Source organism: Caretta caretta, chromosome 2 (genome assembly GCF_965140235.1).
Source record: "Caretta caretta isolate rCarCar2 chromosome 2, rCarCar1.hap1, whole genome shotgun sequence".
Lineage (NCBI taxonomy): Eukaryota > Metazoa > Chordata > Testudines > Cheloniidae > Caretta > Caretta caretta.
This window is the reverse complement of record NC_134207.1, coordinates 167,820,349-168,108,706: the sequence shown is the minus strand read 5'-3', so window position 1 is coordinate 168,108,706 and position 288,358 is coordinate 167,820,349.

Sequence of the window (288,358 nt, the reverse complement as noted above, 5' to 3'; positions counted from 1 at the left end):
TCAGGGTGTCTAGCTCATAGGGGAAACTAGCAGGGAGTTTTCTGTGTATTTATATTACAATAATCGCTATACATCCCAGTCAGCATCAGGGCCTATTGCACTACCTTTACAACACACACATATAAAGGCACAGTCTCTGCCCCCAAAGGCTTTACAGTCTGAAGGCTTGTCACTATGAACAATTAGCTGGGGTTTAAATCTAATTCACATTAGCCTGCCACTCACTAACTCCCTATGTGGCTCCTGCTGCCATGCACTAAAAGTTCCACTGTGTGCTTTGACCATGTGCCATTTCAAAGCAGTGTAGATCAAAGCATGCTAAGGAACTGTTAATTCATGGCAGTGGTATCCGTATGGATAGTTAGTGAGCGGCAGGCTAGTGTGAGGTGGGTTTATACCCCAGCTTGCCATGCACTAACTTTGTATAGACAAGCCCTAAGAAATGGGTCTTAAGACTAGATGGATTTATTTTATAGTTATGCTACATCTTTCTTGCAAGACAAGTATGCACACATATGTCTGGTATTGAATGACTGTCAAAACTCTATATTCTTTGGAGGAGTCTTGGGCATCTACAGTGGTTGACAATCAAAAAAGGACTAGATAAGTTCATGGAGGATAGGTCTACCAATGGCTATTAGCCAGGAAGGGCAGGGATGCAAAACCATGCTCTGAAGAGTCCCTAGCCTCTGTTTGCCAGAAGCTGGGAATGGGCAAGAGGGGATGGATCATTTGATGATTACCTGTTCTGTTCATTCCCTCTGGGGCACCTGGCACTGGCCACTGTTGGAAGACAGGATACTGGGCTAGATGGACCTTTGGTCTGACCCAGTATGGCCATTCTTATGTTCAAAATGACCATTTACCCCTTTGTTTGCCGTGTTGTTGTAGCTGAGTTGGTCCCAGGATATGAGAGAGACAAGGTAGGTGAGGTCATATCTTTTACTGAACCAACTTTTACTGGTGCAAGAGAAATGCTTTTAAACTCCACAGAGCTCTTCTTCAGTTCATTTACACATTTATCATACAGCAGCATCATAAATGCCTCAGTTATTCCCTAGTCTAAGTATACAGTAATGCTTTGATATCTGAGATATACCTCTGTAGTAACTGTGGGTGATGGTGCCCGCATTAGGTCCCACAATGACATCTGATTGGGAAATCTGATTGCTTAGAATGGGCTAAGTACTGCTTTAAAATGTAAAAGTGGTGGTTCAGAATTCATTAAACATTTCATCAAAATATTTATCATCTTTAAAATATCATGTTGCACAAACCATTGTCTTCACTGCCTCATTTTACTGTAAAGTGCAAAGCCGGTTTCAAGGCACTGAGGAGTGTTTTATATCTTGCAGTTTCAATAATTAGATTAATTATTCTTAACTGGAAATAGGCTGTTTACACATGGCAAAGTATGTCTTTCTCATGTATCTCAAACTGTTAACTTACAGTACAGGCACTTGACCTATTTAATTTATCTTCACAGAATGTACGTTAATGGTAATAGTAGCCTATGTAGAGATATTCTTCAATGATGCAAGCAATTGTAGAAATTTGTTTTATTTCAATCAATCAATTTATAGTTTAAGATAAAAGAGATACCAAGCTGGATTCTCTGGTATGATCAGGCTGTTTTGTTCAGAACCACCAGATTCTGGTCCTGAAATGTCCAGTGAAGACTTCTCCCTGAAGGTAGCAGAACCAGCTCCTGCATTAGCTAGTCCACCTTTGTTGCAGAATAGCAATTGTGCTGGATAAAGAAGGGGTCATTGCAGGGCTCTGCTCTGCTATGTGAGTCCTCCACTGGTGTAAAAACAATTGGGGACCATATGTCAGTGCAGACCCCTAGGACTACTCTAACTGGAGAGAGAGTTGGGCCAGCACAGAAGCAGGGAATTGTAACTGTGATCTCAGATGCAGAGCAGAATCAAGCCCTTTGTACTTGTAAAATTCTTCATGCTTCTTTTGTTCTTCTTCTTTATTTTTAATAGCATAACAAATCATTTTTGGTCTTACTTTTCACTAATTACTCCTGCTGTTTATATGTCTTTACAATTTGTAGAAAGGCACCACATGAAAACAACATTTCCAATGACCTTCCTATCTGAAAACCCCTAACCCAACTTGCTGGTGATTTATCATCTTGTTTACAAGGTAGCTAGGCTCTGCTCTTAAAAGGGAGAACATTTCCCTCCATTTATGATTTTATAAATTATGTTTGAAGGTGTTTTTTGTTTCTGTCACTTGGTGCAGCTGTGCAGGGACTTTGTTGGGAGAATTTGATATATTATTGACATTATTTTATGAAAGTGGTGTCAGGTTTTATTTGTGCACATGATCGCTGAGAGACCCAAGTGACTGTCAGTTATTACTGGGAACATCAAAGAAAATAAGCAGAAGGGAATGAACTATATTCAAGCATGGGACAAGAAAGTTATGCCAATTTGTCGTACAGTATGTCAAGATGAAATGCATTTAATGGCATTACAGTTTTCCAGAACAGGTGACTTCTCTTATACTGGCTAGTCCTGTTAAACAGGGGAAATGGGACAATATATCTCCTGAGAATCTCTACATAGTTAGTCTTGAGATATCCAGTAATTCTGCCAATGCATACCTTAAAATTAAGACCATTCCCTAGAGTAGACTGACAGGGTCTGCATAGTCTTTCATGGTCATTTAGTAAAGTTATTTTCAAAGAAGTAAAACAAGTCTGCAATGGTGTCAACCGTGGTGTAATTACACGGATAAGCTACAAGTTTGTCAAATACCTGGTTTATGTGACACTGGCCCAGCCCCATTTATCTCCCTCATATTCTAACCTGGCAGCATTTTCCCAGTAGTGCTTCAACATTTAGTTGATTGTGTCTTTAATATGCTCCTGGGTTCTTCCACATGTGGTCAGGTGGCCAGACCTTATTCAGGTATATCTTTCAGGAGTTGCAGCTACCTAAGGAAGTGCAAGAGGAGCATGCAGTATAGCCTGATGATGTTCAGAAGATATTTTTCATATTCTCAGTGCTGCTATGTTAACAACGGAACTTTGTGTGTCCAGACCTTGGTCACACACACACACACTTTATTTGTCCCCTCCCTACGTGTGCACATAAATGCTTGGAAATAGACACAACATACCTACAACATTCACTGCACATGTATGAAAGAATCCTTGAACATTTGTATCTCAGTCTTCTGCTGTTGATTCTGCATTGCACATGCCATGCAGCTGTATTCTGCCTGCATTCCATTAAAGCCAGCATAACCTTAGTGTGTAATCAGTACACTCAGCTACATTCACTGGGTGCAGTTGACCTGGAGGTACCTGAATATTCAATAACACTCACACATTTATTTTTTTGTATTTATGTACAAGAACCTCACAAGAAAGTAATGAAAATTTACCCATCCAGGCACAAAATATACTTGTCCACTGTGACCATGGCCGCTGAATAAAGTTCTTAGGTCAATTTCATAGTAGAGCTGGTGAGGATGCTGATTTGTAAAAGTCCTTCCTGAGTCAGTTCAAAAGATTAAAGTCCAATAGGCAGTCCATGAGTAGAGTTTGTTCAATTTTTTCCTTGAGAATTTACAGGGATAATCAAGGGTACACTGGAGACCTCAATCTTGTGACATGAACTTCTCCTGACAAAATTTAATCAGATCTGAGATAAAACAGGATCAAGCCCAAAGCTTCCTTTATAGCTGAAGCTCAGCTGATTAGCTTCTTGTCAGCAAATGACCACAGTAGGCATTCCTTGGATGAAGAATAGGTAATGCATATTGTTGCTTTGAAGTAAATCCCTATTTCCTAGGCATAAACCGATAAATAGTTGCATTGATTAGCATAAGGTGATTAACCATTTAAACAGTTCATAGGCAGTTTACTACAAACTTCAAAGAGAAATAAAGACAATGATATTATTACACCACAAGTTTCATCTAAATGTTAATATTCCCTTTTGATCTCTGAATGAATCAATAGAACATAGGAATGAAACATTACAGACAGGAACAGAAGTTTAGCATCTACAAGCTAATTCGATCACATTGTCAAACTTCTAGTAAGATATTGGTAAACACAGACAAACACAATTACTATCTGCTTCTAATTCTCTAACAATACAGGTTTACATTTCAACAATTCTGATCCATTTAACAAGGCTTTGCTAACTGCCTACAAGTAATGGTCCTGTTAAAGATTTCAACACTTTTCTAATATTTCCTTATATGTTGTTTTTGGGTCACCCAGCCTGCTGGTTGATTGACCTTCTCTGGCTCAGCATCACACCCACACTTACTAAAGTGGTAGTGCTAATGGAAAAAAATGATTGTGTGGTTTTTATTGAAGCTCCAAAAAAGTCCCCCACAAAAAACCCTAAACAAGATACTCTCACTGTTGGAGCAGCTGTACTGAATTTTGAAAGGTTGGTGTTCAGTATTGTTGATCCTATTTTTAAAATCTTCCACAGACATTCTTTGAACAGTCTTTGCTTTTCAAGCAATCTGAATACTTCAGACACAGTGGAAACAGAGGGATGTTTCAGTAGATCCCTTCACATGGAAAGCAAGTGGAAGGAGCATGCACCAAATGTGCTGATGTTTCATGTACTGTAGTAAATCCTCACGTGCTTCGTAATTTTCAAAGAGAGATTAAAAAGCAGACTCTTAAAAAAATGAAGTTAAGCAGATTTAATTGATATAACAGTGGGAGTGGGTGTGAAAGAAGTGCTGGAAAAACAACTGCTCTTAATTATTTAGATTATATACATGCGTCTGTGAAACAAAAAGATGGACAAAAAACAGGAAATACTATTACCTGGAAAAGGGTTTAACCAGATATCCTGAGAAGCTATGTTAAGGGAAAATTATTTCCAACAGCTCAACACTCTATCTTTCACACTTATGACATTTTAAATCCAAGCCATATATTTTAATTACATTATATTTGACCATGCCCTCTATACGAAACATGTCTGAGGTAAGAAAAAAATTACAGTATAGCCAACCATAAGTACTCAAAAATTATGGATCGGCACCCCAAAAATCATAAATTTGGCTTACAAATCACAAAGTGTTTGGATTGTTTTTATTTACCTTCTGGTTTTCAATCCTTTGAGGTTCAAATTTTCAAGCTTTTCTCTGCAACCGTAAGGGCTAGAAACTTTTTTTTAATGAAATTTGAGCTTCTTATGTAATAGCAGGACTCCAGGAGCCAAGGCTTTAAGAGAAATGCCAAATATCAGGAGACCCATATTAAAATCCAACATTAGCAATAATTTCCTAAGGTTAGATATCTAAAAATGGTGCTGAATAATGGGCTAGATCATCAGCTGGTATGACTTGAAGTTACTTTGATTTTCACCATCTGAAAATCTGGCATTATGCATTTCATGTTTATCATTATTGTAAAATATAAGGTAAGAAGATACAGAATTAAGGCCCAAACCTACTCTAGATTAAGTTGACTGGAGTTTATTGATTTCCAACAGGAGTCAGTGCAACCCCTCAGTAATTAACAAATTACTTTTTCTTGAGTTGTCTAACATACCAACAAGCTAGTTTCAGTCTAGTTTGGTTTCTGGTCTACCTCTATCTACTTTCTTCATCACTTTAACAAATCACTTATTTGGTGACTGATGTCTAATCCCATATTCAGATGCATCTACATTTAACAGATTGTAATCACATATATTTTTACTATCACAATGTCGTTGTAGATAATTGGTAAGCCAGAAAAGTTGCTTGTCATACTGTGAAGTGGTTTCAAAGGCCATTATATTTTTAAAAAAATTATTACCTGTGTCTTTCACATCAAACCAGCAAAATAAATTTGATTTTCAACACCAAATTCTTTGCAAATTTATAATGTTTCACCCCAATATGCAAAATGATATGACAAAAATTATTGCATAAATTGCATACTGTTAAGTGTCAAAACCACTACAAAAAATCTCTATATTTTTCTAATTTATACTATCTGTAGATTATCTGAGAATCATCAAAATGGCAATTTTACTAACACCCAATTGTAAATTTAGTCTTACAAGACTATATTCAGCACTTATTTTTTGGGCTCAACAATGAAGAATTCTGTGTGCTTTATCTGATTACATAAGGCCAAATTCATCTTGGATAAAAGAAGTCACAAAGTCATTAAAACAAGTGGAGTTACATACAATTAAAAGGAGTGTGAATCTTCCATACTGTTTGTTAAAATCTTGAATTTAGCATTACATCATCAAATCATAATTTTAGTTTTAACTGATGCATATATGTGTACACATAGATTCATTAGCATTAATGCATGGAACATTCACATTTGAGTACCCTTACAGTTTATATTCTCTGTAGTGGCCAGTTGCTTCAAGGTACAGGGTCCCGTACACTTGATATGATCTTAAATTTCATCTGGTAGAGATAAGTGTTACATTAACTTGTGAAAAGACAGACCCAGAAACAAAGTTTATTAATACCTATGTATAATCTTTCAGTACTTTCAACCTAAAATATTTCCATCGGTGTTAAATATTTAAGAGCTAAAATTAGCAGAAAATATGCTGAAGTGCAGATCTTGCCATACTGCCTGGCAAAGAAAATGGTGAGATCCCCAGGTCCTGCCACCCACATTCACAGGGCCCAGGGCAAGGACAGAAAGGTTGCTCTAAATCAGTGGTTCTCAAACTTTTGTACTGGTGACCCCTTTCACATAGAAAGCCTCTGAGTAAGATGCCTCCTTATAAATTAAAATCACTTTTTTGTATAGTTAACATCATTATAAATGCTGGAGGCAAAGCAGGGTTTGGGGTGGAGGCTGACAGCTTGTGACCCCCCATGTAAGAATCTTGTGACCCCCCTGAGGGGTCCTGACCCCCAGTTTGAGAACCCCTGCTCTAAATGGTCATCAAGGCCAGTGGTTCTCAACCTTTCCAGACTACTGTACCCCTTTCAGGAATCTGAAGCCTGAGCCCTAGCACCAAGGGGTGAACTATGTAACTTAGCTTTGTGCGGCCCCCCTGTGGTGTGCAGCTACAGGCAATTTCCCTGCTTGCCATCCCCTAATACTAGCCCTGCACTTGCAACCCCCCTAAACCCATCCTGCAACCTCTCTGGGTCTCACAACCCCCCAGGTTGAGAAACACTGATCTAGATGAGTTGATGTACCCCTAGAAGAACTCTGTGTACCCCAGGATTACGCATAGCCCTGGTTGAGAACCACTTGTCTAGAGACTGGTGTACTACCTAAGGATCACCAAAGTACTCCTCCCACACCTGCAGTCCTTTCAGGAATACCCCCTCCAGCTTTATGCCACCTGGAGATTCCTCTGCACCTGGAGAATCCTCAGATACCCTGTTAGGGCATCTATCTGTCTATTCTTTGCCAGTACATCAGTTTAAAGGGTCTGAAGTGGACCAGGATCTGGACTAAGGCAAAATTGGTGCAATGCAAAGTAACACTGTAACTAAGAAGGGGAAAAAAACAAAAAATGTATTAAGCACTGTGACATTATCCAGAGTACAATCTAGACTGATGGATAGCTGTCCCCACCTCAATTCTCCAACCTGTGGTGACTTCTACATGGCTTTGCTGTGAGAACAACCACTCCTGATCTGCTCTTACACTACCTGCAGCATGTAAATTACTCCCAGCTGTACTGTATGAGTGCTATGGCCAGACATTCTTGAATTACACTGCAAAGCAACACCGTCAAATTCCCAGTCCCAGAGTTGTCCCCAGAAATGTGCATTTTATAATTCCCAGCTCTCTCCTGGACAACACAGGCTCATATAAAGTTCATTATTTCATTAAAAGAAAACGATATGCACAAATCCTGTTATCCCATATGAAGTTTCCCAAACACCTCAAACACACAATGGTTTACATAAAAGAAAACAAGTTTATTAACTACAGAAAGATAGATTGTAAGTGATTATTAGTAATGAGACATAAGAGTCAGAATTGGTTACAAGAAAATAAAAGATAAAACACAATTAATATCTAACTTAAGAAGGTAAATGATTTAAAAGCAAAGGTTTCTTTTATCACATACTTCAGAAATCTTACTGGCTGGATTCCCTTTAGCCAGAACCCTCCCCCAGTTCAAGATTAATTTCCTTGTCCTTCAGATGGTGTTGATGCTATGGGCAGAGAGAAATGGAGGAGTATTTTGGGGCATCTGATCCCCTTTCTTATATTTCTCTTTTTTCTTTGAAAATCATCTGCAGCTGAGGTTCAGGAGACAGCCAGTCTGTGGAGATGGGAACCTTCAGCTGTTTCTTTGCCAAGATGCAAATTTCTTGCTCACACCCTTTTTCCTGCCAAAGAATGGCCACTTAACCAGGTGATAATACATTTGATTTTCCCGACACCTGGCTGAGGGGTCAGTTTGCCTTTTGTCTTTGAGGAACTGGTTTGTGCCTGCTTTTCTAAACTTGGAACATGTCTCAGTAATATTATACAGTAGAATCGTATAACTTTACATACAATGTTGCCACACATAGCTTACCAGGACAATAATGATCAGCAAATAATGGGTTTTCAAATGATACCTCACAAGGCATAGATTTACAGAATTCATTATAGTTTTGGAAAAAGGTTGAACATAGGGATACAGACTGTCACAAGCACTCACTCTCAGTGTTTCTGTCTCTGTTAGTCACTCAAGTATAACTAACTGCCTTCATTCTGCTTCCCAGGTGCACTGTTCCAGGCTTTTTAACAGAAACTGGAAGCCTTGGCATATCATTGATGCACAAGAAAGAAAGCAACATATTAATAAACAAACTGTGGGAGAATGCTGATTGTCTATGGAAGGTGCTGAAGGGCTCAGTGGAGAAGAACAAAGGTTTCTGAGGATGACAGGGGGATACTGAAGTGAGAGAGGGTACATAGAAGCAAAGAATTTCCATTGGGTCAAGCCATTCTGTCTTAGTACCAAATAAATCAGCGTTGTGTCATTTATCAGATTTTGGCCAGATCCTCAGTTGTTGTACCCATTAATTTCAATGAGGGTATGACAATTTACAGCTCCAGGGATGAGGCCCTTTTCCTGTATTAGTAACAACTCCTCATGAAAGTGGCTGGAAAACCCAGCCCCACAAAAAATAAAGTCATGATGAGGGTTAAATAACAAAAGAGTAAGAAAAATCTAGATGCTATAGATTCATAGACTTCAAGGCCAGAAGGGACTATCATGATCATTTAGTCTGACCTCCTACACATTGCAGGCCTTAGAACTTCACCCGCCTACTGTAAATAGACCCATAACCTCTAGCTCAGTTACTGAAGTCCTCAAATCTTGATTTATAAACTTCATGTAACAGAGAATCCACCATTTACTCTAGTTCAAACAAACAAGTAACCTGTACCCCATGCTGCAAAGGAAGGTAAAAAGCCTCCAGGGTCTCTGCCAATCTGAATGGGGGGGAAATTCCTTCCCAACCCCAAATATGGTGATCAGTTATACATTGAGTATTTTAGCAAAACCCACAAGCCAGACAACTTGGAAAGAATTCATTGTAGTGACTCAAAGCCCTCCCAGTTTAGTGTCCTGCCTCCAGCTGTTTGAAATATTTGCCAGTAGCAATCAGAGATGGGCCATATGCCATTGTAGGCAGTCTTATCATACCATCCCCACCATAAAATTATCAAGCTTAGTCTTGACGCCAGTTAGGTTTTTTGTCCCCACTGCTCCCCTTGGGAGACTGTTCCAGAACTTCACTCCTCTGATGGTTAGAAAGCTTCATCTAATTTCAAGCCTACATTTGTTGATGGCCAGTTTATATAATTTGTTCTTGTACCAACATTGGCCATTAACTTAAATAACTCCTCTCCCTCCCTAGTATTTATCCCTCTGATGTATTTATAGATAGCAATCATATCTCCCCATAGCCTTCTTTGGTTAGGCTATACAAGCCAAGCTATTTGAGTCTCCTCTAATCAGGTAGATTTTTCCATTCCTCTGATCATCCTAGTAGCTCTCCTCTACACTTGTTCCTGTTTGAGTTCATCTTTCTTAAACATTGGAGAGCAGAACTCCACACTATATTCCAGATAAGAAATCACCAGTGCCTTGTATAATGGTAATCACACTTCCCTCTCTTTACTGGAAATACCTTACCTGATGAATCCTAGGATTGAATAAATCTTTTTCACTGCCACATCATACTGATGGCTCATAGTCATTCTGTGATCAACCAGTACACCCAGGTCTTTCTCCTCCTCTCTCACTTCCAACTGTGTTAACTGGATATGTCCCCTGTTGCTTACAGCAAACATTCTTGTTCTTAGTCCCCAAGTGCATGACCTTGGACTTTGCACTATTAAATTTCATCCCATTTCTTTTACTACAGTTTTCAAGTTCATCCAAATATTGTATAATATTCTCGTCCTCCTTCATATAGAGCACATATTCATCAAAATAAAAAATGCTAATGTCAGAATGTGTTAAGGGAGCCACTTGCACTTCTAGCTCGTGAGCTGATATTTTACAGTAAGTTGAACATGAGCTGTTTTTGTTTTTCCTGAAGTTGAAGGTATTTCCAAAAATAAAACAAAACAAAAAATAATGTATTTCTCTTGCTTATGCACAAATAACCCTTGTGGAATTGCGATATTCTTGGCATTTCTTATAAGATGATCTTCAGACAGGATGAAAAATAAGCATAACTAAAAGAACAAATTTTGACAGCCTGAAGCCACGTTCATACAACTTTAAAAAAAAAACCAGAACTACAAGTTTCCAAATAAAAAACATTGTGGATAGAACTTCTATCACATACTTCTGACAACTATCATCACTAGCTCTGGTTGAATGCCATTTGTTGAATAATATATTTGAAGAAGAGCTTTTTAATTCATTGAATAAATTATTTAATAAATACTTTTTTTGTATTATTCAACTAGCTCTACAGCTGATCCAATACTATTGGACAGATAATATATTTGATGAATGATACATCAATCATAAACTATATTATTTGATGTGTGATTGGATATAGTGCTCAATCAGTTCTAATTGCCACAAGTTCACCAATATGGGACAAAGATACACCAGCTTAATTCATCTTTTTGTAGCTCATATGATACAATGCGTAGCCAGATGCTTTTGCAATCTATGAACTACCCAAAAAGCCAGACCCCTTTTGAACTAGATCATGCCTTCCAAACTGTGACCTATAGAGCATATGGAAACAAAACATGGAAAGCTATCTGGCCACATGGTGCTAGCTCTCCTCCTTGTTTCTACAGGTGTCTGGACTCCAGGATCTTCACTGAAAAGAGGAGCCCTGAATCATGTAAAAACAGCCAGAGACAGGGAAAGAGGAGCATAGATGCATCTATTAGGGATCACTGTTCTGTACATAGGAGGAAAGGAGACAAACCCTGCCCCTAGTAACTGGAGCCAACAGTAAGACTGAAGCTTCCAGCTAGTAGCTGAAGAGAAATCCTCAAGAGAGAAGGAAACAAGGCAACCTTGGATTGTATCCAAGGGAGCAGTGGGTGAAGAAGACAACGTGGCCAAGCAGCATGGTCCTAGGGAGAAGGGAACCAACCATGTTCAGAGGGAAGGGGAACCTGATAACAAGAAAGCATATGCAAATAGAGAGAAGTAGGGGAGCAGGCTGCAGAGGTGCATTTGCAAGGATGCAGGATGAAAAGAGAAAATTGGAACAGATGGGGAGGGAGATGAAATGAAGAGCAAAACTAGAAAATGTGATTAATTTACAAAAAGAAACTGAACATGAGTCTCAAAGTAAGGACACAGAGATATGGCCAAGCTGCTAATCACTTTTTTCTCTCTTTTTTGATTAACAGAAAAATGTACTCAGTATCTGGGAGTAAGAGTCCTCATAGGATTTTCGGTTTGTGGGTTTATAATAATGGAATCCCTTCATTAATCCACAGAAAGGATGTTGATTTCTCAAGGGGGTAGGCACTCCCTCTGCCTTTATTTGGAAGGATCAGTCTCTTAAAGATGATAAAATAATCTCGGGTTATGAATCAGCTACAACTGCTGCCAATTATATTGCAAAGGAAGGCTGGAAGGGACACAGAAAGATTGTTTTCTCAGTTTATTTGGAAGTGGGAGGAAATGCTACACATGCAAATGAGCAGTCTTAAAAAAATTCATGTCAGATGGGAAATTGATTTTCCATGCACCAAACCATAGTGTTCCCTGCCAGTTTTGCTTTATGAGGGATTGGCTGGACATGCAAAGTCATTTCACTCCTGCTGGCATGGAGTGGAGGATTTGCCTTCCAAAATTACTTCTGATACTTTTTATTGTCTCAGAGATGCCCAAATATATGTTTTAATATTATGCTGGGGCCCCATTTTGGGCATGGATAGGAGAGAAGAGCAGACAGGTGAGCTCCTGACACCACCTCTGTTGTGAGCCATCCACAACCATAACCTTTTGTCCAGCCACATTTTAGCTAATCCTGATTTCAGATTTTGGAAGATGAATGGATTAAAAGTTTGTCTGAGCTTTTTGGTAGACAGGGCATCACTCCTCTGAGGAGCTTCCATCCTTTAGCGTAGAAAGACCATCTTTTTTGCCTGTACCCAACTCTGGCACTTGTGAACAAAGCCCTGGACTGGGATTCAAAGGGTCTGAGCTCTAATCACAAATCTCCCACAGATTTCTTGTGTGACCTTGGACAAATCACTTAGGGCTGTGATAAACTCAGGATAGATGAGGGGGGACAGTCCCAGAAGGTTAAAAGGCCCTCCTCCCTATCAACTGAGGAGGGGTGACTACAGGTTAATCAGGTTCAGCTGAGAGGGAGTTACCTGAGGTCAATTAGGATCAGCTGATTCCAGCTAAGGGTTGCCTGAGACCTTTTTAAACCCTCACCTTTTGGGAGATGGGAGGGGGAGAGAGAGAAGGAGCCAAGCTACTAGTAGGTGAGTAGCAGCAAGCCTCTCCAGGAGGGGAGGCTGCATTCCCTCCCATAAGGGAGAAAAACAAGCCCAAAACGCTGGCTGAGAGAAGGACGGACCGCCCCTGTGCAGCCAAGAGGGACTGTTTTACCCCAAGCCTGTCTCACCAAGGCAAAAAGCAGCTGAGGCTGGTGAGACTGAGAAGGTGCCTTGCCACAAGGCTCAGTTTTGCCATGGTCTCAGGCTGTACACCCGGCACCTGCACACCCTCTACTAGACCGCTTTGAATACTGCAGTTCATTCTCTGCTGCGTAGCTGGCCAGATCTGGTGAAGGAGAAGCAGGACCATGGCCCACCTCCTACTCACCCCTTAAGGATGCACAGCTCCACCAGGGATATAATACAGGAACAATCCTAGCCCTCCCCCAAGCACAAGGGCTGTATTACTCCCTGTCCCTTATGTGGGTTTCTCCAGCCAAGGACATAAATGGCTCCTTATGTTTTCTCTCCCCAGTCTAAACCTGCATAAGGGCCTGGCAGACTCTGGCCCTTTAATTTCTCGATGCCTTATTTTCTCCATAGGTTAAGTAGAAGTGAAAATAATAATCTCTTACAGAGTGTTGTGAGAACAAATCTATTAAAGTGCTCAGATATGACAAATAAGTAATTAGATTTATGATAAATGAATTTCACAGTCACCTCTATAGAAGATAATATTTATCTCTGGCTAATGCAGGGTGGCAAATTGTATGTTACTTAAAACTTTAATCAGCATAGATAGTTCATTGGAGGAGCAAAGGTAAAAATAATGTGGGAAGGAGGTAACTACAAGAGGAAAAATGGAGATGAAGGGTCAATGACCATGTTCTGCTGTCCTTATTCATGCCAAGTAGCATCTTTTTCTCTGAGTAGTCCTATTGAAGTCAGTGGATATTTGGAGTAAGGTACTAAATGTGACTGAGGATGGAGCAACCTGGCTCAGAAGGAAAAAAAATATGTTTCTAATGCAACCTTTGGCTAAGCCTACACAGTGTGCTCGCAATGCGATTCCCCGCTCACATATGCGTACTTGAGCTCGCTCCGGGAGACAGAAGTGTAGCCACTGGTTGCACAGGCAGCGGTGGGTGTGGTTCAGCCATGCGGAATCAAAACTGGCACGAACCTCATAGCTACGTACTCAGCCCATGGTGCCAGCAGCTGTACTACTGTTTACTCTTGCACTCGCTCTCCGCAACCTAGCGTGAGTACGTGTACACAGAATAGGAACCACACCCTAACACTCAGCATAGACGTTGCCTTTATGAGACTCAGTATAAGATAATTGATGTATATTTATAAATGTATAATTCCCTCACCCTAAGAAATACATATTTTCTTGACTCCTCTCCCACATCTTAAATGCAAGGCAGCAAAATGGTATCCCTTCTGGTATCCCTCTCCCTTAACTGATCTTTTCTGGTATTAGATAATTTCACCCCTGACGGGATGTTTTAGCAGCACTACAGTGCTTCTTGATCCCTTGTATGTGTTTCTCGGGAATTTAACATCTGTTAATGACTTTCTGAAAGGTTTCAGTCTGTGCATGTTTACAACAAGGAAAATTATCCTTATTTGCTCAATTTAAGGCAAATCACCTTCCATGAGTTTAAAAAGATCTACACTGCTGGGTATTCTGCTTCTGGAAATAGGCCTGTGTGTGGACAGAAATGAGGCACTTCATCTATGTGAGATACAGAGACCACTCCTGGATTCCTTCCCCGAAAGTGTAAAAAAGAGAGGCCCTCTCTTTGGGAACTTTTTTGGTACACACTTGAGCACTTATTGCTGCCCAGTCTATGATGCTGCTCTTGGTCATATCCCATGTTGAGGGGTACATAAAGGGGTGGAATTGGTTTTTCTTTTGAGAATGTGGGAGTGTAGTTTAAGTGTCAAAGAAAAAATAATTGATTCTCAACTTCTCATCTGTCAGTTTCTGTAAAGTAATTCAGCAACAAAAAGAATGGAGCAAAGGCTAATTTTATTCTTATGTTTGTTCACATATTACACATTTATGATACACGTTCCTGAACCAATAAAAATGCTTTCACAATTTTTTTTTTTGCATCTGATATCTAGGTCTGGGGAATTCCGTGAAATAGGGTAATAGCAGATGTAAAGTAGAGCTAAAGGGTTGCATTCTGAGTATCAACATGAAAAAGACTAATTTTCAAACTATTGAAATATTATTGACGGGTCGTAGAAACGTGGGACCCAAAAGAGGGGTCTTTGAGACACCCCCGCCCCCTCCAGTATATGGAAGTCTACTGAGAATATTATAGAAATCTGTTTCACCTCTGGAAGAGGGACGGCCAGAGGGCAGTCTGTGTGAGCTGTAATTATCTCAAGTGGAGCCTGAGTATGACTGTGTTCTGTAGCTATAAAACATATCTTCTCTTCTCACCGATCAATAGGCATGGCAGAGGAATCATGTCTACTGGGGAAGGAGCAGTCAATAAGTTGCTTCAAAGCACAACCACAGTGCAAACCCTAACCAGTGTTTGGGAAAGGAGAATGAATAACCCTCCAAACAGTGCTTCCCTGGAAAGGGCTCATGATCAAAAATTCCCCTGGACTTCAATGAGCTTTGGGATCAGGCCTATTGAGCACAAGTTTAGGGCTTGCTTATACGTATTCAGATGATGATAGCTAAAATTATCTGATATGTTCCTGTGCTGATGTTCCAAATACTGCTATTTCTGGTACCAAACCCTCCCTCCTCATATATATAGTACATCCTTTGCTCCTGACGACACTATTCTTCATTAGCAAATAGGATAAGAGTTCCTTCTGTCCAGCAGAGGAGAAACAATGAAAAAAACTAATACGAGAATGGCTAATACAATTATCTTGGCAACAGGGAAAATACAAACAAGCAAAAACCCACCACAGTTGTGGCTGAAGAAACAATCTTTTTGTGTGTGTGTGTCTGATTTTCGGGAGAAATTGTTCAAGAACAGTTCATCCATGTGAAAATATAACTCCTTTAAATGCTGACATTATCAGTGAGTTACATATGTGTTAGTCACACAGGTTAAAGCTGCCTTTGGGCCATTTTAATCCACAAACCTAATTGTCCCAAGATTTTGAAACATTCTGAAGAAAAAAATACGTGCAATGTATTCTTTTTTTTCTACTTTCTCTGGCCATTTGGGGAAATGTTAACTTTTCTTTGCCTATCTGGCAAGTTTCCTAAGACAAGATGTACATCGAATTCTAAGTGGGAGAAGAGTATCAGCGAGTTATGTAAAATGAAAGTGATGCACTACATTAATGTTTAATTTCAATTATATGGAAATGTAATATAGCCAGGACATCTGTGAAACTGCACAGGGTCACGAAACAATACTTCATACAATTGAAATGCCTTATAAGTTAAAAATGAAACTACCATATAGTCATTGCGATTATCATTCTCTATGTTATTTCTTTTCTAGACACTAGACAAATTGTGATATAATTCAGTCTAAAACGAAGGCAGTCTTCAGACTTTCATCACTAAACTATATATTGCTAAATACTCTTGACATTGATTATCTGATCATCTTAACCAGTGTGCCCAAAATCAGCATAACAAATTTGTTAACTTGGAAGGAAATCCTCTTTAGGTTTTTGTTCTACCCTTCCTATATAATATGTATACATAGCTACACTTTTTCATAGGCATGCACATCCGTGCCACTGGCCAGCTACTAACTCAAGCTATCTACTTTTCTCTAAGTCCAACTTCTGATTCCCTTCTCCTCGGATCTCATTGTCCTTCAAGAATCCTTCTTTGGGACTCAATTTGATCAGTGGATAAAACCCTACCTGATTTCTCTATGGCCAACAAGGAAAGTGGGAACCAGTGGGACACAGAGTTGCATACTCTCTTGATGCCTCAGGTATACTGTGCAATACAAAGATTCTCCTGCTTAAAATGTCCAACTCTCCTTATGTTTTATTAAGTTTCCTGACTAGCAAACGAACTGTGTGATGACCAAAAAAACAGGTTGTGGTAGCAAACCAAAGGTCTTAAGAAAGTTGAAAGCAGAAATGGTACAAAAGTGACAAGACTTTTTAGCCAATAAGCATTAATTGCTCCAGGAGTGGCTAGACTTTGGGATAAGAAATTCTAATGTAAAACTATTGATTGCAAATTCACTTCAGCCCTTGATATGAGCAGATACATTCTGATCTATCCTGTATGCAACAAAAGGGATGTCCCTTAGCATGGAAGAACAAAAAATTGGAATATACAATAGGGAGAATCGTATACTGGTAGAAATGTAATTATGTGGATGAGCCTAATCTTTGTGCTCATTGTACAAGGATGCTTAATGAGGAGTTAGATGCTGATGAGGATGCTTAAATCCTCAAGAGCAAAAACCTGATGGAGGAATTTTTCCAAAGCACAAATGGCAGGTGAATTTCACTGCAAGTTAGTCATCTAATTGCTATTGAAAAGCTCAGTACAGAGAAGAGATACATACGGGGAACATCCTACAAGGACATATGCTATCTGCATAAGGCTCAGGAAGAAAGATACACTTGACAGTGAGGTGGAGTTAATAGGCTGGGAGAGGAGATATGGCAAAGCAGTCTGTATTGTCCAAGATCAGAGAGTCAGAGACTTTTTCGGAAATCTAGCCAGAAGCAGCCAAATGGAAGCTGCAGGGTGCTGAGCAATTCTGAAAATCTCAAGCCCTACTAGCCAGATACTTAAACACCAGTGTGATGATGCAAATCCAAAGATATCAAATCCAACTTGTTTGAAAGCAAAAAAAAAATAGGTGATGTGACATTTATTTTTAAAATGTAAGGAAAATTTTAGAAATCTTCCTTCATTCCTTTCAAAATATGTGTATTATGTGTTTGCAAGTTTAGCTAGCAAATGCAAAAGGAAGTTTGGAGTCTGGCATGGCTAACATTTCCACAAATGATATCTACAAACTGATTTGACAACAACAAAAGCAAACATATGAAAAGAGAAAACAATTATGCCTGCCGTGCCCATGAGGCAGAAGCCAACTTCCTGGTCTGGGAGATAAAATTTCTGCCTGTTAAAATGAATGCCTGACAGGTGGCAATCATAAATATCTCTGATGTTGTTGTTCAATAAAGTGTTTTTTACTTTAGTGTGAGTTTCATCTCAGCAAGGTCTCCAGGATTTAGCTGAATATTTGCAAACTTTGAACATTTTGGGCCTTGCTTTATAAAAGATGGCATATCCATTAACTTCATTAGAGCTACTGGGATTAAGGAAACATGGTTCTATTCCCAGCTCTACCACTGGCCTGCTGGGTGACCTTGGGCAAGTCACTTCACTTGTCTGTGCCTCAGTTTCCTCATCTGTAAAATAGGATAATAATAATGACCTCCTTTTGAAAGTGCTGTGTGATCTACGGCTGAAAAAAGCTGAATAAGATCTAGGTATTATTATATTGATTTACACCAGCTGAGAGTCTGACCCAAAGTCTTATTAATATGGAGTAGATTAAATAGATTAAAAGCTGGCTAACTAATAAGTCTTAATGTAATTTTAAACGGGAAGTCATAATTGAGAGGGCATGCTCTTAGTGCACAGATAGGTTTAGTCTATGCTTTTTAACATTTTTATCAATGACCCGGAAGAAAACAACACCATCCTAATAAAGTTTGCAGATGACACAAATTTGGGAGGAGTGGTGAATAATGAAGAGGACAGGTCACTGATGCAGATTGATCTGGATTGCTTGGTAAGCTGGGCGTAAGCAAACAAAATGTGTTTTAATACAGCTAAATGTAAATACATGTGTAATGAGGAGGCGAGGCCTCCCTCCGAGAGCGACCGCGAGGGATGGCTGCTGCCCGCCCCTATTAGGCAGAGCCATGTAAGCCCCACCCACCCCGCCAGAAGTGGAAGGGCGGGACAGGAAAAGGAAGTATAAAGGGCAGGCCCTGCATCTTAGTTGGGTGGGAGCCACCAAGGGAGACAGATGTATCCTGCCTGCTGCTGGAGCCTGCAGAGGACTCCCACGGTCCTGAGGACTGGCCAGAGCTCCCAGGGCCACTGGCTGACCAAGATGCCAACAAGCTGCTGGGGCTGCCGCTGATCACTGGGGAGACGGAGGATACCCACAGTATGGAGATACCAAACCCCGGGGATGTAGAAATTAGTCCATGTATTCTGACTGCGTGGCTGCCTGCAGATAGGTCAGCATGTTGTGGCTGGACTCCTCGGTGACCCCAGCAGCGGAACACTCCACCACTGGTAGGGCCCTGGGCTGGGACCCGGTGGAGTCAGGTGGGCCTGGGTTCCACTATCCCTGCCACCCCACCCCTGGGTGGCAGCCTCCTCTCTATAGGCCAGGAGTCCTGAACTAGTCTATCATCTGCCAGAGCCAGGATGATAGACCCTTTTGTTGCTCTGCCCTGACTACAGGTGAGAGCCCCTGATGGTTTGCTGTCCTGCCCTGACTGTGGGCATGGGCTTATAGACTCTTTTGCTGCTCTGCCCAGGCCAGACTCCCTGACTGTTTGGCGTCCCACCCTGCCTGAGGGCCTGGGCTCCTGGACTTTTTATTGTTCTGTTTGGCCTGAGGGCCTGAACACTAGAAGCAGCTAATTTCCCCCCTGTTGAGATCACCCCTACAGATGTGTGCCAGCAAGGAGGTGTGGCCTCCCATGGAGATTGATTGCGAGGGACAGCCACGCACTCCTACAGCATACATCTAGGAACAAAGAATGTAGGCCATTTTTAAGGATCGGAGATTCTATCCTGGAAAGCAGTGAGTCTGAAAAAGATTTAGGGGTTAAAGTGGATAATCAGCTGAACATGAGCTCACAGTATGATGCTATGGCCAAAAGGGATAATACAATCACTGGATGCCCGAACAGGGGAATCTTGAGTAGGAGTACAGAGGTTATATGGCATTGGTGCAACCATTGCTGGAACAATGTGTCCAGTTCTCATGTTCACAATTCCAGAAGGAGTTGATAAATTGGAGAGGGTTCAGAGAAGAGACACAAGAATGTTTAAAGGGTTAGAAACATACCTTATAGATTCAAAGAGCTCAATCTATTTAGCTTAACCAAGACAAGGTTAAGGGTGACTTGATCACAGTCTGTACGAAGCCACATGGGGAACAAATATTTGATAATGATTTCTTCAGTCTAACAGAGAATGTTGTAACAGAACCCAGTGGCTGGAAGTTGAAATTAGACAGATTCAGACTAGAAATAAGGCACACATTTTTAATAGTCATGGTAGTTAATCATTGGAATAATTGACCAAGGGTCATGGTAGATTCTCCATCACTGGAAATTTTTAAATCAAGATTGATTTAAAAAAAATAAAATAAAGATATGCTGTAGTTCAAATGGAATTGTTTTGAAGGAGTTATTTGGCCTGTGTTGTATTAGATGATCACAATGGTCCTGTCCTTGGAAACTATGAATCTATGAATTTCTGATGAGAGAATTTTTTTAAAAAATAATGTATAGAAATTTTTTTCATGAGTGACAGGGCTAATGAGTACCAGTTCTCCAAAAACTTACACTGGTGTAATTCCACTTGATTTCACTTCTGACTTACACCAGTGTAAGAGCAGAGAATCATGCCTATGGTGTACAATGGTTTTAGACTTGTTGCCTTGTTTTAATATGGTTTTATTTGAGGCTGTAGTCATACAGAGGTGGTCACAGACATCTCTGCAATTTTTCTGTGGGTATAAAGTATATACTTACATGTATTAATTCACCCATATTTTCCTGCATATCTTTTTCAGCTACTGCCTCCAGTTTGTGTCAGTCAATATTGTGGCTAACCACCGTAAAGGCTTGTTATAGTTATCAGACCTATATGTTCCCTCACACTAGTGTTAAGACAGTGAAGTTCCAGTGTACCCGATACTACAGTCAACAAAATTAACTCACTTTTTTGGTGTGTAGCTACTGATGCATTTAATGCTATCTGCCACATAACAGGTCTGGGTAGCAGAAAATCAATATCTTTGTGAATGAAGAGTGACACTTGCAAGAGCCCAGCTGCAGAGAGAAAACATCTGCATTAAAGAAATGAGTAGTGGGATGTCCGTGGGTGTCTGACGGAACGTATTTCAGGATTGTATCTGTCAGTTTCCAGTGAGATGGTAGCAAGTATACATAGAAAATATAAAAGTGAATGAAGACGTTTTAGCCTTAGGTTTGTTTGTTTATTTATTTATTGTAGACCTCACTACTAGCAGGACTGAAATCAAACTATTGCATAAATAAGGGATGCAATTTATAGTTGTACTTGCATTAGCTGTGATGAAATGCAAGTGCACTCTTGAATTGTATATTGTATTTACATTGTATTGCATTTTCTCTTTTGTGAAGAGTTGTCATTCCAGGGGGGGGAGTCAATTATGTAGCTACCATGTATGGTGAAAAGGGATGCTGTCAGATACTAAGATTCCCATCCATCAGAAAACTTCTGAACAACAAGGGGAAAGGGAACATATTGTGATTTTAAAAACTCCTACAGGATTATGAAGTCAGATGAAATAATTACTGTGAATTTTTATTTGAAGTGGGCTTCATCCACTTTTCCATTAAAATTGCTGTCATCCAAAGAAATACTCGCTTGCTCTTAGCTTTTTTTTTTAAATGCATCACATTAAAAGCTTTCCTTGTTAAATTTTTATGCATCACTAGTGATGGAATATCAAGGAGCTGGATTATAAACTGTGCACCACAAGTGTATGAGTCAAGAGTTTGTACAGCTATGTAGCTAAACCTACAAGTACAATCTTATCTACAATATATAATCCCATGGTGTATCTTAGATGGCAGGAGAGAGAGAGAGACCATTTTGTCATTCAATTTATAATCATAGAGAGGAATTTCTGATTTTTTTTCCTGAACATTGCTGGTGCACTTTATTTGATAGTTGTCAGCACAGGAGTTTTCCCTCAAACTGGGTTTCCTCCTTAGACTTAGTAGACTTGTTGTTTTTTTAAATGTTACTTAGGCCTGGTCTACACTGGGGGGGCAGAATCGATCTAAGTTACGCAACTTCAGCTACGTGAATAACACAGCTAAAGTTGACATACTTAGATCCACTTAACGTGGTGTCTTCACTGCAGTAAGTCGACTGCTGACACTCCCCCGTCGACTCTGCTGAGTACTGGAGTCGACGGGAAAGTGCTCGGAGGTCGATTTATCATGTCTTCACTAAATGCGATAAGTCGACCCCTGCTGGATCGATTGCTCAAGAGGTAAGTGTAGACATGCCCTTACTCTTGATAATTACTAGGGAAGTACTAATAGCAGAATCTTGTATATATATTCTATGGAAACCAAAATTCCAGCCCTAGACCTGAACCTGACCTCACAGGAACCCAAGCTCTAAAGGGCTGAACCTGAATCCTTGTTCTGAAGCAGCACTGAACCCCTGAGTGCATAGCCTAATCCTTTTGAGCTGACCACCTGGTCTTTATCCCATGGCAGCTCCTTAGCTAGCATACATAAGAGTAGCTCCATTGATGTCAAAGATGCTTAGCCAGCTGAACTCTGCTGAAGATCCGGCCCCTCATCTCTAATTATTAGCACACACTCACATTTCAGTCCAAACTGAAGAGCAAGGAAGGGCAAATACATCATTCCATGTTGTGTTCATTTACTTTAGGAATATGCTATGTCACCCAAAAATAGTTTACACACTATATTAAAAACATCATAACATGTAGTTCTGACTAGCTTTCAATACCTATAAAAGAAAGCTTAGTCACTCAGCTGTTCTTTAGATCCAAGATTATTTTGGATGGGATTTTATCTTCTGAAACATTACTTTAGAATGTTGTTTATCCCTCATGCATTACTCTGTGGTTTATCATTTTTGTTTTGATGACATATGCCTTCATCTATATAAATAGCTTTCCTGTCATTTGAAATGTCATGTGATAGCAGGGTGCCAAGTTCAGTGGTGGTGTAAATTGGTGCAGCGCCACAGACTTCAATGGAGCTGAGCCAATTTGCACTAAGAGAGAATTTGGCCCTGAAATAATGCAGCTATTTTTCTCTCACTTGTTTCTTTTAAAGATCAAAATAAAGAGAACAAAATGGAAATGTATTGTTCTGACATCAGAAGCTCAATCTTGAGCCCTCTTAGAACAAAGGAAGCTTTATTATTGACTTCAGTACAAGCAGGATTAGGCCCTGAATGGAACACCATAAGATGGTTATTGTGTGCAATATAATTTTCTTCAGCAAAATGTGTTCATTCTCCTCTCCCTATAATCCAATTGCTCATTGAATTATCTTTGTTTTTCCAACACAGTCCACAAAGTCTCTCTTCATTTTTGTGTCCACAAGAGAAGCCCTTTAAGAAGCCATATAAAATTGTTTAATAAAATGCTCTCCCATCTCTCCTATTTGTGCTTAAATAATCACATTCTCTGCCTCTTTGTCACCTTCCTACTCCAGCCAAATGCACAGCATACACTCCAGAAGTGGCTGCCTTTGTTCCATTTACATGCAGTAAGGCACACTGACTGACACAGAGCTCACTTCCATTGGTGGTTGTGCCAATCAGGAGGGGCTACAATTGCCAGTTCCTGGAACAAAATACAGCAACTGTCACCCCAAAGTGCAGGTTGGGATGAGTGAAAGTTTTTTGAATGGCTTTTGTTATGAAATATGCTATAGAAATTAAGACTGGATTATACTGTATGTAAAAGGAAAGAAACAACAAATTGACACACTCTCCCAAACAGAATGTGATACCAGGTCAGTTCACATTATTCATTTATTTTCTATTAAAAGAAGCTCAGAATTTGTTTGTTTTCTGAGCTGTTTCCTTTGTTCCAGTAACAACCACAGCTCAATTAGGCCCTTCTTCTACAAAACCTTACATATGTGAACAACTTTACACTGAGTTCACTGGTACTCAGGGGTGAAAGTAAGTCGATACGGGCCGGTACAGCGTAGCAGTAAAAAGTGCCCACTGGTACCGGCCCGTACCCAGCTGACTTTAAAGCACTGCCATGGCAAAGGACTCTGCTTAAAGCGTTGCTGCGGCAGTGCTTTAACGTCGTTGCCCCCCGGCCACTGATGGGGGTGCGTGTGAAAGGAGCAGCTGCCCCGGGCCCTTTAAACCGCCGCTGGAGCCCCAGGCAGCACGGTCCAGGCAGCATGGATGGGCTGGCTGTGGGACACTGACTCCCAGCCCTTCTCCTTCTGGCTGAGGCCCCGCCCCTTCTGCCCAAGGAACTAGCACCCATATCGGTAAGTCCTGTGTTTTACTTTCACCCCTGCTGGTACTACACAAAGTTACATACGTAAATGTAATCCCATTTAATAAGGTGCCTCTTTGTCCCCCTCTAGTGGTTAGACCATATAGAGAGATTTGTCTCCAAGCTAATGCACCTGGTTCTCGAGTTCAGACAGTAGAGTCTCATATTTTTAGACCAAGAAATCCCAGGCTAGGTCCCTGCCAACAATTCAGACAAGGATATCTGTGTAGAGCCATGTGTGAATATTTTCATGTGGTCTGGGGCCTTAGTTTCTTCTTTTAAACAGGATTTATTTCCCTTCTTAACTGAATTGAACTTGATCAATAATATAAGGATTGATGTTATGGCACACAGTGGTGTAGACAAAAAAAGCTTTCTTCATCTCTCATAAAGCCAGTCATAAATTTTCAAAATTTGTTATACTATGACCAGTAAGAATTACCACGTGACTTCCACCACTGGTCCTCCAGAACCATCTTTCTTCCTGCTTCATCTGACATAGGTCACCACTATGCTTTAGTTATCCGACAGGATGAAACTGGGAAAACCATTCCTATCCATAGCTGAGGACATAAGAGAATTGCAATAGACTACCTGCCCATCTTTAGAATGTTCTGTTAACTGGACAGTATTCTCCCCAATAGTCATCTGAAACCAAACGACTTGCATCAGCTTTTGAGGGTAAACTAATAAAGTAGCTTCTTTGCTCCCAAAGGATCTTATTTGCCAAAGCAGCTTACTGTATTTATACTGAAACCTTTGCCATCCACTCACTGTCAGAACAATTTATAGTAAATTGTAGCAAAATCCTCTCAAAGAACAAAAAATAAAATTCCACTGACCTCACTTTAATCCAAAATTGTCCCAATAACATCTACAACATTTACAGTAGCAGTAATTTTGCTAAACAGAGATCTTAAATTAGACTGCACATGAAGTATAATGCTATATAAAATAAACTACTTTAGTGGTCCATTCACTGAGAAGCCTACATGTTTCACGGGAACATAATAATTAAAAACTGAACAACTGATCACCCAATTTAGATAAAAGATATGCTCATATCTACATAAAAATGGCCAGACTGAGTCAGACCAATGGCCCATCTAGCCCAGTACCCTGTCTTCTGACAGTGGCCAATGTCAGGTGGAATGAATAGAACAAGGAAAGAATTGAGTGATCCTACACCTATCATTCAGTCCCAACTTCTGGTAATCAGTGGTTCAGAGACACCCAGACCATGAGGTTGCATCCCTGGTCATCTTGCTAATAACCATTGATGAGCCTATCTAATTATTTACTGAACCCAGCTATACGTTTGGCTTTCACAATATCCCGTGGTAATATGTTCCACAGGTTGTCTGTGCAAAGTGTAAAGAAATAATTCCTTTTGTTTGTTTTAAACCTGCTACGTATTAACTTCCTTGGGTGACCCCCCTGATTCTTTTGTTATGTTAAGGGGTGACTAACACTTCCCTATTCACTTGTTCCACACCATTCATGATTTTATAGACTTCTGTCATATCACCCCTTAGTCATCTCTTTTTTTAAACTGAACAGTACAGTATTTTTAATCTCTCCTCATATGGAAGATATTCCATATTCTAAACACTTTTGTTGCCCTTCTCTGAACTTTTCCCATTCTAATATATCTTTTATGAGATGGGGCGACCAGAATTGCATACAGTATTAAAGTTGTGGGCAATCAATGGATTTATATTATGGCATTATATTATTTTGTGCCTTATCTATCCCTTTCCTAATGTTTCCTACTGTTCTGGATTTTTTTAGACTGCCAAAGCACACTGAGCAGATGTTCTCAGAGAGCTATCCACAATGACTCCAAGATCTTTCTTGAGTGGTAACAGCTAATTTAGACTCCATTTTGTATGTATAGTTGGGATTATGTTTTCCAGTGTGCATTACTTTGCACTTAGCAATACTGAATTTCATCTGCCATTTTCCTGCCCAGTCACCCCAGTTTTGTGAGATCCCTTTTCAACTCTTCACAGTCACCTTTGTACTTAACTATCTTGAATAATTTAATATCATCTGCAAAGTTTGCCACCTGTCTGTTTAACCCCCTTTTCCAGATAATTTTTGACTATGTTGAACAGCCCTGTATTATTGTATTCACCAATACAGGACAAATTTCACATATTGCGGCTATCCATGGTATTATACTGTTAGATGGTCACTAATATTCGTATGACAGATGAACATGAAAATGTTCATGAAAACCAAAACATCACAGCTTTGTACCAAAAATGCATTATTTGCTATTCAATTTGCTATTAATCACTCAGAATTCTCCTCTTAAAATGCTTCAATCATCCAATTAATCATACTTCGCTCTTATACAGCACTCTTCATCTGCAGATCTCGATGATTTCTGTAAGTAACATAATAGTTACAATTCAGAAATGGGTAATCAAATCAGATGGGCTCACTTAAAATACATTTACCCAGTGAAAATCAGACCTTTAATAATAAGGACTGTGTTTCATTTTTCTCCATGTAAAGTGCCATATCTATGGTGTTATATACAAATGTTTAATATTATAGCATTCACCTATAAAAATCAAAGGATTTATTGGGACACTGGAAGTAACAATTCCAGCATACATAGGCAGGAATAAAACTTCCTACCAGACTTCCCATCCCTTAATCAGATGCAACAACGTAAGATTAAAACAATACAATAATTTAGCACTAAGATAAAGATACATTGCAACTTATTGGTGGATGTGCTGGATTATTTCAATGTTTATCATAACAAAACCTCCATGTTCTGTTCCCTTTGTGTATAGTACATAAATTACTTACTTTTTTCCCCCTTTTCTTTCAGGAGGGCATATTATGATGCAGTCAGAGTAGAATATCAGAGAGAAAAGAAAATATCTCTCTCTCTCTCTCTCTCGGTTGTGATATACTGTGTATTATGATATCAGCCACAAAATCAAGTTTCATGTCACAAAAATGGAGGGACTGCTAGATCTGCCAAAACTGCAGGACCATTAAAGCCACATTTAGTTGAGGGTAGGAGTGATTTCCCCTCTATATGCCTCAGTTGCCCCATCTGTAAAATGGGGATAATAATATTGACTTTTTTAAGTTCTTTGTGATCTACTGAGAAAAACCTGACAGCCTAAATGTGTGGTGGGTTCTTTTAGTGGGGTGTACAAACCTCATGCTGGCCATCCAAGGGTTAATGAACTGTCCTGGGGCTAAACTGCCTGGTCTTGCCACACCTGTAAGGCATATCAGGCCTGGAGGGAGGGTGTAAAAGGGAGCAGTCCAGTTTAGATGTGGGCAGAACTGGGAAGAGGATAGATTTTCAGTCTTCTGGCCCTTGAAACTGACTGACTGACTGAAGGCAAGAGCTGCTAGGGTGTCTGCTGCCTGTCAGGTTCCTTTCTGAGAGACAAGGAGGGCCTGCTACTGAACCATTACTTGGGGACTATTATTAGAGACTTGCCTTTGGGTGCTAAACTAGGCTATGGCGTGCCAGAGGCCCCTTGAAGGAAGGGAGGCCTGCTGTGGGCTTGTGTCAGTTTGTTTGTTTTCTTTTTTGCCCTCTTGTGGATCTTTAGTAGCTTTGGATGGGAAGATTCCTGAGAGACTTAGCTGGAGGGCTGGGCCTGTGCCACCTATCCCCTAGATCAGTGGTGGGCAACCTGTGGCCCATCGGAGTAATCTGATTGCGAGCTGAGAGATATTTTGCTGACTTTGACCGTCCACAGGCACGGCCCCCTGCAGCTCTCAATGGCCACGGTTCACCATTCCCGGCCAAAGGGAGCTGCGGGAAGTGGCAGGCCTCAGGGACATGCTAGCTGCCGCTTCCCACAGCTCCCATTGGCTGGGAATGGCGAACCGAGGCCACTGGGAGCTGCTGGGGGCCGTGCCTATGGACGGTCAATGTCAGCAAATGTCTCGCAGCCCGCAATCAGATCACCCTGATGGGCCGCAGGTTGCCCACCACTGCTCTAGATAGTGAGGACTTGAGGCTGGGAGAGTACAGGGCCCTGCCAAACCCCAAGGGAGTGCTGTGGGAGACCCAACTTACTACAGTTTTATATTTTGTTTTCAGGTATATTTTTTTTAAATCTTGCAGTTAGGAAGTTTGCCTGTGTTTTGTGAGGGATATAAGCAAATAACTATAATGTATTGGAGGATAAACTGTATTTTCAGGTAAAATGGAATTAGCATCCTGCATAGCAATGTGATGTCTGTCTGCTGTTCCACGGCTCCCTAGGTGCGAGAGGAGAGTGAAATGACATTACATGATCAAGCTCAACTTGTACCGAACACCTGGGGGGGGTTAGCTCAGGTTCTCCTGAACCTGTGATACTCAGAGCAATAATTATTGAACAGGTAAATCAGGTACTCTCAAAGACTGTTTCTAGTGACATGTGGAGCTGTCTTTTAGCCAGGATACCAGGTGAAATTATTTTTGGTTATGAAAATCATTGGACTTATTTCTATAAACATCTATTCAAATGTTTTGGACATTTTTATTATATGTTAACAATTGTTTCTTTCTTTCTAATAGACATTTCATTATGCTGTGGCATTAAGAATTAAATACTGAGTGAATGTGACTGGTAAGATTTCCTTTAAAAATAAATGCATTTATTATTATTTGGGATACCCAGTAGTACATCCAGTTAACCAGGGAGTCTCATCCCCCAGCACCCTCAAAGCCACATTAGGCTCCCAGCTCCGCAGCCGTAACCTCTCTTGGATGGAGACCCGCATCTCTCTCCCTCCTAACTGTTTTTTTCCAGGTTGCATAGTTCCCTGCCTACACTGTTATATTCCCAGCAAGCCAGACTGCCTAAACAGGCAAGAGTCTGCACTTTTCTTTCTCTCCAAAGGCTATGAACAGCTGAAATTGCTGGAATTGAGGAATATTGAAAGGGAAAAAAGGGCATAGAATATGCATGTCTAGAGGGCTGTATACAAAGTGCATCATGACAACACGCTTGAGAATAAAACTACATTACATCAAAACAACATTCAGAATGACAAATCCCAGTAAGTAAAAGGTAAAAAGAAATCTGAAATGGAAGTAATAGGATGATTTTAAGTTCTGAGTCAGGAATTAGGCTAAGCTACATGTTTAGGCAAATCATGAAGTAACAACAGATCACAATGGGATTTTAAAAACACTATTTGCTTCTTGACTACAAACCTGAGGCTTGGGTCACTGCCCAATGAAGTCAATGGGAAGACTCCCTTGGACTGAAATAGGAATTGGATCATTCTAGTGGGCCCCAGTCCTAGAATGAGTTCCACACTGACTGTGACTTCAATGGGGCTCATTAGAGGATCAGGGCTATCATGACAACTTGACAGTAGCTCATTTGGGCCTGATCAAAAGGTCACTGAAGGTAATAGAAGTATTTCCCATTAATTTCAGTGGGCACTGGACCAGGCCCTTTGTGACAGCAAGTAAAAATAAGACTTTGGTATTGGTCAGGGGTCTCTGCATTGGTGGTAAGTCAGTTGCACTCTAAGGAGCTGATCGTACAAAGAGAAGTCAATGTGCAAGTGCAAGGGTGTGACATAAATCTCTTGGCAGGATCGGGGCCTTATTTTCTGAGGCTCTCTAGTTGGTAGTTAGGAAACATGGTGATAAGGAAACAAGCAGAGCCTTAAAAAATAAGACACTGAACCTACAAAGAGCTGGCAGACCCTTGCACCAGCATAGAGGCTCACTAACTTCCCATGAGGTTGGGAGTATCCACCCTGCATGTGTCTCTGTAGGATCAGGGCCTTGTTTCTTAAGAAGAGATCATTGATAAGAGGAGTGAATGGGGAGACATCCCCTAAAGAGATCATCTCACCAGGAAAGTCACAGTCTCGCCACAAAATGTTGGTATATTATTCCTCCCAATGAAGGATACCTTTCCAGGTTATTTCAGCCAGGTCCAGAAAAGTCCACACAGAGAGAATCAAGGGTACCTTGCTCAATTAGCCCTTTATAAGGATTGTTGTACTAATAAGCAAATACTTTGTAGGGAGGAAGTCCAGTAGTAGACCTTGACATTAGGAAAAGTGAGATTAGCTTTTACAGTCTTTGAGATCAGCTCAATTCACTTTGGGCCTTTTCCTTTGCCAAACAGAACTATTAGTGAAGTTTTCAACTATTTGAAAATCTGGTTCAGTATGTTCATAGTCAGGAGAAAGGAAAAAGTATACAGTGTTGAAAAGAGGACTTTTTACAGCATTAATCTAACCCATCCAGCTGATAAACATTTTACAACTTTCTCGATTTTGAGCGATTTGATTAAGTAGAAGACAGAAGCAAGAGTAAGTCATATCAAATGTATGATACATTTTCAAGAATCTAGTTGCTCCTTTTATTTGTAATATCACCAAAATTAGGGATAGATTTTTTTCAAGATCACAGAGAAAAAGCACAGTATGTAATCCACATATATATCACTAATCCTGGAATTTGATCCATGCAGATCTTGCTGGTTACATGAAACTCTAATGAAAAATCACCTTGCCAACCTCTATCCCCAACTACAAGGGAAGGGGGATACAAATCTGGTCCAACATCTAGTGCCATTCCAGCCCAGTGTACTCACCCTTGATTTGTATTAGGGGGTGGTTTTTTGGTGGGTTATCTTGATTATTCATTGGAGCTCAGTTTCCTGAGGTGCTCTGGCTATTAACTGTTTGTCTGTTGGTCAGGAAGAACATTTCCCAGAGTGTAGATTGGATTTAGCAATCTGGGGGTTTCACCTCATGCAAAGCACCGAAAAAGCTTGGTTTGGGGTATTTAAAGTTAATTATCATGTTTATGACCAATGTTGTACTGTCTATATCGATGCCCAATATGGTGTCCCAGAGGAGTAGTAAACCACAAGGCTATCTTCTCACAGCTAGTTTTATACTGAGTTCAATAAAGTTTCAGCCTATAAATCAATTATATCAAATTGTGGGGGGCGACCTTATTTGCCTGTGCTGTTGAACTATGAATACAAACAGAGAAGGTAAAGAGAAGAACAGGTCAAGGAAGAGGCAGGAAGATATAATGCTGCTCGATATACCATGTGCTATGCTAATTCAGCATAGTATGAGAGCGGTGTGAAGATGCTTATTATCTTGTGTCCTAGGAGGGTGTCGCATCCCAGTGAGTTATGACCAGGCTCTTTAATACTGGAAGAGACTGAGCTTTCCAGTTTTGATTTTTATTTGTATATATACAATATAATTGTATAAAATAATAAATCAAGTGCCAGCAAGAGTTTTTCCTTTGATATATTTGGCATATCTATCTGTGGGATAATAAGTGTCAGACCTTGAATGAGAAGTGAGAAGCTTCTGAGATGCTGCATGAAGCCACTGACTGAGATGCCCAATGGGATTTTCAATATTCAGCTCTTTAAAACTACCTGTAGAGACAGATGATTGGTTATGTTTAGAGTTGTGGATTCACAATATGTTTGCGGGGGAGTGTGTCTTTCACATTGTGGCACTGTCATCTCTCTTATATTAAATAAAACACAGGCCATTGGTCTGTACATGTCATACACCCCTGTCTTTGGGCCCTTCTTTTTGTACTATCCCACCTTGTCCTTCTGTGAAACAATAATGTGAGGCAAAATGTGTGTTTAAAGGTGGTACAAAACTTATTTTTCATATAATATAACTGTAAAAGCCTCATGACCCACCTACCAACTTTAAATAACAGAATGCTGAAAGAATATATGTGACAAGAAAATAAGGCTCTTATCATTTAATCATTGTTTGGCCACCCGACTGCTCTCAACACTTGTGTTGCAGCTGGGAGAGGAAAGCCACCCTATGCCTAACAGGGTTAGCAAGATTTAATATACAAAAAGAATAAGGCTTGTAGCCAGGAGGCATGGCCTCCCTCTGAGACTGATGGAGAAGAGCCACCGCCCACCCTTGTGGGTGGTGCTGGGAGAGCTATGCCTGCCCTGCTGGAAGCAGAGGGGTGGGACAGGAAATATAAAAGGTGAGCCCTGTAGCTCTTTTGGGTTGGAGCTGGTGAAGGAGACAGACACCACCCACCCGCTACTGGAGCGGGAGCCTGGAGAGGACCTCTGCAGCGCTGAGGACTTGCCAGAGCTACCAGCCTACCAGGATGCCGAGGAACTGCTGGAACTGCCATGGACTGTATACCCCAGGGAGATGGAGGATGCCCACAGAGTAAGGGTTGTAGGAAGTAGACCAGGGACACTGGACAGTAGTCCGGTTGTGTTGTTACCTGAATCTAGGTCAGTGTGTTTCAGCCAGACCCCGCTGACCCAGTGGCAGAACCATCTGCCCCTTGTTAGGGCCCTGGGCTGAGACCTGGTGCAGTAGGGAGGGCCCAGTTCTCACTACCCCCTGCTGCTACGCCCACCTGTGGGGTGGCAGCCTCCCCAGCTCAGGCCAAAAGGCCTGCGTTTGTCTACCATCTGCCAGAGCCAGGACATCAGACTGTTTGGTGCTCCACCCTGCCTGAGGGCCTGAGCCTTTAGGCTGTTTATTGCTCTGCCCTGCCTGAGACCAGAGCCCCGGATTACTTGCTGCTTGGCCCTGCCTAGAGGGCCAGGACCTTAGAGACTGCTAATTCCACAATAATCCTGGCTTTATTAGGGACTTGATCCCTCCAAAACTGATGGAGAGGGACAGACATGCACTCCTATAGGATCTATCTCTTCTGGGTGAAACCCTTAAGGACATATTAGCAAATTACTGAAATGGTAAACAGAGCCATTCCTTGTAGATAGTTATCAAAGCCATGTTCAATAGACTAGAATCCTTAATATGTAGGCCAGTATTACAGGATCAAAAGTAGATACTAATTGTATTTGTCTGTGTTTACCTATATCTTCTTAGAAATTTAACAATGTGATCTAATTAGCTTGTAGATGCTAAAGTTCTGTTCCTGTCTTTAATGATTCATTACAGTATTCTGTTGATTCAGAGGTCAAAAGGGAATATTAACATTTAGCAGTGACTTGTGTTGCAATAATATTGTCTTCATTTCTCGTTGAAATTCGTAACTCCACATAGTAAGATTACCTGTGAACTGTTTGAATGGTTAATTGCCTTATGCTAATGAATACAACTAGTTACCAGTGTATAGCTAGGAAACAGAGATTAGATTAAAGCAACAAACCTATTCTTCATCCAAGGAAGGCCATCTGTAATCATTTGTTCTCAAGAGGTTTATCCGCTGAATTTCAACTTTAAAGAAAGTTTTGATCCTTTCTATTTCAGATCTACTTAAACTTTGACAGAAAAAGTTTAAGACCACAAGACTGAGGTCTCCAGGTCTACTCTGAATTAACACTGCAATTCTCATGGAAGAATTTGAACATGCTCTGTACATGGACTGCCTGTTAGACTATAACCTTTTAAATTGATTCCAGAAGGATTTTTACAAATCAGCAGCTTCACCATCTCTGCCATGAAACTGACCTAAGGACTTTATTCTAATCTGTATGTATATTGATCTTTTAACCATAGCAACTCTTTTTGTCTTTTTATTTATAAATCTTAGATTTAGTTAATAAGGATTGGCTTTAAGCATCTATTTGGGTAAAAACTAAAATATTCATTGACCTGGCAGGTATGTGTCTGATCTCTTGGGATTGGATAGAACTTTATATATGGTGAAAAAGGTTTTTATTAGCCCTCGCTATATTAGAAGTGGCTATCTGGGTGGGAGCCAAAGGCCGGATTGCTTAAAGGAGACTGTATTTTGGCTTCTGGGAACCAGTAAGGTATTACAGAAGCTGTTTGGGTTATAGGCTTGGTGAAATCTAATGATAGAATAAACCACCAGTTTGGGGATTTGTCTGCCCTAGTCTTTGCCATTTGCCCTGAATAAGCATTCTCAGTGTGGCCCCTCCAGGCACTATGGTCACACAGGGGTAAAACCAAAGCTGCAAGAGAGGTAAGAATTGTTCCCATTTGTCCAAATGGGGTTAACTCTGAAACCCTTCAACCTCCATTTGGAAGAAAGAGCGGTCAGGTGCCAAAAACTTTTCACTGGCAGGATTTAATAATTTCTGATGTGTAGGGTTGTATTTGTGACTCCCTAAAAGGAGTTTAGGAAAGGGTTTGCTAGTATATAACACTACCACTGGGCTGATGGCATGGCTCGTAATGACGTTCTGTCTCACAATTTACCTGACCCACTGTGTATAGGAATAAACCATACAGCTGCTCACCTTGTTTTATCTGTATCTCCGGGTGTTTCTTCTTGACATAATCTTGCACATATATATGTTAATCAGCCATTTGGGGCTTTGAACAAAGACAGACATCTTCTGCTGCCCTGGAGATCAATATCAAAATATTCCTCTAACAATGATGCCTGTGCTATTTTTTAGGTCTGACTGCACCTTTCCCAACTAGGACTTGTGCTGAAGGAAAATAAAGAACCATTGATTTTTGAAACATGAACTGACTGTTACTGAAATATGGTTAACCAACTTGTGTATACCTTAAAGCAGTGGGACAGCTTCTGTAATGAGTAGCTTACCTTGTTTTCTAGAGAACCTCAATATGTTCAAGTCAATTATTCCACCCACAGAAACAAGGTTTATTTAATCAATATCTACTCAATTCCAAGTACATCAAAAACACCCAGTACAATTAAAACTGCCTTCAGCACTACAGATTTGAAAAACTATCAGCTAAGAAGTAACAGAAATTTGAGGCTAAGGGCCCAATCCAAAGAGATTCCTCTATACATACAGAATCCACAATTTCTGGGCCTGATTCAAGGCTCCATAAGGCATATTTGTGCCTCTGGCAGCTTAATTGGGGGGCCTTAAACCAGGCAGAAATGGCTTCCAGGAACATCCCTGCATAAGGGATTCCTCATATAATTTACAACTGCTAGAATGAGTCTATGCTTGTCCCCTCTTCCTGAACACAGGGAAAGGCTATGGCTGTAATGTGCTACACTCCAGTTATTCTCAGCTGGTGGATAACCCATTGGAGTCTATTATAGCAAAAGGGTAAATTAACACAGACTTGAAGCTGCCTATTTAGACCAGGAGCCAGGCAAGGTCCTGGATATATCAAGAATAAGGAGCGCATAAAGGTGATTTAAAGCCTCAGTTGCCCCCCTACCACCACTCTGTTCCTGGGCTGTACACAGGATTTCAAAGGGACTAATCACATGTTTACCGTTAGGCACGTATTTAAGTGCCTTGTTGAATCAGAGCCTCAAGCCTAATCTACATTACAAAGACTTTGCCAGTGTAGTTATACCTGCAAAACCCCCTAGAGATGCAGCTTGTACTTGCAGAAGGAGTTCTGCTGGTACAGTTAAACCTCCCTGAATGACATAACCTATACTGTCAAAAGGACCTTTTTGCTGGTAGAACTGCATCTAAATTTTTTTTTTGTCAGCATAGCTATGTCAGCTACCAGGTGGATTCTTCTCCTCTGTCCCTCCCCAATATTACTAGCCAACATGGCTACATCAGCAAAACTTTGTAGGGTAGGCCTAGTTTAAGACAGTAAGCTCTCCAGGTTCAAGACTGTCTCTCATTTTGTATTATTATACAGGGTCTAGCACAGTGGAGCCCCAATCTCCATTAGAGGTGTCTAGGTCCCACTGATATACAATGAATAATTTGAGCTGGTTGAAAAATGGTATGAAAAAATTGTTCCTTTTCTTAATAGAAAATGGGTTCAAACAATAATTACTCATAAATATAGCGTGGAGCCAAATTTTGATATCCACTATTAATGGGACTATTCACATTAAGTAATGGTTCTCTGTGGGTCGCCCTATTAATTCCACAGCAGTATTAGAATCTGGCCCCAAAGAAATCTGCAGTCTGTTTCCATTATTCTGACAACCTCTATTGGTAGCACTTTAAATGAGGGGTTAGAGTAAATAAGCCAGCAGCTGAAAGCTTAGTACAAACTGAAAATGATAATATAAGTTTTGTCATTGAAATTTGCTTGCCAGTGTCAACCCTTTATTTCCATTAGTGATGATGCCTTCAGGAAAAGTTTGGAAAAAACTAGAGTAAACTGGCAATTTTCCACCATTTCAGTAATTACTCTGCATAACATTTTAGTAATTCATAGACAGTGGACTTTAGCTGTTATATTAATGTATAATTGTTAGATTTAGCATATTATTTCCATACTATTTTAGATTTTATGGTAATGAACATAATAAACTTTCCTTTTTTTCAGCCAAGAGATACTGCTTATTCTGGCTTGGTTTAAACCCTTCCAATTAGTATAAGTGAACAAGTAAGCGCTACAACGATTAAAAAGTAACAGGATAGGGACACTGCTTTATGAGATAATAACATTATACTTTGATAAGCAAAGAAGCATACCTTGCAGGCAGCATAAAATAAAGTCCTTCACTTCTGCTTATCAAAGATTCTGAAGCTAATTTTTTGACATTCCAAACAAGTCTCTCTCCCCTCCTCCCCCAACTATTCTCCTCCTGTGTAACTCTCCATGAAGGCTGATTGTCCGAGGGGAAAAAGTCATCGAAGGATATTTTATCTTGCACAGTATATCTCAAAATCATGTTGTTATCTGCTGACCTTGTCTTGCATTTGACAGACTTTTCAAAACGAGGTGGTTTTATGCAGCACTGCACTAAACCTGGTTCTTGCTTCCCTATCTGAAAACAATTCAGTCAGCTCCTAAGTGGATAAATGATGAGAGTAGAGGCTGAGTAGCTTATCATCGTAATGAAGTAAGTGGATTCTGGCTGAGAAAATAAACATGATGCCCATCCTGTTATCACTTTTATGCTACAAGTGAGAGTAAAAACAGAGACATCTGATAGTTAATGAATATATATTGAAATTATTGAAAATAGTTGTGCTTGGCTGGCTAGGTCTCAAAAGTAAAGCACAGCAAGAAGTTAAGTGTGAAGAAGTTGCACTCAGAAGAAAAAAATGCCAGAAGCTTATGTGAACTGTAAAGTTCACTACATGAAAATAAAGGAAGAAGTTTGAAGAAGCTGAGCTGAAAACAATGGCAGTTCATTGTAGGATGATGACATTTTAGGCAACTGTGATGTTTGTCAATGTCACCAATAAGCAATGTCATCATCACAATATCTGTCTCTATCCATTAGGAGAATCTTTTTATTGAGAGAGTGCCAGACTGATAACAAGTATCCTGCTTAGTTGTGGTGTCCATACTGGAAATGATATTACAAAGAGTGTTGAATACTTGGCCCAAAAATAGTTAGATAAGTGAATTGCTGCTTTGGCTCCCCTCTTCTTATCTTCCCATCCTGTAGATTTAGCAGCTGCCCTCTTATTTCTTTGCTTTTAATTTTGGTTCCCCTTTTCTGAACCCTACAGCCTCATTTCTCCACTCTTTACCCTTATTTACAATATTTTTTCCTCCTTTTGGCCTCTCTTCTGCTTTCACCTTCAATCTGTCCATTTTTTATACTTTTCAGAATTGTCCTGCCTTTATCAGCCACAATGTGTTAGTTTGCCTCAGATTTCTAATGCCTGTCCTTCTAAGATATTGTTTACTTTTCTATTCTGCTCCATGATCATCCCACTCCCTCATCATACACACCCGTCATGAAGCAGTTTAATAAAATGGAGAAGAGTTTTGGGGTGCATTAGTGGCCTTCATTGACTTATACTTAAGTGATTTATTGAATGAAGAATATTATCAGTCTAACATTTTTCACAGATGAAAAAAGCCACATATATAGAGTAGTGTTATCCATTTGCTGTTTTATGGGCTCACAATCCTCTAGAGAGCATCACAAATCCCCACAATGTCCTTGAATGCTTGATTTTGCATTTAGATCTCTGAGTTAGATGTAAGACGTATAAAATCACAAGTAGGCAAACATCTCCCTATTGACTACACATCTAAGAAGACTTCAGTGGATTGGTTATTGCAGAAAAATCTGATGAAATTTTCTGTTCATGAAATGCGACATAACTATAGTTTTGGCAGAAGTACAGTGGGTGCCCCTAAGAAGTTCCACAAGTTTGAAAGACTGAACCACTTCAAGTAAAATGCCCTATTTCAAAGACAAAGAATACCCTGTAGAATCTTCTCAAAGTGCGTCTTTTTAACACAATATGTGAATAACTATTGCATTAACTCAGTTATGTTGATTTATGTCAACAGTTTTGACTACTGTTATATGAGAGAAAGGATGGCCCTGGGTGCTAGTCTGGGACTCAGGAGATGTGGCTTCAGTTTTATTCACCCCAGACTTCCTGGGTGAATTTGGGCAAGCCTTGGACAATAATTAATAATATAGTAATGTATTTAGCCTTCCAGAAATATGAATGAGTGATTTTAGTTACCAAAAAGGCACAACCACAGTGGAACTCCAATCACTGTATCATAAAGTGTAACCCAACTACCCTTCTGAGTGGAAGCCAGCTAAGTAAATGCAGAAGATGGTCCAATGTTGCAGTTGAACTGAGTTAGTCTGGAATTTAAATCTTTGATCTTTCAAGGTGCAAAGATTTCAAAGATCTTTCAAATCTTTGAATAGCCTGGTGCAAAAAAAACCCCTACAGATTGATTATGCCTAGGCAAGCCCTGAACACACAATCCCTCAATCTCATGGGCAGGACTCACAATCTGTAAAACTAACATCATGCCTCAGCACAAGTGGAGACTGCCTGGCAACACATTCAGGTATTCCATCAGCTTTTACAGGAATACTAAAACAACAAAGTCCCTTGATTTCTCTCAGGGCTGAGGCAAAATTGCCAGGGTTAAAAAAGGATGCCTAAAAAGGACAGTGTACTGTACATAGTAACTTATGTACAGTAATACACCAATCACAGATTTCTGTAATAGGGCAATAGAGAGCACTGCAAAAAAGAAATGCAAAGAAAGTGCAAAGAAAATGTCTAGTCACAGTCTGTACCTTCCCAACTCACCAAACTACACTAAATATTCAAAACTCATAATGTTAGAAGAGGATGGCTTGATAGTGGAGTGTGTAGGGTGGGATGAGGGAGCAGAGTTATGGCTGTGGTGTATGGTGGTTGTAATGGGGGGAATGGGGAAGTGTGCCGATGAGGGTGGGGGACAGGGTATTTCTCTCTCCCTCCCCCTCCCCCCCTCTCCACTCACACAGACTTAGATCTACTGTACTGTATCTTGCAGGCAATATTAAAAAACCTCCCTGGGATCTAATTCTATTATTTCATAAAATAGAATTTTACTTTCTCCCTCTCCTCCAATTCTTTACAAAGATTGATTGTCCTAAGTACAAAATTTATAAAGGAATTTTATCTTCTGTATCTTATAATCATGCTGTGTTACCTGCTGACATTGTCTGCATTTCACACGCTTGTCAAAAATTGATTTTATCATAGAGACCTAGACTGGATTCTTCTCACTTCTCTCACTGAAAACAATACAGAGAGGTTAGTGCCTTGATCTTGTGTTCTGGAATGGAATGTAAAGTTTGCGGAACAAAACTGCCAGGAATCCTGTTCCTTCTGCTTAGTACTTGGACATCTCTCTCTGCTGCCTATCTTATTTTGGAAGGAGAGAAGAAATATTTTATATACTTTCCATTATTTAGCTCCAGAGATATAAACAGTTCTTCTGACACACTTCTTAGTCCCTATAAAAAAGTTGTCAGTAGAATACATGACTTTTAACATAACAATAACCTTGCATTAAAAAAGGAGTATGCACCAGAGAAGGGAACTTCAAAGATCTACAATTGATTGCAATCTCAATGCCAAATGATATACCGGGTGGATATACAGAATATGAAGATACAAATGTGTATATACATGCAGATATAGATCCATATACCCAAGTGATAAATTAGAGAGGTAAGTGATAAATGTGCCACATGCCTATGTTGTCATCCCCTACTCACTCTGAACCAGGACTTATTTTAATTTTCCAAATACCTAAGCATCTTTAAACAGACACCATTTTTTAAAAAAATCAACCCACTGAGGAGATGTTTCCTCTTTTCTTCATAAAATTTCTCTCCTCAGTTACATGTGACCAGTTCCCAAGATAGGTACGATTCAATCCTGAATCTTTTCTAAATGCAAATACATCACTGCTTTAAAGGAGGGTTCTTTTTCTAATTTAATTTTTCTCTTCTTCTGAGCTGTATACAGTTGGATTCCTGAGATGACAATCTGGCCCCATTAAAGTCCAGGGGAGTTTTGCTGTTAATTTCAACGGAGCCAGGATTTCACCCCTGGTACCTAAGGCACCTGATTTTACAGGTGGAGGGATAGAAGAAATAATTCCAATTACATTTCTTTAAAAACTGTCTAAAACATCCCTGAAATAGTTTTCATTTTTGGCACATAAAGAATACAAGATAGTATGGTGAAATATAAACATTTCAGCAGGTCTTATTTGGGATGATCTGACTAACTCTTTTATGACTTATCCACTTTTGACTCACCATCTCAAACACATACAATGAAAGCTCAGTATCCTACCATGCACACAATTATTCCATAATTAGATGTATAAGGATCAGTACTACTAGTTTTTGAAGAAGGAGATCAAGAGGAGACTTGATTAAGGTATGTAATACCTTCATGGGGGGAAATACCAGTACTAAAAGGCTCATAAATTTAGAGGAGACAGGCATAACAACAACCAATAGCTCCAGTTAAAGCCAGACAAAAATCAAATTAGAAATTAGGCACAAATTTTTAGCAGTAAAGGCAGTTAACTATTGGAACAAGCTATCACGGGAAGTGATAGATTCTCTAACTCTTGTTCTCTTCAGATCAAGACTGGATGCTTTTCTGGAAGAAATGCAGGAGTAACTGGATGGAATTATATGGTGTTATGCAGGAGGTCAGAATAGATAATCTGATAGTTCCTTCTGGATTTAAAATCTATTAAAGATGGTGATTCAGAAAGACATTTAATAAGCATATGCTGAATTTTAAAGTATTGCAGTAAAAATAATATTTTGCACTTGTATAAGTTTCTTTCACTAGAGAATATGAACGTTCTGTATAATCTTCAATAAAGCTGCACGATATCCTTTGAGATGTTTATTATCCCTACTTAACAGATGAGTACACTGAGAAACAAAAAGTTAAGTGACTTGGGCAAGGTCACAAAGTGAGTCAGGAAAACCTAGACCCATTTTGTAAATCCTAGTAAAAGATACAATGCATGGGAAATAAGATCAATCCAACCCATGCAATACCTACTGTGGGTACATGTGGTAAGCAAAGGAAAGTATTTTACTAGCCTTCTGAACGTCTGCACTTTTTTACGTTACACTGCTTGAATGTATCCTCTTTTGTAAAGATAAAATGTTCTACAGTACAGCAAAGGTTCATTCGTCAATTTGAAATGAAAAGGTAAAACATTAACTCTATTCCAGATGAAAAACTGCAAAAGTGCTATGTTGCTTAGTCAATGTTGCTTAGTCAATTTTTCTGTATTTGTCTATCTATGCTAAGCATTAGGGTTGAGATTTGCTAACTGAATGGGAAGTAACATTTCTCTAATGATTATAGTGCTAATTTTCATTGGAGTTCATTGACTGAGGTCATACGAAACGTGTGTCAAAGCAACAGAGTCTCACCATTTGATTGTGTTCCATTTCCTTTTTGTTTCCTGTATTGTTGTAGCCATGTTGGTCCCAGGATGTTAGACAAGGTGGGTGAGGAAATGTCTTTTATTGAACCCACTTTGGCTAGTGAAAGAGATAAGCTTTTGAGCTTACACATAGCTCTACTTCAGGTCTGTGTATATTTATAATCATACTTGTGTCTGTGTTACCGTGTGCACATGTCTACTGTATATGGGCTCTATAATACCAAAGGTTAAATAGTCATATGGAAATAAGGCATAAGCAAAAGGGGCAGTATAGTTTTGATATGGGCACTAGGATGATCTACTGTTGCTCAAGGGAAAATTACAATGAATGACCTCAGCTGATGAACCACAGTGAAAATTTTTACAGAAATATAACTTGCCCTACAATTAGCCTTAATGCATTAGATATATAGACTGTACCTCCATCAGAGATTGACAGGGAGGGACCACAATACGCCCCCTGGTGTGCAAAAGCAGGAAAGGCTCATCCACTGTGCCAGAAACTTAGGGGCAGGATAGGAAGCAGAAGTACAAGAGGCGGGCAGTGCATCCTGCCTGCTTCTGGAACCTGCAGAGGAACCCTGCCCAACTGACCAAGAACTACTGGGGCCGCCACCTGGCCAGATCTCCGGAGGAGACAGAGGACCCCCATGTTATACAGGTACTAAACCCTGGGGCTGCAGAAAGTAGTCCAGGGGAACTAGACAACCATCTGGTTAAGTGTTGGCCTGATTGTAGGTCAGCATGTTCCCGCACCCCCTGCCACACCACTTCTAGGGTGGCAGCTTCCAAACCTTAGGCCAGGAGGCCTGTGTTAGTCTACTGTCCACCAAGATAGGGTGCTAGACTGCGTTGGAGCTAACCCCTGGCTGAGCTCCTAGACTGTGTTGGTGCTCAATTCTGCCTGAGCCCCTAGAACAGTGGTTCTCAACCCATGGGCTGCATGCAGCTCGATTAGCACAGAGCTGCAGCCCAGCTGTGTGCGAAAGGCGGCCCAATCCTAGCTGCACTACGCAGCAGGGTCTGGGGTTAGGGCTGCTCATCTTCCCTGCCTCCTGGCCTATGCTGCTGTCATAAAAATAAAGGGAAGGGTAACCACCTTTCTGTCCACAGTGCTATAAAATCCCTCCTGGCCAGAGGCAAAACCCTTTCACCTGTAAAGGGTTAAGAAGCTAAGATAACCTCGCTGGCACCTGACCAAAATGACCAATGAGGAGACAAGATACTTTCAAAGGCAGAGGGGAGGGGGAAACAAAGGGTCTGTCTGTCTGTGTTATGCTTTTGCCAGAAACAGATCAGGAATGCAGCCTTACAACTGTTAGTTAGTAAGTCATCTAGCTAGAAATGCAAGATTTCCTTTTGTTTAATGGCTGGTAAAATAAGATGTCCTGAATGGAATGTATATTCCTGTTTTTGTGTCTTTTTGTAACTTAAGGTTTTGCCGAAAGGGATTCTCTCTGTTTTGAATCTGATTACCCTGTAAGGTATTTACCATCCTGATTTTACAGAGGTGATTCTTTTACTTTTTCTTTAATTAAAATTCTTCTTTTAAGGACCTGATTGTTTTTTCATTGTTCTTAAGATCCAAGGGTTTGGGCCTGTGTTCACCTGTACAAATTGGTGAGGATTTTTATCAAGCCTTCCCCAGGAAAGGGGGTGTAGGGCTTGGAGGGATATTTTCAGGGGAAGACATCTCCAAGTGGGCTCTTTCCCTGGTCTTTGTTTAAACATGCTTGGTGGTGGCAGCATATGGTTCAATGACAAGGCAAAGTTTGTACCTTGGAGAAGTTTTTAACCTAAGCTGGTAAAAATAAGCTTAGGGGCTCTTTCATGCAGGTCCCCACATCTGTATCCTAGAGTTCAGAGTGGGGAAGGAACCCTGACAGCTGCCCTGCCTCCTGGCCTACGCGGAGGGGTCGGGGCTGCCCAGCCCTGAGTAGCAGTGGTTGGGGTCAGGGCAGAGGCCGGAGTCAGAGCTGGGGCTGCCAGACCCCACACGGCCAGGTCCAGGGTTGGAGTCAGGGCTGCCTGGCCCCACACGGCAGGGTCTGGGGTTGGATCCGGGGCTGCCTGGCTCCAAGAAGCAAGGTCAGGACTGCCCGGATGCCCTGCCACCTGGCCCTCTGTGCTGGGGTTCGGGGTCCTGGCTGCCCAGACCTGCGCCCAGTGCTCCGCTCCTGGTCCCACTCTGTGGAGAAATCTCTGGGCAGGGGATGCTGGGCATAGGGGTCTATGGAGAAGTTTGGGAGAGGGGCTTTGGTTCTCAACCTGTGGCCCAGGTAACACATTATGGGCCGCATATGTGGCCCACAATGATAATTAGGTTGAAAACCACTGCCCTAGAGAGTCCAGGGCTCATAGACTGCTTTACTGCTCTGCCTGGCCTGAGGGCCTGAACACTAGGAGCAGTTAATTCTCCCTTTTGAGATCACCTTTACAGGTTCATGACAGTGAGGAGGTGTGGCCTCCCTCAGAGATTGACAGGGAGGGATGACCACGCAGCCCTACATAGACAGATACATACACTCATACAGAACAAGAGACTGAGCAAAATAACTGAATATGGCATTATGATTCTAGAAAGATCCTGAACAGATTTTTTAAAATAGCCAATCTGTCAAATTTCAGAGTAAAGAATCTTATGTGCTGGAATTATTAACAGAATTTTACTCTTCTATACACATACAGGCAAGACTATGAATTTCCACAGTTCAACCACTGCAGAATCAGCTGTATTTACCTTTTCAGAACAACCCCACTACAGAAATCCTCTTGCCAGCTAGAGAGAGAGAGAAACAACTGCAGTGTGTGTATGCCACAGTGACAATTGTATGGAAAAATATTCAGCAAGGGTTTTTCTTTGAATTACTTATTACATTTTTGATTGCTTTTCATGTAGGTCCTGATTCTGTCACCCTTCCACACACTGAAAAATACTTGGATTAGGGATTTGTCCCACTTGTTTAAATGGAACTGTTTGCAGAGTATGATACAACAGATGTGACTAAGGGTGGCAGAATCAGAACACCCATTTATGTCAGCTAAGGATCTATCCTAAAAACTCCACTCAGACCTCCACAATACTGCTTAATAGAGTCAACAGTGAGCAGATCATTAGCCCTGAAATGCTCATTTAAATGTTACAGGATAGTCTTGATATTGTGTTTGGTACTACACAGCCCTTTGAGAAAACAGGAGCCAGGTGGGTGATTTCTATTATATTTTGGCAGTAGGATAGGAGTGAATTGAAGTTGCCTCATAAGGGAATACAATTTTAAAGTCCAATTCTCACCTCAGAGACCTGAAACATATTGCTGCACATCTGGGGAAATCAGCTATGATGCACACACATCCTGAGCCTAGAATCAGGCCCCGAGTTGCTAAGTGACTACTTTTTTTGTAATAAAGTAGATCTTATTACAGTGGTGTTACTCTGAGAATAATTGGGGAAAAAATACCCTTCTTCCACAGAAACTTATACTTATTCAAGTGGCATGCTGTCACCTTTTGCAATCCCTGTGCTTTTAGGAACCACTCTGAGGAAGGTGCGGTACATACATTTCACCATTCCAGAAGGAGCCCCAGAAAGCTTAGTGCCTCAGAGACAACCCTTAGAATATAACATTTTAGAATATAACAAAATAAATTTCAAACCCAAGTCATCTTGAAATGAAAAATTGAAATGTTCCTTTCCAACAAGGTCAGAACAGCAGTTCTTGATCTTATCAAAATGTTTATTTTCCTTTTTTGTCAAAACAGATTTTCAGCAAAATCAACACATTCCCCAGAAAGTTTTGATTTTGATGAAACAGCTTTTGCAATGTAAAATTCAGTTGGAAATTTTTTTTGACCAGTTGCCTAGTGGACTGGCCCATGTTGGCGGCAAATTATAATACCTTTTTTGTGTGGCTCAGCTGTGCTGGCTGGTGTTTGGGGAGCTGGCAGTTGGAGCCCCTTCCAGCTCCATGAGAAGAGTGGGCCGCAACATCCTCTTACTCCTTCATACACAGACTCATGATCCAGATAGCCCACAAAGGGATGTAAATGGCATTCTCACTCCACTGTATGTCTTTGTGTGAGTGCATAATCCTAATTAAAAATCTAGCTCTATGGGGGAAACAATGCTTCAGTATTGTCTAAGTGCAGTGGTTGCCAGAGAAAATTCAGTATTTACTGCCATTCCCACAAAGAAGTGCCTGAGCCACTGCAGTCATTCCTGTTATTTTCCATCTAAAAAGTGACAATTTTTGAGTGCTTATATACAAATGCTAGAAGTCTAAATACTAAGATGGGTGAGCTTGAGTGCCTCATATTAAATGAGGATATTGATATAATAGGCATCACAGAAACTTGGTGGAATGAGGATAATCAATGGCACAAAGTAATACCAAGGTACAAAATATATCAAAAGGATGGAATAGGTCATGCTGGTGGGGGAGTTGCACTATATGTGAAAGAAAGCGCAGAGTCAAATGAAGTAAAAATCTTAAATGAACCAAACTGTACCGTAGAATCTCTATGGATAGCAATTAAATGCTTGAATAATAAGAATATAGCAATAGGGATATACTACTGACCACCTCCCCAGGATGGTGATGGCAGCGGTGAAATGTTCAGGGGGATTTCAACTATCTGAAGATTGACTGGGGATGTCACCTTACGATGAGATGTAGAGATAAAGTCTCTTGATACCTTAAATGACTTAGAGCCATTGAACCAAACTGTAAAATCTGTTGTCAGGGGTAGGGTACAGATGTGGGGACCCACATGAAAGACCCTCTAAGCTTATTTCTACCAGCTTTAGGGTAAAACTTCCCCAAGGCACAAACTCTTTGCCCTTGGAGGGTACACTGCCACCACCAAGTGATTTAACAAAGAATCAGGGAAACTTGGAGTTCCTATTCCCCCAAAATATCCCTCTAAGCCCTTACACCCCCTTTCCTGGGGAGGCTTGAGAATAATATCTTAACCAATTGGTTACAAACTGATCACAGACCCAAACCCCTGGGTCTTAGGACATTAGAGAAATCAGTCAGGCTCTTAAAAGAAAAAGAACTTTATTAGAAAGAAAAAAGGTAAAAGAAGCACCTCTGTAAAATTAGAAGGGAAGCTAATATCTCAGGGCAATCAGATTTAAAACACAGAGGATTTCCCTCTGGGCAAAAACTTTAAAGTTACAAAAAGAAAACCAGGAATACACCTTCCTCTCAGCACAGAGAAAATCACAAGCCAAAACAAAAGTAAACTAACGCATTTCCTTGCTAGTACTTACTAATTCTAATGGAGTTGGATTGCTTACTTTCTTGATCTCTCTCCCGCAAGCACACAGAACAGACAGACAAAACCTTCCCCTCCATCCCCTGATTTGAAAGTATCTTGTCCCCTTATTGGTCCTTTTGGTCAGGTGCCAGCCAGGTTACCTGAGCTTCTTAATCCTTTACAGGTAAAAGGATATTGTGCCTCTGGCCAGGAGGGATTTTATAGCACTGTATACAGGAAGGTTGTTACCCTTCCCTTTATATGTATGACACCTGTATAAAATGGAAACCACTTCAAGCTAGCGTGGCGCGGCAGCACCTTCGGCACCCATAGTTCCAGCACCTCTGCACTCATGGATCAGTAGCTGTTTAAAAGCTAGGAAACAAAGGGTAAGAATAAATGGCCAGTTTTCAGAATGGAGAGAGGTGAATAGTGATGTCCCACAGGGATCTGTACTGGGCCAGTGCTGTTCAACATAATCACAAATGATCTAGAAAAAGGGATAAACAGTGAGGTGGCAAATTTTATAGATGATACAAAACTAGTCAAGTTGGTAAAGTTCCAAGCAGACTGTGAATAATTACAAAGAGATCTCACAAAACTGGGTGAGTGAGCAACAAAATGGCAGATGAAATTAAATGTTGATAAATGCAAAGTAATGCACATTGGAAAACATAATCCCAACTATACATACAAAATTATGGTGTCTAACTTAGCTCAAGAAAGAGATCTTGGAGTCATTGTGGATAGTTCTTTGACAACATCCACCCAATGTGCAGCGGCAGTCAAAAACACTAACAGAATGTTGGGAATCATTAAGAAAGGTATAGATAATTAGACAGAAAATATCATATTGCCTTTATATAAATCCATGGTACTCCCAAATATTGAATACTGCATGCAGATCTGGTCACCCCATCACAAAAAAAGATATATTCGAATTGGAAAAGGTACAGAAAAGGGCAACAGAAATGATTAGGGGTACATACCAGCTTCTATATGAGGAGAGATTAATAAAACTGGGACTTTTAAGCTTAGAAAAGAAACAACTAAGAGGGGATATGTTAGAGGTCTATAAAATCATGGTGGGTGTGGAGAAAGTAAATATGGAGGTGTTATTTACTCCTTCTCATAACACTAAAACTAGGGGTCACCAAATGGAATTAAAAGGCAGCAGGTTTAAAAACAAACAAAAGGAAGTATTTCTTCATACAACACAGTCAACCTATGGAACTCTGTGCCAGAAGATGTTGTGAAGGCCACAATTATAACAGGATTCAAAAAAGGACTAGATAAGTTCATGGAGGATAAGTCCATCAATGGCTATTAGCCAGGATGGGCTGTTTGCAAAACCATGAAGCGTCTCTCGCCTCTGTTTGCCAGAAGATGGAAATGGCTGACAGGGATGGGTCACTTGATGATTACCTGTTCTATTCATTCCCTCTGAAACACCTGGCATTGGCCACTGTTGGAAGACAGGATACTGGGCTAGATGGACCATTGGTTGACCCAGTATGGCTGTTCTTCTGTTCTTTTCCAACCCTAGGAGAAAACTCTATTAGAAACTGTTAACAGATGTTAATTGTTAAAACAGTAAGTGCTTCAGTCACATCACTGCTGTACATTACATGCTATTTCTTAACTGGCTTCATTTTGTAAACAGTACCAGTTTCAAGTGAACTTAAATCAGGAAACCCAAAGACAGGTGAATGCAAAATCCTGCATGGTAATATTTTTCACAGAAGCTCAGCAAACCTTCCCTCTCCCTCAGCTTGTTTCTCTCTTTTAAATTCTGAAAATGTCTTCTCTTCTGCAGGTTTCCAGTGAGAGCAATATAATAGACAGCGATGTTACATTGTTTTTCTTCATCTTCCTCCTCCCCCCCTCCCCAAATTCGTTTTAGCTATCCATACTGCTTTGCAGAGCATCACAGTACCATAGTCCAGTAGGCAATCCGTAATGAGACTCAGGCCTTGAAAAATGCAAAGGCCATGAAGATATAAAAAAGGCAAAGGGAATTCAAAGTTTTCTCCATTTAGAGTATGAACTGATTAAAATTTAATGGAGTGGCATTTCCAAAGGCTAAGGACAAGTCACATCAGTTAACAGAGTAAAAACAAGTATGTTTTCTCCTTGTTTGGGTTTAAGAGATATTGGAATAAATTGCTAATTTCATCTTTCCATAAGAAGGCATTAATGCTATCTATCTGCCATTTTCCCATTATGACATTGTTACTCCCCTGGAGGTTTTCATGCACTATCCTTATTCTGTGGCTAGCAGCCACTGCATTGCTGAGAAAATAATGTCAAAATGATAATTATCATGCTGGTATTTAAATAAGATCATCTGATTTGTTATATTTCAGTTCTTTCTTCCTGGAGCACTATTATTATAATGTCATATTTAATTCCTTAACTATTCCCTTGGATCTATGATCTAATGTTAATGCTCTATTCACTGACAAAAAACTTGGCTATCACAGAATTAAGGTTGGCTGATGGTGTCTCGTGCCTCTCCAAAAAACTGAGTTCTGCAAGACTCAAACTTTTGAAAACTAGGAAATGGAGAGTTAAAGTACACACCCTTGCAACCTTAACTCTGCCCGCCCTGAAACTGGCAACAGCCACTGAGTATTATCTGTATGCACTCCAGCTGTGCTAGGTGTAGCTGTATTGAATGGCTGGGGGATTAGTTGGAGCATCTTGGAAGAGCTGTAATTGTGATATGTTGTATGCAGGACTGTGCTCCTCGGGGATGGGAGGAGATCAAAGGAAAGTGGTGTTTGCGTACCTTGAAGAAAGTAGTTACTGGGTACTAAAGATCTCCTTAATCTAGTGGAGGAAGATATAACAAGAACCAGTGGCTGAATGCTGAATCCAGGCAAATTCAAATCAGAAATGAGGCACATATTTTATCACAATGAGGGTGATAAACCATTGAAACAAACTACCCAGGGATGTGGTGATTTTGCCATTTCTTGATGTATGCAAATCAAGAGATGTAAAGAGAAAACAAGATTGGATGCTCTTGTGGAAGACACCATTTGGCCAAACACAAGTTACTGGGGTCCATCCAGGGGTAACTGGGTGAAATATAATTGCCTATGGTAGACAGAAGGTCCAAGTAAGTGATCTAACGATCCTTTCTGGCCTTAGATTCTATGAATCCTTCCACACCAGGCTATTTCCTCCATTGACCTGCCAGGATGGGAGTATTCTGTACAATATATGTTCTAATCATAATAATAATATTTAATAATAATAAATAAGCTTTTATATGCCCCTTCGTGTGTTCAAATCATTATACAGGCTTTAACTAACTCCCTTGCCCCCTAATAACACTTTGCATTCACTTAGCACTTGCCTTTTCAGGATCTCAATGTACTTTAAGAAAAAAAATTAATTTGGCCTCCTAAAACACCTGTGGGATACATTAGTATTGTTGTTTCTATTTTAGAGATGAAGAAACTGAGGCAAAGCGAAATTAAATAACTTTCCTGGGGCACACAATGAGTTTGTGATAGGGCCAGGGATAGAATCCAGCGCTTCTTACGCCTAATCTAAGACTTGACTGGATTTCTCTGGCAGACGTTGGATAGAGGGGCAGTCAGATTATTTCAATTACTTTCCAGCTCTACAAGCCTTATAGGGTATGTCTACTCTGCAATAAAAGATGCATGACATGGCTGCAGCTGGACAAGTGAAGTGGTCTTTAGAAGTTTAAACATGAAGGGCTAAACTGTAACATTAATCCACAACCCTTTGTTGCGGATGAACAGAGCTTCCTTCTGCCAATGGGAGCTCCAGGAGCCATTTCACCTCAGCAACATGCAGGGGAAGTGCAGCTATTTTACCATTCCTTAAAATGGATGCAATTTTTACTTTTTGCCACAGCTGCAGGCCAACATGGAGGGTGGGGCAAAGCCATGGCCCTCTCCCTTCACTCTGTTCCTATATCATTTTGGGTTGGCTAATGCCACTGTTTGCCATCCATATTTTGCTGATGGGGAAACAGAGGCATCAAGCAATTCCAAGTGACTTACCCAACATTGCACAAGAAATTAGGGGCAGAGTTGGGAGAAGAACCAAGCCCTTGATTCTCTATATGTTAGCTATGTGACCATCTATTCCAATGTAGCCTAAATCAGATACATATTTTTAAATTTTCCTTAAAGTAACCATCTTCCCTCTTGGGGTCAGGATACCCCCTTTAGTGCCATTGGGGAGTTGGTATGTCCATCAGCCTTTCGTCAGGTGGTCTATCTTGCAGCCACACAATCACCCACATATCAGTTCAGGTCTCCCAAAAGGAGGATGTGACATACCACGAGTCAGCTGTTAGCCACGGCCTCCTGGCTGGGGTGCACAGCAAAGTCTAGGGTTACAGCCCTCTGGGTGTGGGCAAAGCACTTTGACAATCTATGGCCCTCTGCCTCCTGGCTGGGGCAAACAGATATAGGCGAGAGCTCCAGCCCACTCGGCATGGGTGGAGCAATTAAACGATTTATAGCCTTCCGCCTCCTGGCTGCAGAAACAGCAATAATTAAATAGACTATGGCCCTCAGTCTCCTGGCTGGGGCAAATAGCAATGGGCTAGGGCTCCAGCCCTCACAATGTGGGCAGAGCAATTAAACAGTTTATAGCCCTCAGCCTCCTCTCTGGGGCAAACAACAACAATTAAACCATTCATGTCACCTGCCTTCTAGCCTAAAAGTTGGTCCCTGCCACTGCCAGTCCCACACACAGGGCTGGAGGTAGGAGGACCCAGGCCCACCCTGATGCACTGGGTCCCAGCCCAGGGCCCTACAGTGGTGGGCAATACCACCACCGGGTTGGAGGGAAATGTACAGTCGATGCCTTGCATCCCGGCAACACAACTGGAAGAAAGTCTTATTTCCCTGGGCTACTTCCTACCAGTCACAGGTGTTGGCTTTTTTCTTTGCCGGGCATGAGGGGGCCTCAACCCCCTCTCAGCCCCAGGCCACACTTCCACTCCACCCCTTCTCCCAAGTCCACACCCCGCCCCATCACTTCCCACCCCCACTCCACCCCAGGCCCTGCCCCCAACTCCATCCCTTCCCCTAAGCCCCCCACCTCTTCGTGCCACCGCTCTGTCCCCACCCCACCTCTTCCCACCCAGTTCCACCCCCTCCCCTGAGTGTGCCTCATCCCCGCTCCTTTCCCTCCTCCCCAGAGCCTCCTGCATGCTGTGGAACAGCTGATCATCGCAGGCAGGAGGTGCTAGAAGGGATGGGGAGGAGTTGATCGGCAGGGCAGACGTCAGACAGGTGGCGCTGGGGGGGGTGCTAATTTTTTTCTGTGGGTGCTGCAGGGCTGGAGCACTCACGGAGTTGGTGCTGCTCCATCACCGCTGGGACTTGGCCCTCTGTCTCACGGTCCAAAGGCCCTTCCTCCAGTCTGTCCTCGTGGTCTTCCATCTCCTGAGCAAGTTGGTTGCCTTTTCTCCCTGCTGCCAGTTGTGGGCTCTGTTGAGGACTCAGCTCCCTGGGAGAAACATCTTCCTCCTTCCTTGGTCCAGCCACAACTGAGCTGCAAGGTCTTATTCTTATACTTTGTGCCCTGCCCCCATACTTCTTGCAAGGGGGTGGGGCAGGGTTGGCGGTGCCTACTAGGGGAAGTTAACCCCCTCTGTACTGAATTACAGTACACACCGCCTTGCTAAACTCAGACTTGCTCAAAACACTACTGGAAGGGATCAAAAGGCTCTTGGGGAGAACAGCCCCACAGCTTGGATGTCTGTGTTCTAAAGTAACCAGCCTAACGTATAGGCAGCTTATGAAGCATATCACATTTCACAGACTCAATGCATCTCAAACTCCCTGACAGATCCTCCTGTGTAAAATTAGAATTTTAAGTATTCTTTTTCAATTTGCGACTGTAGATTTTCTAAAGTAGACATTTCCCCGATAAGACTTTATTCTTCCTATTGTTGAAATCAAATATTAATGTCTTTTTTTAAAAAAAAAAGAAATAATCCAATTATACAAACGCTCGGAGTAAGAAAATGTAAGTGAAGCTAGAAATTTAATTTTCCTTCTCAAGAGTTTAGAAAATTCAGTTCTGGGAACAGATGACTCAATTTAACTCATTATGCTACATTTAAGATTATGGACCAAATTTTCAAAGATGCTTCAAATCAGCCTCAGAACTTAAATCCATGCAAACACCCGAATCACGAATTCTAACTATCTGGCTTTCTAACTACTCAGCTTTCATGCACCATTGCCTTTAGTGTGCACAAAACTGACAAGTATAATTTTGCAGCTTGTCTTTGCATATTCATTTCATTATCCATCATGGTTTGATATCTGCTCTATTTTAATAAACATATGGTCTAACTTAGCTTTCCTATGGTGTTGTTATTCTAGTACGGCTAATGCATATACCCTGAAGTGTGATGTGAAAAGGCTACTGGTATACCTCAGTAGATCTGGTTAGTATAGTTAAGTTACAGCTGAGTAACATAAGCAGCTTCCTATGATGTAACTACCAGTACTTCAGTATTGAACTCACTTCATACATACTCTTCTTGAAATTTGTCTACAATATATAACTTATTATGCCTGATCAAATAACATGAAGGTTTTAGAGAGATTAAAAAAATTGGAGATAGGAAAGACCAAGCAGATCTTCTTGTTCAGGATGCTTAGCTTGACCAAATGTTAAAGGGTCAAATTCTCTTCTCCATCACACTGATGGAACCACAGTGATTTCATCAGAGTTGTGATTGTGTAAATGAGTTTGGTCCTAGATGTCCATCCAAACTATACTTTTGAACTACCCCTCTGAAATGACATGGGCTGACAAAATTGGGCTGGAAACTTCCCGATAGCAGAGTTCCTCACAGTAATAAGGCACCTTTCTTCTCACCTCAGTCAGACACTGCAAATTCACCAGAGTGCAATTTTTTTAAAAAAGTTATGCACTTTAGAACCTCAGAAACGTTCCATTCTGATTCAGCTAGGGTTTGGGTTGAAGGTTAAGATTGGGTCTTATTTGATACAGAGTGATTCACCCATCCCTAGTCTTTTTAGTTTAATTGCATTATAAGGTATCAAGTAGAAACTGTGAAAGAAATTGTATTCTTCTGTTTGTGTATTGTTAAATGTGAATGGTATCAGTGCATCCACCTTGGGAATTCATGCTTTCTTAGTTTTTTTGTATTTGCATAAATCTTCTATAATGGTTTATTTTGCATATCTACTGACTTGAAGCTATTTCTGAGAAGAGTAGTTTATGGAAGAATGATACTCAAAGGCAAAATCAATCTTCCAGCTGATGAAGAATATTGCACAACATACTCCTGGCATTTTGTATTATTTAGAACACAGAGACTAAAATTCTGCGGGAATTAATTGATTTTACAGTTGGTGTATTGACAGTTAAAATGGGTATGGAGCTTGGAATGCTTCTTTGTCACTAATTTAAGGCTTACAATATCTAAAAGAGCTAGAAAGCCACAAAACTTGGACTTGAATTCAGAACCAAACTTCCCCAAAGTTTACAGGTTTGCTGATAGTAAGATTTTTATTGTTACATTACTGAGATAGATTTCAGCAGTAGAGTTTGGGTATAGTTGTACATTTTCTCCAATGTCCACGGATGTTTGAATCCATGAGTTTGATTTGGGTCCATTTCTAAATAATATATGGAGAGTTGACTTGGACATCTTTCTATGAATACTATAACTCAGATATAGATTTGCATTATTTTTACTGATACTGTCAGTTAAATACCATCAACCATCCTTTTTAGGAATATTCTTGGCAGTTGGTGATTTTATGTTTAGAGTGAGGGGCTCAGGGTTTGAATATAATGGACCCCAATGAGAATGAGTTCTAGGAAAGTTGAAGGATGGCTTAGTAGATCCAGCATTGGACTTATATTCAGGCAACTGGGGTTCAATTCTTGGCTCAGATACATACTTCCTATGTGACTGTGGGCAAATTACTTAATCTACTCTATGTTTCACTGACCTATCTATAAAATGAATATAATACTTCCCTTCCTCACATGGGTGTTGTGAACATAAAATCCATTCTTGTGAGGGACTTTTATTTCAACAGTAGTTGGAATGATCATTCGACAGTAAGTGAGGTACATAAGTGTCTAGATAGACAGTTATCTGTGGGTACATCTACATTGCAAAAAAGACCCAAGGCAGCAAGTCTCCAGGTCTGGTCAACTGACTTGGGCTCACGGGGTTAAAAAAAAACAGTGTAGACTGAAAGCTGGTGAGCCCGAGCCCAAACGTCACCATTGCTATTTTTAGCCCAGTAGCATGATCCCAGTGTGATGCTGGCATACCAGGTGCCAGCTCATGCCAAGGCCCCAGGCCTCACTGAACACTGACAAATAGCTGGAAACCACTCTGGCTCACCTGTGTGTTAGTATTGTTGAGATAAATATTAGAGTTGTAGAACGTGTTTTGTGTCTATACCTTATGAATGATGTAGGATGTGGCATGTTTTGATCGTACTTATAACCTCGGTAACTCATGGTATAAAGTGATATTGAGTGTTTGCATTGTAAACCTCTGTAACTGTAAAAAGAAAAGTACTTGTGGCACCTTAGAGACTAACCAATTTATTTGAGCATAAGCTTTCGTGAGCTACAGCTCAGTGAGCCACAAGTACTCCTTTTCTTTTTGCGAATACAGACTAACACGGCTGCTACTCTGAAACCTCTGTAACTTTGCAACTCACCAAACAGGAAAAATAAAAACAGGGGATTGGTCCTGCTTTGAGCAGGGGCTGGACTAGATGACCTCCTGAGGTCCCTTCCAACCCTGGTATTCTATGATTCTGTGATCCATTATGGTTCTTTTCCTGTTTGGTGAGTTACACAGTCAATCTTGGCCCATGGAAGGCAAATGAATCATTGTGTAGCATCAAAGGTCAGTCGCCTTGTTGAGTGCATTCCTCACTCCTTCCAGGAAGGGGAGACCTATACATGAACTCATCCCATCTGCTTGGATTCTGGGGTGAAGGGGATAAAAATCCCCGACAAGGAGAAACTGGGATCTTTATGCTGTCTGGACTCCAGAGGACAAAGATTCCTAAAGGTAAGAAACAGATCCCCATGTTGCTAGGCATGGGTCAGCCCTACAGGATATCTTGAGCTGCTTATTATCGATGCTTATACTATCTTTTCAAACCTAAGACTGTAACTCATTTATGTGTGTTTCCTGTTTTAACCTTGTGAATAACTCTCATTTCTTTTCTTAGTTAATAAATCTTTATTTAGTTCATTACAAGACTAGCTAGGCATTGTCTTTGGTTTGAGATCTGATTACAGTTGACCTGGGGTAAGTGACTGGTCCTTTGGGACTGGGAGTAAGCTGAATATTGTTGGATTTTTGGTGAAAGTGACCATCTACCACATAGTCCAGCCTGCCTGGCTGGTGAGATAGACTAGAATGCCCAAGAGGACTGTCTGTGTCTCCATGTTACAGTGCATTAAGAGTTCACGCTTGTTACAGGGTTGGTGAAATCTAATGACAGAACATACAATCAGTTTGGGGTGTCTGCCCTGCTTTTTGACAGTCTGTCCTGAGGTTGGCACTCATGGTCATGAGCCACTCCAGACAGTGTGATATCTTGCAAGCCCAAATCAGTTGACCCAAGTTCTGAGACTTGATGCCACTGGGTTTTTATTGCAGTGTAGACGTACCCTGTGAAACTTAAGGCAATGTGTATATGTTTTGTACAATTTTTTGGAATTTAATCCAAACTGTCTGGAAATAAGATTTTTTTTTAAATGAGCACCTAAATTGTAGTCTGATGTTCAAAAGTGCTGAGCAGTAGTAATTCCCATTGATTGCCTATTGGACTGGTCTTTATATCACATTGTTCCACTGCAATCAGAAACTTTGGGTCAGGTTCCTGCTAGTGAGCATCTCCTGCAAGGCACTGAGTAAAATAGCAGTTGAAGGCACTCAGACCCATGGAAGTTAGGCACCTAAATAACTTTAAGGATCTGGTCTTAAGTTCGTCAAAGGATCAGGTCCTTAGCTGGCTCATCCATCCATCCATATTTTCATACTGTGCTTATCATTGTAGTAGCTAATCTTCTTAAAAGGGCAACAACTGAATGGGAGTGGAAATTGCCCTGCCTTTTTACTTCCAGAAATTGTCTCATGTCAGTGGGGGGATGTATGCATTGCTGTAGCTGGTTCTGTGCTAAATAGAGTCTGCATCAATGGGTATGTCTATTTGCCACTTTTCACAATTGCTGTATTAATTTAAAAGAAAATAGCAAGCACACAAAGTTTTCATAGAATCATAGAACTGTAGGACTTGAGCGGACCACCCCTGACAGGTGTTGGCTAACCTATTCTTCAAAACCTCCAATGACAGAGATTCCACAACATCCCGAGCCAATTTGCTCTTGTGCTTAATTACCCTGACAGTTCAGAAGTTTTTCCTAATGTCCAACCTAACCCTCCCTTGCTGCAATATAATCCCATTGCTTCTTGTCCTATCCTCAGAGGTTAACAAGAACAAGTTCACCCTCTTCTTTGTAACAATCTTTTATGTACTTGAAAACTGTTAGCATATCCCCCCTCGGTCTACTCTTCTCCAGACTAAAGAAACCCAATTTTTTCAATCTTTCCTTATAGGTCATATTTTCTAGATCATTAATAAATTTTATTGCTCGTCTCTGAACTTTCTCCCATTTGTCCACATCTTTCCTGAAATGGGAGCCCAAAATTGGACACAATACTCCAGCTGAGGCCTTATCAGTGTAGAGCACAATAAAATAATTATTTCTCATGTCTTGCTTACAACACTCCTACTAGTACATCCCAGAATGTTGTTCACTATTTTTGCAACAGCATTACTGTTGAGTTGACTCATATTTCGCTTGTGATCCGCTATGACTCCCAGACCCTTTTCTGTAGTACTTCTTCATAGGCAGTCATTTCCCATTTTGTATGTGTGCAGTTGATTGGTCCTTCCTAAGTGGAGTACTTTGCATTTGTCCTTATTGAATTTCATCCTATTCACTTCAGACCATTTCTCCAGTTTTTCCCCATCATTTAGAATTTTAATCCTATCCTCCACAGCACTTGCAACCTCTCCCAGCTTGGTATCTGCAAACTTTGTAAGAGTACTCTCTATGCCACTATCTAAATCATTTATGAAGATATTGAACAGAATCAGACCCAGGACCAATGCCTGCAGGACCTCACTTGCTATGCTCTTCCAGCTTTAGTGTGAACCACTGACAACTACTCTCTGGGAATCGTTTTCCAACAGTTATGTGCCTTATAGTAGCTCCATCTAGGCTGTATTTCACTAGTTTGATTATGTGAGACAGTATCAAAAAGCCTTACTAAAGTGAAGATATACCACATCCACCATTTCCCCTCAATCTGCAAGATTTACCCTATCAATGAAAGCTATTGGGCTGGTTTTCTATATGATTTTCCTTTAAAAATATAACTTGAAAAAATGTCGATTAATTTATAAGCAATACTGAGATCAGAGCAGCTTGAGAGGAATTGGAATGATCATACAGAAAATCAGGTTTCAATTCTTTAGCTAGTTCTTTCACCTCTTGGAGATTTTCTCTTTGTGTATCAGTTCCTTTACTAAAATCCTAGAAAAAACAATAATTTTAGCTTTCTTCTTTCCCCAGAATGGCTCTTTTTTGCCTCTTGATTTTTGTAAAATATGTCCCTTAGTGATAAATCTGCATTTTTTTTAATTATAAAGATTTTTGCCTTCTTTTTTCCCCTAAGAGTCAGACCCTAGGAGCTAGTAAACATTTTTATTTCCAGTATAAGGAGATAAATCCAACCAGTCTCTCAACATTTTTTGTTTTGTTTTTTAATGTTGTCCTTTTGTATCCCTCTAGAGAAACCTGCAGTATTGTTTCTCTCTGACCAGCTTTTCTGCTCTACTGTTTTTCTTTTTAATTTCTCAGTTGAGTTGAATTGTCCACTAGAGATTTGGATTTCACCACATAACTGTCTTCAAATGCGAAGTCTCATCCTCTGCTTCAATTACTCTCTTAGAGCAAATAGAATATACTGGATTTTATCCCAGTTAACATCTTCAGAAGTTTTCTGTAATGCATTTTCTACAGATTTTTTCAGTTGTTCCCTTGATCAGCTATTGATATCATTAAGTGAAAGCAAAAACAGCAAGAAGTTAAAGCAACAACGACAACAACTGAAGAGAAAGTAGGCACAGGTTGAAGAACAAATATAGCAAAATAGAAATTAAGGATAAATAGAGGTCTTGGGTGACTTGGGAATGTAAGTCCCATAAACTTTCATAAGATTTAGACACCTACGTGCCAAATTCACGTTTGAAAATGGGATATAGACTCCTAGGCCCAGATCCTCAAAGGTGCCTCAATACATTTGAGGATCTGAGCCCTAAATAATTTAGGTGCTTTTGAAAATTATACTCTTTTTCTACACACAAACTTTCCCTAATTTTACTAACTGTGTTATTTAAAATCAGTTTGGTTAATACAGTGCAGGCATTTTCAGCAGACATTCTTAAATCAGTTTTAAAAAATGGCTTGTATCAATTTAGCTTAATTTGGCAAGCCATTTAAGCTAGGTTGATAGAAGCCAGGTTTAAATTAATTTAAATGAGTCCTAGTGGCATGGGAACACTTTGAATAGTGGGGGTGCTGAAAGCCAACCCCCTTACCCCTATCGAATGCATCCCCCTTCAAGCTGGGGGCAGGCATGAGGCCAGGAGCTGAGCTCTGGGGCCAGCAGCTGGGACCCCAGGGGGGGCAGCAGCCGGACAGGACCCCGGGCGTAGGGTGAGGCCAGCAGCCGGGACCCAGGCGTGGGTCTAGCAGCAGAGCCCCAGCTAAAACCTGGGGGTGCTGCAGCACCCCCCGCACCCCTAGTTCCTGTGCCTATGATCAGTCCACTCAGGGGCTTTGCCCCAGTTTAACCACATCTATTTAAAAACCTATTTTAATTAAAACTGTTCAACTTTGTGTTCAAATATGACCGAAGGAAGAACAAAGGTGGCTTTCCCCTTTGTCTGTTTGTGGTCTGGGTTAGACTGTGAGTTTTGCAGGAAATGGATTTTTTCTTCTTGCTTGTTTGTAAGGCATCTGTCACACCTTTGGGTGTTACAATAATAAGAGTAGTAATAATAATACTGTAATAAAGTAGCTCTCCCATAGGGCACATTCTCACCCCTCCATTTTAAGTTCTTCTGTACAGGTGTGTACTATGATCTGAGATTTGCATTCTGAGACTGTCGGGTACTAACCACTCTCAACTTTATTTGAAGTCAGGGGGAATTGAAGGCACACAACACCTGGCAGGGCCAAGTGTTTAGACTAGACAGTTGGGATTTTCAAAAGTGTCTGAGTGACATAGGATTACAAGTCCCATTGGCTTTCAATGGGTTCTATTCTCCTTCATCACTTAGACACTTTTAAACATCCCACCCTAAGTTCCTTGGATCAGGAACTGTGTTTTGCTGTATAACACTGAGCATTTCTTTTCTATTTTCCTTATCTTTTCCTCTGCTTCTTGTTGCTCTCTCTTTCCTCTTCATTCCTTCTTCCTTCCCTTATTTCCTCCAGTCCTAGTTCTCACTCTTATGCCTCAATTTCATGCTCTCTCTGTGTCACAATTAGTCATCGTATATCACTTCTACTCCTAGTCTTTTATTTTGCCTCACTGCTGCCTTTGGTTACTTAAGGGTTCAATTGCAGTCCAGGGGAAATGAGCAGAAGCATAGATGTTGATCCGGTTCAATAGCCATGTGTACGTTTGCAACTTATATAGTGCCCAGAGTCTTATACTCCATATGGCTCTGACACTAAATATTGAGAAGTGCTGGTTCAACTTGTTCACTGGAAAGCTTTGTGAAGGACAGAGTGGTAGCAATATTGCATTACAGAGCCAGACCATCAGGATGGTCTCTGAGAGTTACTGGGATTTTTCGCTAGACCTTAAGCTCTTGGCTCCCAAGAACTCAGCTTGACTCTGGACTCTTCACTCAGTTAGACCTACATTCAACCCCTTTCTTTTTTCTCTTCTAACAATATTTGTTTCATTTGTATCATGTATCAATGGCAGAAGTGTTACATGAGTTTTTTGTTTCAGTTTTCACCAAAAAGGTTATTGGTGGAGTTAAGGTTAGTGATTGGATGTCTAACATAGTGAAAGCCAGTGAAAATGAGGGAGGAGCAGAGAGGCTAGAATTGGGAAAGAACAAGTTAAAATTACTTAGACAACTTAGATGTTTTCCAGTCACCATAGCCTGATGAAATACACTCTAGAATACACAAGGAGCTGACTGAGGATCTATCTGAGCCATTAGCCATTATCTTTGAAAGGTCATGGAAGACAGGAGAAATTCCAGAGGACTGCAAAAGGGCAAATATAGTGCCCATCTAAGAAAAGGGAAATAAGGACAATCAGGGAATTACATACCAGTCAGCTTAACTTCAGTACCTGGAAAGATAATGGAGCAAATAATTAAGCAATCAATTTGCAAACACCTAAAAGATAATAAGATGATAAGTAACAGTCAGCATGGATTTGTCAAGAACAAATCATGTCAAATCAATCTAACAACTTTATTTAACAGGGTAACAAGTCTCGTGGATGGGGGGAAGTGGTAGTTGTGGTATATCTTGACTTTAGTAAGGCTTATGATACTGTCTCACATGACCTTCTCATAAACAAACTAGGTAAATACAACCTAGATGGAACTACTGTAAGGTGGATGCATAATTGGTTGGAAAACCATTTCCGGAGAGTAGTGATCAGTGGTTCACAGTTAAGCTGGAAGGACATATCAAGTGGGGTCCCAAAGTGATCAGTTCTGGGTCCAGTTCTATTCAATATCTTCATCAATGATTTAGATAATGGCATAGAGAGTACACTTATAAAGTTTGTGGATAATACCAAGCTGGGAGGGGTTACAAGTGCTTTGGGGGATAGGATTAACATTCACAATGATGTGGACAAACTGTAGAAATGGTCTGAAGTAAATAGGATAAAATTCAGTAAGGATAAATGCAAAGTACTTGACTTAGGAAGGAACATTGAGTTGCACACATATGAAATGCATAATGACTGCCTAGGAAGGGATCTGGGGGGTCAGAGTGGATCACAAGCTAAATATCAGTCAACAGCATAACACAGTTGCAAAAAAATCAGACATAATTCTTGGATATATTAGCAGGAGTGTTGTAAGCAGGACATGAGAAGTAATTCTTCTGTTCTACTCCACATTGATTAGGCCTCAATTGGAGCATTGTGTCCAGTTCTGGGTGCCATATTTCAGGAAAGATGTGGATAAATTGGAGTAAGTCCAGAGAAGAGCAACAAAAATGATTAAAGGTCTAAAAAACATGACCTATGAGGGAAGATTGAAAAAAATTGGTTAGTTTAGTCTGGAGAAGAGAAGACTGAGAGGGGACATGATAACAGATTTCAAGTATATAAAAGGTTGTTATAAGGAGGAGGATAGGACAAGAAACAATGGGTTTAAATTGCAGCAAGGATGGTTTAGGTTGGACATTATGAAAAACTTCCTAACTATCAGGGTGATTAAGCACTGGAATAAATTACCTAGGGAGGTTGTGGAATTTCCATCATTGGAGATTTTTAAGAGCAGGTTAGACAAACACCTGTCAGGGATGAACTTGATAATACTTAGTCCTGCCATGAGTGCAAGGGACTGGACTAGATGACTTCTCGAGGTATTTTTCAGTCCTACGATTCTATGATATTTTCTCTTCTTGCTTGCTTTTTCAGTTGTGTTATCCAGCAACACATTGCCAAACTACAATGGCTCTGATTATTTGGATCACGAGTAGTACCAAGCTTAAATTTGCACCCCCAGTACATACTTTATCTCCTCTGATGTAGCCCACGAGCATGTTCTTACTGCACGGATAACATTATTCAGAACTGATCCTGTTTGGCTATCTGTAGGGAAATGAATGCTAGCTGCTGTATGTTTCTTTCTATTAAACTAGTTGTATTAATGGAGAAGGAGGCTATGGGTATAAAGAGATTAGTCACCAGTGATCTCTACTCTGTGTTATCTGTCACATTTTCAGTTAGGTTCCCTTTAATCTGCACATTTGACCATAGAGCATGGACCCCAATGTGAGTCAGAGAGGTGAGGGTTAGAGAATCTGTCCTGGCTCTCTGAGCTGTTCATTGTTACAGCTGAAAAGTTGTGGTATCCCAGGACACACACCATGTGCCCAAGCCATACCACCTCTCTCTCTCCTTAGTGACTAGTTGAGCCCAACCTCTCTCCTAAATAGATGAATTCACATATGCTGAGCTTTCACAGAACCATCCACACTGAACTTTTGTACAGCAAGCAGTATTTATCTCCATACCATCTTTTGTTGCCATCTTGACAGTAGGATAGTGTTATGTTCTTTGTGATACCCATACTATTCACATATACCAACTCTTTAGGTCTCCCTGTCCTTCTGGGAATGACAACTATAATCAGTAGAGTCAAATTGTCAGGCTCGTCTGGTGCCCAAGGCCCTGGACCTTCCAGCTTTGCAAACTCCAAACAGTTTCCCAATATTTTGAATTCCCTTACCCACTAGTGTAATCCAGATCTGTGTGCTGTTTAATAATCTTGACCATTTGCCACTCTTTATTTATCATATTCCCTGAATCAAATTTGTAAGTAATTTATTACCATATATACTGCAATCGCAGTGGAAGTATTACTAACAGAGTCAGCAACATTCTTGACAAACATGTTAATCCATTCTAAATGCTGTGTTACTGTGTGCATATTTTCAATAGTTAATGCTGCTTGGTGGAGCAGTAAGCTACTAATCTCTCCCCTTTTCCTTATTTCTTTTCCCAAACCATCAGTTAAAGAGTTTATTCTAAGATTCAGTGTCTGCAGAATTCCACAATGTCATACTGTGACATTCCCCAGGGTATAATCTGGACTGTTGAACAGCTATGCCCCCTTAACTCTCCAGTCTGGATGCCTCTTACTCTGCTTTGCTAGTGAACAACAACCTCTCCAGGTTCTGCTCACACACAACCACCAGCATGTAACTTGCTCTCAGTATTAAATGCTATTAGCTAGCCACTCATAAATTACTTACACCCAAAGGTTCTTAGTCCCAGTCTTGACCCAGAAATCTGTGTCTTGTATTGCTCAGTACCCTCCTGGCTGGTACAAACTCATAGTAATTCTGTCATTTCAAAGAAGGAAAGTGTTATTTGCCAACCTTATTATTCCAGGTAGAAGTTCCCAAACACTTCAATCCAGCCACACACTGTTCTAGATAAAACAGTAAAACATGTTTATTAACTAAAAAAGATAGATTTTAGTGATTACAAGTGATAAGGCATAAAAGTCAGAACTGGTTACAAATTAAATAAAAAGATAAACTCACAAGTTAATTCCTAAACCTTAATAAGCTAATAAGACTTAAATACAAAAAGGTCTGTCTCAATTTAAGATGCATTAAATTTCACAGGCTGGTCTACTTCCAGCCTGGGACAACTCCCCCATTTCAGAGTCCTTCAGGTATTCATTGATGCCATGAGCAGAGAGTTGGGAGGAGAACAGGAGAGGTAGAAGCCACTGTTTCGCATACTTATACTCCTTTCCCCTTTTTGAGGATTACTCCCTGCCGGGGTACAGACAGTCTCTTGTGTACATGAGGTTTGAACCATCTCTGATATTAAATGTAAATTTCTTGTTTACAGCTTATTCCCTGCTGGCGAATAGCCACGTAAGCAATTATTAGTTTTTTAACCCCTTGCTGGTGTGCCAGTGTATGTTTGTCTCTGAGAAACTGGTTTGTGGATGCTACCAAGAATTACAAAAAATTTCAGTAATAAACATATAGTAGTGTAGTGAGGAGGCATGGCCTTCCTCTGAGACTGACGGGGAGGAACCCCTTCCCACCCACTGGTGGGCAGAGCCAGGACACCCCCAACCACCTGCCGGAAACAGAGGGGTGGGACAGGAAGGATAAAAGACAGGCCCTGCAACACAGTTTGGCTGGAGCCACCAGAGGAGACAGACATCTCTCACCAGCTTATGTGGCTCAAGCCTGATGGAGACTTCTACAGTGTTGAGGAGCTGCCTGCAACCAGGGATGCCGATGGCCATTAGCCATGTACCCGAGAGAGATGGAGGATGACCCCAGGTACATCACAAGGGGAGTGTAGGAAGTACCTGGGGGATACAGAGGATTGCCCGGTTGTGTTTTTGCCTGAATCCAGGTCAGCTTGTTTTGACTGGACCCCGCTGACCGAGTGGCAGAACACTCCTCCAGTATTAGGGCCCTAGGCTGGAACCCAGTGGAATAAGGTGGGCCTGGGTCCCCCTACCCCCTGCTGCCAACCCCACCCCTGGGGTGGCAGCCTCCCCACCTTAGGTCAAGAGGCCTGTGTTTGTCTGCCATCTGCCAAAACCAGGATGTCAGACTGCTTAGTGCTCTGCCCTGCCTGAGGGCCTGAACCTTTAGGTTGCATAGTGCTCTTCCCTGCCTGATGACCTGTGACCCTCGACTATTTGGTGCTCTGCCCTGCCTAAGGGCCTGAGCCTATAGACTGTTTGATGCTCCACCTTGCCTGTGAGCCCATAGACTAGTGCTCTGCCCTACCTGAGGCCAGAGCCCTGGACTACATGCTGTTTGGCCCTGCCTAGAGGGCCAGGGCCTTAGAAACTGCTAATTCCCCAATAACCCTGGGCTTTCTAAGGACCTGGGAGTGAGAGGGCATGGCCTTCCTCCGCGACTGACTGGGAGGGCGGCTATGCACTCCACAAGTAGAAACTTATAACTTAACATATATTGTTGCTACACACTTTTTAACAGGATAATAATATTCAGGAGATTATAGGATTTCAAATGATACCTCACAAAGCATACTTCGTACAAGATACATCATAACCTTATAAAAGTGGTGAACGTGGGGTGCAGGGTGTTAAACATACCAACACCTGCTCCACCCAACATGGTTGTTAGTATATCCCTCTTCTGTCTAGGATTCATTTGTCTTTGATTTAAATTCCTACTGGGTCCTCCAACCATTGAATTTGCTATTTAACCTTCATCTGAAGCCACTTCTCTCAAGGAGTATAAGGAATGTTCCAAGCAATCCATACTGTGAAAAATTTAACACCAGTGGGAGATGAATTCATCCTACATCCTCCACTGAGGTCTCATGAGTGGGTGGGGTGTATAAAAATACCATTTTCAGGCCATGGTCCTGTGTGGGGATATTCCATGGAGGACAGAGAAGTTGTACGAGCCCTAAGGGTTGCTGAAGGAAACTTCTGAATTACTTTCACTCAAACAAAGTGTCCCTGAATCTTAAATCTATTATCTTGTTCAGTGTGATATTGATATCTCCCCATATAGTTTACAACAATACTAAATGCATCATACACTCCCTCCCATCCTTCAGTAACACTAGTCTTAATTACCATGTCCCAAGTGTGGTTATGTGTAACATTGTGGCAGGCCTAATTTAGCATAACACCATGGGTATTACGCAAGGACTTCTTCCAACAAACAACATGTCCCTACAGTCATGGAGGTATGGTGAGGAACAGTGATGGTACGGGTGCAGACATCATCTTGCACACTGCACTGGAAATGAATTGTTCTAGTGTAATGCAATGTCCTCCATGCTGTCTCAGCTTTGAAACTCTTCCAGTGATCCATTCTTGTGCCAATCCACAAAAGAAACCACAACACTAGAAACCACTACTATTTCATTGTGGCACATCTGTAAAACAAAATAGGGAAGAAAGGTTTCAGAGGAACAGCCGTGTTAGTCTGTATTCGCAAAAAGAAAAGGAGTACTTGTGGCACCTTAGAGACTAACCAATTTATTTGAGCATGAGCTCATGCTCAAATAAATTGGTTAGTCTCTAAGGTGCCACAAGTACTCCTTTTCTTTTTGCGAATAGGGAAGAAAGTATCTCATAGTTCCAGTTATTTACATTTGTAGGCTTTTAACTGGCTTGCATAGACCCAACTCTTTCATTTGTCTCCCTGGTACAATAGGTATACAGAGGGTTCCAGTCTGTCCATTATGAGGTAGGGACTGTGCCACTTTGCCTTTGAGGACAGATTAGATGGCGACGGTTCCTTCATCATTATATTTGATCCCATCAGATGTTCAGTCAGATCTCCCTTCACATAAAACCACACTTCAGTTTTTTTGTTGTTCTGCTTCATCTGTTGCCACCACACTCTTTTGTACCTGTAAAATCCACTTTAATACCTCCTGCACACAGGTTTCAGATAGGGCTACAGCTGACAAATGTTTGGGTAGCTGGCTAATCATATCTTCCCACATCCTCATTGGCCTCCCCATGAAGCTTCATATGGAGAGAATCCCTTGGATCTGCACTCTCTTGCCTAGATCTTCATCAGTACTTAGGGCAGTATCTTATCCCAATTACTACTAGTAATGTTTACCCCTTTTTAAAGTTCAGCCTTAATAGTTAGTTCTTTCCACTTGCCCATCTGCTTCTTTAACAAAAAAACCCACAAAGCCACTTCCATTGTCTGAATCAACTACTTTTGGTACCTTCCCAGCGACTGAACAGGACATAGATGAACTGTTTTGCCATTAATGCAGACGTACTTTTGGTAGGGAATGCTTCCACTCCAGTGTGAGGAGTCAACTTTTACCAACACTTACTTGTGTCCCCATGGTGTCAAAGGCAACTCCTCTATATAATCAATTTGAATTATCTCCCAGGGTCCCCTGGGAATCTGTCTCATCAATGCTCCTCTCTGCTTTCTATTAGCTGGATCATGCCTGTCACAGGTGAAATAAGAGTGTAAGTATTCCAGTAAATCCTGTTTCCATTCTAGCATTAGCCCATTCAACTGATCCTCTCTTCCGCTTTCTTTAACTTAGGATGTCATCCTATTCTGGGCCAGTGTACCCACTGCAGCATATCTTGTATGCATATCTCAGGGTACTCCCCACACTGAAGCCTGCTCTGATTTGGAACAAAGTAGTCCCTATTCTACTACCAAGTCTTGCCCTTTTACCTTAAGCTTTGAGCTTGTTCCACAATGGCCCCAATTCAGCATTTTGGTTCTGTATCTCCTGTAACTGTGCAGCATTTGCCTGTAAGGACTGCTGCTGCCCCCAAGTTATCACTGTTACTGGTACTGCTTCCCAAGGCTATGGGGGAGGAGGAGAGCAGTAATTGCTGCATCTTTTGCTGTAAGGTCAGCAGCCTGGTTTCCATTTTTATCAAGGGACCCTTTTTTCTGTGTGCTCTGATCTTTACCATATCCACCTGCCAGAATTGCTTTGCTGCATCTAACATTTGCCACATGGTGCTAAATGTGATTTCCCCCCATCTGTTGCTTGATATTTGTTTTGAAAACACCATGACAGCAAAAGGATGGCACCGCTGAAAACCTAATCCAAATCCAGGACACTGATAAGTCTCTCCTGCAGCCCCTTCTCTTCCAGGCATACATGATGACTGCTACCAATTCAGCATTCTGAGCTGATTTACTGCCACATTTAGACTATAAAGTCTTTATAATCCGCCCATTTCTCATTTTGACTGCTGCTTGACTCGTTTCCTTTGACCCTGGACATAATGACTGCACCCATTAGTATACCATATATCCTCTGATTCCTGCACTGTGTTAGCCTGCAGTTCCTTAAATACAGCATGTCGGGTTCTAACTGGACATGCCTCACATTCATGTGGCTCCTTCAATGCAGATTCCTGCAGTCAATTCCTTTGGCTCTTTAAGCTATATTGCCTCCACATTTTCTCCCTGCAGTATCAAAGTCCATTTCTGAATCTTCTCATTGCCTTGCAGGTCCAGAAGCACCTTAAAAGGGGACGTAGTGGCTAACAATGAACACTTTCTGTCCTCCCATCAAATCATAGAATCACAGAATATCAGGGTTGGAAGGGACCTCAGGAGGTCATCCAGTCCAACCCCCTGCTCAAAGCAGGATCAACACCAACTAAATCATCAAGCCAGGTCTTAAAAATCTCTAAGGAAGGAGATTCCACCACCTCCCTAGGTAACCCATTCCAGTGCTTCACTATCCTCCTAGTGAAAAAGTTTTTCCTAATATCCAACCTAAACCTCCCCCACTGCAACTTGAGACCATTACTCCTTGTTCAATGTGGCAAATGTTAGATGCAGCAAACAAAAAATATTTGTGTTTGATAATTGCCCAATAGGCTGTCAGCACTATTTGCTCACATTAGTTGCATTTAAATTCCACGCTCTGCAACAGTCAGGAGGCAAAAGCCAATGGACAATCCTGATTATCATACTTCCATGTGAGCATCATTCCTATTTTATTTGGAGTTACTTTCATCTGGATTTGCTAAGACTGAAACACTTCCCAAGAGCTGTTTCAGTTTAACTACTGCTTCACTGTGTTCCTCCCACCAGTCCCAATGAGGAGCTCTGTCTAACTCATACAAAGAGCTTGGTGCCTCCACCTAAGGGAGAATTCCCTACAAAACTCAGTTATTCCCAAAAATGACTGCAATGTACTAACACATCATCCACATCTTGGCTAAGTCTTTCAGGTTTAGAGAAGACTTTAAGACTGTTTTACACGGGCATGAAAAAATAGACAGAGAATCTTCATATTCCTGGGGCAATATAGTCCAAGCATACTGCACCCTCCCCACAGAAATGCAGTACTATATTGACATTCTGGGACTAATTGTAGGGACCCAAACCCCTTACTAACAAAACCTCAGGACAGAAAACAGCTTCATTTTAGGAGAAATTTTTGCAATCATCTCTGGATAAGCCGCCACTAGACTTTGTCCTGTCATTTACTTTTTTTGTAGTCAATAGTCAATATCCACCTATTTCCTGGCTTTTTAACAGGACATACCAGAGAATTACACACCAAAGCCATAGACTTTATGACTCTTTGCTCTAACAATGCATCTACAACTTCATGAATTGGGCCTATGGATTCTTTTGGGGCTTCTTATTGTCTCTGAAGAGGGGGATCCTCTTTTTTCTAATAGGATCTGAGTCTGCAATGCCCACAATCTAATTTTCATTTTACCTGTACTGAGTCACATGCTTTTACAAACTCTGGGACCCATTTTTGGTGTGTATGCAGTATACTGAATACTGACTGTCTGCTTTTCCTTTGTGGAGTTAACTGCTGATGCCTTAGGTATAACCTCCCCTTGCTCTGCACTCCAGAGAGCCATGTGTGCTAAATCCCCCACCAGTTGCATTTCTACCAACACTGAAATGGCCAAAATCTCATTTCTCAACTGCACAACCGTATGACACTAGTTTTGCCTTTTCCCTATCAGTATGGCGTATCATTCTTTTATTTGTACTACAAGTAGTCTTCCAGTAACTGCCTGAATTCTGCCCTGTTTGTCTTCTTTCTGTAAGCACCCTGTCACTGTTATTGCTGTCCCACCATGTGATACATATTCTGTTCCACCTGCGCTGTAATAGTTTTTATAGTGTGTCATCACCAGCTATCCCGACCTGGGGCACTACAAAGAACAACTGGGTGCAGAGGTTTGATAGCCCCATTGGGTGGTCACCAGATGGCTTTCTCCACCAGACTGAGTCTCCAACTGAGCCTTTTCAGTTTTCTTACTACTACTTCTAATTCATTCTTTTCTTCCTTAATCCGTCCAAATGGTATCCAGTTCAGTCTTCTGGTCTCCTGATCTTCCCCAGATCCTCTAGATCCTCCCTTACCCTGAAATCCCCTAACTCCAGTCCAGAATCCCTTGCCTCTAAGGCTAGATTCCACTTTGAAAACTTTGGCCTCTGATATGGACACTTTTTTTTATTTAGTTCCCACCAGAGTTCCTCTCTCTCCAACAGATCCTTCAAGTCATCAGGGTTAGAAATAAACTAAAAAATATACTGCTTACATTCTTGGGCAAGCGCATGCAAAAGAAACTGTGTGTGCTGGATCTCCTTTACCCAACCTGTTCATAATATTCCTCTCTCCGCATATTCTACCATTGCCAAATCCATTCCACTGCCTCACTTGGCCCTTTCCTGGCTAGAGGTTTCTGGCCAAATACCTCTGCTGTGGTTGATCTCATGTTCTAAAGCAACTTTGAAAGTTTGGCTTCTAACACTGAATTAGTTTGAGTGTGTCCAATTACCCATGGCCACATACTCCCCAGGTTTCTCTATAATACCTTCTCCCAATCATCTGTACTTAGCTGACCTAAATCTCTCATATTTATTCCTCTTAACAGCCATTGGATTAACTTGTTCCAGTTAGCTCTAGGTGGTGGTCTCCACTCCTTAACAAAGGATTCCATCACTGGTATCTATAAGGGGGCGATTCTAAATCGTCATTGTTTGTCTCCCATATCCATCGGCCTCAATTTTAACCATAAACAGCGTCTCTGGTACAGGTTCTGATGCCTGGGACACTCTCTTTAGTTCACTCCAGGTATAGCCTGTTTTAGTATCCTCATAAGCAAGAGGCACTGTACAGACTGGCTCTAATCCACACTTATATCCTGCGGAGACCTTATGGGCTAGGAAAAGCCCTCCTGGATTCTTCCTCCTGTGGTGCTGCTGACATCTCCACATCTACCAGCTGGTCTAAAAGCTGGTCCTGTTCTTCCCTGATTTCTTCACACCTCTCATTTTGTTCTGAGAATACCTCATTAGACTGGATGAAGAGTACCTTATAAATTTCCCTCTGCTCCTGCAATTGCGCCTTTCATTTTTCAGTTCATCCACTTCAACAAATAACCTCTTAGTTTGGTTACATAGGGCTCCAGTCCCAAGGATTAACCAAGTGTTCTGTTTCTCCTTTTTACATTTTTGTCCAGCACTGTTTATTGAAGTTCTTTTTCTATCCAATCCCAATCTCCCCCTATCAAGTTCATATGGGGAGTCCATAGGGACTTTTGCTTTAATCCAATCCTCCATACAGTGCACACTTCCCACACTTAAACACTTCCAATGCCATTTCCTTTAATGGTAGGTTATGACCCTCACACTAAGGGATAAATTATCTGCTCCAGAGCAGCAGATCCCAGGTTGCAACACCAAAAATGTTGGAATTTCTCTCAAGACCTTAACTTCTCCATTCCAAAGAACTCAGCCCAACTCCAGACTCGTCACTCAGGTTTCTTTATTGGAATATACTAAGACTACACAGAGCTGATCAGACTCATGTATAGGGGGTTGGTACAGGGTAAACCACACTCTAAAGAATACAAGTATTAATTACTTTATATACAAATTTAACCCTATAATGACCATGCATCTTCCATTCTATATTATATCAAACTCTTTATGATTGGTCAAGTTATTTTCAGAATCAATCCTTGTACATATCATTTGTTCTCATGTCAGGTACTCAGCGTATTTTGTTAGTTTCCTCTCTGTATTTTGTTAGTTTCCTCTCTGTTTGTTTATCCTCCTTCCACACATTCTTAGCCATTGCTGCTGATGCTCTGATTTCTTGCACCTGTTTTTACACAGCTTATCTCTTCCTTGTCCTTGATTACTGGGGCCCACTAACACAATCATTTTTACAATTTATCTTTTCCCTTGTTCTTGATTACTGGGGCCTACTCATACCAAGTTAGACTTACTCATGTACCCAGCCTGCTGGGAATTGCACTAGCTCTGCAGGCTGATGGCATCCATATTCAGGTATTCAGGATGATGGGATTTACCTAAACCAGGACAAAAGTTTATTTTCTGTAAAGCTGACAGGCATTGACAACCTGAGATTAACAGGTTTTGAATGCTACGGGATTGATTACCAGTCCAGCCTTAATTTGGATTTCATTTTGCAAGTGTAAAGAATTGGAAATAATTTAGCTCCTGCAAGTATTTATAGGCACAATTTTGATCATTTAGTGAGTGGATCTTTGGAGAGGAGCTAAGGGTGTGCTCTTGGATAGATCTGGTTATAAGATATTTGACGTCTAATGCCCTGGATTGTGGGCATAATCAGGTAGTTAAACATCCACATTACATAAATTGCACTTCCATTTATTTGCAGCTATAGACTGCAAGTGCAAAATCAGAGGCCAGCTGTAACAGGGTATACCAGACCCACTGAGGCCCCCTTCTGGAGGCCTTATGGCCCTGCCACACCCTGCTGCAGAAAAGGGCAGTGGAGCGGGTCCTCCAAGCTGCCTAGATTGGCTGTGTGGGACATAGCCAATCAGGACCCAGCAGCCTAGTATAAGAAGAGCTGTGGGGCTAGAGAGAGTTCAATTTCATGCTGGAGCTGGAGGAATGTGCCTAGCTGAAGGAGGTGCAGCACCTCAGACAGGCAGCTCTGCAAGAAGCTGAGGAGAGTGAGAAGGAGCCCTGGGGTGGTTGCTGAGACTCCATTAGGGCAGGGCCCCAAGGTAAGGGTGAAAATAGCACAGGGCCATGGGGAAGTGGCCCAGGATGTTAGAGCAGCATTGTGACACAGATAAAGGGATGCAGCAGATGGCTGCTCTCTATAGGGTTCCTGGACTGGGATCTGGAATAGTGGGTGGGCCTGGGTTCCTTCCTTTAGCCACTGGGGGAAGTGGCCTGGACACTGAGACACCCCAGAGGGGGAACTGAACTGTCATGGCCCAGCTGGAGAGCTGTGACTAGAAAGGCCCCAACAGGCCAAAGACATTGTCTCCAGGGAGGGAGCGCTGGGACACCACTATATCCTAGAGCATAGTGAGAGAGAAAGAGTGCACTTGGCCAAAGCGGTATTTGTCAGAGATGAGGGCACCCTGTTACAGCCCTATTTTTAATACAAAATGTATAGCCTGAAATTTTATACCCATAGGGTCAATCACTGAAAGTGTTATTGAAATTAGAATGGTCCTGCATATGCTATGAATAATGAGTGCCCATTTCCATTGAGATTTTTCTTTTCTTCCCATTAATGTACAGCAACATGGATGGATGTAGGTATATTACTACACTCATGGAAAAAAATAACTTATCTACAATGGAAAGTTAATGTACAGGATTTTGTTTACTGAGTTTGCAAGCAATACTCTAGTTATTGTGTCACAGACTGAAATATTTCCCCCTGAAGGCTTTTACATTAATTAGATCTGATTTTTTATGAGCAGAATGAACATCTGCACTGAAGCAGGATGAATATAAAATGAACAATGAAATATTTAAATACTAAGTACAAATAGTCTTTCCTAGTAAAATTAATAGTGGGATTATGCATTTTCATTTGAATATTTTCATGGTATTTGGATTATATTGTTCCCTTTTTTATTAGAACCCCAAATCACTTTATTAATTACAGCAGGATCTGTAAGGATACATATATTGTTTCTTTAAATCTATGCTAAAATATTAACAAGGGCAGTGCTACAGTGGATTTTTAAGAGCATAACTGAAGCAGAGAGAGAGGGTAGATTTAAGGAGGATCTCTGTGGCATACAAGTAAAGTTTCTTCTTCAGTGTTAGAAGACAATGAGCCTTATTATGATTCTTAATGTTTGTCACATAAGAGCATCCATTGTGGTTAATATTATAGATCACAATATAATTAAGTTCTACAAATTTGGTGGAGAGAGTGGGAATTACACCAAAAACTAACTCTGTCACACTAAAGTTTGGAAGGGGAAAAGGGATGTTTAATGGCATGAGGAAGCAAGTCAAAAGACCATAAAAATAAAAAGTAAACAAATTAAAACCCTTAGTCTCATCAGCATAAAGGCTCCTTTATATCTCTTCTCTAAATAAACTGCTACAATCTTTCCAGTCTCTCTTCTTGTGAAAAAGATGAATGTTTTAGGAAGCTCTGAACATCTGCAGACAGTGGGATTATAACTGACCATAGGAACATATCAACAGTTGTTGTGTATCGGACCAGTGATTGGTCTAGTTCAGTATCCTGTCCCTGACAGTAGCCACAACCAGATGCTTCAGAGGATAGTGCAAGATTTACTAAATAATGAATGGCATACAGCACTCTGTAACAGACCCCAGTAGAGTATCTTGCACCTTCCTCTAAAGCACTGTTAAGTCCAGTATAAATGTAAAACCTATAGCTTGAAGAATACAGAGCTTGCTGTTTACACCTATTGGCAAACATGGGAAGAGCAACCTGGAGAACTGCAGATAGACAGAAGCACCATAATCTAAGGAGCTCTCTGGTGTAATCTATTGGTGAGCAAATAGAAATGACTGAATTGGCCAGGCCTCATTTGCTGTTTGACAGTTTGGGGCATTTTTGTCAAAATTCAGTTAAGTTTTAAGTTTGAGGGTAATGAAACATAATTATCCCCACTGAATAATGACCGGGCAAGAGCATTGCACGAAATGTGCCTGGGATGAGGGACCGACCTAACCAATGCTTCAGTTCAGTATGGTTGGCTCGTGGAGCCTGGACAAAGCTAAAAAGAGAGGGAAAGGGGTCCTATTTTCTGGGGGAAAGTGCATCCATGGTGGTAACAATTGTATTTAAGGTTCTATATGCTGCTGATTTCTCTGTGAAGACTTTGTGAAGAGACAGTGCAGGGGAAGCTTTGTAGATGGCTTTGACCTGGCAAAGTGTGATGAAGTGGCTTGTGCTACTGCCTTGTGCAACTTCAGCAAAGCTGAAGAAATCCAGTGAGTTTCCCCTTACCCAGCAATCAATGAAAGTTGTAACCAAATATTCAAGAATGGAGGTGAGACCTTGCGGAGGTGACTGTAGGGATTCTTTCTCAATATATGGAGTACTGAAGATGTGCCACAGGGTTTCAGAGATGCTACCATTTTCACCATAAACAAGAGGACAGATGAAAAGTCCACCTGTGGCAACTATCCTTGTATCTCGTTACTCTCCATCACTGGAAGGGTTCTGACCACACTACTCTTTGATCATCTGCTTTGCAACATGGTTAATCGCATACTATCAGAGTCTCAATGCAGATTCAGGATAACATGAGGAATGTCTGACATGATTGTAGCTCAGTAGATGCAGGAGAACAGCACAGGACCTCTACACTGTCTTAACCATAAGAATGGCCATACTGGTCTAGCCCAGTATCCCGTCTTCTGACGGTAGCTGGTGCCAGGTGCTTCAGAGGGAATGAACAATACAGGGCAATCATTGAGTGACCTCCCCCGTCATCCAGCCCCAGCTTCTGGCAATCAGAGGCTTAGAGCATGGAGCTGCATCCCTGACCATCTTGGCTAATAGCCATTGATGGACCTATCCTCCATGAACGTATCTAATTTCTGTTTTAACCAGTTATACTTTTGGCCTTCACAACATCCCTTGGAAATGAGTTCCACAGGTTGACTGTGCATTGTGTGAGAAAGTACTTCCTTTTGTTTGCTTTAACCTGCTGCCTCTTAATTTAACTGGGGCACCCCTTATTCTTGTGTTATCTATAGGGTTAAATAACACTTCCTTATTCACTTTCTCCACACCTTTCATGATTTTATAGACTTCTATCATATACCCCCTTATCTCTTTTTCCAAGCTGAACAGTCCCAGTCTTTTTATCTCTCCTCATATGGAAGCTGTTCCATGCCCCTAATTTTTGTTGCTCTTACCTGTATTTTTTTTTCCAGGTCTAATATCTTTTTTTTGAGATAGGATGACCAGAACTTCACACAGTATTCAAGGTGTGGGAGTACCATGGATTTACATAGCGGTATTATATTTTGTGCCTTATCTATCCCTTTCTTAATTATTCCCAACGTTCTGTTAGCTTTTTAACTGCTGTTGCACATTGAGTGGATGTTTTCAGAGGATTATCCATAATGACTCAAAGATCTTTCTTGAATGGTAATGGCTAATTTAGACCCCATCATTTTGTATGTATAGTTGGGAATGTTTTCCAATGTGCATTACTTTGCATTTATCAACATTGAATTTCATCTGCCATTTTCTTGCCCAGTCACCCAGTTTTGTGAGATCCCTTGGTAACTCTTTGCAGTTTGCTTTGGACTTGACTATCTTCAGTAATTTTGTATCACTGTAAATTTTGCCACCTCACTGTTTACCCCTTTTTCCAGAGAATTTATGAATATGTTGAACAGCAGGAACCCCGCTATTTGCCGCTCTCCATTGGGAAAACTGACCATAGAAATCAAAGAATCATAGGACTGGAAGGAACCTTAAGAGGTCATCTAGTCCAGTCCCCTGCACTCATGGCAGGACTAAATATTATAACCACTTATTCCTACCCTTCGTTTCCTATCTTAAATGGTCCATGTGAGGACCTTCCCGCTTATTCCATGACTGCTTACTTTGTTTAAGAGCCTTTGGTGAGGGACCTTGTCCACTATAGCCACTGGATGACTCTTGTCAACATGTCTGTTGACCCCTTCATCATCCTGGCTAAAGTGCTCAACACCATCAGTAGACCTGGATTTTGGCAACTATTATGTCAGCGGGGTTGTCGAGAGAAATTCACCAACATTTTGAGACTATTTCATAATGGAATGCTTGGATGAGTCTGTGTAGATAGTGTTTTGTCTAACCTGTTTCCTGTCACTAATGATATTAGGCAGGGCTGCATAACTGGTCCAATCCTTTTCAATCTCCAATGCAGAAATGTTCAATGATGCTACAAGAGACTTGGTTTGCCCGTATCAGGATACCCTTCTGATCCTCTAGAAAATTCTTCAACCTGAAGAGCCTGTGATCTTCCACAAAGGTCTTTGAAGCTATTGTTCATGAGCTTCTGTGTGCCAATGACTGTGATCTAGAGGCACATACTCAACAAGAGATCTAATTGACTACAGACAGATTTGCAGAGTCCATAAAAGGATATCAGATGACAATCCATCTGAAAAAAACAAGTCATTTATCAACTTGCACCAGAGAAACCCTTCATGAAATCAAGTCACCATTAGCTACACACAGCTGAAGGCTATTACAGACTTCTGCTATCTTGGCAACACATTGTCAAAGGATGCTACTATAGACAAGAAACTGACAAGTCACATCAACAAAGCCAGTTCATCGTTTGGCAGGCTATCAGGCAGAGTCTGGCATCATCATGGTATTAAGCTTCAAACCAAGCTAAAATGCTATAAAACATTTGTGCTGTCCAATTGGTTGTACAAGTGTGAGATCTAGACCAGCTGTAGGCATCACCTCACGCTTCTAGATTTGACATCTGCATGCCATATTCCACATCAAATGGCAGGATGAAGTTACCAATAGCTAGGTTTTGGAGCGCAGTCACTCAACAGGGATTGAAGTCACGCTCCTCACATCATACTTATGCTGGGTTGGTCATGTACTGAGGATTGGTGACACCAAAATGCCAAAACAGTTGCTGTACAGCAAACTGAAAGTGGGTTATTCATACAAAGTGGCCAGACAAAATGTATCAAGAACACAGAGAAGCATTAATGTTGACAGCCAGGAGTTGTCAGCAATAGATAGATCACACTGACAAGCAGCAGTCAATGACGGGGTTACTCAGTTTGAGTCTAATCGCCATATGGATCTTGAGGCACAGATGCTGTGTCATAAATAGTGGCAGATTCAGCGGGAACAGACTGTAATCCCTTCCTCTATTATTGAGCTACATATGCACTCAACGTAGAAAGGAGTGCCGCTCACGGATCGGCCTACTGAGCCACAGTTGTACTCACAAGACTTAATACCATCGTCCGTGTCCTCTTCAGTCATGAAGGACAACAACAGCCATTACACTGGAGTAGGGGATATAACCCTTGGAGCAAACCAGACAGCACTTTGCAGAGGGGCTGGAGCTGGACATACCTGAACTCTGGACTCAGCAGATCCTGGACAACAAACAGTGAGTGGGATTCGGTGGAGGAGAGGAACAAGAGAAGTGGCTGTTGCAGTGTAACACATTCCTTTTGTTAGACAATTACAACTGTGCATGGAGGGGACTGAGCTGAAGACTATATCCAAGACACCCTGGGAGATGTATACAAATATATATTACAATTTTTGTCAAAGGAATTAATCCCCCAAAAACTTCAGTTTGGAAATGCTGTCAGAATGTCTCGTAGGAAATGTAGTTCAGTTTCTTCCTGTCCCTATCTTCCTATTTGGACAAGTCTGCCCAGCCAGACTATACACACCGTGCACCACATGCCCCATAATGCACCATAGCCAGAGACTCACATGCTGAACTAACTCCATTCTCTAAAATGAGACCCAGATGCATTATGGAAGTTGTAGATCTGACCAGGAAGCCTCACCTATTGAGAAACTACAACTCCCACGGGACAAAGTGGCAACATTTCTAAATTGTGGGGGGTTTTTGGTTTTATTTTTTGTTCCCCCCTTCCCTCCCCCCCCCCCCCCCCCGTGTTTGGCTGACATTTTTCAATTTTTGGTCAATTTTTCACTACTGGAATTTCCTCCAAAAAGCTAAACTTTGCGGAAAAACACCTATTTCTTGACCAGTTCTACTCTTCTATTCTCAGAGCATTTAGGTGTTGCTCTTTGAGCTGTGTTAGTACTTGCAATTGGTTAGAAAAGTTACATGGGATTGTTTTTGCTCTACCCTTCCCTACTCTTGGTTTGTTTTGGGGTTTTTTTTCCTCTTTCCTCTTTGCAATTGTTTTTTGCACTTCCATCACATTCTCATACCAATGAATTTTAAACTGTCTTGCCCATAACATTCATGCATGCAACTTTGAAATTTGCTATGGACATACATACCAGTACAGTTTAATTGTTTATGGAAAGTGAACACAAAATGAGCATGAGTATGAAAAGCAGGCTTCAGACAATAAATTACAGTAGATTTATTCTGAAATCTATTAGTTCCAAAGTACAACAATAATCCAGGATTCTCTTGCGTTTTACCAAACGTCTGCACACTTTTAGGGAAATAAACTCCTTATCTGTCTATGTGTAAAACACATTGTGTTACATACTGCAGTCTGAGCAATCATTGAATTAATTTGTATTCTGGATCAGTTGTCTTCGTTTTTTTTAAAGAGGAGAGTCTAAAGGAGATGAAGTAAATGCTGGAGTCTCTGGGGGTTTGTGAATCTCTTAAACTAGTTTTTTGAGCTCTCAAAGTTTTCAGAGTTTAATTAACTCCCCTCTTCCCCCCCCCCCCGCATTTCCTGTAATTTAAACTTGTTTCTCAAAGGGAGATTCAATTTAAGAATAAAAATATTTTTTCACGAACAGCCTAATGCAAAACCCATTGAAGTCAGTTTTAGCATTGGCTCAGACCCTAACAAAGCTTATGATCTATATTAATGACAGAAACACCCCACCCACAACTACAAAATAAAACAGCATATAGTATATTTTTGCAGTGGAATTTTCCTCTACCCTTCTCTGCTCTTGTTTTTCCCCAGTCTCTCTGAAATTGTCTTTCACTCTCACTGCTCTGTTCTATCCTTCACCCTATTTTTTTGACATATTATTCTCTGTTCACTTTTATGACAACATCTCTTAAGTGGAAAGCAAACTCTAGAATGATTAAGAATGATGTGCACTTTCAACCTCTATGCTTAAGAGGGTTCAGAATTAAGCTTGATGCTTCTATTCATGGATGCTGATGACTTGATTTAACATAATTCAGCTTATATTTATTGGCCAAGACTTTCAAACTTGGGTGTCTAATCTTAGGCTCCTAAATAAATCCTGAACATCCAGCACTTCTGAAAACTCAACTTCATATTTAGGTGCCTAAATATAAATTTAGGAGTGTAAATAATATTCTAAGTATCCGTTTCTGAATGATGGCCATGTCAAAAAAAAAAAACATTTTCTGAAGTCTCAATTCTTCTCTTAAACAATCCTATATAAAGAACTCTTTATAGACAAGCAACCTTAATTTTGTAATTTTGGATTTTTTGAGTGCTTCACTTTGCAACCTTATTGTTTTTAACAACATTTTATGTAGAACATTATATTTAAAGTGTAGGAAAATTAACAATGTAGTAGTTCTAGTGGGGTTTTTTTCAAGTAATTGTGGAACAGAATGAACATGCCTAGCACATGCAGTTGTATTGGGGAAGCTACTAACAACCAGCTAACTTCTACATTTAAAACCAATGAGAAATTTGGTACCAATGCATATTTATAGTAAAAATAATCAGATTGAATTATGCATCTATCCTTGCTATTTTGCTTTTGTATTTCAGTAAAGTGATGCAAAAATGTAGCAAACTGCTTGTTATTTACACAGAGATAATTTAGTAGCTTCAGCCTTCTAATGAAGTCCTAGATGACTGTCACAGGTTGTACTATCTCTTTAAGCCCTGCTCAAAGACTCCTTCCCTTTAAAATTTGACTTTCTGGAGTCATGTGATGACAGGAGGGGGCAAAAAAGCTGCTTGCGGCTCTGTGTAAGCAGCTATTCAGGAACACCAAGATGTGGCTGGTGTTTCCTGCACAATGACTCAGGGAAGAGGCTTAGAGATACAGCCAGGAGTTCTGGGAAGCCCTCATCCCAGGTTGGGCCATGGAGGCAGAAAAAGCATGACTGAGTTCAATGTTGGGGAAGCAAGTGAAGGATTGTCTGATCTTAACTTGCTTGCTTCCCTTTTGGTTAGTAGATGTTCTCCTGCTTCGCCCCATCCCCACCCCAACACACACACACACACACTGTTGCATTGAGTGGTTCCTTTACAAAACTTGTTACTGGGTTGTGTTATCAGACTGGAGATAGCAGATGCACCTCTGTGTGCAAGCATGGCAGAGCATTTTGTTTAAACGTGTGACTGGGGAGTTCAATCACCATCTCCATTTTGTCCTTTAGACTTCTCTACTTGGTCCATCAAATGTGCTGGTGGATTTTGTGATTTGAACCTTTGTCCATTAGGAGTCATCAATTTATACTGAAAATATGTAACAGAAGAAAGCTAAAATGGACTGGAAGCTGCAGCCTAAAACTGAAAGGTACATCCCCACTACTTATTGCCTGGTCTCTCCAGTCCCTCAGGATTTTTTTTAAAACTAAGGTAATTGATTCTTGCATTCTGAATTAATTGCATTGTCATTAGATTCTGTTAAGCACCTCTGAGCAATATTTTACTGCACATGCATCTCTCAAACACATACAGAAGGTGTACAACCTTTCTGTCCTCATCCCCAGAAACGTTACTTTTGGCCTTGAGCACTCCATACAGAAATGACCATCCATGCCCCATCAGCAGTGGGGGCTGAACATGAGATGCCTGGATCTAAAAGCAACAAACTTCAGGAAACAGAAGTTTGAGCTGGTCTCTTACATTGCAGCTGGCACCAGACACACAAATCTCTACTAGCTACTACTAGGGAACACAAAACCACACTAGAAGTGTGGGTTACATAGGAATATAAGAACGTCCATACGGGGTCAGACCAAAGGTCCATCTAGCCCGGTATCCTGTCTTCCGACAGTGGCCAATGCCAGGTACCCCAGAGGGAATGAGCATAACAGGTGATCATCAAGTGATCCATCCCCTGTCACCCATTCCCAGCTTCTGGCAAACAGAGGCGAGGGACACCATACCTGCACATCCTGGCTAACAGACCTTGATGGACCTATCCTCCATGAATTTATCTAGTGTTTTTTTGTTTTTGAATCATGTTATAGTCTTGGCCTTCACGACAGCCTCTGGCAAAGAGTTCCACAAGTTGTCTGTGTTGTGTGAAGAAATACTACTTTTGTTGTTTTTAAACCTACAATCTATTAATGCCATTTGGTGACCCCTGGCTCATGTGTTATGAGAGGGAGTAAATAAAACTTCCTTATTTACTTTTTTCACACCAGTCATGATTTTATAGGCCTCTATCATATCCCCCCTTAGTTGTCTCTTTTCTAGGCTGAAAAGTCCCAATCTTCTTAATCTCTCCACATACAGAAGCTGTTCCAAACCCCTAATCGTTTCTGTTGCCCTCTTCTGAACCTTTTCCAATCCCAATGTATCTTTTTTTGAGATGGGACAACCACATCTGCATACAGTATTCAAGATGTGGGTGTACCATGGATTTTTGTCTTATCTATCCCTTTCTTAATTATTCCCAACATTCTGTTAGCTTTTTTGACTTCCCCTGCACACTGAACAGATGTTTTCAGAGAACTATCCACAATGACTCCAAGATCTCTTTCCTGAGTGGTAACAGCTAATTTAGACCCATCATTTTATATGTATAGTTGGGATTATGTTTTCCAATATGCATTACTTTGCATTTATCAACATTGAATTTCATCTGCCATTTTGTTGCCCAATCACCCAGTTTTGTGAGATCCCTTTGTAACACTTTGCGGTCTAATTTGGACTTAACTATCTTGACTAGTTTTGTATCATCTACAAATTTTGCCACCACACTGTTTACCCCTTTTTTCCAGATCATTTATGAATATGCTGGTCCCAGTACAGACCCCATGGGACACCACTATTTACCTCCCTCCATTCTGAAAGCTGACCATTTATTCCTACCCTTTTTTCCAATCTTTTAACCAGTTACTGACCCATGAGAGGACCTTCCCTCTTACCCGATGACAGCTTACTTTGCTTATGAGTTTTTGGTGAGGGACCTTGTCAAAGGCTTTCTGAAAATCTAAGTACATTACATCCACTGGATTCTCCCTTGTCCACATGCTTGTTGACCCCCTCAAAGAATTGTAATAGATTGGTGAGGCATGGTTTCCCTTTACAAAAACCATATTGACTTTCCCCAACAAATTACATTAATCTACGTGTCTGACAATTCTGTTCTTTACTATAGTTTCAACTAATTTGCCTAGTACTGAAGTCAGGCTGACTGGCCCGTAATTTCCAGGATCACGTTTGGAGCCCTTTTTAAACATTGGCATCACATTATCTATCCTCCAGTTATTCGATAGAGAAGCTGATTCAAATGATAGGTTACAAACTACAGTTGGTTCTGCAATTTCACATTTGAGTTCCTTCACAACTCTTGGGTGAATACTATCTGGTCTTGGTGACTTATTACTGTTTAGTTCATCAATTTGTTCCAAAACTTCCTCTAATGACCTCAGTCTGGGACAGTTCCTCAGATTTGTCACCTAAAAAAAAAGCTCAGTTTAGGGAACCTCCCTCACATCCTCAGCCATGAAGACCAATTCAAAGAATTCATTTAGTTTCTCTGCAATGGCCTTCTCGTCCTGAAGTGCTCCTTTAGTATCTCAATCGTCCAGTGGCTCCACTGGTTGTTTAGCAAGCTTCCTGCTTCTAATGTACTTAAAGAATTTTTGCTATTACTTTGAGTCTTTGGCTAGCTATTCTTCAGATTCTTTTTTGGCCTTCCTAATTATATTTTTATACTTCACTTGCCAGTTTATGCTCCTTTCTATTTTCCTCAGTAGGATTTAACTTCCACATTTTTAAAGGATGCCTTTTTGCCTCTCACTGCTTCTTTTACTTTGTGTAGCCATGGTGGCACTTTTTTTGGTTCTCTTACAACTTAATCCTTCAAACTCTTCCAAGCATCTTTTAAATGGCCATCTTCCAGTCCATTTGGACATGGGCACTTTACTATCCTGATATTTGCTCAGAATGTTTTTCAATCTCTGTTCTAGTCAGTCATTGTACTGCTCTTCATTTATCCTCCATGTTTCTGCTGCTTCAGGAATGTGAGATTATTGACACGAATTAGTTGAAAACATCTTGAAGACAGCTGAGAAAGTGGTGTACAAAGAGTGAAAGCAGTCCACTGATGCATACTGTTGTACAGATGGCAAAAAAGCTAATAGTATTGACTAAAACAAATAAAAGCTTAATTTTGTTGACTACAAAGAAAAAGCTTCATTCTGTCTGCTTTAAAAAGTTGTAAATATTGACTATATAAAAATCCACAGGTAAAAGAAGCATCTGTCATCACTCTGCAGTCATTCTTCACTCAATTAATTATATTCATAGGGTTGGAATATCTACTGGTGTACTTCAATTGAAATAAATGGAGTTATGTCAGCAGAGAATTGGCCAGTAGACTTTAAGCCTAAAAGGGACCATTATCTAGACTGACCTCTGTACTTCTGTATCGGACCATAGAACTTCATGAGAGTCTGTGTAGCTCAGTCTCCTGGTTTGAGTTTGACCAGCTTCTTCACCTATCTTGGGGTGATACAGAGAGACAATACAAAAGTCTTAGCATTGATATTCCTATTTTTATGTATCACCCTTTAGTTTTGTATCCCTTCAGTAGCATGCACAAACACTAAATACTATCTTAAGGATTTTACAGCTCCCCCTAGCTTGTAGCAATTCAATAGTGATAACAGTACAGAGGGACCAATACCAACAGCAGGTGGATGCAGAGTGGTTTTACAGTGGGCAAGTTTTGTCTAATAAGCTCCCTTCTTGAAATAAGCTTTCACTACAACAAAGTCAAGAGATTGTCTTCCAATCTATTTGTATAATAGGTGCAAAATTGTACATTTGGAATGAGACCCACACTTTCACGCTAAAAACCGTGAGCATGTATATGATTTTTAGCCTGAAAGTGTGGGTCTCATCCAAAACATACACACCTTCTAGAAATATAGACATTCCTGATCACCACTATAAGAAAAAGGGAAACGAGATGCTAAACATTCTTGCCAGCTGGGTCAGAGGAAGGTGGAAATAGCAGACTTACGATATTAAAAATGAAATGGCCATCTTAAGTCAGATGGCTGTTTCTCCACAATGCAAAGACCCAGCTTCCCAAAGAGCATACTGGGAAAGACTCCTTTAAGAGAATCTGACCATGAACTAGAAATATATGGCTCAGTCAAGCAGACAGAGGAAAGATAGCTCTTAGAGAATGGATTGAATTCCCTAGCTTACTGGATGTGAGATAAAGGTGTTGAGCACGCATTGACTTCAGAGTTATGAATACTCAACATCTCTGAAAATCAGGTTTGTTGTTAAGGTTACTAAATATAGGTATAAGTGCCTAATTTTAGTTAAGTTTGAAAATGTTGGCCTTCATTTGTCTGCATCAGTTTGCATACTTGTAAAGCAGGTGTAATACATTTAATCCACTGTCCATCAGAGTATTGTGAAGCCTAATGAATGTTTGTTTGCAAAGGACTTTGAAAGATGCATACTTGCACAAACTGTCATAGGTAGAAAATAAGAAACGGAAAACTGTAGAAAACCAATCTAGACTGAATAGTATCTGACTTTGTTTTGCCCAATAGGAAAACTCCTTGCTCCACCATTGCTCACAGTGGTTACAAACATGAATTACTAGCATAGAACAAACTGGAGTCTAAGCAATATGGGATCTCTGTGATCAAAGGTAGGAGGTACTGGTGGATGACACAAAAGGAAGCACTGTGGTTGATGAACCTAGAAAGGCAGCAGGAGAAGAATGAAGCTAAGAACTTATTTTTTTGCTGAATTGCCCTTTTTATTTTGCTTTAGGTATTCAGCAGCTTCTAAAGAGTGGCCTGTTTACATTTCTATGCACTTATAAGAAAATAGCTTTTTTGTCTGTGTAAGGAAAGTGAAATTAAAATGTAATGGTTTCCAACATCCTCAACTGCCCAATTTGTCTATAGTCCTAGACACTAGGAAATGTGGAAAAATAACAATACAAAAGTTTTTCTTTTTAATCATACTGACTTTGTGAAATTGCAGAGCTGCAAGTTCTTGCCCATTCAATAAGTAAAGCAAATTCAGACAGTGTTTTGCAATCACTGATTCTATTGCTGGTGTTAGTAATACTGGCGAACAGTTTAAACAACTAGCTTACTTTTAAATCTTTATTGAATGTGCATGTAGAGCAGGGAGAAATTTTTTCTGCAAATAGTAAATTCCCAAAAATGCATTTTGGGGGTACTAAAATTCACAAATTTGGGTTAAATTCAGCTAATAGTGTCGCCACAACAAATTTCAGAATTGTTGAAATGGTTCATTTAAAAAATGTCAGTTCAAAAGTTTCACTTTTTTAAAATGTCATTTAGAATTCATTCAAACACATACTTTTCAATTTGTCGCTTCAGCAAGAGACATTGAAAAATCTAGTTTCAGTTCAGAAATACACACCCCTACATCTGTAATGTTTTTCAGCAAAGAATGCTACCCAAGGCCTACACACTCTCTGGATAGTACAGGGACCATGTTTTCTTCACACCTCCTCTTGGGTGGCTTGCTCCCCAGGGACGCAAGGAAGGGCTGCCAAGATTATGCTTGGACCATGCATGGGGGCAGGGTGCAAGCAGAAAGTCTCATTGTGCCCTTACCTCTCCACATAAACACTTGAAGACCAAGCCCAATCTAGTCTCAAGTATCCATTCTCATCAGTGAATGTTTCCCTCCCACTCTCTGCTCCACATGAGCATTGTGCTGGATCAAATAGGTGGAAAGTCAGATTCAGATTGAGAATATGGGCCACACGAAGTGGACTTTTCTATCTTTAGCTCCCTTTGCCTCTACTATACTGTGACATAAACGTTTAGGATTCTCTCAGTAAGAAGCACTTTCTGAATTTAACTTACTAATTAAAAAAAGTAAAGGTGCCTGTCAGAATACCCTTTTCATAGGGAGTGCTGTGCCTGGTGTATAGCTGCTGAAAAGGCCACCTTGAGCGAGGGGCTATACATAACATAGGCCCTTTGCCAGGCATCTGGTTTTCGACCGGAACTTCTTCCCTATCAAAAAGGGACCCTGGTGGCTCCAATCAGCAGCACTGACCAGGCCATTAAAAGTCCTGTTAGCAGCGCAGTGCGGGCCTGGGGATAAGGCAGGCTCCCTGCCTGACCTGGTTTCACAGGGCTCCTGGAAGCAGCCTCCAGGTCCCCGTGACCCCTAGGCGTATGAGTGGCCAGGGAGGCTCCATACCCTGCCCCCACTTCGAATATCAGTTCCATAGCTTCCATTGGCCGGGAACCACAACCAATGGGAACTACAGGGGCAGTGCCTGCGGGCACAAGGGCACCATACAGAGCCTCCCTGCCTGCACATGGGCCTAGGGGTCGCGGGGACCTGGAGGCTGCTTCTAGGAGCCCTGTGAAACCAGGTCAGGCAGGGAGCCTGCCTTATCCCCAGCCCCGCACTGCACTGCTAACAGGACTTTTAATGGCCTGGTCGGTGGTGCCGATTGGAGCCACCAGGGTCCCTTTTTGACAGGGAAGAAGTTCATACAGAAAACTACTTGTTTATACTGGTCTATATCCTATACACTGAAATGTAAGTACAATATTTATATTCCAACTGATTTATTTTATAATTAGATGGTAAAAATGAGAAAGTAAGCAATTTTTCAGTAACAGTGTGCTGCGGCACTTTTGTATTTTTATGTCTGATTTTGTAAACATGTAGTTTTTAAGTGAAATGAAACTTGAGGGTACACAAGACAAATCAGACTTCTGAAAGAGGTACAGTAGTCTGGAAATGTTGAGAGCCACTGATCTAGTCTGTCCACCTGCATAACACAGGCCTAAGAACTTCATTCAAGAATTTCTGCATTAGTCCTTCAAGCTCTGTCTGCTTTTTAGGGGCAGTTACACCATTACGGAATAGATTAGGGTAGAAAATGCTGGTGGTAGAAACCGGGACCGGAACAGAGCCAGGGATAATACCATATGATGGAAGTATTCTGCAGGAACTGGCTACAGGTGCTTTATGTGACAGAGAAGCATCAGAGAGATGTGGCACTATGGAGATGAAAAACCTATGTCAGTGAGATCAGAATCAGTATAATATACTGTACCGTGTTAATAACTTCACATGTGCCATAAGTTAATATATCTCTGTACAAATGTATTGCTCAAAATAATATACAAAGCAGTTTCTGATAGTGTAATATAAACCTAATTATTCTCTGAAAACCTATATACATTTATATTTTCTACATTGCCCCTTGGATTAAAAAAAAAGTCTTTCCCTGACCTAGGCTTTAAATTCACCAGACTATGCTTACAAAGCTCTGACAATCAGCCACAAAGAACAAACATCTCCCACTTCCAAATTTCCTTACAGTGTTTAGTCAAAAGACTTCACTTTTTTCAAACTCTATAAATAAGAAACTTGTAGTGCCTGGGTGATGGCTTTACATATATTAAGCAAATCCTGACTGAGCAAAAATGATTCTCTGATTTCTTCCTCCTGTTTCATTACTTTAGGTCTTATTTTGCACCTGTTCAGTACTCATCCTTACAGACAAATTTAGCTATCGTTTAGGCACTCACAGGAGCAAAATGAGAACAGATGCGTCATAAGAGCAAAATATGTACTAAAAGGGCATGGCGTAATAGGAAATCAGTGCTGAATGGGAGGAAAAACAAAACAGGATACGAAGGATGCAGACCTAAAATTAGCACAGGATAGATGCACTGAAAAGACAAAAAATCCAGCAGATAAGAGCTCCTGGTTTACAGTTTAAAATCTGCCTATCTGTGCACTCTGGGAACAGCATCAATCTATCTTGATTTCTAAATTGAGCTGCTCTATTTTTATTCACAGATCACAGTAACCTTTGAAAAAGACTGGGGGGGGGGAACAACTTCTCTACCTTCCCAGTACCCAGAACCCCATCCTGCCCTCCTATACACAATGTTTTGCCAGTTACTTTACACAAATCTGGCTTGCTACAAACTCAAGCATGACAGCCAATCATACCAGACATGCAGCAATTTGTGGAATTCACAAATCCACAATTCCACAAATCCACATATCTGTGGGCAGACTCTCTCACCCAGGCAGCCAGATCCAAAGGCCACTGAAATCATTTGGAGTCTTTCCATTTTACAGATGAGTAGACCAAGAAAGATTAATATATTTGCCAGAGGTCACATTTTGAGTCTGTGGCAAAACAGAGAATAGACCTTATGAATTCCAGCTTCTGATATAACTACTAAACTATACAACCCGTATTTGAAATGGAGAGTACTTAGGAATGGGAGTAACTTGGGATGAAGGAAAATTGTTAATGAAATGACACACAAAATCAGTGTTAAGAAGCAATAATTCGTTCTCTGTATGTAGGAAAGACCAGGAGAAATTTAATTCAGAATGACTTCTTGCTTGACTGGACAGAAATATAGTTCAAGCTAGTGGTCTATGCCATTTAATATACAGGGCTGCAAAAAAATGAGGCTATGGGAAAAAAACAATGGAATTTAATCACACCACTACTGCTGATCTTTATAAAATTTTCCCAAACTCAATATACAGGTTTATCTTCAGTACAGCATAGATATTAAATTAATGGCTTTCGTTTCTCACTGCATTAGTTTGATTTAAAGCAGGAGCTAAAATATTTCTTGTAACAGATAATTTGAGTTAATCTTGTGAATTATACCCTCGGTAGTCATAAAATACAGAAGAGTAAGCAAGAAATAGGGGTGGATTAAACTAAAACTTTCATTAAAATACTAAACAGTAGTTTAAAAAACTATTATAGATCTGGGTTACTAAAATAGAAGTATTAGATATAAACTGCAGGATATTTTTTTTATAAAATTAGATTACTACAGTTATCACTTTTAGAAGTAGCATCTGGAACACATCTCAGACACACAGAACTAGAATATGAGGTCACATGGAATATTGTGCACAGATCAGGTCATCTTATTATAAAAAGATGTTATAAATGATAAAAGTACAGGAGAATGCAACCAGAATGATTCAGGAAGAGCTAGCTTATTCACTGATAATTACATTTTTATATTACATAACAGCCATATCTCTAACATTTAAAAGTTAGAATAAATGATTATAAATACACACAATTCTGCCCACTATTAAAATGGACCCTATCAAAGTGGCAACTGTTAACATGCATAGCAATGCCACACAGAAAGCTTAGACAGGAATTGTATTGAGATTCATTTGTATACAATCGCTATGCCAGTGGAATAAAAATGTTATCATCCAAGTTGGAATTTAATCAGAACACTAGGGTTAACACCCACATTCTTTTAAAAAGTACCATGAGATCTTCAATAAACACAGCTGGTCAGAAGAACCTTCATTTTATACCTCTTTCAAAAGACAATTCCTCCAACAGCTTGGTGTCCACTAGTACCATGTTGGGGAAATGGTTCAGCACTGACTTGAAGTAAAAAGTGCTGTTTACTGAATAGCCAATACCACTTCCGAAGCACCTCCTGAGTTTTTTCTAGAGGTCTCCAAACCGAGTATTTTACTAGCCAAACAATGCCTTAAAAATATAAACCAGTTCTTTGGAGAAATTCCGAGAGAGAGTTTAAATGGGGCCTAATATACTCCAAAAGAAATAGAAATGAGGGATGTTAGGTGGCTAGTTGAGCTAGTTAAATGCAAAAACAAACATGCATGAATGTAAGTTAGAAATGATTTAGACCAGTGGTTCTTAACCTGGGGTGCACGTACCCTCTGGGGGCGTGAGATGCCCTTTCTGGGGGTGTAAGACATGCCAGGTTTTTTTAGAAGGTAAATAATCATAAATACAAATTAAGTACAGGCACGTAAGTACAACTACTTTGTTTCATCAAACCTATGTATTTAATCGTTAAATGTATAACATTAATACTGTAATATACAAACAAAAATATATCTAGGTTTAAAGAACTGACCTACTTCAACTATTTTTCATCAGGGGTGCGAGAACATATTTTGAGAACCAAAGGGGTGCAGGCTGCAGTAAAGGTGAAGAACCACTGATTTAGACACTGCAAGCAAATTAGTAGAATGCTTTACAAAAATTATAGCTATGGATCTAATCACAATCTGTCATAGTTGTGTTATTACTCTTTACTTCAAAGAGAAGAGAGGCAAGTATTAAGGGTGTATATATAAATACATTCATTTATTTGTGTCTGAATATCCGTGACATCAGAGCAGAATTTTATGAAGCCTTCACAATCCATCGCTAACCTGGAGCATTCAAGAGCTGACTTCCCAGTGATCTGCTGCACACCATGTCAAGGTTCCTTCCCAACTCTGAACTCTAGGGTACAGATGTGGGGACCTGCATGAAAGACCCCCTAAGCTTATTGTTACCAGCTTAGGTTAAAAACTTCCTCAAGGTACAACTTTGCCTTGTCCTTGAACCCTATGCTGCCACCACCAAGCATGTTAAACGAAGACCAGGGAAAGAGCCCACGTGGAGATGTCTTCCCACAAAAATCCCCCAAGCCCTACACCCCCTTTCCTGGGGAAGGCTTGATAAAAATCCTCACCAATTTGCATTGATGAACACAGACCCAAACCCTTGGATCTTAAGAACAATGAAAAAGCAATCAGGTTCTTAAAAGAAGAATTTTAATGAAAGAAAAAGTAAAAGAATCACCTCTGTAAAACCAGGATGGTAAATACCTTACAGGGTAATCAGATTCAAAACAGAGAGAATCCCTTTCGGCAAAACCTTAAGTTACAAAAAGACACAAAAACAGGAATATACATTCCATTCAGCACAAACTATTTTACCAGCCATTTAACAATAGGAAATCTAACTCATTTCTAGCTAGATTACTTACTAATTTAACAGAAGTTCTGATACTCCATTCCTGTTCTGTTCCTGGCAAAAGTATCACACAGACAGAGAGCCCTTTGTCCCGCCCCCGTCCAGCTTTGAAAGTATCTTGTCTCCTCATTGATTATTTTGGTCAGGTACCAGTGAGGTTATCTTAGCTTCTTAACCCTTTGCAGGTGAAAGGGTTTTTCCTCTGGCCAGGAAGGATTTTATAGTTCTGTATACAGAAAGGTGGTTACGCTTCCCTTTATATTTATGACACAGCATCTTTCGATCTCCTCTCTGGTTGTCCCCTACTATAACCCTCCAACTCTGCTTCCATAATAACTTTGTCAAGGTTATGTCTATCTTTACACCCAATGTGACCAAAGTACATACGTTTGCATCTGTTGATTTCTGAAATCAGGGTCTGTTTTTCTCTGGTAATATTTCTAGCATAAGCATTCATCTTTTTTTTTTTTTCTATCCAGAAGATAGGCAAGAATCTTTGCCAATACTACATTTCAAAAGCTTCGATTTTCTTTCAATCAGCAGCATTAACTTCCCACAATTGACATCCATAAATTGCTATGGAAGAAATCAGGTTTTTCACTGGTTGCACCTTCATACATTTCAAGATGCCATGGTTTTGCCACACTTTCTTAATGGAGGCTATTGCTGAGTGAACCATCCCTAGTCTTCTTCCAATTTCTTTGGAACAGCCTCCTCGGTTGGACATATATTACCCAGATAATTAAATTAATCTCCTGTCTCTACAGCTTGTCTGTTAATTATGATCATTGCATGCTGTTTTGTTGTCAATGCACATGCATTTTGTTTTTCACATTCAGGAACAGTCCATATTCCTCACTAACTGTTTTTTACAGATTCCAACATTTGTTGCTGTACATCAGTTGTTGTAGCAAAGAGTTGTGTCATCAGCATATCTGAGGTTGGTTAAGAAGTGTCCAGTGATGGAAATCCCAGCTCTTTCCACTTTGTCAAAATCTTCCAAAGCTAGTCACATAATAAATTCTGCATATGTGCTAATGAAGCTTGGGGCACCATACACCCTTGTCTCACACCCTGCCCAGTAGAAAACCACTCACCATCGCCTACTGTTGTTGACACTGTAGTCTCTTGGTGGTGGTAGATACTTTTGATGAGATGTTATGGAATCCTCAGGTCTGCCGATATCCTCCAAAGATGTTGGATGGTATCAAATGCTTTTGAATGTATTTTTAGGGTATATAGCATGCGGTATAAATGACTTAATATTAGTGGTTCCGTTTAGATTATCAATTAACAAGACATCAGATAACTTGGCTCAGTCAGTTTATTAAACATAGACAAATCACAAACTGAGACATTCATACATTACCAAACAGGCTTGCAGCAGTTGCAATTTGTTTCAAAGTAATGAACCCAATTCTGCTCATATTTATGCCCTACTTGTTTATGACAGAACATTAATACATTGTATTCCCCCTTTCTCATTTAGTTTCATGCCTATTTTAAGGGTACAAAGAGGTCCATATCAACTGTACACAATAACATGCCAAATGTTACTAGACTGCAGAATACAAGTAGCACTAACTATACCTGCACACAGTTAACCTGTTCCAGTCTTTGTTTTTTCTATGTGAAAAGTATGTCAGAAGTAAGACGTATGTACTGTTTAGGAATGTTATGTTTGAACTATCAGTAAATCTCACAACAAAACTTAGCATGAGTACAAAGCATCCTGGGAATACAGTTCATAGTTATACTGCTTAGCAGAAGTACAAAACATTCTAGTTCATATATAATACTAGCTGACATAAAAAAAGGGCAGACCTAGTCAATCTTCCTGTCCGCCTTCCATTCTGATGTTGCTTTCTTCCTATTTCATAGAATCTAAAAGCTTTAAAAATTGTTTCCTGATCCTTAACCTAGGATTATATATTATTTATTTATAGTTGTAGTCAAGCACTAACAAGTAATGTGCTTGCCCTTCACTTTCTGAGAATCTGGCTTAACTCTAATCGACACTTTCATCAGGTCTGTCAAGACACCTAGGGCCTTGCCTCCACTCCCCTGACACAAAACATTAACACACAAACATCAACCTATTCTGCTCCAATTTTCCTGGAAATCTAGTTAAAGTTGGCAAGTCAGGACACAGCAAATGTCAGCTAAGTTGCAAGGGAGAATTGGAGCAGACTGGAAATCTGTCAGTCAAATCTAACTGGAACCAGAAATGTTGGGGACCCAGTTGGGAAAGGTAGCTCAACAGGGATACGATGAAGAATATAAGAAAATCACCTGCGGAGTAGTCATTCTTCAGCTTAGTAGCCCTGCTTTATTGGCCTGAGAGAGGACAGCTGCTTCAGTGGCTAAGCATTTGATGAGAAAGCTGGAAACTTTGATTCCAGCATCAGCAGCTATTCTTCTCCATAATCAATTAATTAGCCCTTCCAAGGGAAGTGTGATAACATGCCAATGCAAATCAGCAGCTCCAGAGCCTGGTCTGGGGGCCCTGACCATGAATTTGTATCTGAATTTAATTGTATACAATGCACTCATCTGCAAAGTGCAATGGTCCTGCAGAGCTGGTGCCAGCTTCTGGCATGCTTCCTATTTCAGACAGAGGGAAACTTGCACCCATGCTGAAGAAAGTGTCACACTTTTCTATATATGACATTGTTGCACTCTATCTGAAAAAGAAAAAATGCTAAGTAAAGGGAAATTGAGGTGTAACTAGGACACTACTGACTTAAATTGGTACATCTGCCTGTTTGCCTCACGCATATTGCTTGAAAAGCAGAAGCCCACCCTGGGAATAGACGCCTCAGTAATGCCATAGATTACAAAGATGAACAGCTGTTGTGTCATTGCGTTGTTCCATCTGTGGACTCACTATGATGGGTGAAATTTATTTGTAGTAGTAAAAATGTAATGAAGGGGAGTTAATATTCATACCTTTATCTTACCCTCTATGCTGTTATCGTTCCCCCCCCCCCCACCCCTTCAGAGGAAGGTCATATTGCACAGACACTAGCATCAGATAGAGGTCATACAATGAGGGATAGGAAGAGAAGTACAGCAGAGGGACATCAGCACCTCTGGGTTAGTGTTTCCTTTCTGCATGGATCCCTCAGCTTTGTAAGATTCTGAAGCTATTTGTAAACTTTTCTAAGACAAGTGTAAGGCTCTTAAATTCCATTTTCAAATGTGATTTATGCACTTAAAATGCTATGTCCCATTGGCTTTTAATGAAACTCAGAGTTTGTCTATACAGTGCCTAAAAGTTTCCTAGTCCTCATTAATGTTGTCCCGTTTCAAAGAGTACTACATTAGTACACACCAGGGAACTTCTAATGTACACCAGTGGGTTCCACATGGGCCAGTTAGTGTGTGACACACTAGTGTGCATTAGACTTTACATTCCTGCTGGTGCGGACTGTGGTACCATTGTAGGCAAACCCTTAGGCTCCTAAGCACCAAAGTCACTTTTGAAAATGGGACTTAAAAAGCCTGTCACTTGGATGTTTTTGAAAGTGTTTCCCTCTGTCCCTCTCTCCTGGGCAACCTCCTCAAAAGAGCATGTATGTATTTGTTGTGAGCCATGCAGAGATTCCTGAGCCTTTGTCCCTTTTTGCTGTGAGTTTCACCACAGACATGTATTGGATGGCCCAGTATGTCTCTGTGTTTTCTACACATCCTTAATAAATACAAGATCACCTATCTTCAAGGCAAAGAGTTCACACCAAACAACAAATCAATAAATAATCCCCGAGATTATATTTACCTCTAAGGAACTGTATCTGCCTTGAAATAATTTCCTGCTTTCACTGACCTGTACTGCAAGTTATACAAGAAGAATGTAGACTATTTAAAGAATTATATGCTGCATCCACATAGTCCTAGTGAGAGACAAAAAGGATGAAAACGGACATGTTGAAAAAAAGATTATGATGGTTGGCAAAATAAAGAAGTCCGTGGAAAAAATATGTAATGCTGTAGCTGGAGCAGGCACTAATTCTTTCAAAGAAACCGACTGTTCCTTTTCTGTACCATCTAAAAGGAAATATGCTTCTGTTTGCTGAAGGGTACGATTCTAAGCACTCTGGTTTAAACACAGGATAATTGAAGTGCAGATATTAGTTACTCTGGACTGACACCAGCATAAATGAGATCAAATGTGCCATCTCCCACACCCCCACCAGAAGTGCTGCTGGATTCTTGAGGCCTGATTCTGAGAAAACAGGATTAATTCCACTGTTGTCAATGGGGTTACAACACTATGAAACTAGTGCAAGGGACATGAGAATCAGGATATTAATGTCCATGACGAGTCTTGACTTATAAGGTCCCCCCTAAAAAGGCTATCTAGTACTTTGTGTATGTATCCTGAAGTATGAATAGCTGGGTATATGCTGCTCAGATTGAAGTCTGTGGTCCAAGGAGTGTAGGTGAATCAGACCTGGGTCTTAAACCTCAGCTGTATTCCCTGTGCTTCATTTGGATACCAGTGTGGTGCTAATCCCTGTTGTAGATCTTTCCACGTGGCCCACAGTGCACTATCTAGACACTGCAATGATAGGTGCTACAGAATATCAACAGGTTAGAGTTCAAGAGAAACGTAGGAAAGGAGGCTTTCTAGATCTTTGAGTTCTCATAGCTGATGCTCGGAGTGCATTTCTGTTACAAGTTCTTTATTTTATATCTCTGAAGGTAGAAATTTTAAAAGGTCAATAAAGACAACAGTTTGTGCCCAAGAGCATTACATAATCCATGCCCCACTTCAACCACAGGATTGATCAATGCAAGCAAGTGCAAGAGTGGGGGATACAACACATTCAGATGCCACTTAATTCAACTGCCATTATTTTAAGGCACAAAGGCTTTACCTGAAGGCACTGTAAAAACCATTCAGCAGTATCGCTGCGGTCTGTCACCTGTTCTGAATCATCATGATCATCACTGACTCTCCGCTGTAGCTGGTACTTAATGGCCTGGAAAAATGCAGGAAAGTTGGAAAGACTCATACAGCCCTCTTAAGTTCACATTAAGAAAAATGAAACATTCAGCACAGACAGCCTAAGATTTTTTTTTTCTAGTCTCCATTATATACATTCTAGAGGAAGAAAACTCAGCACTACTACCTATATATGCTTCACATGAGCATATTTTATTCTGTACCTATTCAAGGCAAATAACAAGCTGGATTTTCAATATTCAGTTTTGTGTGAAATCCAGCTGATGTATTCTCTCTCTCTCTCTGTCTACACACACACACACACACACATATACATATGTGGTTTAAACTCTGAAAAGTATCTGATTTTGCTTCTGTTTGATACATGGCTTAAACTCTGGTTTTGGATGCCTCAGTTCCACTTCAGACACCATAAAAGAGAGGCATTTATCCATATGTAATGTTTGTTACCTGTGGTCTTTCATTTAAGAGGTCTCTGCTAAACAGAAGCAGAGAGAGAGAGTAAAACATGGACACATAACATACCCAAATATTTCTCATGAACATATATATGTTTGTATTAATATATTCAGTATGCACGACAGTTAAATCCTGCTGTAGGAAAGCTGTTTTTTTTTCTTCTCCAGAAAGTCTGTGTTCTTGACTGGGTTAAAGCTGGGTTAAGGTCTATTAGTATGATAAATGTCATCCTCGAAGGGTAGTGTCTGGAAACCATTTGTGTAAGTTTATGCAGTGCCTGAGGGTGACAGTTCAAAATTTCTTAGCAAAACGGCAAATCCATCTTCCCCGAGTGTGCTGCTCAGACTGAGGTGCCCTGTCAAACAGGTAACAGCAGATGAGAATCCACTGGAGCTTCTGCCTATAAAAGTCATTATCTCTCTTGCTGTAACAGAGTCCAGTGCAAACCAGCCTTTTTCCTTTCTTAAACCTCAGCTATATTGCATGATCAATAATCATAACATCTTGCACTGTGATCATTAATAGGATTTAGTCATATCTGCCCCTTACCAGGCGCCTGGGGAGTGCACTGAAGGGAGATTGATTTAGTATTAATTTAGACAGTGAAAAAAGATTCAGTTTAACCTGCAAATAGATTGAGGCCAAGCTGCAAAGATCTGATGCTGAAGTGTTAAAAATCTGTGAGAGAGTATCATGTTTCTGAAAATGAAGCTTCTGTTCAACCAGGCAAACTGTTCCTTTACAAATTTCCTTGCTTCTTTCAGCCCGGGCCCCTGGACAGCCTTTTGTCATATTGTGGTTTCAGTTTGGGATCTGTGTGCCATTCCACTGCAGGTCTGTTGGCCGATTTAAATTATTGCAGACTCTGACCCAAATGAGCAGTAAGATTCCAGTGACCTGAAGTGAGATTGTTTCCCTTCTTTATATGCTCTGTGACAGGGCAGGGATGTAGGCAGGGTCCACTTGCTCATAAATCTAGACTAGGATTTTGTGTTCACAGATGAAAAGTGTAACCTTGTAACCTTTGAGCCACGATCATATTGGCAGAAAAACTTATCGGTGTGTTTATTCCTTGGGGAAGAAGTCCCTGTAAAAATCTGTCCTTATTCCTATCTCTCTCCCTTCTTTCATATTATCCTCTACACATTTCAAATTGCCTTCTGTTTCTCTTGAGGCAAACAACACCCTTGTCCTCCTTCAAATCCTTTCTTAAAACACACTTTAATCCTTGAAAAGCTCCTCTAGAGGTAGGGTAATCAATTCCCCAATGCCTGCTACAAAAACATCATATTGGAATTGTTCCCTGATGTCTCATATTTGTCTAAATTAGACTGTAAACCCTTTGGATGCAGGGACATGCTGGACATAATCATTACCCTTTCTGCGGGGTGCACCATAAGATAGTCAGTAATATTAAACCTCCCAGCCCCTATATAAGTTAGTTAAGTTATTCCCCTCATTTTACACATGGGGCAAATTGAGGTACAGAGACTGAGTGGCTTGCCCAAGGTCACAGAGAACATCAGAGTTCAAGCAGGGCCTCAGCTGTTCCTAGTTCCCAGCCCAGAGCAAAATGCACTAGACCATGCTGCATCTCTCTATAATATCATGTATACTTTTATCTCTACAAATAAATAGTAAGCATCCTGCTGCTTCCCTGGTCATTCAAGGCTCTGTTTATCTCAATGTTGCTAATGTCCCTGGAACACGTTGTATAAATGAGGTTGCGCTGTACATGTTAAATCCTTGAATTTTAAAAACTGTAAATTGATTTCTTAATTATTAATGTTCAAAATCCTAACAACTTGAGTGATAACTACCTACTCTATAAATCTATCTGCTTTTGGTAGACCGCTATCCTGTTAGATGATTTCCATATACACCATTGTTTGTGAATATGGTAGTGAAGCACCCAGTTCTGCTTGCCCTGAGCCTCAGCTGTAGCCAAGGAGCTAAATGGTAGCAAAGATGGTTTTAAACAATCTTTGTGTTGATCATGTGGTCATCCTAGTGCTGAGCTTCTCCCAGGTGTACCTTAGAACACCCTTGAGACTGCTTTAATCTATGCCAGCTGCCAGCAGCCCAAGCGGCCATGGACTTTGGGGAATAAGGATGAACATGCCCACCGCTTTTTTCTCTAGCCACACCCCCATACACCAAGGAACTACAAAGAAGAAAGGAACAGCTGCTATGACAGTTCTTTGTCACAAGAATCGCTATTGGGCATCATGGAGATACTGGATCCACCAGTGGTTAAAGGTGGCTTCTGGGCAGGATCTAGCCATTAGGCTTTGCAATTGACTTCAATAGGAGTAACCAGGTCCTAAGTAATTATTGCAGTGTTCATAGAAAGTCTCTTTTAAAAAGGAAAGCAGGACTGTTGCCACCTGCCAAAAGGGTGGTAGCCCCACCAAACCCACACGGTTATTTTCTATCTTCCTTTCTTAGTAGACATAATGACACTCATATACCTCGCTGAGAAGTTGTGGAGCTTGATTAGTGTTTAGAAAGTAGTTCAAGATCCTTGGATAAAAAGAACTGAAGTTATTTAGTAGAATTTTCAGCCAGAACAGTCTCTGATAGGAGTGTTATATAATTACTGAGATTCAAGAAAATGAAAACTGTCTCCACTTGTCCTTCCGCCAAATACAATCCATGCTGGTTACAATCCTAATTGCAAGTTATGGTTTTACACTTTGTTTCATATTTAAGGACTTCAGTGTCTGCCGCCTGTCTAATGCAGTACTCCAGGGGTAAATAGCTGGTTTCTCATCTGCTGCAGTTGCAGATCACTCACCACCTTGAATGTCATTAACAGTTGTTGGCTGCAGTAACTGCAAACTTATGTGTTTTCATACTTCTCTCGTGGGTCAAAACACTTCCACAATCAAGCTCAGACAGCATGCAATAGCAAGTCTGAGCGCATCTCACATACTACAAGCCCCACATTGACCATTTCATTAACAAATACTCTGCACTTCACACAGAGAGAGATCTATGCTAGCTTATCCAGCCATACAGCATATTCAGTGTCTGTGCTAACCAGTGTGATGGAGCAGATGGGGTAGAAGTGGACTGTGAATGAACAGAGATTTGTCATGAGTGAGGAATTGCACCAATGATTTGTACTGTAGACATGAGAAGCCTAAATAACATGGTTGATACTGGCCATATGGTCTGTCTATTTGACTAACACTTTTAATTCACTTTTTTCAGTCAGAGCAAGATACTTTTTATTTTTAAATAAATAAATTTGATTTAGTAATCTGCTGAAAGAAAAGATCTATTTTATAATAGAATACACAGGTTCTCTGTGTTGGAACCCTAGCTACAATTCAAAGGCTAATTAGAAATCTATTAATTAAAGCTGGTTGGAAAATGTGTATTTTTGTTTTGTTACCACCAATATGTGTGTGTGTGTGTGTATATTTGTGTGTGTATATATGTATCTTAGGGCTGCCGATTAATCACAGTTAACTAATCTGATTAACTCAAAAAAATTAATCGTGATTAAAAAAATTAATTGTGATTAATCATAGTTATAATAGCACTGTTAAACAATAAAATACCAATTGAAATTTATTAAATATTTTTGCATGTTTTCTACATTTTCAAATATATTAATTTCAATTACAACACAGTATACAAAGTTGAGAGTGCTCACTTTATAGTATTATTTTTATTACAAATATTTGCACTGTAAAAATGGCAAACAAAAGAAATTGTATTTTCAATTCACTTCATACAAGTACTGTAGAGCAATCTCTTTATGGTGAAAGTGCAATTTAAAAATTGTACATTTTTTGTTACATAAATGTACTCAAAAATAAAACAATGTACAACTTTAGAGCCTACAAGTCCACTCAGTCCTACTTCTTGTTCAGCTAATTGCTAAGACAAACAAATTTGTTTACATTTACAGGAGATAATGCTGCCCACTTCTTATTTACAATGTCACCTTAAAGTGAGAATAGGCATTTGCATGGCACTTTTGTAGCCAGCATGACAAGGTATTTATGTGCCAGATATGCTAAACATTCGTATGTCCCTTTATGCTTCGGTTACCATTCTAGAGGACATGCTTCCATGCTGGTGATGCTCATTTAAAAAAAATAATGTGTTAATTAAATTAGTGGCTGAACTCTTTGGGGGAGAATTATATGTCTCCTACTCTGTTTTACCCACATTCTGCCATATATTTCATGTTATAGCAGTCTTGGTTGGTGCCCAGCACATATTCATTTTAAGAATATTTTCACTGCAGATTTGACAAAACCCACAGAAGATACCAATGTGAGATTTCTAAAGATAGCTACAGGACTTGACCCAAGGTTTCAGAATATGAAGTGCCTTCCAAAATCTGAGAGGGACGAGGTGTGGAGCATGCTTTCAGAAGCCTTAAAAGAGCAACACTCCAATGCAGAAACTATGGAACCCGAACCACCAAAAGAGAAAAGCAACCTTCTGTTGGTGGCATCTGACTCAGATGATGAAAATGAACATGCTTTGATCCACACTGCTTTGGATGGTTATTGAGCAGACCCTGTTATCAGCATGGATGCATGTCCTCTGGAATGATGGTTGAAGCATGAAGGGACATATGAATCTTTAGTGCATCTGGCACATAAATATTTTGCGATGCTGGCTACAACAATGCCATGTGACTGCCTGTTCTCACTTTCAGGTGATATTGTAAACAAGAAGCAAGCAGCATTATCTCCTGCAAATGTAAACAAACTTGTTTGTCTGAGCGAATGGCTGAACAAGAAGTAGGACTGAATGGACTTGTAGGATCTAAAGTTTTACATTGTTTTATTTTTGAATGCAGGGTTTTTTTGTACATAATTCTACATTTGTCAGTTCAACTTTCAGGATAGAGATTGCACTACAGTACGTGTATTAGGTGAATTGAAAAAAACTCTTACTTTTGTTTTTTACAGTGCAAATATTTGTAATCAAAAATAAATATAAAGTGAGCATTGTACACTTTGTATTCTACGTGTGTAATTGAAATCAATATATTTGAAAATGTATAAAATATCTAAAACTATTTAAATAAATGGTATTCTGTTACTGTTTAACAGTGCAATTAATCATACGATTAATTTTTTTTAATTGCGCAATTAATCGAGATTAATTTTTTAATCGCTTGGCAGCCCTAATGTGTGTGTGTGTGTATATGTATAATAAAACCACCCGTTGTTTTTTTTTCCAGTTTTCCGCAGATTAAAACTTTTACCTGAAATCTGACACATTTTGGCTAAAACTTCTTGTTTTACAGTTTTTCTTGAAAATATGATATTTTTTTTTGTCAGAAAGCAGACACTTTCCATGCACAATTTTCTCTTGAAAAAGAATTTTACAATGGAAATTTTACAACCAGCGTTAGTACTGATCTAATTCTATGCTGTAGTTGACTTTCTCCTGGACCTGCAGATCACTAAATTCCCAGTCCTGCAAACTTATTTGTGAAGGCTGATACATGCTCATAGAGTCCCAGTGTGGGCATGAGGGTCTACCTACTTTGGTCTACCTACTTTGTAGGATTCAGTGTTTTTTTGTAGATTTTTTTTAAATAGAGTAATTTACTTGTTTCATAAGACAACCTCTGGCCTTTTGAAAATTGCCTCCATTTCAATAGCAGTAAATCTGTCATATAAATATTGTATATAATGGGATCACATACAGTACACTAGGGATGAAAAACTAGTAATAGATTCAAACCAAAACCCCCTCTCTGATAGTGCTTAAACTGCATCATCTGCAAGGCAAAGAGCCCCAATTAGTCATACTCTGCACCTAACTAATTGCCTCCTGGCCAGAGAAGGCAGAGCTAGGTCTTATAAGTAGAGTGTGGGAGCTCAGTTAGAGAGACTGTAGAGGTGATAGGGCTCTCTAGGGTTCAACCCAGTAGGTAATAATGGAGGTGAACACTACAGAAGCAGGTTAGGCTCCTGTAGGGGAAGCCTGGAGGTAGAGTCAATAAGGGAATTACACTGAATGCTGAAAGGAGCAGAAGAGTTATTAGTTTGAAGATCTGTTGGACATATTTGTGTTACTCCAAAATGGTTTTAGACTTTTATCTGACCTAGCCAGAGGGCCAATTCACAGAACACCTAGAAGGGGAGTCAGGAGAAGATTCAAGTCTTAGGGACAACCCAGTAGGGGATCCCAGAGATGAGGACCTTGTGGAATGCCACATCTAGGCACAAGAGGATGCCTGAGAGGTGAGGACGTGTGCTTACAGTCCTCTTCATAACAGCTTTTTTGGGGAGAATGAAAGCGCAAATGTGGACCCAGGGGCCAAAATAAAATATTTCAAACTATGGCAGGTTTAACACCTGGAAATAAATATGAGATTGGTGGCTCTGGCCTATATCTGTGGAGACCTACTAGGTCATCATTAATCATGTAGACAAAAAATGTGGGAATATGGGTTTTATCAAAAAATTACTTAATTAAACTCAAAATTCAGCTACTTTCAACTAGTTATCCCTCTATCCCCCCAGACCTAGTTATCCCTCTATTCTCCAGTTGGTGTAGAATTGTTGCCTAAATGTGTTTCGCTGTTGTTTTGTCTAGTCCAGCTTTAAATATCTCCGGTGGTAGGGCTTTCACTGATTTGTTTGGGATATTATTCCATGGCATAATACAACTACATCCCACTAACAATTTTTTTCCTGATATTCATCCTAAATTTTCTTTTTCTTAATTTCATCCTGTTACTCCTTGTTAGAGCAGCAAGTCATATACGCTGTATGGGAAAAAAATAGTTATTTGCTCCTTACAAATATCTGCAAACTATTTTATGCTCCCATATACTTTTTTTGCCATTTTAGGTAACCTGTTCTTATTTTGCTCTTTTTAATCTTTCCTTATAAATCAGTCTCTCCAATCCTGGTCACTTTTGTTTCTCTTTTCTGAAAATCCTAAAATTTGCTTATGTCTTTCATGGAATCCAGAACTGAACATGGCACCGAAGTTTCTGCTAGATCAGAGCTGTGCAGAGAGCAGCTGATCAGGTGTCTCACGATCTGGATGCCACCAAAAATAGAATTCAGTGATCTGATTTTGATCCTGACAAAGATCTGGAAGGGAACTCAGGTTCTCCAGGAGCCAGATCCTACTCCACTGAGGCTATGTCTATACTACCACAGTAAGTCGACCTAAGTTACACCACTCCAGCTAGGTGAATACCGTAGCTGAAGTCGACGTAGTTTAGGTCGACTTACTGCGGTGTTTACATCATGCTGGGTCGACAGAAGACACTCTCCCATCCACTTACCTTACTCTTCTCATTCCTGGTGAAGTATCAGGGTCGACCGGAGAGCGCTTTGTCATCAATTTAGCGGGTCTTCACTAGACTCGCTAAATTGACCCCCAGTGCATCAATCATCGGAGTCTCAATCCAGCTGTAGTGTAGACATACCCATACAGTCTAAGCATCGTATAACTTAGGCTATTTGAGGGCTGGGAAACAGTCATTTCCATCTGCATGCTGTGAATATTCCCATTTAAGTAACAATACTGCTTACTTTACTGACCCACATAATCCCAACGAGTCAAATATATCACCTGTGTGACTCCACTGAGAACTATGGAGCTCTACCTGGGATTAATTTAGTTCATTGATTTCAGATGGCCCACTCTACTGATATAAATGGAGCAGGATTTGATCCCTGAGTACCCCATGAGTATAACATCCCAGCATTCGGAACATTTGCTAATAGGTGAATACATTTCCACTTATTTCCCAAGGAATCTTTGCTGTCTGATAAATGCCAAGCGTCACTTAAACTGTAAAGCACCAAATGTTACCAACTTACCTTCAAGTGCTGAAGTACCAGGATGTGGATTACATTTACAATCAAATGTAGCTATGTATAGTGGGGGGCCGGGGTTTAAAGTGAAGAGCAGTTTAGTAAACAGTCAATGGCTTGCCAGACTATCCCATATATACTGTATATCACCTGCAATATGCAAATCAGCACAAATCAGATGTGTATAATGGACAATTGCTTTGGGGTGTATTGATGGATAGACAGTGGCTGTGTACTGCAAGCTGCAACTGCAGTGGTGGTGATCTTTGCACACCACAGCAAAACAGAGAAGTAAACTATAAGGAGTCAACAAGGTTGGTGAAAGTGAAGTGAATATGGGCAAAACACACAGAGGTGTGAGGGATAAAGTAAATGGGAGAGGAGAGTGGAGCTCCCATCCCCCTTCCATGTTTGGGTAACTAACCCCATGCCTTCCTTGGCTGGTGTGGATAGGAGCTGTCCTTTGTATTTCAACCACTTTATCCCCTGTAGAAGGGTATGTTTGTATGTGTGTAGAACTGCACTTTATTGTAGCTTAGAGTCCATTGACATACCTGAATGTGTCTGTTTGCTGAGGCGAGTTACAGCAGGAAGAATACCGGTGTTACGACAGTGGGGTGAGCAGGTTATGTCTCTCAGTTTTGAGAAAGGATGGTGAGGTTTGCAACCCACTGAGGGAAATTTTACCTATTCCTTCAATTCCTGGGAAGTTGAATTGAAAGACTAAACTTTGGACAATAAAGTAACAGCATGAATATGAAAATGCAATTAATATTTATGGGTGCAATATTTTCTCATGACAAGAAATCCAAAATTTACTTAGCTCTTCTCCCTTCATCAGCTGCTATTTTATTTCTGTCAGAGACCATTCTACTGTTACAAAGTTGATACCAATAAACTGCTTAATTATCTGAGATTATTTTCATTTTCCTCACCTTTTGGATCTAATTCTGATCTCCCTCACACCGCTGGAAATCAGGAGTCCAGTGAAGTCAATAGTTGCATCACTCTTACAACAGCGTAAGTAACATAAGAAATATAATCCTTGCTCCTATCAAAGCATGACTGGAAAGGAAGAAGTCGTGTGTGTGTGTGTGAATTTTTTCCACCCTATTACAAGCAGTACCTAAGTGAACTATCCCTGAAAGGAATAAGAGAAAAATATTTCTTTCGGTTTCAGTTTATTTTCTTAGTGTATTTGTCTGCAGTCTGTATATTGTCAGTTTCACAGGAAATGACTACTACTCTCTTGGAGCAAAGGGGAGCAGAGGTAATTGTTATTTCAGCAGTTACATTATATCTTCCCTGAGAACCTTCTAGGGCAGTGCTGCGGCTATCTGCTTCCTCTCACTTCGAGACTGATCCTGCACCGCTGACGTTGATGTGGGTTTTGTCATTGATTTCAATGGAAGGAGGATCAGGCCTGAAGGGCTTTGTCATTGTAGCCCAAAATGAAATTTCATGTTTATGCCTCTTGTTTCTGCCCTCGCTCCTGCAAGGTGCTGAATGAGCACTCTGTGCCAGATCCAGCAAAGCACTTATGGGCAGGCTTGACTTTAAGCATAGGTTGGAATCACAGTGAAGCACATCCTTAAATGCTTTGCTGACTGAGGCTAAGAGTGCTCAGTGTCTTCCTGGATCAAGCCCAGTTTGAGCACTCATGCTTGTAAGCACAACACTACAAATAGCCCCAAAAGCCTTACGGTGGTGCATTCATGAGACGTGCTGAGTCAAGTCTTCATGTTTGAAAATGAGGCACCAGCAAACATCGACAGTGGGTGCCCTCATTTCTATTAGCATCTTTAGGACTCTCAAAGCTTTATAGACCACCATAATGAAAACTAAAACACCATTAGGCTTGGCACTAGTCCAGGTAAAACTACCTCTGCCACAGAAACAAACATGCTCCAGGGCAATCTCCTGTAGAATTAAGGTCAGTAATAAATTATACAGTCACAGGATATTAAATTCCAAAGTCAAAACTCAGAGGATTATTCACTCCATAAGTGCAGAGATTTCCAGCCTGAGAAATGCATCATTGTGTTTTCGTTACAAATCTTTGACCCTGATCCTGCAAAGATTTCTGCAGGTATGTAACTTTACTTGTCTGAGTAGTCCCGTTGAGTTCAACCTGGAGACCCACGTGAGTAAAGTTATAAATGTCACAATTCAGGGCAAGCACATCTGTAGTCCCCCTCCGTGATCACTCAAGGGCACCCACTCTAGGCTCCTCAGCCATCGTCTCTCTTGGGTAGAGACCCATCTTGACAGGGTTTTTTTCCAGGCTACACAGTTCCCTGCTTACACTCTGATATTCCCAGCAAGCCAGCCTACCTAAACAGGCCAGCGTCTGAGCTTTGTTTTCTCTTCTAAGTCTATGAACCGCTGCAAATGCCAGCAGGTGTAAATTACCACAAAGCCCTTTATAAGCAAGCACATTTATTCCTAAGGTGAGAAAAACAGAACTTTTATTGTTTTAATGTTGCAGAGAAAAACATTAAAACAATAAAAGAACCTACAGGCATGCTAATAAGCTTAACAGAGATCACCTTCTGCCAACTCCAACAATGGCTCTGTTAGAAGTCTTCAAACCCCATCAAGGGTTTTTTCTGTAGTTACAAGTTCATAACAGCCTTCTCTCAGAACAAATATCCCTATGAATAGTTCAGTCTTTCCTTTCCTCAGTCTTATACAGCTTAGAACTTTGATCCTGAGACTCTGGAAACTGATAATACGCAAACAATGGTCCCTTGCTCAAGGCATAGCTTAAAAGGGCTGGGGAGTTGCACAACTGGGTGTAGAGGAGGGAATTTGCATTGACCTCCCCCTAGATATTCCCCAGGAAAATCACTTGATACATATTGTCCCGAAAAAAACATTCTTGTCCACCACATTGTTCAGTATAGTTCTATGATCATCCATATATAACTTTTGCATTTTAATACAAGGGACTCCAAATTTATGAATCTTTTCAGGATCAGGGCCAAAATGTAAATCCTTAGAAAGTTTAGTGACTTATTTCATCCTGCAATCTGTCCGTGCCCAAATGAGAATACTTTGCATGCCAGTTGCCTGGTCAAGTCCTGGCTAACCGGCACTCTAGGAGGCATTAATCAGGAAGGAATTAAATTATTTGAATCAAAACACAGACTATTGAAACAAATGAAGTGGGAAGACATGCAGCTGTAAACACACAATTGATAAGGTGTTCTCTTTTGCCCTATACTTATGCAATACCTGATTTCAGTGGAGCTGTGCCAGTTTTCAATAGTCCAAGATCTGGACCAGTATCTAAAACCTGTAGTTTCTCACTCACTAATATATGACTAATTTCAAATCCTAACTGGAACCATGCTTGAATTATTAAAGACAGGCAATTTGTTCCTTCTTTTTATCTTTAGAAAGCAAAAGCAACTAGCAAATTAAATGCAAAAGTCTGCATTGTTGCAGCATAAAGGGTGCATAGCTACAACAAGCAAGGAGTTGCAAAAGCTAAGGTCCAAGCAGCACTATTAATATGGCAATTTTGCATATTGTCATGGGGTGTATAGACCCCATGCTGTCCCTGCCACTAAAGGGTTAACAGGGAGACTAGCTGCCTCCTCAGATGGAGCTAATTGGTGGCCATGAACAGCTGGGAAGATAAAAAGATTGCAGGTCAGATAGGAACAGTGTCTGCCAGAGAGGATGAGGCGCTCTTGTGAGTTGTGTCCTTCAACAACAGACTGATGAGAGACTGCCTCGGTAGCTGGATCTCTAGAAGAAGAGGACTACAGAAAGTGAGTAGGTATGGTAAGTGTGGTAGGAAGTATTCCAGGATTGAAGTGTTTAAGAGAAACCAGTTCCACTGCTTCATATGGTGTCCCTGGACTGGAACCCAGAGGAGTGGGTGGGCCTGTGGTACAAAGAGAACTGAACACCAAGAGGCTGGAGACTCTTGATGGTTCATTAGGGTTACTAACTTCCTCAGCCTCTAGTCTCTAGAGGGGAGAGACTATTAACAATTTGGCTGGAGCACTGAAGTCCTAGTGAGGAACTAGCTGGTACAGGGCTGAATGTTGACTGGTTCAACAAAGGAAAAACCTGAAGTGAACTTATCATAACATCTGCTCAATAATGGATGGCTGCCAATAGGTAGAGGCAGCCCCAGACACAGAGAATCCTGCACCAGTATTTCCATTCCTGTTTTTTTTTCTAGTTAAAGAAAGGGGGCTAGAGAGTGACTTGGACAGCACTCCTCCACAGTGGTATAAAGAGGAGTAAGACCCCTACTTATGGCCTGTATGATCTACTCAGACCCTGAGTCAAGGTGTACAGCACCTGTTTACTCCCTCTGGGTTCCTGTGCCTGGAGAATGGCTTCAAACTCAGTGCATTGATGTGGGATAGATGCAAATAATTTGAATTTGAAAAAAATGAACCCATAAGATGACACACATACCCTGCCCCCTACCTGAGCAAGCATACTTATACATACACATACATGCACAGAGAACTTATTTACAATAGAGAGATCACAATTCTCCTCTAGGTTCAGTGACAATATGTTATGCATGATACCTGGGATTGAGCCATATAAAGCAAACATACATGTATGTCATTTGGTGCCTGACTTGGCCAGGATTTAGATACCTTGTAAAACTCTGTCAAGCTTCTGGCATTTGTCAAATTGAAAAGTCCTTAATGGTAATTGTGACAGGTTGCCCCCCTTTAAGGTGCTACTTGATGTACTGGGATACCACTGAGCTCACCTGTTCCACCAGCCTGGGCCCCCTTTATCCTGTCTTCCTGAGCCAGCCTCTTAAGACTTCTCTAGTACACACATAGGCAGGGCCACACCCAGCTTCAGAAAGACACCATCACTGAGATCAGCTCTGGGAAGACTAAGTTTAAGGGACTTGCCCCAGCACTGAAGTGCCCACCTCCCTTGGAGGGCAGATCCAAAGGTATATTGGCTTGCACTGTATAGTAAGATCTGCACAGTGCAAGCTCCTAAAAATTTGCCCTCTCCCTCAATGTGAAGAGAGATATGCACTGCTTGCCCCCCACCATTTAGAATTTGCACAAACTGGGTTTAATAATAAACAAAACAAATTTTACAACTATAAAAGGCAGATTTTAAGTGATTATAAGGGATAGCAAACAGAACAAAGCAGATTACTGAGCAAATAAAACAAAACATGCATACTAAGCTTAAGATCTTAAAGAGACTGGTTTCAAGAAGAAATTACTCACCTTAAATGTTATTTTAGGCAAGTTGCAGAGTTTCTGTAGCTTAGAGTTCCAGTTATTTTTGCTACAGACTGGATCCCTGTCTCAGCCTGGACTCACCCCTTTGTCCCTTCAGGTACTTTCAGCAGTCTGTCTTCTTGGGTAGGCAATTCAGGAGAGTCCTGTTTGCCTTCCTCCCCAGCCTTAAATATGGTTTACATCAGACTGGAACCTTTTGTTTCCCAAAGTTGACCTCCCCCTCCTGTTAGTGGAAAATTACTAGAAGTCCAAGATAGTGTTTAGTGTCAGGTGACAGGACCACCTGACCTAGTAGTGTCACAACTATGTCCCAGGACAACTATCAGGAAAGAGAAAGATTAGTATCTTCAGTCTTGTTGTTTCTTCCTAACGGCCCATCAAGGCTGATGGCCTGTTGTCTGGTGGGTGTCTCCCAAATACACACCCAGTTGTAATTGTTACATAGTCCATATTCCTAACTTTAGATACAGAAATGATACATGCATACAAATTTGATAATTACATACAGTAACTTATAACCTTTCCAATGATACCTTACATGAGCCATCTTGCATAAAGTATATCTTAGTTATGCCATATTCATATCATAACCATATTTCTATGAAGAATATTGGGTGTAACGTCACAGTAATGTCACTGTCCTTCCAATTATTCCCCTAGCTGATCATCAAATGACAGCACTCTATAAATAAATGAATAATGGTAATGCCCAATAGACTTACCAAAAGCTGGATGCTTATGGGGAGCTTAAAATAGCCCTGAAAGACTGATTTGAGGCAAGGATTTAAGAAACTCACTGTATTTACCCTATTACTCTAGCAAAGAAAAGGTTAAGGGGTGACATGATCACTGTTCATTGTTAGCTATACAGCGTACTAGAGCCCTCTCTGGTGCTAAAGAGCTCTCTAATTTGGCAGACAAACTGGAAGTTGAAGCTAGACAGACTTGAATTGAAATAAAGGTGCTGATTTTAAAACAATGAGGGTTATTAAGCACTGGAACAGATTGTCAAGGGATGTGGTGGATTCTCCATCTCTTGGAGGCTTTAAATTGGGGTTGGATGTCTTTCTATAAAATGTGTTCTTGGTCAACCAGAAGTTATTGTGTTGGATGCAGAAATTACTGGGTGAAATTTCTATGGCCTGTGCATCAGACTATATGACCACAGTGGTCCCTCCTGGCCTTAAAATCTATGTGTAAAATCTTGGCCCTGTATAATTCAGTGGGAGTTCTGCCACTGGTTGCAGTGTGCCAGGATTTTGCCCCATGAATCTATAAATCCTTACAATTTGTGCTGCTAAAGGGCCTAATACATCCCCAGTATCCACAGTGGTTGTTGGTCTACTAATCAGCACTGTAGCTATTAACGATCCTTAGTCACTGCAGACTCTGCTGTTTGCCCGCTGGAATGTGTCATTCATTACCCCATTAGATTAAGAGCTAGAGTGTCCCTTTCTCCCCCACCTCCGAGAGTGAAGTTCACTCCCTTTTTCAGCCTTGTATTAAGGATTTAGTGAGGGGTGAAAGAGGCTCACAGGGCCTTGTGTGGGTAATCTGCAATGGGTTGAACTTCCCCCTATGTGTTAACACTTTCCAGTAGTACTGGGGCATGGAGCATAACTCATTGGCTTTATGGAATTCTGTGGTAGGGTCATTTGAGACCAGCTAACTCCCTCAACTGGTTGACTCAGTCCAAGTTCCCACAGATGTTACCTGCTGTTCTGGGCATTTTAAAAATAGCTGTTTTCAGATATTTTGGAAAGTACAGTTCTGCAGTGCAAAAATGAGTGCTTGAAACAGGACAGAGATACATTCCTTCAGGTGCTGAATTGGGGAATAATATTAAGGCACAACATTAAACTGTAGGATACTTGGGATCCTCTTTACCTGTGGTGACTATAACACCAACAATTAGATTAATAAGGCTGGGTCTTTTATAAAGGAAGTTGTACAGTGGAACCTCAGAGTTACAAACACCAGAGTTACAAACTGAGTGGTGAACTCCACATCTCATTTGGAACCAGAAGTATGCAATCAGGCAGCAGCAGAGACAAAAACAAAGTAAATACAGTACAGTACTCTGTTAAACATAAATTACTAAAAAAATAAAGGGAATGTTTGGGGGGAAAAGAGATTTGACAAGGTAAGGAAACTGTTTCTGTGCTTGTTTCATTTAAATTAAGATGGTTAAAAGCAGCATTTTTCTTCTGCATAGTAACATTTCAAAGCTGTTTTAAGTCCATGTTTAGTTCTAAACTTGAAAGAGCAACCATAACATTTTGTTCAGAGTTATGAATATTTAAGGGTTACGAACAACCTCCATTCCTGAGGTGTTTGTAACCCTGAGGTTCTACTGTACTTCCTTTTTTTTCCAGTTAACCAGGTACATGATGAATGAGGACTGCACGCACAAAGCTCTATATACCATTAATCTTTGAGTGTGATGGGGTTATTAGTGCTGTGTCAATACATCAAACTCTCACATCTATCTGCCCATCAGAATGCATTACACACTCCACTGCACCCAAGAGACAGAAAACCAATACCAGCTGACAAGCCACCAGGACATCTTTAAAGTCTGGCATAATCCTCTTACTGCCCCTTAAATTATGTTAGCCTATATATTTTTGCTGGGATTCAGTAAAAGAAAGTCAATGAAAAGATACTATAAAATCACAAAGTTCATTCTTCTGGAAAAAACTAAAATAATCTTTTGGTCCTATTGAAGGAGGAAACCTTCTTGGAAGAATTTCTTGAAAAGGTATAGTGATAATGATAGGATGTTTTTGATTTAGTAGATGGGTTGATTACATATATATTAATAAGATATATATATATATATATATATATATATATATATATATATATATATATATATATGTACACACACCTCAATCTGGAATAAGGAAGAAATAGTTTGCCGTGCAATAGACTAAAAAGATTAGAAGCTTTTATATTCCTTTGTTCCCTTCTCTCTTCCTGTGTCCCATCACATAGGTACATGTTGCATTTATTTACATTCCAAAAATTGTCCAGTAAGATTTTTACTATGTATATTTCTGACAATCATTCATAATTGATCAATTATGTGAAAATGGGTGTTACTTTCTTCAGGCTTCTCAATAAAATACAGAAGTAGTGCCAGAAATTGACTGCATGTAAAATTTTATTATGCACTTTAGGAAACATTTTCAATATGCAGGGTAGCTAAAGACAGATTGAAACCTATAGGAGACAGGATACCAGGCAGAAGTAGTGATGGGACTAAAGTATAAAACATGGAAATGTCAACAAGAAAAATGGATTAGAAGCAGAGGGGTTTGTTTGTGGGGTTTTTTTTGGGGGGGCAGGGGGGAAGGGGCGTTTAAAACCTACATACTGATGCCACACTAAATTATAAGGAGGAGGATCCTCTGGCATAACTCTCATCTTCCCCAAATTAGACTTCCACTGATCGTTAACTTGGTCATATCATTACTTCTAAACCATACCCTTGATTTTTATTTTTGAAATCTTCTCTTACCACACCTACTATGTTGTAAATTTGCCCTTCTCGCTGTACCCAACTATCCTGTCATTTGCACCACTCCTACTGGCTGAGGGAATATTTGGGCCCCACTGTATCTTTTTTTCTCTAGGTCGTGTTACTTGTAGAACACAAATCCTGCTCACCTTACCCAGGTGATGTCATGGGAGTTGGTTGAGTTTGCATATCTTAACAGAGATGTGTTGGGTCTGTAGTACATATAGATGATTGCTGAAATTGAACAGTGGCTTCAATTCTGTTGATTTTCATGATTGTGACCAATTAGCATTTCCCTACATCCTAAATATCCTGTATATTAATCCATCAGATCAAAAATCTTGTATAAAATTGACCATGCACAATTACCAGCATACACACTTTTCCAATATGATACATCATGAGTTATGCAAACAAATCCAATTCCCATATTATCAATTGAGAAGGCCATTGCAGTCTGAACCCTTGTTCTCATTGCCTACATCTAGAGGGCTAGATTTCTACAAGACTTAGTACTTAGGTTGAGTAGTATTTACATAAATTGTTCTCTTGACAGGACTATTCAAAACAAGAGTTTCAGGAGGACATACAATTTCATTCAGTGGAATAAGTTATGACTAACTTTAATTAAAATATTATCCCTTGACTCTGTCCTGAGACCACCAACCAAACATTACAGATCTGGCATTCATTTTGTCTTTTAATGGCATTTTCAAGAAGTTTATTCTTGGTAAGAAATAATTTGACTTGTAATATGTGGCCACTGAAAAGAGAGATTCACTATTTTTAAAAAAAATATTTTATTTTGCTGCATGGAAAACTTGTTTCCCTAACAAAGTATACTCCACTGTATAAGTTCAGAAATGGTCTCTAGGTTCCCAACTAGCCTACAAGCTATTACTTTAATTTTCATAATACTTTTCATCTAGCCACCTCAAAGCACTTTACAAACATTAATGAATGTCCAAACACCATTGTGTGTGAGAGAAGTACTGGACCATAATGAACTCCATTGCCTGTAATGCCTCTCTATTCAGCACTACGTAGAATGCCTCCATGCCAACAACTGCAAACTACAGGTGATCTAATTTCTTGTTTTGTGGGTTTCTCTGTAACTATGCATTTACCTCCTGACCCTGCTCCTTGCTCACATTTTTTCCAGTCTGGTGTTGCTGTTTAATGTTGTTACTGGTATTATCTGGTAGCTGTTTCACAGTGCAACTGGAAGTGAACTTGTTGATCTAGTTAGCAGGGTTGTGGGACTTTGCGCTTGCTAGGGTCACAGCCAGGATTACTTCATATCTCCGTCACCCATATCAGTCACTGAAATAATTTACTCATTTTTCTTCCTGGGGTGATGGTGGGAAGTTGGCCATACATTTGGCACCTTTCTTTCGTCTCATGTTGCAGTACAGTGAACCATGCTCTGTCCATTTTGTGTCTTCCTCTGAGGTTCACTTGGTTTACCCCCATGTTTCTGCACTGCCCTAGGGCTTTCAATTCCTCTCATCTCGTTCTACATTGCTCTTGTTACTTGGAGGTATTTCTCCAGAGTTGGCCAACCTTGTAATAGATATTAAACCTGAATCAGTTGTGCCATAAACAATTCTGACTGATCTTTTATTCTTGTTTTATGTCGCAGAGTTGTGCATGAACAGTAAAGCTCTCAGCTCTGATAAATGCATCTATCCTTTCTCCTACATCTTGGTTTCATGTTCAATTAAATAAGAGGAAAGCGGGAGACCTTTGTACTGGCTCATTCTTTTTAGGGTCACAGGGCTCAGTTATTGTAGTGTTTGTGGCACTATCCATGGAAATAGTGTCTCATTCACTTCTCATACTTTCCTCCCCCAGTCAGCTAATGGGAAGAGCTTTGTTTTCATTTTGTTTCCCCTGGCCCTGGCACAAAGACTCCTCGTCCTTGTTTTTTTTCCTGGCCCTACAGTTAGTTCTATACACCGTTTCATTTATTGCTTAGTCTTTGCATGCTTCAGTCAGACTTTTTATCTAGAAACCCATCTTTTCCAGCGGTCTGAGTATAGTACTTAGATCCAGTCTTCTCAGTGTGTTATATCTGCTGCTTTGGGCTTTCATTTAATCACACTCTTTACTCTCTTGCTAAACCACTGCAGTCATGATTGATGTGGATTCTGCTGGGCTGCAGTAAAGAGAGGGCACAAAGTTGACAGAATTAAACTGTTTTTATTCAACATAGTGATACCAAGCTATTCTGTAACAGCAGCCAGCGCTTCATGTCTCTCCTAACAATCTGCCGTTCAGACTCTTTTTTTTTTTCCTTTTTACTTCCTGGTATTTCTCAAATGTTTATCCCTTGAGAGAAACTATCACCACAGGGCTTCTGCAGCCAGTAGCTGCCACCCAGCCAGCCATTAAGGAGAGAGGCCATATAATGATGATGCAGCCCAAGGCTGGATTTATTCATGATTATTAGTGGATGATGCCATGTCTGAGGGAGGAATGATGCTAACTCCTTTCCCTAGTTTGCCCATTGCCCACTTCCTCCCCTCCCATGAATCCCGAGACCTGTGGAGAGCCCCCACACCCACAGTTGGATTTGGGGCAAGGGAGGGAAAGCTGGGGAGGTGGGAGAGGGAGATCTGCTCAGAGGGTTCCATCTAGGTATAGGTCTTATGGAGAACTACTGGGCACCATAAGCCTGAGCCCAAATGCATTGGTCAATAAAATGTCTACTATTAATTTCAGTGGGTTTTAGATCAGGCCCTATATTCTTTTGCTCTTTGCAAACTGTTAGGATAGATTTTAGTGATCTAGTATTTTTAGATTTTTATTAATACAGATTTTTTCAAAATCGTTTTTAATTTTTTCTCCCAGAAAGACCTGTTTCACTTTTCAGTCCACACCTTTTAAAGCAGATTCATTTTACTTTTATAAATCATTAGCATCTTGCAGATAAAGCTGGCTTTGTTTCCTAAATGTATGTAGTCCTTTGATTGTAATAAGAATGAAAGCCAAAATAAAATCTGTAAAGTGTAATTAAATCACTCGGTTTATTTGTAGTGCTAATGTCATTATTTGGTTGAGAGGATTTCATTAAATCTATGAAAAGTCAGGAACAAGTGGTGAACGCTCCAGGAAGACCTGTTCAGTGGCTGATAGAAGATTGACACATGATGCCAATTAAAACGTTACAATGGCATGTTTCAGTGTGGAAAGTTGAGATAATGACATGGCTCAATCCTAGTCTTATTCAGTTCTACTTTATGCTTACTTCCCAGTGAAGTCAATGGAAGTTTTGCCTGAGTAGGAAACACAGGATCCATCACAGATTGACCTATGCCTTATGCCTGAGTTTCTTCAGAACTCTTGAGTGCATGCTATCTGGTCCTGGTGATTTATTACTGTTTAATGTATCAATTTGTTCCAAAACCTCAATCTGGGACAGTTCCTTGTCACTTTAAAAGAATAGCTCAGGTGTGGGAATCTCCTTCACATCTTCCACAGTGAAGATCAATGCAAATAATTCAGTTTAGCTTCTCCAAAGTGGCCTTGTCTTCCTTGAGTGCTCCTCTAGCACCTCAATTGTCTAGCGGTCCCACTGACTGTTTGCATAGTAAGCATCTCATCCTGCCCCTTTGAGTCAATGACAGTGACTCTAAATGGGAGCAGGATCAAGCCATGCTAGCATGATCCTGCATAGCACTGAGCCTTATCCATCAGAGCAGGGGTTGGCAACATGTGGCTTTGGAGCCACATGTGGCTGTTTGGGTGGCCCCTTGCAGGCAGCCATTTTTTGAGGGGGTCAGAGATGCAGGCTCTGGCTGGGAGGCACTTACCAGAGGCGGCTCCTGGCCAGCAGCTCCCCGAAGTGGCTGGCTGCTGGCATGTCTCTGTGTGCCCCTTGGTGGGAGGGGGGCAGCAGGTCTCCGTGCGCTGCCTGCACCCGCAAGCACCACCCCCACAGCTCCCATTGTCCGGGAACCTGCGAGGACAGTGCTGGGGGCAGAGGCAGCATGCAGAGACCAGCCAGCCACTTCTGGGAGTGGCATGGGGCCAGAGCAGGCAGGCAACCTGCTGAGCCCTGCTGCGACACCGGCTGGGAGCTGCCTGTGGTAAGCACCTCCCTGCCAGAGCCTGCACCTCACACCCCCTGCCCCAGATCAGAACCCCCTCCTGCACCCAAACTCCCTCCCAGACCCCATGCCCTGTCCTTCCAGAGCCCCCTCCTGTTCATGTTCATGTTCAAATTCGAACGGCAAAAGTATTAGTGAGTAGTAATAACTGTAATATATTTTATTAGTAGTAGTTGATAAATTCTAACTTTACAAGTAGCTTCACTTGTGATGCGGCTACCAAAATATTTTGGTCAAAGACAAAAACAATGTGGCTCTTTGAGAGGTTGCCAACCCCTGAACCAGAGCATGTGGATAGAGTCCCCAACTTCACTGATACTGCTCATCTGCTCAGCTTTAAGAGACATGGTTAATTCTAGGCACAAACCACATTCACCAGCTTCTGGACTGCCGGTGAGCACAGAGCATATTTTCCAACACGCCCTAGTTCACGTGTGGAAGCAAGGCCAATATTTTTCTATAAACTGAAATAAAAATCTGTCAGCATCCAGGTGCTAATTGTATTATGTGAAATAGTAAGTGGACCAGCTTGCAATGGCCCTTCTCTCATGAGAACACAGGAGGGACACAATCTTTGTACAGCTGTTCAAAGGCACCCTAGAACAGCAGTACCTAATTCTTTATCCCCAAAGAAAAGCATTTATTATGAACAAGAGTCCTTCTGTGATTAGAAGGAGAAAGGGAAACTTATAGCTATTTGGATGTTTTTTACCAGTTTTATTCCAGTTCATTTTTACCATAACTATTTTTCTTATGTGTATTAACAGCCAGATCCAAAGCCCACTGAAACCAATTGTAGACTTTCTGTGATGTCAGTGGGCTCTGGATCCAGCCCTTAATATAGTTTCTAAACACAGTTCCCTTTCTTGGCTCAGTCCCTTACAGTAGTGAGTTCATGTCCATTAAGAGTAATATGAACCCACAAATCTAATGGCCTACTATGGAGGTAGTGAAAAGATTAATTAACTTCTTCAAATCCCGTCTTTTACATTTAATTATCACACTGTCAATAGTAAAATCCATTTTCCATTTTTATATTGTCATTTTCTCCTAGTTTTAACTGGGAGTTATAATCAAAAAGGTCAGTTACAGTAAGTTAAATTACTTGAATCTGAGGATGAGAAACTGACATTTAACCTAACTGAGGGTGCTTTTTAACTGTGAATCTGATTAATTTAAAAACAATTTGAATCCATTCTTTGCTTCATTGCCTGTGTATTGCAGCGCTGAAAATTTGACCCAAGAGGGGATCATTCAAGGCAGAATAGCTGTTTAGTAGATATATATGTCTCTCTTTCAACTTGTCTAAATACTGGAACAAATGCATTTAAACCAAAGAAGTGTTTCAGTTAGCTTTTTGTGTTACTTTTGTGACTTCACTTCCTAGAAAAGTGAAATTGGGGACTTTTTTCCCAGAAAAACCTGTTTCACTTTATTAGTTGGACATCTGCATTTGTTTACATTTCAGCAATCTAATGCTGCGAGCCCTAGATCTGGGCAAAATGTTTTCAATGAAACATAACCTGCCCAAATTCAACTGTGATATCCCCACAGTTTTATTTTATGCACCAAGAATTTACGTAAAGCCAGGTTCTGAAATCTCTTACATGCAATGTTACTTTTTTCCATGAGTAGTCCTTCTGAAGCCAAGGGAGCTTTTTTCAGAGTGAGGTACTACCCTTGCTCAAACTGAGTATCAGAATCTGCCCCTGAGGAGTTTGTTTCCTTTTGTACCTACATTGCTGTACAATATGTTGCACTTCTTTGTATCCATTTTGAAAATCAAAATCAGAGCTACTGTTTGAAAGTGTGCAGGCACACAAATAGCCATGTAAGTGAAACCCATTTGAACACTTGCTCTAGGACTGTGGTTTTCAAATTGAGGGTCACGACCCAGTAGTGGGTTGCAGAATGGAAGGAACTGGGTTGCAACAGCTCTGATCAGCACCGTCAACTGGGCTATTAAGCATCCGGTCCAGCTCCTAGGCAGGGGGTTACAGGGCTCCGCGCACTGGCTCTGCATCCCATTGGCCGGGAACCAACCAATGGGAGCTGGGATGGTTGGTGCCTGTGGGCAAGAGCCGCGTGGAGGCACTTGCATGCCTCCACCTAGAAGCTGGACCTGCTGCTGGCTACTTCCAGGGCACAGCACAGTTTGTGGTGCCAGGACAGGCAGGAAGCTTGCCTTAGCACTGACACTGTGCCACTGACTGGGAGCTGCCCGGGGTAAGCCCATGCCCCAATCCCCTCCCCCATCCCTGAGTACCCCCTCCCCCTAACCCAGAGCCCCTTCCTGCACCCTGAACCCCTCATCCCTGGCCCCACCTGAGAGCCCTGACCCCCTCCCGCACCCCAACCCCCTGCCCCAGCCCTGAGTCCCTGCCACACCACAAACCCCTCATCCTCAGCTCCAATGGGTCGTGGGCATTAACAATTTTCTTCAACTGGGTCACCAGAAAGAGTTTGAAAACCACTGCTCTAGGAGATGGCCATGGATGGCCACCTCAGAGGGAGTTGCTAGATTTATGCTGAGTGTGCCAAAGCATAAGTATGCAGAAATGGACTGGGTTGTTTGTGGGATAGGTGCTGCAATCTATATTTATTCAGAATTGCATGAGTCATACCCAGGCCAGTGTGTGTGTATATATATGTGTATATAAAAATTAGAGATGGATCAAGTGAGAAGTCACTCATGGAAGTGATCTACTAAAAGCCCTCCACTGGACCATACACTATAGCTCAAAAGAGAATCTGAGGTACATGTTATAGTTGTGTTGTCTCTGGGTACTCCTCCATATGGTATCCAGAACACCCTTCCCACATCTGCAATGTTGCATGGTCAGTGAGTCCCACGCTTCTTGTCCAGACAACTCCTGTTCCCTTTTGGCTAGCTGGCCCTCCTTTAGCTGCCCTTATACAATGCCAGCTGACCTTTGCACAATAAGGAGAAGTGATGGGACTCTTATTTCCTTCACTGTCCTCCTGTATCCTCTGATGGCACTGATCCTGCCAGGTATCACCTCTTCACATAACTATCTTCCAACCACTATTCATCTCCCAGGAGCCTTGATTCAGGCACCACCGCTTTCTCTATAAGGAGCTTCAGATTCCTTTCATTTGTGTGATCTCCTCCTGGCCTCTCTCCATCATCATCAGTGAAGGCCATTGAAACAGTGCAGTGACAATATCACTGTACTGATTCATCCGGTCATCTTTACAGTAGATGTTTTGGGATATGCACCAGGACACTGTGCATATTACTGACCGATTAGCATATGTTAATGTGGCACTTGTGGACATGGCCAGGCAGGCTTTGGTAGCCAGCCTCATTAGCATGCAAGCTGTGAACACTGGACAATCAGTTGGATACACTAGTGAAAGCAAATGCCTAAGATCTGTGCACACTCCTCAAACTTCACATAGCAAAAGCAGCCTGCAGGCAAGTAAGGGCTAAAACTAGGGTTGCCAGGCATTCTGTTTTCAACTGGAACACCCAGCTGAAAAGGGAGCATGGCAGCTCCGGTCAGCACTGCTGACCAGGCCATTAAAAGTCCAGTCAGCAAGGCAAAGGCAGGCTCCCTGCCTGCCCTGGCTCAATGCAGCTCCCAGAAGTAGCCAGCATGTCCCTATGGCCCCTAGGCACAGGGCCAGCTAGGGACGCTCCATGTGCTGCCCACGTCTCAAGCACCAGCTCCCATTGGCCAGGAACCATGGCCAATAGGAGCTGCGGGGGTGGCACCTGCAGACGTGGGCAGCACACCATACAGAACCGCCTGGCCGCACCTCTGCCTAGGAGCTGGACATGCTGGCCACTTCCGGGAGCAGCGTAGAGCCAGGGAAGGCAGGGAGCCTGCCTTTGCTCCTCTACGTCACTGACTGGGAGATGCCTGAGGTAAATGCCACCCAGCCAGAGCCTGCACCCCAAACTCCCTGCCCCAGGTTGGAAACCCCACCTGCCCGCCCAACCCTCTTCCCCAGGTCGGAACCCCCTTTCACACCAAAACTCCGTCCCAGAGCCCACATGCCCTCCTGCACCCCAAGCCCCTGCCCCAGCCTAGAGCCTAAACCCCTCATTTCTGGCCCCACCCTGGAGCCTGTACCTCCAACTGGAGCCCTCAACCCCGCCCGCACCCCAACCCTGTACCTCAGCCCAGTGGAAGTGAATGAGGGTGGGGGAGAGTGAGCAACAGATGGAGGGAATCTGAGTGAATGGGGGCGGGGCCTTAAAGAAAGAGCAGGCCCTCAGGGAACAGGCAGGGAAGGGGCGGGGCAAGAGTCTTAGGTTTTGTGCAATTAGAAATTTAGTAACCCTAACTCAGACACTTAGCAACCACACAAGACAGCCGTCTTTAATGGCAAAGTAGCTTGGTTTGCCCACAAATGCAAAATTTTGACTTTATTCTGGCATGGCATACTCTCTGGAAACCTTAAAGGCCTATCTGGTTTAATCCAGACAGGTACAAGGGCTCCTCTTGGCCCACCATTCCCAGACCCAGTAACTCCTAGTCCCCGTTATTCATTGGAAAATGCATTTTAACAAGAATGGGCTACTGCAGCCCAAGACTTGCAACATCTCTCCATTGCTACAGTATATAGTGGGTCAAAGCTCTCTCAGACCACTTACTTCCACTCATACTGCAGTGCAAGCTGCCTGGGCCCCATTTCAGTATTTCTTGCTACAAAAAGTCACGTGCCATTTGGACCGCCAGCTGTCCCAGCAGCCTACTGTACCAGGATGGCTAACAGAAGCCAATTCTCAAACTCAGTGTTTTGCACACAAACAAAATGTATTTGTGCCCAGACCTGGGCACTAGACTCTTCTGCTCTGATGTTCAAACTAGCTAAGTTTACACCCAAATGTTTGGGTGCCATTACAATGATCCCTCCTGCATGCAGAGAAGAGTACACACCTACAAGCTCTACCGCCTGCATGAGGGGCCAACTCAACTACAAGTGTAAACTGGCCTGGACCTTCAACAGAGCTGCATCAATTTACATGTGCAGAGAATCTGGCCGAAGATTCTTTGAAAACTGGGACCTCGCTTCCTAGTCCGCTTATTCATCAGTTTCCCAGCGTTCTTCTCAAAGTTTTCTGCATCCTATTGTGGTGCAAGATCCTGTTCCACACTCTTGTCTGTCACGTAGGGCTGCTTCTTAAGACTACAATGCCATAGAGCAGCTGGTAATATTAGTGACCTCCTGCTCTTAGTTCCATCTTATGTGGCTGGAAATTGATTTTCCTCTTTCTGGCAAGTAAAAATCTATACTGTGCTCTATCAATCTCGTCTGTGCAGCAGCACTAACAGTTGAAATTATGGAGGAAGAGACAGCTCTTCGGGCATTGTAAGTGGCAGCATCTTTCCTGAATGTTAGAATAAGCAGACTGTGCTAACACAATTATCTAACAGCTTCCAGTATGGGACTGGTAGGCTAGCAGAGATTTCTCTTTAGCTCTGTATGAGCTGAATACCCTGTGAAGAGTTCAGCTATAGTGAAGTGATAGGGAATCAGTCACACAAAAAAGGTCACAAATAAAGGAATTCTGCCCATATTTTGAAACCCATGTTCATACTTGGCTAAATGCTGCCCAGAAACCAGTATTTATAAACATGTTAAGATTTTCTTTTGGTAGCAGGCAATTTATCCATCCCGTAAGAGAAATCCTATAAGAACTATTGTAATATGCCAAATATTTGTGAAACTTTCAATACACTAAAATCAGAATGCTGCATCCTATGAGACTTTCAACTGCTCTAGACAGCAGTACTCCCTGGGACATTGGAACTCTCTACCTCAAAGGTGCTGCTGGCAAATGCACAACATAAGCAGTCTCAATTCTGGGCCCAAAACTTGGGAATTAACTCCCATTGAATGGAAGTGACACACAATTCACTCACTTTCAGGTCTCACTGAAAACTGTATTTCTCTGATTTTACTTTCTTCATAGCAACTCGGAATCTATTAGCATCTCGAACACACAAATCTCATGTACAAAGCTTGACGGGGCACAGAACAGAGAGGAAACTTTGTTCAGATAACTCACCTTGATGGTTGTTTAGCCCTATGAAAAGTTCAGATATCAGTCTTGGGTGCTCTATAAGAAGCTGAATAGAGCACACTATACTCTTCCCCCCCCTTCTCATAGGTGTCACAAAACTGAAGGAGTATATAGCAATTTGAACACTGTGGGGAAACTTTCCACGTTAATATAAAGAAGCTGTCACTGGGAACAATACCCTGTATATTTTCAATAGCAAACTGGATGGATATTTCCAAGCAGACATACCATGAAAGGAAAATGAAAACAGACATTCACATGGTACAAATGAGCACAGTCTCAAGACACTCATAAAACTGTTATGAAAATTGGTCAAGCATATGTAATTCCTTATTTTTATCATCACTGTCAGTGAGAAACGAAACAATGTCTATCCGTGGGTAGAATAAGGAAGTAGGAGTCAGGAACATGTGTTTCCATTTCCAGTTCAACCACATAGTGGTCTAGATAAAGTCTTTTAGCCTCAAGCCAATTGCCTTAGTTTAATGGCCTGTAAAATGGGAATAATAATACTCACCTCCTGTACTTCCCTTCAGTGTTATAAAGCTTAATGATTTAATATTTAGTAAGCACCCTGAGGCCATCAGGTAAGACAATAAGAGCAAAGTATTTATTACACTAGTTCCTGGAGCTGGTCGAGGAAACTTTTGACAGAAGGTTTTGCATCAGAAAATGCCAATATGTCAAAAAATGAAACATTTTGGCAAAGGGTCAGCTTTGACAAACTTCCCCATTTTGGAACAGAATGTATTTTGAGATTGTATGAAATGTCCTGTTTTGACACTTTCAGAACAAAAATCTGGTTTTTGAAATTTAAGTTTGTTTTCAGCCTTTATTTTAATTTTTTAACTGTATGTTTTGAAATTACCAAAACAAAGTATTTTGATCTGAATTTTTTCTGTGTTTTCAGTTCATGACGACGCCAGGGATTCAACTTTTCATCCCAATTTGGGATGGGAGGGGTTAAAATCTTGACTCTCATGTGATGGGAAAACTGTTTTCTGCCCAGTTTAGTAACACTTTATACTGTAAAAAGAAAAGGAGTACTTGTGGCACCTTAGAGACTAACAAATTTATTTGTGCATAAGCTTTCGTGAGCTACAGCTCACTTCATCGGATGCATCCAATGAAGTGAGCTGTAGCTCACGAAAGCTTATGCTCAAATAAATTTGTTAGTCTCTAAGGTGCCACAAGTACTCCTTTTCTTTCTGAGAATACAGACTAACACAGCAGCTACTCTGAAACCTGAGTTTATACCGTATCTTTAATTACATTTATTAGTGTTGACATCCCTGATTTAGGGCCAGATTGTGACTTTGTCTAGACTCAATGGGCAAGAGATTGGGGGTATGGGTAAAGTATGCTTTTGTTCTCCCTTAAGCAAGATGTAACTTTAATCTGTGCGCTCTAAAAGGTGCAGGGAGTGCAACCCCCAAGTCATAAGGTGGGAGCCCAGTGATCCAAAATGGTTGGGAGAAGACAGTGATGGCCATCGTCCACAAGGAGCAGGCCAGTCATAGCTGGTAGAGCCAGCTACACCATCCTAAAGGATGTTACACCTAACAACAAAAGTTGGGAGGGAATGAAACTTGTGAGGACAAGAATTTGACTCTATGCATGAGTTCTGTTTCCCTGTTCCTGAATGCCCTCCAAGAGCACCACATCCTACAGTTATATCCTAAAAGTGTGTGTGTGTGATTAATGCTGTGTCCCCTGGTATCCCCTCCAGCACCTATCACTGTGAGGTCCTGGTGCACGACAGGGGCTCCTAGCTGCAGTGGTAATGCAAATAAATAAATAGTACTGTCTCCCACTGTTCATTTCTGTACCCCTCTATACCCCAGTGCTGTACAACTGGCCGGTTTGTTTATCTGCCGTGTCCACATATTCGGCCAATCGTGGCTCCCACTGGCCGCAGTTTGTCTCTCCAAGCCAAAGGGGGCTGCGGGAAGGGCGGCCAGCACATCCCTCAGCCCATGCCGCTTCCCACAGCCCCCACCGGCCTGGAGCGTCGAACCGCGGCCAGCGGGAGCCACGATCGGCTGAACCTGTGGACGCAGCAGGTAAACAAACCGGCCCGGGCCGCCAGGGGCTTTCGCTGAACAAGCGGCGGACCTAGCTTGAGAACCATTGCCCTAGTCCAAACTAGCACCTGATACAAGGGTATTTAAATCCTAGGAAGAGTGGCTGCAGTGTATCAACCCCTGTTGGGGAGAAAGGACCCAAGGGTATCTGTCTCTCTCCCAGCTGTACTTTCCTGCTTGTTTGGAGAGATGCCAACCAGCTCCCTCTGCTCTCTCCCATGTGCTCCAGGTCAGCAAGATGGGGGCTCTTCCTCCCTCCGTGAGTGCAGCTAGCAGGAGGGAAACCAGACTTTTCCCTCCAGCACCCACTGCTGGCTTCCTCTGCTCTTCATCTTATCAGTTGCTAAGTGCTCCATGGGAGAAGTGAGGGCTGAGCCTGCTGCAGTTATTGCACACAGCTTCACTTTTGGGGGCTGAAACTGGCCTCCCCTTCCCTCCATCACGACCTGTTCACCATGGACACTGTGGGAGGGGGAAAAGAAAGACATCATTGTTCCCTCTGCTTGAGAGTTGTGGGAGAAATGGGCTGTTCTTCCCCTCCCCCATCCCCATCTTTGCCAGTGTGTGCTGTGTATCTGCCCTGCATAATGTTATGCACTGTACTTCCCCAAGGCGCAATCCTTCCCTCAGTTACCCCAGGACAGTACAGCTCTGCACTGTCTCCAATGTACGTGTGTGCCTTAAAGGTACTAGGCACCCATTTAGTGTTTCTTTCTCTTTGTTTTCAAAGGAATGAAATGCATTTCTTCGGCTTTAAACCAAGTATTTTAACAAATCTGTCATAAGACACATTTATGTATTACGGCTTTCTGGAAGTTAAGGACATTGCTTTGCCTGGAATATTTCTACACCAGCTTTGAAATGTCACATTTCTTCATTGTCCCCAGCAGTACAGTGCAAATCTACAATCATGCATTTTCAATAGACTAAGTCTATTGACTTATAAGAAGAAACATTCCTGCACCTTTGACTCCATTCTTAGGATTTCCTGTGACCTGCAGGGCCCATCCTCATGGATTGTGGTCAGCAAGAAACTCTGGCCAGACACCAAAGATCCCTTATCAGATCTCCTACAGTCTGCCAGAGGGCGCTTCTTCCCTTTGTGTGACTCCTCCTAAGATATGAAGGAACAGGGTTCTTTGTCTAACAAAGAACAACATTTTTTTAAAAAGTTCTCCCGCAGCAAACTTCATTAAGATAAAGTTTCAAACAAACATTTAAAAAATCCATACACATACATAATGCAAAAGCTGCATTAATGGCTGTATTCTCACAAAGACTAGTTCCTGACAGTTCCCCAGTGCAAATTACTCTTAAGTATTTCTAAGAGTAGAAATCATGTCAGATCCTTAACTGATGTAAATAGTCAATGGAGCTACACTGATTTGCACCAGCTACTTATCTGGCCCAATGTGTTGACAGAACAGGAGATTTGGTAAGTTTTTATCTTCCACTTTTTGTTTTCTCTTCCCCTTGATTTCTCTCCCCAATAATTTTTAGATTTAATTTAATAATATTCTAAATCCATGGTTATCATAATTGCCCTTTGAGTTATGCCAGGGCCATTCAGAATTTCATAGCAACAGCAGGGTGAACTGTTAAAATGTATGCCCCTATACTGAGCTGGAAGACAATCCCCAAGTTAAAGGGCCTATGACCTACAGTGGATAGCTTCTGATTCCATCCAGCAGAGGACAGTAGCAAACATACAAATTAGCCAGATGATTTCAATAGCTTTACTTAAATATTTTAAAATGCTTATTGAATTTGTAAATGCACTTAAGGTAAATGTATATATTTCAGTAGTTAGCAAATTATAACTATTTCTCTCCAGTTCACAGAGCTGATCTGATTCCCTGCAATCTCAAATTGCTTACACCCCAGCAAAGCTATGCACCTGAGCATGGTAATGCAGCTGTGTGTCTGTACAGGATTTTGTAGTGGAGGTTGCACCATTGTGTGGCATGACCCAGTGTAACGAAAAGGAAAACACAATCTGGTTTATCATGTGTGGTATCATCATGCCTCTTTCAAATCTTGTGTGACATGCCAGTTATTTCACTGAGGCATGCCACATGTCTGAAAATCCACCTCACACTCAGTTCTCTTCCCTCATGTGAGTTTCAGAACAATTTAGAAATCTATATCTATATATTAACAGGTTAGAAACTATCGAACTGTGTGGATTACACATTCTAGTATGTTATCAGGAATGAGCAGACTAAATGTAGCGATAAATGAAACCATTAATTGATTTAGGGATCTGATGTCCCTCAGGAAATAAGACATGATTATCCCTGGGTATTGGTATGCATTTTAGAAACCACATGTGTATAGCTTAGTCCCAGCAAGTACAGGGAAGAAGACTCCACCTATGCTAGTTTTAGATAGTAGAATGTATTTAGAAATGAGCCTGATCAGGAACAGCTCATTAGAACCCACTTAAATTATGGGGAATTTCAGGATTAAATCTGGATCAACTGTAGCATATCTATATAATAGTCTTAATTGTATCATTGATTGTCAACATCCCTGAAGTTTGAAGAAGCTTGGATTTGCATCCAGTTTTGATTCTGAAATTCATTACTTGGGTCCATCTCTACTAATACCTAGACTAGGTAAGAAGATTGTTCCCCCCACACACTTTTTTTTTTAAACGAATCCAAAAATGCTTTCACTTGTCTGTCAACATGTCTATGGAATTTAAGGGGTTTTTTTGTTTTTGAAAACTGAAACCCTTGAAACTTTACTTGAATGGCCTTTTAATTGCCTTTTTTTAAAAAAAAAATCAGTTTTTAAATGTTCAACAAAAGCATAGTAGAAAATTGACATTTTCTGCAGAAATTTCCATCTTGATCTGTCATTTTTCACTGGGAAACAAATATTTCAAATGAGAAACTTCTACCTTCTCTACTAGTAACTGGTATATAAGGCGAAAGCCATTTTTAGTGTTTTTTTTTCACCATTTTCAAGTCAAGAGGAGCATTAACTGTGTGTAGTATTCATTAGTCAAGTATCTTTCTTGTGCATCAAAGCAGCTTGTGGTTATAAGAGAACCAAACAATAGCCTAAGACTTAGCATTTATAAATATGACTGCATTTTATTTCTGAAGCAATAAATCCATATTTAAAAGATGCAGGTGATCGGCTGCCCAGGCACATAAAATAGGGTGTAGGAGCCTAACTTTAGGCACCCAGGTTTAAAAATGTTGAATTCAGAGAGTATGTGAAGGTGCCTGGACTTTTTTAAGAGGGGAGGCTACAAAAATATTTGAAAGAAAGCAGTTTTTGTTGGCATATCAGATTTTCACATTCATTTTTTCAAGAAAAATATTTCAAGTGTTTAAGAAATGAAAATTTTTGTTTCATTTTGAAAAAAAGTCATTTAATTTTGAAACCTTTAATTTTCCAGTTTGGGCTTTTCCCGACTTTTTCTTTCTTTCTTTTTTTTTTCTTTGCTCACTGGAGGGGGGGGGGGAAGATGGAGGAGTAAAAATGTGAGAAACCCAGAGGAAATCTTTTCTAGTGGTGGTGAAAAAAGTAAGAAGGTATGGGGTTTTTTTTTTTCCTTCTTTCTCTCACTTTTCAATTCTCCTTCCCTCCCTCCTCCCCCAGTGGCAAAAATAAAATGAGTCATTTTACTACTGGGTTAAAAAAAAAGGAGAGGGAGTTTCTCATGACTAAGTAAAAACTTTGAATTTTGTTCAGAAATGAATTTTAGCACATTCTTAAACTAACCTGTGTTTTCAGAAAAATGACCAGCCTTAGTTTGGACAATAAAAATAGCATACTCAGTTTCACTTTTTTCCCCACTCTGGTTCACTTACTACTTCTTACACACTAGCACAACACTGAAATACTTGAGTTCCCTGCAGTGCCGCGGATGTCTTAATCCAAACAAAACCTTTTAATTTAAAATTAAATGTAAAGACCCATGAAACACTTGTTGCTATTAAGTGTAGTAAAACCCTTTAAAACTAAACACAAGAATTTAGTGGAACTCGCTGCCGGATACATTGTTTACTGATACATTCAAGGATTAAGTTGCAAGAGGTTCTGCATCTTTTGGAGGACAGCTCCATTCCTGAGGGACAGCTGCTGCAGCTGCTAGCCTCTCCAGATTTGTGTGTGTGTTCCACGTTTGAGTGCTATGTCTGTACAGATCGGATCTCAGTAAAGAGCCCTCTGTGACTTCCTCAGATACACAGAGTAGGATTTCTGTCTATCTGTGAGTCGGAATAAATGTTTCCAATTCTGTTGTAGGGTATTAGAAATGTATTTATTCAGTATTATGCAAAGTTCCTCACTTCTCAAAAGCACCTCTATGTAGCGGGTACTCTGTTCTGCATAACAGGCCTGCATACATTTTTCAGAGCTGCACAGGATTTAGTCACATGATTACCATTAAAGCAGAAAGGAATTGCTTGTGCCTAATTTCCATGCAGCTCTTAGAAAATTTATAGCTTATACAGTAGGTCTTAAAGGCTTTAATAAAACCACCTTCATTAAAATCTACAGGCATAGCTTTGTATCAGTTTTACATTTTGTCCCGAGACCTTAGAATCTGTCTCAGTATTTCCATTGGAATTAATCTTCCCTGGTCATGGTAAAGTTACAGCACAACCTATTAACAGCTTCACCTTACTTCAGAATAAAGATGCTGTTATTAATGCTTGTTATCACTATGGCTACTTCTACATTCTCAACTGGACATGGGTCCATGCCCAGGGTTGTGCCAGAACCTACACTACAATCCACATCTAAACCCTAGAAGCACAGGTTTCAGGGTGTGCAGAGAAAGAATACTCTAGCATGCCTCAGGCTGTGACACAGCCCTGTACCCCTGCCATTTTGTAGTGTGGATGGAGCTAAAGGATATGTACCATGTCCTTAAAAGCTATTTTCCACTGTACTCTTTTCACCAGTACATATGACCATGGAACCTGATCTGAAAGCTGTGACCTAGTCAGCCAAGCACACCCAGGCACTCACCAGTGTGTTACTGGAGTTCACTGTCCTCCATGACTTCTCCCACATCACCAGGAACATCCATCTTTACGAGGCATCCTTGAAGAGGCTGGCACAGGCAGTCATTCACTGGACTCCAGCTCAGTGCAGGGAACCAGTAAAGCACCTCAAGCTCTAGTATTGGAAGGCAAAAGACTCAAGCAGGTGCTCTAGGAGAGGTAATGCAACAGGAGCTGGACTGGGTGCTCTTTAGCCTAAGTGCTAAGCCTGAAGTAACTAACAACCCTTCCTCAACCCCACTGCCTCATCACCCAACAGCATGAAGAGGAGGGCCAAGGCGAGGTGGCAACAGGGACCACAGAGGAGATGGCTCTGTAAGACGTGGAGGAAGTGAAGCGAGTTATTTTGACCTCTACTCACAGGAGCTGGCTTAGCAAACCCCTTCTGATGAACCAGAGGAGGACTTTGAGACTCCACAGGAACCCAGAATCTGAGGCTAATAAGTTAAACTTATATTCTCCCTGCTAACATCTCCTCCTTCTTTCTCCAGGGCTGTGTGCAGGACTGGAAGGCCACCCACTTCCTCCTTCCCCCCCAAAAGATGGTCCATAACAAAGACACAACTGTAAATCCAACATTTTGTTGAATTACCATGAATCACTAAAAAGCTTTTGGCAGAACTATCATAGCACCCCTGGCTCTGTGAGTGTCTGCCAACAGGCTGTCAGCCAGGGAGGAGGTAGAAAGGTATGGCTGGGGGATGGGACTCTTGTACAAGATTAATGGCTCTCCAGAGTTTCAGTTGTGTTCCGCTGCTTTCAAGATCAGACTTTAACTTCGGTAACATCCTCCCCCTAGAAATGGGGAGTTGTGCAGAAGGGGTGTGGAGTTAGCATCACAGCTGGTTATATGTAGGAAGGGGAACCTTTGCTTCTTTGAGGAACGCAGCAGCCATCTGTTACAGTACGTTTTCAAGCATTCCTGGTCCCTGGCTTCCAAGGTCTCCATGCTCGGAGCCATGCCGCACAAGCTGAGAGAAAGGGGTAAAGATGGGGAAACTGCTTCAGCAGCTGCACAAACACAGTGTGGTGTCCCTTTGCTGTGGGGTCTTGACTAGAAAGTTCATGGAACAAAGTATATTTTCTGTGTGACTTCCCTCCCTCCACCCCCTTCTTTCTCTGATCATCACTGAATGAAGGGGCTGGAATTATGGATGCTGCAGGGACAGGTGGGCATTTGCAGTCGTTCAAATGCAGTCTGTCTGCTAGCTTAGACTATATTCTATTTCCATTTGGATTGCCTTCCTATCCTGTAAACCTAGGTCTGCAAACTTCTACTGCAGCAGAAACTCCAGCTCATTCTTAAGGTTCAGTGGCATCACAAATCCAGCTTGGTCCACCTTCAGAGCTCACCAAACCCCTCCATTCAGCAATATGTAGAGGGGTATCAAGGGGCACAAACTTCTGTAGCATAGATTGCTGGATCCCCATAACAGGACTGGAAAGCCACAACACTTTTCCAGTCTGTTACTTTCAGAACTGCTATGTTCTCCAGTTGATGGCCAGCTCTAGCAGAAGAGATTGGGAACTATTTACATTGGCCCTGATATAAATGCACCCCCCAGCTTCACACCCTATAGATATTATTTTTTAAAAAAAACTATTAGTTCATGCCCCCTACCATTTTCAGCAGGTCTTTCTTTCTCAGGGGCTGCAAAATTTGTCTGGGAAATAAGGTAAATGAAACAATCACACTCCTGACATGTTTCAGAGGAACAGCCGTGTTAGTCTGTATTCGCAAAAAGAAAAGGAGTACTTGTGGCACCTTAGAGACTAACCAATTTATTTGAGCATGAGCTTTCGTGACATGGTGACAAGTATCTCTATTGTGGTCTTCAACAGCAAAGTTATGTTATGTAGGAGGATTTCTTACCCACTTTCCAAGGGGAAAAAAAAAATATAATGCTGCTTTTGTGACTGACTTGGCAGGACCTCAGGCTGAGGGTGAACCCCTCCCCAATTCTGCCCAGGAGCCAACAGCCCAGCCGTGCAAGAGATGAATTAGACCAGGTGGGCCCAATCAGCTAATTAGGCCGCAAGCAGGGGAGATTTAGGCTGGAGGCAGCTAAATAAGGACATGTTCACCTGTGCAGGAACAGGCAGAGCCAGTATAAAGCCAGGTAGCTGGCTACAGGGAGGGGGGTTGTTGTGGCATGCTTTAGGGAAGAAGCTGCAGTTACTCCCTGAGTGGAGGGCATGCATAAACCCAGAGAGGGGAGAAGCCTAGGGAAACAGCAGCAGGACTATACAGGGATTGTGGCTGCTTGTTAAAAGGTCCCCCAGTAGAACCCACTGTAGAGGGTGGGCCTGGATTCCCCTCCCAACCACTGGGGAGTGGTGCAGGGCATTGGAGGCCACAGCTAGATAGCAGATCTGGAAAGATTGAATTCCCTGGAAGGGGAGGACTTTAGTGACCTCACTGGAAGGCCAAGCCACAGAGAGGAAGCTGCAGACTCTGGAGTGAGTGGGGCAGCAGAGCAAGGCAAGATAGGAGAAAACACTAGAGGAAGAGTGCAAGCTGGTATGACCCATGATGACCAGCAGGAGGCATTGCTTGTTGTAAGTAGACCCTGTGATAAAGTTACTAAGCAGGAGGAATGTTTCCTCCTCTAGAGGCAAGACTCAATTATCTGGTTCCTGGAGCAGGTCATGTGATAGAACAAGAGCTTACTTTAAAGGGCCTGGGCACATGCCCTGAAGCAGTCCCCGGTACCAGTGGTGGAAAGGACTAGAGTCCCATGTGCTGCAATAGCTACTGCCAGTAATGGGGAACTGACTCCTCCTCCTGTATGTGTGCCCCAGGGTGCTATGAGGTTGAGGATCCAACCCTGGCCCCCATTCTCAGCAGAACCTGCACTAACCCCTTGAAACTTCTCCCAGGGGAGCCCTGTGATGGTACAGGAGGGGAACAATGAGCCTGAGATGGTGTCTGACAGCCAGCATATCTGGCCCACAAACTCCATAGGAGATGCCCCTATTGTCCCCCCAGGCTACTTCTTGCAGCCATTTTTGCCCACTGTCTGGGGGAAGGGCCCTCCATTCCCTCTGGGAGGGAGAAACAAGGACACATGGTCATAGGCATTAAAGTTCTTTGGGGAGTCTGATCTGTTCTTCCTTTTTCACAATTGCTGTTTTAAAAAAAAGTTGAGTTACTAATTGAAATGTTTTTTCATTTCTTTATGTATGAATGCTTCATTCAGGCTGTAATGAAAGAGTAAATTTATTTTGTCCCCATTTCTTTGGCTTTGGGCTCCACCAATTGATGCCTGGAGTTGCATAACTCCCTGGGGCAGAAAATGAAGTAGTCTCTCTCCCTTCCACATATCCACCCTCTGTAGCCAGGTAAATGTGAAAATAACACAGTAAGCTGGAGACATGTGGAAAGTGTACTGTTCAGGGAAATAAACTACTATGTCAACCCTTTTCTTTTTCAATTCATAATTACCTATAGGTTTGAGAACAGGAAAAACAAAGCAAAGTAACTTTGCTACTACCTAGTTAACAGTGCTAGTATGGCTCCCCCACCCCCTGAAAACCATGACCCCTTTGAATGATGGATTTACCCATGGTTAAAAGACAGTAAGTGCTGTTATGAGGGGGTGTAGGGAATATTTGTCAAAACCAGTTGTAAAAGCCCTTCGTCAGCTGTTCTGAAGGTCCTACAAGCCTTCGGTATTCCCCCTAAACTGGGGTTAGGTTAACAGTTGTGAACACTGACACAACAAGAGTGCCTGACTTTAGGTTGTGGCTTTGCTGCAACGAGTACAATTTTACAGAAGTTATACCTGAGGAGGTGCCCTGCCCCAATTACCTGTAATGAGTGCTTAATTAAATGAGTGACTAAAGACCATTGGTGGGAGGGGAATTAAACTGCATTGAAACCTGAGTGTGTGTTTGCTACAGCAGCTGCAAGGTGTGTGATGGGGGTCCTAGTGGGGCCAGCCAAAGTCACTCAATTAGGGTGAATGGCAAAGGATGGGGGCAGACATTCCCCCCCAAAAGCTGGTGTATATTCCAATGCTTCGATTTACCAAGCCAGCATAAAGCATCTTCTTTATTACCTCACTGGTTGCCCAAAAACCAACACCAAAGTTCCCTTAAAGCAACCCAATTTCAGGCCTCCATTCAGGTACCAAGTCAAATATGATTTCTGAAAATTATGTAAAAGAAAAGGTTCTACCAATTCCAAAAGATAGGACACATTACTTCCCAGGTTATTGAATATTTTGGATCTTACCCAAATACATGTTTACAGCCAATTCTTAACTAAACTAAAATTGTCTAAACAAAAGATCAATTAAAGATCAATATACATATAGACGGGAGTTCAATTCTTGAGGTTCGGATTCATAGCAGAGATGGTGAGCTTTGAAGTTGTGAAGAGTTTTTAGAACTTAGTTCATAGTTATGGTCCAATATCTATTCAGGGTGGACCTGTAAGCACTGGGATCCCAACCTTGTGGCTTAAGCTTTCCCTCTATGAAGCATCAAGAAGATCTGATGACAAGGGTCTTTTTATACATTGTTCTAGCATCCATTTGACCACAAAGTCCGGGGTAAACAATAGGCTTCTGATGTAACCTATTTTCTAAACATCACCAGTAACTAGTTACACAAATTAACATAGGGCAACGTATCCATTAGGTGGTCTATCACAAACTTCAGAAACATGTAGACAATGACATTATTTCACCCAAGATTCATCTAAATCTTAATATCCGTTTTGATCTCTGAATTAGTAGCTATAGTGACAGACATTTCAAAGTTCTAGCCTATTTAGCATGAATGGGCCTAATTACAATTCGCATACCTTCTAATGTGACTTTAAAGGTTGGCTCTGGGTCACTCAGCCTGCAAGCTGTTTAATCCTTTCTGGCCATGAGTTATATTTAGCAGAAGATTTGCTACAATTATATAGCAGTGGTAGCAACAATGGTTTGCATAATTCTGTTTTAATCAGACAATGTCACAGATGCCTTATTTGGGATTAGGCTGAGGTCACCGGCTGTTCTAAGATTTCCTGGCCTGCTGTGATCCAGCACCAATGTGAATGTTCACTTGATCAAGCTGTCTGTAACTGCTTTGCAAGCTACTTCTGTCCTGTGCACACGCCCTCACAGATTAGTCACCTTTAGTCTCACAAATGTTATGAAACTCTCAGTGTGCCACAATAATCCTTATGGTGTTGGCCATGGTGGCATCCAGGCAGGTGTACAGGCCTGGCTAATGAGCCTTCCGCCATTCAAAGGAAAGCTCCATTGCCATCGTGCAGCTGCTTAGCTTGACGTTGAATTCCCATTTTGCTGGGTCATTGATGCTGGCGTAGGATTTCCTTAGCAAGAGTAGAAGTAAGTAGGCTTGGTCTCCCAGAATAAGTGGGCATGGAGATGACCTATAGAACTATGTCCTTTCTAGGGAATGAAGTCCCTTACTCCCCTCTTCAAGTACAGGACCCTGGCATCATCACCTTTCCTGTGTCTGACAGTCTTCATTAACCTGCCTTTGTGACTCACTAAGTCTTGAAGAATGAGAGAGTTGTAACTTATTTTAATGATGTAATCACTTGTTCCTCTTGGTGCGCAAAGTATGGGGATATGGGTGCCCTGGGTGGTCTCCAGTGCAGATTCAGAAACCCCATTCTCTGGAACCCAGCTACAATTTCAACCACCTGTGGGTTGATGAGTGTTGATAGTTTGGCGGACCTGCACCATCATGAGCCTGACAGTTGGCTTCCTGAAGTGGTTTATGACTGACTAAAAGCTGTACAGCGGTACCAGCTTCCAGAAGGCAATAGCCACCTGTTTCTGCACTAGCATGGGTCTACAGAATGGAGGGTTCTGCTATTGTGGGTTTGGGGCCAGCATCTCAGTTATCCAGGAACATCTTCCTCATTTTGAAGTTCTGTAGCTACTGGTGGTTATCCCAAGTTTCCAAGATGATATGGTCCCAACACGCCAGCCCAGTTCTACAGGTCAAGAAGCAGTAGTCCAACCACAGACACGGTCACAACACCAGCAGTCTCCTGTGTCATGGAACAACAGTGGATCAGCTACTGTCCTAGCCACCTCTCTCTGACTTGTGAGAAAGGTCTGAGTCCATTTACCTGAGATTCTCACCAGTTGCATACTGCAATGCATGCACATTCATCCCACGAGAAGGAGCAGCAGCAGAAATGTATTGTTGATTACTTGCTCCATGTCTTCCACCAAGTTGGACAGGAGATAGGGGTGAGCAGGAACTACCATTGACAAATGTGTGAAGGCAGTGGGTAGTACTAACAGCACACTGAAAGGCAGTTCCTAGTGTCTTGTGTCATGCACAGAACCCTCAGATACCACCACCACCAAGTGTGCCAAAAAGCAGCGATGTTGTTGTGGATGTGTGCATTCACTTTGTACCTGTGTCCAGCACAGCATATGAGCATGCAGAAGCATAGGGTACATGCAGAAGCATATAGATGGGTAAGTAGCCAAGTATGAGCAGAAGTGTAGACATAGCCCAGGAGTGGCCAAACTGTGGCTCACGAGCCACATGTGGCTCTTTTACTGTTAAAGTGCAGCTCGTGGAGCCCCCCATTACCCACCCATTCTCCACCTACCAGACTAGTGGGGGAGCTCAGGACCTCTGCCTTGCAGCAGGGTGATGGGGTAGGGGCTTCTGCCCAGTGGGAGTAGGGGGTCACAGGGCTTCAGCCCTGAGGGAGGTGCCTGATGGGGCTCAGAGCTTCAGTCCTGCTCCTGCTGGAGCTCTGAGCCCCAGAGGTACCTCCCATGCGGCTGGAGCCTTGGCAGGTGCACCCCAGCTGTTGAACTTCTGAAGATTATGTGGCTCAGAGGGTCAGTAAGTTTGCCCACCCCATTGCCTATATGAGAGACCTAAATGGGTTTTATTCCTCAAATACAGAAGATGCTGGTTAAGTGCGATTATCTTATTTCCAATGGGTTGCCTTTACTGCCTTCAAAAAGAGGTACCATAATGAGCTGCTATTTTCACTTGTAGGTTAGCAGCTGGTTAATCGAAATCTGATATCGGGTAGCTTAAAATATATTTTGCACTGAGGGAAAGAGGACTCATCTGTGCAGTAGTTCTAAGTCTACAAAGTGTAGCTTCTAAACTGGAAAGTGGGTGCTGACCTAACTATGTTGGTTAGGAATGTGAAAAACTCTGCTGGAAAAAGCTTCTGTGTAGACGTAATTAAATTGACAGGAAAAGTGTCTTTTTGGCTGAGCTAATCTCATCTGGAGAGGTGGTTTTGGTTTGTCAGCAGAAAAACTCCTGCCTGCTTACATGGCAACTCCCCAACAATGTTAACATAACCTAGTCACGGTTTAACTCTTAACAGAGTTCAACAGAGTTCTCTCACCCCCCCCCCCCCACACACACACACACAGAGTGGGTTTGTGTGCGGGGGGGGGGAGAGAACCTGGATTTGTGCTGGAAATGGCCCAACTTGATTATCATACACATTGTAAGGAGAGTGATCACTTTAGATAAGCTGTTGCCAGCAGGAGAGTGCGGTGCGGGGAGGTATGTTTTTCATGCTTTGTGTGTATAAAAGATCTTCTACACTTTCCACAGTATGCATCTGATGAAGTGAGCTGTAGCTCACGAAAGCTTATGCTCAAATAAATTGGTTAGTCTCTAAGGTGCCACAAGTACTCCTTTTCTTTTTGCGAATACAGACTAACACGGCTGTTACTCTGAAACTAGTAAGATGTGTTTTCACCATTTGATCTTTGTTCCTTTCTTTTTTTCCCCCTCTACTTCTTTGTTTTCCATTTAATGTGTTTCCCCCCAACCCCCTGCAATGTTTCTGCTCTTGCACAGATCCCCATCCCACTCTTCATCTGTCATTCCTTTGCTTTTTCTTCTTTCCTCACCCATCTTCCTCCTTCAGACTCAGGGTTCTCTTCCTTTTGCTCCTTTATTTTCCCTTTCTGCCACATTTTATGCTAATGCCTGGTAAAAGCAGTTCTTTTAAATGCAAAGAAACAAAACCTAGCTGTTTAAAGGAAAAAGATAAGCCAGGCTTCACTGAGCTTTCCTGTACAGGTTTGGTTGGTATTGTGCTCATGGAAACGTAGGAGGGGAAGGGGGGTTTGTGGAGACTTCTAGCGTTCCTTTCAATAGGAGACAAATGTACTGCAAAATTAAATGCTTCATAAAGAAAAAGCTGTTAACTGATAATAGATGACAACAAAAGGGAGAACTTGTAAGATTTTTTTGTAAACAAAACAAAAATCCTATTGTCATCCCCAGGATCTCCACACCTACCATATTTCCTCTATGATGTTCAGCCTCGAACACCCTGGCCAATCTATTATGCCTCCTGCTGAAATCAGTAAACAATATTAATATGATACTTGCTTAGTCTCCCCATTTTACAATACTACATTAACCTAGGACTTGGTTATGTCTGATAGGCACAGGGCTGCATTAGCAATAGTCCACATCCATTCTGTCTCCAGTGGGGATTGTGCCTCCTAGTGCTTACAGGTGTACTGGGGCAACATGCCTGCTGTACCATCCCTTCGGATGCAGGAGTGGGCTGCCCTTCCTAGACTGCCCGGTAATGTGTTCATGAACCCACCCTCTACCTGCCTACTTCAGGGGCTTTTCATCCCCAACACCAATAGGCCAGGCTGATGCCTGTGCTCAGGGAGGGTGGAGGGACTGCTCAGCTGCCCCCCACAAGTATGGTGGGATGAGGAGTTTTCTTGTGCCATCTCCCTTTGCACAACTGCACAGTGATGGCAACATTGGGTCTTTAGTGGTCAACAATAAACATTCCTAGAGAGAGGTTCCTAGACTTATGACACAGCATTATTCTCCGGAAACTGTCCAAATGCTCTTTATAAATTCATGTAGTGCCTTTGTCAAGCAGAATGATGGGAAAGAGTAGAGCAAGAGGACAGAGGGTGCTGAGCCTCTTCCTGCTGACATCAGCAAAAGCTTTTGCAATTGATTTCAGTGGGGGCACTGAAAAATGAGGAAAATATGGTAGGGGAGGGATGGTTAATTACAGAGGAGGAAAATAGACAGGGGAAAGGAAAAAGGTATAAGGAAGGAGGAATCACCCTCTTCCTTCTATTTAAATTTTACTTTAAGGCAGTTTATTATTCAAAATGTTTCTTCTTCTTCCATGAAAAATAATCAAATGACCGGTTCCAGTGTTCTTGTAGAAAAAGAAACACAGCAAGATAAAATTGCACCTGATTCTGCAGTATTCACTCAGGCAAAACTCCCACTGATCTTTGGGGTTTAACCTGTGTAAGAACTCTAGGATTAGGCCCAACAAGCGTAAACCACCCGATATAACACACAAATGCTCCTGTGTTTACTAGTAAATAACAGTAGTACATTTTCAAAAGCAACTGGTGATTTTTTGGATGCCTCCAGTGTCCAACTCCACGTGCTTTACAAGGGGTCTGATTTTCAGAAAGTGCTAAGCAATTGCATACTGAAAATCAGGCCTCTTTAAGGTGCCTGCTGAGGTTATGCGGCGGAAAAATTAGCTATCCAAAATGACTAGTTGTTGGAACTTTGAACTATGCCTATTTACTTCAATAACACATTTCATCCTGTCCTCTCAAAGCATACTGCCAACATTAACAGGCCTCAAGACTTGTGTGAGGGAGGTAAGGGATAGATCGTAATCTGTCCCCCCACATTGGAATGCAGCCACATCTGGTTTGAAGCAGCGTAGCTATTTAACAGCTCACACTAGCTTAATTTGGATGTTCCTGCTCAGTGCCTTGATCCTCTAGTTTAAGTAATCCCATCCCAATTCTGCTCCCAGTGAATTTAATGGAAAAAACTCCCATTGAAATCAACGGGAGCAGAATAGTCCTCCAGAGATTGACATGGTTTCATATAACAGGAAAGTCAGCATATCTTTAGAATAACTAGGAGTCCTTGTGGCACCTTAGACTAACAAATTTATTTGGGCATAAGCTTTCACGGGTTAGAACCCACAAAACTTATGCCCAAATAAATTTTAGTCTCTAAGGTGCCACAAGGACTCTTCTTTTCTTTGACTAACTTTTCCAGGTTTTTTTAACCACAATTCATCCCATTCAGCTAAACGTCACTAGTTGTTGGCACTCACAAATATAAAATTGACATGTATCCATCTTATGGGCAGCCCAGCATAACCAGTTATCTGACAGGATAGGTGGGCTTTGGTTTCATCCAGGAATCAGAATGATGATGGCCTTGAACACAGAGCTCAGGCCAATCCAATTTGGTGGGGAATTTTGTTAGTGCTTTTGAGAATACCGCCATTAGTGGTCTTGTGAGCTTTCCAGCGTGCTTGGAACTGGCCTAACTGGGGAACAGAGTTAGACCAATGCTGAGTACTCAGGAAAATCTCACCCTGAAATAGTAATACATTCCCAACTGTAACAGCACCTACAGTATTTCTCCAGCTTTTTATTCCTTAATACTAATGAAGTTCACAAAAAGTAACAAAGTACAACCAGTTTAGATTCCTTCTCACTTCTATATTTAATAGACACAGGGCCAATATTTTGGCCAAAAGTACAGGAGATAATGAAGACAACACTGTCAGTCCTTGTCTGAATCACCCACTGCCATTGATCTCTATTTTTCCTCTGCTTTTATATTTTATGGCTTTAATAAAAGCAGCTGCTGCCTTTTCTGAGGTGGTAAGCGTGTCTTGAAGGACTTCAGACTCCCATTGACTTCACTGGGAATTGAGAGCGCTTGGCATGTTACAGGATCAGGCCCCTAGAAAGCAAAATATAAAAATAGATCTACCGTGGCTCCCTGTAAGTTGAGCCAGACAGAACACTTAGTGCTCAGTAAGTGCCTATTCTCTAATATTTAAAAGTGATGCAGTATAATGCAGGTATCAGACATGTTCATCTCTGTGTCTTGAGAAATCCGCCCTTGTAATCCTTAGCAGCTTTTGGAAGGGTATTTCTAGTCAAGCATTTCAAAAATTACTGCTACATATATTGGAGTGTTTCATACAGTGAAGCTTGTTTCTTAGAGTGAAATCTCCTGCCTGAAATCAATGTTCTTGGAATCTGGGAGATTCACATTCAATTCAAACAGTTTTTGAGATTAACTCATTCAATATACTAAGGGAAACCAGGGAACCTTAAATTTTCAAGACAGCCATGTCAGTGGCTGAGATTATAATTTGTATTACAGTATCACTTAGACTAGGACTCTACTGTGCTAGGCACTACAAACACATAGTAAAAGGCAGCGTCTTCCCTGAAAATTTTACAATCTAAACTGACTGGGGATAGTGTGAGAAGGGAAACAGAGGTGCAGTAACCTGTCCAAGTCACTGAGCAGGTCAGTGTCATGGTTGGGAATAGAAACCAGTTTATCTAATTTCTAGTCCAATGCCTTATATACAGGACAATGCTGACGAGATATTGATAGTTTGGAGAAAAACAATTAACCCACAAGGCTCAATTCTACCCTTGCAACATCCACCGAAATCTGAATATTAACATTTATTCACACATAAAGAACTGATGTCAAAGTTAAGGTTGCTACCTGCATAAACACCAGACAAAAAACCAAGTGAATGGAGAAAGTTGCTCAACACATTCCCTTTACTCCTCCAGCTACAGACCACAACTCTACTCTGCCCTTTGTGGATGCTTGCCTTCCAGAAGTGAGATTAAATTCTTTTTAACTCAGACTAAAATTTATCAAACTGTTTTATTGGATTAGCTTCAGGAAATTTCAGTCTTAATGCTGTAAATTTGGGAAAGATACACAACCTCTTTATTTTGTACAGAGCATGCAATGTATCCAATTCAAATGGAAAACCTCAATGAAGCCTTATATGAAGTAGTGAACAAGTGACTCCATAACATAGTGATGTAATTTTGCATGGTGATGTACAGAGATTTCAAACCTGAGTTATACAAACATAGAACATGACAACAGGAAAGAGTAGGGATTCTATGCTAGGAGGCATAAAGGCCTGATCCAAATCATGTTAAATCAATGAGAGCCTTTCCACTGACATCAAAGTGAGCTGTAGCTCACAAAAGCTTATGCTCAAATAAATTGGTTAGTCTCTAAGATGCCACAAGTACTCCTTTTCTTTTTGCAGATACAGACTAACACGGCTGCTATTCTGAAACCTGAACATGGGAAGCTAATCATATATATTCTGATATTTTAAGTAGCAATAGAGTAGATAGAATAGCATAGGTGGGAAAACAAAAAGACGCGGGGGAGAATGACAAAAAGACACAAGTAGATAGTGGACGAAGGATTTGACAGAAGAAATTGTGGGCTTAGTACATGGGAAGAGGATAATCTTCTAGGAATAAGAGGCAGTGTGAAACAAAGTTTGGTCCTTTTGTCTCTTCCTGCTACTTTTACTTAAAAAGTATGAGTTGTCCAAGCGCAGGATTAAGTGGAGGGTGGAAGGAGATGAGATGAAGGTACGGGCAGTTTTACAAAGGCTTAAAGGTCTGAAGCAGTTTGAACTTTATCTGGAAAAAGTCAGGAAGGCAGTGGAAAGAGGACATAATTTTCCTCTGCCTTTCTGAGAACTATGTAGGTTGCAGAATGTTAGACTGAAGAGTGGAAAAAGTGAGGCAAAAAGAGGTCCTGGTCATCCAGGCAAAAGAGAATCAGTGGCATAAACCAGTGTCTTGTCAGTGGGGCTGGAGATGTAGGGGGATTAGAAAAAATTAAGTGAGAAGATTTGGCAGGTGTATGCGTGTGAGGAGAAAAGGAAAGGGAGTCAAAGATAAGTCTGAATTTGAGTTGTGAGGATTATGGGTGGTTATTCAACAGTGATGTATGGTGCAGGTAAGGGGAGACTGTGTAAGAAAGAAACATAAGTTCATTTGTGCCATGTTTGGTTTAAAGCAGAGGTGGAACACCTATGAGGAGACATCAGAAAAATTGTGTAGGGGAGGGAAATGTGAGCCTGGCCTGAGAGGGAGAATTCCTCAGCATAGTGAAGAACGCATATAAGAAGGGAAAATTGAGTCACTGGTGTCCATTTTTAGGTAGAGCAGTGGTAATGACACATCTAACAAGTGTGTCTAATCAATATTCTTAGACATCCTTTTTCCACTCTTTACTCCCTCACAATTAGCAGTCAGCAGTTCTGCAACCTTGTATTTCTTTTTCTTGCATGTTTAGATGCATCTTCCTTGTTTCCCATGTCATTAATCACTGAGAAGCATTGTTAGAATGGGGCTGCCAAAACCAATCTAGCCATTCATGAGGAGAAGTACTGTGAGGCTATTTCTACAAATACAAAAACACAACCCTGGCAGGTTCTGGCATTATTTCCACAATGTAGAGGAGATACATGCCATAGATGTACCTCCTGCAACATCTGAGAGAGCTGTGCATCAATTTCATACTACAAGGTCCATGGCAAACAAATATTTCTTGTCATTTTGTTTGGAAGTGCTTATGCGCAGGATTTCAAAATATGTAAAGTCTGTCTCCAGGGGAGCAACCAGGAAAATTAATCCAAAATAACAAAAAGGGGTGACTGTGAAGTGAACCACAATATTCACTAAACCACAATAAACTGTGTGTGGATGCTGCTATTCAGAATTCAGGTGATCTTAATCAAATTACCTTAATTCACTATGGAAGCGAATTAAGAGCCTTAATTTGGTTTACTTTAATTCTGAATGAGGTGTTCACAGAGGTTTAATGCGGTTTAACCTATCCACTTCAAATTCACATCTTTAGTTAATTCAGAATAATTTTCCTGGATGTCCTATGTAGACAAGCCCTAAAAATTAGGCTCTCAGATCTCATTAACTTTCAATGAAAATGGGCATCTTAACACCTCAATGCAAGTTGGAAATCCCATTTCTGGTTATTTATGAGGAAATGTTATCTAATTACAAGATGGGCCACTATGGCAGAAACTGTTGGTATTTTGAGGTTGATAGAATTAAAGCAGAATCATCCTTTCATATCACTAGGATACAAAGATTTTATTTTTTTTTTAAAAAGATTGATTGGCGGTTGAGAGTGGAGAGAGACTCTTGTAATAGATTTATTGTTGGGTTTTATTAGTTCTTGTTGGTGTCATTTTATCTGTGGGTAAAGGCCAGAATCTAATTGTATGAATGTGTCTTTAAGAGTTTGTCAAGGGCATCCAGCTCTCCGGGTACTCTTAAGTTGTGTAGCATAAATAAAGCTGGCAAAGCAACAGGATAGAATGAATGATTCAGCAAGCTTCACCAATTAGGGCTAAATTCTTGTTCATGTTAGGTGTTTGGATACTATGATGGGCATGGGATAAAAATACAAACAATTTTTAAAATTGTATAAAACTCCTATTCAAGGTGAGTATGTTTTGGTCCTTTAAGAAAAAGGTAGATTTCTTCTTGGTCTTATTTAAGAGTTGTGAATTTTGCTCACTTTCTTCAAAACTTAAAACTGGGGGGTTAAGGTTTCCTGAGGAAAATGAGACCCACCAAGAAGGCCTCAAAAAAGCAACTTTGGAAGAAATCATAAAAAAAAGCTCTGTTTATAGCCCAAGATGCTGTTGTATGTGATTGAAAATGGATCATTTTACAGTGCACACTAAAAGAATACTAAATTTGTCCTGTTATGAGGCACTTTGTTCTTAGAGACAAACTGAAATAAGTGGCTTTTCCTACTTTTTTTGCTATTATCTAAAATTTTCCTGTAAAAATCTGTTTTTGCTCAAAAGCTCTAATATAGTAGTTTAAACCCATTTTAAGATGCATATAGGCATAGCAAAGATATAAATATAATTTGGGAACTTACTTTTTAACTTTATAGATAAAAATTAATTGAGCAAAATCAGCCCTATTGGCTTCTGTAGACTTCAGAAGCCTTGGAAAGCATTTATAGTATAAAAATATGAATCTTCCTCACCAGATTAAAGAGCTACTATAGTTACTGTCTCAAATTATGAATGTTGCATTGAAGTTCTGTCTTCTGGGATGTACGCTAGCCACAGTAAAAATTCTACTTGACTATTCCAACTAAAAAAAGTTTCTGTATGCCCAAATTTCACACTTCAGTGCCTAAACTAGTCCTCTTTAATCCATCGTTATGAATGTTGAGCACACAAGTGTTGGTTTTAGTATACACAGGGATTTAGCATGCCTAAATAATACTTCAATTCCTAAAGAAGGTATTTAAGTATATATTTAGGGGGGTAATCTGGGGCACCTAAAATTCAATCTTATAAGAAATCCTCTGAAAGGGAGCAAAAGTATTTAGTGTCTCAGACTCTTGTAAATGAGGGCCTACCATGCTGTGATCAATAAGATTGTTGTATAATAAGCACAGTCACAGTTTACCTTGACATAAACAAAGGTATATGGCAAAGCATTTATTACGCTGCATATTTTTCAGTGCTGCACGCATGAAGCCAACAATGACAACAGTTACTAGATAGTCAATCGGAAACCAATTAATTGCAGAATAAATAGAACAATAATTTATTTTTAAAGCTGTTTCATTACCATCTCCTTCACTACCTGGGGCTGTAAAGCTGGCAGATTTTTATGTAGGTTTGTGCCTGAACTGCTCTTGGGAGGTGTCTGAAGAAAACTTGGAGGTGCTGCAGAAAGCAGTACTTCTCACTTTATCCTGGCCAAAGCCAGCTTGGATAATTGTATTCTGCCTCACTAAATTTTCCATACAGTTTCAATTGGATAAAGCATTCGTCTTCATTTCCTGGCCTAAAATGTACACAGTAACGCTACTGAACAGTTAATTAGCTACAGCTTTCTGCACCAGGGAGCTAAATTTCACTGATGGGTGAAGTGATGTGTATCATATACCTTTATATACTAGAGGCCAAATTCTGCTGTCAGACACACAGAGCACATTGCATACAAGAGCACAATTGGGTTCTGCCTTTTAACAAAGTGGTTTGGGGGTCCTTTAGAATGAAAGGTGTGTGTTTGTGGTTATAGTTAAAGCTTAGGTGCATGGAAAGCCTCTGATAGAAAGCACCATAAAAATGAGTATTTTCAAGTTTTTTATGAGAGGAGTAAACCATTTCAGAATAAGAATCCAATTGATCCTCAGATCAAATATCATACTAGATCAAACACAAACTTTCTCAAATTTGAAGATCAGTTTTGAAACTCCTCCTTCCTAATAATCCATGTTTCCTGCAGTTTCTCTCAGAGGTCACCGGTGATCTCTCCTTTTCTTGCTGCTGAATTCAGACCTCATGAGGTCAGACAGAAGGCAGTTGGTCAGATTCTGAACTGTGCTCAACAGAAGCTAATTGGACGGCTATGCATTTACACCAATGTAAATGTAAGATCAGAATCTAACAGTAGCATTCCTAGGTGTAGCTAACCTAGGAAAGCCACAGAAATCATGAGACAGGGAGAGAAGTTGGTCTGGTATAAAGAGTTCCCAGACCTGAGATGTTGCCTTTCAGTGTGGTGTCCTGAACTTGGATATAATGAATAGTGAGAGTCCCATGGAGCATAGAAAACCCTATCTAATCTGAATTAGCTCTTCCTCTGCATGGAAGTGGACCAACTGACTAAACAGCTACAGAAAAGCCTGGCTTTCAGAGCAGGGAAGGAAGTGACTCCAAGAACACTCGTGAAAGGGCTCAAAGTAAGCAGCAAGATAGAGAAGCTGTAGAGCTAGGAGCAGCTTACAAAGTAACCTAGTTTACAGGCAGTTTGGCTATTTGTAGCAGGACTGGCTAGAATATGTAACTCCCTTTAATTTCCTTGTTTCCTTCTTTTAGATTGGGCTGCAGAAACCCTTAAGGGCTTAATGGAGTTGTAAGCTCAAGTTTTACATTGTTTTTTTAGTGCAGTTATGTAACAAAAATACTCTAAATTTGTAAATTGCACTTTAATGGCAGAGATTACACTATGGTACTTGTGCTTCACTTGAGCTAAATTGAGAAATACTATTTACAGTGCAAATATTTGTAATAAAAATATAAAGTGAGCACTATGCACTTTCTTCTGTGTCATTGAAATCAATATGTTTGAAAATGTAGAAAAAAATCCATAATTAAGTTTCAATTGGTATTCTATTGTTTAACAGTGCAATTAAAACTGCAATTTTTTTAATTGTCATTAATTTTTCTGAGTTAATTGCGTTAGTTAACTGCAATTAATCAACAGCCCAAGTTTCAACCCATTTCCCTTTTACTTAAATTAGATTTAGCAGTCTGTAATTTCCAGGATTGCCTCTTGAGCCTTTTTTCATAACTGGAATTACATTAACTATTTTCCAGAGGCTGACTTAAGTGATAGGTTGCATACCACAGTTCTGCAATTTCATGGCAGTTCCTTCAGAACTCTTGGGTGAATACCATCTGGTCCTGGTGACTTATTCCTGTTTAGTTATCAGTTTGTTCCAAAACCATTTCTATTGACAACTCAATCTGTGTCAGATCCTCAGATTTGTCACCAAATAAGAATAGTTCAGGTTTGGGAATCTCTCTCTCTCATATCCTGTGCCATGAAGACCAATGCAAAGATTTAATTTAGCTTCTCTGCAAAGGCCTCGTCTTCTTTGAGTGTTTCTTCAGTGCCTTGATCCTCCACTGGCCCCACTGGTTATTTGGCAGGCTTCCTGCATCTGATGTACTTACCCAAAAGTAATTGCAATTTCTTTTATTTTGAAAGTTACTTTTCAAATTCTTTTTTGGCCTGCCTACTTACACTTCAACTTGCCAGAGTTTATGCTCCATTATGTTTTTTCCTCCGTTTGATTTAACTTCCAATTATTAAAGAATGCCTTTTTGCCTCTAACCACCTCCTTTTCTCTGTTTAGCCATGGTGTCATTGTTTTAATCCTCTTACTGTTTTGATTTTTTTTAATTTGGGGTATAAACTTTAATTTGAGCCTCTATGGTGTTTATAAATAGTTTCCATGGAGCTTGCAGGCATTTTACTCTTGTGACTGTTCCTTTTAATTTCAATAACTAGTTTTCTCACTTTTGTGTGTGTTTTTTTTCCTCCCTTTCTGAAGTTAAATGTTACTGGGGTGGGTTTCTTTGCATATCTCTCCCCCCCCCCAAAGAAAAAAAAGTAAAATTTAATTACATTACTATAACTGAGCAGTTCATCTATATTCACTGCTTGGACCAGATCCTTTGCTCCATTTAGGACTAAATCAGGAATTGCCTCTCCCCTTGTGGGTTCCAAGAAGCAGTCATTCATGACTAGAAAGAGAACTATTCATTGTAGTCTGGCCAGAGAGACAAACAACCCCAATCTCATGGAGGGAAAACGGACACGGAAAACTGGAGGGAAACTAAGGCACTGGCCAAATCTGACAGGAGCACCCTCGCAAGTTGTTTAATTTGTATATAATCACTTCCATTTTGGGGGAGATACAACTCTTACATTAACTGATTTGGATACTCCCCAGTCATTTCAACTGAAATGCGGAGAAAAAAGTATGTGCCAGATGGTGGTTATCTTTCATTTCTTGATGCAAACACCATCTCTTGTGTTTTTAAGTACAGCAAAATGACAAACAAACAAAATTCAATGGGCACGGATGTTACACCCCATATTTGTCATAGAAATATGGTTGATATGCATATGGCATAACTAAGATCTGTTTTATGCAAGATGGGTCATGTAAGGTATCATTGGAAAGGTTATGATTTATTGAATGTGATTATACAATTTGTATGCATGTATCATTTCTGTATCCTAAAGTTAGGAATATTGACTATGTAACAATTACAACTGTGTGAGTATTTGCAAGATACCCATCAGGGAACCGGCCATCTTCCCTGCAGGCCATTAGGAAGAAATAGGACTGTGAAGATACTAATCACTCTCCTTCCTGAGAGGCTCCCTGAGATGTAGCTGTGACAGCCGACCAGGTCAGGTGATAAAATCACCTGCTACAAAATACCAGCTTGCACACTGCTCATACTCTTCCCCTGTAGGGGTATGGGGATCAAACAAAGGATTCCTGCCTTAAGTAAATTCTTAAGAGCTGGGGAGAGGGTTGATAGGGACTCTCCTCCATTGCCTACCCAAGAAGAGACTGCTGAAAGTATCTGAGGGGAAAGGCAGGGGTGAGTCTAGACTGAGACAGGTCCAGTCTGTGTAAGGAGAGAGAACTTGAACTCTTAAGCTGCAGAAACTGTCTCCTGCCTCATTCAACATTTAGGGTGAGAACTTACCTTTTGTAACCTGTGTCTTTAATGAATCCAGCTTAGTTTGCATGTTTTGTTGTGTGCTTAGCAATCTGCTTTGTTCTGTTTGCTATCCCTTATCACTTAAAATCTCACGTAGTAAATGTATTTCTTTGTGCAATCTATATTGGGGGAGGGGCAAAGAAGCTGTGAATATCTCTTCACATTGAGGGAGAGGGCAAATTTTTATGAGCTTGCACGGTGAAGATCTTTCTGTACAGCGCAAGACAATATACCTTTGGATCTGCACTCCAAGGGACGGGGGCACCTGAGTTCTGGGGCAAGTCCCTTAAGCTGAGTCTTCCCAGACCTGATTTTAGTGTCTTTCTGCAGCCCTGTCTGTGTGTGCTAGAGGAGGCTGAAGAGCCTGGCTCAGCCAGACAGGGTAAAGGGGGCCCAGGCTGGCAGAACAGGTGGGCTCAGTGGTATCCCAGAACATTGGGGGGGGGGGCAACCCATCACAGGCACAATCCTGCCTTTGGTTACATGGGTGCAACTTTTCTACTAGCTAGATTCCACAGAAGTCAATGGGAGATAGGGTCTTGTCTATATCCTTAGCAGTTCTTCATTGTAATCTAAGCCAGGACCACAATAGCATGAAAACTATTCGAGCTGCAACTATATTTAAAAAAAAAAAATCTAGTTAGTAAAAGTGTCTATGGTGTTCTTAAGTAGTGCAAAAAGCTTCTTTTATTATAACTCTAACAATTCTCAAATCATGCTAAAGCCATATTGGCAGCTGTCTAAATTTGGCTGTTTAAAAATCCTCTAACACTGTTCTTATGTTACTACTGACAAAGTACTTTTGCATATAAAAGAGTGTTTGTGAATATGATTGCACATGGACCCAAGCATAGATGTTTTCATCAGACCAACATAACACTTGTTGTCATGACAACATTAATGTATTTACCCCTGCCCTAATCATGCTGCAGTGCTACTAGTGTTGTCATGAATTGGCCACCAAAAAAAGTTTCTATGCGGAGGTGGTAAAGAGCAGAAGAGAATTTTTATACCAAGACAATTTTTTTGTGGCTTGATCTGTGTGTATTGCACAGAGATGCATAGTGGAGACTGGGATAGCATTTTCCTGTAGGACCTTGTAAAATCTACCCTTTCAATTATAGTCCAAGTTTTATGGTGAAATCAGTCTCTCACTGTGAAGCCCTGCTGTTATCAATCAGATTAAATTACCAAGCTTCACTGTTAAATACTAGCCCAGTTGTTATTTGGCAGCTGGGTAAAGGATGCTAGATAAGAGAGCAGCTACTTCACAAGAAATAGGGTTCATGAATACAATATACAACTTGCCATGACACACACATGTATAACACACCTTTTAATCAGCAGGTAGTACATCTGAGGTGTGCAGTCAACTTATCTAAGCTTTTATGCAAGTAACAGTTTCAGCATAATCATAGATATTTTTTTTAAAAAGGGATCAACCATTATAGTCATCCAGTTTGATCTCCTTCATAACATACACCACATAACCTCACTCAACAATTTCTGCCTCAAGCCCATAACTGTCTTCTAAGCTACAGTATACCTTTTTAGAAAGATACCTGCTCTTGACCTCAAGTGATGGAGCAGCATACCTAGAGATGTGGTGGATTCTCCAACAGCTGATTAGGCTCACTGTTAAAAATGTGCACCTTCTTTCTAGTCCAAATAAGTTGAGTTCCCTTAAATTAGGGAAGAGCCCAAATATTTGATACTGAGAACATTCTTTTAGTATTTATGCACATAATATGGAAGTGGAGCGGGTGGGTGGGTTGGAAGACATGCACATGAGTGAAATAAAGGACAGACAGGAGTGCTGGCAAGAAAATGGGGACCATAGACATATGGGGGAGTCCTCAACAGGCATCATCCTTCATATACAGAAGTGAGGTGTTTATAATCTCCACATTTGAAACAGGACACTTTCTAAGTGAGCTGGTCCTAGTGTATGTCTATACCAGCTAGAGTGATGGTCTTTCCTGAACTGGAGGAATATGTTCCCTGCACACCCAGCTGATGAAGTTGGTTAAAGATGGGGCTGGTCAAGTAATGGGGAAAAAATACTGTTAGCAAATCTACTAGACAAGTGTGAATTGAACTCTTCACAAATCAACCAGCTCTAGGCTCAGAAGTTTGTACACAGAAATCTGTACTTGTTTTCATTTCCGTGGTTTCTTCTAGATTGGGAAGCTCTTGCTGGATGGAAATGCTGCCCTCTTGTGGGGTTGATCTTGCTACTCCTGTGACAGTGTAGGTATTCTGCAGCATATATTCTAAGAATGTCTTAGATCAGTGGCTCTCAAACTTCTTTTTACTGGTGACCCCTTTCACATAGCAAGCCTCTGAGTGCAACCCCCCTGCCCTTATAAATTAAGAACACTTTTTAATATATTTAACACCATTATAAATGCTGGAGGCAAAGCGAGGTTTGAGGTGGAGGTTGACAGCTTGCAACCCTACATGTGAGAACCCCACTTAGATCTACAAGTGTATATGTATGCAAAATCCTATAGCATTTCATCAGCAGTTCTGTCTGAATAAGGAGTGTAGCTGGTATTCTGAATATTGATTTCTGAATATTCTGAAAGTAGGCCGAACTGCTAGATCTTTGGCACTGAACAGATGAAGTATTAGTGTACATTAAATAGTAGTAGGTACCCTCCAGTGTATTGGGTTGTGGTTAGAGGGATGGTGTTAGATTTCCCCTAAAAGGATCAACCCATCACTATTGTTTCCACAAGCTCCCTTTACAGAGCCTTTTCTGCATAAATTATATGGTAACTTATTAAAATTTCATCCCTGTACCTGACAGTAATATATACAGCCTTGCCCCATACCACCACCTCTTGTGCAAGCATCAGACCATTGCACCTTTCACAAAGTTTGTGAAATACTCAGTCTAAACCCTAACTCCTTGGAGAATGAGACCCCCCCCCCAGTTGAAATCAGTGTCATTTTATTCAGAGGGAGCTACATGCACTTCAAAGTGCGGTACTACATTGAAAATTGAATTTTTTATTTTTTAGTTTTTTTTAATTAAAGAAATACATGGCTGGGTTCCATGTTTGTTTGTTTTTGTCTCCCAACAATTTACACACAAAATGTAATAGACACACGTAAGACTTACTTAAAAAAAAAAATATTTCCACAGATTCAACTGGGGCTACAAGAGTCCAGCTAACTCTTATTCAGGGGATATGAAAGAAATAGAAATATCCTACTGTCCAAACTATGCTTTTAGTGGTACTTGCCTTTCTTGGTAGAACATTTTGAAATCTAAGGATTAAAAGTGCTAAAGTACAGCTTATTATCATGTGTGCAGTCCCATTTCCTTCCATATGGTTGGGTGTTTAGGACCTGATCAAGCACATAGGAGCTTCGTAAACAAATCTAATGGTGCACAATGGATAGAACCCAACTCACTCTTGGTTCTGCACTGCTAACACAAGTTTCAAAAAAGCAAAGCACTAAAACTAGGGCTGTCAATTGCAGTTAACTCACATGATTAAGTCAAAAAATTAATCGTGATTTTAAATCAATTTTAATTGCACTATTAAGCAACAGAATACCAAGTTACATTTATTAAATATTTTAGATGTTTTTCTACATTTTCAAACATTTCATTAACACAGAATAAAAAGTATATAGTGCTCACTTTATATTTATTAGAAATATTTACTCTGTGAAAAAAATAAACAAAAGAAATAGAATTTTTCAATTCACCTTATACAAGTACTGTAGTGCGATCTCTTTACCACGAAAGAGCAACTTAAAAAGGTAGATTTTTTTTGTTATATAACTGCACTCAAACACAAAACAATGTAAAACTTTAGAGCCTACAAATCCACTTAGTCCTATTTCTTGTTCAGCCAATCACTCAGACAAACAAGTTTGTTTACATTTACAGAAGATAATGCTGCCTGCTGCTTATTTACAATGTTACCTGAAAGTGAGAACAGGTGTTCCCATGACACTTTTTTAGCTGGTATTGCAAAGTATTTACGTGCCAGATATGCTAAATATTCGTATGCCCCTTCATGCTTTGGCCACCATTCCAGAGGACATGCTTCCATGCTGATGACTCTCGTTTAAAAAAAAAAAACCATTAATTAAATTTTGTGACTTAACTCCTTGGGGAAGGATTGTATGTTTCCTGCTCTGTTTTACCTGCATTCTGCCATATATTTCATGTTATAGCAGTCTCGGATGATGACCTAGCACATGTTGTTAGTTTTAAGAACTGCAGATTTGACAAAATGCAAAGAAGGTACGAATGTGAGATTTCTAAAGATAGCTTCAGCACTCAACCCAAGGTTTAAGAATCTGAAGCACCATCCAAAATCTGAGGGATGAGGTGTGGAGCATGCTTTCAGAAGTCTTAAAAGAGCAACACTTGGATGCAGAAACTACAGAATCCAAACCACCAAAAAATGAAAATCAACCTTCTACTGGCAGCATTTAAATGATTAAAATAAACATGCATTGGTCCGCACTGCTTTGGATGGTTATTCAGCAGAACCCATCATCGGCATGGATGCATGTTCTCTGGAAAGGTGGTTGAAGTATGAAGGGACATATGGATCTGTCATGTAAATGTCTTGCATGTTGTAGCTGAAATAAATATATTTTTTTAAAACGTAGAAAATATCCAAAAATAACTGTAGTATTCTTTTGTTTAACAGCACTATTAATCATGCAATTAATCACGATTAATTTATAGTCACTTGACAGCCCTGATTAAAACCTCTTCTTAAAACCAAAAATGGTAGATATGACTGTGACGTTGCATCCCATAATACTTTATAGAAATATGACATGTAACACATTTCTGCAAAGGTTATGATCTACTGAATATATTCATCCTATCTGTATGCATGTATCATTTTTGTATTCAAAGTTATGAATATTGGCTATGTACTTGTTTGATTTTAAGTAGCCTTAGTGAAGCATTTGGTCAGCTTCCTGAGAAAAGACTATTCTCAGTAAGTGTCCAATCAAGAAACACTTAAGCTGACAATGGACTTTGATAGACGCCAATCCACATCTGAGCTTTCCTGGAAACAGGCAAACATTGGAAACATGCCTGTAAAGAACTGAGTCATGCATGGACATGTGACTTGCCCATGTGACTACAAAACTCCATCTTGGAGCTGTGATGTTGCATAGGAAAATACAAAAATACTCACAAGAGAGAGACTATATATAACGCCCTGGGAAATCCCTCCATTTTGTCTTCAGCTGGTTCAAGAGAGAGCCTCTGCACCCCCAAAGGATGCCTAAAAGAAACTGGAACAAAGGACAGTAACTACAGGGGTGTGAGTGATTGCTGGATCCAGGCTAGAAGGAGGCTAGTCTGTCAAAGAAGCTTACTGGAACATCTTTGAGGGTGAGTTTTACCTACATTTAGGTTCTTACGGTATTAGGCTTCGACGTGCATGTTTTTGTTTTATTTTGCTTGGTAATTTACTTCTGTCTGTTATTACTTGGAACCACTCAAATCCTACTTTTTATATTTAATAAAATCACTTTTTACTTCTTAATTAACCCAGAGCAAGTATTAATTCCTGGGGGAGCAAACAGCTGTGCATATCTCTCTATCAGTGTTCTAGAGGGCGAACAATTTGAGTTTACCCTGTATAAGCTTTATACAGGGTAAACTGGATTTATTTGGGGTTTGGACCCCATTGGGAGGTGGGTATCTGAGTGCTGGAGACAGGAGCACTTCTTAAGCTGTTTTCAGTTAAGCCTGCAGCTTGTGGGGGACGTGGTTCAGACTTGGTTCTGTGTTTACAGCAGGCAAGCGTGTCTGGCTCAAACAAGGCAAGGTACTGAAGTCCGAAGCTGCCAGGGAAAATGGGCTCAGAGGTAGTGAGTGCACATCAGATGGCAGTCCCAATGGGGTTTCCATGATCCAACCCGTTACAATGACTCTGTCCACAAAGGGGAGCAGATTTATAGAGTGAATGGTGCCATTTTAGATAGTAACTAGTCAGTGTAGAACCACACTTTAACCCCATGGATTAGGGGGCTGGTGAGATCACAGCAACTACAAGTATCTAATGCCAGCCCTGATGTTCTAACTGATTTGATTGTGCCCCATTATATTCAGCATTTTATAATCCTATAAACTGATGGCCCCTGCACACAAAGATGCACAAAGTTTAAGACCATAGACCAGTTAGCTATAACAAACAGGGGAGAATGTAAGGAAATAATGAAAGACTAGGCACCAGCCTGATAATTAATGGTCATAGCATCACTCACTACCTGAATATTATTGATGTTTCTGTAGGCATCACATTTGATTGCAAGAGGAGAAACTTCATGTGACAAACAGTAACTTGGCCATGGTTTCTTGAAAACATGTAATCAAAGACATCAGCCTCACAAAAAAACTAACCCTACTGTGCATTCTACAAACATGAATTCAAGTAACACCAGTAGAATGATTACAAGATATAATCCAGCCAGCTGAATTGCTATATTTTAATTGCAGATCTATCTGAGATACTCAAGACAACACGCATCTAGCTGGAAGCAACTGTTTCTCAAAACAGTACATTTTCCAAAATTAGTTCTGAAAAGCAGGCCCTTGAGAAGCACTTTTTTTTTTTTAGAGAGAGACTCCCAAGAATTTAAATAAGGTGGTTTGTAAAAGAACATACAGTGCCCCAGGACTTCCCACTCCTCACAACACAGAGATGCCCTGTTTTGGAATTTTGGAGCCTTTGGCTGTATTACATGTGATTATACATAACTTAACCTTTTAACACTATTTTAAAAAAAAGCTTCCCCAGCAAAAGATTTATATATCCCATCATAAGTCCAACTTTTCTAAGTTTTTCCACCTTTGGACCTACTTCTCCATTATCTTGTACTTTGTGTAGTTCAGCAGTTCACAAACTCTGAGTTGTGACCCCAAGTGCCAGCAAATGGGGTTTCAGTGATCCCTAGTGTGCGGAGGACACCATTTTGATCTGCACAGCATGACCTCACATGTATGGTGCATGCGAGGTCATGATGCATGGAGGATGCCATTTTACTCTACAAAATGGCATCTTCCACACAGCGTGACCTTGCACACCCCAGGCATATGGGATCATGCTGTGTGGATGATGCCATTTTGTACAGCAAAATAGCGTCCTCCATGTGGCGTGACCTCTCACGTGCTGTACATTCAAGGTCACACTGTGTGGAGGATGCCATTTTGTTCTTCAAAATGGCATCCTCTATTTTCTCTGGTATCCCGGGAGAAAATAGATCATTTAAAATGTGATTGTGCCATCAAAAAGTTTGGGAACTCCTAGTGTTGTTATTTTCACTTGCAAAGGAGGTGTAAAAGGCTACTGTAGCAAGGTACTGGCCCTTTAAGGCCTAAGAGGACAGTCTGGATGGCCAGTTACCCTGCTCCAGATGTCTGTGAAAAGCAAATGTAGGCTAGATTGTCGGGCTCAACGAGTAGTGATCAATGGCTCCATGTCTAGTTGGCAGCCGGTATCAAGTGGAGTGCCCCAAGGGTTGGTCCTGGGGCCGGTTTTGTTCAATATCTTCATAAATGAGCTAGAGGATGGTGCGGATTGCACCCTCAGCAAATTTGCAGATGACAATAAACTGGGAGGAGAGGTAGATACGCTGGAGGGTAGGGATAGGATACAGAGGGACCTAAACAAATTGGAGGATTGGGCCAAAAGAAATCTGATGAGGTTCAACAAGGACAAGTGCAGAGTCCTGCACTTAGGACGGAAGAATCCAATGCACCGCTACAGACTAGGGACCGAATGGCTCGGCAGCAGTTCTGCAGAAAAGGACCTAGGGGTTACAGTGGACAAGAAACTGGATATGAGTCAACAGTGTGCCCTTGTTGCCAAGAAGGCCAATGGCATTTTGGGCTGGATAAGTAGGGGCATTGCCAGCAGATTGAGGGATGTGATCGTTCCCCTCTATTGGACACTGGTGAGGCCTCATCTGGAGTACTGTGTCCAGTTTTGGGCCCCACAGTACAAGAAGGATGTGGAGAAATTGGAGAGAGTCCAGCGGAGGGCAACAAAAATGATTAGGGGACTGGAACACATGAGTTATGAAGAGAGGCTGAGGGAACTGGGGATGTTTAGTCTACGGAAGAGAAGAATGAGGGGGGATTTGATAGCTGCTTTCAACTACTTGAAAGGGGGTTCCAAAGAGGAACTCTAGACTGTTCTCAGTGGTAGCAGATGACAGAACGAGGAGTAATGGTCTCAAGTTGCAGTGGGGGAGATTTAGGTTGGATATTAGGAAAAACTTTTTTTCACCAGGACGGTGGTGAAACACTGGAATGCGTTACCTAGGGAGGTGGTGGAATCTTCTTCCTTAGAAGTTTTTAAGCTCAGGCTTGACAAAGCCCTGGCTGGGATGATTTAATTGGGGATCGGTCCTGCTTTGAGCAGGGGGTTGGACTAGATGACCTCCTGAGGTCCCTTCCAACCCTGATATTCTGTGACTGAAGGAATAATTAAAATGGATATTGGCTGATAAGATGGTCCTGGAGACTAGTTAGTGTCTGGCAGGAGTAGAAAAACTCAGCCTGCTGTCCTTTAGAGCCTGTGAGCAGGATCCTTGTAGAGAGGGTGGAGTAACGCAAGGCTCCCTTGTGTCCAGCTGGCAGAGAGAGATGTTTGGGATTCTTAGCCTTGCTTAGTCAGCCTGCCTGCACAGTGAACCAAAGGGTGAATGGAAAGATCCATTCATAAATGGGTTCTCTAAAGTTTATCTTAAAATGCTAAAGGCAAAGTTTTAGTCTCAACTTTATTGATAAATCTGTTCATGAAACTTCCTTGATTTTAAAACCTCCTTGCCTTTAAATTTACATTTCTTTGAACCTACTGAAATAGGCTCTTTTTGTGAATCAAATTTATTTCTAGTCTATACTTATATGCTTTTGATGGTAAGAAAGTGTATGGGTTTGCAGAATTGGGCCTTAATCATTACTGAACTCTTAAGAATGGGTTCACTTTCATAGTATCTTTTAAGAGAGTGCTCTTGAGATGGATGGTCTTTTTAAATCCAACAGACAGGCAGCTATATCCCTTAGATGGAATTTGAGGCTGGTTGCATCCCCAATCTCTTCTAGCTGGTAAGTATTTTTAGCAGCTGTTACATTTTCTCTTATTCCTGGGTGGCTCATCCTTGCCCCAGCTCTGTCTAGGTTATTTTAGAGTGCACATTACCATGGTGTCTAAGAGAAAACATGAGTTTGATTGTTTACTCCTAGTTAGTCTCTGAAGCGTGTGGCATGACAGTTGCAGTTAGCAAGGAAGAAGGCATGTGTAATAAAGATCTAAGATGGATTTACTAAACAAATGAGCTATTTGGTCTGACTCAGTCCTTGAGGAGGAGGGGGGGGGAATATATGACATTTGTTAGATCCTGGTACTCTGCCTGAACCAGATGGGAGACAGAGATTGCAGGAATGCTAAGCCATCACCCTACCTGTGCTCCATATATGGTTACAAGCTTTGGTTACATGTTGTATGTATGTCTCAAAATTCCTAATGGTGTGTGATGGAGTGCATACCCAGTTAATCACTCGTTGCCCAGTGAGATTTAGGTAGAGATGGGGAATCCCATTAACTAGGGGGAAATAAAGGCAGGGATTTGAAACTTTGAAAAAGGTGGGAAAGCGAATCTGAAGCAGGCACCCCCAAAACACAGCATGAAGGTCGAGAAAGGCTAAGTGCCTTTCTGCCAAATCCTAAAAGACAGCAGTTGTTTTGGGGGGACCAGGCTAGCTGGCTGGTTGCAAAACCTTTGAGAGAAAGGTGAGTTGCAGGCCATTGGGCCTATTCCTGTATAGGACATCCAAATACAAGTGAACCTGGGGACTCTTTTGGGGCTGTTGGGAGAGGCAGATTGGGAAGAGGGGGAAGAGAGGTTTATGGGATGGCCTAACTGCTCTCCAAGGTTTGCCATCCTACTCTTGCTAATGAGAGGCTTCACAGTCTTATTCAGCAACTGCTCTCTAACACTAGACCTTCTATAACAGTAAAAGTTGGAAAGCAAACATATAAAGCGACAATGGAAATGTTTTTTCCTAATGTCTCAAGAAGGGAAGCCTAAACTTTCACTTCTAAAGAGGTTAAACCTGCACTGCTGCCCAGTAGGGTGAGACCAGGACATTATTAGCAGCACTACCTTCAGCTCCAAGCTGTAGCTCAGAGTGCTTTAAAAGAACAGTTCCCCTTTTAACGTAGACTTGGAATAAGACAATTATATGAGGAAAACCAGAGAACCATTGCTGTCTGGAAAAGGAATAAGTAGGGCTGTGCAGCTCTAGGAACAGTAACGTTAAGAGAGCCTTCCACACATGGCTATGATGAAATACCTAAGCAATCATAAATTACTTCCCAAAGCAAGTCAATGAGAGAGTTTTCCATGAAGGTGGTCTTTTGTTTCCTACATATCCCTCTTGTTCTGCAGTGTCTCCTCACATATTCTTTGTGTGAGAAAGGTGTGATCAAACTTCTGTGAAGAGACAGAGTATCAATAGCTTCAGCTACTTGTAGAGTTTTCCCATGTCCTCTTCTGGAGGGTTGACAAGTATTTCAATCTCATGCAGTAGCTTCAGGGACCATTGTATTAATTATTATTGTTTATAATTATGCCCTGCTCAATGGGGGAGAGTTACCACAGCTCTTACAGGTGCTAAAAAGAGACTGTGTGTATGTGTGTGGCAGAGCAGAAGGGGTGATTGAAGCAGTTCATTAAGAATATAAACAACTTCAGATTGGTACAATCCCTGTGGTTTGCATATACTGGTTCAAAGTGGGTTTTCCATAGACCTTGAGACAAAGACAGAACTTAGTTGGTTCAAGGGTCCCTGCCCAGTGACAGGTGATGACTGTAGTCCTGAGATGTGATTGAGCACTCCAGGTGTTAACCACAGAGGGCGAATGCCTGTACTCCCTGAAACTGAGGCAGGGAGGGTAAATGGGAACACTTCTGATCAAGTGTGTTAGGAGATGGCTATCTACAGCACCAACAATTAATTGGAGGACTTGGTTGGGGACTTAGATATAGAGCATCCCACACACTAGCTTCTACTAATTCAGACTAGCCGATGACCTCAGACAAGTATCTCAAACTTTCCATGAACTGCTATGAGTTTACTGTATATCTTCTTGTGGTTTAGCAGTAGACATATCAGAATGATTTTTTTTTTCCATCTCAGATCATGTTTCTCTGCTCTGGTGGTGATATTGGGGACATACCCTCCCCAGATAGCAAAACATCAATGTGGTTGTCTGCATTGTTTGTTTTATGACCTTTACATTTTCAGATGTGTGCATTGATATTCTGTACATATGCCCATCTCCTTTAGGGCTCTTCATGTACAGAGAGTCATTGCACATCAGTTACTCCAGCTGAGAGTGGAATATCTCTTATGCCTGAACTAACCTTCCCTTCAGCCAATATTAGGACAGTAGAATTCAGAAGGGATGCATTGTACTAAAAATGCCTTAATAAGACCAGGCCACACCTCCGTTTTATAAATTCATATGCTCCAATCGCTCCATGTTGTGTATAGCTAATGTAAATCCCTATCTGGAGTCAAGAAGCAGTGATTACCAAATTGCACTATCTTTGCTGCTGCTTATTTCACACCAACTCTGCTGTGAAGGTTTCACCCAAACTATTGCTTAAAAACACAACTCTTGAGATTAACTAGCACCACCTAGTAGTTTGTTTATATGGTTGCTTAACTGCAATATATATTAAATGAATACACACTTTAATAACAAACTGCCTAACCTGCATAATTTCATGCATTACTCCTCTGTGTGGTAGGTGATCAAAATAGTCTATTGCATTTTTTGTACTGTGTATAATGAAAGCCCCACACTTGCTTTTAATCTGTTTCTTTCCAAGTACTTTAATCTGGAAAGGTCCCTTCAGACACGTGTCTGATCTGCAGAAGCTCATGCACCTGTCACATCAAATGACTTCAGTCTGTTTTTTCGCACATCATGAATCCTCCTGGCACATGCAGTGGAAAAAATGAATCCAGGAAGGGTCAGTCTGTTTGCATTCAACAATTTCCATTCCCACCTCCCAGGTGATAAGGTACTTTTGATATTAATCTTTAATTTTTTTAACCAAATGATTTCATATTACTGAAGCGGTTATGTTTGTACTTGGGGAACACCGAAAGACTCTTTACTCCTGTTTTTAAATTGGCTAATCCTATTGATGCTTTGTTTTTTTATGATCTGAAAGGCCTTTCAACACCACTTGCAAAGCGCAGTATTATCTTGTTTATTTGAACTAGACAAACTATTTGTTTGTATTGGTAAAAGAGTTTTTAATGTTGCATTTTTATGATGGGCAAACAACAAAAGATTTGGTTCAGTTTGAATAAGCTCCCAAAAATATTCAGATATGTTTATCCAAGTTTCTTACTTCTATAATTCTAGAACTGGAAGTCTCTCAGTACTGGAAATCATTCATGAAGACCTGTTCTATCTGCTTCTGAGTTGGGCCAGAATTACAGCAAGAACAGTCTTTCTTGCACTATTTAGGTATTTCTATTTCTGGAGCTAGATATTGTAATATTCTGAGTCTCTCCTGAGAGGTGCTGGCCCAGTGTGTTCTTACAAAATTGAGACCACCTACTGCCATCTGGAGTCTAGAAGTGTAAAGGTTTGTGAAAGTGAAATTAATGGTGAACAAAAAGTTTCCAAAACTCAAACACCACAAGTGGTTGAGTTCAACTTCTGAACCTAGGAAAGTCTACAGTGTTCTTCAGTGGGAGCACAATTAGGCCAAGGCTGTGTGCTTTTGAATCCCTACCCCCACCCATATGCACTTTAAATCACAATCTGTAATGATTTAGTATTTTAAAATGTTAGCCAACTGGATTTTAAAACTTGGTGAAATGAGTTGCCTTCTTACTGAAACTGGAGATCAGAAATTTTGATACATCTCTTTTCCCCAGGAGTTATCCTGGGAAGTCATTGGAGTCCTCCTATCAGAAAGGATTGGAACCTATGTCCTTCCTCAGGCAAAACTGCCATTTATATCCAAACAATGAGTACATTTTCCATTGGTATCAATGGGAATTTGCCCAGAGGAAGGATATAGGGCCAAGTAAAACAAACCGTTTTGGGGTGACTTAATTTTTAGGTGCTCAAATACCTTTAAAGGGGACCCAGTTTTCAGAAAGCACTGAGCATTTAGACTCCTAGACTTTAAGGCCAGAAGGGACCATCATGATGATCTAGTCTGACCTCCTGCAGATTGCAAGCCACAGAACCTCACCAACCCACTTTTGTTGTAGACCCCCCTAACCCCTGGCTGAGTTACTTAAGTCCTCAAATCATGATTTAAAGACTTCAAGTTGCAGAGAATCTGCCATTTATTCTCTGCAAAGGTGTCTCTTAAAGGCATTTCCTTTGTGTTGTGCATCAAACACTTGCTTCACCTGAAATCACTGCTTTCACTCTTGGCCAAAAGCCTCTGTGCAATGCACAGAGCAGCAAAGGAAAGAGGAATTTCCTGATGAGGAAGTGGTGTTGCTACCTTTTGTGGATTGGGGTTGGAGGAAAGACTACAGAGTACACTCCCCTCAAAGAACAGCAGATTACCAAACAGAAATCTGTGTAATAGTCAGTGCTGCTAGAAACCACTTAATCCTCTACAGGACTTCCATCCCTTCTGGAGAGTGAGAGAAAGTGCTTGACTGACAGTGAGAGGTAAAGTGTCAGCAAAGATTGGTAGGTTTGTTTCATTTTGAATAAGCCCCCAAAGTCCTGATGCACATAAAAATCATTTCCAAAATCTTTTGTTAAGAAATAGGGCTGGAAATTTTGCAAGAACAGGATTTCTAGTGTCTGGTAGCTTAGAAATATTACAAAATCAGCTTTTTCTCCCTTAGTATCTTCTTTAGTTTCCTCTCCCAAATGAGAATTTTCAGAAATGAATGACAGCATATTTTTGAGTTTGTATCATCAAATTTGAATAAACCCTTGGTGCCTAGCAGCAGGATTCCTAGACTGACCTCTGTGAAATGCCAACTAGCAATTACTATACACTAACCTAGCATTTTGGCACCCCCACCTCGTCCTTCAGTGGGAGTTAAAACAAAACAAAACAAATCACTCTTGGGGTGGGGGAGTGCAGAACAATGTCAGATAAACAACTTGTCATTCATTTATTCTGCAACTACAGTGTTGCAAACCTGGTATGTGCTTGGAGATTACTTGATTCTGACTAGTCTTTGTGGCAAACACCTACTTTCTTTCCAAATTCCTTAGATGCTACCACACTTTCCTACTCATTTGCTCACTGAAGTCTGCATTCTGGAAGTTGAGTGCACCTCCAGTATCCTAACTTCCATAGAATCGTTGGGTGTCTTCTATTTCTATATTCTAAAAATCCTACAGCAAACAAAAAATAGAATATTTTCCTGCTGATTTGTAATCTCTTTAATAACATCACTTCACTTTGTTTTATTTAACAGTAGTCAAGGCCATTTTTCAATCAAAAATGTACGGCTAGCTATTTTTGAGTTACCGTGGAGCGAGACCCCAGGAAGGAGATGAATTTGGACACTAGATCATGGTCTCTGTGAACACAGAGTAGGCGCTCTGCTCATTTACAGACAGAGTATAATTAGAGTTGGATGAACAATTTAAAGAGTCTAGAAACAATTTAATAACTAAACCTGTCAAGCTTGATTTGCCAATTCATGCTGTCCAATTTGAGAGTGAACTGACCTTTGTGTCATTACAAATGGTGGTGGTTTGAACTATTATGCCAGACATGATCCCTTCAAATCATTGACTTCAGTGGGCTTAGGATCAGGCCCTACATTGTCTCGTCTATCTCCATAAAGGGACCTGTCAAAGGGTAACCCACTTTTGCCAAACTGGCTCTGCTCTGTTCAGCTCAAATTAACCCAGTCCATCGATTTTATCATAAAACAAATTAATCAGTCCTGAGCTCAAGGGCTTGCAGTCTTCCTTATCTCACTATCAGTTCCTTGGAGGCACTGTGGGCTGTTAACCTGGCTCCCCTTTGTGATTGAAAGTTGGCAGCTACTTTGTCCATATGGGACTTCCAATCCTTGCTATAAATGACTACATTGTCCAAGTATGCTGTCGCATATTTGTGGTTGGAGTAGTCAGACCAACAGATGTTGAAAAGTAGCTGCTGCTCTATGCAACCTGGAGCACATTGTTTTAAAATGAAATAGACTGAGAGGCATGGGAAAAACCATCTTTTCCTGAGAGTCAGGCATTAATGGGGCTCTGCCAGTACCTCTTCATCAAATCCAGAGTTGTGAGGTACTGGACTTCTCCCAACTTGTCTAAGAGTTCCTCCACTTGCAACTTGAGGTAGGCATCAAATTTTGAAACTACATTCACTTTTCTGGAGTCTGTACAAAAATGAAGTGAGCCATCCAGCTTTGGGCCAGTACAATACGACTCCTCCAGTCACTTTGGGATTCTTCTGTTACTCCAGGTTCTTACATGGCCTTAAGCTCTTTCTCAACAGCTCTTCTCAATTTGTTGGGGACTGGTCGGAGCCCTTCCAGTATTACTTTACTGGGCTCAGTATTAATATAATGGTGGGCAATGGACATCTTCACAGGGGGGTCTGAGAGCATTGAAAATGTGGCCACCAGTTAGATTGCCTGCTCCTTTGCTCCAGGTTTAGGTTCTCTCCAAGGGGCACTGAGCTTTTTTACAGTCAGTCATTGATTTGGGGCCCCAGGTCTGGTTCCTCAGGGTACAGCATGACCAATAAGTCTTCCTTGGCTTTCTAGGGCTATTACAAATTTACATGGAAGAGCTGTTCCTTTTTTTCCTCTCTTCCTGGCTGTGTGATTAAATGGTTGGCTTCCAACCTTCTTCACCACCTCATAGGGCCCTTCCACCTGGCCCGCAGCTTGGATTCTGAGCTTGGAAAAAGCAGCAGCACTCTTTAGCCCAGCTGGAAGGTGCCTAGTTGTGTTGCTGTTATTCCTGCACTTCTTTTTGAGATGTTTGCCAAGCATAGACACTCATAGCATCCAGTCTTTTGCATAACTTTAAGACACGTAGTACACATAGTTTTGCCTCTTGGAGCCTGGCTTTCCCATGTCTCCCACACCAGGTCTAGTATGCCTCCTGTTTGTCACTCGTATAACCATTTGATTGAAGAGACTCCTGTTGAATCATAGAATATAAGGGTTGGAAGGGACCCCAGAAGGTCATCTAGTCCAACCCCCTGCTCGAAGCAGGACCAAATCCCAGTTAAATCATCCCAGCCAGGGCTTTCTGAGACTTGCAGAACTTCCTTAATGGCGAAGAGCAGGGCTGGGAATAGTTGGTCCCATGGTAAGGGTCCTGGGTGATGAATTTCATGAGCATTTTCTTTAGTGTCTGGTTAAATCTTTTGACTAGATCGTCTGTCTGCCTGATACATGAATGTGAGTAGCACTTTGATTTTCAGTATCCCACAGAACTCTCTCTCATCAGCCAGGACATGAAATTCATTCCTGGTCTGTCAGGATCTCCTTGAGGATCCCTGCCCATGCAAGACCTTCAGCAGCTCATTAGCAATACTCTTGGCCTTCATGGACCAGAGTTTTATGGCTTACAGGTAGTGCATGGCATAGTCTATGATGACAAGTTATATGCTGGCGTCTGGAGGTGCTCTTCTCTAGGGGGCCTATAAAGTCAACTCCTACTGGTTCAAAGTGGTTCTCCACCAAGGGAAGGTGTATTAGTGGAGCCCATAGGATTCCCTTGCTGGCCACTAATTGGCAGCCAGGGCATAATGCACAGAAATTCTCTACTTTTTTGAGGACCCTTGGCCAAAAGTATCAGGCCAGGACCCTAGATTGTCTTATCCTTCCCAAGGCGTCCTACACATGGGGTTGCACGTGCCAGATATAGGAGCTCACAACAATATAAACATGTCACTAATAATTGCAACTGTACCTCCTGCATCTGCTGTCTTGGTCTACCCAATACAATAAGTCCCTCTGGAAGGTGTAATGAGGGTGCTACCATGCCTTCAAGAGATCAACTTCCTTGTTATCTATCACTACTACTTGTTCAAAGACCCAGCTGAAGGTCTCATCATTTCTGTGCTCCATAAGGAAATCGGAGAACCCTGTTAGCCTCTCCAGGTCCAGTGGCAGAGAGGTTGTCTCATCTGCACTCGTGGAAGTCCATTCCTTAGCATTGTCTGCTTTGCTCAGATCAACTATGGACTCTGTCATCTGTTATGCCTACAGAGGGAATCACATCGCTCACCTCTCTGCTGTTTACTTTCTATCAATTTCTCTCTTTGGGACGTTTCCTTCTGGGCCGGGAGGTAACTACCTCGGGATACTTATGGGGGAAAAGAACCCTCAAAACTTCTTCCACTGCATCCTCCTCAGGCTCATGAGTTAAGGAAAGTTCTACAAGAAGTCAGGGAAGTATATCGTCTCAGCCCAATATCACTGGGTAATAGAGATCTGGGGAAATGCCTACCTTCATCCAGCCCTGGTTCCCAGTAGCAAACAATGTTACTATCCTGCTGGAATACCATAGAACATCTCCATGGATGCATTTAATTGGGAGTTCTTCTTCTGCTATCTTCCCTGTAATTCTCACTCTTGGCTCCCAAAGTCTATAAGGGCCAGTATTTCTTGGTCATTCACTTTTGCTGGAATGCTGAGTTTTCCCAGGTTTTTTCCCCCCAGGCTCTATTCTCTCCATACTTGCCTGAAATTACACTAAATGCCCCAATATGGTTGTTATTGGGTGAAACAAGACCATCACTTTGCTCGCGAATTAACTCACACAGGAAAATAAGACAAAAACACCTATCACCTGTGGGTGAACACTTTTCACAAAATGATCACTCCATATCTAACCTATCAGTCCTCATCCTCAAAGGAAACTGGCACAACACTTTTTCAAAAGATGAGCCTGCGAGCTTAAATTCATAACTTTGCTAGGCAATAAAAATCATGGTCTTAATAAAGACACTAGATTTATGCCTTATTACAACAATCTGTAACCCACGTTTTTTCTTCTATGACCCCTGGGGTCTTAATGGGCCACTTCACCTTGAATGGTCCCTTAGAATTTGTGCTAACTATTTATGCTAAACTATCTTGTATTTAGCTGTGACAGTCTTAGTATCTTTCCCAAATCTGAAGAAGAACTCTGTCTCGCCCAAAAGCTTGTCGGTCTCACAAACAGAAGTTGGTCCAATAAAATATATTACCTCACGTACCGTGGCACCCCATGTATGGGCAGTTGAGAAACTGTATCCCTGTTGTCCACGGAATAAGACTATCGATTCTTCCCTTTCTGTACCAGCCTTGTCATCCTCTTTTTCGAGTTTCACTGGCCCCTTGTCCCTGCCTTTGTGGGGCATTTAAAATTGTGGGCCTACCATCCCAGGGAACCTTGGGTTTCTTGGCCTCTCTTTTATAGTCCAGTGAACCTTTTAAATGGATCGTCTGAAGGATACCTCCAGATAAGTCTATATCCAGCTGTGAGATAGGCAACATGGAATCTGTCTAGAAGGAATTTTTCCTGCTGCTGCTTCCCCTGCTGAAGTAGTTTGCTAAAATACAAATGACTTTAGTTCCTTCCTCTTCTGGTGCTATTGAATGAACATTGACTATCACATGTCGCTAATCTCCTCCCGTACTGTGATAGTCTGCGGTTTACTTCCACCCCTTGTTCGTTTGATGGGTCTGTTTATGCAATATGTAAATACACTTTGAAAGACCATGAGAATGTAACTCTCTCTGGTGGGGAAACTACATTCCTTTCTCTGGAAGGACCTGTTTTAACAACTTTACCTAGGCAAGGGCAATGATGAGCTGCCAAAATCTTAACAACTGGTTCCCTCCTCACCCCACGAGGGGGTCGTTGCACACTCCTGCCCCATCCAATCCCCCCACATTTGACACCCCCCCCCAGGACCCCTGCTCCATCCACCCCCCTCCCCTATCCCCTGACTGCCCCCAGAATCAGGCAGGAGGGTCTCGTGGGCCACCGTACTGGGTGCCCACCCCACCCCTAAGAGCCAGAGGCACCTGCCTGGGGGCGAGGTGGGGAGTCCCAGCGGTGCTTACCTAGGGCAGCTCCCAGGAAGCGTCCGGCAGGTCCCTCCGCCTCCTAGGGGCAGGGGAGCGTAGCTAGGGAGGGAACAAGGGGAGCAGCTGCTCCCCCCACTGATCACATCAAAAGTGGTGCCTTAGGCACCGACTCCCTGGGTGCTCCGGGGCTGGAGCACCCACGGGGAAAACTGGTGGGTGCAGAGCACCCACCGGCAACTCCCCGCCCAGCACCACGCCTGGCCCCAGCTCACCTCCGCTCCGCCTCCTCCCCTGAACGTACCGCCCAGCTCTGCTTCTCCATGCCCACCCCCACCCCCCGCTTCCCACGAATCAGCTGTTCAGTGGGAACCCTGGGAGGACTGAGAAGCAGGCCGCGGCTTCCCACTCAGGCCGAGGGTGGCGGAGGTGAGCTGGGGCAGGGAGCGGTTCCCCTGCGTGCGTGTCCCCCCCAGGTTACCTGCTGCGGCATGGGCGGCCCTCCTCGTGCCCCCCCCCCCCCCGCCCGAGCTCCCCTCCGCTCTGCCTGCCTGAGCGGGAAGCCGCCGCTTGCTTCTCAGCCCACCCCGGCTTCCCGCGCAAACAGCTGATTCGCGGGAAGCCTGGGGGGGTGGCGGAAAAGCGGAGCGGGGTGGCGCGTTCAGGGGAGCAGGCAGAGCGGAGGTGAGCTGGGGCTTAGGGTGGGGTAGGGAGCTCTGGTTGGGGCTCTGCATCCACCAAATTTTCCCCTTGGGTGCTCCAGGGCTGGAGCACCCGTGGAGTTGGTGCCTAAGGCGCCACTTTAGGCTGGTTAAATTTAGAAACCCTTTTAGAACCGGTTGTCCCTCGCAGAACAGTTCTAAAAGGGCTTCTAAATTTAATAACCAGTTCTTGCGAACCGGCTCCAGCTCACCACTGCATACACTACATAAAATGCCTGGCAGAAATTAATGTTAGATGCTTTTGTAGTACTCTGTATTTGCCGGTAACTATAGATATGTCTACACTGCAATTAAAAACCTGCAGCTGGCCTCTGTCAGTGGATTGGGGCTTGGGTTTTAGGGGCTGTTGAATTGTGGTATAGATGTTCTGGCTCCAGGGGAGGGTCTCAGAGTTTGGGCTCCAGCCTAAGCCCAAATGTCAGCTTTGCAATTAAACCGACCCTTAGCCTGAGTCAGCTGACACAGGCCAGCTGTGGGTTTTTAATTGCAGTGTAGACATACCCTAAAAGGCTAGTTAATTCATTCTCCGAGTGTATACATGTGGGCTGAAGTGGAATCTGTGAATCTGCAGGAGTAAACGAGTACAACTTCAGTGAGTGAATTGTGCTTACTCGGGCCAAAAGTCAATTTCATCCTGTGTGTCCACTGTTGTTTTGAGCTACATGACTCTTTAAGGTCATTATGGAGTACTCCGTTAGCTGTCTGTACCAGTGGGTTAATTAAGTTGTGTCTGGAGTCAGAACCATGCAGAAAAATAAGGAGATGACTTAACAGTAGATCTTTCCAAGAAGTAATATTTGGGAACTTTTTTCTTTGGTTTTAGTCAGTTATTCCAGTTCTGCCCTCCATCACAAAATGGGCCTGCCCTCTTCCATTTCTGACATGCAGCCAGCTTATCCCAGAATGGCCATTACACCTGAGATAGGGGAAGGTAGGGGAGTATGCCAATGATACATCACCTGAACATTCCTCTGCACTAGTGGAACAGATTGTTCTCCATTCTACTGACCTTTAGTGGGAGCTGCCACTATTCAGCACTACTTAAAATCAGGACATTTACTTAGATGCCTATGCTGGGGTTTAGATGTCTAAACTAGGGTACTGCATTTTGCAATTTTTGGCCTCATCACATTGCCAGTAAAACTGATGGTTCCTTACTGAGGATCTGACCCTCAAGGTACTGAGCAACCTCAACGGATTCAGTCCTTCACGGTAGCCTTGCAAAATGAGCTCTGCCCATGTCGGTGCATGCACAATTTCTAAGAAGAAAAAGAACTCAAAAAGCAGCTAAATATTTCTTGTCCCCAAAGAAATACAGCCCCCTGAAGAAAATGCTACAACAATGAATCTTTCTTATTATAATGTCTCTTATACTCCAGTGTTCCCCCTCCATTTGCACATAACAAAAATCCCATTGTTTTTCTCATTTATGGTTTCTGGGAAGAAGAGAACAGTCCTATACCTCGGGTCTGAAGAGTAAGGGTATTGGACGCATTTATGACTCTGTAAATCAGAGTACTGACTGGACACAGGACCCATGTGTAAGAATGTTTCGAAGATGGATATGTTTAGCAACTTTCTGCTAAGAAGAATGTGAGCAAATAGGAAGCTGTTTTTTTCCCTCTTTTTTGTCTCGGTCTTCCGCACCTCTCCTTGTTCAGGAAAAAACTGACAAAGTTGCTGTATTTTGTGACTCAGTCAACTTATGACCTTTCAGCTTCCATTACATGTTAGTCCATTCCCTTGCTCACAAAGGAGGAGAGGAGTTGGGGTAGAACTGGAGAAATGTAAACATAGTCAAAGGCCACTGTGTGACTTTTAGATGCAGGAATAAACCCTGGTGGAGAGCTCAGAGTCTCATAAAAAAGTCTTTAATATTGCTATACATGAGATGAAAAGATTTTGATCTAACAGTATCGAAGAAGCCTCAGATTCGCATAACGCCCTTAAGGCTTGTAATAAAAAATATTGGATTTCTGCTGGTAAGGGTAGGCATATTCTTCACACTAATTTTTTTTAAAATATCCAGTGGATAAACAAGAAGTAGTGGATAGAGTATGCTACAAACGTATGTAATAAACAGGACATGAGGAATTATAAGGCCAGACTGTAGCTTCTAAATGTCTGGTGAAAATTCCAACTGCCAGTATATTCTCCCTCACATAATTATGCTTATGAAAAAATATATATAGCAGGAAAAAATTGAGTAAGGAAAGCTGTCCTCTCTGCTACTTATTTAAATGCTCAAATACTAAATAGTTTAAAGCCTGTTTTTCAAAAAGACATAGATAGTGTAGGACCAAAATGTAAGTTTGGAGCAGGGGGAAGAATTTCACATAACCCAGTAACTGAATGAAATGTTTCTGTGAATTAAAAACCACTCATTTGAATCTAAACACTTCCTTGCAGTGTTTGCAATCCAAATTGCAGCATTTATAAGAACTGAAAAGTACAACTGACTTGGAAATTACTAGAAAAAGTAAAATAGTGAAACTGACTTCTCCATTTTCATTAGCCAAATGAGAAATACTAAAATTTAAAAAGAGAACCTCCTAAATAGAGGAAAATGAACCAGTTTTCTCAATTACTTGAGTTTTAACCTAAAGCGGTGTTAGTATCGTAGGTTAGGAAATTTAGCTTTAATTTTAAAGACTTTAATGTGACCGTGTCTGTAAAACGTTATTATTTAAACAGTAGTTGCAGTGATACAAGAATTCTTACTACTTTGCTGAAAGCTGCTGCCAAGAAATTTCCAAGGAAATGAATACCACATTGGTCAGTTAGGCGAGATGCTTTAAAATAATAATTTTCATATATTTAAAGCCCTCTATTCCATTTTCTGTAATCCAGAAGCAAAACATAAATGTTATCAGCAACTAATGAGTGCAACCTCCAACTTCCATGAGTTTTGATAAATCCCAGATAATGCTTATAGGTACAATATACTCTGATGCAACTCTGTAAATTAAAGACTCATTGTTTACATTCTGACATATGGAATTGAAATATCAACTTCAGACACATAGGCATTTATTTTCACTGGAGATACAGTGAAAATAAAAAATGTTCTGTTCTGAAATGTTCTGTTAAGAGAACATTATGGATATACAGTTAAGAACTTAAAAGTGAGGAAATGCCAAAGTTAAGGTTCCCTGCTTAACCTTAACTTTGCCTTGTTGTGCATATGTATTATGATAGTCTTTAATCACAATTCCATATCCTTTCTCAAATGTGAAATAGCGTACATATTTTACAATGTGAGGTACATATTAGTGTGTTGTAATAAATTTGTAAGTGCGAAAAGTTTATGCAAAAAATTATCTTAAGATCTAAAATATGACAGTGAAATGCACATGTGCAAGGATGACCTTAAACAACTCAGCCAAACCTCAACCAAATATTACTGAGGTAAGCAAAGATTCTTAGGCTCAGTGTGGCTTACTTTTGTACTGAATTTCAATTTTCTATGGCCAGCCCTTTTCTCTTTAGAAGCAGCTAATTAGAAAATGGAATTGCTGTCATGCAGGAAAATCTGACATTTCAAAACTTGTGCTGAATCAGGACAAAAATTCAAAATCTTGAAATATTTCATAAAAGGGAAACTCCAAACTATTTTAGGTTTTTTAAACATCAAAATGACCTAATTGAAACAAAACACTTCAGTGACCTCGAAACATTTTGGAATATCATATACATTATTAAATGTTAAATTAATATGACAAAAGTCAAGATAGAAAAGTTTCAAAATCAAAATGGAATATTTCATTCTGACTTTTGTTCCATCAAATTTCATCTAAATCAACACATTCTACTGAAACATTTTGATTTTGAATAACCAGCATTTTCTGATAGAAAACTTCCTAAAAAAAAAAAAAAGTTGGACACCTATTGTTCTGGAGTTGTACAAATACAGGCCACATTTATGTATTTATTTAATGAAAAACATATGTTTTCCGCATCCCTTCACTCAAAAAAGGAATAACTGTCTTTCTGCTCAAACTTTCTATATATAAACCACACCTGAAAAATGTCAACCTCAAAAATTATGAGCAGTTGGTAAACAAGGGGTTACCATGGAAACACTTAAGCAACATTAACTACTGTGTAGATAAAGCAGCACCCTGATATTAGCAACTCCATTATGTGAATGCAGAATACTAGATGTATGAAGATTCCCATCCACCCTAGGAATGCAAAAAAAATGTGCAAAGTAAATAATAGATGTTGAACTGGAACAGTAATACTTTGAGGATGCACAAGTAAGTCTGTGTGCACATGATATTGCAAACACTTCCCTCTTGCAACCTGTGCTCCTCCCTCAAGTCCCATGTAGATTGCTACACAATGGGCACCCAATCAATATATGGACCCTTTTCCTCCTTCCCCACCCTCAAATTGTGGCAAGTATGTGAAAACAGCAGCAGAAAACAGGGATTATACTTTCCAGCTGCTCTGGTATGGTTAGGACAGTCCCAAGTTTTAAAGCCGGACCCAGATCTCTGAAGGTTTGTCTACAGAGCCGTAAAAGACCGGCAGCTTGCTCAGGACAGCTGACTCGGGCTCTCGGGCCTCAGGCTGTGGGGCTATAATATTGCACAAGGTGAAGGGTCTTAGAAGCCAGGCTCCCGTTGAAGCCCAAATGTCTACATTACAATTTTATAGCCGTGCAGTGTGAGCCCTGAGAGCCCAAGTCCGCTGACCTGGGCTCTAGGACCTGGTGCTGCGAATTTATCACTGTGTAGTCCATAGCTACTGTGTCACAGCTAAATACAAGGCAGACCAGATTGTTTCGCATAAGTGGTTAACATATATTGTTAACATATATTCATAAAGTGAAGTGGCCTGTTAACACCTCTGCAGTCATAGGGCAAAAGGGGGGGGGGGTTAAGTAGGCTACAGATTGGTGTAATAAACCATACATCCAGTGTCTTTATTAAGACCGTGGTATTTAGTGTCCAGTGAAGTTATGAATTTCTGTTCCCAAGCTCATCTTTTGAGGGTGTTGTACAGGTTTCCTTTGAGGACAAGGATTGAAAGGTCAGATATAGATTGATTGTTTTGCGAAAAGTGTTCGCTCACAGGTGATGTGGTGGTTTTTGTCTTTTATCGTTTTTCCGTGTGAGTTCTTTCAAGAGTAGTGATTGTCTGGTTTCACACACATAGTTGTGGTATGTGGTATTTAGTGCACTGGATGTGGTATACTCCATGTTGTGATAAGCATGCATAGGACCTATGGATCTTGAAAGGTGTGTTGTGAGGGGCATTGATCATTGCAGCAGTGGAGATGTGTCTGCAGGTTTTGCACCTGTTATGGCAGGGTCTGGTTTTGCTTGGAGTAGGTAGGTCCTGGTGTGTGGGGAGCTTGCTTCTGATGCTGATTAACTTGGTGAGGTTGGGGTCGGGGAAGGGCTGTTTGAAGGCCAGAAGATGGAGTTCAGGAAACATTTCTTTCAGGATGTGGTCACCATTAACTATAGGTTTCAGAGTAGCAGCCATGTTAGTCTATGTCAGCAAAAAGAACAGGAGTACTTATGGCACCTTACAGACTAACTTATAATTGTTTAATGATATCTCGTATGGGCTCCAGTGTGGGGTGGTAGGTACTGTGCAAATGCAGAGATCAGCAAATTCACAGTAGCACTGCCCTGTATTCTTGGAATTTAGGGGAATTATAATGTCACGTGCATCTTTTAGTAACTTGTATGTTTTCAGCATCATTATCATTGCAGTTTTTCTCAGATCACATCTTGAGCACCTTGTATGTATGCACACAAGTGAAAGAAAAGCTTGATAGTATGAGAATGGGCATCTTATATATTTAAAAAGTCTTGGTTGTTTGGGTTAAATGCAGAAAAGCAGCTACGTCTACATTGTAGATGGCTTATCAAGATCTGTATATGCCTTCTGGTGTATACCTAATCTGATGAGACAGCTAGGGCTTTAAGAAAACAGCATTGGTTATGGAGCAATTGTCTGAACAATTCACATAGTGATAAATTGTTACTCTTGCCCTACATATACATAAGATGTCGTCTGAAAAGGATAATTTTAGCTATCAATAAAAGCTACTTTAAGCCAAAAAGTCAAAATATATATTTTTAGCATATTCATTGCTTTTGGATTAAAAAGAATCTTCACAATCAGGCAGGCTGGTAACCCTCAATGATGGCCAGTTACTGTCAAAGAAAAACTAGCACAAAAGCCTAACTAGTAGAAATGGGCCTTATTTGTTGAGTCAAATAGTAGTTTGAGGTTCAGGTTACCAAAAAAATAACTGGTCAGAGAAATAACCTTGAGATATTTATTTTTAAGCCTAAACAACAAATCGAGATTGAGAAGAATTTGTTCTTAGAATTCAGCTTTTCCATCCATTTAGTATTACCAAAAAGTAACACAGAAGATGCCAGCAAAGAGAAATCCTCTTTTATCTGAAAATACAAATAACTGACAAAGACCTACAAAATGACAAGGGAGACTGAATAATAATAATTAATAATACCATGTGTTTCTAAAACAACTTCAATCTATGAATGTCATGGTCCTTTTCAAACGTTGTTGAATTTAGCAGTGGGAGATATAGAAGTTCTATAGTTACTATTCTAAAAATGAAGCACAGATATATTCAGTCAGTTGTCCACGGTCACAGCAGAATTCTGTTGCAAAGTCAGGAGCAGAACCCACATCTTTTAAAGTGAAGACCTGTGCTTGAACAACAAAACCATCCTTCTGCTCTTGTTTCCTTCTAATCCCCTAGCTAGCAAAGGGAATGAGTAAATGGGCTAGGGCTTGGAATGCTTCACATCAAGGGCACCAGTTTGAATCAGACTTAATCAGTAAAAAGAAAAGGAGGACTTGTGGCACCTTAGAGACTAACCAATTTATTTGAGCATGAGCTTTCGTGAGCTACAGCTCACTTCATCAGATGTATACCGTGGAAACTGCAGCAGACTTTATATACACACAGAGAATAGTCTGCTGCAGTTTCCACGGTATACATCTGATGAAGTGAGCTGTAGCTCACGAAAGCTCATGCTCAAATAAATTGGTTAGTCTCTAAGGTGCCACAAGTACTCCTTTTCTTTTTGCGAATACAGACTAACACGGCTGTTCCTCTGAAACTTAATCAGTAGTGACTGTAAAGTGTTACCATATGACAATTATTCAGTAAGCCTATGTGAAATGAGTAGTTGGTCTTAGCACAGTTTCTAATCACAAAATAAGCATGAGTAGTCTACAGCTGGTCAGAAATTTTTCCAACAAAATGTTTTTATATTAGAAAATGCTGATGTGTCTAAATCAAAATGTTCTGGAGGACAGGCTCGCCTGACTTCCAGGCTCCTGGCTCCTCATCTGTTAACCAGGTAGGCTGCTGAGGAGCTAGGAGTCTGGAAATCCTGAGAGCAGGGGCTCTTAGGGAGCTTGCCAGACAGACTGCTGCAGAGCTGGGGCTTTCACGCTTCCAAGGAGCACGTTTCATTTGGTAAACATAGGAACATTTGGGTGTTTCTGAAATGAAATATTGACAAATTTCAATTCACTTAAAAAGTTCAGGTTTTGGCTTTTCATCCCAGTTTGGAACAAAAATCTTTCCAGAACCTCAGAATATTTCGCAGAGCTGCAATTGTTTCCTGGCCAGCCTTAATTATGAGTGGCACTCATGTAGAAGTCTTGTTGGTAGGCACAGTAGGGGAACAACTTCCATAGAGGAGTTATTTTAGTCTCTATCAATTCTTTCCCCACTCTGTGGATGAATAGAAGTCTTCAGACTCTATCATGTAGCTTCTTTTGCCCTTTCAGAACCCAAATGTAAAAATACTGTCTCTTCTGGCTTTGAATTTGAAAAACATGTTTATATTGAGCACAGCTATATATATATAAAGCAAATTTCCTTATACTAAACCAATATTCAACCTAGTATAGAATACATTTGCTATAATAAAAATAACATGAAAAAAGGGAAAGGACAAAATTGGGGTAGCATTCCCTAAATGCTAAAGCAGATGTCTGGGAGTCGGGAGATCTTTATTACCTTATTGTCACATAACCGCTCTGTGCCTCAGTTTCCTTATCTATAAAGTGTAGGTAATACTTACACATCTTTGTAAACAGCTTTGAGATTACTGGATGGGGGTGCCATATACGTACGAAGCAGTATTACTGTTTTTAGCTCTGCCACTGCCTTGAGTGTGACATGGCTGAGATTGGGTAAACCTGTCTATATTTCTGTTTTCCCCATCTGTAAAATCCGGGAGGGGAGAATAACATCTACTTCACAATAATCCTGTGAAACTTAATTCCTTGTTGGCTGTTGAGACCTTTGAGATTCTTTCTATACATGTGCGAAGTAATAAGAAGGGCAAATGAAAACGGATTTTCTACTATGAATACAGTCAATCTTGACGGAAAAGTTTACCGTTCTCACATACTGATTGGCTGAAAGTAGTGTAATATTAGTAAAGTAGTTCAGAAATTCTCATAAAGGGCAGGTCAATACCCTTAAACACTGGCAATCTACTTGCGGGAAAAGTACTCGAACAACCTAGCCAGTTCATTTAAACAACTATGTGAATGTGATATCAGCTGTGCAGTGGAAATCCATTTTTGGAGCAGGACTATAAATCACAGCCCTCACTTGGAAGGGGGGCAGAATTTGAAGGCGAGGAGGGACTGTGTCACGGGGGGCAGGGAGTGGGAGTCTTTGTCATTCGGGCTTATTTATCCAGAATACTTTAGGGAGGAGTGCAGCCCTGGCATTCCCCACTGGGATTGTGCCTCGCCTCTGCACAGATTTGCAAAGGAGGGGGTGGGCAAAAGGTTCTTTGCTCCATCTTTCCCCACCATGCATCCCCATACAGAGCCAACCTGAAGGTGGACTCTAACAGGGTTTACTGGCCCCTTAAGGCTTTTTCTGAGGCGAGCCCTGGTGGGCCAACACTACTCTGTGTGGGGGTGGGGTGTGGGGGAAATGTACAGACTTTTGGGAAAGAGAAGGTGGACACTGAGGAATGCTCACAAGGAGGCAGTCTGCAGTTTACAAAGGAGCCTAGGTTTCTGGCCCCAGTTTTAGCTTCTGAGGCTGGAGACTTAAGAGCTAGGCGAATGGAGCACCTCCTTTCACCCTATGTCTCTATGGTAAGGGATCAAGATGGCTCCTGGCCGTTCCATCCAGTCTGCCTATCTCTCAGAACCAGGAAAACAGGACAGACTGGGAAAGGTAATCCAGAAGGGCATCCATGTCAGTCACTATAGCCTGGGGGAAGGCATTTTGGGAAATAAAGGAGTGTACCCTTTCACAGGTGAAGAGACTCTTGGAGAGCACCAGGCTGTATTGATCTCTCTTAAAGGACAACTACACCAAATTACTGTGTTTATTTTTAAGCCTTTGTTTTGAAAAGATTTAGAGACAGGACACCTGTGAAGAGTTTAAACGGACAGTCAAAAATACCTTCCAGCCTTTACCCTTTATGAGGGGCGAACTGAAATAAAGATCCCTGGCAAGAGATCTTTTTTGTTTATAAGTTCCAAGGAATGTGCTTGTGGGATATTTGTTTTGCGTAGCCTAGGACAGTGACTCTCAACCTTTCCAGACTACTGTACCCCTTTGAGGAGTCGGATCTGTCTTCTGTACCCCCAAGTTTCACCTCACTTAAAAACCACTTGCTTACAAAATTAGACTTAAAAATACAGAAGTGTCACAGCACATTATTACTGAAAAATTGCTTACATTCTCATTTTACCATATAATTAAACATTATTTATGATTATGTATAATTATATTTAATAAATAATTGTAACATGAATCAATTGGAATGTAAATATTGTACTTACATTTCTGTGTATAGTATATAAAGCAGTATAAACAAGTCCTTTTCTGCATGAAATGTTAGTTTGTACTGACTTCTCTAGTGCTTTTCGTGTAGCCTGTTGTAAAACTAGGTAAATATCTAGAGGAATTGATGTACCCCCTAGAAGACCCCTGTGTACACCTAGGGGCATGTGTACCCCTGGTTGAGAACCACTGGCCTAGGACGTAGTCATAATTTAGTTTTTGCTGCTTGTAGGGGGGGATGGATTATGAGAATTGTAAATCCCAGTTAAATTCCTGTCAAAGACAAATATATTGGATTTATGGATACTATACAGTCCTATCCAGAATTAAGCTAAGTATTCTGGAGACCCTCCTTTAAATGTCATTCACTGACCCAAACTTTCACATGTGTAAAGTATACCATTATGTCTCCCCATTTTTAGCATTTATTGACATCTCAAAACTACTTTCTGTGCTTTCTTGGCATCTGGTATACACTTGAAATGAGTATCACAATGTTCAGGGAGCTTTCAAGTTACTCCTCCAAATACAAATGTGGTTCCTGTTATAAAGGTTATGATTTAAAATAAAGATGACATGTTGCAAAGACATCTCAGATAATATGGGTTGGAATCCTGAAGGTCAAATTAGACAAGAGGAGAGTAGTGGTTCTATTTTTCTAAGGTCTGTGATTCAGCACTGACCTATAAGACTTCATTGGCATGATGGGGGCAGGGGGTGGACTTGAGAGACTTCAGTTCAGTACATTACGTTAGCTAGAGTGCAAGTATCACCACTGCTCTCTCATGGATGGAATATCAGCCCTTTTCAAGTATATGCCACTACTTTTTCTTCATTCACTGGTCTGCACTACTACTAGTGTTTAGAGGTAATTGAATCATGACAAAATATATTATATTTTGGACAGATAATTTTTTACCATCATAACTGATACATGTTTCCCATCCTAGATTATTGGTAGTGTATATATATCATTTGACCATCTGTAGAGCTGATTGAATACAGATTAAAAACTCCTTATTTGAATAAATGTACCAGAAACAGGATCACTATCACAACAAATAATTCAGCCACTTATTTTTTAAAAATCTATTTATTTAGGAAGCTTTAACAGGTTTACAGATCATTTTCCGTGTAAATATCAGACACAAAATGGTAATCATTACAACAGTAAGCTTTAGTTTTGAAAAACACTGTACAGTAAGATCAGATCTCCCTATTTAACAGGGTGTTACCATTTTGTAGCGTGAGCTTCTTTACAGAAAATACAATGTGGTGTTTCGGGTGATTTTATTAAACTGAGTGAAACTTCTCATTATTCATTTATCAAACCAGGCATTTCTTTCCAATGTTAACAACAAAAATATTAGACAGGTGTGCTGGGCTTTTTGCAGGCTAATGTATTTTGTCTGGGTATTGTAATTCAATCATTTCTGCTAGCAATACTAGAATTCTTAGCTCCAATTGTAGTTGCTTGTGCCTCTGCATACACGGAGATTTAGAGCTGGACAAAAATTTTCAGACAATTTTTTTCCCCAAAAATGCAGATTCAGGTCATCCAAAACATTTTGCGAATTCACATTGAATTTGCCAAATTGTTTTTGTCCCAAAAAAAAAAAGCAACATCTTGATTTTTTCAGATTTTTTTTTAATCAAACCTTTAAATTTTTCAACTCATAACGATTTTTCACTTTGAATTTTACTTGTTTTATTTTTTTAAAAGGTTAAAAGTTCAGGGTGAAACATTTTGGTTTGAGTTGGACAAAACTTTTCAACCCAGAGCAAATTCTTTTCGGTTGTTTGCTTTGGCCAACAAACCAAGAAATTCACACAGCTCTACAGGATTTGCTTTTTGTAACTAATTACAGATTTTTCAAAACACCTATTTGAGAAGATAGAAACTGGATTTATTATATTAATCTAAGAGATTAAATTAGACATAATTTCCTCTTGGCACCAATAACTGGTTTTGCATAACCTGGAGTGATACACTGAAATCCAGCTTTCTCCCAAGTCCTTATAAAAAAGTCTACAGTACCCAAGGGGGATTTAGGATTATTTCTGCTTGGTGGTGAAGGTGTAGAACTGACTCTTGTTCTGACCCATATCGAGAGCTTTATCTCCTTAAATGTGCATTGCCATCAAAGAGAACCAGCTATCATAATAACCATATTTCCAGAGTAATTCTTATGTTCATGAAGAAGGTACTTTCTTTGCCATCTGGTGGGAATGTCCAAAAGTAGATACATTCTGATTGCTTAATCAGAATGTGTGGGTTTTTTGTTTTATTTTGTATTACTGAATCCAGACTCCACCTGTACCTTTTAGTAGTACTTATGGCCTTCCTATAAAAGGCTTTCATGTTAAAGAACTGATTGGCTATAGCTCTCATCTGATTGCACCAAGATACTCTTTAGCTGACTATTAGAAAAAAAAGAGGCCCAGATATGATTGTGTAGATGTAAAGTATGTGGGAAACACTTATTGTGGCAAAGTCTACCGATCAAAATCAGTAAGGCCCATCTTTTGACTGTTCTGTCTGGTTCCCATTTTGTAACGTGACGGATAATTCCTGAATAATATCAAGAAAGCAAGGTAAATATAGTTTTCACTTTATTATGTACATTCTCTTCCTGGTCATGTGTGTGTTAATAAAAAAAAAATAAAATATGGGGGTAGTTAACAGGAGCCTGAGAGCTCAATTAAAACACCTGCTGGCCCCTGGAGGGCTATTAAATAGGCCCGTTAGCAGGCCTACCTGGAAAGGAGTCAGGTTTCCTGAAAAGGACTGAGAAAGCCCAGATAGAGAGAGACACCCAGGAGGTTATTAGTTCCTCCTTTCTGAAAATGGTCTTATAGAAGTAAAGAGAATTGGGAAAAGCCACAAGAGGGTAGTTAGCTCCTTTGGTGATTCAGAATATAGAAGCAAGACCCCAGGGAGGCATACCTGGGGTGCTAGTGTTCAGCTGAGAGAAACAGTATTGGGAAGACTTTTGAAGGATTAAAGTTCAAGCCTAAGAAGGTGGGAAGTGGTTTAATTTAAGTTTTACTTTATTTGAGATTTGTCAGAGAACTCCAGGGGAAATCCTGTGAAGGACAGGTGGAGCCTGAGACAGTGTGGTAGGGGTGTCCACCCCACAAAAAGCCTGAAGGGGTTAAGGTGGATAGCTGGGCCAATTAACTTCCCAGAATGCACCTGGAGGAGGAACTAGGGAGCAGGGATTAATTAGACAAGGCTCAGCTGGACAGGAATGGGTGGTGCCTGTATAAATCCCAGTAGTTGAGAGCAGCCAGGGGCTGCAGGGAAGTAGTCTGCAGTCATTCCCTGGGAGAAGGGAGTTTGGGCTGGCAAACACAGAGTGGAGAGAGAGAGAGCGTGCCAGAAAGGCTCAGGGGAAAAACAGCAAGTCATTGGATAGCATGGCCCTTCTCTGCTGAAGAGAGGGCCCCTGAGCTGGAACCCAAAGTAGAGGGAAGGCCTGTGTTCTCCTACCAGCCACTAGGGAAATGGCACAGACCAGAGTGTCGAGAGTGGACTTTCTGGGACAGTTTGTCCTGAAAGACTTTGCTACCCTGGAAAGGAAGGACCCATAGTGACCTGATTGAATGGCTAAGTCTCACAAAGAGGAAGCTGCAGCTCCTGTAGCAAGAGGGGCTGCAGGAAAACAGAAGAGATGGGTGGAGAGATTGCCAGAGAGGAGCGCAGCACTTTGAAGAATCTATTTCCTGGAGTGGTCAGGAGTAGGCGCCCCTAGCAGTGAGCGGACACCAGAGTATGCAGTAGGCCCAGGAAGAGTTGGTGGGAAAGGCCTGTGGAGGAAGTGGCCCATGGAGGCAGAAAGTAGTCTGAATAGAAGGACCTTGACACCTTTCTACAGGGTCCCTGGACTGCAACCTAAAGAAGAGGATAGGGTTGCCAGTCCTCCAGGATTGTCCTGGAGTCTCTCAAAATTAATCTTTAATAATTATATCACATGATGAAACCATCAGGAATACATCCAACCAAAATTGGCAACCCTAGGAGAGGGTGAGCCTGTGTTTCCCCTACTGGCCATTGGAAAAAATGATGCAAAAACCCTGGAGTAAAACGAATACTGAGGGAGGACTCAATCCTGCATCCTCAAGTCGAGCCTCTGTGGCCCATTGTTTACACTCTCTGTTACCCCCGAAATGGGTTACTCTTTCCCCAGGCAGTGTATGTGATAAAAGATGTGGTGGAAAGTTTCAATTACAAAGCTTAGGGAAGGCCATGTCTAGAAAGAGAAACACTTGATTTCACAAACAGTGAGAATCTACCCTGAACTGTCCAAATGAACTATTAGTATGCTGTGTAGTTTGTAGGGAAAGCAATGAAATCAGATTTTTGTAATTTAGCAAGGCTTTTTATATTGGTCTAATCACTCTTGCTGTGCAAATGAGTCTCTGATGAGTTCAGTGTGTGTTGCTTCAGGAAGGGGGTCTGGGTACTTAGTATATTTCATTATACTCATTACCCCAGGTGACCCATGACTTCCCCATCTGCCCCTCTCTGGTAGGAGTATCCTTGGATGTTGGTGATCATTTTAATGGGATTCTCTGACTGTAAACTGCAGAAGGTACTGTGATTAAGAGCTTATTACCCACAGAAACTTTCAGGGCAGCCTGCAGGTATAGTCTCCCCAGATCCTCTTCTATTGCACCCAGCTTGTGGGCTACTAGTTTCCAGGATGTAACACAACTTGTCCTCACTGCTTGTCAGTTGCCTGTGTGATTGGCATTTACACTTCTCCTTAAGAATCCCATGAGTTTTTTTCCTCTCCAAGAAAAGCTGAAGGTCACTTGGTTATTGTTAGCATAGGAGAATGCTTAGATAATGTCTTGTAAAAAGGGCTGGAGATATTGAAATTCTGGAGGTGGGGAGGCATCTGTTGGGAAAAGATAAGATATAAATTATATTTCAAATTTGGTTCCCTGTTATGTGCTTTTAACACTGACATGTTATGGGGACCTTGGGATCAATAACATTTATGTTCTGACTTCCCAGAATAACTTTTCTCCTGTTTATAAGCACCCCCAAAGCTATTGTCATTTTACAGTTCGGCATTTGAGTAATGTCAGTGAGGCTGAGCAATAATTAAACAGACACAACTTGTCTCTCCTCTCTCTCTTGGCTGTGAGGGCTAAGGTGGGCTGTGGTGGACTAATGGTGAGCCGCCACTCAACTGCAAAAGAACAAAACTACCTCTGACTGGAGACTGTCTTTCTGTTTGTTCAAACAAATCAGCACAATTGGATCTAAACAATATCAATGCAGATTGAAATCCTGTCTATGAAATATTACAAAACATGACTTTTCAACATGGGAATGTCCAAGTGTAGGCAAAATAGTGCCTGATTCCACTTTCATCCAGAAACGCCTCAGAGTATTTTGTGCTGAGATTTCATCCTGCCTAACAATCACTATTTAACACTAGGGGAGTTTTTTTTTTCTAATGTGACTTTATCAGAGCCTGGTGCAGAAGCTAAACCAATTTACAGCCTTTCTCTTTCTCTCATTTTAAACTGCAAAACCAGAATTTATTCGGGTACTTGCCTTCCTAATCTATTAATTTGTCGTTGTGCCAACTACTCAGGAATGTGGGAGAGGTGGGCTTAAAGACAGGCTATGGGTAATAAGCCTCCTTCTCCATTTGCAGCCAATGACAATTGTCCCACTGGTACCCATGCTGCTTGCCCCCTAAAACACCACCAGTTTGTTCTTTGTAAATTATTGTTTTCTTCAAGAATAACGCTTATGATATTAAATATAAGGCTGTCCACACGACAACTGTCAGCACAATTGGTCGCTCCGCAATGTGAATAAACCACCCTTCCAAGCGACGTAAGTTGCACCAACATAGCACTGTCCACACTGATGCTTATGTGGGCAAGAAAGCTTCTCCTGCTGACATAGCAACCACCGTTCGCGGAGGTGGTTTTATTATGCTGACAGGAGACCTCTCTCCCGTTGGAATAGAGCGTCAGGTGCAGCTGTACTGTGCAGTGCTGTATGTGTAGACATGCCCGACTGCAGCAGGGAATCATTTAACTATTTATCAGGCTTCATTTCAGTTTCATTACGGCCACATTGTAAAATAAAGGACATACTCCCCCTCTTTGTGCACCCTTTCAAGACTTAATTTTTCCAGAGACACCCCCCCTCGAATATCAGAGAGACGTGCAAGATAAGTGATTAAAATATGAAAAGGGAAAGTCCAAATGAATCCAGGCACCCATCACTCTGCCTGGCATTTTGCTCAAGTTGTCTGAACAAGGCATGATTATGTGAGCTGCTCTCTGTGGGACACTGTACTTCAGTCAAGGGCAGACTAGTAACACTGCACTTGAACTGCTGCTGGCCCACAGTTGGCTGTTAACAGCTCTGAAAATAAATTTTCATTGTGTAAGGAGTGGACACACTTTACCTCAGCGCTAGCCTGTCTCTACTTCCAAATGCTATAGAAGATACTATCGTTAGCAGTAGCTTTCAAAAATTGATCCCCTTTATCTAGGAAAAGGTGATTTTTCTCAGTGTCTTTCAAGGGATTTCCTCCCCCCACCCACGCAATCAGGGATTCCAAGGAGACACTTAGTGACACAAACTCAGTCTTCTGCTTCTCTACCCCTCACTTTGGATGGGGAGGCTGCCCTGGAACCTTTTGCTTCCTTGAAAGAAATTAAGATAAACTGAGTCAAAAGCAGAAAATGCTGTCTGAGGCTCAGGATCTAAAAGCTCTATATTATTGATTCTATTCTTGATAGTCTTTTCATCACGCTTGTTGCAGTAACATCTGAGCATCTTTCAACTGTGCATTAAGAAACATGGCTGCAGACCTGTTGCATGTTGTTTGTTCTCTCATCCTCTCTGCAGAGGGAGAAGCGTGTGCAGTGGAGTGTCCTGTTTTGGTATGATTTATTTATTAAATAAATATACCTGTTGCACTGTGTGTGTGTGTGTTGGAGATGGCAAGGTCAAAGAAACATGACCGGCGTTTGGAGTGGAAAGTGGTGAGGCTTGTGATGATCCTTCGTGTGACTGACTGACAATATGCTGAACAAACCTTACTGAATTAAGGTAATTCACTGAAATACCTTTGGGATACATTGTTTTAAACATGTAATGTATGTGGTGGTGTGGCATTGTATGTAACTTCTTCTAGTAGGGAGGGGAATGCTATTTTAGTTTCTCCACCCGGTGGAGCCACACCCTGGTGAAGTCTACATATACTAGTTCACACTGGATTCTCCAGTGACCAACAGACACAGAAAGGATTTTTGAATAAATACCCTAGTGTTAAACTGGCTCATCTTCCAGCAAATGGACAGGACCTCTACTTCATGGAGGGCACTTATCCATTGGGAAGGAAAGGAATGTCTGGGCCTACTGAGGCCTCATAAGATGGAATGTTTGTTCTGAGCTGATTCTAACCACAATGAATCCCTTTGGGTGGCGTTGGAAGGACTACTCCTGCCAGATTGCATGTTAGGGTGATGTCTAGTAAGCTTATTAGCATGCACGTAGATTTTATTATTGTTAATGTTTTCTCTGTCGTGCTTATTACCTTAAGAATAAAGTTAGCTTGCACAGGAAGTGCTGTGTGGTACCTTTATAACTGTAGCACTTACACCTGGTATATTATACTAGTTGGAATTTCCAAAGTGCTAAAGGTTACATGCCCAGGTATATCACATTGCTGTAGTCCAAGCTGAGAAGTAACAAAGGCAGGAATGACAGGCCTGGTCTTCATCCTCTAGGATATAATCCTGGAAGCTTTTAAAAACAAAGTAGAGCATATAGAATAATTGTGTGATGCAGAGAACAGAGGCCTTGGAAGAAATGATTTTCTGCTTGAGTAAACAAAAGCTTTAGACAAACACAGAGGAAGGTCAAGCACTTGAATTGTTGCAATGTAAAGGGGGGGGAATTCAATTTTTTTGTAAAGAAGCTGTTCAGTGATGTCCTAAAGCCTTTCAACCAAGAGTAGCCTCACCATAGGCTAACATCCAACTCTCAGGACAATGAGCTACCGTGGCACATAATTGTTGCACTGTTCTGATTTCAGGTTGCAGAATAAACTGGGGGGCAGTAACAACTCTCGGAACTTAAAATTTCAAAAGAAACACATTCTTTCACCAGGATCTTAGTTTGGAGACTCTAACTCAACACAGAGAATGGAACAAATCTAGAGCTCGGCTTACCAAACAAGACACTTGGCTGACATATGATGGTCTGCTAAAGTGGACTCCTTCAAAAAAGCCCTAGATTTTCACCACTTTTCAGGTAGGGTGATCCATTGGTGCATCCTCTGGGAAAAAACCAAGCGGGTTCTCCCCACAAAAGTTCGGTTCCTGGTGCTGGGAAGATAAATGCTATTTTTGTTTCTAGCTCAGAAGGGGCACTTTAGGGCTTGTCTTCACTGCAGAGTTACCTTGGGCTCTTACTTTAGGTATTGCTCCTTAATCCATCTCTTTCCAAACATAAAACCCTGTTACCTAAGTGTGGTGGTGCTTTACAGCTGGACTAACTGGCCCATCCTGAAATATAGGCTAAAGCCTAGATGCTGCTAATGCTACAGCTGATAACCCACTCACTTTGCAGTAAGGATGAAGGCTAAACCACTTGACTGCCAATAGTCCTCCAAAGCCTTTCCACACTTCCTCCACATACCTTGAAAGCCAGACAAGTATTCTCATAATTCAGTGGGAAATAATCGTAGAGCAGTACAAAGAGAATAGGGTATGACCCCAGAAGCCCTAGTGATGCTGTAGCAGTGTGTGGCAGGGCGCCCTTGGCTTCTGCCTCTGCTAGGTTCACAAAGACCCTGGATTTAGTAACCACTGGTGCACTTTGTTCTCAGGCTTGTTCCCACTACCATTTCACCATCCCCAGCTCACTCTAATTGGTTTCTGTAACAAGGAGCGAGCGTGATAGAGGGCTGACTCTGCAACCCTTTGCCCAGCACCCTGTCACAGACACGCACAGATGAGTGCAGCAGTAATGAGGACACAACCACTTGAGTATGGCTTTGCAGTGTGGCTGTTAATGCCGGGGCCAGGCTAACACAGATGCTTCAATGCAGATGGTGGTAGAGAAGATATACCCTTAGTCTAACTGTTTATGCATGTTTACCTTTATACCTACTGTTTAGGGCATTCTGGTTGAAGCTTCTCCTAGGTGCAATAGTACCCAATGAAACCTGCCTTTTGGGGGAATGTGGTGGCTATTTCATCCAGAATTAAAAAGTCCTACAGGGATTAAAAAAAAATTGACACTGCAATTGACTAAACTGCTGTAAGAAATATTCATAAGAGAAAATCCTTACACATGACACATTTGTCTCCCTCACTGCATAATGCAAAATCTCTAATTGCAATTTAAGCAATATTTGCAAATATTCAGCACTGACATGTGAACAGGTGGCATATGCCATGTGTTCTATGCAGGGGGGAGGGCTGATATCCAGTTGTAAACCTCATTGGAGTGGTTTACATCCCTAGGGGCACAGGGAGGGTGGTGTGTGTTGTCCCTTATATCTGACACAAGGAGGAGTAATGGGGAAGCTCTTTGCAATGCACTGTGTCCCCTACATGGCTGGCTTATTGCCCAGTGATTAAAGATTTCCAGTGTCAGGCTCATCTGTCAGTTTATGATCTGTCATTAATGCATGACCTGATAGGCACATAGTTTATTCTAATCCCTGATACAGGATTTTAATTTCCCTTTTTATTTACTGTAAAAGATTTTTAATCTTTTACTTTTGGGGCCTTATAGGTTTGAACAATAGGTTGGTATGACACAGGGGTTTCACCCCCGCTCACCCCAACACACCCAAACATGTTTGAATTCTGCACTATGCAGCTGTCTATATCTGTACTCTCTACTCTTCCAAACCAAAAAAAATCCTTTAGGGGGATGGGCATTTTCCAAAGTATGTATTCATTACAAAAATCAATGAAAAATCAACTGATTACAAAAAATTCTTGCAATTTTTCATTCTGAACGCTGCAGCCACAGAATGATTAAAATGTTAACTTAACAAAATTGCCTCTCTAAAAGTTTGTTGTGTAATAAGACCCACAGTGGCCATACCATGTTTTCAGAGTGATGCTGGTCAAACTGATTGTCAAATGTAGAAATCTATATATAAATTTCCCTTCTCTTTGGCTCCAAAATGGATGTTATTGAGGTGATCGGGCTCTGGTGACAAGCAAGGATATGCTACAAAAGAACAGGCCAGACTCAGATGAATTTTTTTTCACTTTCTGTTCATTTCAACAAACCAGTATTGAGGGACAGATCTGAATAATATCAGTCAAGGTTGAGCTGACCCCACCCATTAGAGTCACTGGATAAATATAAGAATGGATTTATTGGATTTGAGGAATTTAGAGAGACATTGTGGTGGATGAAAGAATTGATGTTCAACTCTTTGTAAAGGGAATATTCCTGGTCGTATCAAGCCCCTCCCTCCATCACCACGCCTGGCTTCCTAGTTATCTGTGCATCCCATTTGTAAACTGCCTTCCTGGCTTTTAGACATGTTCAATTGAATCTGCCTTCAGGTTCACCCAGATTCCTGCCCATTCAATCTCCTCTTTGAGTCTCTGATGCTTCTCAATCACCTTCCCATGACTGGAGAGTGGATCACTTTCTCCTTTGTGGCACCAAAGTTATCTTGAATTATTTTCTTGGTCCCGCTGAGGAGTCACTTTTTTCCTGCTTAAATCTTCATGTTCACTTTAGTTTACTGAGGGAATTGATTATAAAGTGTCTTGTGATAGTCTTTTTTTGATGGTGACACCAAATAAAGGGAGCAGAGGGGGAGTAATTATGGGCAAAGCTTTCTGATTTCTTGCCACACTCTCACTAAAGAGATTTTGTACCCCCAGCTAATTGGTCCATGCAATCTCCAACATGAAGGGGAAAGGAGTCCAGGAGAGCTGGCTGTATTTCAAGGAATCCCTGTTGAGGTTACAGGGACAAACCATCCCGATGTGTCGAAAGAATAGTAAATATGGCAGGCGACCAGCTTGGCTTAACGGTGAAATCCTAGCGGATCTTAAACATAAAAAAGAAGCTTACAAGAAGTGGAAGGTTGGACATATGACCAGGGAAGAGTATAAAAATATTGCTCGGGCATGTAGGAATGAAATCAGGAGGGCCAAATCGCACCTGGAGCTGCAGCTAGCGAGAGATGTTAAGAGTAACAAGAAAGGTTTCTTCAGGTATGTTGGCAACAAGAAGAAAGCCAAGGAAAGTGTGGGCCACTTACTGAATGAGGGAGGCAACCTAGTGACAGAGGATGTGGAAAAAGCTAATGTACTCAATGCTTTTTTTGCCTCTGTCTTCACTAACAAGGTCAGCTCTGAGACTGCTGCGCTGGGCATCACAACATGGGGAATAGATGGCCAGCCCTCTGTGGAGAAAGAGGTGGTTAGGGACTATTTAGAAAAGCTGGATGTGCACAAGTCCATGGGGCCGGACGAGTTGCATTCGAGAGTGCTAAAGGAACTGGCGGCTGTGATTGCAGAGCCATTGGCCATTATCTTTGAAAACTCGTGGCAAACGGGGGAAGTTCCGGATGACTGGAAAAAGGCTAATGTAGTGCCAATCTTTTAAAAAGGGAAGAAGGAGGATCCTGGGAACTACAGGCCAGTCAGCCTCACATCGGTCCCCGGAAAAATCATGGAGCAGGTCCTCAAAGAATCAATCCTGAAGCACTTAGAGGAGAGGAAAGTGATCAGGAACAGTCAGCATGGATTCACCAAGGGAAGGTCATGCCTGACTAATCTAATCACCTTCTATGATGAGATTACTGGTTCTGTGGATGAAGGGAAAGCAGTGGATGTATTGTTTCTTGACTTTAGCAAAGCTTTTGACACAGTCTCCCACAGTATTCTTGTCAGCAAGTTAAAGAAGTACGGGCTGGATGAATGCACTATAAGGTGGGTAGAAAGTTGGCTAGATTGTCGGGCTCACCGGGTAGTGATCAATGGCTCCATGTCTAGTTGGCAGCCGGTGTCAAGTGGAGTGCCCCAGGGGTCGGTCCTGGGGCCGGTTTTGTTCAATATCTTCATAAATGATCTGGAGGATGGTGTGGATTGCACTCTCAGCAAATTTGCGGATGATACTAAACTGGGAGGAGTGGTAGATACGCTGGAGGGCAGGGATAGGATACAGAGGGACTTAGACAAATTGGAGGATTGGGCCAAAAGAAATCTGATGAGGTTCAACAAGGATAAGTGCAGGGTCCTGCACTTAGGACGGAAGAACCCAATGCACAGCTACAGACTAGGGACCGAATGGCTAGGCAGCAGTTCTGCGGAAAAGGACCTACGGGTGACAGTGGACGAGAAGCTGGATATGAGTCAGCAGTGTGCCCTTGTTGCCAAGAAGGCCAATGGCATTTTGGGATGTATAAGTAGGGGCATAGCGAGCAGATCGAGGGACGTGATCGTCCCCCTCTATTCGACATTGGTGAGGCCTCATCTGGAGTACTGTGTCCAGTTTTGGGCCCCACACTACAAGAAGGATGTGGATAAATTGGAGAGAGTCCAGCGAAGGGCAACAAAAATGATTAGGGGTCTGGAACACATGACTTATGAGGAGAGGCTGAGGGAACTGGGATTGTTTAGTCTGCAGAAGAGAAGAATGAGGGGGGATTTGATAGCTGCTTTCAACTACCTGAGAAGTGGTTCTAGAGAGGATGGTTCTAGACTATTCTCAGTGGTAGAAGAGGACAGGACAAGGAGTAATGGTCTCAAGTTGCAGTGGGGGAGGTTTAGGTTGGATATTAGGAAAAACTTTTTTCACTAGGAGGGTGGTGAAACACTGGAATGCGTTGCCTAGGGAGGTGGTGGAATCTCCTTCCTTAGAAGTTTTTAAGGTCAGGCTTGACAAAGCCCTGGCTGGGATGATTTAATTGGGGATTGGTCCTACTTTTGAGCAGGGGGTTAGACTAGATGACCTCCTGAGGTCCCTTCCAACCCTGATATTCTATGATTCTATGATTCCTCTCAGATTTTCTCTTATAGATTTACCAATCTGAGTCTTGTCCCTGGAAATGCATAAACCAACAGTTTTGCAGAAATAGTGCAGGTTCCTTTCTCCAGGAAAATAAAAATTCATAATTACTTGCGTATACCCTTATTAGTATCTTTGACACACAACATTTTATATATAAGAAATGTAAAAGACATTGACACCTACTATAGAGATGGAAGTGTAAGCAGTGCTTTGAGCCCATCTGTGCTTGTAGATGAGATGTATGTGTTACAAAAAATCTGTAATTGTTGGGATTGCTCCTTCATGCACATTCCACTTCAATAATATGAGACTTCAGTGCTAGGATCTTTGTAACTGTACGATTACACCATGAGTATTTGAATAATAGGGCTGCCACTCTTCATTAATGAGAGATTTATCCATATTTTGAAAGGTGAAAATTATTCAGTATTTGTGGGCAGACTGTTAAACTTTTTATAATGTGAATGACCAGATTACAGATGATCATGCTTTTTCTTTTATGGTGTCATCAGACTCAATTCCTCCTTGGTGTATCTGACAAAAAAGAAATTTTCTTCTGTTTGTGTTTAGCTCCAGTTAAGGTGAATGGGCATGCAGTTCCACCCTTAATTTAAAAAAAAAAAATTGCTCCTATTGATCATTTTAATCCATGTGAAAATTTCGGTGTGCAGTTTACCATTCCAGAAATTACAGTTAGCATGTTGTATTTTAAGAGATGGGTTCTGATGCCTTGAACAAACTTATTCTGCTCAATATTGTGAGAGAATATATTCCAGGGGTGAAATCCTTGGATCCATTGAAGTCTATGGGAATTTTGCCATTGACTTCACTGGGACCAAGGATTTCACCCCGATCATTCTAATCTGTTTCTAGGTCAGTGACTGGCCTTTGCCATTTTGGCTGTGTTGATATCCCCTTTACTTTTTGATGTTATGCTTGATTAATCTTGCAAGCAAGCCTTAGCTATGTACTGAAGGTGGGGACAGTGCTTCAAGAATAGCAAGTTAAATCAGTGAGTGCCTCTGCTGTATTTAGACAAAGTGACTGGCAATATATATACATTTTTAAATTCATCTAACTGGCCTCTGAATTTCTCACTGACATTTTGTTTGTAGCTGGGTGTGCCTGAAAAATTAGGAGCACTTTGATTTTTTGCATGTGCAAAACTGAACTTGCAAAAGAAGTGATGAATGAAAATTTGATTTTTTTTTTGATGTCTGTACTTTATTTAAAGCCTCTGGCTAAAAGAAAACAAAAAATGGAAAATTAGTTCCTTTTGACTGTGAAGCCTTAAACACCAATGGGCCCAGTCTTGACTCCAGTGTGAGTGGGGAGCGAGCACTCTGATGGATGAGAACAATGGTGTTAATTTGATGGTGGGTCTCTTGGTAAGGAGTAGATAGGCCCCATAGGGTATGCCTGCACACTAAGCCTGGGTTCTGACCCAGGTTTCACCTTGAATCTATGCCTCATGTCTGCATACAAATCAGTCTGACTTGGGTCAGCAAGCATTCAAGACCCAGGTCCTAGGACCCTGCTGCGGTGGGGGAGCAGAGCCAGAGTCCCACGGAGATTCTGGTCCAAGCCCCATTGTTCTGCAGTGTGGACGCAGCTCAAGCAGCACCCCAATTCAGAAGGTCTGCATAGTGCAATATGGACATGTTAGGATGGTTTTGAGACCAAAGTTCTGTAGTTGTAAGCCCAGGTTTACAATGCCATATGGACACTCAAGCATGGGCTTGGAAACTAAGTCCACAAACCCAGGTCCCACAAAACTGAGCTTACAATGCAGTGTAGACATATCCCTGGTGATGTTAGGTGCAGCCAGAGTGCTGGAGGGCCTCTTGATGGTCTGTGGCAGAAGCTTATTGTGGGTTTGGGCACAAGCGTGAGTGGTGATATTGTGAAGCTCCTGTTGGGCACCTTGTTGACCAATGGTGCAGAGGATTTGTGTATTACTAGGCTTTTAGGTGGCTGGTGACACTCCCTGTGGAGACAGGACTACTGCAGTTGGGCAGTTCATGGGGAAACTGGTAGGTGCCTTGATGGTCTGTGATGAATGGGATGAAAGTCCCATTGATAGGACTGTCATAGCTAGTGTTCTGGCAGGGGAACTGGCTGGCTGGCCCTGGGTGGCAGACAGAACAGAGGAGAAAATGGAGCTCCTATTTGGTGGCTAATAGTTTGCTAAATGTTTGGACAGTCTCTTTGGAGCATCCTCTCATCTCCTGTTCTTAAAGAGCATGTCATACCTCTCAGGGACAGCAGGGAGAAGGATTAAGGTGTGGCCTTGATATCGAAAACAAATAATCACTAGATTGTTCACCCTAAAAATTAATTTTAGGAACTATGAGTTTGTAGACAATAACTCCTTTGATATCAGGAACAATTTGCTCTAGGATGCCATTAACTTCGTCAAAATTACTTCAAACATAGCCACTTAGTAAAATGAGCCCCACTTTTCTGAGTGTTCAGTTTCAGCAACACTTGTGTCCAGTACCACCTCCTGTTAGAGAGAGCTCTAAGGAGGATTTGCTGGGGAAGACAGGAAGGTTGGGGAGCATTTGGACCTTGGTAAAGTATTAACCTTCTCTATCCTGAAACATTTTCCTGTACATTTTCAGATCCCTGTTTGTAATGGTGCTATTGTGCCTGTCATAAATATAAAGGGAAGGGCAAACCACTTTAAAATCCCTCCTGGCCAGAGGAAAAATCGTCTCACCTGTGAAGGGTTAAGAAGCTAGAATAACCTCGCTGGCACCTGACCAAAATGACCAATGAGGAGACAAGATACTTTCAAAAACTGGGGGGAGGAAAAAACAAAGTGTCTGTCTGTGTGATGCTTTTGCCGGGGACAGAACAGGAATGGAGTCTTAGAATTTAGTAAGTAATCTAGCTAGATATGCGTTAGATTATGATTTCTTCAAATGGCTGAGAAATTAAGTTGTGCTGAATAGAATGAATATTCCTGTCTGTGTGTCTTTTTGTAACTTAAGGTTTTGCCTAGAGGGATTCTCTGTTTTGAATCTAATTACCCTGTAAGGTATTTACCATCTTGATTTTACAGAGGTGATTCTTTTTTACTTCTATTAAAATCCTTCTTTTCAGAAACTGAATGCTTTTTCATTGTTCTTAAGATCCAAGGGTTTGGGTCTGTGGTCACCTATGCAAATTGGTGAGGATTTTTACCAAACCTTCCCCAGGAAGTGGGGTGCAAGGGTTGGGAAGATTTTGGGGGGAAAGACGTTTCCAAACAATGCTTTCCTAATAAATAAACCCAGATAAATGTTTGGTGGTGGCAGTGGAAGTCCAAGGGCAAAGGGTAAAATAGTTTGTACCTTGGGGAAGTTTTAACCTAAGCTGGTAAAAGTAAGCTTAAGAGGTTTTCATGCAGGTCCCCACATCTGTACCCTAGAGTTCAGAGTGGGGAAGGAACCTTGACAGTGCCATACAAGGTGTAGAGTGTCATGTGCAAAAGGAATGAGGTCTGAGTATTTCATATAGGGCAACAAATCTCATGGGTGTTCTTTACTTTTTGGATTTGGCAGTTTGTCACTGACTGATCCCACATCAGGCTGACTCATCTCCACTCTGCATCCAACCTCTCAATGGAGCTGATGCAATCATAGTACTCACTTTGCAAATTCAAAGCCTTTTCCTTTGCTATGTAGCTTGCTCCTGCTGTCTGTTCTTAAAAAATCACTTCTCTGCCACTCTCAGAGGAAGGACCAAGATTGCAACCAGCAAATTACAGCAAGAACAAGCTGTCCTAGCACTGAATTTTTATTGCAATGTAATGAATTTTCCATTATCAGGCAAAGAAACACCAGGAACTGATCTGAGAGCAGTTTAAGACCCTACATCATCACTGCCCCTCACTGAGTGACTAAAATGTGAAAAGGGGTAGTCGGACTAAATTTAGGTTTTTGTCTTGATAGAACAGGAGCTGGTTTATAGGAGCTGGCTCCTTGAGGAACTATAATAATTGCATAAGGGGTTGAATAGCAGAATCTTTTCCTGTGCAGCTGCTGTCACTTTTTTTAGATAAGGTAAAGGTAAGAATACAAATGACATATTAAAGAATGAAAACTTATTATTAAACTTGTTTTATATCCTTCTGCTGCATGGGATGAGGAAAACACCCAGGATCTGATTAAGAAAGAGGAAAATTAACAGTTTATTTTAAAATTGAACACAGACTTCAAGACAATTCTAATAGTTTCCAAACCAAATTTTAATTCTATCTGTGAATCTCTTTGGAAAGATAAACCTGTTTCTGTCCCAGGATAATGAGGTATGCAATTTGTCAGTTTATCCTGCATGCCCCATGTACTCTTTTTAGATATTATTTGCCAAATATTCAATTTCTTCCATTTGGGGTAGTTAAAAGATGAAGGGATGAGCATTACCTGTGTAGGGTGGCCAGATGTCCCAATTTTATAGGGACAGTCCTGATTTTTGAAGCTTTTTCTTACATAGGCACCTATTATCCCCCCAACCCCATCCTGATTTTTCACACTTGCCATTTGGTCACCCTATACCTGTGCCAACATTTCCGTCTTGGGCTTGATACTTGGAATGGTTGCTTCAGAGCTGGCAGGGGTTATTTCCTCTGCAGAGGCCAAGCTGCAAATAAAAAGAATTCACAAAGAGCTGAGGATGTTTGTTTTAGCTTTCTATTAATTTAACAAAAGCATGTTGTGGAGCAGATATGAGCAATATCATTTCAGCTTCAAATACTGTGTGTGTTTCAAAAGGTGTATCTAGCTGGAGCTAATTCAACATCCAAAAACCTTGCCCACAAAATTCCTCATCATGGGAGAACAAGGGGAGAAGATTACTGCTGTGCTGCCAAGATCTGGGTGAATGTTGCATGCTATTCTCCATAAATATTCTATAGAACTCTTTTTAAAAGAATTTTGACATGACATGTATTGTAAGCACACCGCTTATCTGGTGTTCACTTCCCATAGATGTTCCAGCAAATGTGTTCACTAGCAAGACATAATTGTAAATGGAAATTGCAAGGTATTTTTGGAAAGCAAATTTTCATTTCATAATTATGTGGATTCACAACAGAAATTTTCATGGAATAATTTCTAGCTAGTGACCAGCAGGATGATTTCTCCAGGGTTAGTTGACGTAATTAGATTTATTTGACTTCTCTACCAGGAATAAGAAGAAATATTTTAATATTAGTACCTCTGAGTTGCTCCAGCAGGAGTGACCTTGGGCTCTCTTTTGATTCTTGTATGAGGCACTGGCAATGATGATCTCTTTGTAGATCTAATGGAAATGGGATATTTCCCAGCCAATGCAAAGAAAAAGGTGCCATTGACTGTTGGGGTGCTGACGTCTGCTACATTCTGTAAAGTGAAATGACAGAATTATGTTAGAGGAGGTAAAATTCAGAGTCATCCTATTGTTGGGGACACTGGGGCATGGCCACTAGGTAACTCGAGGGGATGGAAGACCACGAGTGTCGATGAAGCCCCCTCGCACTAGGCCCCGGTGTCTTTGGCCCCCCCCCTCCTGCCTGGAGGCACTCGCAGCAGCTCTGTGTACTAGGCCCAAGTGTCCTTGGCCCCCCTGCCTGGAGGCACACACAGCAGTTATGCTGAGAATCTGCAACAGTATGTTGCAGAGTCAGATTGCCTGAAACTAAGCAAGGCCAAACAGGGGAGATATGGAAGAACAATGCTGAATAAAGCAGCTTTATGTATAGTTTAACAAATGATACAGAGAATCAGGGAACTAGCTGGGAACTGGATTGGCTGGCTATATGGATACTTGGGGCAGCTTGCTATTGGATAAGTATGCTGGGAAAAAGGATGTATAAAAGCCTGTGTAACTTCCTGCTCTGTTGTGCAGGATTTGAGATTTTATTCTCCCTGTACCTTTTTGCAGCTGCAAATAAACTTTTCTGCTTCTCCACCCCGTTGTGATTATTGGGTGCAGCACACCGGGTAACGAACCAACTCAAGCTGTTGTTCAGCCTCTCGGCACTGGGTGCCGGCAACACTGTGAGTGTTGCCTTCAGTTGTGCTTTACTTTCGGACTGTCTAGAAATTGAGTTTTGGGGAAAGACCAGGAATATTAGTAAACTTTCTAGACTTTTATCTCTATGGCCCAGGCCTAGCATCGTCATTCTTCAGTGAACCCGAGTGTCTGTGCCCTTGAATCTTTAATAGTTGGAGTTCCTTCAACTGCACTTTCCTTCAAAGTTTAGGATATAGTTTCCACAGTTATTGTACCCACACCACCAGATTTTGGAGGCAGTCCTGACTTGATGTGTTACTTGATCCTATCACTTAACATTTTTGTTCCATTTCCATATCTGTAAATGGAGATTAATGATCACTGTACTTTTCTTTGTAAAGCACTTTGACATTTCCTGATGAACAAAAAAACTGAGACTTCTATAGGTGCCAAGTAAGACGGAGATGTCCTATGGGATCCTGGTAGATTTCTGGATTCAGAATTGGATTCAATTCTGTCTGTAAACTCTGGTTGGCAGGAGATAGTGTTGATGTGGTACATGTATTTTATGAAATAGGATGGCTTAAAATCTGCAGAGACCTGTTGTATCACAATAGTTGAAGTGGAAACCTTTAGCATACTGCCCTGAGGCATATGACAGATATGGCAATTCTTACAATATCTTTGGGAGATCTTACTCTATTAAGTTCATCTATCCTTGTGGACCAGGGATTGTCTGTAATTCCATGGCAAGGGATGGAGACTACAGCCCTCCAGGAACTAAGTACAGTGGGAGGTGGTTAGGCAAATTCACTCAGGTTGTAAGACCTCCAGAGAGCTACTACCACTTGGAGAGGCTCGCATATACTAGTTAAAAACTGGATTCTCCAGAGATCAACACACAAAGAAGGGACTTCTGGATAAATAACCTGAGTTTATACCAACTCGGGGGATTGCCTGATCCAGCAAATGGACAGAACCTTCTGTCCAAGGGGGGGCCCCAATCCTTTAAAAGATTTGGAAGGACTTTGGCCTACCAGCACCCTATAAGACTGATAGGTGACATCTGGTAAGCTTTTAGCAAGTATGTAAGTTCTTGTTTTAGTATGTTTTCTCTGTAACGATTTTACCTTGAGAATAAATGTACTTGTTTAGAAATGGCTGTGTGGTAACTTCCAACTGCTGGAAATTACAGCTGCTCATAGTACTCAAAGAGCAACCAACTCACAGATGCTGGTCCGTTTAGGCAACCTGTCTTATGGGGGAATATCACAGTGTAGGCCGGTGAACTGAGCTGCCTAGAAAAACGCCAGTCGGGGGAGATGCGGGGGAGAGACATGGGTCTTCACCCAAGACAGGCAGTGTCTGAGAGCTGGAAGCCTAGAGTGGGTGCACTTGGTGGATCACAGAGAGGGAATACAGGTACAGTTGTCCTGAATGATGACAAAGCAAACGAATAGACTAGATCCTTTACTACGGTGTCCTTCCTTGTATGAAGATTAGTCTTAATGATAAGCATCCTCTTAAAATAAGAATCACAAAAGGATAAGTATAACTATTAATCTTTATGATATATACACTCCTCCACCATACTTTGATTTTAAATGAGTAAAGTATTTTTCTCCATGTATTTCATATGGTGTACTGCAAAAGTCTCTTTTCTGAGGTTAAGAGCATATGAGGAAGCAGGAAGCAGAGAGCAAAAAACAGCAGGAAGCTTGTTTATCCAATCTAGTATGTACAGTTGCTGAGGTCAGAGCATGTTTCTATCTGCATCTACATTTATACAAAACATTTCAAGTAGAAGCCACAACAGAGAATCCATAAAATTTGGAAAAAGCTTTTATTGCAGGTTCACAGTACTGTGTGTACTTTGACAGAGTTGCCTTGTTTTTCAGCACAAGTGGCTAATGGGTCACCCATTTAAATACAGTCATAAAGAAACTAGATCTTGAAGAGCTGTCAGATTTCAGAAATGCCTTGAACCTGCTCCTGTATCTTATGTGGTAGACAATGACATGAGTGGCACACAGTATAACAGTAATATTGTGCTAGTGTTGAATGGAAATCAGAATCCCTGCTGCAAAACTCTATAAAATAGATATAATTTCCGTCAGGGTGGATTTGATTTAAATCACTAGTTAGGAAGACTCTATTTAATCATGGATTTCTCCATAAAAGTGCATTCTTTGGTTGTTATAACCTTAATACATATTCTTCACAATTCAGAGATGTAGGTTTCATTTTTAGAAGGTACACACCATACATTTTAAAGTGATTTATTTTGAAAACTTTTCAGATTAGTTTTACAGCTATATAAGAAAATGAATAATTGTTTGGTTATTTCATTTACCAAAGGTAACTGAAGCAGATATTGATGAAGTCATTGGGAGGTTAACTATCTCCAATTCAACTGGTTAATCATTAATATTTGGAGGATTTTCTTGCCATGCTGTATTAGGAGGAGAACATCATCACCAGACATATGTTTAAATTGTTTTATTTAACTAAAACAACAAGGTTATGTATTCTGGATTTTTTTCTTCAACAGCAAACATATAATATTTTAACAGAACAAGCATATGAATTTTTGAATTTAGTTAAACATTCAAGTTTTTTAAAATCTGATTTGGTTTTGTTAAAGTTGTTTTTTAACTAAAATAGTTAAATGAAATATTTAAAACAAACAAATTAAATCAACTGTCAACCAGGTCTACATGAGAAATTTAAAATATTGGCTTCTGCAGGTAACTCAGTCGTCTTCACCTTCATTTTCCTGTTTGTTCATAATCTGGAATATTAAAACAAGCTTTCCTGCTTTTTCAGGTCTCAAACAATTTCTCAGTTTGGAATGAATTAGTCCAAAGGAAAAAAAATATTCTTTCTACATGGGCAGAGGAAGCTACTGCTGTTAAAAGTGAGATTATCATTTCAACAGTCTCTGAATCCAAGTGCTTAAGTGACTTCCACCAGTTGACTGGTGTGACTTTCTTTAAAACATCATCAGCAAACGTCTATTTCTTGAATAGTTCACCTTTAGCTCTGAAGTTTATTGTAGTTGGCGTTATGGAAGGATGATTGCTGGATGTCCATGTCATAGCCAACTCTTCTTCAGTGGTTAAGATTTTACCCTGGTACCAAGTATTGAGAACATTTGCAAGGAAATGAGCTGGAGATAGTGCTTGTCCCATTTGTTTTGTTTTTTTTTAATGCTTGTAATTTAACTCTGTCATTGTACATTTCTCTTTTTAAGATCTCACTCAGTTCCTTCCAGATTTCAACAGTGTCAGCAATAAAACAGCTATGTCCCTGCATTTTGTCCCAGGCTACAGAAATAGGCTTCAGGGTACTCAGCATGTGTTCAACATTTCTCTTAAGCCCAATGTTGAGAACTTTGGCTGTGACAGTTCCATCTATTTTTTCACGATTTTGTTCACAAACTGTCATCAGATTAGGCCAGTTCTTGATATAGTGCTCAAAATAGACCACTACTGAGTTCCATCTCACATCTTGTGGGAGAGTTAACTTGGTTCCTCCCACTTTTTTCAGAACAGCTGCTGCAAAGTGATTGTTATGGAAGTATTTTGCAATTTCAACAACATTACCATTTATTTCTGGAACACTGAAGTCTTTGGCTAGGAGGTGCATCAAATGAGCACTGCAGCCACATGTTATTAGCTTGGGACTCTCTTCTAAATAATTTCTTCACATCTTGGATACATTTGCAGCACTGTCTGTGACCAAGCTGTGTACTAGACATTTTAATTTTTTTCACAGTTTGTTATAGCTTTTATTGTTACTTGTAAGTATTCTACTCTATGTGCATTTCCTGATGTATCCATTGTTTCTGTGAGGAAAACATTCCCATCTTCTGTTGTCACACAAGTACATACAACATGATCATTGTGGAGATTGCTCCACGCATCAAGACTCAGGTTAACAATTTTACCCTCTAGACCTTTTGCACGCTGCTCAATTTCTCTTTCATACACCTTATCCAGCAATTTGCCTGTGACATCTGCTCTGTTGGGTGGACTATATCCTGGTCTTAATGACTGAACCATGTTAATAAAGTGTGAGTTCTCAATCATACGGAAAGGAGAGTTTGTTGCATAAACAGCAATTTTTTCTTCAATTACCTCTTTTTGTAAACTGCTGGTTATCACAAATTTATCTATTGTTTCTGGATGATTTATTTTATTTTTGCTACAGGTGATATATACTGTGGCTATGTGACATACATGATGTGACTGAAACACGGTCATTGGCAGATAACTCTGAAACTATAGAAAACGATGGTGATCTTGAAGGTGGATAGTCTTCAGAATCCTGTTTGTTGAGGATGGATTTGTGACAGTGCCCCCCATAAGGCTTTATGGTAATATGCTTATGAATGCATATATGACATAACTGGAATATATTGAATGCTACATATGCCATGTAACACGTCTCTGTAAAGAATACATTCCTCCCATTTGTATGCATGTATCATTTTTGTACTTGAAGTTTCTTGTATATAGTGGTCTGTAGGATTCCATTGTTCAAGCTGATCATGGTGTCCAGGAAGTTGATGCTGGTGTGTGAGGTTCTAGAGAGCGTTTGATGGTTCAGTGGTAGTTGTTATGGCTATGGTGGAAATCTGAGGGAGTTCAGGTCATCTGTCCAGAGAATGAAAACACATTAATGTATCTTAGTATATCATTGATTTTTGTGGTGCATATGTCCAGGAATTCTTCCTCAAGGTGGCTCACAGGCCCACCGCTGGGGGTGGGGCAGCAAAGGGGACAATACCCCAGGGGCCAGGGTGATTTAAAAGGGCCCAGGGGCTCCTGGCCACCACCGCCGCTGAGGTAGCAGCGGTGGCAGCTGGGCGCCCTGGGCCCTTTTAATTCACCCGGGTGGGCCGCAGGGCTCCTAGGTGCATGTGGGGTGGTATTGGCAGCAGCAGCAAAGGCAGCTGGGGGGGTATGTGAAAGCCCTGGCTGAGCCGGAAGAGCACAGCCAGCAGTGCAGCCAGTAGCAGCTCGCTGGGCACCAGCTGGCACAGCAAACACAGTTCAGTGAATCTCGTCGTCGCTTCGCAAATTTGTATATTAAAAAAAAATCTAGCAATATTCAGGAAGGCATCTTTGTCTATGATGTTTTCAGGCAGTTTCAGTATACTCTATCAATAAGATTGATCTCTGTCCAAAGATACAAAGCCCCACATTCAGCACATGCATACAAATGACTTTTCCTCTCAAGATCAGATAAAGTTAAATATTTTTTCTAGCAATGAAAATTTGTGTTGTATGTTTTATTTCAACTGCCTCTTCCATAGCATATGTACTGTCTGCGATCCTTCATATCCTATAAGAAATTAATTTCATACCAGGTCATTGAAGGCAAATCCCCCCCCCCCCCATTCTTCTTTTCTGCAGACTAAATAACCTCAGTTTCCTCAGCCTCTGCTGATAAATCATGTGTCCCAGCCCCCTAATCATTTTCGTTGCCCTCCACTGGACTCTCTCCAATTTCATTCCGTAATGTATTTATGCACTTGTCCTTATTGAACTCATCAGATTTTTTTTGGCCCAATCCTCCCCCCCAGCTTAGTGTCATCCCCAAACTTGCTGAGGGTGCAATCTATCCCATCATCCAGATGATTAATAAAGATGTTGGATGAAACCAGCCCCAGGATGGAGGTTGCAATGGATGAGTTTAGGGATGGATGTCAGAGTGTTGTCCATTGTCTTGTGGATATTTGAGACCCACCGCTATATGCCATCATTGTGAGGGATGTTGGTATATAGGGAGGTGACATCCATGGTGGCAAGGATGGTGTTCTGAGGGAGGTTATTAATGTTCCAGAGTTTCAGGAGGAAGTCAGTTGCTTCCTGGAGGAAGCCTGTCCTTTGTGTATTGAGTGGTTTGAGGATGTTTCTGTGAGTCCTGATAGTCCTTCAGTAACAATGGCCAGATATGATTGGTCTGCCTGGGGTCCCTTGTTTGTTTCTTAGGAAGTATGTAGAAGGTCCCTGGAGTGGGTTCTTGGGGGATGAGGTTGTACCATTTCTCTTGGAGCTGTTTGGGAAAGGATATGATGATATCCTTAAATTCCTCAGTGAATCATGGGGTCGAGTAGTCTTTGAGTTCTTTACGGTAGGTGATGTCAGTTTTGTCATTGTCCTCATTGATGTCATTGTCATGGTTGAGAACCATCTGTCTGCTTGTTTGGTGGTTAGATTTCAGGTACTGTATAGCTATCCTCTCAGCAGTGGAGAGATTGTGGTAGATGTGGTGATTAAGGATTTCAGTCTGCTTCAGGGAAAAATACTATCAAATTTAAAGATCAAGTGGGGGGGTTGTCAACAGTGGGGTGTCCAGTCAGATGATGCTTTTTTTCTTATGACTGTCAATGGGGACATGGTAATTGTGGGTGTTGATGTCATTGTAGGGAAAGAATTTTTTGAGGCAGAGTTGGTGAAAGAAGTCTTCGAATTCTCCACGTCAGTGAGGTAGAAGTTCAGTCCCTTGGAGTGTACAGATACTTCTGGTTAGGGGTAGTCTGGATGACAAATTGATGTTGGGGTGTCATGTAGTGCCAGGGTTTTTCCTGAAGGTGCTGTCCTATGTGTTGTGGAGTTGCTGAAGAAGAATTCTGGCAGCTAGCAGGCTTCTCTGATAAGGGTGGGACACATGGGAATGATAAGTGGCTAAACTACATTTCTCATCCCCAGTTACATGGTGATACAGGTACTGTGTGATCCCTTACATGTGGCAAAGGGTAACCACAGACTATAATGCTTGCAGTAATAGCGTCTATAGAGACTTTAGCAATAATAATACTTAGCACTTTTCATCCAAAAATCTCAAGGTGCCTTACAAAGACAGGTAAATATTTAATCCTATTTTATAGATGGGGAAAGTGAGACACAGAGATTCAAAGTCTCAAAACAGGTCATTAGCAGAGCTGGAAATAAAACTCAGGTTTTCTGATTGTTAGTACAATATGGTATCGACTGGACAATGCTGCATCCCAGTAAACTACTATTTGTGAGGATGCCTAGGTTATCAGCCCTGGGGCTTTGGAAGAAGAAAACTCTCTTCCTCCTGTTGGACTGAATTGAATTCTTTTGCTGTCACTTTGTGATACCAGTTAGACACCAGCTCAGCCAGCCCCCAGTGCTGTTCTGTATAACTCCTGTACTCTAAACTTAAAATGTTGGCTATATAGCTGCAACTGAGACCCCTGTAGTTTCTGGTCATGTAAATTATATGGGCCACCCTTTTCCACAATTCATCACCTTGTAGCTGCTGCATCCCAGTCAGGGTGTATCAGCCCTTTTTGTTTGGCCCCATACTCAGCTGGTCTATGTCAATCCCAGCTTCACAAAATTGGGCCATGCTTCTGATTGACGGAGCCTTCCTTCCTCAAGTCTCTAAAGAAGTCTAAAATTTAGCAGCACGACAACTCAGCTGTTGAATTGTTCCTTTTGCAATCACTCTCAAGGCACCAAGCCAACGAGTGGCCGCACTTGGCAGTAGCATGCATCTCAGCCTCTGTCACGTCTTCATGCCATTTAACCCTTTTTTATCATTGTCTGCAGGGGTAGCAGGTCACTAGAGGCAACGTGGGCTAACCCACCCCAGGCATATACCTGCCTGCCAGACACCACGTAGTGTGCAATACACTTGGCTGCCACTGGAGACTGCTGGTCCTGCAGCACATAGATTGGAGGCAGCAGGGGAAGGGAGGCACAATGAAAGGTTTTGTACAGGGCCCCTCCACCCTCAAGGGATACAATAACACACCGTCTACGTACCGTTATTGAAGGCTAAAGAATATGCTGCTTTACTATTGGAACTATGTATTCAAAAAGCTGGTACAACCCCCACCAACAGACAGGAAGTAAGGTGCAAAGGAATCAAGGCTCCATCCCATAATACTCTGAGTGACTCAGTTAACTTCTTAGTAGCCACCTTACTACAAAAGGAATGCAGGTTTCAGAGGGATTATAGTCCAGAATTGCCCCACAAAGGCAGAAAACAGGAATCCCTACAAGTATCTAGTCCTGCAGACAGAGGAGGCACAGAGCAGAAAATGCAGGCTTCTGTGGGATTCATTCAGATCCTCCCCTCAGAGGGAGAAAATTGTATTCCCTCTTTTCTTTTTTCCTGATTCTCCAGGTAAAGCAACAAGTAAGGGGTGTTTCTGAGGTGGGGGAAGCGGCTATTGGTGGTGGACATCAGATAGGAGGGGGACAGATTCTGAGGGAGAGGGTTTTGTATGTCAGGTGAGGGAGGGTGGAGAGAGTGTCTTAGAGCTGAGGAAGATGCTTCTAAACAGCAGAGAAATCAGGTATGTGGAGGAGAAGAGAGGTTCTCCCCCTGCGTGAATGGATGTTGTAGGTTAGGTTGGAGGCAGCTGGAGAGGCTCTGAGCCAGGAGAGGGATGGGAAGGCAGATCTGAGTGCAGAGACAAATGGAGTTGATTGGTGAATCGGTAAAGACTGTGTGGGCATGGATGAGAGGCAGACATGGAGATGACGGGGTCCAAGATGGATTGGTGGGGGAGAAGTTGGGAACTGGTGGGAATGCTAAAAGGATCACAGGAGGGTAAGTACTGTTTTCTCCCACCCTGCCTGTTACTGTAGTGTTCCCAATTTTCATTTTCAAAGGGAGCAGGGGTGAGAGAAGGAAGAGAATGCCCCTGTTTTTTTTTTCCACTTACCTTCCTTGTACTTCACCAAAATGCTTCCTTGTGACCTTCCCCCTTGCACAGAACCCTAGTTTATTTTGAAAATATGATGAACGTGCAGGGAAGAGTAGGAGATGTGTGTATTTATGAACACATAGGTGGGGATAGAAGGGAAGGTAGCTTGCTGCCTGCCGTCCCACCATTTATACTGGTGTCCAGCTAACTCTGGTTTTACAATATTTAACTGAGTGAATGACTTATCCTTTCCTTTTGGAGCTTTTGCTAATGAGTTGGGTATCTGCATTACCACAGGGTTATGGCTCATCTGTTCCCTTTTGACAAACCCCCAAAACAGCAGTCTCTCTTCCCTTCATTTTTTACTTTTTGTCTGTCTTCTTCTTCAAGTATCTACACGGGGAGGTGGGGGAAGGAGAATAGAGGAAGGGGACTCTTGACTCAAAGATAGAGCCTGCTGCTTGTCACTTTTTTCATGTTCTCATCTTTCATGATAGATCAATGTCTCCATGACTTCTTGCTGTATCCATATTCCCTGCCCCCACTTTGGGGAGAAGAACCCGCACCACAACCTATGGGGTATTTTAGTCTGGGCAGAACTCAACATGAGGTGGCTAGGTGCAACGCAGATTCTTTGGCCATGAGAATCTGCTAAAAGCTTAGATAGGCAGAATTGAATTTATAAGCAAGATATCATATTATTTTGTATCTACCTATGCACACCAGTCTTTTATGGTTGATATTCTTGTCTTCCCTGACATAATCCTAAAAGCGTGGTTTAACCTTGTACAAATCCAGAAATATCCCAGATAAGGAGGCCAATTATAGTGCACTTAATGAATGGAACATCATGATGGTTAACTTATTTAAATCACCTCCTGGAGTGTACAGGGAATTAATGGCTCCATTAGTCCAAAAGAGCTTCTAAATCAGTTTTGAAGGATGAAGCTAGGCATGGCCCTTCAACAGGAGTGAGGTGCTCAGGAAAAAGAGGAGGCTGAAAAGCTCTTCAGTGAATATGCTGATTCCCATATTTCTAGCTCCTTTTTCTAAATTAATTGTACCCCAAGTAAACTCTGCCCTCTGTACATACAAGAAATGGAAATCTGTAAGAAAAGGCCATCTTACTCTGCAGCAAGCTGGAGCATAATTCTGTGACGCGATCCCTGGGACTCTGGTGTGGCAGCTTCATTTAGATTAAAAAAGAAAGAGCAAGTGAGTAGTAAAAGCGATTAATATGATCACTACAGTGTTCTCCAAGTTGGTTGTGTTTGTATTAAATTCAGTATATTTTTATGTTGTCCCAACACTTTGTTTTCAGTATGTTCCAGATTTTTGTATTGACAACGCATTACTGTAGGGTAGAAGATGTTTTGGTGGGAAGCTGAAGTGTAGGAAACAGCTGAGCCTCTTTGGAGGGTGTGGAAAGTAGTTTGAGAGTCTGGTAGAATCTCCAGATTATCCAGTTCTTTCTGATAAAATGATCAGGAGTGAAATTGTGAGCAATGGTGACATTTAAATGGTCATCAATATGTTTTCAGAGTCAACTCTCAGAGATGAATGTTGGGACTTCTCAACACAATCGTTTTGGCTGCCTGAGGACTCAGAATGAAAACACTATCTGTTAACCTTAAAATGTGAATTTAATGTAATCTACATAACAATGAAGGCAAGAAACAGCTTTTTATTTTTTCCAAATGAAACACAGATATACTTAGCTAGAGTATAGCTTGCAAGGAATCAACTCCACAGAAAATTCTGTGGGAGGAGAATCATGGTATATACTAACCCTATCACAGGTGCTCACAGCTGACAATTTTTAACAGATGTGTGTGTACATGCAAAATTGGACACACAAGTAGAGCTCATACAAATCAAGCCTTCTATAACAGGCCAAAGTTTTTAAAAGTATTTAGGTATCTAATGGGATTGTTTTATAATCATCTAGGTGCCTAAAACCTATTGATTTGAATGGAGGTTAGGCACCAGGATGCTCTTTAAAAATCCCACTGTATACCAAAATGCCTTTAAAAATCTGGTCCCAAAAGTACAGGTGGTTAAAACTCCCTTCCCTCCACAGACCACGGTAGGTTTTCCAATGGATAATTTTTTTTATGTGTTCAATCAATATCTGTCTCTCATCTGAGAACAAATAACACTTTTTATTTGCTAATCTAGTTAAGATTGATGTTCTTTTCTTTAATAGTGAAATTAACATTTTCAAATAACAGAATTATCATGTGTGAGCTATATATCTGTCAAAGGGGTATTTTTTTTCATTCTTTGTTTTCACTTGGCGTTAAGCCTTCAATGAATATCATGATCATCTATTTAAGATTTAGTCACAGTGAAGAGGATTTATGTTGTTCCTTTAGTATCTTGGAACTTGAAACTGACTTCTTTTCCTTGCTATTTAATACTGATGCTTCTGAACTCTGTTAAGTGCAAATGGTCATTTTTAACTTGTTTCTTTTTGAAGGCATCTTTTCTCTCTGGTTAGTTCTGCTCAGTTCTTGTTAGCTGAAAGGTTTCTTTGATCCATGTCCATTTGGCATATTTGATTTCCTGTATTTCATGAGAACCATGTTAATCTCAAAAGTCTCCTAGTCTTCTGATAACCTAGTAAAATTAGGTTGAACCTGGCTTGGGAAACTTGGGGGGGATGGGAAATAGCTCCATCTCTACACTCATGATCAAGCTATGAGAGATGCTAACTTCTTAATAACTTGCAAATCCATGCTGATTTTTTTTCTGTATTGTAGTAACATGAAATTTTCAATCATTTCCATTGGAGGTCCACCAACTTTCATATCATCCTAAACCTGCCCCAATTATGTCAATGATAAGGAAAGAGGGCAGGTATTGGTCAGACCTCTGATTCTTTACTATATGTTCTTCAAATGTCCACATGCATTTCTAACCAGAAGATGCATACGTAGTGAATGTTGGGTTGGTTTGTTGTTTGACTGTAGTTTTGACAGCCCTGCTGGTAGAAATATTCTGTTTATCCATAGAACACATGAAGCACACATTGGTGCAGCACGTGCATCTTTCCTGTTCTGGAGGGCCCTCCAATGGGATAAGACTATAGTTAACTATTTTGCCATTCAGTCTTTGGCCTCTCTGCATAGTCCATCAGTTGTAATGGAATGATTCCTGCCTGCTGGAAACTACTTTCTTCGATATTCAAACAGCGGTCTGAGGACAACTGCTTTTACCAGCACTGATCTGACTTGAATTTGAACTCAGAATTGTGGGGAGGTTGTACAGCACTGTGGTGGGGTGTGCAAACCCTACATTGAAGCAGGAAAATAAGAGGTTAATTACCTATGGCGAAAGCCAGGTACCATCCCTGCCCAATAGAACCAGCCTTACTTGATGATTAAGGCAAGAAACCTTTCACTCAGCCCCAAGAGTATTGAAACAGGAAGGAAAGAAGGGGCTACTAAAGAAAAGAAAAATGGACCTTTACTCCCAGGGAGAACAGAGAGAGGAGCCTGTCAGAACCAAAGCTTGGAGTGCCTGAGAATTAGCCTACTTCCTGAAATCTGTCAGACAAGGCCTGCAGATGGGACAGCTTAATTCCTTGTTTTCTATTTTGTGACTGATTTAAGAGTCTGTTCAGGAAAAAGCCTTGGGTCAGTGCAGCATATTCCCTGTGAAACAGGCAAGATCCTTAAAGGGACAAAGGCACTGTATTCATTTAGACACTTTTCCCTTATTTTGAAACCTGATGTTCCTGTCCCAAGTTAACCTTGCATAAGCGCCTCTACAAATCCCTTGAGCTATCCAATATCTGCTTGGGTCTGAGACTACATAAAAAAGTCAGATTGCAGTTACTTACTCAATTAAAAAAAAATCCTTTCAAGTTCTATTTCAACTTCCTATCCAGTAAAGTTGGGTAGCATTTAAGTCTGAGTCAATAATTCTTATTTGCTCAAGCAGTTTCTTCCATGAGAATATTCCCTTGTCCAGTGTATAAGATCCGTTCCTTTTCTGTTTTTGTGGCTCCAGTGCTTACTAATGAGCCTTTTATCCAGTGGTGCACAATGTAGTAAATTGCTTTTAACAAATATTGATAGATTCCACATTTATCTTTATTGACTTTCTGGAGTAAATCATCTGTAACTGTTGTCAGGAATCTGATTCTGGGAATTTGTTTTAAAGTAAGCTTAAAATATGGAGTATTCCAACAATGAGACAGTTTAACGGTGAGAACTGGAAAGTAACCTCATCTGTTAGTAATAACTTTAAACCTATTTGAAGCAGGTCAGCCTGAAACATTACTAATCTGTACAATTACTAAGCTGTGTCTACCCCTTCAAGTAATTTGCATTAGAGATTTTTCTAAATGGTGTTGTCACCATTTAGAATGGGATCTAATTTGGATATGGATAGAGCCCTTTTTAATGTTTTTAATAAAGTAAATACTAATGGAAACTGTGTGATCATGGGAGACTTTAACTTCCCAGATATAGACTGGAGGACGAGTGCTAGTAATAATAATAGGGCTCAGATTTTCCTAGATGCGATAGCTGATGGATTCCTTCAGCAAGTAGTTGCTGAACCGACTAGAGGGGATGCCATTTTAGATTTGGTCTTGGTGAGTAATGAGGACCTCATAGAGGAAATGGTGGTAGGGGATAATCTTGGCTCAAGTGATCATGAGCTAATTCAGTTCAAACTGAATGGAAGGATTAACAAAAATAAATCTGCAACTAGGGTTTTTGATTTCAAAAGGGCTGACTTTCAAAAATTAAGGAAATTAGTTAGGGAAGTGGATTGGACTGAAGAATTTATGGGTTTAAAGGTAGAGGAGGCCTGGGATTATTTTAAATTAAAGCTGCAGAAGCTATCAGAAGCCTGCATCCCAAGAAAGGGGAAAAAATTCATAGGCAGGAGTTGTAGACCAAGCTGGATGAGCAAGCATCTTAGAGAGGTAATTAAGAAAAAGCAGAAAGCATATAGGGAGTGGAAGAAGGGAGGGATCAGTAAGGAAAGCTACCTTATTGAGGTCAGAATATGTAGGGATAAAGTAAGACAGGCTAAAAGTCAAGTAGAGTTGGACCTTGCAAAGGGAATTAAAACCAATAGTAAAAGGTTCTATAGTCATATAAATAGGAAGAAAACAAAGAAAGAAGAAGTGGGACCGCTAAAAACTGAGGATGGAGTGGAGGTCAAGGATAATCTAGGCATGGCCCAATATCTAAACAAATACTTTGCCTCAGTCTTTAATAAGACTAAAGAGGATCTTAGGGATAATGGTAGCATGATAAATGGGAATGAGGATATGGAGGTAGACATCACCATATCTGAGGTAGAAGCGAAACTCAAACAGCTTAATGGGACTAAATCAGGGGGCCCAGATAATCTTCATCCAAGAATATTAAAAGAATTGGCACAAGAAATTGCAAGCCCATTAGCAAGAATTTTTAATGAATCTGTAAACTCAGGGGTTGTACCGTATGATTGGAGAATTGCTAACATAGTTCCTATTTTTAAGAAAGGGAAAAAAAGTGATCCAAGTAATTATAGGCCTGTTAGTTTGACATCTGTAGTATGCAAGGTGTTGGAAAAAATTTTGAAGGAGAAGGTAGTTAAGGACATTGAAGTCAATGGTAAATGGGACAAAATACAACATGGTTTTACAAAAGGTAGATCGTGCCAAACCAACCTGATCTCCTTCTTTGAGAGAGTAACAGATTTTTTAGATAAAGGAAACGCAGTGGATCTAATTTACTTAGATTTTAGTAAAGCGTTTGATACTGTGCCACATGGGGAATTATTAGTTAAATTGGATAAGATGGGCATCAATAGGAAAATTGAAAGGTGGATAGGGAATTGGTTAAAGGGGAGACTACAACGGGTCCTACTGAAAGGTGAACTGTCAAGTTGGAGGGAGGTTACCAGTGGAGTTCCTCAAGGATCAGTTTTGGGACCAATCTTATTTAATCTTTTTATTACTGACCTGGGCACAAAAAGTGGGAGTGTGCTAATAAAGTTTGCAGATGATACAAAGCTGGGAGGTATTGCTAATTTAGAGAAGGACAGGGATACCCTACAGGAGGATCTGGATGACCTTGTAAACTGGAGTAATAGGAATAGGATGAAATTTAATAGTGAGAAGTGTAAGGTCATGCATTTAGGGATTAATAACAAGAATTTTAGTTATAAGCTAGGGACGCATCAACTAGAAGTAACGGAGGAGGAAAAGGACCTTGGAGTATTGGTTGATCATAGGATGACTATGAGCTGCCAATGTGATATGGCTGTGAAAAAAGCTAATGTCATCTTGGGATGCATCAGGAGAGGTATTTCCAGTAGGGATAAGGAGGTTTTAGTACCGTTATATAAGGCACTGGTGAGACCTCACCTGGAATACTGTGTGCAGTTCTGGTCTCCCATGTTTAAGAAGGATGAATTCAAACTGGAACAGGTACAGAGAAGGGCTACTGGGATGATCCGAGGAATGGAAAACTTGTCTTATGAAAGGAGACTCAGGGAGCTTGGCTTGTTTAGCCTAACTAAAAGAAGGTTGAGGGGAGATATGATTGCTCTCTATAAATATATCAGAGGGATAAATACCAGAGAGGGAGAGGAATTATTTAAACTCAGTACCAATGTGGACACAAGAACAAATGGATATAAACTGGCCACTAGGAAATTTAGATTAGAAATTAGACGAAGGTTTCTAACCATCAGAGGAGTGAAGTTTTGGAATAGCCTTCCGAGGGAAGTAGTGGGGGCAAAAGATCTATCTTGCTTTAAGATTAAACTCGATAAGTTTATGGAGGAGATGGTATGATGGGATAACATGGTTTTGGTAATTAAATATTCATGGTAAATAGGCCCAATGGCCTGTGATGGGTTTTTAGATGGGTAAGATCCAAGTTACCCGGGAAAGAATTTTCTGTAGTATCTGGCTGATGAATCTTGCCCATATGCTCAGGGTTTAGCTGATCGCCATATTTGGGGTCGGGAAGGAATTTTCCTCCAGGGCAGATTGGAAGGCCCTGGAGGTTTTTCGCCTTCCTCTGTAGCATGGGGCACGGGTCACTTGCTGGAGGATTCTCTGCTCCTTGAGGTCTTCAAACTACAATTTGAGGACTTCAATAGCACAGATATAGGTGTGAGGTCTTTTTTAGGAGTGGTGGGTGAAATTCTGTGGCCTGCATTGTGCAGGAGGTCAGACTAGATGATCATAATGGTCCCTTCTGGCCTTAATATCTATGAATCTATGAATCTATGAAAACTTTTGGTGAGTTATCATGAGTCTTAACAATATTTAGTGTTTCTATCCCTCCTGGTTGCAGAGAAAAGCCTGCAAATGTGAACTGTAGACACTCAAAAATCAGAAGCCAGACTCATGGTTCTGTGGGGGACCTGACTAATGAGTTGTGAACACTTGAGGTTTCTCAATGTTTGATGCCCAGCCAGATGTTCTAATGGTCTAATCTGAAGCCTATTAAAGTCAATGGAAAGACTCCCTTTTATTTAGGGGACTTTCAGTCAGGTTTATTGTGCCTTATTAGCCTAATTCCTGCCCTGGGAAGCTGTAACGCCTGAAGGTATAGCATAGTTTTAGTTAAGCCACATCATCTTTCTTCTGTGTCCTTTCTTTCTCCCACCACCTCTCGTAAAATGTGACTACAAGTGGTCAGCATTTCAGTTCTACGTCTTGTCTAGAACAGAGTCAACCTACTGTCATGAAAGCTGTAGGCGTTCAGCACTGACTGAGGGAAGAGCACCATATATTGAATCACCCTTGCTGGTTCCTCCAGCATCTGGTTCTTTCGGGGAAACATTAGTCATCTTTTGAAAAGTATGTTGTCAACTGAGTACACTGTTGCCATTAAACAGCCATTAAATTTACAAGAAGAGGAGAAGATTAGTGTTCCCAAATTAACAGTTGGCTGATTGTGATGAAAGCCTGGAAGTAATTTTTTTTTTTTTTAGCAGTGAAGTAAGGAGGGGAAAGACACAAGTGAAATTGTCCCCTCTAATATGGCTCTGAAATATTCAAGAACTCCTCAGCCAACCATGAAACACAATTTTTCCCTTCTTCAATTCAACTTTGTGTAGTTTACTAAATAAATTATGATCTACATTGGCCCATAGCTTCAAGGGTTTTGCATGGCCTCTCACACTCCTAGGAAATTCATGAATAATTAGGGACCAGACTTGCTCCTATTTAAATTGATGCCAAAATTCCCATTGATTACAGTGGGAGCAGGAACAGGTATCTTATCACTGAACCCTGCTGACCAGTGAGGAAAATCAACTTGCTCCTAAGGCCAAAACCGCACTAATAGTTCCATTTTTATTAAGGAAATAGCAATAGATAAGTTTAAAGTTGCAATTCTATATTTCCAAATTGTTGGCTGAAACAATAGGAATAAGAGTACAGTTTGTTCACTTATTCCTGAAGGTACCATAGAGGGCAAATCATAAATATCTAACGTTTCTACTTTGAATGGCATCATAAAAGAAAATTAGATAAACAGTGAAACATAAATCAGAAGTGCTGCCAAAAACTGATGCAGTGATTTAGAAAAAAATGCCAGACTAGTAACCAAGAACACTCTTGTTTGTTTCCTGGAAATAAAGAAGAAAAAAATCACTTGATATCTTCAGTAGTACAAGCATTGATTGATTGCTTCCCATAATGTCGTCTTATGTATCCTCTAGAGTATCACATGAATCACTGGTTCATCTGTTTTAAATGGAGGTTTTAGTTATTCTAAATAATTTATATTGACAGTTTGAACAAAGGAAAGCAGGACCTGAGTACTGTAGGCCCCTTCTGCTACTTTAGGCCTAATTTAGTAAAGTACTTAAGCATGTGAGCAGTCCTATTACATTTATATTTGTGCTTAAGTACCTTTCTGAATTAGGGCCATGTGTTCTCGCTCAAAGCACCAGGACTATCGTCTGCCTGCAGATCTGAAAAATATTTCTCTGACTTCAAATTAATTTCAATAAATCCATGTTTTCCATGATTCAGAATAGCGCATAGATCGTAAGCTCATGACCTCTGTACTATGTGCAGGAGGAATTTGTGAACACAATATAAAACTTCAGGAAGGAAATGGCATAGCAAATGGATGACGAAGTCCAATGGAACTACCTTAACCTGTGAAGCTTCTCTTCTGCGGGTTCCACTTTAAATACTTAAGCAGTCCTCGGGTCGGAGAGTGACTGACTCCATAACCTAGTGGTTTCGGTACCCACATTAAAGACTCTGGGTCGGGTCCAGTCCCTCTACTCCAGTCATTTCCATTATTTATCCACCATGGAACAGCTTCAACAGGAGAGCTTGAGGAAGTCCTACATAACAATATTCACTAACTAAGTGGTTAGACGTTAGAGCATTCTCCTGGGCGGTGGGGGGACCCTTTCTCCCTCTCTCTCCAGCAGCGGAGGGAGAGAATTGAACCTGGGTTTCCTATATGCTAGGCATGTGCTCCAAAGCACTGGGCTAAGACTTGTAAGGGTGGGGATGTGAGCAGTCATCACATCTTTCCCTTCCTGCTCCCCAGCTTTGCAAGGGACCTGATCAGGTAGGCAGTCTCTTGAGCACACCAACTGGTTCTGGCTCCACACACAACTTCCCTGGTTTTGTGACTTGCTCTGGGGCCATAAACATCCAAATGCCTAGAGGGAGGCAGCAGGGTCTGTGCTTACAGGCTGAATCGTTGGCACCTAGGGAACTTTCACTGCAAAAATTTAGATGCCAAATGAATTTTGGTGGGAGTTTTGTGAATTTCAGTGGAGCCAAAACTGGGACTTAGGCACCAAAGTCTATGGTTCGGGGCTTAGGTTCCTACAAATAGGCTGTTATTTTGATGAACATTCTATGAATTTGTAATTAAAAGTCAAATCAGATTAATTTCACATGGTTTCATGTTTCTCTACAAATAGTTTTGTTCAGTTTTATATTTAATCTAACTTGAATGGAAGGCTGCAACAAGATTAACAAGCCAAGAATAACAAGTACAAAGGAGTAGAAAATTAAGGGCACTGGTGTAAAACCTGTGCATGGCATAGACTGGAGCAGGCAGTCACTCCCACTGCACTGAAAGCAAGCAGACCTTTGCCTGTTTGGTTCATGATGGCAAACTTCAAGAGATTCAGAATGTAGGTGCAGTTCAGATGGCACCCAAATGTTTAGGTGATTACCTGTATCTGAACAACTTGGCTCTACACAACCAGGTGGAAAAATCTCCTACAGGGGAAGATTTTCAACGCTTCTGTGGCTTTTCCCATCATGCACCCAGAAATACCAAAGTGAGAGGAAAAGAAAGGGAGAGAATTAGCCAAACCTTTTCAGACCTCAAAAATGGTTCATGGCTGGGTTTTGTTCAGAGCTTTTTGCGGGTTCTTATTCTTTCAGAAGCTGTTCATCCTTCCATAACTCCCCGTGCTTTACAGTTACATGAGAAACATGGAAGAAGAAAAGTTTCAAAATAGAATCAGGAACACACTTAGATGCTGGATTATGTTATAACTCTGCTAGAAAATGCACTTTTCTGAGCATCAGCCAGCACAATGTTGATAATTACTGCATTTTACAAAAGTTAACTACATATCTCATTAAAGCATCTGTGATTAAGTGCTTTTGTTATGCCCCTTTTTACAGTTGGGGAAGATCAGGCATACAGGTTATGCAGTAAGGTCACATAGGGAATCCATGTCTGCATCTGGAGTTCAGGGCTCACTCACTTTAGACCATTAGCCCACATCGCTGTGGTGGAAAGCAGAGCACTAAATCTAAATATATGTTAGCATCTGTTTTAAATTGCAAACTCCTCTTTCATTTTTAATCTGCCCTACTGAAATGGGCACTCTTGGCATTTTTTTCTCAAACTATTTTACTATATTATATACATTATGTCTGTAATATGGAATCATATTCTGGTCTTCTGTGTGGACATCTTTTGATGTGTTAAGCTTTTTCAAAATATTTATTATTCCTGGAATCATAGGTAGAGACTGGAAGAAACCTCATTAGATCATCCACTCCATCTCCTGTCACAGGAAAAGCCAAACAAAGCAAACACAAACTACCTGTATAGAAACAGCCAATGAAAATTATATGCAGAATTATAATTATAACATTCTCAATGAAAGCCTCTTCTCAGAGGTTATATGTGACACACAGTAGCTGTTGAGGTGGTTCCAGAGTCATGCTGGAGAGTGAATTCAGAGGTTCATGTGATCGCCTTGTGTCATAAATATAAAGGGAAGGGTAAACCCCTTTAAAATCCCTCCTGGCCAGAGGAAAAATCCTCTCACCTGTAAAGGGTTAAGAAGCTAAAGGTAACTCGCTGGCACCTGACCAAAATGACCAATGAGGAGACAAGATACTTTCAAAAGCTGGGAGGAGGGAGAGAAACAAAGGGTCTGTGGCTGTCGGTATGCTGCTTTTGCCGGGGATAGAACAGGAATGGAGTCTTAGAACTTTTAGTAAGTAATCTAGCTAGGTATGCGTTAGATTATGATTTCTTTAAATGGTTGAGAAAAGAACTGTGCTGAATAGAATGACTATTTCTGTCTGTGTGTCTTTTTTGTAACTTAAGGCTTTGCCTAGAGGGATTCTCTATGTTTTGAATCTATTTACCCTGTAAGGTATCTACCATCCTGATTTTACAGAGGTGATTCCTTTACTTCTATTTACTTCTATTTCTATTAAAAGTCTTCTTGTAAGAAAACTGAATGCTTTTTTCATTGTTCTCAGATCCAAGGGTTTGGGTCTGTGGTCACCTATGCAAATTGGTGAGGATTTTTACCAAACCTTTCCCAGGAAGTGGGGTGCAAGGGTTGGGAGCATTTTGGGGGAAAAGACGTGTCCAAACTACGTTTCCCAGTAAACCCAGTTAGAGTTTGGTGGTGGCAGTGGCTATTCCAAGGACAAAGGATAAAATTAATTTGTACCTTGGGGAAGTTTTAACCTAAGCTGGTAAAAGTAAGCTTAGAAGGTTTTCATGCAGGTCCCCACATCTGTACCCTAGAGTTCAGAGTGGGGGATGAACCTTGACACCTTGTTAAAATCCGACCACCACCTTATAGGTGGCTTGGGTGACTTGCCAACTTCTGATAGAATCCACCCCTGTGATGTCCTGTCCCTTTAAATATTTGAACACTCTCCCCCGCCCCAGTAAAAAGCCTCCATTTTGTGTTCGCCTTAGTTTTGCAGCCAGATCAATAAACATCACTTCCACAGCAGCTAGGTCAAATATAACAACCCTGACTCTAGAGATGACTTAACCATCCTTACCAGAAATGACATATCCCTAGGGCTCATAAGAATACCTCTGAAGACTACTTTTTTGCTTTTGATACAGACTAGATTGCAGGATTTTGCAGAAAAAAATCATGGGGAAGGATATCTCCAGGCACCTCTGCAAGAACTTTGTCTTCAATTCCACTCCCAGTTGAGTACATAATCAACTTATTGGGCTAAGTTCTGCTCTTAGTCACAGCTGTGTAAAACCAGAGCAACACCACCACACAAGAACTATTGCAGATTTTACATGGGTGTCAGAGCAGAATTAGATAGTATAGTTAAAGAACAAAGTGTAGCTTTCTAGAGCAAGTCCACTTAATACAAGCTTGTTTACAAAGTGGTGCAGTCTTCCTGATCGGTTATTGTTATGAGTATTTTTGTTGAGAAAAATGAATAATCTTCTTAATTCTTCACTTATCCTGTCTAGGAGCTCATGCATCCCAAAGTACAGAGGGTTTATCACAACCTATTGTCAGAATTGGGGTAGACTTTTGTAGCAGCAAAATAGTATCTCCTTACTCTCATGGCTCATAGAAATGAGAGATTATAGAAATTTCACCTCCAGGTTGCCAATCTGAATTCAGACAGGTTGTAATGACAAAGCTCTTCAGTGGTATATGAGTTTTTGACTCTGTCCAGTTTCCAAAGAACAGGAATCCCTCCCTCCCCCAGTTAGTATACTGTTTGACATTTTCAGGAGAGAGACCTAGAGACAAAGGAGCATGGAGACAGAGGGCCTGATTCTTCTCCAGTTTATACTGCTGTAAATTGGGAGTAACTCCATTAAAGTCAATAACGTGACACCTACAAAAAATGTAGTGAGATCAGAATCATGCCCTCAATACTACTGTTGTCACCCCTTGTCCCCTTACTGTAACATCCCTCCCCCGCTTGGAGTGGTCCACTCAACTGGGAATTGAGGCATATTGGCAGGATTGCATGAGAGAGTCTTATAATGTCAGTACATATTCTGTGACTAAATACAAGGCTTCATCTTCTAGGGCCGTCAGTCTAGCACCTTCCAACAGCATAAGGGAGAGACAAAAAATTAAAAATAACAAAGGGCAGCAGCCACACCAGAAGCTCTCTAGTAGAAACAAGATTGAAAGTCCTGTAGAGATTAGCATTCCTTGCTTTTGCAGGATACAGTACAATGCATTTGTACTAATGTTGTTGCCTTAATATTTTCCCACAATTTGTTTCATGTGTGAGATCAACCATAAACATGGATTGTATTTTGTTAAGCATTAGCTTAAGTAGTGTACAGTACCAGGTCACTGAATAGCAATTCAATTCTGCTTGCATATTTCCTTTCCCACATGGAACACACACATTTAGTTAAAATGTTTGAAAGCTGTTGTTGGTTTTTGGTTTTGTTTTTGGGTTTATTTTTTTGGTACTTTAAATCATTGGAGTCCTGACCAGTTCTTTGATGATTAAATCTGACCATGACACTTAAATTAGAACATTAGCTAGCGGCACAGAACAGTGTCACTAGATGTCTGTTTGGCCCTGAAGAACACTAGTAGAGTATAGAATCTGTCTTCTGTAGGTCATCACTTCAAATCTTAACTCGGATGTCATTTCAGAGTTGGGTAACATCTAAAGTAAGTTTGCTTGCTTGTCCTTTTAAAAATACATTGGTGGTGTCAGGCCAATTCCTAATGGAGAGGTATCCATGCCATAATTCACATGCTTGACAACAATTTTAACAGAGAGCAAGGTTTACATGGGCACCGTGGAGAATGAACTTCTGTTCCTTTCTTTGCTGTCTAATATATTTTTACATACACTAAGTTCAACTTTAAAGAATAAAACAACTGTTCTGAACCAGTGCTGTCAGAGAATGTGCAACATGCAGATCCATTGATCTGAGAACTATGAAGCCCATTGAGAGCAGAAGCCTGTAGGGCTTGGCTTCCCCCTGATTACAGCGATCAGTCCTCAGCAAAGCCAACCTCCTGCAGAGAACATAAATGCTAAGCATGATTGAAAGCAGGAGAAAAAAGAGGGGAAAGTCAGTAAAACAAAAGCAGTTGGAATAAAACAAAAAAACAGAAAGCTAGAAGTAGTATCAGTAATTAAAGAAAGAGTCTCCAACAAAATAAAACTAAAAAGAATAACAACTAGCTATAAAAGTTAAGCTGTTCCATCAGAAAAATTAGGATTCAATGTGATACCATCGCAAAATGATACATCTTTGATATAGAGACAATAGGTCTTTTCAAGAAGAACTCTTTCAAAAGGGCATTGAATGTTCTCCACATAAGAGAGGCTGGAAATCCCATTTGTTGTTGTTCCATTTATCTTTGCGAGTAGTAGTATGTTTTATAATAATTTGCATGTATAAAACACATTCCTCTTCAAATTTAGTCCTGTCTCATAAATTTGCTGAGGACAAACTTAACTTTTTTACAAACGTATTAATTATTTGTAAGCACCATAGAGCTTTGTCAAATGTCCGCTACTAATGTTCATAACCTGTTGGCTTTGAGTAATTAGTATCCATTATTCATAGTAAGTTGTTGGTCCTTAAGTGGTCACAATTAAACTATTTGCACTGTTTTGAAAGAATTTGCTCGTTTGAGAGACTCTTCCTGCACAACCTAAAGAACTTGCTCCAGGAAGCAACTGAGATAAGAGAAGATCTATATTTAACACTATTCACTACAGAGCAATACCGCTGCAATATAATAAATCTCTGGAAGAACTTCTATATAACAGATACTCTCTTGCCAAGTTACAACCAATGGTGATAAACAGGGCTGTGATCTTGGCATAGAGCTTGAACTAGCCACAACCGATTTAAAAAAAATTAGAGCTGGAACAAATTATAGCTTTGCCACAGTTGAAAAAACAAAGACTTAGAATTTAGCAAGATAGCTAATGGCCAGAACAAGCTACAGTGATTTAAGAAAACATTAGCTTGTTTGTGTTCCATGATCAAAGTGGAAACACCTCACAAAGTAACCATAAATATCTTCTAAAAAGAAGACATGAGAAGGATCCTGAGGCTTCAGCCGGACGCTTGTCCAGCTGTTATCCATTGTATCTTACACAATGTAACAAGCCATGTCCGCTGTCTTCCACCCTGAGCTGTGACACCACCCATTTAACATAAATCAAAACAAAATTTAGTTTGACCATCTGGTTAATATGGTGTTCTAGCTGATAGGAAAAATACAAGACTAGTTGTAATTCTGTCTGGAGTGACTCACGACTGTGAGTGCCAACCTCAGGACAGATAGTCAAAAAGCAGGGCAGAAACCCCAAACTGGTTGTATGTTCTATAATTAGATTTCACCAACTCAGTAACAAGTATGAACTCCGAAAGTACTGTGACTCCACAGTGAGTCAGTTAGACTGCAGTGCCCAAGGGGACTGTCTATCCTGCCAACCAGGCAAGCTGGACTACGTAGTAGATGGTCACTTTACACCAAAAATCACAACAAACTTCAGGTTGCTCCCAGTCCCACAGGACCAGGTATTTACCCCAAGTCAATTGCACTCCGATCTCAAAACAAAGACAATGTCTGTAATGAATCCTGTAATAAACTAACCAAAGATTTATTAACCAAGGAAGAAATGTTATTTACAAGATTAAAACAGGAAACATACACACAAATGTGTTGCAGTGTGTCTTGGAGATATCTGCATCTCAATTAGGAGTGAAGTGAATCAAGTTTGTAAAATGCTTTGGGATCATTTGGGTTGAAAGATGCTATATAAAAATAATGTATTAAAATAAATGTACTGCAAATTATGGGGCAGCATTTGTTTCATAATTACTTACAAGGTTTTTAAATGTTACATTTCACGCAGTCACTTTGACAACTGGGATACTTCAAGGCTTAACAGTCCAAAAGCAATATTAAGCTGGGGGAAATTTTTTATTGAGCTGTTTCACTGTTTAAAAGCCATTTTGTTTTCAGTGGTCAGTCATTTGAGGAAATAAAAAGAATTAAAAGGCACACTGATTTAAATGTCTTTCTTCCACACCTCAGGAGTATCTTCAGGGTAATTTAGCAATGAAATATTCTCTCCAATACTCTTCCGCAACTGGCCTCTCATGTACTGCAGTACTTAACAAAATACAGTACATGTAAACCTTGTGAGGTTAAGATGACCTTTGTCTTCCCTTTAAATTAAGATAAAGAGAACATTGTTCAACCCTTATGGAAATTTGTGTTTGGGTTAGATCAAGGGTAGGATGCTTTGGTCTCTTCCTGTTTTTCAGGTGCTCCTGAGAATAAAGCTGCAAATTAATGCTGAAGAGAACTTTGCTTCCTTCTCCCTGCTCTGACTCTAAGGATTTAGGCTCAGCTCCTCAAAGGTATTTATGCTTCTAATGTCCATTGAAATCCTATGCAAGTTGGAAGCCTAAATACCTTTTGAGGATATGGCCTGTACAACCTTGTGTTTCAGGAAATAGTTCATGTTTGGAAAATATTAGCTAACACATGTGAATTAACACAATTTAAAACATGACTTTGTACCTAGTGTAGGCACAATACTGTAACTTCTTTAAAAATGTGTTAGCTGAGTGAGGTTGACTCTAGTGCAATGGTTCTGAAACTTTTGTACTGGTGACCCCTTTCACATAGCAAGCTTCTGAGTGCAACCCCCCCCCCACCCCAATAAATTATTTTTTTTAAATATATTTAACACCATTATAAATGCTGGAGGCAAAGCGGGGATTGGGGTGGATGCTGACAGCTTGCCACCTCCTCCCCCCCCCCCCATGTAATAACCTCGCGACCCCCTTCGTGGTCCCGATCCCCAGTTTGAGAATCCCTGCCCTAGCAGAAGAGAAACTACCTCAAGTATAATTCCATCTCTTGGCCCACAGGCTGAAGAGCTTGGCCACCACTGTTCTAAGAATTATACATCCAATCCATAAATAGAAGTGTCACATTGTTCATATGTCCATTACAATTTAATCAACAAGAATATCCAATTTCAGCTATGAAATATTCACAAGGATCTTTATTGTGAAAGAAAAACAGAACAAGTCTATTTTCAGAATGTATTCAGGGAATCCATTTTGAATAGTGAATAAATACAAAAAATCATAAGATCCTTTCAGAGTGGATTGATTTAAATTGACATTTAAATCACCAATTTTAATCATGATTTAAACTAGCAAGCAGGAAACGTTCATGTTTTTGCATTTTTGTGCTATTTTGTTATTTTCCTGAAGGAAGGTTGATTCTCATTGATTGGTGATGACTAAAATATGTTTGTTTGCAACTAAATGTAGCCTTGACACTAAATTTGGTGCTTATTGCTAACCAAGAGGATACACTATAGCTATACATATTTATTTAAGAAATTATATAGCTGAACATACATTCATTCAGGTTCTTAATTTTTTACAATTTTTATGATAGAAAATGTTGAATGATGCATTTCTTATTTATAGGATGTTTTACTTGTGATTTGTGTCAAGCTCTAGTTGGACAGAAATTCAAATGCAAATAAAAATGCACATAAACAGTATTTAATTTTTTTTAATTAAATAAAACTACCTTAACTGGGCTGGTTAAATAAGGGGAAAACATTTTTCAAAACATGTTTTACTTAATAACTCAGTTTTAACTGTGAAAGGTGTATCTGTAGTTACTGACTTGAACTGATTGTTTCTGGTCCTATGGCCTTCAAGAGTTTAGAACCAGCAGATCTCATCTTCTAACACTAGTTTTATGCATCGATTGGAAGAGTAAAACAAACTTTCCTGCTTTTTCAACTCTCAAATGATTCCTTAACATTGAATGAACCAGTTGTTGAATGGAACTAGTTGAATAAACTGAACTGAAGAAAATATTTTTCTGCACCCGTAGAAGAGGCTACGGCTGTCTAAAAGCTCATTTAGCACATAAAACAAATTCTAGTTCCAGGTGCTTAGCCAGTGACTTCCACCAGTTCAGTGGCTTGACTTTCTTTAAAACTTGGCAGCAAACATACTGTTTAATGTTATTTTTATATTTAATAGATCAGAGTTGAGTTAGGCTTTAACATTGGTTGTTGATTTTCAAGTTTAATTTTAAATAGATTTTTAAAATTTAAATTCAATAGCTTTTTAAAAAAAATCTGATTTTTTTAATTCAATTCACCCTGCATGCCTGTAATTAAACTGATCATTTTAACTGTCAACCTTGTCTTTTAGAATGTTTGTTTGTTTCAAAAAGGAGAACCTAGCAACTTTACATATCTCCATCTCTTTAAGAACAAGTAATAAGGCAAGACAGAAAACACACACACAAAATCAGTAACCATCCTTGGAAATAAATATAAACTCTGCCTATAAAACTAGAGATACTAGTTAATTTGTGTCTCCAAAGGATGTGCCTCTTCACTCTTTTTCAACTGATATACTAAAATCTGTCTCAATTTACAGGGCTGTGGTGGTGGCATGTCTCTCCATGTTTTCAACTGCTCTGTTATTCATTATATGAGCTAAGCTCTTGGCAGCATGCTTTGGGGTATTCACCTCTACTGTAAGTAGACAGCTCAGATTAAAGGGAGCTACTACATGTGAGCTAGCAGTAATCGAACCCTGCATGTGTCCTAAATGGGGGAAATGAAGTTTGTTTGTTTTTTAAGTACAGATTTAGGTTGGAGGAGATAAAAAGGGAGTGAAAAACATCTCCACTGTCTAAAATTTCAATTTGGCAGTGTTAGAAGCTTCATGAGGGGGGTGGAAAAAAACAGTATTACATAAAAATGATACTACTATTGTAAAACTATATGGCACTTTTCATCTGAAGGTCCCTGTGCATTTTATAATAAATAATTAAGCCTCCAAGCATTCCCATGAAGCAGGATGTGCAACTTGAAATACACTTTTCCCAATTGACCTGAATTTTTGGTCTCTCTTTGTGGGGCCCAAAGGTTAATTGGAAAAAATGTGGGTCCAAAATATTCAGAGTGATCTAAGGTACACATACTTTTATTAAATCAGAGCAATTTATCCCTACTGTAATCCTCCCACCAAGCTGTCTGCTACCAGTATGGGGAGGAAACAGATTACAGGTAGAGAATGATAGTGATTAGAATGTGGAGCCAGCTGTAGCTCACTCCCTCTGCCCAGCTTGGTTGTGGGGCAGGTTTCGCCAATATCCTTCATACACAGTTCCACGTAGTGCAAATGCAAAGATCTAGATTTTTTTTTCTGTTGATTCTGCAATTGTTTGCAGTTACATCTATGGATAAGAGAAGTTTGTCTTTCTTCAATCTGTCCTTCAGGACCACAAGTACTTTTCTGGATACTTATGCATCTTTATGAATACAGTCGGCAAGCTTCTGTTTTCACTTACACCACCGTAAAGCTAGAATAACCCCACTGACTTCAGGGAAGTTATTTCAGATTACCCTCTGTGATACCAGTGTCAAACTCTGTTTCAGTGGGCCTCTAACTGTACATTGATGGTGTCAAAATATTCATGGTCTGTGAGTGAGTATCAGAAACAATTGAAAATGTCTGTGATACTCACATCAGCTCAGGTTTTCATAAGGCCACTTTCCTGCGGCTGCTCACTCACTGGGTTTGCTGCTGTCACATATAGCAAAAAACACGTTTAAAATGCTTCCAAGATCCCTTCATTCTGTTCCAAAACCTTAATTCTGGTGATGATTTTGAATAGTCCATTCTTACAACTTGCATTGCTGGCATCTTTATTTCCACATTCTAATGTTGTGCTGCTGCATCTCCTTATCCAACCAGGGTTAGTATAGAAACAAAGGAAAACATGCTTATGTTTTTACAAGGTACTTTAAAATGAGCAATTTTACATAGAATAAATGCAAAATTTGCTCTTTGCTGCCTAGACCGATGCAATTCACTTTGAAATGGCAGATGATGCAAAAATTGGGGGAGTGGTAAATAGCAAAGACAGGTCACTAATACAGAGCAATCTGGATCACTTGGTAAGCTGGGCACAAGCAAAATGAGTTTTAATGCAGCTAAATGTAAATGTATGCATCTAGGAACAAACAATGTAGGTCATGCTTACATGATGGGGATTCTATCCTGGGAAGCAGTGCCTCTGAGAAAGATTTGGGGGTTGTGGTGGATGATCAGCTGAACATGAGCTCCCAGCTTGATCCCACAGCCAAAAGGGTCAATGCAATCCTTGGATGCATAAACAGAGGGATCTCGAGTAGTAGAGGGGTTATTTTACCTCTGTATTTGGTGCTGATGCAACTGCTGTTAGAATCCTGTGTCCGGTTTTGGTGTCCACAATTCCAGAAGGATGTTGAAAAATTGGAGAGGGTTCAGAGAAGAGCCATGAGCATGATTAAAGGATCAGAAAGCCTGTCTTATGGCAATAGACTCAAGGAGCTCAATCTAATTTAACAAAGAGAAGGTGAAGGGTGACTTGATTAATCTAAGTATCTACGTGAGGAACGAATATTTGATAATGGGCTCTTTAATCTAGTGGAGTCAGAAACAATTGAACGTGTCTGTGACCTCATACCAGCTCAAGCCATTAAGGCAACTTTCCTCCTCCTTCCACTCACTAATTCTGGATTTGTTGTCACATGTAGCAAAAAACTATTTTTTAAAAAATGCTTCCCATATCCTTTATTCTGCCCATAAACCTTAATTCTGGTGACGATTATGAGTAGCCCGTTCTTATTACTTGCATTATGTCTAGGTCAGGCATCTGGAATAGTGTTGGCAGTTTGTCAGAGCTGCTGTCTAGCAAATTGGTTGCTTAAAGCACTCATCCATTTTACTTACAAGATGAGTTATTCTGATTGTGCTGCTCTCAAATCCTGATATGTTGTTCTGTGCCTTTCTGAAAGGAGGATGATGACTTGGGTACAAACCTCCATTCTTTGCACACCAAAAACTCCCATTCATTTTGGAGGGTGATTTGTGTGTGTAAGGAATGCAGGCTTCTGCCTCTTGCTCAATAAACTATTTAATTTTTAAAAACCTGCATTAAAAATAAAAGGCCAAGTTCTGCTCTCATTGACAATAGTGACAGTGTAATAACTTCAGTGAAAGCAGAGTAAGGTCCAAACCATTGCTATCTATCTGAGTTCCTATATGGGTACCGTAGAATCATACTCTGTCTTAAGGATAGAAATAACAATCTCTCCCTCTCTTTCCTGCCAGCAAAAGGGGTACGTTTTATGGTTCAATTTTTCAATTATTATTGCATATAGAAGACTAGAAGGGTTGGTGTGAGCGAGGGAGCTATTGCCGAAAAGCTAACTGTTGTTTCCAGCACAATAAGGGGCCAGTTATGCTCCCATTCTTTGAGCTTTCTCTCTGACATAAATAAGATCAGTATCAGTCTGCAGTCAAGAAATTGAGTGCATCACCACCTCAGGATGGACAGTGGTCTTTCTGTTGCAATAGTCACATCCTACGTGCATATCTCATTGTTCATTTGCACAAATGGTAACTGAGGCTAATCATCACAGATCCAAGTTAGTCTGTCATTTAATATGCTGCTGCTTACTAGTTTGACTACGTCTCAATTAAATCACCATCACTACAGGTTTTCCTTGGAGGACTATCAATTGCTAGCCAAGTACAATCCTCTTAATTAAGTTGACCAGAAAAATGCATGATTGCTATTTTTTTTTTACCTTAGGCTTATAAAAGTTACAGAGAATGATTTATCCATGCATCTGTCTATAACTAATTAGCTACGTGTAGGCCTCGCCATATCGAGACAGATTCAGGTTAACTTAATGCCTATATTCTGACATCTCCTTTCTTCTTTCCAACAAATATACCTATATTCTTTAGGCGACAGAGCACCAGATGGACAGGAAACTCTACTAAGCATTATTCTGGAACCCAGTATCCATTGAACAGAATCCTATAATATTCTTATGCTTCTTCTACTAGAGGCAAAAGTAAATAAACTCAAAAGGCGACATGAAGTGAGCTGTGTAAATAATCTTTTGTTATACAAACAAAAAATTGTATAAGTATGGTCACAAGGAATGTTACCATAATAATGAAAGACTTTCACTGGGCATGACATTTACACATACAAACTTCTTCACAAAGGGTGTCAGCTAGGAAAAAATTGTTGCGTATTCTAAGAAAATATCAGACGCCTGTTTCTTAAATGTCAACTAAAATAATACATTTAAACACAGCTTCTGCGAGTGAATCAGAACAGGTAAGAGGGAGTCCACTTTAACTTAGTCAAAGGAGTTAGACTTACAATCTGAAAGTTGTGACTGAGACCAAACTGTTAAGAAAGATGAGAGAGAGGGGGGTCTAATACCTGATTCATGTAAATCTCTGTCGCTCCATTGACTGCAGTAGAGCTACATAACTTACACCTGTGGAGGATTTAATTCCATGCGCATGTACTATACTTTTCATGTGACCTCTTAATGCAACTATTTTGTGTGGAATTTCTACATCGTGTTTTGTTTGTTTTTGTTTTGTTTTTTAAAGATAAGACAAATTATTTTATTTTGTATTACTTCTGTTATGGTTGTGCTGAGGGATCCCAACTGGGATGGAGGCACCATGAACTGTACAAACAAAAAGTAAGAGATACGCTTCCCTAAAGTGCATACGATCTAAATACACGAGACCAAAAAAGATGGTGGAAAGGGATATAATATACAAACAGAGTGAACTTCAAATGCCATATTAGGGTTGTGATTTTTTTGTTGGTTCTCTTTGAATTTTTGGATGGGGTTTTGTTGGGAAGGAATTACTTAAACAGAGACAAAGGAAGGGGCAGGAGACACAGAAATGTGAGGGGTGAGGAAGATAGAGAAAGAAGGTTGGTGAGGGGGCAAGTGGAGTGAGACTGCGAGGGAGGGAGTCAGAGTGAACAGTCAGTCAGTGGAGTCAAGGATGTCCAAAATAAACACTGGAAAAAAGCAGTTGGACACTGAAGACATCAGCAGCATCCAAAGGTCCCTGCAGCAGCTGCTTGTCTCTGCTCCTGCTGACTATTCTGGAGAGCCCCTCCCTGCATCTTTTCTACCAGGAGCTCAGATGCCTGGAGCTGCATGAGTCATGGTATCCCTAGAAGGCGGCTCTCCCTGCGCCATTCTTGGGCTGGAAATTTTGGACAATAGAAGAGCAGTAGAACGCTGAGTTTCTGGATTCCTGGGTTGTGCTCCTGGCTCTTGGAGGGGAATATGGTATAGCAATGAGAACAGGAAACTGAGAATTAGGACTCTCAGGGACTGTTTGTTAGTGATGGTTGTACTTGCATAGTGTTTGTTCATTCATCTGGGGGGCTTAAAGTGCTTTGTGGAGATGAGCATTCAGGAGTAGCCCAGTTTTACAGACAGCAAAGTCAAATGTGTAGATTTGGTATATTGTCTCTAAGAGTTTGGAGTAGTGGATGGACTTGGGTTTGTCATATAAGAGACCTAGGTTGCATTTCCAGCTCTGCCAAAGGTGACATTACCCCATCGGCATAATGGTGGGGAATAGTACTTGCCTGCCTTCTATGGTAAGGCTATAAGGCTTTGCTCTGTGAACTGCTGAGAATTATTATGGTCTGTCAGTTTTGAAGAGGGGGGCTAGAATGCAAGGAGTCCTGGTTCCCAGCCCAGTGTTCCCAGTGCAAAGGGAATTTCGGTGCAGAAATCATCAGTAGGAAGAGGGGGATCCATTTTGCCTATGTATTCATATGCATTTTGAACTTTCCTGTGTTCAGTTTGAAGCAGTGAGGGAAATTCTTTGCAGCGTGGGAGCATGTGTAGTACAGCCTGGCAGGAATTCAAATATTATAATTTGTGTTACCATTGCATTTAGGATCTCTAGTCGTGGACCAGGACCGGTCAGGAAGTTTGAATTCTAGTTCAGACTCTAGTGCCATTTGTGCATACACATTATTCTTTGGTTTATAATTGGTCCAAATCTGAATTGACTTTCATGGGGACCTGAAAGGCACCTCACTGACCTCCAGACTTTCCCTTTTCTCAAATTTTACACCAACTCCCCTGACGTGATAGAGCTATTTAAAAAAAAAAAAGCTGTGAACGTTTCTAAGATTAACAACACTGCATTTCCTCCCGCCCCTTCCCCCCGCCCCCCAATAACTTCATTCTTGAATGTGACTGAACAGTATTTGATCAAACTTGGAGCGGTCACCTTGAAGTTGAGACCAAGACTGAAAATTTCAGTTCAAGAGATTACACTTTGGAAAAGATTATAAGCTACTGAAAATGGGTTTATAACGGACAATATTGGGCCTTAATATATTAATATTACCTTAATATAGCTGTTGCTACTAGGTCCAGGCACACACGATAAAAAAGAAAGAAAGACAGAGAGGTGTTAAAGCCATGCAGGCTTCCCCAAAATTCTCAAAATGTGAATGGAGACTATATAGAATTAGAAAATAAGGCAATGTGTCACTTATCTGGTCACAGAAACTTTACTCAGTAAAATATATTTTAATTTTAAAAATCAGTTCATTGAACCAGCTTGCCCTGCTGTTGGCAATACTAGAGAAAAAATATCTGATGTGTGTACAGTAACTTGTTTTTCTTCTAAAATACATGAGTCAGTTTATTTCTAGTGTTAAAACCAAACCAAATGTCTCCTGTTAATAACACTTTTTTTTTGGCTCTTTAAAAGAAATTTGTCTTCAGTTTTGCCAGACTTTATAATTGATGCTAACCCTGTAATTCATTCCTAATAGAAATGTTTCTACAATGTAGATTATGATATATCTTGGAACTGTCAACAAGCCATAAGTCTTCATAGTTTTGAAGGAAGGCAAGCTGTTTGATGCGAGGTTTAGTATACTTTGCCTAGCAAGCACAGAACCCAAAAAGCAATGGTTTATCCTTTTGAACACACATACGGCAAGAATGCTGCATAATCTTAATTATGAAGTCATGCCTGTGATGATGATCAGTTTTCACAGATTCCAAAAAGGGACAATTGTTATCTATTCTGACCTCCTGTAGAACACAGGACACAGAAATTCCCCCAAATAATTCTCAGGTTTTTTCCCTAAAAGATATGCTCTATCTTGATTTAAAAATTGTCAGTCGTGGAAAATCCATCGTGACCACTGGAAAATTGTTCCAGTGGTTAATTCCCCTCCCTGTTAAAAATTGTCACCTTATTTCCAGTCTGAATTTGTTTAACTTCAATTTCTGGCTGTTAGATTTTGTTATAATTTTCTCTGCTAGATTGAAGAGCCTATTATCAAATATTTGTAGGTACTTACATACTGTAAGCAAGTCACCCCTTAACTTTATCTTTGTTAAACTAAATAGGTTGAGCTCTTTGAGTCTATTGCTATAAAACAGAATTTCTAATCCTTTAATCATTCTTTTGCATCTTCTCTAAACCTTCTCCAGTTTTTTCAAATATAGAGAAAATAGGCTTGTTTTTACTGTTTTTCATTGTGTATTTACTCCATGTAAAATTATTCATTTCAAAGTACCTTGCAAAAATTGTAAACATGTTTTTGTTTTTGTTTCCATTCTAACCCTGGTTGGATAAGGAGATACAGCAGCACAACATTAGTATGTGGAAATACAGGTGCCAGCAGGACAAGTAGTAAGAATGGACTATTCAAGATCCTCACCAGAATTAAGGTTTTGGGGCAGAATGAAGGGCTTTTGGAAGTATTTTAAACATGGTGTTTTGCTGTATGTAACGGCAACAAATTCAGTTAGTGAGCAGTAGCAGGGAAGTGGCCTTATTAACAGTTTAAACTGTCACACACACTTTCAGTTGCTTCTGAATCTCACTCGCAGACCATGAATATTTTGATATCACTGTGCTCAGTAAACCAGAGCACAGTAAACCAGAGTTTACCACCTGTGATAGCCGTGTCAATCTGAAATTACTTCACTGACTTCAGTGGGGTTATTCGAGCTTTATGGTGTTGCAAGTAATATGCTCTTCACTGTTATGTGGCATACTGCACGAGGGTGGAAGTGTACATATTTTAGGCCCCTTCAGCCATACCCTAAATCATAGTCCTGTTCTCCTGCAGTAAGCCCTTAGTGTACTTTTGCGCCTCCAGTGGATTGCTAGAACATTTCAAGTGGAAAATCCTGTAGGATTCAGCCAAGTGTATTACAGTCTTGAAAGTCATACCCAGAAAATTGCAAGTGTTCTGTATGAGTTAAAGTCCCATTCCTCCCTGATTAGTACAAATGTTTCAACTCCTGCTACTGATCCTTCTGTAAATCCCTCATGTACAGCATCAATCACTTTTTGTTTGTTTGGGTCTTGATTTGTTTACGATAGAAACTAAAAAAAAAATTACTCATTCAAATTCTGCTCATTCAGGGAGTTACATTGGCACCAGTATTCTCTAGATTACATGCTATGCAGGTCAAACATTGCAAAAGATATGTAGCATTGGATATGGGCTTTAAACATCAGTTTCCAAAAATTGTTGGGAACAGGACCATGCCCTCTGGATAAATTAATCAATTCTTAACCTAGGTGAAACTGGTAGCATGCCTAACACTTTTCATTATAAACCCCTTTTTCAGTTGCTTATAACTTTAAATGTTCCGGCTGAAATTTTCCATGATTGCTCTCTGCTTCAGGCTTTTCCTTTTTGGGGAGGGAGGGAAGGTGGAATTTAATTGAGGCTATTTTCAAGAATGAAGTTAGGGAAAAATACATGGTGTTGCTGCTGTTAATATTTTTCTCCAACCACTTATTTAAAGAACATGAGTGATTCTATGCTTTGAAGCAGGGATTTCAAATTTGGCAGAATTCCCATGTGATATTGGGAAAGATTCCACTGTAATGCATAAATACAAGCGAGCCAATTAAGGTTATAGGAGAAACCTTCTTTCTAGTATTTTGTAACTTTTGAGTTCTTGACTTAACATCATTTTAACTTAGGTTTTTTTTAATGTAATTACATAGAGAATAATTGAAATTAGAGCTGAAAAAAAACCAATTAGATTGTCTACTCCAGCTCTCTGCTAGTGAGGGATCACTTTCTACAGAATATTTTCTAGTATTAGAATTCAGTTCCATAGAACTCATTGGAAGGAACCTGTCAAATTCGGGTTTTCAGAAAGTGAAATTAAACTGTGGTATGATCACTGCAAAACATCTGGAATGTAGGAAGTGCCATAATCGAAGTCTATCCAGTCCAGTGTCCTGTCTCCAACAATGTCCAACAGCTGTTTCACATGTAGAATGTGAAGAAACCCTGCATTAATAGGCATACTATTAGGATAGATGGAGAGACAGATGGACACTCACACACCCTGGTCTGTAATAGTTACAGATGCCTTAAACCCTGAATCATGAGGTTTAATATCCCTTCCGATTTTTTTTTTTTTACTATTATTAATTTTTAAATGAAGATTGGATGTTTTCCAAAAGAAATGCTCTAAGAATTATGTTAGGGGAGTTCTATGGCCTGTATTATGCAGGAGATCAGACTAGATAATCTCAGTGTTTGCTTTTGGCCTTGGAATCAACATAATTCATATTAAGAAACTCTGGATATTATTTATATCCGTATAAATGCCCAGGCTGTTTTTGAATCTTGCTAAATTTGTGGAGTTAGTTGTAAATGTATAGAGCCAGAAAGGAGGAAAGATTTGCTATTTACAGAACATAAAGACAGTCTTGTATTCACCCCAGCCACAGTGTCCTCGGTCTCTGTAATCTCTGCAAAATCCTTGGCTGCAACATCATCCTGTGGCAATGAGTTCAATGGTCTAATTATGTGTTGTGTGGGAAAGTATTGCCTTTTATTTAAATTAATATCCCCTTAGCTTGGGTATGAGGTGGGAAGAACAGAAGTTCACAATCTCTCTTCTCTATACTGTTCATTTTAACATGGCCCCTCATATTAGTCTCTGAACAACCACAATCTTTTCAGTCTCTCTTCAGATGATAATTGTCATCACCCTTCTTTGACCCCCCTCCACTTCTGAAATATCTTTTTTTTTAAGATCAGAAGACCAGTACTGCACACATGAGGACATGCTATTAATTTTATATAAAAGACATAATAGTATCTGTATTTTTCATCTTATGCAATTTAACATCTTGTTAGCTTTTGGACCGCAGCTGTACACTGAGTAGGGATCTAAACTGAGCTGTCTACAATGAAACCCAGGTACCCTTCTTGAGTGGATTCAGTTATTTTAGAACCCTAAGATCTATGACTCAGCCCCACCCCCATCATCTCCGGTGTGCATTATTTTGCACATACTGGCATTGTTTCATTTGCCATTGTGTTCCCCATTCACCTACTTTGTTCAGGGGTCTCTGAAGTTTCTCACCATCCCCTCCGGTGCTTACTCACCTAAGTAACTTTGTTGCACCTGCAAACTTTGAAACTTCACCACTCATCCAGGGTCCTTTCTATTAAACAAAACAGGACCTCGTAGGAACTGAGTAAGATTTTGCCAACTGATTTGATTCTAAGGCCAGAAGGGACCATTGTGATCATCTAGCTGACCTCCTGCATAGCACAGGCCATAGAACTTCCCCAAAATAATTCCTAGAGCAGATCTTTTAGAAAAATATCCAGTCTTGATTTAAAAATACCAGTGATGGAGAATCCACCATGGCCCTTAGTAAATTTGTTCCTTTAACAAACCTCATTGTTGAAAACGTATGCCGTATTTCCAGCCGCTGGTCCAATATCTGCGGAAAAGGTGCTGGCAGCACCCCTCTGGGTGCCGGCCAGGCTTTGTCTGGGGTCCGCCAGAGAGGAGAAGGGCAGGGTGGGTCGGAGAAGGGGAATGGGAGGGATTTTCGGTGACTGGGCTTGCGTGGGGTGTTCTTTGGGGTCATGTGGCTGATCTCATTAGGGGATTATCTCTGGTATTTGGAGATGGTTTGGGGGTGATGGGATGATTGGAGATCGGGGCTGGTAGTTGGGGGTAGGGATGTGTTGCTGTTGGGACTGTTGTAAGGGGAACAGTGATGGAGTCTCACCAGATGATTTATTTATGTTCACTAATAATACTCCTGGCGGATGCTCCATCACTGACCATTTTTAAATCAAGATCTAAAAGGGATCTGCTGTGGGAATTATTTTCGGGAAGTTCCGTGACTTGTGTTATGCAGGAGGTCAGATTGACTAGATGATCACAATGGTCCCTTCTGGCCTTGGAATCTATGAATAAGAATGTAATGCTCCAAAAAGAGCTTCAACTAGTCCATAAGGAACATGTCAAAGAAGGACACACAAACCTTGGGGGATTATCGTGGGAATTGTCGTACCTCCACAGCTGTGGGTTTATAAAGCCCATGAGGGGATAATAGGTAAATGTATCATTATTTAGGTCACTAGTTAATGTTGGGACCCTCCCTCTCCCATATATTAGTACTCTGTTTGTTTCAGCCAGACTTTTAGTTGGGATTTTCCTTCATGTTCTGGGTGGGAAATTGGCGGAGGGATGGAGATTAGCTGGAACACAATGTCACAATGAATTTGGCTCAGGGAGATTAAATGACTTGCCTAAGGAAACCCAATGAATCAGTGGCACAGACAGAGAGAGAACCCAGTGTGCTGTTCTAACCTTTAGGCAACGTTATATTAAGTGTTCCCTAAATTTAGGCATAAAGGGCCATATTGTTAGAGGAACCTCAGTTTGGCCTCCTTTTCAGATTGTTGCATCTGCAAATGATTATATGTGCAGAATTGTATGACACAAATGTAGTGTGTTGGGGTTCATTTAGCCATAGGCTTTAGGAATGGGTCAAAAAACTTGACTGCCTTTCAGTGTATTTATTGTCATGTCTTGGAAGTTCATACTTATTTCTGGGAAGAGTTTTTTCACCGAGATGAAGGATGGTTCTGGGGGTACAGCAGTAGGAGCTCTGTGTTCAATTTCCTACCTTCCATAGCTGGAGTGTGCAGTGGGGGCAGTGTAGGGCTGCCTATGATGGCACAATGCCCCATGGCAGGGGAATTCTCTGGCTGCTTGTGGGCTGGTTCTGGTTCGGTGGAGGGGGGACAGAATGCCACCGTGGGTAAATCACTTAATCTCTCTGGGCCTCAATTTCCTATCTATAAAATGGTGATAGCAATCCTTCCTTTGTTTGTCTTGTCTTTTTAGATTGTAGTCTCTGTAGGGCAGAGAACTGTCTCCATGAGTGTGTATAGAACTCTGCACAATAGGGCCCTGATCTCAGTTGGGACCCATAATACTACTACTGTAATACAAATGCATAAATAGTAACAGCTGTAATGTTCTGCCCTGGGGCCCAGAATTGCTGTCAGCAGGCCTGGGCAGGTCGTAGGCGCAGGAAAACTCTGGCAGGGCAGGTTAAATTGTGAAACTCCAGGATTGTACCATTTCTCCAGCAAGTAAGACAAACAGAGGGGCTATTCTCCGCTCTGATTGTGCCTAACTCTTTTTTGTCATTGGTATGCATATTCTCCTTCAGCCTGATCTAGTTCCAGAAGTGATGAATCTTTAATACAGGCTGCCTTGGGTATGCTTTTAGGTCTCTATTACATTTGCAAGGCAATGCATGTACCAATGGGGAAACTGTGAGACTGCTCAAAGCAGAATGTTATACAGTAATAGTGTCCTGTATCACTTTGTCACAAAGATTTACCAGTTGTAGGGTCATGCTGCCTTCAATCTGTGTGTGAAACTTCCATTGACACTTTTGTGAGAGTCAAGGGGAGTACCTGGGCTCTAGATGTATACCTAAAATCTTTTCAGTAATCCAATAAGAGATTAATCTGGCCATCAAAGCTCTGTGAATGTGTTTCTTAAATGGACAATAAAGATCAGGCAGTGCTGGACTCAGTGAGTCCCATTTAAATTCATGGGCCTTTTTGCCTGTAAAGGTACTACAGCATTTGCCTCTTAGTTAACAGTTTCTGCATTTTTCTTGATTCTTGATTAGACAGGTAATGAAGACTGTCCAATCAAGTGAACTGTGTTGTAATTATAAATCCAACATTTTTAATAAACTTAAGTACAGTAATGGAAATCCTGCTAAAATGTTAGCTAAAATGGGCATCATAAGGAACTTCGTGTATCCTGGGAAAACATTGTCATGGTAATGATTGAAGAATGAGCAGTCTTCCAGAGGCACGTGCATCCAATCCTCTCTCCACATTTCTACAAAGGTGCAGAAGTCAATTGAGAACATGAATTAAGAAGCCACCATAGGAGAATGCACACTGTTAGGGTGCAGCTACACTGCATGCTTCTTTCGATGGCATATAATGGAGATACCTGTGTAGTGTGGGCATAAATAGCAGTGAGGCAAGGCTTAAGTGAGTAAAGACAATTCTGAATTGTATGGGTATCTACGTGACTCTTTATTTGCCCAAGCTGTGCCTCCCTATCTACACTGCTGTTTTTAGTAGAGTAGTGTCCTGCTGCCCCTCTGCTGCTGGAGCTTTACCCCGCTCCTGAGAAAGACTGCGAGAGCTTTTCGTGGACACGTGTAGCTATGCACCAGTGTGAACATGGATGCGCTTTTCACTGCAGCATGTAACTACACGTATGCTACAAAAGAGGTGTGTAGCGTAGAGGTAGCTCCAGAGATTATTGGAGGAACATATTAAGGACTTTTACTCCTTTATTTATGGTAGTCTTCATTTGCTGTTTCTTTTTCCTATTACTGTCAGTCATAGGGCTTTAAAGGATGTCAGTGCATTTGCATTGTGACTAGTTTTGTTGTGTTTTGACTGATTAGGATGCTCAGCATAGCCACACTAAAATGTAGTCCACTGGCTAGATTGAGTTAAAGGAGGTGGGTTCTGTTCCTAGCTCTGCTACTGACCTCCTATTATCTTCAGCAAATGTTCACCTCTCTTCGCCTTAGTTTCCCCATCTATAAAATGGAGATCCTGTGTTACTTACAGTACCTCCCTTTGTAACAAGTGCTTTGAGTTCTAAGGATGAAAAGTTCTAAATAAGAACTAAATGTTGTTGTTATGGACAGCTCAATGAAGAGCATTGCACAGTGTGAAGCAGTGGTAAAAAAAAACTGTGGTAGGATGTATAAGAAATGGCTTATAACAATAACATGGATGATAAAATGTCATAGTTCAGGGCAACTGCACCTGTATTCCTCTTCTGTGGTCCAGTAAGGGCACCCATTCTAGGCTTCCAGCTCCCCAGCCCTTACCTGTTTAGGGTGCAGATCCACATCTCTCTCTCTCTCCCTTCTGATGGGAGTATTTCCAGGCTGAACAGCTCCATGCCTTCACTGTTGTTCTCTGCAAAAGACAGTCTGCCCAAGCCTAGGGTGCATTAGGCAAGGTATTTCCAGTAGAGACAGGGAAGTGTTATTACCATTGTACAAGGCTTGGGTGAGACACCATCTGGAATACAGTGTGTAATTCTGGTTTTCCATGTTTAAGAAAGATGAATTCAAGCTAGAACAGGTGCAGAGAAGGGCTACTAGGATGATCAGAGGAATGGAGAACCTGCCTTATGACAGGAGACTTACAGAGCACGGATTCTTTAGTCTAACAGAACAAAGGCTGGGAGGAGATCCGATTGCTCTCTATAAATACATCAGAGGGATCAACCCCAGCATGGGAGAGGAATTATTTAAATTAAGGGTCAGTGCTGCCACAAGAAAAAAGAGATAGAAACTGGCCATCAACAAATTTAGGCTTGAAATGAGATAAAGGTTTCTAACCATCAGAGGGGTGAAGTTCTGGAACAGCTTTACAGGGGGAGTAATGGGGGCAAAAAACCTAACTTGGCTTAAGACTAAGCTTGATAAATTGAGAAAGAGGATGGTATGATAAAGTTGCCTACGATGTCATATGGCCCACCCATGATTCCTATTAGCAAATATCTCCAATAGCTGGAGAGGACTCATTTACACATTGTAATTGCTCCAGTTTTAAGTTATCTCCAATAACTTAAAGCAAATATCTCCAATAGCTGGAGAGGACTCAATTACACATTGTAATTGCTCCAGTTTTAAGTTACCACACAGTTCTTTCTAAGTAAGCCTTTTTTTATTCTTAAGGTAAAAGCAATGCAGAGAAAACACTAAAAACAATGAAAAAACCTAAATATATGCTAATAAGCTTACTAGAGATCAACCCAACTGCAGCTTGGGCTCTAGCAGGAACAGTCCTTCAAGACTGACCCCAGCCCAGTGCAAGAGTTTTCCTATGGTTTCAGGATTATTACACCCTTTGCTCTAAACAAGATCAACCGTTGACTCTTTGAAAAAAGCTTGAATAGGTCATCAGCCAGAAAATGTCTGTTTAAAATGCAACTTCAAAGAATTTTTGGGGACGATGTGTGTGAACTGGATTTCTGAGGAAATACTGGGGAGTGAGGGGAATGCAAATGACCTACCTAGAAGCCATCCTTTTGAAGTCCCTATATCTCCCAGAGATTGTATTAATCCTGCCTTCCTTTTACAGAAGTTCTATATAACCCCACAATAGTATTGTCATAAATATAAAGGGAAGGGTAAACCCATTTGAAATCCCTCCTGGCCAGGGGAAAACTCCTCTCACCTGTAAAGGGTTAAGAAGCTAAAGGTAACCTCGCTGGCACCTGATCAAAATGACCAATGAGGAGACAAGATACTTTCAAAAGCTGGGAGGAGGGAGAGAAACAAAGGGTCTGTGTGTCTGTCTTTATGCTGTCTTTGCCGGGGATAGACCAGGAATGGAGGCTTAGAACTTTTAGAGTAACAGCCGTGTTAGTCTGTATTCGCAAAAAGAAAAGGAGTACTTGTGGCGCCTTAGAGACTAACCAATTTATTTGAGCATAAGCTTTCGTGAGCTACAGCTCACTTCATCGGATGCATACCTTGGAAACTGCAGAAGACATTATATACACACACACAGACCATGAAACAATACATCCTCCCGCCCCACTGTCCTGCTGGTAATAGCTTATCTAAAGTGATCATCAAGTTGGGCCATTTCCAGCACAAATCCAGGTTTTCTCACCCTCCACCCACCCAACACACAAACTCACTCTCCTGCTGGTAATAGCCCATCCAAAGTGACCACTCCCTTCACAATGTGTATGATAATCAAGGTGGGCCATTTCCTGCACAAATCCAGGTTCTCTCACCCCCTCACCCCCCTCCAAAAACCACACATCACAAACTCACTCTCCTGCTGGCAATAGCTCATCCAAACTGACCACTCTCCAAGTTTAAATCCAAGTTTAACCAGAACGTCTGGGGGGGGGGATAGGAAAAAACAAGGGGAAATAGGCTACCTTGCATAATGACTTAGCCACTCCCAGTCTCTATTTAAGCCTAAATTAATAGTATCCAATTTGCAAATGAATTCCAATTCAGCAGTTTCTCGCTGGAGTCTGGATTTGAAGTTTTTTTGTTGTAAGATAGCGACCTTCATGTCTGTGATTGCGTGACCAGAGAGATTGAAGTGTTCTCCGACTGGTTTATGAATGTTATAATTCTTGACATCCGATTTGTGTCCATTTATTCTTTTACGTAGAGACTGTCCAGTTTGACCAATGTAAATGGCAGAGGGGCATTGCTGGCACATGATGGCATATATCACATTGGTGGATGTGCAGGTATCTACCATCCTGATTTTACAGAGGTGATTTCTTTACTTGTATTTACTTCTATTTCTATTAAAAGTCTTCTTGTAAGAAAACTGAATGCTTTTTCATTGTTCTCAGATCCAAGGTTTTGGGTCTGTGGTCACCTATGCAAATTGGTGAGGCTTTTTATCCAACATTTCCCAGGAAAGGGGGGGTGCAAGTGTTGGGAGGATTGTTCATTGTTCTTAAGATCCAAGGGTCTGGGTCTGTAGTCACCTAGGCAAATTGGTGAGGCTTTTTACCAAACCTTGTCCAGGAAGTGGGGTGCAAGGTTTTGGGAAGTATTTTGGGGGGAAGGACGTTTCCAAACAGTTCTTCCCCAGTAACCAGTATTTGTTTGGTGGTGGTAGCGGCCAATCCAAGGACAACGGGTGGAATATTTTGTACCTTGGGGAAGTTTTGACCTAAGCTGGTAAAGATAAGCTTAGGAGGTTTTTCATGCAGGTCCCCACATCTGTACCCTAGAGTTCAGAGTGGGGGAGGAACCTTGACAAGTATACAAACACTTGTGTTTTCGATACAATGGACTTGCCAAATGTTTAAAAGTTAATTCAGTAAGGTTTGTCTTGGATATTGTCATATCTGTCACTATTTAAATCAATGGAACACTCCCCTGAAATACTGTGTTCGGTTCAATTCACCCCTTCTCAAAGTAAATGTACCAGAAATAGAGAGTCAGAGATAAGTGATGAGCATTATTAGGGGTCTGGATAAACCTTCATATGGAGAGAGATTGAAAAGATTGTTACTGTATATGGTAGAGAGGAAATGAATAAGGGGAAATGTGATAAAAGTATACAAAATAAGGAATTGCATAGAGAAGATAATCAGGCACTCCTATATGTGCTGTTTCATAGTGAAAGAACCAGTGGACCAGCAATGAAATTGAAAGCGTGTAATTTTTAAATTAATAAAAGGATTTATTTTTTTTACATAAAGTACTGTCAGCTTGTGGAACTCATTGGCACAAACTATCATTGAAGCCAAGTGTATAACGGGATTCAAAAAAAGGATTAGACATTTATATTGATAACAAGAACATCCTGAATTATGTTCATAAGGATTTCCGAAAAAAAAAAAAGTTTGGAAGGGATATAAACTCTCATACTTCTGGGAGCCAACTACAGATTGATGGGAGTTAGGAAGAAAATTTTCTTGAAGGCAGTTTATCTCATAACTGCCGACTGCAGGGTTTCTGAACCGTCTTCTGAGGCACTAGGTAATAGTTACTGTCAGAAACTAGATACTGGACTACGTGAACCACTGCTCTGTTATGCTATGTCCAATCCTATGTTACCATTATCAAGTTGTCTGGTTTTTCTCTGAAAAATCTTTATATTTTGCAAATACCCTGCCACTTCTCCCCAATTTTTCTCCATAAAAAGACAGTTTAAAAAGATGTTCTTGCGTTGTACATGCTACGAGATGGGAATATGTGGGCATTTTCACAAGGCAGTTAACTTTAGGAACAATAAATAATAACAGTAAAGAAACCAAACAGAAAATGGTTTCTGAAACTTCCTCCAGAGTTGTTCAATAGAACTGATTCCTCCATTGCAAAGTTCAGCAGGAATGCAGTGAGTTCTGGCTAAACTTTGCAATGGGGGAGTCTATCCCCTTGAACAACTCTAGAGGAAGTTTCAGAAACCCTCATCTCTTTGGTTTTATTAGTACATACATCAAAAAGTTTGATTGCCTGGGCCAAATACCTCCCCACAACACCTCCATTTTAGTCTTACATTCTCCTCCTGTCCTGGGGGTTATAGTACATGCACAGTTCCTATTAAAATGAATAGAAGAGACATGGCTGAATTGCTGAACAGAGCAATGAGACTGTGCCCTGAGGCATTCCTTGTACACTAATCATAGAGCTGGTTAGTTTCCAGGAATAACTATTTGGGAGACCTGCCTGTGGAAAGTGACGTTGATTGTTAAATAATTCAGAAGAAACCCCAGAAAATGGTATATTGGGAGAAGGGGAAGGGCTTTGAAGTCTATATTCAAGAAAAAAAAGGAAGGAAATAGGCAATCCAAACAGCTGAGATGTCTCTAGTGAACTAAGGGTGAGAGAGATGCTTTATTCTACATAGATCACTTACTGCCCTTACAAAACCCTTTAATCCTACATTCGAAGGTCTTATTGCTGCAGTCAAGCCTCTACTCTGGCACCATGCAGTGCCACACTCCAACAATGTTAGCTCCAGGTGAAAATTTTCAAAATCTGAGGCCTCTGGTTTTGGATGTCTCTGTTTTGGGGTGCCCACCTTCAGTCAGATTTTCAGAGGTGTTGATCCCCCTCAACTCCAGCTGAAATAAATGTTCCTTCATTTTTGGGAGCTGGGCCTTGTAGTCTGCCTACAGGGTGGTGAAGGGTCCACTTGAGATAGTCGTTTAGAGAGGGCATTGAGGGACTTTGTGTCTCATAGCCTGGCAGTCAAGGAGTCCTGGAGAATGCGAGGTAACTGGCGATAAGAAAGTTGCAGGTCCTGAGCTTAAATAAATTGCCAATATAATGGTGAAAAGGGATCCATCTATTGTAGTCTGGTCATCAGGTTTATTAGAAAGATCTTACCTGTAAAATGCCACGTGTTCTGACTAACCAACAAATTCAAGTGCTCTTATAGTATGCTATGTCTCTTCACATGATCAACAGCCAGCTACCTCCAACAGATCTTGTAGGCCTTGCAACATGCAGTACTAACATTGTCAAATCTATTTAGAACTCATCTTTGTCAACTTGGTAGTCTTAGCCTATGCACAACATGCCTCAGGTGGCTCGTGATCAAGGTTAATCACTGAATTTTGTCAGCTGGTTGGACCATTAGCTTCCCCAGCCCGGGCCAAATACTGACGGGGAGTGCAACATGAATGCTGATCCATGCCCCCTACCCCCTTGATTATCACTTGATAATCATTGAATTATGCTGGAAGACTCTATCTTGCCTTGTAATGATAGCCTTGAAAATGTAAATCAGTGCAGACTGATCACTGAAAACATCTTGGGGATTCTTTCTAAAGTTTACAGGTTCTTCATACTCCCCTTACAAGCCATCCAGGGCTGTGCTTTGGGATCCAGAACAACCATAAACCTTTTTTTTGGGGGGGGAAGGGGGGAGACCCCAGATCAGTTCAGAGCTTTAGATTTCAGTGCTGCTGAGGCTACTGCTGTTAGTTGTAGCACTGCCTCAAACTCCTTACTGAGCAGTCGATGTGACCACTGGCTATAGGAGGGGCAGCTCATTAGTGTGAGAGGTAGCATGGCCTAGTATGTAAACAATGGACAAAGCAAGGTACTAATCCCATCTCAGAAATGGACTCCCTGTGGGGCCTTTGTCAAGTCACGTAGGCCAAAACTTTTAAACCTGGCTGCCTAAAGGTAAGCATCTAAGCCCAGAGGTGCTGAGCATTCACGGGTCCCATTGATTACAGTGGGAACTACAGCTGCTTGACACTTCTGAAGATCAAGCCAGTTTTATTTAAGAAGCTAAATATGGATTAAGGTTACTCCCTTGATACATCTAAGATTGAAAATATTGGCCTTAACCTCCTTGGGTATGTCTACACTGCAGCACAGTTGTGGCAGGCCTGGGTCAGCTGACGCTGGTTCCTGGGGCCTGGGCTTCAGGGCTAAAAATTGTAATGTAGACATTTGGACTCAGGCTGGAGCCCAGGCTCTGAAACCTGCAAGCCCAAACACCTACACTGCTAACTTTAGACCTGCAGTCTGAACCCTGCAAGCCTCAGTCAATTGACCCTTGCTCTGACACTCGCTGCAGTGGAGTTTTTATTGCAGTGTAGACAGACTCTCAGTGTCTCAGTTCTCACTGAAGTGGAGATAATAATACTTACCTACCCCGCAGAGGTTTATTGACAGATTTAGTAATTTATGTTTGTAATGTTCTGAACAGTACTAGTGCTTAAGTTCTACAACTCACCAAGAGTGGGGACCTAGAACTGTCCCTAGAATCAGTTTTATTTGGAAAATTGTCCCTTACCAAACTTCTCTATAATATAGAGACAGACTCCAGTATAAACAAGGGGGAGAAATTATGAAACCCTTACTCACCAGGCATAGAATATTGAACCACATGAGTCGTCCCGCTGACTTTATTGAAACTACTCACGGAGTATGATAGTATTCAACATGGAGAAGGGAATCAGAATCTAACCCTAGTGGAAATATAGGTCCCCAATTCAACTCCTCTTAAAGTCATTGGCAGTCTTTCCATTGACTTCAGCTGGGATTGGATCAAGCCTGTAAATCTATATCTAAAGACAAATGTTAATTTTCATACACTTTTATAAGCTTTTTAGTACCCCATTTTTAAATATCTATTTAGTGTGGTTAGCATGTATAGCGGACGGGTCACTGGTGTCTGAGCACATGGCATCTGTATGTCCTTATTGGCATTCGTAGAATCAGAAAGGATTTTCAACGCCATAAAAGTTATTGTGCCGTCTGATTGAGTTTAGCATCTGAAGTATTTGGCATATTTGTGCCACTCAAATGATGAGCCAGACACACCGCAAGATATGAAAACACTAACGCAATGGTGTCCTTGGCCTTGGTACAGTTAATATGCTCAGCACCTCCACATGGAAGTGTTTTAACTGTAAGGCAATAAATTTAGAAAGAAGAAATTTAATGAATTGTGTTGGCTAGAATTGTGAAGCATGCAGTAATTCCATCATCTGGGGAATTCTTACAAAGGGGCAGACCTTGTAGCTTGCCAGAGCTTCAGACTATCTTAACACATGGTGATGTTTCTAACAACAGAAAATCCTTAGAACTGACTCATTAATATGCATGTAAATATTCAATAGAACCTTCATCCAGTAGTGCTTTCTCCTTAAAATATAAACAGTTTGCAGTTACAAGGTGAGCAGTTTAAAAACCAAAACACATGAACATTTATAATAAAGATCTATTGTATCTGAAAATAATTGGGATGGATAATGCTAGTGAAAAAAGGGCTGCTTGGTTTGTATATATTTTCATACCTATCCAATTGTAGTTTGCTTACATTCAGGTCAGAGACTATTTATGTCGCCTATTGATACAGCCCCATTAGTCAGATTTGAGAAGAAGCTCCTTTATCAATTTTTAAGCCTGTGTTGTGAAATACTGTGTTAAGTTTTATTAGGCCATTTGTGTAACTTGCTATAATTAGATGACAGCTTGGCAAAAATCAGCCAGCATGAAAAAAAACCCTACTCTTCTAAAAGTGAATTTCATGACCTTAACTTTTTCAGTATATTATATGGCAGAACTTACTAGTAGCCTGTTGAGATCTGCTCATCTCTAATTTAAATAGGGGTCTGGTTCACCCTGGCACAGTTTGTGATTTATAACTTGACATTGTCAGTGGTGTTGTAAGCATGTAAATGAGCACAGAACTTGACCCATTGTCTCAGAGCTTTCTAGGTTATTAACATAAGATTCCTTGTTAATATATATCACTTTTTGTTTTCACTTACTTTAGCATGTAGCAAATATTTTCTTGGTCTTACAGTGGCCATATTTCACATATGTCATGCATATTCCTTTTGGTAACACTGCAGTAAACAGCATATTTCTTTGCTAACACTGCAGTAGACAGCAAAAAGATTTTTTAATGACCCATGAATGCTATTCTCGGGTTTTAAAAATATCTGCCTGTATTTTTGCTGTGTAACTTAGAATTTTCTATAATGTATAAAACCTTTATCCTACAAAGATTTAAGCACATGCTTAATTTTAAGTATGAGTAATCTGATTAAATTCAGTTGAACTATTCAAGTACTCAATGTTAAGCACAAGTTTAAATATTTGTAGGATCAGGACCTAAAGGCTTAATCAAGTAGCTAAGAGCCTGATCCTGGAAACATGCAATTATGTGTGTGAAGTTATTTTAAATTAATTGAAAATCCCTAATATGGTCTTTTGAGGTTGTCATCGTGTACTTCATACAAAGGAGGCAACTGGATTCTTAATAAAATCCAGATTATTTTATTTATTTTAGAAAAACAACAAAGAACAAATAAACACAACTAAACAAAAACAAATAGAAAGTAAAAACAGTACACTTTTGTTATTGATAATCTAGAGGTATTTTATAGCAAGAGCTCTGTAATCTGGTAATTTTAGAGCCTGTAAGCAGCATCAACCAGAGCTATCTTCCCTGTGACTGATTATAGCTAAACTTTCAGTTTCTCTTCCCCCACAGTGCCCTTTCCTGGGATACCTTCATAGGAAAACTGGCCCTTTAAACCTGGGATAACCTGCTACCTGCAGTCCACAGAGAGCCATTTTGGACTCCATTAGTGGTTCAGGTTGCAACTCCTTTTCTCTCCAACTAGTAAATCCTTTGGCTTGTTTTTTTGTTTTCTATTGGATTTTACATTTAATTTTATCTCATCATAGCTGCTTGGATGTTTTGTGGATGAGGGAGTGTTTTCTTAAAGAATTTTTGGTAAATGATTGTGTATAGGAAAAGTTTCAAAATCAAATGAGGGAAAAGAAACCTTTTAATATGTGGAGAGCACAGAGTATGTCATGGACCATTCTTCTTCTGAGAGTGCGTAGATGGTTTCCCTTTTTAGGAGGTATGTAGTTTACTATTGGTTTAGGTTGAATCTAGGCATGTGTGTCTACAGCCTTAATCCTGCATTAGGATCCTCTTATGGGTATTCCTGTACCCATAGGCAGTTGACTCTGTACAAGTTTAAGATGAGGGCCTAAAATACATCTGCCCTAGATAAGTTAGTTGGAAAATTTTTCAGTAAAGTTTATAGTATGACTGCAGGTTATTTCTGAGTAAGCTGTTTGCCTGTTTTACAAAAGGAGTGGAATTAATAAACTGCGTTTAGTATAATCCCTTCTTTGTCCTTGATAATATTCCTTTATATTTACTCTTTTAAACTAATAGAGTTTTTCAGACTGATTGCTATTTTAATTGCTCACTTGTGTCTTGATTTGGCAGAATCTGTTTTGTTGTCCAAATTCTGTTTGATTGGTTTAGTTTGTTTGTTTTTAAAGGGTTTTAACTGCAAGTATATTATAATAACCTACAATACAGGGAAGTCTCAAGGAAGTTAAAAATAAAACCAACAGCATAGTTAGTAACAAAATTAACATGTGAATTATCCCTTTCTGTTGTAAATATATTGAGGAACCAATTGTGAATTCTCTGATTAGTAGCAAGAGACATGCATGTTTAATAAATGACAGCAGTCTTTAGTAAGCTCCGAGCAGACAAAGGCTACCAAAAAGAATATTTTTTGAGAGAGAAATTTGATATAATTTTCTAATGTCAAAGTCTGATGAAGAGCAAACACTAACGACATGTGATTTATAAAGGATGGTTGAAGTAGAATAGAAGGGTTCTATTAGCCTGGGCACGCCGCGGACAAAGTCCATATCTCATTCCTTTTATTAAACTACTAAGTGTATAAAGAATTACCTTAGCTGTACATATGCTTTGTAATTAGGATCTCTTACAAAAGTGCCCCTGTGTGCTGTCTGGTGTCTGACAGTAATGCTGTCAGAGAGGCTATGTTCCGTAATGATCCAGTTGATAAGCTTTGGAGTCTGCTCTGGTAACGTCCAGAGTGGGAGGGGGCCTTGTGAGACCCAGGGTCAATTCTCTGCTCTCCCAAATGGTTCCTGTATGATGATGTGAGAAGTTTCTAGGCCCAGATGATCCTTAAATGATTTCAATGGACGTTAGGAGCATAAGTACCTTGAGGAGCATGTCCTCTGTTCTCCAGCTCCCCATCAGTAAAATGGGGATGTCAAGGTTCCTCCCCCACTCTGACCTCTAGGGTACAGATGTGGGGACCTGCATGAAAAACCTCCTAAGCTTATCTTTACCAGCTTAGGTCAAAACTTCCCCAAGGTACAAAATATTCCACCCGTTGTCCTTGGACTGGCTGCTACCACCACCAAACTAATACTGGTTACTGGGGAAGAGCTGTTTGGACGCGTCCTTCCCCCCAAAATACTTCCCAAAACCTTGCACAGGTTACCTTTTTGAGCATCCTGTAAGTTTTCTCTAGCAAGGGCTAAAGAGGTTCGGAGGGTGTTTTGTAGGTTGGTTACAAAGTCCAGAATGTTAGTTCCTGGAGAAGGTGTAAATCCCTCCCATTGCTGCTTCACCAACTGCAATGGCCCCTTAACCTCACGGCCATATACAAGTTCAAATGGGGAAAACCCTAAACTGGGATGTGGTACAGCTCTGTAGGCAAAGAGCAACTGCTGCAATACTAGGTCCCAATCATTGGAGTGCTCATTTACGAATTTACGTATCATGGCCCCCAAAGTTCCATTAAACTTCTCCACCATGCCATTTGTTTGATGGTGGTAAGGAGTGGCAACGAAGTGATTTACCCCATGAGCTTCCCAAAGGTTTTTCATAGTTCCTGCCAGGAAATTAGTCCCTGCATCTGTGAGGATGTCGGAGGGCCAACCTACCCTGGCAAAAATGTCTGCTAGTGCCTGGCACACACTTTTAGCCCTGGTGTTGCTTAGAGCTACTGCTTCCGGCCATCGGGTGGCAAAATCCATGAAAGTCAGTATGTACTGCTTTCCTCTGGCTGTCTTTTTCGGAAAAGGACCCAGAATATCCACAGCTACTCTTACATGAGAGGAAGCACTTACATGAGAGGAAAGTGATCAGGAACAGCCAGCATGGATTCACCAAGGGAAGGTCATGCCTGACTAATCTAATCGCCTTCTATGATGAGATTACTGGTTCTGTGGATGAAGGGAAAGCAGTGGATGTATTGTTTCTTGACTTTAGCAAAGCTTTTGACACGGTCTCCCACAGTATTCTTGTCAGCAAGTTAAGGAAGTATGGGCTGGATGAATGCACTACAAGGTGGGTAGAAAGCTGGCTAGATTGTCGGGCTCAACGGGTAGTGATCAATGGCTCCATGTCTAGTTGGCAGCCGGTATCAAGTGGTGTGCCCCAAGGGTCGGTCCTGGGGCCGGTTTTGTTCAATATCTTCATAAATGATCTGGAGGATGGTGTGGATTGCACTCTCAGCAAATTTGCGGATGATACTAAACTGGGAGGAGTGGTAGATACGCTGGAGGGGAGGGATAGGATACAGAAGGACCTAGACAAATTGGAGGATTGGGCCAAAAGAAATCTGATGAGGTTCAATAAGGATAAGTGCAGGGTCCTGCACTTAGGACGGAAGAACCCAATGCACAGCTACAGACTAGGGACCGAATGGCTAGGCAGCAGTTCTGCGGAAAAGGACCTAGGGGTGACAGTGGACGAGAAGCTGGATATGAGTCAGCAGTGTGCCCTTGTTGCCAAGAAGGCCAATGGCATTTTGGGATGTATAAGTAGGGGCATAGCGAGCAGATCGAGGGACGTGATCGTTCCCCTCTATTCGACATTGGTGAGGCCTCATCTGGAGTACTGTGTCCAGTTTTGGGCCCCACACTTCAAGAAGGATGTGGATAAATTGGAGAGAGTCCAGCGAAGGGCAACAAAAATGATTAGGGGTCTGGAACATATGAGTTATGAGGAGAGGCTGAGGGAGCTGGGATTGTTTAGCCTGCAGAAGAGAAGAATGAGGGGGGATTTGATAGCTGTTTTCAACTACCTGAAAGGGGGTTCCAAAGAGGATGGCTCTAGACTGTTCTCAATGGTATCAGATGACAGAACGAGGAGTAATGGTCTCAAGTTACAGTGGGGGAGGTTTAGATTGGATATTAGGAAAAACTTTTTCACTAAGAGGGTGGTGAAACACTGGAATGCGTTACCTAGGGAGGTGGTAGAATCTCCTTCCTTAGAGGTTTTTAAGGTCAGGCTTGACAAAGCCCTGGCTGGGATGATTTAACTGGGAATTGGTCCTGCTTCGAGCAGGGGGTTGGACTAGATGACCTTCTGGGGTCCCTTCCAACCCTTATATTCTATGATTCTATGATTCTACTCGCTGAAATGGAACTTCAATGATGGGGAGTGGCTGGAGAGGGGCTTTGACCTGGTCTTGGGGTTTTCCCACTCTTTGGCACACCTCACAAGACTGGACATAGGTAGAAACATCCTTGCCCATTCCCTCCCAGTGGAATGACCCCCCCAAACGGTCTTTGGTCCTGTTCACCCCAGCATGGCCACTAGGGTGATCATGGGCTAAGCTCAAGAGCTTGGCCCGGTATTTAGTTGGAACTACCAACTGTCTCTGAGGATGCCAGTCTTCCTGGTGTCCACCAGAAAGAGTTTCCTTGTATAAAAGTCCCCTTTCTACAACAAACCTGGATCGATTAGAAGAGCTGAGAGGCAGTGGGTTGCTCCGTGCCGCCGTCCAAGCTCTCTGGAGGCTTTCATCTGCTTCCTGTTCGGTCTGGAACTGTTCCCTTGATGCTGGGGACATCAGTTCCTCATGGGATTGTGGACATAGGCTTGGTCCCTCTGGAAGCGATATAGGGGATGGAGCTGTTTCTGTTGATTGTGAACCGCTCTCCGCTGGTGCACTATGTTGGGATTCAGGCTCCAGCTGAGCCTCTTGTGTAGGGTTATCGGCTGCTGCCAGTTCAGGTTCGGTGGGGCCCTCTGGTGTTGAGGTTGCAAGTACTGGATTCAGTGCTGACACGGGGTCTAGTGTTGGTTGTTCGGCTGGTTCCGGTTCTGGGACTGGTTCCATCTGGGTCTCTGGGACTGGATCCACTACTGCTGTTGCAGACATTGGCCTGGGGTCCAGGTCCATCACCTCTGACCAGGTCCTGATAGAAGTTTCCGGAACAGAGCTAGGCCTCACGGCTTGTTTAGCCTGGCTGCGGGTGACCGTTCCCACCCTCTTGGCCTGCTTCACATGCTTGGCCAAGTCTTCTCCCAACAGCATGGGGATGGGATAATCATCATAGACTGCAAAAGTCCACATTCCTGACCAGCCCTCGTACTGGACAGGCAACTTGGCTGTAGGCAAATTGAAAGAGTTGGACTTGAAGGGTTGAATCGTCACTTGGATCTCTGGGTTGATTAAATTGGGGTCCACTAAGGAAGCAAGGATAGCTGACACTTGTGCTCCGGTGTCCCTCCACGCGGTGATCTTCTTCCCGCCCACACTCACAGTTTCCCTCCGCTCCAAAGGTATCTGGGAGGTATCTGGGCCTGTGGACCTCTGGTGTGATTCCGGTGCAATGAACTGTAATCTGTTGGGGTTCTTGGGGCAGTTGGCCTTTACATGCCCCAGCTCGTTACATTTAAAACATCGTCCAGCTGACGGGTCACTGGGGCGAGGAGGGTTGCTGGAGAACGGGGTGGTGGGACGATAAGGGGTCTGGAGGGTTCTTTGGGAGGTAGGTGGGGCTTTGGGCGGCCCCCGGTAATAGGGTGGGGTCTGGGGTGGTCCCTTCTGGTCTCCGCTCCAACTGCGACCAGTTTTCTTCTTCTCTGCCACCTCCACCCATCTGGCTCCAATCTCTCCTGCCTCGATTACAGTTTTGGGTTTCCCATCTAGGATGTATCTTTCTATTTCCTCAGGAACACCCTCTAAGAATTGTTCCATTTGCATTAGGAAGGGCAAATTTACTGGAGAGTCAACACTTGCTCCTGATATCCAGGCATCCCAATGTTTCACAATGTGGTAGGCATGTCGGGTAAATGACATGTCTGGTTTCCACCTTAGGGCTCTGAACCTCTGACGAGACTGCTCGGGTGTTATCCCCATTCTGACTCTCGCCTTGGATTTAAACAGTTCATACTTGTTCATGTGTTCTTTAGGCATTTCAGCTGCCACCTCAGCTAAGGGTCCACTGAGCTGCGGCCTCAGCTCTACCATGTATTGGTCAGTAGAGATGTTGTACCCAAGGCAGGCCCTTTCGAAGTTTTCTAAGAAGGCCTCAGTATCATCACCTGCCTTGTAGGTGGGGAACTTTCTGGGATGGGAAGTGGTACTTGGAGAAGAATTGCTAGGGTTTGTTGGGATATTCCGCTGAGCCTTTATCTTCTCCACCTCCTCCATATGCTTCCTCTCTTTTTCCTTCTCCTCCAGTTCTTTGGCCCTTGCTTCCATTTCTTTGTCCCTTGCTTCCATTTTCAGCCGCATGAGTTCTATCTGTCTTTCATGTTCCCTTTGTTTTTCCGCAGCCTGAAATCTGGCTAATTCCAGCTTTTGTCGAGTCGTGGATTTTGTCATTCTAACCTCGCTGTTTTTAACTAACTTTACACCCAAGGTTTAGAAATAAACAAACAAAACTTGGCTGTAAAATTTTGCTGTGCTGGAATAGAATACCTATTCTCTGATAGTGATTGTCAGCCTACAGAAAAAGACAATTCCCTTGTCTCTGCTCTGGGCCCAAATCAAAGCAAAAAACCTCCAACTACTTGGAAACCTGCTTACCAGCAGCCCAAAGGAAAAAAAAAATTCCTTTTCAAACCTGTGCTCCTTGTAAAACAAAAAAATCAAAATCCTAAAAAAAAACCCTGCCACTTTTGTCTCCAGGCAAATGGGTAGAACACACACCCCCTATTTACTTTTAGGAAGAAAAGAAAAAAAAAAACTCTGGGTTGGAAGACTGTGAATTTCCCTGCAGGAGTTAAGTACCCTGTCTCCAGGCAAAGAAAACCTGCAATTCACAAAGATAATCCCCTTTTGTCTCTGCTTGGCCACAAAGCAGAGAAAAACCAAGCTGCTTTCAGTTTCAGCTGCTTTCTGGACTTCCTTTCCAAAGGAAAAAAACATTTCCTTTTTAAAATCTGTATTTCTAGTTCAAAAAATCTCAACTGGATCTCAAAATGATTTCAGGTTAATCCCACCACTATGCAACCATGTCAAGGTTCCTCCCCCACTCTGAACTCTAGGGTACAGATGTGGGGACCTGCATGAAAAACCTCCTAAGCTTATCTTTACCAGCTTAGGTCAAAACTTCCCCAAGGTACAAAATATTCCACCCGTTGTCCTTGGACTGGCCGCTACCACCACCAAACTAATACTGGTTACTGGGGAAGAGCTGTTTGGACGCGTCCTTCCCCCCAAAATACTTCCCAAAACCTTGCACCCCACTTCCTGGACAAGGTTTGGTAAAAAGCCTCACCAATTTGCCTAGGTGACTACAGACCCAGACCCTTGGATCTTAAGAACAATGAACAATCCTCCCAACACTTGCACCCCCCCTTTCCTGGGAAATGTTGGATAAAAAGCCTCACCAATTTGCATAGGTGACCACAGACCCAAACCCTTGGATCTGAGAACAATGAAAAAGCATTCAGTTTTTTACAAGAAGACTTTTAATAAAAAATAGAAGTAAATAGAAATAAAGAAATCCCCCCTGTAAAATCAGGATGGTAGATATCTTACAGGGTAATTAGATTCAAAAACATAGAGAACCCCTCTAGGCAAAACCTTAAGTTACAAAAAAGATACACAGACAGAAATAGTTATTCTATTCAGCACAATTCTTTTCTCAGCCATTTAAAGAAATCATAATCTAACACATACCTAGCTAGATTACTTACTAAAAGTTCTAAGACTCCATTCCTGGTCTATCCCTGGCAAAGACCCAGCATACAGACAGACACAGACCCTTTGTTTCTCTCCCTCCTCCCAGCTTTTGAAAGTATCTTGTCTCCTCATTGGTCATTTTGGTCAGGTGCCAGCGAGGTTACCTTTAGCTTCTTAACCCTTTACAGGTGAGAGGAGCTTTCCCCTGGCCAGGAGGGATTTCAAAGGGGTTTACCCTTCCCTTTATATTTATGACAGGGGACAATAGTACTTTCCTACCTCACGGGGGTATTGTGAGGGTAAATATGTAAAAGACTGTGAGGTGCTCAGATACTGTGGTAATGGGGGCCATATAAGTAGGTAAATATATTTAATAATTTTGCTCTTGAAAGTGACGTCCCATGCCGTGTTGCTCTTGTGGAGCTGTTCAAGTAAGACTTGCTGCAGAGCCTCTGAATAGAATGTGCACTGTATCTGATGCTATGTGTACACTGCAGTTAAACAGCTGTGGCCGGCCTGTGTCAGCTGACTTGGGCTTGCGGGGCTTGGGCTGTGCAGTCGGCGGTGCAGTGGGGGCCCAAGGCTAAGGCAGGCTTCCTGTCTGCCCTAGGTCTGCACAGCTCCTGGAAGCGTCTGTCAGGTCCCTGCAGCCCCTAAGCGCATGGACGGCTAGGGAGGCTCAGGGTGCTGCCCTTGTGCCCATAGGCACTGCCCCCGCAGCTCCCATTGGTCTCAGTTCCCCACACTCCAACCCACTGCCCCAGGCCGGAGCCCCCTCCTGCAGGCCGAGCCCCCTCCTCACCCAAAACCCATCATCCCCAGCCCCACCCCAGAGCCTGCACCCCCAGCCGGAGTCCTCACCGCCCCCCCCCCCCGCAGACCAACCCCCTTCCCAGAGCCCTCTCCTGCACCCTGAACCCCTCATTTCTGGCCCCACCCAGAGCTCACACCCCCAGCCCAGAGCCCATACCTCCTGCAACCCAACCCCCTTCCCCAGCCTGGAGCCCTCTCCTGCACCCCAAACCCCTCATCCTCGACCCTACCCCAGAGCCCGCCGGAGCCCTCACCCCCCTCCTGTACCCCTGCCCAGTGAAAGTGAGAGAGGGTGGGGGAGAGTGAGGGATGGAGGGAGGGGGGATGGAGCGAGTGGGCGCGGAGCCTTGCGGAAGGGGCAGGGCAAGCGTGTTCAGTTTTGTGCCATTAGAAAGTTGGCAACCCTAGTTGTGGGGCTGTAAAATTTCATTGTAGACAGGGTCCCAGAGTCCAGGCTCCAGCCTAAGCCTAACATGTACACCTCAGTTTTACAGCCCAAGCTCCCAAGTCAGCTGACATGGGCCAGCTGAGGGTGTTTGATTGTAGTTTAGTCGTACTCTAAGGCACTAGAGTTACTGCCCTGTGTGGATTTTTCATTGTGAGCGGCTAGTCTTGTAATGTAGCAGCTGTGAATGGTGTATATAATTGGAAAGAGGTCAAAAGAGAAGAAGGGTGGTTTAGTAGTAAAGGCACAGGATTGGAACTCAGGAGAGCTGAGTTCAACTCCTGGCTCTGCCAAAGACTTCCTGTGTCACCCAAGGCAAGTCATTTAATCGTTGTGCCTTATTTCCCCATAAATTCATTGATGTTGGTGAAGCCCTCAGATACTAGTAATGGCCCTCATGTAAATGCCCAGGCAGATTTTACTCTTTCACTTTTTCACTTTTCTGAGAGAGGCCATGGCAGAGCCACCGCAGAAATCCAGGTTTTTAATCACGTGGTTAAGTGCTGGCCTAGACGTTTAAGCACATGTTAGTGATTTCCTGAATTAGGGCCTGGTGACGCAGACTAAAGATTAATCTTTGCTGCAAAAAAAGGCGTGTTTCTTTTCACAGTAAGATAGCTAACTCAATGTAAAATCCTAAAGGAGACAAGTGGTTTTTACCTTGACGTAGCTGTTCAAGGTCAACCTATTATCCCACCTGGGATTTACGTTGACTAGCTAGATCAAGCTAAAAACTATCTGAGCCTTGTCTTCACTAGGATTTTACACTGTTAGCTATCTTGATGTAAAAATGCATCTTTTATTTCAATTAAGACATAACCTAAATAATTGAAGCCCTGATTTAGCAAACCACTTAAGAATGTGCTTAATTTAAGCTTCTGCTTAAGTCTATACCAGTTCAGCAAAGCACTTCCGTATATAATTAAGTAAAATTGAGATCTGTGGGACTTAAGCATGTGCCTTAACCTCACTTTACCCATCTTTAAAATGGGTATAATACTAACCTACCTCTCAAAGGGTGTTGTGACAACTAATGGTCAGAAATTGCTTGGTGAACTTTTGATTAAAAGTGCTACATGAGTAACCAAGTCTTATTTTAATCTGATCAAATTCTTTCATGATATCACTTCCCTTTCAAGCAGTATGCTGCATGACTCTCTGCTTTTGAACACAGGCTGGTCTAAGTGACTATTAGTGAGGATTATTGAAAGACTTTTTTTTCTCATTTTCTTTCTACATTTATAATTGCTGGTTTGAGGGCACATCTACTGTTTTAGCCTAGCTCTTGTAATAAATTAAGTCAGAGACAGCTTTACAGATATTGCTTAGATTAGAGAAGACCATTGGGCAAAAACGTTAGTCCTTTTTTTGGATCATTAGCATCGTTATATAAAAATGCAGCTGAATTATATTGTGACGTAGATGCACTGCACTGATGACTGTTAGATTTATGTATTTTTTACAGTATTGTGAGACTTCAGTTAAGAGACAAGGGTATTATGGAATCTCATGAGAAGAGAAGGTCTAACATTGTTTCAAGAAAACCTCTTCAAGCCATGGACCTAGTGTAAGCCTGAAAGGGAGAAGTGGGCATTGTAACACTCTGTACCTCAAAGTAGTACCTTGGGACCCCCATATTTACCACTTTGATATGATTATGATATGTTTTGAACAAAGAATGCCTTGTGAGGTATCGTTTGGTAAATCTTGATTTGTTGAACAATAATAATCTGTTGGATTGTATGTGCTATCGTTGCATGTGAAGTTATGAAGCATTGTTATATGTGTCGCTGAAATATGTTGAGGTTGGGAGATTCCCACAGCCAGCGTTTCAATTGCAACAAAGGACCAGCCAGAGATGTGTTGATGGCCCATCAGAGGGAATCCACTCTCCCAACAGCCATCCCTGAGACTTGTCAGAGGGAGCACCTAGGCAATGGAGACTGCCTGACCAATGGGAGCTGCCTGATCCCCACATCAAAGCAAAGATCTTTCCAGCAAGCTGGAAGAAAATATAAAAGAGGAAGTGACATCGTCACTTGGCCTTTCTCCTCCCCCAACTTAACACCTGGAAGAATGTCTGGAGGAGAAAAACTTTGAAATGGGGAAGGATGGTCCCAGGCTGGACAGGGAGTTGTCCTGAGGAATTGTAAGCTGCTTACCATCTGCCAGGGTGAGAAAAGCTGTTCAATTCAACTATTGCTTAGACAAAAAGTTTAGGATTTAGAAAGTGTTTACTTTTTATTTTCTTTAAGTAACTATCGCTGACCTTTATGCCTACCACTTATAATCACTTAAAATCTCTCTTTCTGTAGTTAATCAATCTGGTTTATATTTTGCTTAAAATGGTGTGTTTTGGTTGAAGTACTTGGGAAATCTCAGCTCAGGTTTACAAGGGCTGTTGCATGGACACTACCCTGTTGTCAGAGTGGCAAACTAGTAATACTGTAATAAAACTACTAGTGGATTTACACTGGCCAGGCTTCTGACCAGTGCAAGACAGGTACAGTTCTGGGATGCAAGGCTGGGGAGCTGGGGGGAATTGGCTGGAGCCTCTCTCTTGTTGGTTCATGAGTGACTAGAAAGTCTTTCATGTAACTCGGTTGGGTGTGTCCCTGCCTGTGGATGTTTGTGTAATTCCAGTGCTTGCCAGAGGTTTGCAGCTTGACATTAATACACAGTGTGAGGGTTTGGTGGGACAGAGGGCTCAGCAATTCCACAGTCCAGGTTGCACCCTAGGAACGCCATCACAGGCAGTAATGCTCAGATGATGGAATGTATCAGTCCTTATCCCTCACAAAACGGTAACATTTTAATTCACTGTCTCTTTAGCGCCATGCCCTATGCTGCATTGCTCTTTTGCTTCCGAGATGTGACTAAGTATCTTTGTTCCTGACTGCTTAAAAACCCCATCAACGTGACTTCTCTTACTGCAGAAATACAATGAAAGTCTTAATAGTGGCACAATATATTCCACAGACCCCTGAGCCATTTTTACTGCTATGCTTCATGGAATCTTCACTAATTCGTGAATTTATGGCCATGTCAGCTTTTTCACTGGTCCACTACAAAATATTGTATATTAAATCTATAATTTCACATCATGAAAAAGTGAAACAAAACTAATATCATGAATCTCACAAACTAGTGAAGATTACATGTCCTACTGTGTTTGGATTCATATTTCAGGCATCTCTGTCTGTCTCCATTGTACTTACCTTTCTCAGAGCAAGCATAAGTAATTTTAGTAAAGCACACTCTAAACTGCATGCTTCAGACTGGCAGTCAGATATGCTTGTTTTGATGTATTAATAAAATACATCCAATCTCTGTTATTTAAAGAACAAATGCCTTCTTTTAGTCCCATTCCCATCCCTCATCTCTGTGTGTTGCTTTCCTATTCCCCTGACTCTAAAGAAATAATCTTTAAAGCAACCTTGCAGAATTAATATGAAAATTTACTAGCCCAGGCACAAAAACTATTCACCTGTTCTTTACCATGGCAATTGTTTCCATTATCAGTGTATATTTTCCACACACTTTAAACCTTGGCTGAGTGGGGAGTTGAAAATGTTGCCATTCTGCTCTAAAGTCTGAAGATAGATGGTTAATAGTATGAGGGAGTTCATGTGCCAGGGTGGAAATACAAGAGAAGTAGCTGATAGGGCATGTGTCTGAACAGGCTCTGAGACAGTATGGCTATGGGGAGGATGGGCCAGGGCTCTGAGGTGGCACCAAGTATCCTCTCTTTCAGGTATTTGGCTGGCTCAGGGTCTAACTGATTGCCATAGCTGGGGTCAGGAAGGAATTTGCTCCCAGGTCAGATTGGCAATGACCTTGCAGGTTTTTCACCTTCTTCTGCAGTATGTGGGTGCAGGCCACCTGTCAGTATTATCTGGGTGTATCTCACTTAACCATTTCCCTGCCATTGCAGGGTGCTCGATCATTGGTGCCCCTCGATCCCTCCTATTCTCTGCATGTCACACATAATCGCTTACTCTCCTTAGGGCTATAATACTTTGGTCTCATTTCTGTTATTGGGTTTAGTGTGCAGGGGCTGGGAGAGGTGTTGGTGTCCTGTGATATACAGGAGGTCAGACTAGAGGATCTGGTGGTCCCTTCTAGCCTTAAACTCTGACTCTATGATAACCAGAGTTGTTATAACAACAGTTTTGGAAAGGTTTAAATGTTAGGCTTCAGGGCTTAAGCCAGTCTCTAACTAATAGGGATGAGGATGAGACATAATGTGGTGGGGTAGATTATCCGACAACTCCCTCCTGCAGAATTCTTATATCTTCCTCTGAAATTTCTAGTGCTGGTCAGTGCTGAAGGCAGGAAATGGGACTAGATGGACTTTGAGTCTGATCCAGTGTGGCAGTTCCTGTGTTCCTAGAGTCATAAAATATTTGGCCAATTTATATTTAAATGGGATGGGGTGCACGCACATATTATATAGATATAGATATCAATATCTATATCTATATCTAATCTATCTATATATATATACACACACACACACACGTATATAACCATACGTTGCTTTCAGTTTTTTAATCTAGTCACGTAACTTTCCAGATATCACATTCACTTACCTGTTGTGTATTTACTGATTGTTAGCCTTTGAACACCTAAAATCCACTACAGCAAGGCAAAGTCTTTATTGTATCAATTAGCTTTAGCCACCGTTCTATGCTTTAGGGGGAAAATCTTGCATAGTAGCTTTAAAAAATTAAGCAAATCATGTGTGGCCTTTAGGTATGGGTGGCCAGTTCAGTTAAAATGAGGACTGGTCTGTAACTTCACCCAAAACTAAATTTCAAGCTGAAATTTCAAAGAAAGTTTAACTTGGGGTGGGGGCGGTAAAAATCCACACCTCTGCACAGGGAGGGGAGCAAGGGGTAGAGAATGTACACATCAAAGGGGGGGATTAGAAGGTGAGAGGCTTGGGGGGGTGATATGAAACAGGGAAAGAAGCAAGAAAAGCAGAGAGAAGAAAGGGAAAGAAAACCATGTGGAAGAGGAGCAAGATAAAGGAACGTTGAAGAGCAGTGAACAGTATGGGAGTATATGAGTGAAAGGCAAAGAAAAGAAGAGGTAGGAGAGAGTATTAGCTTTAGCCACAATATATGTGAGCAAAGTCAGTATGGTCTTATGCTTAAGGACCAGGAGCCAGACCATGAGTGGTAATGATGCTGTGTAGAGTCCCTGAGTGTGACGTGTGTACGTTACTTGGGTACTCGTGCAAATTATGCCCACAATCCCTACCCAGAAGAGTTTACAGTCTAAATCATATTCCATCTTGTGTTCCAATTCTGATGCTGTCACAGACTATGACCCTGGGAAAATGTTTAACACTTCTCCATGCCTCAGTTTCCTCATATGTAAAAATAAGGGTAATGATTAGCCTTTGCAGTGGTGTGGTAAAACTAAATTCAATAAAGTTGGTGTGAGAGAACAGGTGGACCAACTTCTGTTGGTGGAAAGGATGAGCTTTTGAGCTTCACAGAGTTGTTCCTGAGGTCTGGGGAAGGTAACCAGAGTTTTCAAGCTAAATACAAGGTGAGACAGACTATTAAGCATGAGAGATTCACACATGTTGTAGGAGACTATTTAAAATAAGTGACAATTAACACCTTTGCAGTCGCAGGAAAAAGTAGTCCATGAGGTGCATTACAAATTGTCATAATGAGCCATAAAACCAATATTTCTGTTAAGTCCGTGGTTTATCATCTCCACGAAGTTATGAATGCAAGTTCCTAGACTTGTCTTGTGAAGGTATTGTTCAGGTTTTCTTTCAGGACAAGGACTGAGGTCAGATATGGAAAGATTGCTTTGTGAAAAGTGTTTGCCCTCCTGTGATAGGGGTATTTGTCTTTTATCATTTTTCTGTCAGAGTTCATTCAAGAGTGTAGTGCTTGTCTGGTTTCACCCACACTTAATTGTTATTGGGGCATGTGATGCACTGGATAAGGTACACCACATGTTGTGATAAGCATACATAGTACCCAAGGATCTTAGAAGGTGATTTGGGTGGTGGGGTGTTGATCATTGTAGTATTAGAGATATGTCTACAGGGTTTGCATCTGTTATGGCAGGATCTAGTGCTCCTTTGAGTTGTTGTGTCCTGGTCTGTGGGGAGTTTGCTTGTGATCAGGAGGTTGGAGGGTTGTTTGCAGGCCAGAAGAGAGGGTTCAGGAAAGATTTATTTCAGGATGTGGTCCCCATTGAACATGGCTTGTAATTGTTTAGTGATACCCAGGTCCGGTGTAACCACTAGACGAACTAGGCGGCTGCGTAGGGTGCCAAGATTTGGAGGCGCCAAAGAGTGGTGCCCTCCAATTTTTTTTTACAGTATTGCTTAGGGGCAGGTACCTGTCAGTCTCCAGCGCTTGGGCCGCACCAGGGCCAGCAGCCTCTTCACCTTGGAGTCTCCCCCACTTGCCCGGGGGCCACTCCTCCTCTCAGCTCCCCAGCCACTGCCGCCGTGGAGGACGCAGGCAGGGGGCGCCGCCACAGAGGAGACGCAAGGGGCCAGGCTCTGCTGGGGCCCCGCACCTGCCAGCCGAGAGCAGCAGGAACCAGGCACCACTCGGGGGGAGCTGGGCGGCCTGAGCCCAGGGTGGCGGCAGCCTGCGCAGCAGCAGGGGCAGTTGGGGAGCGTAGGTGCCCTGGGCTCAGGCCGTCTGGCTGCCCCCGAGCAGCGGCTGGTTCCTGCTGCTCTCGGCTGGCAGATGCGGGGCCCCAACCGAGCCTGGCCCCTTGCATCTCCTCCACAGCGGTGCCCCCTGCCCACGTCGTTCTGGGTGGCCGCGGCATCAGCGGCCAGGGAGCCTGAGAGGAGGAGTCTCTGCCCGAGCGCTGGAGACTGACAGGTACCTGCCCCATCCCGGCACCACCTGCCCCACCAGTCTCAGTGCCCTGCCCCATACTGTCAGCCGCCCCAAGCTCACTATGACACCAGCACCCCTTGGCAAAGGGCCCCCTGATCTTCACAAACAGCTGTCACTGCAGGCCTGACAAACTCACTACACCCCACACGTGTCTTATAGGGCACTTACCCACAAAGAAGAACGTGGAAGGGATCTACACAAGGCTAGTAACTTGTCAAGAGTGAGAATCTTTGTGAAATGTGTGCATGAGTAATATTGAAGGAATAATGTATTTACCTTAAAAGTCTGCTTTACAGACTTGGAGTAGAAATTAGTCAGCAGGGAATAATGGCCCTTTGGGGCAAGGGGGATTTGTCACCCTGCCTAACCTGGCTGGTGATGCAATGCAAGGCTCAATTGTTTAGCTTTGCACAATAGTAAGACTTTGAATAGGACACCATCAGAGGCAATGGCAAACAATTGAAATGCCTTAAAGGTAAAAAAGAAACATTCTAACAGTCGTTACCCATTCTGACAGGCTGTTTATAATGCTAAGCTTTCTAGTTTTCGGAGGTTGTCAGGAGGGAGGGAGAGAAGGGACGCAAGGTGGAAGTTTCATCTAGGGCGCAAAATATCCTTGCACCGGCCCTGGTGATACCTATATAAGTTCCAGAGTGGGGTGGTAGGTGACAACTAGGGGTGTGCAGTCAATGAGGGGTTTTTTTACCTGTATTGAAGCAGGTTCTCTCAGAGTGTTTGGATGGCCCATTCCATAATGCAAATATATTTCTAGCCTGAATCTGTCTAGTTTCAACTTCCAGCTATCAGTTCATGTTCTACCTTTTTTTTCTGCTGGACTGAAGAGCCCATTACCCATTTTTTGTTCTCCATGTAGGTACTTATGGAGTGTGATCAAGTCACCCCTTAACCTTCTCTTCATTAAACTAAACAGATTGAGCTCCTGAAGTCTAGCACTATAAGACATGTTTTCCAATACTTTAATCATTCTTGTGGGTCTTCTCCAAACCCTCTCCAATTTATTAACATCTGTCTTGAATTCTGGATACGAGAACTGGATGCATTATTCTAATATTCTTAGACAGCGGCTTGAATCAGAACACTAGATCCAACATTCTTGTCCTAAACCTTGTGGAAATTTAGCTCTAAATCCAAATCTACATCCGAACCTTGGTTTGGATCCATTTTGAGATTACTCTTAGCACTTACACTTTGCTTTTCAGTGATCTATCTCAGTGTTTTATGAAGATGGGTGTGTATCCTCTCCATTTTATAGATGAGAGGAGACAGACACAGAGGGGTGAAATGACTTGCTCAGGTGTACACAGCCGGCATGTTCTCAAGGCTGTACGTGAAGACCGGTCTCCTGGTGCCCTGTCCTTTGTTCTATCCATTAGATGAGAAAGGAAGATAATTATAAGGTGGAAATAGACCAGGGGTGAAATAAATAAGGCTTCTTTGCAGAAGTCTAAAGAGATGGAAGCCTTGAAAGATATTAAATGGTTTTTTTTTTAATATTGAAAAATGTTTTATGTTAGAATTCTGTAATAATATAGACTCAGGCCCATACCATAGTTGTCAGAATTTTATTCGGACCATTCAGCCACTGTGTCACAACACTGGTCAAACTCCTCCTGCTGAACGCTCACCAGGCTGCCATGTTTAGGTCCCGCATGCTGGGCTCATGTGCTTCTAAGCTTCCCTTGGTCTGAGTAGGCGCCAGAATCATCTCTTTCTTTGTCCTCTCTGGCATTTGCTTAGTTACCGGTCCATCTGAGCGAGTTGGTTTTCTTGGACTGGCCATCTTCTTTGTCCAAGGGGGCTTCCATTTGAATAGAAGACTATAATGATTTAGCATTGTTATCTCTGTACCAATAATAAGAATATCTCCTCTTGGGTGTTCCAGCACAGCATGGAGCCAACAGAACAGCTTTAAAACCAAAATGGTACAAAAACCAAAATGGAGGATGTATGATATAGAAATATACAGGCATACATTAATCATCACACGGCTACTTTAAATTCAGTTGTAAAAGTATCTTTTTTTCTCCCTCAGCAGAAGTGTTCAGGGGATTTCATCTTCAGAAAAACAAGGATTTTATTTTTGTAATACTTGAATAACACAAGTAATGTTAATGTTGCTGTTAATGAAATATCCCAAGGATATCTAGAGCATGCATTATGTAACAATCATCTGCAGAGGAAGCAAACTGAGCAAAGCAGGTTCACTGCGATGTTTTAATCATGCCTTTCTATAGGCTTTGGTATGTTACCTTTCAGCAAAATAGTCAGATTATAAGGTTATATTGAAAAGTCGTCAGAAGGGCTTCCAAAGAGCATTGAGCTCTTTACATATGAAATAATTGTGTAAGATTCATAACATATGAGTGATCCTGTGTGTAATTTTATTTTTTGTCCGTTGTAAGTAGGTACCTTAAATTGACACACAGGATTCTTACCGCATGGTTCCTTTTAATGCTAATGAGCTAGCTACAGCAAGTTGAGTCTTCAGACATAATTAGAATCATAGAATCATAGAATATCAGGGTTGGAAGGGACCCCAGAAGGTCATCTAGTCCAACCCCCTGCTCGAAGCAGGACCAATTCCCAGTTAAATCATCCCAGCCAGGGCTTTGTCAAGCCTGACCTTAAAAACCTCTAAGGAAGGAGATTCTACCACCTAGGTAACGCATTCCAGTGTTTCACCACCCTCTTAGTGAAAAAGTTTTTCCTAATATCCAGTCTAAACCTCCCCCACTGCAGCTTGAGACCATTACTCCTCGTTCTGTCATCTGATACCATTGAGAACAGTCTAGAGCCATCCTCTTTGGAACCCCCTTTCAGGTAGTTGAAAGCAGCTATCAAATCCCCCCTCATTCTTCTCTTCTGCAGGCTAAACAATCCCAGCTCCCTCAGCCTCTCCTCATAAGTCATGTGTTCCAGACCCCTAATCATTTTTGTTGCCCTTCGCTGGACTCTCTCCAATTTATCCACATCCTTCTTGAAGTATGGGGCCCAAAACTGGACACAGTACTCCAGATGAGGCCTCACCAATGTCGAATAGAGGGGAACGATCACGTCCCTCGATCTGCTCGCTATGCCCCTACTTATACATCCCAAAATGCCATTGGCCTTCTTGGCAACAAGGGCACACTGCTGACTCATATCCAGCTTCTCGTCCACTGTCACCCCTAGGTCCTTTTCCGCAGAACTGCTGCCTAGCCATTCGGTCCCTAGTCTGTAGCTGTGCATTGGGTTCTTCCGTCCTAAGTGCAGGACCCTGCACTTATCCTTATTGAACCTCATCAGATTTCTTTTGGCCCAATCCTCCAATTTGTCTAGGTCCTTCTGTATCCTATCCCTCCCCTCCAGCGTATCTACCACTCCTCCCAGTTTAGTATCATCCGCAAATTTGCTGAGAGTGCAATCCACACCATCCTCCAGATCATTTATGAAGATATTGAACAAAACCGGCCCCAGGACCGACCCTTGGGGCACTCCACTTGATACCGGCTGCCAACTAGACATGGAGCCATTGATAACTACCCGTTGAGCCCGACAATCTAGCCAGCTTTCTACCCACCTTGTAGTGCATTCATCCAGCCCATACTTCCTTAACTTGCTGACAAGAATACTGTGGGAGACTGTGTCAAAAGCTTTGCTAAAGTCAAGAAACAATACATCCACTGCTTTCCCTTCATCCACAGAACCAGTAATCTCATCATAGAAGGCGATTAGATTAGTCAGGCATGACCTTCCCTTGGTGAATTGAGGTGAGTTGGTGATCCCTGTTTCCATTTTCAGGAGGATTTTGTGTTTTAAATAGGAATGGGCAAAATGATTGAGATGAAATAAGAATCAACCCCAGCTTTAACCCAAACCTAAACTATAACTAAAGTTCAGTAGACTTTTTTAAATTGCACACCTGCGTATTTGACCTGGTTTGGCCAAAACACTTTAAAGAGAGACTGCGGTAATGGTGTTTCTCGCCTGCCTGGAACCAGAAGGCACGGGAGCTGTCATGAGAAGACCAGCTCACAGTCAGGATGCAAGAAACCAAAAGTGGATCTGCAGGATAGACAACCATGGTTTAATCAGATCAGACTCTACACTTTTATTGTGATTTTTTCACTCCACCAGTGCCAAATGGGTGGTATCACTGTGAGGGAGACACTGCCTATGCATATGTCTATTTGCATACGCAAATCTGGGACTTTGCACACTTAGCTCGGGGTGACAACTTCACGGCATGGCTTAGTGGAAAGTGTTGTGCATTGTGTGAATTCCTAGGTCAGCTGCCTCCCGAGCGCGCGCACACACCCCTAGGGTTGCCAGTTTTGGATGGATGTATTTCTGGAGATTTCATCACATGACATAATCTTTAATTCCTGGAGACTCCAGGCCAATCCTGGAAGGTTGGCAACCCTACCTCCACCCCATCCCCGTGACCTCAGTTTGCTCTTCTGGCAGCCTGCCTCACTGCTTCTTGAAGAAACTCCACACACCTTTGTTGTCCATTCACAACAGCTGTTCTTGAGGCCTGGGTTTATTCATGTAAAATAAATCTCAGAGCCTTAAAACAAAGTCCATTTGTCTATTACCCTCTTATCAGGTCACCCCCAGGCCTTTACTACTTGTAGTCTCTCTTCCCAGATCTCTGCCGGATACTACCCAGCAGCCTCTGCACTCCACTCCCATCTCCCTAAGTGTCATCCTCCCCCCACAGCTTCCTGCTGCCTTTTATAGGGAATCAGCTCTTCCATACTCAGCTGATTCTAATTAAACCCACATTTCACTGCAGGTGTGGCAGGCAGAGCTAATTGTAAGAGGTTGGCCAGGCTTGTGGCCCTTAAAGGGGCAGGCCACCCTATCACAATGTGCGAGTGATTGCAGGTTCAAACCCCACTTCGTCTGTTGCAGAGGACTCAAGTTTATGAAAATATAAGCTTGATTATTTACTTTACATTTAGAAGATTAGCAGACAGAGGGCCAGATACTGACTGCTACTGCTGCATCTACCTTGGTCAGTCTGCTGTGGGGGCTTATTGGAATTGTCCACCGTTTCTCCCAGCTAAGTGTTTTACTCCAACAGTATATGCAGTGATGAGCTGCCAAAAGCTGAAGAACCAGTTCCTTCACTTGCTCCGGGTCTTCGGCAAGTGAGTGAAGGACCGCCACCGAAGACCTGGAGCGAGTGAAGGACCTGCCGCCGAAGACCCGGAGCACCGCCGGCTGAGTAAAAATTAAAAAGGGATTCTCAGGGGACCCTCTCCAGCCGAGAGCTCAGGTGGGCCGGACAGGATGGAGTTTGCCCAACCCTTTTAACAATCGGTTCTAAACCGGCTTCAAAATTTAACAACCGGTTCATGCGAACCAGCTCCCAGCTCACCACTGAGTATATGTGATGTGCTGCAATGGTTTACTTACTCTGGCAACCGCAAGCCCAGTGCTGAACTCCTTCCACATATAGTCAGTGAATGGACTGCAAGATTCAGCCCTGTATTTCTATTCTACTCTATCCTATATAGGTTCTTACAGTGCTCAAATCACTGTAGCATGTGAGTGCCTTCCAGTAATGCATTAAGTGACGTGACTAATATCTGTCACATGTGGTTTATCTCATTCTTTTCCCAAGGGAAGTCATCCTATTTGAAATCTGTGTTGTTTCCTCCTTGCATACTTTGCAATATGAAGACTTAGACATCCGTAGTTAAACATATTTGTGGCCCTTTTAAATTTATAATTATTAGTCAATGAAAATATGTAAATAGATATGCCAAAAAGAGCAATATTTAAAGCTTTTTCCAAAATCTTCTGCAAAATTCATGATTTCCCAAAACCTTTTATAAAAAAAAGTCATAAAAATCAAAATGTATTTACACTGAGGCTGGAAACCAGTAATGCAGTTTACAGAATCTAAAATTGAATCAAGCAGTGTGTTTTCGGGGGGAGGGAGAGAATGCATTTGGATCCATTTGAGAAGGACCCATTTGTGAGAAAAGTCAACTGCAAAGCCTGCAGTCACCTGACCTCATATTATGGCTATAAAACCAAACCTTCTAGCTAAACTCTCCCCTAGCCCTTATTAAGTGGCTTGTTCAGCTGCTCTATGGTTATACAGAAAATATCCACCCTGCTTCTTTTTGGTTGAATTTAAATTATTTACTGTGAGATTTTTACTTATTCATAGTGGAGAGAAAGCCCTTTCCTTAAAGTCTGAGCACTAAATCTATTCTTTAAATCGGAAGAAGGGGTGAGGTGGTTGAGCTGGGGATTTGCATATTCAGTTTTTGTACTGGGGGAGAATGCATGATCCTATGCAGAGTAAGGGTAGATGCAGTTTGCTTCAAATTAGGTCGATGTTCATACACACACACAAGATCAGAATTCAGGCTCAGCTTTATTATGCTCTTTTAGAATCAGTAGTTGCTGGGACTTGCCACTCCTAAATTGAAGGCTCTAAGAAGGGCATCTTAAGAGCTGTTGTCCCACTTACTTGGACAGTTCACAAATTCTTAACTTGCTAATTCACAAAATGTGCTTGATCAGTGTGTATTATACAGTGTGGCAAAGGCAGCAGTAAAGGATGACAACAGTTTGGCTAAAATTTATCCCTGATGTAATTCCATTGAAGCAAAGAATTACAGGGATGGAATGTGTATACTGACACCAATGACAGGTCAAGAAGATTGACATTAGGAAGGAAATGAATAAGATCTGATGGAAATCTTGATATATGCAGAAGAAGACAGCCACAGGGGAGATGTATAGATAATCTCTTTGAACTAATGACACCAGGATTTGGGGACAAGGATTAAAATTAAAGAAATAACCGACAAAATCAGAATGGAAGCAAAATGTTAACACACAGAAGGTGGTGAACTCATACACTGGGCAGCAGATCTAATTAATATAGCCGTATTCAAAATGTAAAGCAAGACAGCAACTTCACATGAAATCTTCTGGGTCATTACTGGATAAATGTAGTGAGTTACTCTCAGTACCTGGATTGCACACAGCAAGCTTCTGCTCCCATTTTTCTATTAGGTTCTCATAACAATTCTGTACAAAATACTACACTATAAGAGAATGTTAAGGTTGCATGGTTACACATTTGAAAGTCAAAGAAATATCAAAGCTAAGGTTGCACTGCAACTTTGACTCTGCCCATTTATGCCTATGCATTACAATGCAGTCTTCAATTACACACATGTATATCAGTTGAGAAATAATATACCATATTTATAACCTTAAATACACACTCGGAGCATCATATTTTCCCCTTGTTGTATTCATTTACACTAATTTTGTAGTTAAAATGGTCCACTGTATTTTCATTGATTTTGGTTCTGATCGGCTCAGTGACAATTACTTTGTTTAGAAGTTAATTGGCCCTGCCAGGTCAAATTCTGACAGGTGCTGAGCATCTGCAACTTCCACTGAGTTCAAAAGGAGATAAAAATGCTCACCCATGTCTCAGGATTTGGCTCTTACACTCTTCACACGTGACGTTCTCTTTTCTTCAAGGTCTGCATTTTAATATTTTTCTCAGCCCTCACACTCATATTGAAGAAGATATTTTAACACAAATATACCTTTTAGGGTTGCCACCTCTGAGGTACAAAGAAATGGGGTGCCTTAGAGGGCCCTGTGCCCTACAGCTGGCAAGCTGGTAGTGTGTACTGAGCACCCTTAGAGATTTCCTGGGACAGCTACCTCAAAAAAGGGATGATCCTGGGAAAACCTGAACAGGTGACAACCTGACTGAAGTGTAGTTCAGTATTAGCAGTTCTGACATTGTTTCTCAATGAAATACACACATGGGTGAATGAACTTGAAAAAATATTTTCTGTTTTGCCAGTTTCTACTTGGTCCAGGCATATTTTCCTATTACTGATGTAGTCCAAAGCCAAGTGAAGTCACAGAGTCTCCCTTGGCTTCCAGGAGCTTTGGATCAGGCCCCATACAAATGGGGAATATCTCTCAAATTGGTAGAACCTGCCAAAATTCATCCATGTTTTTCTTATTTTTATTAGCAATATATTTTTGTTTGACTGGTCTTTTGTAGCAGTGTAACTCTTGTATTTTTCATGTGGTTTAGCATCATAATTCCTTTCTCTTGTTAATAGATTTACTTTCCTTAGTATATCGCAAAATTTCTCCTTTAGGCCCTGATTCAGGAAAGTATATAAACATGTGGCTCGACTATTGATTAAAGCCCCAATTCAATGAAAAGTGAGTAACTTGTTTACAAAATTTATAGTCAATTACATTAAAAGGCCAGCACATTTAAATTGATAAAATAATATACTTTTGAAACGCATACATTAAAGTACTCATTAAAGTACACATAAAGTGGTACTCATTGCTACAAGATGCCATCCAGGCCAAGAGATTAGACGGAATTTAAAATGTTTAAACATTTCCATGGATAATGAAAACATCCGCAGTTACTTTAAATAGGATATTAGATATAGCTCCCTACTATTCTAATAATAGAAGGTAATGTTGAGACAAACCCCACCCTAAATATAACTGTGCAGAAAAGGAGGAAATAGCACCAATCTCAAAGATTTACCTACTAGCCAGTGTTTACTTGCACTTTTTATGCTTCTGTGTTCAGTGCTCTAAGGTTTTGTTGGTTTCTTTCTGAAGTGCTGTGCTGTGAAATATCTTCAAGGGCTGGATTTAGGCAAAGGGAACGAGAATCTGGAAGAGACTAAAATGTGAGGGGAGTCATAGTAGGCAGGGTAATTCAAAGACAGATGGAACAGAATTGACAAGAACAAACTAAGAAGGGTTAGATTGAAGAGAGACAGTGGAAAGCACACACACCAAAAAAAAAAAAAAAAAAGGCAGGGGCAGGACAGAGGATACCCAAGAGCTGGTTAGACAGATGGAGTGCCAAAGACAGCAGGGAATCTTCCTGGGAAAAGCAAGCACCCTAGCAGAAAGAAGCAGAAAGCATATTTGACACATACAACATGTTAGTCGTCATCCTGATTCAGACAATATCTTTATTACTTTTTTTTTTAAAGGATTTTTTGCTAAATGTGCAAGAACGTTGTGCAAATCCAGAATAGTAGCTAGGGTCACATTAAGCTCAATGATTAAAACAAATCAGTATTGACAATAGCTGTGTTGCTAACACTCCAATTTTGCCATGTTATCTATTTTTTTCCCCCTTCTGCTTTAAACCTACATCAACTTGGCTTAGCAGTATCGTAAGGGTTGGATCCCATTAGAAGAAGGAATGCATGATGATTGCTCTTTTAAAGCTGTCTTTATCAACCCTTTTCTCGTTGCTTGAAAATGTAATTCTAGTCAAAGAGGTTCCATAATTAAAGAGCAAACCTGTCCAACTAATTAGAAGTTTTCTAATGCCCTGAGCATAACTATGGGCATTGAAACAGAGTTTAAGGCAAACCGCACAGCAGCGGAAGCAGTTGAATTATTTAAAATGAATGTCTGTTTTCCAAACCTTACGCAGTGGAAAAAAATAAACCGTGAGATCAGAAACAACAACAAAATGGTCGGGATTTTCCTTGGCCAGGTAAGCAACGCAAAGAGCTGTAGAAGCCTTCCACAAATAGTATTGATAACATGGGAATGTGTCAAAAATACTGAATGTCATGCCATTCTGACGCCTGGCCTTGATTAAGTAATTGCTTTGTATGCATGACTTGCTGCCAACTTGACTTATATAGGAACATCCTAAGGGAAAGTACGACAGTGAAACCCTAGTAAAGAGTTTTTAATGTAAAGGGATACTGTCAACTAGGGATGCACAGGGATCCTGATGTTCTTATTTGTTTTCTGCTGACTGAGGGAGGAAGAGAGAAAAGAGCCTGTTTATTTTGTCTAATTATATATACTTCATCCAAGATTCCCTCTTGAATACTTCTCACTCCCTCTTCAGGGACTGAGTAGGCTGCAACCATAACACTTTCAGCTTCTGATGGTCCAAGAACAAGGGAAACTGAGCTCAGAACTCCAAATTTAATTCCCTACTCTGTAGTGCAACCCTGCAAAATTTACTCACCCAGTTCCCTGAGCTGATAGTATTTTTGATGAGTGTGTAAAATGTCATTAGCTTTTCCAATATTATTGACACTGATCAGTTTGAACTTTTCAGGTTGCATAGCTTCATTTCTAGAAAGTATTTGTAAAAATCAATTCTACAGGCCATCATGCATGGATCGCCATCACGGGGGTTGACAGGATGCAGTGTGATCTTTTTCTAGTCAAAGATTAAAGTGTGCATTTTTCTGCCACCATAGTTATTTGGACAGCCAAAGTTATGTTTGATCTTGCAGTCCTTACTGAAGTCAAATAGATTTTTGCCTGAGATGAAAACTACAAAATTGGGCCCACAGACATTTCCATCCACTGTACAAGACAAGGTGGTAAGTACAGCATTCTTGGGATTTATCATCCCTCCAATGCACTTTAGCTCTGACAATGGGGATGTTGCCTGATCTTTAGATTATGTATTAAATATATTGATTACTTAAGAATCCCCAGTTATCACTTTGAGGGTTGTCAAGTTCTTGCCCCAAGATCAGGCCCAGTATTATTCAAATTATTATATAGTTGGGACTCCTCATGTACGCAGTTGCAACACTCAAACTGTAGGAGCTCATTTATATTTGCAAATTTAGTTTATTAATATACTTAGTACAGTATAGTAAGTAATATATTTAGTACGTATATCCCCAACTTAGTAAGATGGAGATACTACAGAATGTACATCTGCACATCCATATACTCTCACCATCTCTGGTAGAACAACCTGAAATGTTAGCCATAATCTTTATCATCACCAGTGGCCATCATTCTGGCACCTCCCAAGGACTACATCTCCTCCTCCTATCGCCCCTATGCTGGGATGCCACTTTTATAATATGTTACACTGATGCCGCTATGTTTGATGCATATTCAACAGGGGATTTTCCACCTTTTCCTTATTTGTATTTCCTCACCTTACTAATGTTGGAGTGTCATTTCCCCATAGGTTAGTATATCTGTGATCTCAACTTATTATTATATACATCCATGCGTTACCATGGCCCTTTGTGGTTAGTAACACATTTGTTATTTCTGTCCTAATTGGTTATTTTGGTTCTTTCCAAGTTGTGGTGTACCTGTTAATCTGCTTTAACGCATCCTCAATGTTAAAGGTGGCAGCCACATAGCTCATCACCATCTATCTAGGTCAGTGGTTCTCCACTGTGGTCCACCGCTTCTTCAGGGAAAGCCTCTGGTGGGCCGGGCCAGTTTGTTTACCTGCCACGTCCACCGGTTCAGCTGGCCGCAGCTTCCACTGGCCGCAGTTTGCTGCTCCAGGCCAATGGGGGCTGTGGGACGTGGCGGAGAGCACATTACGGAGAGTTACGTTAAAAGTGGAGAACCAGGGCCAACTCAATCAGGGTGGATGTGGTCCACTCCCTATAATTGATGAGGTGTCAATACCAAGAGAGGGAAAATTGCTTTTGTAATGAGATGTACATCAGTGGAACTTCATCAATATACAGTAGCTGAAGATCTTGCCCATGGTCTTCAAGAAGGTCTCCCCAACCCACCTCAAAAAAGTTGAGAGCTCCCTTTTCATCTTCAGCAGGTGAAGAGGCTACCACCAAGTAAAGAAGTATCTTTTGCCAAGGCGGGCCTTCTCCTGTTACAGAGAAACTCCGTGTAGACTGAAAAAGCAGTTGTCTCTACAAGAGGAGTCCCATGAAAAAAATGCTCACACTAGATCTTGGTATCACTGCAGGCTTCTTGGATTGCTGTATACAAACACCATCATCAGCCAGTTACTCACATGCAGTATGAAGGACAGAATGCTAATATCTGGGACCAACAATAAAAGCCTGACATACAATGCACTGAAGAAGCAATTCAAACTAAATCATGTTGTTAGTGGTTTCATAAGTCTATGTCCAAAATCAATTCACCCCAGTGTGCACTGTGGTCCTGCACATTTAACTGATACGAGGTTAGATTTAAGCATCTATTTCTTTTTTCCTTTAAAAAATAGACTGGAGATGGGACAGTGGAACTGACAAATGTTAGAGAGACTAGGTGGGTGAGGTAGTATCTTTTATTGGACCAACTTCTTTTGGTGAAAGAGACAAGCATTTGAGCATCAAGAAGAGCTCTGTGTAAGCTGGATCTTTCACCAACAGAAGTTGGTCCAGTAAAAGATATTTACTCAACCATGTTGTCTCTCTAATATCCTGGGACCAATGCAGTTGCAACACTGCAAACAACAAATGCTAGAGAGACTTTCTGCCTGTTTCTCAAGGAACCCAAGAAAACTGACCTGTAATGCACAGTGCATTGGAACTGTGTTAAGACCTAGAAAATCCTAGATGGGCTCCCATTTATAAATCCTTCAAACTCAGTTTGTGCTCTCTTATCAATCCTAACGAAGGAGAGAGCAACATGTGCCTCCCCATTGTTGGCAGTGAAATACATAGTAATAAAACACACTATAAAAATTAAAGATGGGATGGACTGAATGAGGAAACAACAAAAGGGATTGTGTGGAGGGGCACAGGATAGGAGGACCTAAATATGGGATGGCAGGTGTATGGGGGAATGGGAACTATTCTTTTTCTTCTCAGAGTAATTCAACTATCAGAAACAGCTGTGTGAAAGAAAAGGTTACGGTCTAAATTTTCAAAAATGACTAGTAATTTTTGGAGACACCTTAAAGGGGCCTGACTCTTCAGAGTACAGGTGCTCAGCACTGTTTGAAAATCAAGGTCCTTTTAATGTGTCTCAAATTGGACGTCCAGATAGTGAGGCAGCCCAAATCACTTGTGATGTCTGAAAATGTAGGCATATGTCTGTTCAGTGAATGTCTGTTCAATAGTTTTCGTTTACTATTGATTGGCTATAGCCATGTGATACAAAACAATTTTGAGTTCTTTAAACAATCTCAGCCTGTTGTAGTCGGCACGTTAGAGCTCAGATGCATACCCTGAGAACCAATCTGCCATGTTGGCTCAAAGAATCATGCTAAAATAGATTACACATTGCACAGTGGTGGGGAAAAGGAACACTGTGGCCAAGGACAAACTTTTACTGTTAGGAAAAATGCTATGGGTTTTTAATATCCTTGCTGAGCTGATGTTTTGTTTTTGTTTGTTTGCTGTGGTGAAAATCTTGTGAGAGAAAGGATGGTCTTGTTGGTAAGGCTCTAACTGGGACTCTGGCTCTGTTCCAGACTGTGTGAACCTTGGGCAAGTTATTTGATCTCTGTGTCTAAGATCCCCATCTGTTAAATGGATCTTTCCCATCTCCTTTCTTCCTTGTCTGTTTAGATTGTAAGGTCTTCAGGGCAAAGACTGTCTCTTACAAGTGTTTCTCAGTGCCTAGCACAATGCAGCTCCAAACCGCACTCCTGTCCCTGTTGTTCATTAGTTGTCCCCCGTAAGTATTTGGTTTTCCAGGTCCTGTGGACCCCCCTCTTAGTCTGTGGGGGGATCCTTTAGCAGTGGGTGGGCTTTGCTCACCCACTTCCTGGATCCCAATAAGACAATGCAGCTCCAATCTCAGTTGGGTCCACTAGGCCCTAATGCAATACAAATAATGACAATGACAAACTGCCTAGTGGATGAAGGTTTGAATTAACCAGGCCAGGATTTGAACATGTTCACGGGTAGACTAGGTATTTCATTTCTGACAACTGTGCCATTGCTTCATGTCAGAAAATGTCATGTAGAGGGCACGGGCAAAGTAAAATACAGATGCAATATTGAGTTGCTAGTTATTTTTATACCACACTATGCTACTACTTATACTTATTATGTTCCACATTGAAGTTCAGCCGAGGTGTATATGTACTTAATTTTTTTTCCTGGACAACATGATGGTTTTTGGCACCAACCCATGTGACGGTCTCATAAACAAACTAAGGAAATGTAGTCTAGATTAAATTACTATAAGGTGGGTGCAAAACTGATTGAAAAACAATGCTCAAAGAGTAGTTATCAGTGGTTCACTGTAGGACTGAGGGGAGAAATCTTGTGGAGTCCTGCAGGGGTTTGTCCTGGGTCCAGGATGTATCTTCATTAATGATTTGGATAATGGATTGGAGAGTGTGCTTATAAAATTTGCAAATGATGCCAAGCTGGGAGTGGTTTCTCGCACTTTGGGGGACAGGATTTGAATTAAAAATGACCTTGAGAAATTGGAGAACTGGTCTGAAATCAACAAGATGTAATTCAATAAAAAAGAACTACCCTTAAAAAAGGGAAATCAAATGCACAACTACAACATGGGGAATAACTAGCTAGGCCGTAGTACTGCAGAAAAAGATCGGGGGTCTTAATGGATCACAAATTCCATACAAGTCAACAGCATGATGCAGTTAGCTAAAAAGGCTAATATCATTCTGGGGTGTATTAAGAGAATGTTAATAGTTTTATATGTAAGACACAGGTGGTAATTGTCCCACTCTACTCAGCACTAGTGAGGCGTCAGCTGGAGTGCTGTGTCCAGTTCTGGGTGCCACACTTCAGGCAAGATGTGGACAATGTGGAGAGAGTCCAGAGGAGAGAAACAAAAATGAAAAATGGTATAAAAAACCTGACATATGAGGAAATGTTAAAAAAAACACTGGGCATGGTGAGTCTTCAGAAAAGAAGACTGAGGGGGAACCTGATAAGTCTTCAAATATGTTAAGGACTGTTATAAAGAGGATGATGATCAGTTGTTCACCATGTTCACTGTAGGTAGGACAAGAAGTAATGGGCTTAACCTGCAGCAAAGGAGATTTAGGTTAGCTATTCGGAAAAACTAATTATAAGATAGTTAAGCACTAGATCAGGCTTCCAAGGGAGGTTGTGGAATCCCTATCACTAGAGGTTTTTGAGAACAGGTTAGACAAACATCTCTTCTGGGTGGTCTGGGTATTCTTGGTCCTGCCTTAGTGAAGGGGGCGGACTATATGATCCTTCAAGGACTCTTCCCGCCCTACATTTCTAGAATTCTGTGGCTGTGTATAGTTGTCATAGTATAATTATCCAGTTGCTGCTAACAGCAAACTCCGTTTACACAATATATCTTGCGGTCTTCATTTTTTAAATGTATTTAATAAACTACATCTGCATGATTTGTTCCTGTGATTGTTCCATAATTACTCTGTAACTATTGTATAGTAGTATTTTATTCTGTATAGGTTCTTATACTGCACTCATCACTGTTGTGTCTGAGCACCTACTATGATAAGTATAATACTAACGATGTGTTACATTTAAAAATTAAGATTAAAATGTAAAGGTGTAACTCTAAATTGTGTTAAAGTTGATTAGCAAAATTAGTTTACTTTCTGCCAGTCAAATTCGAGAGATTGGGAGAAGCCCAAAGACTGTGTCAGATATTTCTCATGTTCTGTGGGATTCCTGTAACATGGTCAACAATAATGTAAGGAGACATGGATTTCAACTTGCTAATAATAGTCCTTGACCTGATAGAGTATTTCTCATTGCAGAGCTCAATGGACTTTACAGAGGAAGGTAAGTATCTCAATCCCACTTTACGAATGAGGAAGCTAGATACAGAGGTGAATTGACTCAGCCAGTGTCACACAACAGGTCAGTGGCTTCGCCAAGAATGGAACCAAGGTCTCTCTGATTCTCTCTAGTGCCGTATCTACTGAGCATGCTGCCTCCACAAGAAACGTGGTTGTGGAACAGAACAAAATGGCAAAAAATCATTCTGCAGCTTCTAAAACTCTCTGCTGAGTGAGGGCGGAGCGGCTTGAGAAACACAGAGACTGATGTCTGCTGAACTGAGCCCATTATTTCTGTCTGACTTAGGCTCTTTTCTATAGAGTGAACAGACATTATTTCCCAAATGAAAAAGGGCATTTGTCACTATAATCAGAGCCGTTCTTCCAATGTTGAAGACCATGAAATGAATCAAAGTGCTGCAGCCCCACAATGCTCCAACTCTTGAAAGAATTTCACATACAGCACATTTCCCCGCTTAATACATTTCAAACTACAGTAACTGCTAATAAGATAAAAGGCAGCAAGAGGCAATGACAAATCAGAGACTCTTGCCTCCAACAATCATGCATGATTTACCATGGCAAACAAGTGCACTATAAGGAAAGTGAAAGCCCAGCACTCATTTCAGGCCTCCTGCTGCAGCCTTTTATGGCTTTTATTATTATGTTTTTATCCTGTTTGTCAAAATAATGGTCCTTTATCAGCACTGATTGCAGGGATTTTGACTCCTTGCCTGCTGGGTTTCCCCTCTGCTCTGTATGGGTCTCCTAATAGAATATTTTTCCATTAGTAGAAAGGTTTCAAATAAGAACTGGGAAAAAGATATAGCAAGACAGAATTGAGACCTCCCCCTGCTCCTCCAGAAACAGGAAATATTCTCTTCTCACTGTACAGCCCCAATGCTCACTAGAATAGACAATGACATTTGTAAGCAAACTACAGTAAAATCCTAATGTGGAAGTTATACGTGATGATTATAACTAGACAAATTCCCCGTACCTCATTTCCCATCTCAGTGAGTTCGGAGCAAAGAATAAATTTGCCTGTAGTGTGATCTTGTATTAGCCATTCCTGCCTGTCTTTTGGTATCCTATTGGCAAGTGATCATTTCATAATTAAAAGGGTGAATTATTAAATGTTCCCCTTTGGTACTATCATTTTTACTGAAGCACCAGCAGGCTGTACGCTGCAGATTCTGTAAGTGGCACCAGTGAATTGTGTTTCAGTCCTCTGTGAGCAATGTACTGTACGTGCGGTGGGCTTGGATGTGGACAGGGAAGGGAGAGTACTTGTCAAGTTCTTATCCTGAAGGATTGGATACTGCAACCAATCATTTTGTCTCCTTTCTTGTGAAATATTGGTGCCCGTGTGGTCCCACTGCATCTCTGAGCAGAGGAGGCATGACCTGCCTGATTTTAAAAGCTGGATGTATAAAATTGCACCTGCCTAGCTTGTGTGCAAAAATATGTGCCAGTTATGCAATTGCATCCCCCTGACTTTTCAAATTGGGTGCTACCTGTTTCTAAATGGGATCCCTGCAGGTTCACTAACTATGCAGTGTTGCTCACTTGCATTTCTTTGGTTAATGAAAATTCAGGGCTGCTCAGAAAGCCCCCAAATGGGACTTTTAAAATAAAAATGAGGAGAGTAGGCAAATATGGGAGAGATTTCCCCCACACATCAAGTCCCTGCTTTCTCTTCTTGAATCCCTTTGCTGTTCTTTAAATTGTGGTTTTATTATCAATGCTTGTGGAAACTGCATCACATAGGGCAGATACATCAATATTGATAAAAATAATACTAATAAAACTATTACACCTTAATTTTCATGAGTTGTCACAAGCTTGTTTGCACCTTTACTGATTTATTAAGATATAACTACACATATATTATAGCCAGGATGCTTGGAAATATAACAATACATATATTTTGCTAGTTATATTTCAAAATGTTAAAGCTAATTTAAAGGAAAAGAATCCAGACAGTTTCTTCTTTTATCTTCTAAGGACAAGCAGACAAACCACTTTTAGAAAGAAACTGATAACGTCCTACATCCCTTTTTACAATTCAGAGCCAGAAATCTAGGTTATAAAGTGGGCTTTACCAATCCCACCCTCTTGCAAGAAAACCTTATGTGACAAGGTCGGGCCAGATGGCTATAAGAGAGTAATAGAAGGCAGATACATTAGCCCCAGGCTAAGTAGGTCCCTTTTCCCTTGGTAAGGTAACAGGGAAGGTTCCAGAACAATCAGGAACCTTCTGGAGACAATTAAGACAGGCTGATTAGAACACCTGCAGCCAATCAAGAAGCTGCTAGAATCAATGAAGGAAGGCTAATCAGGGCACCTGGGTTTTAAAAAGGAGCTCACTTCAGTTTGTGGTGTGCGTGTGAGGAGCTGGGAGCAAGAGGCAGTAGGAGCTGAGAGAGAGAACGCGGACTGTTGGAGAACTGAGGTGTACAAGCATTATCAGACACCAGGAGGAAGGTCCTATAGTGAGGATAAAGAAGGTGTTGGGAGGAGGCCATGGGGAAGTAGCCCAGGGAGTTGTAGCTGTCACACAGCTGTTCCAGGAGGCACTCTAGACAGCTGCATTCCACAGGGCCCTCGGCTGGAACCCGGAGGAGAGGGCGGGCCCGGGTTCCCCCCAAATCCTCCCAACTCCTGGTCAGACACAGAAGGAGTTGACTTGGACTGTGGATTCAGAAAAACGGCCAAGCTGAGGGCTGCCATGAAGCTCCACGGTGAGCAAATCCGCCAATAAGCGCAAGACCCACCAAGGTAGAGCAGGAACTTTGTCACAACTGGTGTGAAAAGTGGGATCTGGTGTCCACAGCGCAGCAGAAGAAGGAGGATGTTTGGAAGGAAGGGGGAAAAAAAATGGAAGAGGGTCTCTTTTTATTTTTTTTTCACCACAATGGAGGAGGTAGTGCAGGCACTGATACAAGCCACGGCTGCCCAGCAGGAGGCTCCTCGTTTCCAGGCAGCTGCCCAGCAGGAGGCAGTGTGGCTGCAGTAAGAGACTAATTGCTGATGGACCAGGCTGCTCAAGACCGGGCTATGTTGCGGGAACTGGTAAACCAGATAAAGGTCCTTACAGAGCTGAACTGCGGCCATGATGGGATGCAGATCATGCGGACCAGCAATTGGCTGCAGAAAATGATGCAGGAGGATGATGTAGAGGCATACCTCCTGGCCTTTGAGAGGACAGCCCTTCGGGAGGCTTGGCCCCGAGAACAGTGGTCTGGCATCCTCGCTCCATTCCTGTGTGGGGAGGCCCAGAAGGCCTACTATGGTTTGCCTGAAGAGGCTGCGGCAGACTACCCCCAGCTGACAGCAGAGATCCTGGCCAGATCTGGGGGTAACGACCACAGTGCTGGCCCAGCGATATCATGAGTGGAGGTACCAGGAAAACAAAACCCCGCGGTCCCAATTATATGATCTCATCCATCTCGCACGAAAGTGGTTACGAACGGAGTCCCAGAGTCCGGAGGAGATACTAGCGGTTCTGGTCATCGACCGGTACATGAGAGGACTACCGCCAGACCTTCGCGCCTGGGGAAACCAGAACGAACCCTCCACCTACAACAAGGTTGTCGCACTGGTAGAAAGGCGGAGGATGGTGAGGGAGCTGACCCGACCAGTTAAGGAAAAAGCACCCCGGGTTAAACTAGCAGCAGCAAACCCTAGAGCTCGGGTGACTGGGCCACCAGAAGAACCCAGATGGAAAAAGAGAGGGGCTGAAGGCCCACCAGAAGCCACAAAGATTCGGAGCACTGAGGGGGAAGAGGATCAAGATGTTAGACTACCTAAACCAAGAGACCAGGGAATGCCTAGGGCTCCATACAGATGTTATGTCTGTGGGGAGTGGGGACACATAGCTGCACAGTGTCCCAATGCCGAGGATCCTATGCAGTGTAACCTGGGGAACTGGACAGACCCATGCTCACTAATCCACCTTGTGGGGGTCTCACTAACCCCACAGCACTGGTTGATTTGGAGAGTGCTATCATGCGTGTCTTGGGGAAGCTCGTGAAGCGTAGTCAGCTGCTGTGGGCTAAGCTTACAGGGATAACGTGTTCATGGGACAGTTGGTTATTACCCTACCATCCCAGTAAAAATCGAGATTCAGGGGAACACTACTGAGGTAGCAGCAGGTGTAGTCCAGTCCCTAAACTCCCATAACCAGTGCTCATAGGGAGGGACTTCCCAGGGTTTGGAGACTTACTCCCAGTAGGGGAATTGGAGAAAGGGGGAAGTCCTGAAAGTAGTAAGGCATCCACAGTAGACTGTCAACCCCCAACCTTCTCTGAAATATCCCCAGATTTGTTCTCCAGTCCCAGACAGCGTAGAAAGACGAAAAGGGAAAGAAGGGCAGCTAAGGCCTTGGGAACCCGAATACTGGCCCAAAGCCAGAGGGTCGCTCTCGTAGGTAGGTGGACCCGAGCAGCTGAAAAGGAGTCCACCCAGGACGGAGAAGCACCTGAGTCTGACCCACACCCTAATGCCTCTGAACCAGTAGAGGCAGCAGAGATTGGCCCCCTAGGTCTCAGGCAGATTAGCCCCGGGAAAGGAAATTTTGGACGGGACCAGGCTGAAGACCCAAGGTATGACAACATTAGGAAGGAGGTGACCGAAATAGATGGGGTCCCCGTGGAAGGGAAAACCCAGGGACCAGGACCCTACTTCATAATGAAGAAGAATCTCTTATACCGGGTTGCACCAGTACAGGGGCAGAAGGTACAGCAGATCCTAGTACCTCAAAAACACCAGAATGCTGTATTAAGTCTGGCCCATAGTCATCTTTTTGGGGGACATTTTGGGGTAGAGAAAACTCTGGCACGGGTCCTGCAACGATTCTTCTGGCCCGGAGTACATGAAGAAGTGCGGAGATACTGTGCGTCCTGCCCAGAGTGTCAGCTGCACAGTCCCTGTCCCCACTTGAGGGCATCTTTAGTACCCCTTCCCATCATAGAGGTCCCCTTCGAGTGAATAGCCATGGATCTAGTGGGACCCCTGGAGAAGACAGCCCGGGGCCACCAATATATACTTGTCGTTCTGAATTATGCTACTCGCTACCCAGAAGCCGTCCCCCTGGGGAACATGGCCTCTAAAATGAGAGCTAAAGAGTTGGTGGGGATGTTTTCCCGAGTGGGACTACCAAAGGAGATATTAACAGACCAAGGAACCCCATTTACGTTGAAGCTAATGAAGGACCTCTGTACGCTGCTCCACATACATACCATGAGGAACTTCAGTCTATCATCCGCAGACCGATGGGCTGGTAGAAAGGTTTAACCGAACTCTGAAGGCAATGATAAGGAAAGTGGTAAGTCGAGACGGGAAGGATTGGGACACCCTACTACCCTACCTTTATGTTTGCAATCCCGGAGGTACCTTAGGCCTCCACTGGGTTTTCCCCCTTTGAATTATTATATGGACGCCACCCCCGTGCCATACTAGATATTGCAAAAGAAATCTGGGAAGAGGAACCTAATGAGGGGAGAAATATAATTGACCGTGTGTTGCAGATGTGAGAACAGATAGCCCGGGTCACCCCTATTGTATGGGAACGTTTGGAAAAGTCGCAGGAGGACCAGCGAACCCATTACAATTGCTAGGCAAAAGTCTGACGGTTCCAACCAGGGGATCGGGTGATGGTGTTGGTACTCACGGCAGAAAGCAAGCTTTTGGCCCAATGGCAGGGGCCCTATGAGGTGGTTGAACCTATGGGGGAAGTAACCTACAAGGTGTGGCAGCCAGGACGCCAGAAACAAGAACAAATTTATCACATTAACCTCTTAAAGTCTTGACACCAACGAGAGGCGTGTGTAGTGGCCTAAGAGACCCCGATCCAGGGAAATAATATGCAGGAGCAGATCAGAATATCCACTGATCTGACAGGAAACCAGAAGAAGGAGGTAACTGAGATGATCAACTGATACCAGGACGTGTTTTCAACCAAACCAGGGTGGACCACTGAAGCATATCACCACATTATCACAGACCCTGGGGCAAAGGTAACTTTAAGGCCCTATCGGGTCCCAGCAGCAAAAGGGAGGAGATCAAGGCAGAGGTAAAAAGGATTTTGGAACTGGGAGTCATCGAAGAGTCCCACAGACAGTAGTCAAGCCCTATTGTGTTGGTGCCCAAACCTGATGGCACCACTAGGTTTTGTAATGACTTTCGCCAGCTGAATGAGATATCCAAATTTGATGCATACCCCATACTCCATATCGATGAGTTAGTTGACCGCCTGGGCAATGTCCGATTTTTGACCACCCTTGATTTAACAAAGGGATACTGGCAGATTCCCCTTGCCAAAGATTCGAAAGAAAAGACAGCATTCTCTACACCAGAGGGTCTGTTTCAATATACTGTTCTTCCTTTTGGATTGCATGGGGCACCTGTCACCTTCCAACGTCTTATGGACAAGCTCCTACGGCCCCATTCCAGTTATGCAGCGGCATACCTGGATGATGTGATTATTCACACCCCCAACTGGGAAACCTACTTAGGAAACGTGGAAGCAGTTCTGGACACGCTAAGACAGGCTGGCCTCGCAGCCAACCCAGCCAAGTGTGCTATAGGGCTAGCCGAGGCTAAATACCTTGGCTACATTGTAGGAAGGTGCATGGTCAAGCCCCAACTAAACAAACTAGAGGCTATCCAAAATTGGCCCCGGCTGAATCGGAAAAAGCAAGTCCGGCCATTCCTGGGTGTGGTGGGGTACTACCGATGATTTATTCCCCATTTTGCTACCAGAGCGAATCCCCTGACAGACCTGATAAAAGCCCGGGGTCCAGACATGGTGAAGTGGACAGATGCCGCAAAGAAAGCATTCATGGATCTACAGACAGCCCTCTGCAGTAACCCTGTGCTTATAGCCCCAGACTTCAACAAAAAATTCATTTTACAAACAGATGCATCTAAAGTAGGATTGGGAGCTGTCCTATCGCAGATGGTCGGAAATGAAGAACACCCAATCCTCTACCTCAGCAGGAAACTCCTCTCGAGAGAGCAGAAGTATGCCGTCGTTGAAAGAGAGTGCCTAGCTATGAAATGGGCCACGGAAACACTGCGTTATTACCTTCTGGGATGACGGTTTACCCTTGCATCCTTTCAGTGGATGCAGCGAAAAAAAGAGAAGAACGCAAGGGTAACCAGATGGTTCCTGTCCCTACAACCTTTCTAAACTCAACAACACCGGGCTGGAAGCCACCATGGCAACGCAGATGGCTTGTCAAGAGGACACTGCCTGATGTCCCAAATTGCCCAACCCCGTAGTGTTGAGCAGAAGGGGAGGGATATGTGACAGGGTCAGGCCAGATGGCTATAGGAGAGTAATTTTTTTTTGAAGCAGAAAAGAATTTTATTTGTGTAACACTTACAAAGAATCACCAAAAAGGATAAAGCAAAACTATGCAACAAAACAAAAGCAAACACAAGGTATAACATATCAGCCTTCAGGAGGGAGAAGTGTTCAGGCTAGCGTGGGCCCAGAGCGGGGGGGCTTCCTCGACACTCGTGGTCTTCCACCCCCTCGAGTTACCTAATGCCACTCCCAGTGTCACCGATTATTCCTTTCCTGAGAGTGCCCGACAAGATGGGTACGGCTGCGGGGTGGGCAGTTTGGGGGTGGGAGGATGTACACCCACGTGTGATAGGACCCCTCCTAGGTGACAGTGATGATGGTGTCCACAGCGGCAACGGCTGGGGCTGGGGCCTCTCGCTCTTCCCCTCAATCAAAGGGGAACGGAAGGAACCGGACGGGGTCACCGAGCACAGAACCTCGGACAACGCCCACCGCTCCTCAAAGGCATCAAGGGAGTCGGTGGACACCGCCTAGAGGAACTCCGCCCGGATACGTGAATGTACTGAGGATCGGAAAATGGCCCTACAGTCGCAGGATGCTTCATTGAGCAACCTCCCCTCTCTGGTTTTATAGATGGCTGTTTTAGCTAGGGCTAGGAGGAGGTTAACCAGGAGATCCCGCGACTTTGTGGGGCCACGGATGGGGAGTGTGTAGATAAAAAGGTGAGGGGAAAAGTGTAGCCAAAAGCATAATAAAATATTCATGAGGAGCCGGAAAAGGTGCTGCAGCCTGGCACACTCTAAATATACGTGCGCCAGGGTTTCCCTCATGTTGCAAAAAGGGCAAGTATCCGGGATGGGGGTGAACCGCATCAAAAACACGCCCGTGCTCACAGCTCCTTGAAGGAGCCACCAGCTAATGTCCCCGACGGGCCTCGGGACCAAGGTGGAATACAGGCTGGCCCACCGGGGCTGCTCACCCTCCAAAGGTGGCAGGAGGTCCCGCCACTTTGTATTGGGGCGGGACACCAGGGTGTGGGCGTGAAGGGTGTGAAGCG